Source organism: Anomaloglossus baeobatrachus, chromosome 3 (assembly GCF_048569485.1).
Source record: "Anomaloglossus baeobatrachus isolate aAnoBae1 chromosome 3, aAnoBae1.hap1, whole genome shotgun sequence".
NCBI lineage: Eukaryota > Metazoa > Chordata > Amphibia > Anura > Aromobatidae > Anomaloglossus > Anomaloglossus baeobatrachus.
Genome location: NC_134355.1, coordinates 457,946,566 through 458,234,923, shown reverse-complemented (window position 1 = coordinate 458,234,923; position 288,358 = coordinate 457,946,566). Strand labels below are relative to the sequence as shown.

The 288,358-nt window shown below is 44.5% G+C and overlaps 1 protein-coding gene across 1 annotated transcript; it reads left to right on the top strand.

The window, feature by feature from the left end:
• The first annotated feature begins 59,124 nt into the window (after window positions 1-59,124).
• Window positions 59,125-244,841, top strand: ATP13A4 (ATPase 13A4). The gene is made up of 30 exons (XM_075340497.1): window positions 59,125-59,270; window positions 78,443-78,616; window positions 120,021-120,155; window positions 128,165-128,235; window positions 128,315-128,395; window positions 129,039-129,108; window positions 138,680-138,814; window positions 139,370-139,442; window positions 152,070-152,198; window positions 155,678-155,842; window positions 162,437-162,594; window positions 177,036-177,224; window positions 178,261-178,322; window positions 187,137-187,287; window positions 187,528-187,608; window positions 188,354-188,510; window positions 194,632-194,749; window positions 204,650-204,774; window positions 207,561-207,724; window positions 209,393-209,515; window positions 210,688-210,767; window positions 222,451-222,493; window positions 222,583-222,692; window positions 226,701-226,797; window positions 229,824-229,896; window positions 230,225-230,399; window positions 231,711-231,877; window positions 236,911-236,999; window positions 237,647-237,727; window positions 242,525-244,841. Exons 1-30 carry the CDS (start codon window positions 59,208-59,210, stop codon window positions 242,741-242,743), a joined length of 3,558 nt encoding a protein of 1,185 aa, XP_075196612.1. The 5' UTR covers window positions 59,125-59,207; the 3' UTR covers window positions 242,744-244,841.
• The last annotated feature ends 43,517 nt before the right edge of the window (window positions 244,842-288,358 follow it).

Genomic DNA, 288,358 nt, shown 5'->3' with positions numbered 1-288,358 from the left:
CGACTCTTTACGCTACCGAGAAGGCGAAGGTAGCCTTCGTCCAGTCCCTGCTCACAGGGAGAGCGCTGAAGTGGTCCACGCCGTTGTGGGAGCGCGGAGATCAGGTGGTGAATAACTTAGCATCTTATCTTGGGGCCATGAGAATGGTGTTCCTCGGGCCTCAAGTCACCCACGACTCCGCGCTGCGCCTCCTACGACTTCGGCAAGGGTCCGCTTCAGTCGGGGACTTTGCCGTACACTTTAGGACACTTGCCGCAGAGCTGGACTGGCCCGATAAGGTCCTTGTCCCTGTGTTCTGGGAGGGCCTGGCAGGGTTCGTCAAAGACGCACTGGCCACGCGTGAGGTGCCTGCTACTTTAGAGTCCTTGATTGTGGTTGCCTCTCGCATAGACATCCGCCAGGCGGAGCGGAGGCTCGAGGTCTCTTCAGCACCCACGTCCTCACGGCCTAAAAAGCGTCTGGCTCTCGTATTCCACCAGACAGGTCTCCCAGCCAGCTCTATAGGCGACTCCGTGGAGTCAATGGAGGTGTCCAAAGCGGTCTCCTCTACCCCAGGTTCTCGGTCTGGTGTCATCTGCTTTTCCTGTGGGCAGAGGGGACACATAGCTACCCGATGTCCCAAACCGTCGGGAAAAGACAGCATCTAGTTTCCATCAGAGGGGGGTTACTAGACGCTGCTTCTCCCTCTAGGTTGACTATCAGCGCCCAGTTGCAGTTTGGCACTACTCTCTTCTCTGCTCTGGCCTGCCTGGACTCAGGCGCTGATGGCAATTTCATTTCGACCTCCCTGGCAACCCGATACTCAGTTCCCCTGGTTCTCTTACCCAAGCCACTCAGGGTTCGGGTAGTCAACGGGTCCCTACTAGTCGATCCCATCACCCAGATCACCATCCCTCTCAGGATGGAAGTACCACCAGGACACCATGAGCAGGTGTCCTTCCTGGTGCTTCCAGGGGGGACGGATGAGATCCTACTGGGCCTCCCCTGGTTGAGACAGCATGCTCCTATACTCAACTGGGCAACAGGGGAGATCTCATCATGGGCAGGATCCTGTAGGGAGCACCTCGTGACTACCGAACCACCCGCTACCATTAGGTCGGTTGGGTCCTCAGGGAATACAGGGGAGCCAGGTTTACCGACACCTTATGAGGCCTACAGGGACGTCTTCTCCAAGAGGGCCGCAGATACCCTTCCTCCCCACCGGCCATACGATTGCCGAATAGACCTGAAGCCAGGCTCCGAGCCCCCTAGGGGCAGAGTGTATCCCCTCTCTGCTCCAGAGACGGAGGCTATGTCCAAATATATTCAGGACAGCCTGGCAAAAGGGTTCATTCGCAAATCTATTTCACCGGCCGGTGCGGGGTTCTTCTTCGTGCAAAAGAAGGAAGGGGATCTACGCCCCTGTATCGATTACAGGGGATTAAATGCAATCACGATCAAAAACAAATACCCTTTGCCCCTCATTACGGAGTTATTTGATCGATTCCGCGGGGCAAAGATCTTCACGAAGCTGGATCTACGCGGGGCGTATAATCTAGTGCGAGTCCGAGAGGGCGATGAGTGGAAGACCGCCTTCAACACCAGGGACGGTCACTACGAGTATCTCGTAATGCCCTTCGGACTCTGCAATGCCCCCGCCGTATTTCAAGACTTTGTGAATGATGTTTTCCGGGATTTGTATCTTTCCGTGGTTGCATACCTGGATGATATCCTTATCTTCTCCCCCGATCTTGCCACCCATCGGAGGGATGTCATCCGAGTACTTAAGAGGCTCCGCACTCATTCGTTATATGCTAAGCTAGAAAAGTGCGTTTTTGAACGTGAATCCTTGCCGTTCCTGGGGTATATCATGTCCAGTCAGGGGTTAGCAATGGATCCGGGGAAGTTGGAGACAGTGATGAAATGGCCTGAGCCCCGCTCGCTGTAAGCGATCCAGCGATTCTTGGGGTTTATCAATTATTATCGCCAGTTCATTCCAACTTCTCGACGGTGCCAGCACCCATCATTTCCCTTGCCCGCAAGGGCGCTAATCCCAAAGCATGGACACGGGAAACGGTAGAGGCATTTCACACTCTCAAAACTTACTTCTCCAGAGCTCCCATCCTTCATCGTCCAGACATCTCCAAACCCTTTCTACTAGAGGTAGACGTCTCTTCGGTCGGTGCTGGTGCAGTCCTGTACCAGAAAGACGAACGAGGAAGGAAGCATCCTTGTTTCTTTTTCTCCAAGACCTTTTCTCCGGCCGAGAGGAACTACTCCATAGGGGATAGGGAGTTACTGGCGATGAAACTAGCATTCCAGGAATGGCGGCATCTCCTGGAGGGTGCGAAGCATCCATTTGAAGTATTTTCCGACCATAAAAATCTCACATACCTCCAGACAGCACAACGCCTGAACCCAAGGCAGGCCCGTTGGTCCTTGTTCTTCTCCCGGTTCCGCTTTATTATCCGCCACCTGGCCGGTGAGAAGAACGTACGGGCCGATGCCTTGTCACGTTGTATGGTTGTGTTGGAGGAGGACGAGGAGGAGCCTCGTCTTATACTACCCCCGGACAGCTTGAGGATGGTCACTCCCACTTCTTTGGACCAGGTGCCACCTGGCAAGACCCTCGTTCCCCCTGAACTACGGAATGAGGTGCTATCGTGGGCCCTTGCCTCCAAGGTCGGGGGTCACTTTGGGGTCAAAAGGACCAGAGACCTTGTGACTAGGCACTATTGGTGGCCGAGACTACCCCAGGACATACAGGAGTATGTGGGAGCCTGTATGTCGTGTGCACGGAATAAGCCGTCCCGGCAGAGACCGGCAGGTCTTCTTCACCCACTGCCAGTGCCGGATCGTCCCTGGGAAGTGGTGGGAATGGACTTCCTGGGAGATCTGCCCAAGTCAGCAGGTCACAAGGTCGTATGGGTCATCACGGATCACTTCTCTAAAATGGTCCACTTGGTGCCTCTCCCACGACTCCCGACGTCACGTGCTCTCGCCACCTTATTCATTAGGCATGTATTTAGGCTGCATGGCATGCCTGACAAGGTGGTGAGCGACCGGGGTCCCCAGTTCGTGTCTCGCTTCTGGAGAGAGCTCTGTAAGCTCCTGCAGATAGAGCTGAACATCTCCTCCGCATACCATCCCGAAACCAATGGACTGGTAGAGAGGACCAATCAGACCTTGGTAACTTACCTCCGCCATTTTATCTCCGCGCACCACGACAACTGGGCTAACCTCCTTCCTTGGGCCGAATTTGCCATTAATAATTCGGTCCATGAATCCTCTGGTCAGACTCCGTTCCTGCTCAATAACGGACAACATCCCAGAATCCCGGTTCCGATGCCCATTACGTCACCCGATCCTAGAGTGGAGGATTGGGCGACCGAGGCCCGGGAGATCTGGGATAACACCCAAGAGGCCCTTAAGAGGGCTAAAGACCGGATGGTGACAACGGCTGATGAGCGCCGCCGCCCTGCACCATCCTTCGCCCCTGGTGACCTAGTGTGGCTGTCCTCTAAGAATGTTAACCTACGGGTACAGGCAGCCAAGTTCGCCCCTAGGTACCTGGGTCCATTTAAAGTGCTAGAGCAGGTGAACCCGGTGGCATACCGACTCCAGCTCCCTCCACGCTGGGCTATAGCCAACACCTTTCACGTGTCCCTCCTGAAACCCGTACGACTTAATAAGTTCTCGGGGTCCCTGACGCCTTAAACTGACTCCCCGCCCGACGACTCTGAAGTGGCGAAGCTTGTGGAGACAAAAGTTATACGGGGCAGGAGGTACTACCTCGTGGAGTGGGTCGGCCATGGTCCGGAGCATAGATCCTGGGAATTGGAGGATCATATCCACGCCCCGGGTTTGATAGCGGCCTTCGAGCACGGGCAGGGGGGGGGGGCCTAGACGGGGGGGTAATGTTACACCTCGTGGCTCTCCTGTGGCAAGGAATGAGACAGTCTCCTTGCCTGCCACGAGCGCTCCTGCTCCGCAGCGCCGAAGGTCTGCCAGACTGCGCAGAGTGCAGGAGAAACCTCCTCAGAGAGGCAGCACAAGGGTGACACCTAGTGGTACTCCTGTTGCAAGAAATGAGGCGGTCTCCCATTCCTTGCCTGCCACAGCTCCTCCTGCTCAGCAGCCTCGAAGGTCTGTGAGGTTGCGCAATGTGCAGAGATTTGCTGCTCAGGGAAGCAGTGAGACTCCCGTTATCTCTACACATTGTGAGACCGAGGATCCCGCCTCTATTTCCCAGAGGCAGGAGGGTGAGCATGTGCTATGCTTGGTGGATCCTGATTCGCCCACTGACGTCACACGGCTTGATGACAAGGCTGGTGACGTGGTGAATCCTGACTGGCCAGGCTGGGATGTCGTGGATCCTGATTGGGTCAAGTCCGTCATCTCCGCCTCGCGCCCACCCTTGGCTGGAGCTACACCTCCTTAAAAGCTCCTCCTGCCATCATGGCGGCGCGCGACCGTCCTTCTATGTTTGGATGTCTGGCAGCGTGCTGCCACGCCACTGCTCAGGCATTATCTTCTTCTGTGGGCTTGGCCCTTGCTGCTTAGGCAGCACCTGGTTTGCAGGCCGTGTCCCTGCCTTGCTGCTCCGGCAGTAGCTCCTTCTACAGGCCGTGTTCCTGTCCCAGGTGAGCTCCTCGAGTCTCCACTGGACTCACCTGGTTATTGAAAGCACACGTGCGTGGGCACCTCTGTGCTACCCTCGTGCCATATTCTCGTGACTTCCACTGGCACACGTGCGTGGGCACCTCTGTGCTTCCCCGTGCAACAGGTACACCGAGCCGTGTGATCCCTGCCATACAACCCACACGGGTTAGGGCAGACCGGTGTACATAGATCGTCTGTGACATTCCAGACGATCGCTAGCAGCAACCCGCTCACTCTTCACCCACCATAGCAGCGGTCCCTTACACCGCACAGTGGACCTTGACCGGCGGAAGCTGTCCATTCCCCATCTTGGCACGCTTCCCCGGGTCCCCCTCGTAACACCCATCCAGCTGGATTTCTCCAGTCCCTACCTATTCCAGGAATTCCTTGGACCCATTTCTCCATGGACTTTATCACTGACCTCCCACCCTCGGAAGGGAAGACTTGTATCTAAATAGTAGTGGATAGGTTCAGCAAACAATGTCATTTTGTTCCATTGTCCGAATTGCCTAATTCTGAAACTCTAAAGGCTACTTCACACGCTGCAATATCGGTACCGATATCGCTAGCGTGGGTACCCGACCCCATCTGTTGTGCGACATGGGCAAATCGCTGCCTGTGCCGCACAACATCGCCCAGACATGTCACACATACTTACCTGCCCGGCGACGTCGCTGTGACCGGCGAACCGCCTCCTTTTTAAGGGGGCAGTTCGTTCAGCGTCACAGCGACGTCACAGCTGCGTCACTGAACCGCCGCCCAATAGAAGTGGAGGGGTGGAGATGAGCGGGACGAACATCCCGCCCACCTCATTCCTTCCGCATAGCGGCCGGGAGGCAGGTAAGGAGAGCTTCCTCGTTCCTGCGGTGTCACACGGAGCGATGTGTGCTGCCGCAGGAACAAGGAACAACTTCGTTACTGCTGCAGTAACGATTTTTGAGAATGGACCCCATGTCACCAATGAGCGATTTTGCACGTTTTTGCAACGATGCAAAATCGCTCATAGGTGTCACACGCAACGGCATCGCTAATGCGGCCGGATGTGCGTCACCAATTCTGTGACCCCAATGAGTTCGCATTAGCGATGTCGTAACGTGTAAAGCCCCGTTTAGCAGATTGTTCATTAGACATATTGTGCGGTTACACGGGGTTCCGGAGAATATTGTTTCTGACCAAGGAACGCAGTTCGTCTCGAAATTCTGGAGGGCTTTTTGTAAAAAGATTAATATAGAGTTATCTTTTCCTTCTGCCTACCACCCAGAGACCAATGGTCAGACTGAATGTTCTAATCAAATCTTAAAACAATATATCTGGTGTAATGTGTCCGACCATCAATCTGACTGTGGGGAATATCTGCTGCTAGCTAAGTTTCCCATCAATAATCAGTATCAGGAGTGTTGTGAATGTCATCCGAGTGGGGTGATGGTTTGGAGCTCCCTCTGGTGGTCAGGACTGGGGGTGAAGCTGACTGTGTTTCAATAGCTGTGGGAGTTAATTGGGAGTTTGGGAAGCCCAATTGCAGATCAGCCTGGGTTATATAGAAGAGCAGTGTCTGCTAGCTGGGGCCGGTTATAAATGTTGTTCCTCAGTCTCTGAATTGGCTTGGAGTTGTCCTTCCATTTATCCTGTGCCTGTCCCATTCCAGATAAGCTGCAAGTTATTTGCTTTATTGCCCAATCCACACCTAAGGGTGTTTGTTTTTCTATTTGTTTTTCTTTAAGTCTATTTTCTTGCAGGAGAAGAACTGTCCTTCTGTTTTGATGAGTATGGGGGTTCCCCCTCTGCAGGTTCCATTGCAAGAAAAGGGAGATTCTTCCTGTTCTATTTGATTATTTGCACTTTTATATTTCTTGTGTTTTTTTGGTATTTTGTTTCTCCCATTATTTACAAGAGTACCTGATATAGTGGGGAAGAGTCAGTGTGGTCTCAGTATTTTTCTTATCAGGAGATTGATATTTTTCCTCAGGGTTTTACACTGACTGCAATCAGTTATCTGTCCTGTCCTGTTCTATCTAGGAAGTCGGGCCTCGCCTTTGCTAATCTATATTTCCTGTGTATTGTGTTTTCTTACATCACCGTTGACTTTATATATTGGGGGTTTGCTATTCCTTTGGGGACTACTCTGAGGCAAGATAGATTAACTCATTTCTATCTGTGAGGTGTAGTAAGTGTTTAGGAACAGTCCACGGCTACTTTTAGTGTGGTCTGACAGATAGGAGATTGTGGTCAGCTCAGGGTCCAATTACTCTTGTGTTTTTTCTGCTGATGGGATTTTTGTGATCATCCACGGTGACCAGATCAAAACACAGGAGTCTATCCAGACTTCCCCTTTTTTCTGCAATTTTGAGTTGCATGCACGTTTTGTGTCGTTTTCTTCCGCTACGGTGGATACTCCTGAGGCTTAAAGCACAGTGGACAAACTAAAAGCTATCTGGTCTGAGGTGAAAGAGAACTTGAAGAAGGCACATGGTGGTCAAGCCTCGGTTGCTAATAAGAGGTGTTCCAAGGGCGTTCACCCAGTCAGGACCCCCCTCCTCCTGTTTTGGTTAAGGGTAACTTGGAGTATGAAGTACAGAGGATCCTTGACTCCCATATTGTTAGAGGGGTGGGGCAGTATCTGGTGCATTGGAAGGGTTATGGCCCTGAGGAGAGATCATGGGTCCCAGCAAGTGAGGTACGTGCTAAAGGTCTTGTCAGGTGATTTCACCTCCAGTTCCCTGACAAGCCGGGTTTTGAGGGTGTGGAGGCCCCTCGTGGCGGGGGCTACTGTTACGTCCCCACCGGAGTCTGCTCCAGTGACTTCCACTTCGATCACCAGGCGACACTGTGTTCCGGTCGTGGATAGTGCGGGTGATGGGAAAGGAGTCGATGCTAGCAGTGCTGGAGGGTGCAGGCTCTGCTCATCCACTGGGCTGGGTTTCCTTAGGATCTGCAGTACCACTGGCTGACTGTAAGTGGCGTGTGTCTTCCAGCTGAAGTTACTATCATTCAGCTACGACCAATGGGAAGATACCACACCCTTCTTATTTCCCCTCCTGTCTGCTGACCACTGCCAGAGATAGTTCTGCATTCCTGGTTTCTGTCCCACCCTGATCTGTTTAGTGATTCTGGTGTTCTGACTTCTGCTTGTTTCCTGACTACCCTCCTGCCTGCTGTTTATGTACCTCGCTGCCCGATCTGGATTTGACCTCTGCTTTGTTTTCTGATTACGTCCTTGCCTGACGATTCTGTCCCTGTTTTGCATTTCCCAGTTTGACCCTGCCTGACTACTACTCTCATCGGACTGCAGCCTACCACAGGTAGTGATCACCTTGGGCCCTGTGTAGTTCCAAATCCCTGTATAGGGGTAAAGGGTTTCAGTGTTCTAGGGGTCGTGCTTGGTGAATGGCTTCCCTCTAGCCTGTCCATTACAGCCTGTCTGAGTCTGTGGATCCAAGCAGACGTTACAATCTCACATCCCTCGTATCCTCGATCACATATTGTACATTTTCTGATCACTATCCAATACCAGTATTATTCCATTGTTATTTTTTTTTGTTTTACTAAAATATAGTTCAGCATGTCTAGCATAATCTAAGAAACATGCAGTTTATCCTTCATCTTCGTCAGTAAAGTGTATTTATTACCCAGTGTAAAGGTTTTCTTTCAACACCTTGAGACAATTATATTGTATATGCAGTACGTCTTCCCCCTCCAGCCTTGAGGTCTGAACATGCTGGCTGTTCACCAATACGTCATTCACTTGATTCACATTCTATAGTCACTGGTAAAGATCCTCCACTGACTCCATTCTCTCAATGTACCTTAAACATTCAGGGTCTATTTTGTAGATAAACTTTGCATCACCTACCAGACACTCAGTCTTAAATGTCAGGTTTCCTATCTTAATATCCGGGATTTAGATAATCTGCAGCCCAGTCTTCGTTCCTTTTGTATCTCAATTTCCTCCCATCATCTCCCAATAACCGTTGGGTTCAAAGTGACAACAGTTATGATGGTAGAACAATCCCACTCAACAGGTCTCTGGTCAATCATAAAAGGCAGGAACTCATGTAAATACACTGTGTGCAGACTTATTAGGCAAATGAGTATTTTGATCATATGATAATTTTTATACATGCTGTCCTACTCCAAACTTTATGAGAGCCAACTACCAATTAAGTAAATAAGTTAATGTGTATCTCTGTAATGAGGAGGGGTGTGGTGTAATAACATCAACACCCTATATAAGGGGTGCTTACTTATTAGGCAACTTCCTTTCCTTTGGAAAAATTGCTCTGAAAAGTCCAAAATTGTGAGATGTCTTGCAGAGGGATGCAGCAGTCTTGAAATTGTCAAACTTTTGAAGCGTGATCACCAAACAATCAAGCTGTTCATGGCAAATAGCCAACAGGGTCACAAGAAGCGTGTTGGGCAAAAAAGGTGCAAAATAACTGCCCATGAATTGAGGAAAATCAAGCTTGAAGCTGCCAAGATGCCATTTGCCACCAGTTTGGCCATATTTCAGAGCTACAATGTTACTGGAGTATCAAAAATCACAAGGTGTGCCATACTCAGGGACAAGGTAAGGAAGGCTGAAAAACGACCACCTTTGAAGAAGAAACATAAGATGAAACGTCAAGACTGGGCCAAGAAATATCTTAAGAATGATTTTTCAAAGGTTTTATGGACTGATGAAATGAGAGTGACTCTTGATGGGCCAGATGGGTGGGCCAGAGGCTGATGAGTAAAAGTCAGAGAGCTCCACTCCAACTCAGACGCCTGCAAGGTGGAGGTGGGGTACTGGTATGGGCTGGTATCATCAAAGATGAACTTGTGGGACCTTTTTGGGTTGAGGATGGACTGAAGCTTCCAGACCTACTGCCAGTTTCTGGAAGAGAACTTCTTCAAGCAGTGATACAGGAAGAAGTCGGTATTGTTAAAAAAAACATGATTTTCATGCAGGACAATGATCCATCACATGCATCCAACTACTCCACAGCGTGGCTGGCCAGTAAAGGTCTAAAAGATGAAAAAATAATGATATGGCCCCCTTGTTCACCTGATCTGATCCCCATAGAGAACCTGTGGTCCCTCATAAAATGTAAGATTCACAGCGAGGGAAAACATGACACCTCTCGGAACAGTGTCTGGGAGGCTGTGGTGGCTGCTGCACGTAATTTTGATCGTAAACAGATCAAGCAACTGACAGGATCTATGGATGGTAGGCTGTTGAGTGTCATCATAAAGAAAGATAGCTATATTGGTCACTAATTTTTTGGGGTTTTATTTTTGCATGTCAGAAATGTTTTTTTCTAAATTTTGTGCAGTTATATTGGTTTACCTTGTGGAAATAAACAAGTGAGATGGGAATATATTTGGTTTTTATTAAGTTTCCTAATAAGTCTGCACTGTAATAGCTACCTGCAAAAACAGATATCCTCCTAAGATAGCCAAATCTAAAAAAAACAACCCACTCCAACTTCCAAAAATATTAAGCTTTGATATTTATGAGTCTTTTGGGTCGATTGAGAACATAGTTGTTGATCAATAATAAAAAAAAATCCGCTAAAATAGAACTTGCCTAATAATTCTGCACCCAGTGTATATACAGTCATAGGAAAAAGTTTGGGCACCCCTATTAATGTTAACCTTTTTTCTTTATAACAATTTGGGGTTTTGCATCAGCTATTTCAGTTTCATATATCTAATAACTGATGGACTGTAATATTTCTGGATTGAAATGAGGTTTATTGTACTAACAGAAAATGTGCAATCCGCATTTAAACAAAATTTGACCGGTGCAAAAGTATGGGCACCCTTATCAATTTCTTGATTTGAACACTCCTAACTACTTTTTACTGACTTAGTAAAGCACTAAATTGGTTTTGTAACCTCATTGAGCTTTGAACTTCATAGGCAGGTGTATCCAATCATGAGAAAAGGTATTTAAGGTGGCCACTTGCAAGTTGTTCTCCTATTTGAATCTCCTATGAAGAGTGGCATCATGGGCTCCTCAAGACAACTCTCAAATGATCTGAAAACAAAGATTATTCAACATAGTTGTTCAGGGGAAGGATACAAAAAGTTGTCTCAGAGATTTAAACTGTCAGTTTCCACTGTGAGGAACATAGTATGGAAATGGAAGAACACAGGTACAGTTCTTGTTAAGCCCAGAAGTGTCAGGCCAAGAAAAATATCAGAAAGGCAGAAAGAAGAATGGTGAGAACAGTCAAGGACAATCCACAGACCACCTCCAAAGACCTGCAGCATCATCTTGCTGCAGATGGTGTCAATGTGCATCGGTCAACAATACAGCGCACGTTGCACAAGGAGAAGCTGTATGGGAGAGTGATGCGAAAGAAGCCGTTTCTGCAAGCACACCACAAACAGAGTCGCCTGAGGTATGCAAAAGCACATTTGGACAAGCCAGTTACATTTTGGAAGAAGGTCCTATGGACTGATGAAACAAAGATTGAGTTGTTTGGTCATACAAAAAGGCGTTATACATGGAGGCAAAAAAACACGGCATTCCAAGAAAAGCACTTGCTACTCACAGTAAAATTTGGTGGAGGTTCCATCATGCTTTGGGGCTGTGTGGCCAATGCCGGCATCGAGAATCTTGTTAAAGTTGAGGGTTGCATGGATTCAACTCAGTATCAGCAGATTCTTGACAATAATGTGCAAGAATCAGTGGCGAAGTTGAAGTTACGCAGGGGAGGGATATTTCAGCAAGACAATGATCCAAAACACTGCTCCAAATCTACTCAGGCATTCATGCAGAGGAACAATTACAATGTTCTGGAATGGCCATCCCAGTCCCCAGACCTGAATATCATTGAACATCTGTGGGATGATTTGAAGTGTGCTGTCCATGCTCGGCGACCATCAAACTTAACTGAACTGGAATTGTATTGTAAACAGGAATGATCAAATATACCTTCATCCAGGATCCAGGAACTCATTAAAAGCTACAGGAAGTGACTAGAGGCTGTTATTTTTACAAAAGGTTGATCTACAAAATATTAATGTCACTTTTATGTTGAGGTGCCCATACTTTTGCACCGGTCAAATTTTGTTTAAATGTGGATTGCACATTTTCTGTTAGTACAATAAACCTCATTTCAATCCAGAAATATTACTCAGTTCATCAGTTATTAGATATATGAAGCTGAAATAGCTGTTGCAAAAACCCAAATTGTTAAAAAGAAAAAAGGTTAACATTAATAGGGGTGCCCAAACTTTTTCATATGACTGTATGTTCACAGCGTCCATGACTGACAACACACCGCATGTGCAATATGGACATGAACCCATGACTTCTGTATAACCTCAAAGGAGGTATTCCGGTTGTATAACCCTTTTTGTTGGCCTTTATCAGACTAGGTGACACCTAACAGTAAACAGCGACAAAAGAATCAGAATTATAACAAATTATTCAACACAGTTAAGGTTCAATCAAATATCTTCATTCGTTCTGACAAAAGTATCATTATTATGACCTAGGTACACATTCAATTCAGTCACCAGACGACAAGACAGTGCTGTGTTCTGGATGCAGTCTCATTTGTCACCTTTCTTGAGGTTAGGTTCCTTTACAATTCACACTCTGGTTATAATTCTTTCACACAGCCTGACAATAGTGTACACAAGCCTCACAGAGACACTGACAATGGAATACACAAGATGCAACAGAGAGACTGACAATAGTATCATACACAAAAGTCAGCAGAGACACTGACAATAGTATCATACACAGGAGTCAACAGAGACCGCAGTAAACAATCCTCAGACTTCTGAAATATAGTCAAGAACCTCAAAGCTTTCCTGCGTTTCAGCTGTACACTTAAGGGCGCTTTACACGCAGCGACATCGCTAGCGATGTTGCTACCGAAAGCACCCGCCCCCGTCGTTTGTGCGTCACGGGCAAATCGCTGCCCATGGCGAACAATATCGATAGGACGCGTCACACATACTTACCTTCCTAGCAACGTCGCTGTGGGCGGCGAACAACCTCTTTTTTAAGGGGGAGGTTCATGCGCCGTCACAGCGGCCCGCCAATAGAAGCGGAAGGACAGAGACCAGCCACATTAACGACACGCCACCTCGTTACCGGCAGGACGCAGGTACGTTGTTGTTCGTCGTTCCCGGGGTGTCACACATAGGGATGTGTGCTGCCTCAGGAACGACGAACAACCTGCGTCCAGCACCAGCAACGATATTTGGGAAATGAACGACGTGTCAACGATCAACGATTAGGTGAGTATTTTTGATCGTTAGCGGTCGCTCGTAGGTGTCACACGCAATGACATCGCTAACGAGGCCGGATGTGTGTCACGAATTACGTGACCCCAACGATATCTCGTTAGCGATGTCGTTGCGTGTGAAGCGGCCTTTAGAATCACATTGAAATATATAGAACACAAATGATACACCCAATAATCCAAATACTGTCAAAGATTCACAAAGATTGTCTTGTTCGGACTACCAATTACCTGTCCTGGAGCCCTATAGGTAGCACTGAATTATTAGTAATACAATAGGTTACTAACCTGCGTATTCATTCAGAATCTTTGCAGTCGGGTCCAAAGGAGGTCCAGTTGCAACAATTCCAGTTTTGGTACCATGTTCTATCGTGAAAACCCCACTTTAAGGACTTTGGGGAGACACTAAAGGGTGCTTTACAAGCTGCAACATCGCTAGCTATACATAGAAAGAAAAATTCTGTACAACGACTCGAATGCAAAACACTTAAATTTTATTCATATAGAAAAGGTTAATAACAAGTAGAAAATATGATAAAAAGTAGAGACAGATGGTGTATGCCAGCAGATGGCGCCCTCACCACAAACACGGCAGGTAGAAGCACATATGCAATAATTATATCCACGTGTGCACAACCAAGGCTCACCTATAAGGCAGGTGGCCCAAGGCAGGACATATTACAAACAGGTAATCGATGTTAAATGCAGTTAATCCAAGACATAAAGATATCAACATACATAATAAATGGAAATATATCCCAGAATCAACTGCAGTGCTAATACCATACCTAGAGATGTGGTGGGAACCCTGAACCCCGACCTATAGGTTTCGTTATCAATTCTTCTTCCGGGGGTCTATTGCTAGCGATGTCGTGAGCGATAGCACCCGCCCCCGTTGTTTGTGCGATATGTATTGATCGCTGCTGTAGCAAACATTATTGCCACGGCAGCATCACACGCACATACCTTGTCAGCGACGTCGCTGTGACCGCCGAACAATCCCTCCCTCAAGGGGGAGGTGTGTTCAGCGTCATAGCAACATCACTGCGGCGTCACTAAGCGTCCGGCCAATAGAAGCAGAGGGGCGGAGATGAGCGTGACGTAACATCTCCTTCCTTCTTCTCCGGTGGACGCTGGTAAGGAGATGTTTGTCGCTCCTGCGGTGTCACACATAGCGATGTGTGGTGCCGCAGGAACGACGAACAACATCACTACTCACCAGACAATGATATTTGGTTTTTGGATGACCTCTCCAACACCAGCAATTTTAACCACTTTTGTGATTGTAGAAGGTCGCTCATATGTGTCATACGCTGCGATGTCGCTAACGACGCCGGATGTGAGTCACAAACACCATGACCTCGACGATAAATTGTTAGCGATATCGCAGCATGTAAAGCCCCTTATGAGTCTCAGCACATTTGCCAGGTTTGTCCAAATTAGAGCAATAATTTGTTGGACACCAGCAAAATTACACAAATCTCTGTTTGTGCACAAAGCATGTCTCTCTACACTATTTCTTAATCTTTCATTACCGATATCCACTAATTATATATCCCAATTAAACATTTCTAATTAAGATTACTGTACATGTAGACTGGTTACAGTTGGATTATATCTCTTGAGTTATGGTTAAAATTAGATATATTTATGGACACGTGGGTATTCACAAACAATGCCTGCTGAGTATTCCCTTTTTATTCTGAAGAACAGTATTTCTGGTTGACAATGCAGACATGTTTTGGTTAGTATCCATAATCCATTGAATCAAAACACCATTCTCATCAATTCTCCATCTGAAATATACAGATCCCACACAGAATCTGCAGACCATTCAGCACACCTCTGTCACTTTCAACCTCCCCAAATATTACTTACGTTATTGCTTCACAATAATAACTGAATATTTGGTTTCATTTTATCTCATTCTCACAAGTGTGACTATGTGTTTCACTTTTGTAATATTCCTTAGTTTTATTTCTGGTGCCAATTGACCAGGGGATCACACCTAATTGGTCTTCCTTATACACTCAGGATTTTATTTCAATCCTTATACTTCCATATAATTGTGTGTGAAGATGATTAGAATATGAGACTCATTGAATGAACTGAATGACCAATTCAGTTCATTCAAGGAGTCTCATATTCTAATCATCTTCACACACAATTATTTGACAAACAAATGTTAATACACATATGCCCTATCCTTCACCCTCTAGACAAATATCTTTAACATGCACATGGAGTATTTTATTACCGTGGTCCTCTCATAGACCGTGTACAAGGACCCTCAACTTACAGAAGACAAATTGGTCTTCAATTGAGTGTACAATTATCCTTACTACAAGATCCTTCAATCTTTAGGCAAATCCAATGCCCAATCTAATACTTCTATTCCATCCAACAACATTCCCCAAGTATCAGTTAGTTTATTCCAAAATCGGAGGCCACCAGACGTCTCCCGTTTGCTTAATGTCAGGATAAGTAACATAACTGTTTGGCTCCAAGTTATCTCAGGCAATAGAATATTAGCAGTGATTTAATGGATTCCCTTTTCCTCAACTTACAAAAGACCCCTACCGCTAAACAAATCTTACACAAATTTTTGTTAGTAAACAGACCTTAACCAAACAAACAACAAAAAGGATCTTACCAGAGATCTGACGTGTCCGGCCATCAGTTTTTCCTTTACTATGTTCGAATCTGTCACCCCTCCTGTAGTCAGTGATAAAACTGGCCTCTTTTTGAAGTAAGTTCAGATGGTGGACTTTTGGATTAGAGGGACCATGACCCTCCTCATCCACAATTGACAGTCTTACCTCTTCATAGGCTCCAGAAGGGTTTTTGTGTGGATTCCCGGCCAACGTACCAAAATAATAGGAGAATTCCTTATTTATCAATCAATGAAGCTGAAAACATCTGCTCTTGTTGAAGATTTTATTCTCATGTATGAGGAGACAACTCAATAACACCTTCCAGCAGCAAAATACAAGAGTGTCTGGCCTTCTGGGATTAGATCTGTTTCTTTATAGGCATACATCTTAACCTTGAAACATGTCTCTTAGGGGTACTTCTCACATAGCGAGATGGCTAGCGAGATCGCTGCTGAGTCACAGGTTTTGTGACGTACCAGTAACCTCATGAGCGATCTCGCTGTGTGTGACACCAAGCAGCGACCTGGCCCCAGCTGTGAAATCGCTGATTGTTACACACTGTTCTGGTTCATTTTTTGCTTGTTGGTCTCCCGCTGTGCAGCACACATCGGCATGTTTGACAGCGGGAGACCAACAAGCACCGACTCTGTGTAAGCAGTGTACGCTTGTAACCAGGGTAAATATCGGGTAACTAAGCAAAGCGCTTTGCTTAGTAACCCGATGTGTACCCTAGCTATGTATACAGAGAGCCAGCGCTGGCAGCCTGTAAGCGGTGTACGCTGGTAACCAGGGTAAATATCGGGTAACCAAGCAAAGCGCTTTGCTTAGTTACCCGATATTTACCCTGGTTACCAAGCGCAGCATCGTTACATTAGTGACTGTTGGCTGGTCGCTGGTCGTTGGGAAGATCTGACTGTTTGACAGCTCACTAGCGACCCTGTAGCGATGTACCAGCGATCCTGACCAGGTCGTATCGTGGTCGGAATCGCTGGTATGTTGTTTAGTGAGATAGTACCCTTTATTTATAGTCCACCAGATAATCTTCTTTAGATAGGACTTTGTTTGGCCTTGAATAAATCTTTTGTCTCCTGCAATATTGTCCAGATAGGAGAACCATAGATAAACAAAGCCTGTGGGTATAGCTTAGGGGTACTTCTCACATAGCAAGATTGCTAGCGAGATCGCTGCTAAGTCATAGGTTTTGTGATGTACCAGTGACCTCAGCAGCGATCTCACTGTGTGTGACACGAAGCAGCGACCTGGCCCCTGCTGTGAAATCGCTGATTGTTACACACTGTTCTGGTTCATTTTCTGCTCATTAGTCTCCCGCTGTGCAGCACACATCGGCGTGTTTGATGGTGGGAGACCAACGAGCACCGACTCTGTGTAAGCAGTGTACGCTGGTAACCAGGGTAAATATCAGGTAACTAAGCAAAGCACTTTGCTTAGTAACCCGATGTGTACCCTAGCCAACCCGAGTAATGTGCCCATTGTTTAGTAATGTCCCCTGGAGTAATGTGCCCATTATTTAGTAATGTGCCCTGCAGTAATGAGCCAATTGTTTAGTAATGGCCCCTGCAGTAATGTGCCCATTGTTTAGTAATGTCCCCTGCAGTAATGTGCCCATTTAGTAATGTTCCCTGCAGTAATGTGCCCATTGTTTAGTAATATCCCATGCAGTAATGAGCCCATTGTTTAGTAATGTGACTATCCTTTTCCCCCTTGTAGTAATGAGCCCATTGTTTAGTAATACCCTCCTACCGGTCCCCTTGTTGTCCCCTATTATGCCATTGTTTACACACAATAAAGATTATTCTCACCTCTCCTCCATTCCCGCTGTAACCCCAGCTGCTTCTTGTAGACCGCAAGGCACATAGACCCCTCCGTGATAGCGTCAGATGCATGGGCTGCTGTCTGCCGTCATGGCTCTACTGTAGTTGAATGCTTTGTGGTGCTGTAAAGCATTCAACTGCAGTAAAGCACTGACAGCAGCGGCCCTGTGCATGGGATGCGATCAGGGATGAGTGCTTCTTGCAGACCGCAGGCCCATAGACTCCTCCATGATCATGTTCTGTACACGGGGCCGCCGCTGCTGCTGTCAGCGCTTTACTGCAGTTGATTGCTTTATGGCACTGAAAAGCATTCAACTGCAGTAAAGCGATGACGGCGGCGGCCCCGTGTACAGGACGCTATCGCGGAGGTGTCTATGGGCCTGCAGTCTCTACCAGAAGAAGCTGATGGCACCGCGGGAACGGAAGACAAGTGAGAATAATGTTTATTGTGTGTAAGAAGGGGACCGGTAGGAGGGCATTGCTAAACAATGGGCTCATGCAGCACCATGCACCGCTATATAAGACGACACCTGGCGAATAAGACGACCCCCGACTTTTGAGAAGATTTACGAGGTTAAAAAGTTGTTTTATATGCCAGAAAATACGGTTCTTCTAATATTCAGCTATTAATATGAGACTAAAATTCCTATAACACCAGCTATAGTTTATTCTACATTGGGCTGGGAGACGTGGTGTCCCAGACTTTCTGGTGAAAGTTGTGCCTATTGCTTGGAGCGGTTGTGGAGTTTACACCTTTGTTTTGTACTTCCTTCCTGCTATTTGTCACGCTCCCCGGCTCCCCGGCCACGCTTCCCGGCTCCCCTGCCTCGCTTCCCGGCTCCCCTGCCACGCTCCCCGGCTCCCCTGCCTCGCTTCCCGGCTCCTCTGCCAGGCGTCCCCCGCTCCACAGCCTCCATGCCCCATCACCTGCGGTCCCCAGGCAGCCTGGTCCCCGCTCCCGGCGCCCGTCGGCAACTCTGCTCCAGCCCGGCTCTCCTGCCTCCTGTTCACCGCTCCCTGCTCTTTCTTCTGGCACCCGGGCCTCGTGCATGCGCATTAGGGCGCGCGCGCGGTCATTGACCCTCTCTTAAAGGGCCAGTGTCCTCCAACAGGATATTGAAGAATCAGGTACAGGGTATATAGGGAGATCCTTTCCAAGTGGGCGGGGCCTGTTCTTCATGTTTTGCTAAGCTAGGAGTCAGGTCTCCTTGTGTTTTGTGGTATACTTACCTATCTCTCTCCTAGAGCCGCTCCTGCCTCGCCAACCGGCTCTGACGATACCCGAACCCCGAACGGTGACGGTCTGCCATCCCGTCAAGTTCATACCATCTCCGATCCCTGTGGTGACCCGTCTTCTCGCTCCGTCGGTTCCGGACTCTGCCTGACGTCATCTCGGCCTCCGAACCTGAGCTCCGTCACCCGGACTACCTTCAGTGACTCCGTGGTCCCAGGGACTTCTACACTCCTCTGAACGGACTGTCCTGCTACCTGTAGTGCTCCGGCTACCGGGCACCTTGCCCTCGGTGAGGTGTTCAGCCCAGTGGATCCACCTCCTGGGTCTGCCCGTCCACCTGGCCCTAACACTATTCTTTTTCCTCCTGAATCTCTTTATTGTCTTTACCTTTGTGTATGTGTGCTGTGTGACAGAGGTTTGGCTTTTCCCTTTTCTGTCTTTATCTTTAGTTTTCTACACACTCCTGTCCCGTCCTTCCCTGGGGAGGAGGAATCAGATCAGGACTGGTGAGGAGCAGGGCCCGTAAGGAAACTCAGGCCTGTCCACCATAAGGAGTATACCTGAGATAAGGGATAGCATGGAATCCCCTAGCTTGAGGTCAGCTTAGGAGCCCCAGTTTCCTGCTATCCCAAAGTCATTGTGACATATCCATAACATCAAATCAGGAACCAATATCTTAGGATTTTGCAATTGGTAAGAAAAAAACGATCACAAGGCATCAAAATCTAATCCATTACCAACTATAACTAATCATTTCATTGCAAAGTCTACAAAAAGGAAAAACATTAAAAAAATTCAGGAGATATAGCGATACTCTACTAGAAAGTGTCATTTCTTTCTTAGTTTTCAAGTTGTTCATTACAACCTTTCACACCATGATGTGAAAAGTACTAGATATCCCCTATTAATAAAATAAAGCATGGTAAAATGAAAAACGACTTCTGAATTTGGCTTTAGGTGCCATACAAACATAGTTACAGGTCATCTATGGGAGGCATTTCATACAGTCTTAGGCCTCTTTCACACGTCCGTGAAAATCACGCACGTTTTTCATGGACGTGTCAAAGGTGCGTATTGCCCACGGTGTGCCGTGTGTATGGCACACGTGTGTTCTCCGTGTGTTATCCGTGATCTCAGTGAAGTGAATATTCAATGAGCATAATGAGCAGCGGTCGGCAGCAAGTGATAGCAGCGGCAGAGACAGGAGGGCTGGAGAAGGTGAGTAAAGTTTTTTTTTTTTTCTCACAGACACATGTCTTTTCTCCGGTGCGTGTCACACGGAACACATCAGTGTGGTCCGTTTGCATTACATGTGACACGTTTGCGTTCCGTGTGACACCCGTGATGCAGTCAAAAAATGGACATGTTGCCGTGAGAAACACACGTAAGTACGGAATGGACACACGTTCCGTGCGAAAATACTTACGTGTGTCCAAAACTATAGGAATACATAGGTCTACATGTCTACTCCTTATGTGGCAGGCACTTTTGGGTCATTTATGAATGAGTAGAAAAGCACTATTTGATGCTTCTACGTTCTGCTAACAGAATTTCCCAGCTTCACACTGTTTGATATATTTCAGTCATTTTCTAAAATAAATCAACTTAAATGAACCATATTGTTAAATACGTTAAATGTAATATTTACCTGTCGATGTGTCACTTGCACTTAAACTACCCAAATCTTACCACTGGAGGTCACTGTTTCAGTTTTTTTTACATGGTAAAGGTTCAGATTGCTATCTGGATAATAAAGATTAATTAATAAATTTTAATACAGCGTTGTTAAATGTTGCTTCACAGTGTGATAATAAAATGCTGATCAATCCTACATGTATTTCAGTGGCGGACACACAGAGGTGGGCCATCGTGCAAGTACAGTATTTTTTTGGGTCCTTTAGAGTCCAATAATGTGTCTGGTACAAAAGCTGCACACTGCTTTAGAGGTGAGCCAAGTAATTCCCGTGTGGCCTCTGCCTTACCCAGACCTGGGCAAGGGTTGGCCCGCGGGCCACATCCGGCCCGCCTACCGTCTGTGACCGGCCCACCTGGTTCAGGGCGTCCTTGATGGCCGGTCAGTGATGAGGGCAATCTGACCTGTTGTCTGGAGCGCCAGGCTCCGGGAGGCCCGTGGTCAGATTGCCCTCATCACACGCAGCGTGCCGGGGAGGGAGCGATCCTGCAGGTCCGCACAGTCAGTGCAGGCAGAGGAACACAGGAATCTTTCCTCTGCTCCCTGCTCGGCACCTTTCTCTGTGACACACACGCGTGCCCTGATGTCCTCAGTACTGCGCGCGTGTGTCATTTGAAAAGTTCCTGCCCGGCAGGAGAAGAAGCTGCAGCAGCCGGGGCCGGTACGGAGAGAAGCAGCGGCAGGGGCCCGTACAAGAGAAGCAGCATGTCAGCGGGGACCCGTATGGAGGTGCCTGAGGAGGGAGAGGTCAGTGGTGACTAGTAACCTGAGGGACAATGGGGGGGCGAGGTAACTGGTGACTAATATTTGGGGTGTAGTGATGTAGCATATGGGAATGTAGTTTTACAGGTGTAGTATATAGGGGTCTAGTGATGTATATGGGGATGTAGTGATGTATATTACAGGTGTATATAGGGGTGTAGTGATGTATATTACAGGTGTAGTATATAGGGGTCTAGTGATGTATATGGGGATGTAGTGATGTATATTGCAGATCGTATATAGGGGTGTAGTGATGTATATTACAGGTGTATATAGAGGTGTAGTGATGTATATTACTGGTGTAGTATATAGGGGTCTAGTGATGTATATAAGGGTGTAGTGATGTATATTACAGGTGTAGTATATAGGGGTGTAGTGATGTATATTACAGGTGTATATGGGGATGTAGTGATGTATATTACATGTGTAGTATATAGGGGTGTAATAATGTATATTACAGGTGTATATGGGGATGTAGTGATGTAAATTACAGGTGTCGTATATAGGGGTGTAGTGTAGAGGTGTAGTATATTACAGGTGCAGTATATAGGGATGTAGTGATGTATATTATGTATATTACTGGTTCAGTATATAGGGATGTAGTGATGTATATTACAGGTGTAGTATATAGGGATGTAGTGATGTATATTACAGGTAGAGTATATAGGAGTGTAGAGGTGTAGTATGATACAGGTGTAGTATATAGGAGTGTAGAGGTGTAGTATATTACATGTGTAGTATATAGAGATGTAGTGATGTATACTACACTTGTAGTATAGAGGGGTGTAGTGATGTAGTATATGGGGATTGTTTGTGTATATATGTATATTGTGTGTGTGTGTATATATATATATATATATATATATATATATATATATATATATATATATATATATATATGTATATATCTATATATATAATTGCCTTATTCTGTCTGTCTGTCTGTCTGTCTGTCTGTCTGTCATGCTCCGAAATTGTGTCCTTACGATGACACAAAGCTGATTGGCCGCTGGGCTCGCCATGGCCCCGCCCCCCCACACGGATTGGCCTCTCGCCCCGGCTCTCTGCAGGCCCCGCCCCCCTCACGCAATGCACGCTCGCTCTGGCCCAACTGACACGGGGCTCCGATTCCCAGGTGAGTACACACACACACATCAGATCACACTCACTCTCACACTCACTCTCACATCACAACATGCTGGGATATCGCTTGCTTCTACACCGGCTCCGTCAGGATCCCGGCAGCGCCAGACATAACCTTGCGATGCTGGGATCTTGACGGAGGCCGTGAAAGCTGGTAACCATTATAAACATCGGGTAACTAAGGTCCCTTAGTTACCCGATGTGTATCATAGTTACCAGTGTACACCGGCTCACACTCACTCTCATACACACCTCACACACACATCACATCGCATCCACACATCAAGGTCCTGCAGCTGCGGAAAATACAGACACATAACAGCACACACATAACAGCACACACACATAACAGCACACACACACACACACACAAATCAGATCACACTCACACACACACATCACATCGCATCCAAATACTCACAACATCCTGGGATATCGCTTGCTTCTCGGCGGCGATATTGTGCTGTGAGCTTCCAGGACCTGACGGAGGATCACATGGCCAGAAGCATGTGATATCCCCGGATGTTGTGAGTATAAGCGCGTATGTGCGATATCGTCATTGTCTGTGTGTGTGAGTGTATGCGATCGGTTGTGTGGGTGAGTGGATGCGATCGGGTGTGTGTGAGTGGATGCGATCGGGTGTGTGTGAGTGGATGCGATCGGGTGTGTGTGAGTGGATGCGATTGGTTGTGTGGGTTAGTGGATGCGATCGGGTGTGAGTGAGTGTCGGCAGAGGAGCACGGCGTGCTGGAGGAGGCTGGGAGCAGAGAGGCTGATCTTGGGGAAGGCTGGGAGGGGGAGGCTGATGCTGAGGGAGGCTGGAAGGAGAGAGGCTGAGCAAACGTGCTCCATCCGCCATACTGCGCACTCCCCATCGTGCTGCATCCCCCATGCTGCGCACTCCCAAACGTGCTCCATCCGCCATGCTGCACACTCCCCATCGTGCTCTATCCGCCATGCTGCACACTCCCAAACGTGCTCCATCCGCCATGCTGCGCACTCCCAAACGTGCTCCATCCGCCATACTGCGCACTCCCCATCGTGCTCTATCCGCCATGCTGCACACTCCCAAACGTGCTCCATCCCCCATGCTGCGCACTCCCAAACGTGCTCCATCCGCCATGCTGCGCACTCCCCATCGTGCTCTATCCGCCATGCTGCACACTCCCAAAAGTGCTCCATCCGCCATGCTGCGCACTCCCAAACGTGCTCCATCCGCCATGCTGCGCACCCCCCATCATGCTCCATCCGCCATGCTGCGCACTCCCAAACGTGCTCCATCCGCCATGCTGCGCACTCCCAAACGTGCTCCATCCGCCATGCTGCGCACTCCCAAACGTGGTCCATCCGCCATGCTGCGCACTCCCAAACGTGGTCCATCCGCCATGCTGCGCACTCCCAAACGTGGTCCATCCGCCATGCTGCGCACTCCCAAACGTGCTCCATCCGCCATACTGCGCACTCCCAAACGTGCTCCATCCGCCATACTGCGCACTCCCCATCGTGCACCATCCGGCATGCTGCGCACTCCCAAGCGGATGGAGCATGATGGGGGGTGCGCAGCATGGCGGATGGAGCACGTTTGGGAGTGCGCAGCATGGCGGATGGAGCACGTTTGGGAGTGCGCAGCATGACGGATGGAGCACGTTTGGGAGTGCGCAGCATGACGGATGGAGCACGTTTGGGAGTGCGCAGCATGCCGGATGGTGCACGATGGGGAGTGCGCAGTATGGCGGATGGAGCACGTTTGGGAGTGCGCAGTATGGCGGATGGAGCACGTTTGGGAGTGCGCAGCATGGCGGATGGAGCACGTTTGGGAGTGCGCAGCATGGCGGATGGACCACGTTTGGGAGTGCGCAGCATGGCGGATGGAGCACGTTTGGGAGTGCGCAGCATGGCGGATGGAGCACGTTTGGGAGTGCGCAGCATGGCGGATGGAGCACGTTTGGGAGTGCGCAGCATGGCGGATGGAGCACGTTTGGGAGTGCGCAGCATGCCGGATGGTGCACGATGGGGAGTGCGCAGTATGGCGGATGGAGCACGTTTGGGAGTGCGCAGCATGGTGGATGGAGCACGTTTGGGAGTGCGCAGCATGGCGGATGGACCACGTTTGGGAGTGCGCAGCATGACGGATGGAGCACGTTTGGGAGTGCGCAGCATGACGGATGGAGCACGTTTGGGAGTGCGCAGCATGCCGGATGGTGCATGATGGGGAGTGCGCAGTATGGCGGATGGAGCACGTTTGGGAGTGCGCAGTATGGCGGATGGAGCACGTTTGGGAGTGCGCAGCATGGCGGATGGAGCACGTTTGGGAGTGCGCAGCATGGCGGATGGACCACGTTTGGGAGTGCGCAGCATGGCGGATGGAGCACGTTTGGGAGTGCGCAGCATGGCGGATGGAGCACGTTTGGGAGTGCGCAGCATGGCGGATGGAGCACGTTTGGGAGTGCGCAGCATGGCGGATGGAGCACGTTTGGGAGTGCGCAGCATGCCGGATGGTGCACGATGGGGAGTGCGCAGTATGGCGGATGGAGCACGTTTGGGAGTGCGCAGCATGGCGGATGGAGCACGTTTGGGAGTGCGCAGCATGGCGGATGGACCACGTTTGGGAGTGCGCAGCATGGCGGATGGAGCACGTTTGGGAGTGCGCAGTATGGCGGATGGAGCACGTTTGGGAGTGCGCAGCATGGCGGATGGACCACGTTTGGGAGTGCGCAGCATGGCGGATGGAGCACGTTTGGGAGTGCGCAGCATGGGGGATGCAGCACGATGGGGGGTGCGCAGCATGGGGGATAGAGCACGATGGGAGGTGCACACCTCCCCCCAACACACACACACATGCGCACTGCACAACACACACACACTAGGAATCACAAACAACGCCCTACACAGACACCCACACACACAGACAACGCTGCACACACAAATATACGCACATACTGCACAACACACACATTGCTCGAAACATACCTCCCCCCAAAACACACCACACACACACAAACCGCACAACACACACACAACGCTACAGACACACAGCGCTCCACAAACAACGCAACACACGCAACACACATACAACACCGCTCTCACCCCCCGCGACACTCAGAACATGTACAGCACCCTACACAAACACTTGGTAACTACACACAACAACATCTATATATATATATATATATATAACAAAAATCATACATGAACTACACAATACGTAAATTCTAGAATACCCGATGCGTAGAATCGGGCCACCTTCTAGTATATATATATATATATATATATATATAAAAAGATGTATTCTGCACACAACAACCACAAAACAAATCAAATAGATATCAATGTAGTTATAATGTCTGTCTCCCCCTCTATATATATCTCTCTGTCTCTCTCTCTATCTCTTTGTCTGTCTGTCTCTTTCCCTTTCTGTCTCTGACTGTCTCTGTCTCTTTCTCCGTCTGTCTCAATCTCTGGCGTTACAGGGCCTGATTGCGTTTCTCCGGTACCTGTTTGCATACGTGTGACAGGTACCAGAGAGAACACGAGTCTGTGAAATAAAAAGATTTTCCATATTTACCTGCTTTCTTCAGCTCTGCTGCCTCCCGCTCATGACCCCAGCTCATTCATCGATTATTCACTGCACTCAAGACCTGGAAGCCGAAGCATCGCGGTGACAGCGCCAGGCACAGCACCGCTGAGGACATCACCGCGGGGACAGGTGAGTATTCTGCAAGCACAGTGACATCCAGGAGGTCATCGGAGTTTCCAATGAACTCTGATGACCCCCCTGCGAAACCCGCGCTACAGCTTCACGGGTTCATCAGAGTTAATTGGGAACTGTGATGAGTCCCCGATGCTGTCCCCACGATGCTCCGGCTTCTAGGTTCTCACTACACACACACACACACACACACACACATATGTATACACACAAAGCAGACACTCATGCATGTGTACACTGAACACACACTCTGCTGTATACTCACCCAGCGATGCGGTCCCCGGCAATGAAGTCCCTCGCGCTGCTCCTGCTTCCAGCTCCACAAGGCACTGAATGTTCAGTGAGTATAATGAGCGGGGGTCAGGAGCGGGAGGCTGCAGAGCCGGAGACAGCATCACTGGAGAGAGGTAAATATAGAAAATATTTTTATTAAAAAGACCCGTGTTTTCTCTGGTACTTGTCACACTGATGTCACACGGATCACATCAGTGTGCGATCCGTGTGACACCCGTGCTACCAGTGAAAAAACAGACATGTCTGTGTGTGTGTATATGCGGGGCCACGAGGGGTCACACGGTCCATGTAAAAACACGGACGTGTGAGTAACAGCAAATAACAACATGGGTACATGTGGCATCCGTGTTAAAAACGGATGTCACACGTATCTGAAACACGGACGTCTGAAACCAGTCTAAAATTGACAATTTTCTAAAGTGAACAATCACAAGTTCATTAAAGTTCATCATCTCATCATTAAATAATGATGTAATTAGGTCCTCCATATTTTCATTGAATCTTTGTATTGTTTAACTTACTGTTTGTTTATGAAGGGATAGTATATATACTGTATACAGTATTGGGTAAAACTGAGTTAATTATATTAGTCCGGCCCTCTAAAACCATCCCAATTTCTCATGCGGCCCCATGGGAAAATTAATTGCCCACCCCTGGCCTTACCCATCGACTTTGGCTAAAGATTGCTTTATGTTTATGATACATTACAGTATAAAGTAAACAAGTGGGATCCACTATGACACTCAAGTCACAAAAAAGATGGAATCAGATTTTCATTTACTTGCTTGTCGCAGTCGTGGTACTCTAGTTTCCGACCCCATTCACCTTCATTGCTTTATGATGTAGAAGCAGCAAAGAGCGATCTTTGGTTACAAGTCCTGTGTAATGGCGATTTTCGCCATGTAGGCCCAGTCTGAAAGTTTTCCGGTGTAATGCACAAATAGATCAACCATAAATGATGAAGTCATCAGAGTACGTAAATGGATTCACATACATTTTACAATACATTTGTCTGCTGCTGCGTGTCTTTTCAGGCACAATTTCTATAATGTCAGTGAAAATAAAATCCTTGTTCCCTCCAACTGCAGTTTCTGCAGACTCAAAATCTCCCATTTCATCATCAGCAAAAGATGTCCAACTCAATCCCTGCGTACAACCAGGTTAATCATTTTTTTATTGGTTAATTGGGTAGCGCTATCTCAGATTTCTTCCCAGCTTTTATGGAATTTTCTAATAAAGAGTTTTATACTACGAATTGTGGTGCCCAATCTAATACCGTACCTTGTTTTCTTAAGTATTCATGAGAGCCCTTGATCTGTGACATCAGAATAGGTGAGCTGCATTAAAGAGAACTTGAGAATAAATTCATGCTGCCAAATCAGTGGGTAAAATAAATCAGAGGCTGGCATAATGTTCTTTGAAGCAATGCAGCGTTTCAGAGAAAATATGCTTTGAAGATTACCCTATGAAAGAGACCTGTCAATCACCTAGAGTAGCGCTGTGAGAATCCGGTCGGGGGAAGGGCTGGACTAGTCTCGTCTCCAACTAGGTCCTTACTGAGACCTGTAAAGTATATGTTCTATGAAACTCTTCACATTTCAGAGATAATATTGCCAGCCAGGCTCTACTTCATGCTGCCCACCAGGCTGGGCAGCATAAATCGGGTGACAGCTTGCCGATAAACTTCTTGTATATTTTTCATCAGACATGTTGCAAAACAAAAGCTAAAAAACAGGGTTATGTCCAAACAGGAAGAAGAAAATATTACGCCCCTGACACATATATGTAAAATTTGGAATTGCAAAATTAGAGATACATGGGAGGTATAGAATACAAATAATGAACCAGATAAGAGTAATTAAGAAATTGAAATTAGTTTTCAGATGAGACGTTCACAAGATTCCAGTAAAAGTATTCTGAGAGTTATGTAGGGCTTTGATCATGGGTGAATGCTTTTACATGCAAATATTTTTCTGATCTGTATGTTATCTGAAGTTACTTGTGAACAATATCAATCTGAGGATTCTTATTCCATAACTATTTGCTAGACAGATGCAACAACATGGGCCCAGATTCTTCAAACAGATTACACGAAATCTATTTTGCCGTTTTCACATTCATTTCGACCAGCGCCACCAAAATGGGGGGAGCCAAGTGTGACTGGACATGGCAAATTCCGGGCCTTACAAGCAGTGACTTATGGAGCCTCATTCTGAGAACGTTCTTAGAATGAAACGCCATAGGATGGGTGTTGTGGCAAATTACATCATTAGATTACATCATAACGTTGAGAATTTTTTTTAAATTAATAAATTGGCGAACAAGGAAGTGTGGAGGAGTCTTTATCCAAATAAACTTTTATTTTTCTTTGTGTGTTTTTTAACTCCACATTTACTGGGTTAGTAATGTGCATGTCTGATAGACACCTTTCTATTACTAACCCCTGGGCTTGATATCAGCTGTCAATTCACAAGTGACATAACCCCAAAAGTATTATCCTCATTGCGACTGCACCAGGGCAGTTGGGAAAAGCCAGGCAAAGAGCCGAAGTGGTGCATCTAATGGATGCACCACTTCTCAGGGCTGCTATTTTTGAGCCTGGAAAGGGCCAAACAACCATGGACCTTTCCAGCATGATAATACCAGCCCCCAGTTGTCTGTATTACTTTGGCTAGATATCAAAAACAAGGGGCACCCCATGATATTTCTTAAAATTATTTAAAGAAATGTTTTAAAAATATGTCATTGGGTTCCACTCTACTTTTTTATAACCAGACAAGGTAAAGCAGACAGCTAAGGGCTTTCTACACCTGTGTTGGTTATGAAAAATAAAGAAACCCAGCGCCAATATTTAAAAAAAATGTATTCCCTATTCACATTTTGATTTTAGGGCAATTGTCCTGCTCTTGCCACCGTTTTGTTGCCTTTTGCAGCCCCTAGTAAGATCCAAGCCTTGTTTATTTTAATGAATGTGAGCTTGCCTGTTTGTTATCACACCCTCTGCCTTGCTAAACACATGTTCCGACAGTACACTTGTTGCAGGGTAGGCCAGCACCTCCAAGGCATAAAGGACAAGCTTAGGCCTTGTGTCCCATTTGGAATCCCAGAACTTAAAGGGTGCAAACCTATGACTCAGTACGTCGACACGAGTAAACATGTACTCTTCCACTTTGCGGTTGAAACAATGTCTCCTGCTAATATGGACTATATCAGATGGTGGTGTTGGATATTGTGGCATGCTGAGGAAGGTTTTCCACATTTCAGCACTGCTATTTCTCCCTTCCGAGGAGGTGCCGGTACCCCAGCTTCATTGACATATAGAGAGGATAACCCCGGCACACTACAACTCCCAAGAAAAGGCAAGATGCGGTAATTGAGTATGCAATTTCTTTATTTATATATTAAGTGTCTTTCAGAGTAAATGTATTTGGTCCAAAAAACACTGGACGTTTCGGCCTTCGGCCTTCGTCACAATGGACTCTTATCATGCAATATCAAATGCACGTAGACACTCGGTTAAGAGGCTGATAATGACAAAAATGGATGGAGTCTCCTATGTACTTCACTGTGTTGGCTTGCATATCATAAGGTAATACGGTATAATGCGTCAGGGGCACTAGTGCAAGCACAAGGGCTCTATGCTGGATACTATAGTCAATGGTGCTATGGAAACCAGACCTATGTGTATGGTGCCAGATGGGGCCAGCGTACACGCGGTCACAATAGCATAAAGGGATAACCATAAGATGGCGCTTGTTATTGGGTCCTAGTTCCATATATAGCAATAACTGCTGGAAGGTGGTGGGATAAGTAAGCTGAAACAGCTGGTGAGCAAACCAGCATATGCTGAGGCAGTAAGGCTATTCTATGATGTCAGGCATAAAAGGAGAGATGAAGCCAGTGGAACCGGAGGGGAATGCTGCCCGGACCAAACCGCCGCTGGACGAGTGTTCTGTGTAAAGATTCCTGCACAGGTTTGCTCACCAGCTGTTTCAGCTTACTATAGTATCCAGCATAGAGCCCTTGTGCTTGCACTAGTGCCCCTGACGCATTATACCGTATTACCTTATGATATGCAAGCCAACACAGTGAAGTACATAGGAGACTCCATCCATTTTTGTCATTATCAGCCTTAACCGAGTGTCTACGTACATTTGATATTGCATGATAAGAGTCCATTGTGACGAAGGCCGGAGGCCGAAACGTCCAGTGTTTTTTGGACCAAATACATTTACTCTGAAAGACACTTAATATATAAATAAAGAAATTGCATACTCAATTACCGCATCTTGCCTTTTCTTGGGAGTTGTAGTGTGCCGGGGTTATCCTCTCTATATGTATATATTTTTTACCCTTGAGCACCTACTCATCAGTGACGCGGAGCTTCCCTCCCACTACTCCAGCTTCATTGACAACTTCCTCCTCCTCTGCCTTGTTTTTCTACTGAACCCCCGCTGTCAGGTGGGAACTGCCGTCACTAGTGCATCTACCAGTATGCGCTTGTATTCCTGCATTTTCCGATCACTCTCCACTGACAGACGTAATGATGATACATTGTCCTTGTAGTACGGATCTAGCAGGGTGGCCACCCAGTAATCAGCACTGGTAATAATCCGGGCTACTCGGCAGTCATTGTGCAGGCACTGTAGCATGTATTGGCTCATGTGTACCAGGCGGCCCAAAGGCAAAGACAAGCTGTCCTTAATGGGAGATGTCTCAACTGTGTCCTCTGTATCTACCCCCTCAGCCATGCTCCAATGAAGCTCATAAGCTGCTTTAAGTGACACCCTACTGTGAACACGGTTCCTCATCCTTCTCCTCATTCGCCAAAACTCCCCTGGCTGGATAGTTATTTTCTTGTCCACTACTGGCACAAGAAGGATGATTGGTCTGATAATGGTGTGAATAGTCCCTCCCTGTTCCTCCTCCTCTTCCTCCTGTGCCCCCACCTCATCCATCATCTGAAGCATTTTTTCAAGCAAGGATAGAAGTGGACAGTAACGCTGATGATCAGCGCTAACCATGTTCATGGAATATTCGAAGCAGTGCAACACAGCACATACGTCCTGCATAGAGGCCACTCATTGGTGGTGAAGTGTTGTTGTCCCAAAGAGCGCCTTACCTGGGCATGCTGTTGCTAAAACTCCACTATTGGCTGCTGCTGCTCGCACAATCTCTCCAGCATATGCAAGGTGATGTTCCACCTTGATTAGAACTAAGGTGGATGTGCTGTACCCAGCCACAAGAAGACGGAGCAGCACCGGAACTGAGCAGTTCTGACTGCCTGCTGCCACCGTCAGGACCGGGAACAGCTGATCAGCGTGGGTGTCAGACACCAGGCCGATCAGACATTGATGACATATCCTAAGGATAGGCCATTAATGTAAAAGTAGTGAATAACCCCTTTTAAGGAGAATCTGTCAAAAGGACCATCCCTCCTCAATTGTTTTTTATATGCATACAGGTCTTGAGTAAGTTGAATAAACTTATACTTTGATATCCAATGTCTTATTTGAAGAGAATTCCAAATTCTTCATGTAAATCAGCTGTGAAAGGGAATCTATCACCAGGTTTTTCCCCTATATGCTGCATCCACCACCAGTGAGCCCTTATATACAGTATTTTAGAATACTGTATATAAGTGTCCAGTCCACTGTGTAGAATGTAAAAAACACCTATTATTATACTTACCTAGGGGCGGTCCGGTCCGATGGGCGCCTCCTCCATCTTGTGCAGTCACCATCCTCCTTCCCAGCCCCATGTAAATGACGCGTCCTACTGGTATGGTACTGGTACTGGTAGCTGTGGTATGATCAGACCATGTCCCTGTACGGTCAGACACAGCCATTACACAGTACATAGCAGGGACATATGTATAAGATTATCTCCGCACAAGAACTTTTTTTAACCCCTTTCACACCAGGGCCATTTCCATTTTTCGTTTTAGTTTTTTCCTCCTCTTTTTCCAAGAGCCATAACTTTTTATTTTTCTGCAATATAGATATATGAGGGCTTGTTTTTTGCTGGACGAGTTGTACTTTTGAATGGCCTCTTTAATTTTGCCCCATATTGTACTGAAAAACGGGGAAAAAAATCCAAGTGCGGTGAAATTGCAAAAAAGTGCAATTCAACAATTTTTTTTTAGTTTTTTTATTTACCATATTCACTATATGGTAAAACTGACATGTCAGTATGATTTCCAGGTCAGTATGAGTTTGCAGATACCAAACATGTAGTTTTACTTTTATTTAAATGTTGAAGAAACTTCAGAAATTTCTAAAAATAAAGAATTGCGCTTTTGGTGCCATTTTCCCAGACCTGTAGCGTTTGTTTTTCGGGATCTGGGGCTAAGTGACTGCTTATTTTTTGCATCTTGAGCTGACGTTTTTAATTATAACATTTTTAGATAGATACAATATTTTGATTACCTGTTATTGCATTTTAATGCAATATTACGGAAATCAAACCCCCCATAATTCTATATTTTAATAGATGTGATACCAAATATGTGTATTTTTTATTTTCAAAGGGGCAAAGGGGGTTGATTTGAACTTTTAGATGGGGGTTTCATATCTTTTTAAAAACTACTTTTTTTGACATTTTTATTGATTTTATTAGTCCCCTTAGGGAAATGCTGATCTCCTGTAAATGCTGGCAGAGAGCTGGCATTCACAGGAGATCAGCATTTCCCTAAGGAATGTTATGAGAACCCATTCTGAAAAAGAAAAAAGAAAGGCACTCCCGGGCTGCTGTGAAAAATCTTATTTAATCCGACATGAAGTTACAGGTGATATAAAAGGCTGTGGGTGCAGGAGGGCACAGCCAGCAATAAACAGAGCTCTCATAGTGTGCCACCCCGTGCTCGGCTGCAACCGAGCCACTCGGATCCGGGCTCGCTGGTGGGTGGCTCGAGTGCCTCCGGACCCGGGGGCCCCCTGCGGTCACTCCTATCTAAAAGGGGGGTTGGCGGTTTTGGGCCGTAGGTGTTCGGCCGGAGCCGTGTTTTAAGTTTGTGACGCCACACATGGGATGTGGTAAAGGTGGACACCACCGCTGCAGTTACGGGGCACCCGGGGGAGATGGCATGCAGCAAGTTGTTAACCCCTCCGTGGGCAGGGATGGTGGCCCCAAGACACATTGGGGGTGGTTTGGCGGTGCAGGGAGATGGGCGGCCGGAGGGCACTGGTGTACTCACTATTAGAATGAAACACTTGAGTCTCTGGTAAACCAAGATGATGGTGGTCGGTGCCCACAGTCGAAATCCCCCCACCTGGTTGGTGGTCTCTGCCTTTCTCCTGCACCTGTTTGAATTGTTGGACTGGCTGCGCTTGCAGTGTTAGGAGTCCGCTCCTCGGCTTGTGGATGTTGGAAGAGTCCGTTTGCCCGGAGACGCTGGCCCGTGGGATCTCTGAGCCTTGGCAGTGGCTTTCTATCCCCCTCGTTGGGCTGTTGTCTTCTATGAGGGACTTTGGGTGGGAATGGACCTAAAGTCCAGACCGCAATCAGTTAATTAACTCAGTCCAGTAGTTTCTAGACCTTGTTTTATGGTCTGAGTACCCGCTCTTGTGCTCCGGTTTCCGAGTCGGTTCCCCAGGCCAGTACCTGCGGGCCACTACCCTGTCCCGGTCCACCACGGTTCCACCGAGCCATCTTCCTGGCTCCTGCAGGCAGAGGCCTCCATATGCCTCCTAGCCAAAGGTGCCCGGGCTCCAACCCTGGCACCTGTCAGTCTGTTACAGGCCTGTCACACAGGCCTGACCTCCTCCACTGAACTCTCAAACTCATCTGCTTGTGAACTGCACTTAATTGAACTGAACTGTGTTTCCTGCCTCAGGCTCTCTGAACTCCTCAGTGGGTGTGCCAACCGCCTGGCTCCACCCCCTGGAGTGTTCATCCAGCCCTGAGGGAGGTGACTAGGGTTTATGTGGTTGGCTGGTGTTACCTAGTTAGGGACTGGTGTAATGCGGGGCCCTATCTGTGACTACCTGGCTAGTCCAGGGCATCACAAAAGTGAGGGGCTTTTTCATATAATATTTTTTTTGTGTGTGTGTGCACACTACAGGCAATCATTCTGATTTTACCCCCAGTGTGAGCTGTTCAAACACTACAAGCGGCTCGCACTGGGCTGAGCAACAAGTGTACTTGAGCACGGTGATACTCGCTTGAGTGGTTTGCACATGTAACGCAACCAAACTCTGTTTTTGTTTTTTTTTAAAACCTATGTTCGGTACGAACTCCGAACATTGGGATTGCTCATATCTAGTCATCAAATGACCCTGCACTGTCATGATAAACCATCGGGGCCACCGATGGTGAAGAGAAACAGCGCAATCCCTACTGGTACATGATAGATTACTCTGTCAGAGTTTGATAGCACAATATAAGGGATTAACAGGCACGGATGGATCTTTGATGTTAGCTGCACTTGTCTGCTGATCTGATCACCAGACATGTGCGGGGAATAATGTGAGCTTGCCGCATGAGCCTGCGTTAAAGGCCCATACACGACCAAGGATGTGTATATACGTCCTTCGTCGTGATATGGTTGTTACACATGTCTAATTGTGGAAATTATTATTATTATAAGATCTATTGATTAAAATTAACTTTGTTCTTGGGAAAACCCCTTTAACAGCTCATCTACATGAAAAATACTGATTTCTCTACACAAAGACATTGAATTGCAGATATCAAGACATACGTTTTTTCAGCTTCCTCTGACCGACATACCCATATAGACAGCTTAGGAGGGTTGATTCTTTTGACAGATTCCCTTTGAGAAACAACTGCAGACCATGATGTCTGAAGATGACTACTAGTTTAATTTTTCATACAACAGTGGACGCTGGATGGAAATTTGTATTCGGCCCAGAGATCTTAATACTTCATTTACATAATATAAACATGAATGTCATGTGATGTTCGGCTTTGCACATACCTGCTGGCTCAGCGTCATCAGACTCTGTTCACAACACAGAGTCTGACAAGCAACCTGAGTCTTCTGTATTGTTCAGCCAGAGCCGAGAGTCAGCTGGTTCAGGTTCACTGGTCTTCAGCTCTGCAGGAGTTAATTCCTGCAGACTGGTGCACAGGACTTTAGATCTCAGGTTGCTAACTGCCTCATGCAGTGCCTCCTCTCTATTTAAAACACAGCTTATTTCCTGTATGTGCCGATTTTAGCTTTAGCTCCAGCGATCCCGGTCTTGGTGATTTTCCTGTTTATGGTGATCTGTGTTGCGCTTCGGAGTGTTGCGAATGTTCCCCCATTGTGCGTTACTCCCTTCCCCCTTTTTTGTTGTTTCCTAGTACACATATTGTCTCACCTGTGTATTTTGAGTGCTGTGTGTAAGAGTTTCCGTTCTCCCTTGTCCATGACGTTTTGTGGGGTTTTGTCTTTGTGTTTTCCGGCCCGACCCGAGGTTGTTGGAGAGGGGACGTAAGATCAGGACTCGAACAGGAGTTAGGGTCATGCTGGTGGCTCAGACCTGGTTACCATGAAACGTACCTCCGAGATAAGGGACACTGCAGAAACTCTAGTCTGAGGGCCAACCTAGGAGCACCTGTTCTGTCATTACCTACCCTGTGACACCGCATCACAATGAATTTCTCAATAATAAATCATTAGATTGCAGATATTAGGGTATCAGTTTACTCAACTTTCTATGTCCTACATGCCCATATAGGCGGGTTAGGAGGGGTGATCCTACTAACAAATTCCCTTTAAGGCTATGTGCGCACTTTGCGTCGTCCTACTTGCGTTTGAAAACGCATATTTTTGCCCAAAATGGCTTTTGCCTTTTTGGATTTTTGCCACAACATGCATCCCAAACGCATCAGTTTGCCTTACGTTTCCGAAGCTTGTAACTTACGTTTTACTTGCGTTTATATGTACTTTCCTGCATTTCAGAAATTTCATTCATGCTGCGTTTGTCACATATTTACCATTGTAAATAAAGTTGATTGTTGTTTTAGTTCAATTTAGTATAAAAAAAAGGATCTATAGAGATCTACTGATGTCATTTCCGACTTGGATCCTAAAATCGGCTTTTCTTGGTTTATGTGATTCCATTTGAATATGCCTAATTCGCCGACGCATTTACGTTTGAGAAGGTCGCAAAGGCATCGCTTGTTGCTAATATTGATGTTATTAAATCGTAGAAGAAGACTACAGGTTTGGTTTTTTGTTTTTGTTTTTTTTATTAGAAAATTTTAAATGATAGAAAATTATTCTTAATTATTTTAGAACCATCAACAGCAAATGACAAGAGGAATGTGGGTACATCCCCTGTTACAGGATCGTGATGTCAAAGGCCATTTTGCTCTCTTATATGCGAATTTACGAAAGTATATATTTCTTGAATTATATGTTTTTCAATTTATTAAGCCAAATTTAGAGTGCCTTTTAAAGTTGCGATCTTTATTTCTTTAACATTTATTTTAGCTATTTGTTTTTTTGTTTTTTTTTTAATATCAAAAATTAATTATTTAAACATTATAATCCTTAGATTTGATGATAAATTCATAGCATTTTGCCGGCTGCCACAACAAGGCTTTGATGAATTGCTAACCTTATTAAGACCGAAAATTACCCACGCAGACACATATATGCATCAAGCAATATCTGCAGAACAGAGACTTCTTGTTACATTGAGGTATTTTTTTTTTACAAATTTTTCTAAAAAAAATAAGCCGGGAAATAAAAAAAAAATAAATAAAATATTTATCTTACATTACAGATTCCTTGCTACAGGTGAAAATTTTTCATCACTCCATTTACAATTCCGACTAGGCAAAACCACAATTTCCGAAATAATCAAAGAAACTTGTCAAGCAATATGGGAAACCCTTCAACCTATTGTCATGCCTACCCCTACTGAAGAAAGCTTAATGAAGATAGCTGATGATTTTTTTCAAATAGCAAATTTTCCACATTGTATTGGAGCAATTGATGGCAAGCACATCAGAATCCAACAGCCACCCCGTTCAGGTTCAAATTTTTTTAACTTTAAAAAATATTTTTCAATTGTTTTAATGGCAGTGGCCGACGCAAAATATAATTTTATAGCAATTGATGTTGGTGCCCATGGAAGTACTGGTGATTCACGTGTACTACAAAATTCACAAATAGGACTTCAATTCATTAACAACTCTGAATTCATACCTGCACCTGAACCAATACCTGGGTCAGATATACCTTTTCCTTATGTTTTTGTTGCGGACAAAGCTTTTCCCCTTTTACAAAATCTACTGCGACCATTTCCCAGAAGAGGATTAGATGTTCCCCGTCGCATCTTCAATTACAGATTAAGCCGGGCAAGAAGATATGTTGAATGCACATTTGGCATAATGAGTAGCCAATGGCGAATTCTACATACACCCATACAATTAAATGTTTCAAATAATAAATTAGAGATTTTTCATAGATAGAAAAAGCTCACCAACCAGCGCTGAATAATAAGATTATTTGATATTTTGATATTTTATTAATCAGCAGTATGAAAATAACAATGAATAATAATACTACTACATAGGACAAAACACAAAAAAACAAAATAGATATACAGACAAGAGGAAGTATAATAAAACTGTACTATCGTGGGGCCCCGGCCGGTGGCACCACGAATATTAATAAGTGTTAGTAAAACTCAAGGTCCGACCAAGAAAAACAACTTCCTCAGGAATAACCAAAAAATGAGTAGGTGATTGTTACAAGAGTTTTTTACCCAAGGGGGGTACCACGTTCGTGCTAGCCCATATGTGAGGGCAAGGGTTCCTTCTGGCGAGTGCTAGTGCACAGATGAATCCTTCAAAATCGATTAAATTGCGCTGACATCCAGGCTGCAAGTTTTCACGGTCCCTAAATGAGATTGAATATGCCGCGCTTCTACCAAAGGCTCTAACAGGCAGAGGGATCAGTGCACCAGGGACTCGTTACAAGTCCCGGTGTATATTACCTGACACCCGCGCTGGCAATGGGAGCTCCGTGAAGTATGGTCCTTGCGTGGAGCGATTCTCTCTCCCAGCTGGAGAGGAGGGAATAATGCCGGGTTGAGATTTGCGAAAATCCTTAGATCCAAGCAGGATACTAGTTGAAAGTTACTGGAGCAAGATTGCACCGTCCCAGGGCGTAGATTCCTCCGTGCACCTTGCTTAGACGTTCAGTTGCCAGTAAATCGGCAGAGTCCGTAGTCGATAGAAACAGGCAGACAATTACGTCCACTTCACAATATTAAACTGAGCTAGATCCGACGCGCGTTTCGGGGGCGTCACCAGTCCCCCTTCCTCAAGGATAGCTCAGTCATTCCATTAAAGCCTGATGATAAGTAGCACACTGCAGACCCAAATAGTGCTGGTGTCCAAGGGAAAAACTCCCTATTCAATGAGATCACCAACGGTGACCGAAACACGCGTCGGATCTAGCTCAGTTTAATATTGTGAAGTGGACGTAATTGTCTGCCCGTTTCTATCGACTACGGACTCTGCCGATTTACTGGCAACTGAACGTCTAAGCAAGGTGCACGGAGGAATCTACGCCCTGGGACGGTGCAATCTTGCTCCAGTAACTTTCAACTAGTATCCTGCTTGGATCTAAGGATTTTCGCAAATCTCAACCCGGCATTATTCCCTCCTCTCCAGCTGGGAGAGAGAATCGCTCCACGCAAGGACCATACTTCACGGAGCTCCCATTGCCAGCGCGGGTGTCAGGTAATATACACCGGGACTTGTAACGAGTCCCTGGTGCACTGATCCCTCTGCCTGTTAGAGCCTTTGGTAGAAGCGCGGCATATTCAATCTCATTTAGGGACCGTGAAAACTTGCAGCGTGGATGTCAGCGCAATTTAATCGATTTTGAAGGATTCATCTGTGCACTAGCACTCGCCAGAAGGAACCCTTGCCCTCACATATGGGCTAGCACGAACGTGGTACCCCCCTTGGGTAAAAAACTCTTGTAACAATCACCTACTCATTTTTTGGTTATTCCTGAGGAAGTTGTTTTTCTTGGTCGGACCTTGAGTTTTACTAACACTTATTAATATTCGTGGTGCCACCGGCCGGGGCCCCACGATAGTACAGTTTTATTATACTTCCTCTTGTCTGTATATCTATTTTGTTTTTTTGTGTTTTGTCCTATGTAGTAGTATTATTATTCATTGTTATTTTCATACTGCTGATTAATAAAATATCAAAATATCAAATAATCTTATTATTCAGCGCTGGTTGGTGAGCTTTTTCTATCTATGAAAAATCTCTAATTTATTATTTGTTTGTATCCAGGCAATTTTGGGGTGTTTTTTGCCTATAAACCAGCTGCAGAATTTTAAGTGAATTTTTGGATCTAGCGCTTACTTTTGTCCTTGGACAATCTATTAACCTAATTAAATGTTTCAACAGTTGATTTTGTTATAAAAAGTTGTTGTGTGCTACATAACTTTTTGCGTAAATACAGATTTGAAATTAACGAGGAAGAAATTCCATTAAACTTCCATCCATGTCCTTCAATATCTGGCCGATAAAATAATTTAGGTATATCTGTGAGAGACCAATTCACAGATTATTTCATGAGCGATGTTGGTGCCTTACCTTGGCAATACCGTTCTGTCGGAGTTGAGCCTCCAAATCATAATTAAAAAAAAAAATAAAACTTCACTAATTGTGCAAATTTTGATTTTATTTTGTAATTTTTTTCAAAATCAAATTATGTTGCAAGACATTCGTTACAATTTCTGTATTAAATAAAAGTTCGTAAGGATAGGTAAATTGTTATTTTTTGGAAAATGTCTAATTTCCAAAACCCTTTAAAAAACAAAAAAAAGGGTTTTTTTTTATAAATAAAAAACATTATTTCCATGTAAATAAATTTGTCAATATAATTTTGCACAAACAATATTCTCTTAATGAATAAACAACCATAAGGAAAAAAAAATCATGGCTGAGAAAATAATTCATTTGTGAAAAAGCCAGACATTTGTTCGTTTGGTCTATTTCGAAAACTATTTGTAGCTTGATAATTTTCCGGAATAGAATGAGCAAAATCTTTGCTTAGTTTTATAGGGTTATAAGGTTGGTTACTTTGTGCAGAATATGTATCTTGACAATCTGGATAAAAACCAACTCTTTGTTTGTTTGTTTGAAAATGAGGTTGAGACTGACTTGAAACTACTGGATTATTTTTTTGCTCAAAAGAATTTTCACAAAGATGAACTATTTCGCCACCTGTTGGAAATTTACCATCATCCTCAAAACAGGCCAATAATCCACAGATGGCAGTCATACATGCCGATGTTTTTTTTTTTTTCTGCTAATTTTCTTAAACGGCAAGCAACACTAATTGCAAAATTGTCAAACTCGTCATCTTGGGTTGCTGTCTTTAAAATTGCAATAGTTTGATTTGTTAAATGATCTTGGTTGATTTCTTTGGCGCATGGTATATTTTTTTTTTCCTTTTGATTTTTGAAATCTCACAGGTTGTTGATCTTGATTTTGATTTGAAACAGATGGTTCTAATGGGCTTGGTTCAACATCTGACTCCAGATTTGTTGCCTCCTGATTATTTTCTGCCTCAATGGCTGGTTGTATTTGTGCATTTTTTTCTGGATTAGTATTATCTTTTCATACATCAATGCTCTTTCTTGGCGCAATATTTCCGTCGGTCCTTTTTGAAAAAATAAAATCTAAATTTAATTTTAGTTTTATTAAATATCATGATATTATATTTAATCAATTTTTTTTTTTTGCCAAAATAAATATAGATATATATTACACTTACGTTCTTAAAACATTGCCGGTACTCAAGAATTTCAACTCATTGTAATAAATAAAATTTGGTTTCACTGGAGATGATCCACTTTTGCCAGGTTCAAATCTGATTTTATTAAATCTGTCACGGACAGATCGCCATCGCTTCCGTGCATCATTTTCTGTAGTTTGTAATATTTTAAAAAGAAATTATGTTTTAAAAAATTTGTTTAAAAAAATAATATATTAAATAGAAAATTAAGATAAGTTACCAAAATAACATACCAATCTTAGTCTGGAGGATTTGATCGGCCTCATGCCATTGCGGATATAATTCTGTACATATTATTATCCAGCATTCTTCACGTTTGTTTTTTATCATGTACTCGGGCGACGTGGGATCCCATAAGCAGGGCATTGATTCAACCTGAGTATGAAATTTTAAATTTTAAAAATACGAATCTTTTTTTTAAAATTTAAAAAAAAAAAATTAATCTTAACAAAAATATTTGACATATTTTTAAAATTGTCAAAAATATATAAAATGAGAGAAAAAAAACTTACCATACTAATAAGTTTGGAGACATCCAATTTCAATCGCTTATACCAAGACATGTTGGATATTTTTGTCTGCTTTGCTTGAGACCACAATGATTAAGATCAGTGCAGCAATATTGTTCCCACATGGGTCTATTTATTGTTAAGCGGATGTGACGTTAATTTCACTCTTTTGTGAGGTCATTTGAAAATTTACATAGTTGCGTTCGGAAACATCAAAACGCATTACAAATGCAATTCAAACGCATATGAGACGGATGAATTTTTGAGTTGAGTTCAATTTTGACGTTTCTCATTGACTTCAATGTGTTGAAAACGGAACTAAAAAGGCAAAAACAATTGACAGGGTCTTTTTCTGAACGCATGGTTTTTGACCAAACTTATGCAAATTTGGAGATGCGTTTAGAAACGCTAAGTGCGGACAAGAAATCAGCAATTCTCATTGTCTTTAATGGAAAACCAAAACGCATGCATTTGGGCACAAAAACGTTGCAGTTCAAAACTGATCCTAAACGTACCTGAAACGCAGGTGAAAACGGAAAGTGCGCACATAGCCTTACAGGGAGCCCATTAGCTATGAATGTAGATGAACTCTAGACAGATCTCATACTCTGCACTCTAGATCTGGTGTTGTCATGTGAAGCTACAGATTAATCCATAACCCATGAGCCACCTATGGTGGTAATGTATAGTATAGATGTTATTGTATTGTGCTGATTTAGTACTTCCTTTGACCATACAGGGATTTTTATAATATTAGCCCTTTAATAATACAAATATGTTTGTATTTACAGCTTATACAGATACAGAACAACCATTTATTAGTTGTATTATATAATTATTATGTGTGTTTGTATACAAGACATAAAAACATTCTGCCCTTATCAGCAGTGGCCATAAGTAGTGGATTTTAGCAATCTTGGCTCTGCTTGCTAAAACATGCCTCTTCTGTGCTAAGATATGTGTGATGTGACTATAAAATGCAATGAGCTATCTTGCAAGGTATTTATTTCTGAGGTCATGATGGCACACGTTTTTTACTATATTCATTGTAAGAACTACTGTAACCATCTGTAGAATCATATTTAAGGAAGTACTCCATATTTACACCTCTGGTATGTAACCTTGATTAACCCATGGCAGATGTAGCAAAAATGTCTGCTATTGTCCCATTCATCTGAATGCTACTTGTAGAAATGCATGTGTTTTAGGTGAGTGGAATTGCTCAGACACTACAATACTATGCAACAAAATCTTCTGTATGTAAATCCTCCCTGTCTGCAGTCAAGCGAGTTCTGGCATCCAGCCGTAGACCCAACTTTTTTCAAAATCTGTCGAGGAAAGGTGAATTCTTTTTAGTCTGAGTACCACGTACACGCTATACTGCCTTCCCTGCCAGCTGGTAAAAAATGCTGTGCGTGAATTCAGCCTAAAATAAGTCTGTTTTGGGTCTATCAGAAACTAATGCCTTGATGAGTTGATGCACATATAAAAATAGGGGGAGATTTACTAAAAGTAAAATGCACCAGATTTCTGTCTCAAATTGAGCTAGAATTCTGCTGTACATCTGTTGTGACACATTTAGATGGTGTGCCTAATGGTGTGTGTAAAATACACAAATTTTACCAAACGTGTGCTCAATATTTTTTTTTAGTAATATGGCTAGAAAAACAGAAGCGCTGATAGGATCTTGCCAGATAAATAAACGAGGTAATATATGATATAATACACTCACCAGATGTGGTTGTGAAGGGTCACAACTTCCATAAATAGCTTGAGATAATGGCGGCTGCCACAGCCCCACTTGGAAATGTCTTCAAAGCAGGAGGAGAAAAAGGTTTAATCCCGCGCAATCTGCCAGAATAAGATGTGGAAATGTTGATAGATTAATAACTCTTTTATTCCATAGGTCTACACGTTTCGAGGTATGAAGACCTCTTCCTCAGTACCAGAATATCAACAATGCATGAACTGAGATAGATGACACACTTATATACATATGGTATATAGCAAAGACTGCCTACTAACAATTTGAAAAAATAAAAATGAGATTTTTTTCACACCAGATTATTTATTTATTTATTTATTTATACATATTCATACATCAAATGTATTTATTGACAAAGATACAAATATCCCTGGTGGCGTCAATCATTGATGTGATGATGCTTCTTGACAAATATATTCACCACCTTTGGGCTCTAGCCTTCTCAGGACATTTACACATATATATATATATATATATATATATATATATATATATTTCCTCTTTTCCTTTTCTTTCTTTTTTTCTTTCTTTTTTCTCGTTTGTTTCCTCTTTTTTAATTTTTCAATCCTTTTTTCCTCAAATTTGATGGAATTAATTGTTTATATCACTGTATGAACAATTGACAATTTTTTTTATGTTACTGGGAAGTGCTTTGTCATGTAAACAGATGTGTTTTTTTCTTTACCCGCCAATTTTTTTTCAAGTTGCCAGTAGGCGGTCTTTGCTATATACCATATGTATATAAGTGTGTCATCTCTCTCTGTTCATGCATTGTTGATATTCTGGTCCTGAGGAAGAGGTCTTTATACCTCGAAACACGTAGACCTATGGAATAAAACAGTTATTAATCTATTAACATTTCCACATCTTATTCTGGTGGATTGCGCAGGATTAACCCTTTTTCCAATATTTTTTTTAAAAAAAGGCATTTTAACGTAAAGTAAGCCAATTAAAATATGGTATGAACTTAAAGGGGTTGTCCACTAATAGGACAACTACATCTCATTGCACGTGTTTCCCCCAGGTAAAATAAAAAAGCCTATACTCACCTCTGCAGCCAGCACAGTTCCAGCGGTGGTGGGGCTCATGTGATGTTGTGATGTCTTCTCTCTCCCCGACTTTGAACAAACAAATTAATCAGCAGGAAGTGACCGCTGCCGTTACCACTCACTTCCTATTGGTTGCTCCTGTGTTCAGAGACAGGGAGAGAGAAGTCGACTCTGATTGGATACGGGGCTCACGTGAAGTCACAACATCGTATGGACCCCGAGATCACTGGGACCGCGCCAGCCATGGAGAGGAGTATAGGCTTTTTTATTTTATTTTGGGGAAACGTGGAATCAGAAGAGGTTGTTCTAGTAGTGGACAACCCCTTTAAGGGTGGAACTAAAGTACGCGACTGTGGCTGTTTAAAAAACAGCTTTTATATTGATAAGTTATTAGACTGTTTAAGGCTGACACCATTTGCATGTGCACTGATCGTTCTGTGTCCACAGACTGGCATTTGTTCTTTGCCCCACATGTCCTGTTTACAAGATGATGTGCTGCAGACAACAGCGATTTTTAAGCATGCTTAAAAATAATTTCACGTCACAAACTAATAAAATACGGTAAGTTTAGTTAAACGTATTTGCAGTAATCCTCGCTGAAAGAGGGTTTAGTTCAAGTTGCGGTTGAAAAAAGGGTTTGGTAATGTAAAATCACAAAGTTGATGCCAAAAAGATTATTTAGGTTAACATTACTATCTACATAAGAACGGTAGATTGGGAAGGTACTTTCCGTAATGCACAGCAACAATTGTAAAAGAACTAGCAAAATATTTATTGTAGGTTTCACTATCATTATGTATTTAAAAAGATAACTACGGGTGAAATAGACACAATAGGTGTTTCCTAATACTGGGAACATTCTTAGCTTGATGGTTTCATCTTTCACGGTTGCACCTATTTGCATATGGCCAAAACATTTGCCATGTAAAACCAACTACATCGAAATGTTTAAAGTTGTATTGTAATGAAAAGTGAAATCTCTGATCAGAAAATGTTTGCATGCCTAAAAATCTCAATTTCCACAGCAACATACAGAAAATGAGTTCCATGGATGTACCCTAATTTGTGGGATTATATATCACTAAAAATTAAAGGATGTGGACACCTTTTTAAGGGCATTTAAAAAAACAACAACAAAAAAAAAAACTTAATGGAAAACTGTATCAAAGAGGCTCTGAAAAAAGAAGATAATAGTTATTATAAATTCTCTAGTTAGAGTGAACTCACTGATGGATTGTCAATTAACTTATTCTGCCACCAGCAATAGACAGAAGAACACAGAGGCTATAGAAAGAAAACTGCAGCATATTTTATAAAGTCCAATGGGAAAATATATTTAAATATTATAATATATTTAGCCACAGAGCTATAAATGTCATACAAGCAAAACTCAAACAATTGTGGAATTACATTTTTTTCTCAATTCCACCATCCCACCCACCTCCCCACACTTATTTTCCCTGGCAAAATTAATGGTGGTATTGAAAACTACAAATCATCCTGCATAGAAAAAGTGTCAATGTAAAACTAAAAAAAAGTATGCCTCTTGGAAAAGGGCAGAAGAAAAATAAAAATGCTTTGCCTGCACCACTGATTTTAAGGTTTTTGCCTATAAACGGTGTACATGGGAAACTATCATTCAGTGGTGTGGGAGGGGTTATAATATTTAGCAAACTGCAAGTTCCTCAGGACATAAGAAAAAATCTTTTTAATCTAAACTGCTGCTGCAGCCAGTGTATTTAGTGATACATTACTGGAATCAGGGTCTCTGAACCTACATCATGGTGCTGTTAAATGGTGTAGCAAAAACCTGGTGACAGATTTAAAAATCATCTCACCCTACAAATAAGCTTTCTGTCGGGTGATTGGCAGCATACTTAAGGGTGCTTTATACGCTGCGATATCGCTATCGATATCGCTAGCGAGCGTACCCGCCCCCATTGGTTGTGCGTCACGGGCAAATCGCTGCCCGTGGCACACAACATCGCTTACACCCATCACACGGACTTATCTTCCCTGCGACGTTGCTGTGGCCGGCGAACCGCCTCCTTTCTAAGGGGGCGGTTCATGCAGCGTCACAGCGACGTCACGCGGCAGCCGTCCGATAGAAGCGGAGGGGCGGAGATGAGCGGGCGGAATATCCCGCCCACCTCCTTCCTTCCTCATTGCCGGTGGACGAAGGTAAGGAGATGTTCGTCGTTCCTGTGGTATCACACACAGCGATGTGTGATGCCGCAGGAACGATGAACAATCAGCAGCATGCACCACCAACGATATTATGAAAAGGAGCGACGTGTCAACGATCAACGATTTTTGACATTTTTGCGATCATTGATCGTCGCTCCTAGCTGTCACACGCTAACAACGCCGGATGTGCGTCACAAACACCATGACCCCGACGATATATCATTAGCGATGTTGCAGCGTGTAAAGCACCCTTTAGGAACACTCATTCCTGATTATCAACCTGTCTAAGACAGGAAACACACTTATGCGTGTAACATCGGTCCGAGTTGCATGATAAAAAGTCGGACGATTTCAGTTCACTTTATGATCAGTGTGCAATGCAACTGCACTGTGATCCTGGGATTTTTTTCATGATTGCAGTGTGTGTGCAATGCATGTTTGATGCGTATGGGATCCGTTTTTACTATGTCATCTGCCATTCAGCTCTGCTACATGGCCACTGACAGCAGACACAAACAGAGCCATGTAGCAGAGCTGAATGGCCGCTGACAGCAGACACAGACAGAGCCGCACGATCAGAATGAAGTCGGATGAACTTCACCTGACTTCATTGTCATCCTGCGGCTCTGTCTGTGTGGCATGGCCCCTGATTTTCGGTCACCGATGAAGTTCTCGCCGGTGACCGCAAATTCCCTGAGTGACCGCAGTGAGCCCGCGGCCACAGCAGAAGTCCTCCCGCTGAGATCTGTGGCCGCGGGTAACCTGAGTGACGTCATCGCTGATAGCGCGACTCACTTCAGTCGCTGCGAGGAGCTCGCAGAGAGCGGTCGTGGTCTGTGACTGCTCTCTGTCAGCTTCCGATGTAGCAGAGCTGACAGCGTCGTGGGACCTCTGTGGATTACGTCGGACATGGAGGGGTATTTGGGGACTTGAATAAAGTGATGAAAGAGGGTTGGTTTTTTTTGTTATTTATTTCAAATAAAGGATTTTTTGGTGTATGTCTTCATTTTCTTAAACTTACAGGTTAATCATGGAAGGTATCTCAGGGAGACGGAGACGGAGTTGAATTGCCTTGGGACCTCGAGTGGATTACTTCGGACCTGTAGTGGTGTTTGGGGTGTTAATAAAATGGTGAAAGAGGGTGCTTTTTATTTTATTTCAAATAAAGAATTTTTTTGCTGTTTGTGGTTATTTAGTTTCACTTACAGATTAGTGGTGTGGGGTATGTCATAGACGCCTGACATTGTTAGGGTGAACTCTTAACAAGGGTTCACAAGTTGCCTGCTCCTAATTCTAATTGGTGTGGATCAAGTGAATGCTTAAAAGAATTTACACCGGACAAAGTCAGATGTGAAATCTCTTCTTGATCACAATAATGGCACCGAGAGAGAGGTTTATTAGTCATACTCCATCTTATATAGGCTAAGGGCGTGAATATGTTGGGATATGCCCATTGGTCTGTGGGACAGTCCATGGGTTAACACACATAGCGCACATGCTTGTATACTCTGAATACACATACACACACACACACACACTCTGCTGTATACTCACCCAGCAATGCGGTCCCCGGCACTGAAGTCTCCAGCGCTGCTCCGGCTTCCAGCTCCACAGTGCACTGAATATTCAGCAGAGCTGGAGAGAGCATCGCTGGATACAGGTAAATATAGAAAATCTTATTATTAAAAAGACCCGTGTTTTCTCCGGTATGTGTCACACTGATGTCACACGGATCATATCACTGTGCGATCCGTGTGACACCCGTGCTGCCGGAGAAAAAACGAACATGCCTGCGTGTGTGCGTGCGGGGTCATGAGAGGTCACACGGTCCGTGTGAAAACACGGACGTGTGAGTAACAGCAAATAATAACATGGGTACGTGTGGCATCCGTGTTAAAAACAGATGTCACACGTATCTGACACACGGACGTCTGAAACCAGCCTACTCTGCAGTCTCAACAGGAGCATAACTGAATATGACATCTAATGACAAAAAAAGACAGTTTCAGTCTGAAATGCTAAAGAATGTAAACCATGAATGTAAGAATGTAGACATGCATTACTGCTAGAGAAAATCTAACAAAAATTGAGATATTTAGCATACAAAAATGGCCATTTCTATATCTGCTCAGTAGCCACGTCACAGCGTTTCTCATTGTTGGCTACTGCCATTACTGTGAGTGTTTGGCTACATTGTGTCTACACTGTGTGCAGAATTTTTAGGCAAGTTGTATTTTAGAGGATTTTTTATTATTTTTTATTATTGATCAACAACTATGTTCTCAACCCAAAAGACTCATAAATATCAAAGCTTAATATTTTTGGAAGTTAGAGTGTTTTTTTTTAGATTTGGCTATCTTAGGAGATATCTGTTTGTGCAGGCAACTATTACTGTGCAGAATTATAAGGCAACTTAATAAAAACCAAATATATTCCCATCTCACTTGTTTATTTTCACCAGGTAAACCAATATAACTGCCCAAAATTTAGAAATAAACATTTCTGACATGCAAAAACAAAACCCCAAAAAATTAGTGACCAATATAGCCACCTTTCTTTATGATGACACTCAACAGCCTACCATCCCTAGATTCTGTCAGTTGCTTGATCTGTTTACGATCAACATTGCGTGCCACCACCACAGCTTCCTAGACACTGTTTTGAGAGGTGTACTGTTTTCCCTCCCTGTAGATCTTACATTTTATGAGGGACCACAGGTTCTCTTTGGGTTTCAGATCAGGTGAACAAAGGGGCCATGTCATTATTTTTTCATCTCTTAGACCTTTACTGGCCAGCCACACTGTGGAGTAGTTGATTGCATGTGATTGAGCATTGTCCTGCATGAAAATCGTGCTTTTCTTGAACGATATCGACTTCTTCCTGTACCACTGCTTGAAGAAGTTGTCTTCCAGAAACTGGCAGTAGTTCTGGGAGTTGAGCTTCACTCCATCTTCAACCCAGAAAGGTCCCACAAGTTCATCTTTGGTGATACCAGCCCATACCCCAGTACCTACCCCACCTCCACCTTGCTGGCGTCTGAGTCGGAGTGGAGCTCTCTGCTCTTTACTGATCCAGCCTCTGGCCCATCCATCTGGCCCATCAAGAGTCACTCTCATTTCATCAGTTCATAAAACCTTTGAAAAATCAGTCTTAAGATATTTCTTGGCCCAGTCTTGACATTTTATCTTGTTTCTTGTTCAAAGGTGGTCGTTTTTCAGCCTTCCTTACCTTGGCCATGTGCCTGCGTATGGCACATATTGTGTTTTGTGATACTTCAGTAGCGTTGCAGCTCTGAAATATGGCCAAACTGGTGGCAAATGACATCTTGGCAGCTTCATGCTTGATTTTACTCAATTCATGGGCAGTTATTTTGCGCCTTTTTTGCCCAAAACACGCTTCTTGCGACCCTACTAGCTATTTGCCATGAAACACTTGATTGTTCGATGATCACACTTCAAAAGTTTGGCAATTTCAAGACTACTGCATCCCTCTGCAAGACATTTCACAATTTTGGACTTTTCAGAGCCTGTCAAATCTTTCTTTTGACCCATTTTGCCAAAGGAAAGAAAGTTGCCTAATAATTAAGCATACCTTATATAGGGTGTTGATGTCATTACACCACACCCCTCTTCATTACAGAGATGCACATCATCTGATTTACTTAATTGGCTCTCAAGCCTATACAGCTTGGAGTAAGACATGTATAAAAATTATCATGTGATCAAAATACTCATTTGCCTAATAATTCTGCACACAGTGTATATAAGACCCGGTGACACCATGCTCAGCTCACTATACCCCAGAAACAGTGTAAGTGCTAGTGTATTAGTGTATAGTGTATAGTGTATTAGTTTAGCATTAAAGGCATATAGGCAGAGATTATTTCTGTACAAACTTTACTGCTGCACCTTAAAACCAAAAGTCCTTTTCAAGGCTACATATATTCTATTCCCTATTAATATCGCTCCTAGCTGCACTTTGTGTAGGAACAACTGCGGGAGAAGGAATGGTATATTAGTTTTGCATTAAGGGGAATCTATCACCAGGTTTTTGCTACCTCATCTGAGAGCAGCAGAATGTAGAGACAGACCCTGATTCCAGTAATGTGTCACTTACTGAGCTGTTTGCTCTCATTTTGATAAAATCAATGTTTTCTCTGCTGCAGATCTAGCAGTTATTCAGTGCTCATAAATATGCTGGACTTCTTAGCAGTACGCCAAGTTGTCCTCAAATGATAATCTACTGCTGATTAAACAGTGATTGTATCAAAACTACACTAAGTAACCCAGAAAATGAAACATCACTGGAATCAGGATCTCTGCCCCTACGTTATACTGCTCTCAGATTAGGTGGCAAAAACCTGATGACAGATTCCCTTTAAAGGCATATAGGCAGAGAAGTGGACGTGTTGCTGATGGTGCATGCAGAGGCTGAACCCATGGTCCAGGTAAAACTGTGCCTGCTGCGGGAGCACAACAAACACGTTCATCGATGAGACCTATATTCCTGTTCCACTTTGCATGGGAGGTGCGGGACCCCACTGTTGAAGCCAAAACAGTGCAAACAGGTAGTCGATTGGATGTGAGATAGTGCTTCCAGTCTGTCTCTGAGCACCACCCAGTCTTCCACACAGTCCTGTATCGCTAGCCAAGAGTCTGGACCACATAATCCTCGCCCTAAAGCTCCTTTCTGCCACCATGACAAGTCGTAGGAGACAAGTGATCCCACACTGGATCACTCTGTGGATCTCTTTAGATTTACATGTATTGATTCTGGCCTCAATATGTAGGGCCTCAAAAAAATTTATTCTGAGGCCCTTTACGTGTCTTCCAGGGTGTATTGCAGACTGTTTTTTTAGTGTTTTGCAGGCCTTGCACACCGTGCATAGGCTTTACTAGTCTATGATCCCCACTCCTTAATAATGGGGAAAAATTGTGTTCTGAAGCCTTCCTATCACGCCGTGACTAATCGGGGTTTTGCCCATAAGATGGGAACCCCCAGTGAGTGCCACAACAATCAGTATACACTGGGAAGATAATACAATGGTGGGTCCTGGCACTAGGGAGAAGGGAGCAGCGGTGTCACTACCTGCACTCACCTTCTGCTCAGTCCTGCACTCTCTAACGTCCCTATATGGGTTTAATATATAGAGCTTCACAAGTTAAAATGGAGTTCAGATACCAGAACCATCACAAATATCACAAGGACAGAAGACACTTATGACACTTCCTCTACGTATCTTCAGGGTGTATTTCAGTTCTTGCTAATTTTTAGCAGGCCTTGTCTGCAGTGCATTTGGCTGTACTAGTCTGGGAGTCCCTCTCAATAATGGGAAAAATATTGTATTCTAAGGCCCTCCTTTACGTGTCTTCCAGGTTGTATTTCAGTCTGATCTAATTTTTGGCAGGCATTGCCCATAATGCATAGGCTTTTCTAGTCTAGGATTACCACTCCATAATGGGAAAACAAATTGTGTTCTAAGGCCTTACTCCATGTATCTTCTAGGGTGTATTGCAGTCTCAACTTCTAATTTTTGGTATGCCTTGCATACAATGCTTAGGCTTTACTGATCTTGGAGTCCCACTTCTTAATAATGGGAAAAAAATTGTATTCTGAGGGCCTCTTCTTTGTGTCTTCTTTCTAATTTTTGGCATCCCTTGTACATAGTGCATAGGCTTTAGGAGTCCCACTACTTAACAATTTTAACAGAATCTGTATGAGGCCCTCCTTTATATCTAATAGAAGATTTATTGGAGTCCCTCCTGCTTTAAATTTTTGGCAGTTCTTGCAATGTCTGCATAGGCTTTGTCAGCTTCACAGTCCCTCCTTCATAAATTAAACAGGATGTGTCTGACCATGTCATACACCCATGCTCAGATAAGGTAGTAAAATGTTAATGTGGTGCCCCTGAGGATTCAGGTGCCACAGGGTACTGCACCCCCATTAGGGTGTAGTACTTATCCTGGGTCCAAGAGAGGTCAGTACTTGTTTCCACTCACACAAACATACAGTCACAGTGGGTTGCCCTCTCCAATGTGGACTGGGCCAGGGTCGGATCACTGTAGGGAGTCACTACAGCGGTGGGTTTACAGGACACGACCATAACAGGGGCTCCCTGATCCACTGGAACCGGGGACTCAGGTCAAAGAAAAGCAACCACCAGGGGGAGTCAGGAGCACACAGTGGGAAGAGCAGGTTGACCTAGGTGAGAGTAGTGAACAAGCCGGTGGCAGCGGCTGGGGCAACAGCTCAGAATACACAACACAACTACCAAAAGAGAGAACAGCTTCAGACACAAAGCAGAGCGGACGTGCCCCGAGCAGCTCTGTGGGCCAGGGCATTCAACATGATCACTGGGGAGAAGTAGGCGGCTGCTTCCACAAGACCGGCGCTGTCGGGGTACAGAACCCTAGGGCAGGCATATTTCACGTTGTCTACCAACTCTGCAAGGGTTACGGGGAACAGCTAGAACAGTCACCAGACCCGTCCCACCAAGTCTGCAGCAAATAGCATAAAGGATCCAGGGTTGAGGACCGGCCCCACAACGGAACCACGCTATCAGCATACAGAATGGGACACTTTACTGAAACCGGGATCCCCAAGTGTTTCATGCCACGGGGATCCGATACTTAGCGCATAAAAAGGACGAAAGGGCTCACAGGCTGACACACACACCGGACTTGACCTTTCACGAATCCGGGATTGGCTGGAGCCCATCGTGGCAGAGATCAGTACTCTGGGGCAGCGCCTGAACTACTTGTGAGTAAAAGACCTGGAACCGCAGCTCCTGTCTCTTCCTCTCCTTTACCAGCGCTGGCGCCCAGCACTGCGGCGCCATTGGGGACTACCACCAACCCACCCCCCCGTCCTTACTCCATCATCAACCCCGGGGTAATCTCACTCCGCCTGTGGGGAGCGACACCATCCCGGCTGCGACCCTCACCATCAGCCTCGGAGAGCAGCACCCGCAGTGGCGGCTCCCATCCCTGGCTGCATACCACAGGTGGCGTCACGATCTTAAAAGACTTTCCTAAACTATCACTACCACCTCCATCCTCCGTCCTGCCTCCCATCTACCGCCTTTCCTCTCCTCCTGTATGCTTCAGGGCAACAGAACCGGGCCAGGCCACCTCGTGATGAAGCAGAGGATCTGCACCCCCGACCCGGCACCGAGTAGGTTAAAACACCTGCCCCGTGGGGCGCGACATTAATATCACAATGATTGATTGCTCTCAGTGAGAGAAACAAAATTAAAATTTTGTAGTTGTGATACCTTTTAATTAATATTACATTTACATTCACATTTGTGAACATAGCCTAAAAGGGTGGAGGAGGCATTTTTTTTAATCCTTTTTTTATTTTGCCTTATATATATATATATATATATATAAGTTATTATACAGGAAAGAATGTTTGTTAAAAAAAATTCTTGTAAGCTCCATTTTATCTTTGGTTTTTGTATGTCTTAATATTAGTTCGTAAAACTTGGGTAATACTCTGACAACATTGTTCCCAGCAGAGACCTGGGAGTCAGAGATGCATACAGATGTCTTCCCCATGCTGTTCCCATTGCAACTGAGTGCTGTTTACATCCATTACAGAAATTTTAGGACTTCAGCAGACCTCCTGGGGGTCTTCCGCAAAAATGCTCGAGTTTTTCCATTGACTTCCATTATACTCGTTACTCAAATTGAGTCTGTCCAATGTCCAACCTGCTTGATTTGCTCACCAAGCACGTGAACATTTTAGTGCTCACTCATTCCTAAATACGAACACCTATCTCTGTCATGCACTACATTACACAGCATAACGCGATTGGTATCTGCAGGGGGAAACAGAACTATAGGTCCACCTCATTTCAGTTGGACCCCCACCGACCTCATACTGATGACCTATCCTATAGATCCTGTTGATAGGTGTCACGGTCGTTTCTCTGTTGCAGAGTTTTGTGACAGGTTCTGGGTCTCACTTTATCTTGTGGTGCTCTGTTTATGAAATGGATTCCCTTTCCTTTGGGGAGGAGAGGGTTAATGTCTGTTTACCTTCCAGCAGCTCCTGACTCCAAGTCAGGTGTTTCAGGTTGGGACCAGGCCCAGGTCCTATATATTCCCTCTACTTCCACCAGAGGGTGCTGGTTACATTCATTTGGTAGCTTGGCCAGGAGGAGAAAGGAGCTGGTGGAACCCTCTCTCTTAGGGGTAATTCACACACAGCGAGATCGCTACTGAGATCGCTGCTGAGTCACGTTTTTTGTGACCTCATTAGCGATCTCGCTGTGTGTAACACTGAGCAGCGATCTGGCCCCTGCTGTGAGATCGCTGCTCGTTACACACAGCCCTGGTTCGTTTTTTTATTGTTGCTCTCCCGCTGATAAGCACACATCGCTGTGTGTGACAGCGAGAGAGCAACAATCCTGAATGTGCAGGGAGCAGGAGCCGGCATCTGACAGCCTGTGGTAAGCTGTAACCAAGGTAAACATCGGGTAACCAAGGTGGTTACCCGATATTTACCTTCGTTACCAGCCTCCACAGCTCTCACGCTGCCAGTGCCGGCTCCTGCTCCCTGCACATGCTAAGCAAAGCGGTGTGCACTGGTAACTAAGGTAAACATCGGGTAACCATACCCGATGTTTACCTTAGTTACCAGTGTCCGCAGCTTCCAGACGCCGGCTCCGTGCAAGCGCAGCGTCGCTTGCACGTCGCTGCTGGCTGGGGGCTGGTCACTGGTCGCTGGTGAGATCTGCCTGTTTGACAGCTCACAAGCGACCATGTAGTGATGCAGCTGCGATCCTGACCAGGTCAGATCGCTGGTCGGATCGCTGCTGCATCGCTAAAGTGTGAAGGTACCCTTAGACTCGATTTGTGGGCTGCACCATTTCTAGGTGTGCTGGTTGTATGTTATGGATGTTACCTAGTAGTCAGTTGTCCTTCCCACGTTATGTTGTTTTCCCTTGTGCACGTTTAGTTGTTCCTTTTTTGTGTGTGGTTGCCGGGTGTACAAGTTGTTGTAGTTACTTCTGTTTTGTCTTTACTTGTCGATCAGTGGGGTTGTTGACTTTGTTCTTTTCCCTTTCCCCCGGGTGGTGGGTTGTGAAGGGGGATCTTACCATCAGGTACAAATATAGGAGATAGGGCGTAGGTTGAGGTCCTGGACCTCCCTACCTTCAAGGGTAGGTCCAGGTGTTAGGGTGACCACAGGGGCCCCATCCATAGGGCCAGTATAGGTTTCCCTGTGTTCCAATGGTCACTTTGTGACATAACCGGTCCATTTTTTTTCTGTAGCACCCTAATGCATCAGGCGGCTGCCTTGGCTCAGTTTTTGCAGACCCAGTCACAGTAGGTGGTTGAGATGCATGGCACAGGTGATGCTAGCATCTGCAGGAATTGGCGGGTTTGTTGGTGAAGAGTCAGATGCTGTCTAAACCTAAAGTTGCCCTCCCAGACAAGTTTTCTGGGGAGCTCAACAAGTTTAAAATTTTTGAGGGTACATGCAGGCTTTGTTATAAGCTCCACCCTTGTTCATCACTGGGGATCGTAGTTTCCCGGTTGCGGGGAGATCCCCTGACCTGGGCTTTTTCGCTGCCTGCCCTGGCCGTGATACCTGAGAGGATGGCTTTTCAGTTGAGGTGTTTGCTAGTTTCCAAACGTATGCATGGAAATAAATGTCCAAATCCAGACCTGTTTGTGAATCTACTTGTATGTATGTTCTCTAGTAACATCAGGTGGAGGAAGCCCGCATGTGTTTCTGGTAAGGGTCTGTTCACATGGGAGGTGGACAGGAGGCTGGATGGTTCCATCTTGAGAGTTCGGAGGCCTCTTGATAAAAAGGAGGGTACTGTTGTAACGGCTGAATGCCGGTCATTATGACTATCAGGATACGATGGCACTATGGAAAAGCCAGGGACACAAAGATGGTGAATAACAGTTTTCTTTATAAGTCGCAAGAAAAAAATTGACAAAAAAAACAGTTCTTCTTCAACTTATGGGCCACAACAGCCTGGAGTAAACAATAACAATTTATGGAGATCTTCAAGTGTCAGTCTGTAGGGATGAACTGGACTATATCCCCCCACCCCCCCTGCTATTCCGCTCCCTCCTTTATATATTGACAGGGCTTACCCAAGTACACTACTACAGATAACGGCACGTGATGCCTCGAAGGATATAATCTGACAACCACCTCCCCTTATGTTTACAATTCAATCAGGATACCCGACCAACTTCCAGTAAGGGTCCCGTTAGACATAGCGACGCACCAGCGATCGCACCAGCAATCCGACCTGGCAGTGATTGCTGGAATGTCACTACATGGTCGCTGTTGAGCTGTCAATTAGGCAGATCTCCACAGCGACTAGCCATCAGCCACCAGCGACCCATGTAACGACGGCTTCCTGTACACTCAGAACCGGCGCTCGTTGGTCTCCCGCCATCAAACACGCTGATGCGTGCTGCACAGCGGGAGACCAACGAGCATAAAATGGTCCTGATCATTTTGTCACAATCAGCAACCTCGCAGCAGGGGCCTGCTCGCTGCTGCTTGTCACACACAGCAATATTACTGGCGAGGTCGCTGAAACGTCACAAAACCTGTGACGTTTCAGCGATCTCACTAGCGATCTCGCTATGTGTGACGGGGGCTTAAGTAAATTTATGTACATGTACCTCTATTCAATACTCTCTACCTCACTGCCTCCTGACAGTGTGATAAAACAAAGGTAAAATTGTCAGGTAGTTTTAATCTGTTATTATCAGCACAACACAGCTTAACTTCTAATAAATTCCAGGTCAGAGAAAATGCATCAGGATGAACAAGCAAACACAGCTCCTTCTCAGCGAATATTCTTTCAAAGAATAGTCTTCCTTCAATGTTTCCTTATCCTATCTGTCTGTCCCTAACTGACTATTAGTACACCGATCGGTCTCAGGTCAATTGTTACTTACAGAAGTCTTTCGACCAAGATGGTGTCGGTCTCCCTCAAACTGCTTTTGATTCACTCCCAGATGATCTTATCCAAGCACTTTCTAGAGAAAAGTTCACTCAGATTAATTCCCCTCATTAGGGGCAGTAGGAGCTCCAAAGAAAAAAACGAATAAGCAGTCCACAAAAGAAAAAAAAAACCAAGCAATCTTATTAGTCCAAAACACAGGAGAACAACAACCTTCTCCTTCTCGTGCAGTCTCCAGATCTCAACTGAACTTTTAACTGTTTCTATCTGTTTACGTTACTAGGGAAACCTAATATAACCCCGTACTGTCTAGCTGTGTGCCTGCCCTCTAGTGACATCTAGTGGCCATTTAAGTTATAGCATATATATATACTAAACTTCATTAACAAACATACAAATTTATCTTATGTACATTTTTACCCTGTTACACTGTCACGGTCGTTTCTCTGTTGCAGAGTTTTGGGACAAGTTCTGGGTCAAAGTCTGACTTTATTTCGTAAGACTCTGTTTATTAAATTAATTCCCTTTCCTTTGTGAAGGAGAGGGTTAATGTCTGTTTACCTTCCAGTAGCTCCTGACTCCTGGTCAGGTGTTTCCGGTTGGTACCACACAAAGGTCCTATATATTCCCTCTACTTCCACCAGAGGGTGCCGGTTGCTTTCATCATTTGGTAGCTTGGCCTTGAGGAGAAAGGAGCTGGTGGAACCCTCTCTCTGACAATCACTTTGTGGGCTGCAGCATTGTTGCTTGCTGCAGCATTTCTAGGTGTGCTGGTTGTACGGTATGGATGTTACTCAGTAGTCAGTTGTCCTTCACCCTTTTATATTGTTCCCCTTGTGCACTTTTAGTGGCTCCTTTTGTGTGTGGTTCCCAGGTGTACGAGTAGTTGTTATAGTTACCCCTGTTTTGTCTTTACTTGTTGGTCGGTATGGTTGTTGACTTCTGCTCTTGTCCCTTTTCCCCGGGTGGTGGGTTGTGGAGTGGTGTCTTACCATCAGGGACAAGAACAGAAGACACAGGAGGGCCTAGGTTGGGGGCCCAGACCTCCCTACCTTCAAAGGTACCTCCGGGTGTTAGGGTGAGCACAGGACCCCCAGCCTTAGGGCCAGTATAGGTTTTCCTGTGTTCCCCTGGTCACTTAGTGACAATAGGTCATCAATATGTAAGTTACAGACAATTTTTTTACAATGAAATCTTTGTTTCAACATTGTGTCATTTTCTGATTACTTTTTTTTTTATTAAAGATACTGATATGAAAAATCTTTAAAAATAAGCTTAAAAGGGTTAACAATTTAAAAATTTGTTTAAAAAACAAACAGTTACCCTTCCAAGCAGCTGAGCTCACTGGCTGCAGCGCTATCAACAAGATGTCACCGCTGCAGACAAACAACAGTGTCTGATGGCAAACATTTGTCTCTTGACCCAAAGAGGGTAATACTCAGTTTGGGTTTATATTACTAACTCTGTTTGCACAGCAGGTTATTTTATTATACATTCACTTTACTCAGATAACAATGTATTTTTTATTAGTATTCTATCTTTGCTGGGTTGGGCTGGGTCACGTTAACATTTTAAAGTTTTATTTTGGCCACTTCCTATGAGCACTTTAAGTTACCTGTCTGTAAAGGGTTACATTACCTGGCTGATCTAGAAGGTGGAGCTAGCTTTTAGTTCCTTCACCAGAGAAGTATATGTGTATCTCTGACTGTTCAGCAAGGTGTTTAGGGATTTCACTACACAGGAACACTTCTCGGGATTGATGGGGGAAAAGCTAATGAAAAATCATCATGCCTTGCTTAATGTGGGGGAGGAAAATGAGATGGTAAGTTTTCTAGTTTAATCCATTTGCATAACACTCTGTTGACATAGAAAAGGCTGTTGGCTCTGCATCAGACTTGGCTGTATTACTTATCTTATTAGGTCTAGTATAAGTTTATCTGCAGATGTAGCAGAGTGGAGTTTGGTATTTGTTCTTGCTGATTACAGCACTTTGATTTATGACTTGATATGTTTTGAGGAAATCGCCAAAGGTAAACAAGGCAAACTCTGCTACTTCTGTTACTACTTTATCAGTGAATTCCAGAACTGCGTTTCCTACACTGGAAAACTGGAGGAATTCTAGTTTAGGGGTGACACAGACGTACAGGTATGAAACCCAACCCACATAAAGTTATTGAGGGCAGAAGAATAAGTCTTTGTCTAGTACTTGACTTTAACCACAACACAATTTGTGTGGCCAAGGTTTGCTCTGTGTCGCTATTACATTGCAGCATAATGTATGGTACCGCGACAATTTCTATAAAGTCGGGACCAGTTATCTTTTTCTATGACTTGCAATAGCCTAAGACTGGAGTCACACTAACGTATGGCATCTGATGCGAGAGCTCTGCTGCGAGCGTGAGCCAAGTGTCATGCGACTGTGAGTGTATATCACACTGCACTGGGATAACATCCGAGTGCAGTCCGATGTTTCTCTCGCACCCATTAACTTGAATGGGTGCAAGTCATAGGGCTCTAGCAGAATATCACAGCACGTTGCCGCTTTTCTCGTATCCAGAATCTGTATACGAGAAATGCTGACCAACTGCTCTCCCTCATTGACTAGCATTGGTCAGAGTGGAATACGAGATTTTCTCGCATTGCACTCATCCATTTTTCACACTCGTGTGAGCGTACCCTAACAGTCGCTGTATATCTATTTTTGGCCACGTTCACATGTTCAGTAATTGGTCAGTATTTTACATCATTATGTGTAAGGCTAAACCAGGAGTGGGTGAAAAATGCAGGAGTGGTGCCTGTGATTCTATTATACTTTTCCTCTGAATTTTCCACTCATGGTTCTGGCTTACAAATACTGAGGTAAGAAACTGTCCGAATACATAAAGTGTGCACGTGGCCTTTAGCTGCATTATCCAGCAGTGTAGCAGTGGCACAGAGTGATGCTTTGCTGCCCCAGCTCTGTAGTAGCCATATAGACCCAACCGAAAGACAAGTGCCCATACTGAGGAATGCTTTAGAAAATTAGGAATAAAAGAGTTCTAGAAATGTGAAATGTAGCACATTTGCCTTCATGCAGTCTACAACAATTTCTCACACATATCCGTGGGCTAGACATTTTCAGTATGCTAGTATGATTGATATAAGTTGCCTTGAGAAGGTTGAAGACTCTGAGATGAATACATGCCAAGACAATTTAAATCCTTCCTTCATGCTTGACCTACAGTGTAGTGTTTGTCACCGGCGTGAAATTTGTTGATTTTTGTTAAGCATTTAAACCTATTAGGCATTGCTATAGAAACTGCATTTCTGAAGTAGACTTTGTACTTGTATAAAAATTTCTGTTTTCAATTTTTTTTTAACTTCTTGAGTAACTTTCCCTCTATTTGTTAACCTGCTCAGAAACAGCCCCGACCAGTTTACGATGAATACGTCTCCATAACGCCTTATTCGTTGCGTTCTGCTGAAAGGGACAAACTCTCCTTTCTGTTTCTAGGAATTTAATATGGATGGGATTACTCAAATCATAATCCCAACTGTATTAAAATAAGGGCTCTTTCACACCTCAGCCTTTTTTTGGTATGTGCATTATTCGTTTTTTTTTTTTTTGTCTCCTCTCCTTCATATGAGAAAAAAGGATGCAACAGTAATTGTAAACACTGGCACATTGACCAAAAATGGACCAACAGGTTAAAAAACTTGTATCTTTTTTCAGTCATGAGAAAAAACTGATGTGTGAATTTGACCCAAGGTTATGTGCTTTCAACGTTTCTAAAAAAAAAAATGAATATAAAGTACATAGGAGATAACTGCTTTATTAGAATCTCAAATTTGATACTGAATCTAATATCTTCTCTTCTTGCCATTTAGGATTTGAAGGGATTGCCTGCTACTGGACATCCCTTTACAATCCTTGAAAGTCCAGCTCACCACCACCTGACCTGACCGCTGCCCAGACTCAGATGTTGGCCCTGCTCCGGCCGCATAACAGACAATAAGAAGAATAATCCAGCTGGGTGCAAACGGTGTTTCTTTATTCGTGCATGAGTGAACAGTGCACAATCAACGTTAACGCGTTTCTAACTTAACGCCCTTAGTCATATGAGTAATATGTCTGTAATGTGCAAAGTAAAATAATAATAAAAAAAATGCTAACTTCAATCTCCTGCACCTCCATTTAAAGCCCTGAGTCCCTAAACAATCTCAAGACTTTGTTTGTAAGGGTATACTCACACGAGTGTGAAAAACGGACGAGTGCAATGCGATAAAATCCCGCACTGCACTCTGACCAATGTTAATCAATGAGGGAGCAAATCAAAAAAGTCCGTGGAGCCTCTGTTAGGAGTCTCAACACAGAAACTAGCCAGATATCCCTCCGGGAAAGACCTAGCCAAGGAGTGGCTCTTTTTAGGAGACCACCATAACCACCATATTAAGTGGCCCTTTTAGTCAATATCCAACTCTTTGACAAGTTTAAAGATATGACAAGGGAAATACCAAGGCCAGGTATCCATCCACAGACAGCTGTTTCGGGGTATTGCCCCTCATCAGTGTGGAGTAGGATTCTGGCCAGGTGGGAGCAATGCCTAGTAGACCAACAAGACAAAACAATCACTGATCTCGGGGAGACCAGCCAGAGAAAACACTGCCGGCAGCCAACGAGGGCGCTCAATACAGTGAAATCCTAGGTGCATTGCCCCCTGGGAAATATGCAACTCAAAAAAGTCCGTGGAGCCTCTGTTAGGAGTCTCAACACAGAAACTAGCCAGATAATCAATGAGGGAGAGCAGTTGGTCAGCTTTTCTCGCATCCAGGTTCTAGATGCGAGAAAAGTCGCAACATGCTGCGATTTTCTGAGAGCTGTATCACTTGCACCCATTCAAGTCTATGGGTGCGAGAGAAACATCGTACTGCACTCGGATGTTATCCCAGTGCGGTGCATTATACGCACAGGCTGAGAATGGAGGAGATGCGGGATTAACCCTTACCTCTCCTCCGCAGCAACCGCCCTCAGCTTCACAAGTGTGACCTGATTGCAAGATTAGGTCACAGTTGCATGGTACTCAGCTCACGCTCGCAGCAGAGCCTGAGCCGGGGGTCATTAGCATACCGCGTCCAATGCTCTCACATCAGATGCCATACGTTCGTATGAGTCCAGCCTAATGTGAATGCTGTTGCAGCCTGTTAGCAGCTGTTCATTGGCTGTAGCCTTCACACTTCTGTCAATGACCACCATTGAGCTTCAATGACCACCAATACGACTTAATACTGACCCTAAGTGAATAGCATCCCCCAAAAGATGAAAATGGAGCAGCTGACACGCTGCTGCATCAGTCACAATTGGTGTTGACACTGACCATGGCCGTATAACCCCTTAGATGCTGCTGTCAATCGAGATAATGACATCAATATGGTTAACACAATGGGGGGGTTTCCCTTTTTAACCATAACATCATCCTGAGATCATGTTTCTGTGGTCTTGATTACAGATGAGTGAACCTGAAAAGTAAAATTCGGTGTTTGTACCGAGCACAACAGTGTCAGAGTTTGGAGTTCGGGTGCTTTACATATGGAGACTACTTGCTCGAGCATCGCTGTGCTCGGGTATGCTTGGTGCTCAGCCCAGTTTGAGACGCATGCAGTGTTTGAATGGCTCTCACTGAGGGTAAAATCAGTGTTATTGGATGTAGTGTGTACAAAAGAAAAAGAAAAATTGAAGAAGCTCGCCCAACCATCCCCAGAAGTGATCGGTTTATGGCTGGCTATATGTGGGTGGAGACCCAAACTGCCCATTTAGTGACTTTCATTAGGGTTCAGGTCAAGTCCGAGTCCAGAACCAAATTTTATCTAAAATCAGGGTGAACCCGCCAAATGGAATTTCAACTGGTCCACTCATCTCTAGTCCTGATAGTTCCATGGCAATTCACGACCAAATAAAGGCGTTAGGCTATGTGTGCACACTGCAGATTTGTTTCTTCATCAAAAAACGCACCCTCTGGACGAAAAAAACGCATCAAAAAACATATACGTTTATACCAAGTTTTGGTGCAGTTTTGGTGCCGGTTTGCCTGCTGTTTTGACCTTGCGGAAAAACGCAGGGAGTTGCAGAAAATAAGTGACATGCTGCTTCTTTTTGCTGCAGAAGATCTGCAGCAAAATCTGTAAGGAAAGAAGAAGCAACGTGCACACAGCATTTTGGATTTCTCATAGACTTTGCTGGGGAAGGACTGCATGAAGTTTATGAACACAAATTGTACCAATTCTGCAGCAATTCTGCACCCAAAACTGCAGCAAATCTGCAGCAAAATCACAGTGTGCGCACAGGGGCTGTTAAGGTGGTGTCACACACAGCGACAACGACAACGTCGTCGCTGCTACGTCACCATTTTCTGTGACGTTGCAGCGACGTCCCATCGCTGTCGCTGTGTGTGACATCCAGCAATGACCTGGCCCCTGCTGTGATGTCGCCGGTCGTTGCTGAATGTCCAGATTCATTTTTTGGTCGTCGCTCTCCCGCTGTGAAGCACACATCGCTGTGTGTGACAGCAAGAGAGCGACGAAATGAAGCGAGCAGGGAGCAGGAGCCGGCGTCTGGCAGCTGCGGTAAGCTGTAACCAGGGTAAACATCGGGTAACCAAGGGAAGACCATTCCCTGGTTACCCGATATTTAACTTCGTTACCAGCGTCCGCCGCTCTCGCTGCCACTGCCGGCTCCCTCCTCTGTGCACATGTAGCTGTAGTACATATCGGGTAATTAACCCGATGTGTACTGTAGCTAGGAGAGCAGGGAGCCAGCGCTAAGCAGTGTGCGCGGCTCCCTGCTCTGTGCACATGTAGCTGCAGTACACATCGGGTAATTAACCCGATGTGTACTGTAGCTAGGAGAGCAGGGAGCCAGCACTCAGTGTGCGCGGCTCCCTGCTCTCTGCACATGTAGCACAGCGTCATTATGATCGCTGCTGCTTCTGCTGTGTTTGACAGTTAAGCAGCGATAGTTAAGGTCGCTGTTACGTCACAGAAAATGGTGACGTAACAGCGACGTCGTCGCTGTCGCTATGTGTGAACTCAGCTTTAGAGTCTGCCAGCTATAGGGGCCTGTTCAGAAGTTAGCTACATTTAGATGGTAAAAATAACATTTTTCCTTCCTGTCATGCCACTTTGCATTAATTCCTAAAAAGCATGTGAACGGTTAATAAACTACCTGACAGCAATTATGAATATGTTGTGAAATGGTATCACTTTGAGGGGGATTTCCAATATATGCGTCCCCCAAAATCACTGCAAACCTGATTAGTTCCCTTACAAAAAAAAAAAAAAAGTTTTGTAAATTTCCTGGCAAACATGTAAAAACCACTGCTACAATTTTAGACCTTTTGAACAACCTAACAATTAAAAGAACATTATACAGAGGGTGCGGATGTGGAGCAGACATGAGATAAATGTAATTTATTAACTATTTTGTGTGGTGTGACTATCTGGATTAAAGTGATAATCATTCAAAGTTAGAAAATTACTCCTTTTTACAAAATGTTCTCAAATTTCTGATACTTTTATAAATAAGTCAAAATATATTGACCTAAATTTTTCATTATCATAAAATCTAATGTGTCATGAAAAAACTCAAAATCACCGGGATATGTTGAAACATGGCAGGGTTTTTGCCACATAAAGTGACACGTCAGATTTGAAAAATTTGGCCTGGTCACTAAGTGGTTAAACTGTTTCCCTTTAAAGGAGTAAACACTATCTTTCTACTGACAAGTTTGTTGAGGACACGATTATGTAATATGAATATGTATGTCTTACAGGTTCTGCTCCTGCTTCACTTATTGCTCATGTAAGTGAATGCTCATACCAGTATTTCCATTCATTGTGACCCAGATCTCCACAATAGAAGGTGTAGCCCAAAAGGATTGATTGTCTATAAATCTCCTAAATGAATAATTACACTGGGAACTCATTTATGAGTTTGCCTTTTAAAGTGTATTGTGCTAGGTAGACAAAACCTAGCATATGTTAATGCAGGGGTCTCAAACTCAGCTGGGTATGTCATGGGCCACATATAGAAAAATAATAATTTGGGGGGCCGCATTCTTTGCAGGGCTAACTGACGTTTTCAGTGGTACCATTTATTTCTCTTTACAACTTTGGACCACTGTTTTTGAACAGATTTTGCTTGTTTATTATAAAAAATGCACCTTTTTGTTTATATATAAAAAAGGATTTTTAATGGTGAAAAAAAATCATGCTTTATTTTTAATTATATATTTTTTATACATTTTGTCCCCTTCTTGTAAGTAATATTACAATTAGCACCATGTAGTAATTTTGGCCAACATCCTGTAGTAATTTTTCCATCCTGGTCCTCATGTTTTAGTAATTTACTCGATCCTGTTCCCCTTCTTGTAGAAAAGTGCCCCTTCCTGTAGTAATGAGCCCATCCTGGTTGCCATCCTATAGTAATGTGCCCGTCCTGGTCTCCATCCTGTAGTAATGTGCCCATCTTGGTCTCCATCCTGTGGTAATATGCCCATCCTGTAGTAATGTGCCCCATCTTAATCCCCATCCTGTAGTCATGTGCCCCATCCTGCTGTAAAGTGCCTATCCTTCTCCCCTGGTAGTAATGTGCTCATCCTGGTCCCCTGGTAGTAATGTGCCCATCCTGGTTTTCTTGTAGTAATGTGTCCATCCTTGTCCTCATCTTGTAGTAATGTGCCCATCATTGTGCCCTTTTACAAATGTGCTAACTCTGGTGCTCTTCTTGTATTAATTTCCCCCTTTGTGGTCCTCTTCTTGTAGCAATGCCCTGTAGTAGTCTCGCCTATTGTGCCATTCTACACACACACACACACACACTCATACACCTCTGGGGGTATACAGCACTGAGGTGGGGGACACACAGCTCTGGGGGTATGCAGCACTGGGGTTGGGGGGGAGCAGACAGTTCTGGGGCAGAATATAGGCAGCACTTGGGTTGGGGGGACAGACCGTTCTGGGGAGGTATATAGGCAGTGCTGGGGTTGGGAGACAGACAGTTCTGGGGGTGTCTAGGTAGCACTGGGGTTGAGGGAACAGACAGTGCTTTGGGGTAGACAGTTTTGGGAGTATACAGGCAGAACTGGGTTTGGGGGGGACGGACAGTTCTGGGGGGTATACAAGCACTGGGGTTGGGGGGCCAGACAGTTCTGGGGGGTATACAGGCAGCACTGTGATTGGGGGGGCACAGTTCTGGGAGGTATAAAGGCAGCGCTTGGATTGGGGGGACATATAGCTAGGTGGAATATTGGTGCTTCGGGTCCTCTCTCCATCTGTGGGATGGTATGGTACGCTAGCTCTGCCCACCGATGAACTTGCCCTGGATGCAGCACTCAGCAGGTGTGGATTTAACTGCCAGCAGCCAGGAAATGTGGGTGCCAGCCCGAGCACTGCAGTCCCTGGAATCTGGCACGGAAGCCGCAGGATACATCACCGTCCTTGTCACCTGGCTGTCCTCTGTTCCCTCGTGTCCTCTTCTTGCAACCCACAGGCCCGTGGCCCCCTTGGTGATCATGTCCCTGACTCTGCAGTCAGTCAGCACTTTACTTCAGATGTGCTGCGCAGATTCAAGCCTTGTGCACAACTATTCCATGGGCAGCGGCTGGCCGATCAGAGGCAAGCAAGTGACGTCATATGCTTCAGCTACTGGTCTCTGATTGACTGGCGGCTGCGATAGCTGTGCACAGAGCTTTACTGCGCAGCGACGGCAAATAATCTGAAATAAAGCGCTGACTGCTGCGGCCTCTGCACCGGCCGGGATCATCAAGGAGGCCACAAGAAGCCGCCTCAGGGGCCGCATGCGGCTCGCGGGCCGTGCGTTTGAGACCTCTGCGTTAATGTTTGCAATTACTGTGTTCTTTACATATGAGACTGTCTACCACTTATAGACTCTAAAGGTGGTCAGTAACCCAGGCAACAAGTAGTTAAGAATAGAATTAAAAATCCCTCTGTTCTAGAGAAGAGGATTTTTAATAAAAAGTAAACTGCAAAGTTGCTTGACTTTCCAATTTTGCCTATTAAATATAATTAGACTAATCCTTTAAAAACAATCAGTCAGCAGGTTTTTGCTATGTAATCTGAGAGTGCATGATGTAGGGGCAGAGACCCTGATTCTAGCGATGTGTCACTTATTAGTCTGTGTGCTGTTGTTTTATTAAAATCAGTGTTTTATCAGCAGATTATTACCACTGTAGCGCTGGTGGTTGTGGACCCCAGGATCAGCCTTAAGGCCTCGTCACACGGTACGATATATCGTGCGATCGCATTAGCGATCGCACCCGCCCCCGTCGTATGTATTATTGAAACAAATAGACAAAGCAGCAAATCACAATGAGGTGATTATTATGGGGGACTTCATCTACCCCGATATAGACTGGGAAACTGAAACCTGTGTATCTCAGAAAGGAAACCGGCTTCTGTCAGTAACTAAGGATAATTATCTGTCCCAACTTGTGCCGGGCCCAACTAGAGGGGCAGCCCTTCTGGACTTAATTTTAAGCAACAGGCCAGATAGAATAACAGACATACGAGTGGATGGGCACCTAGGGAATAGTGACCACAATATAATACAATTCCACTTGTCCTTCAGTAAGGTGCCTTGGAGGGGGGTTACAAAAACGCTGAATTTCAGGAAAGCAAAGTTTGATCAGCTTAGAGAAGACCTTCGCCAAATTGATTGAGACAATGTCCTCAAAAATGGGAGCACAGAAAATAAGTGGGAAATTTTTAAATCGGTATTAAACACCCACTGCGAGCTAGCCATACCATACGGAAATAAAAGGGCTAGGAACAGGAGAAAACCAATGTGGCTAAATAAGGATGTAAAAGGGGCAATGAATAATAAGAAAAAGGCATTTAAAAAGCTAAAACAAGAAGGCAGCAAAGAAGCATTAAAAAGATATAGAGAAAAAAATAAAATGTGTAAAAAACAAATACATTTAGCAAAAGTAGAAACTGAGAGACTCATTGCTAAGGAAAGCAAAACAAATCCCAAACTATTCTTTAATTATATAAACAGAAAAAAGATTAAAATTGATGGTGTCGGCCCTTTAAAGAACAATGAGGGTAAAATCATAGAGAGCGATGTGGGAAAAGCAAATGTTTTAAATACTTTTTTCTCAACTGTGTTCACACAGGAAAAGCATATGCCACGGGAAATGCAGAGTGATCATGTAAACGCTTCATTAAGTATGACCTGCCTAACCCAGGAAGGAGTGCAGAACCGACTTAGTAACATTAAAATTGACAAATCACCAGGCCCTGATGGCATTCACCCTTGGGTATTAAGGGAGTTAAGTAATGTGATAGACAGGCCTCTATTCCTTATATTTAAAGACTCTATAGAAACTGGGTCTGTTCCACTGGATTGGCAGCTAGCAAGTATGATACCAATATTCAAAAAAGGGTGTAAAAGGGAACCTGGAAACTATAGGCCGGTAAGCTTAACATCTGTTGTGGGTAAAATGTTTGAAGGGTTTTTAAGGGATACTATTATGGAATGTCTCAATGTTAATAATTGTTTAACTCCATATCAACATGGATTTATGAAGGATCGCTCCTGTCAAACTAACCTGATCAGCTTCTATGAGGATGTAAGCTCTCTCATGGACCGAGGAGAATCATTGGATGTCATTTATCTCGACTTCGGTAAAGCATTTGACACTGTCCCACATAAAAGACTGCTAAGTAAAATGAGAAAGCTTGGGCTCGGGGAAAATGTGTGTAGATAGGTAGGTAGCTGGCTTAGTGGTAGAAAACAAAGAGTGGTTATTAATGGCGCATACTCAGATTGGGCCAGGGTTACTAGTGGGGTGCCACAGGGGTCTGTATTGGGCCCCCTACTATTTAATATATTTATTAATGATCTGGTGGATGGTTTACAGAGTAAAATATCAGTATTTGCAGATGATACAAAACTATGTAAGGTAGTTAACACAAAGGAAGACAGTTTGCAACTACAGATGGATTTGAGTAAATTGGAGAATTGGGCTGAAAAATGGCAAATGAGGTTTAACACAGATAAGTGTAAGGTTATGCACATGGGAAGGAGAAACAGATGCTACGATTACTTACTAAATGGAAAACTGCTGGGGAAATCAGACATGGAAAAAGACTTAAGGCTACTTTACACACTGCGATATCGGTCCCGATATCGCTAGTGTGCGTACCCGCCCCCATCTGTTGCGCGACACGGGCATATCGCTGCCCGTGGCGCACAACATCGCCCAGAGCCGTCACACATACTTACCTGTCCGGCGACGTCGCTGTGACCGGCGAACCGCCTCCTTTCTAAGGGGGCGGTCCGTGCGGCGTCACAGCGACGTCACTGAACCGCCGCCCAATCACAGCGGAGGGGCGGAGATGAGCGGGACGTAACATCCCGCCCACCTCCTTCCTTCCGCATAGCGGCCGGGAGGCAGGTAGGGAGACGTTCCTCGCTCCTGCGGCGTCACACGCAACGATGTGTGACGCCGCAGGAACGAGGAACAACCTCGTTACTGCTGAAGTAACGATAATTGGGAATGGACCCCCGTGTCGCCGATTAGCGATTTTTCACTGTTTTGCAACGATGCAAAATCGCTAATCGATGTCACACGCAACGGCATCGCTAATGCGGCCGGATGTGCGTCACGAATTCCGTGACCCCAACGACTCCGCATTAGCGATGTCGTAGCGTGTAAAGCCCGCTTTAGGCATCTTAATCAATAAGAATCTAAATTGGAGTGCCCAGTGTCAGGCAGCTGCCACCAAAGCAAATAGGGTGATGGGATGCATTAGAAGAGGTCTGGGGGCACGAGATGAAAACATCATTCTCCCTCTGTACAAATCACTTGTCAGACCACACTTGGAGTATTGTGTGCAATTTTGGGCGCCGGTGCTCAAGAAAGACATTACTGAACTTGAAAGGGTTCAGAGGCCGGCTACTAAAATAATAAATGAAGTGGGTGCATTACAATACACGGAAAGGTTATCAAAATTAGGTCTATTTACTCTAGAAAAGAGAAGACTTAGGGGAGACCTAATAAATATGTACAAATATATCAGAGGGCAATATAGAGATCTCTCCCATGATCTGTTTGTACCAAGGACTATGACAAGAACAAGGGGGCATTCTCTTCGATTGGAGGAAAGAAAATTCCTACATCCGCATAGAAGAGGGTACTTAACGGTAAGAGCAGTGAGGCTCAGGAACTCTCTTCCTGAGGAAGTGGTGATGGCCAACTCACTGAATGAATTTAAGAGAGGAATGGATGCTTTTCTTGATAGCAAAAGTATAGAAGGTTATAAATAGCATAATCTTACAGGTAGATAGAAGAGCGACCAAGATTATTAGAGGAATGGGTGGGCTGCAACACCAAGACAGGTTATTAAACTTGGGGTTATTTAGTTTGGAAAAACAAAGGCTTAGGGGGATCTAATCACAATGTATAAACATATGAGGGGACAGTACAGAGACCTTTCCAAAGATCTCTTTACACCTAGGCCTGCGACTGGAACACGGGAGCATCCGCTACGTCTTGAGGAAAGAAGGTTTAATCATAATCACAGACGAGGATTCTTTACTGTACGAGCAGTGAGACTATGGAACTCTCTGCCGCATGATGTTGTAATGAGTGACTCACTACTAACATTTAAGCAGAGCCTGGATGCCTTTCTTGAAAAATATATAATATTACCAGTTATGTATATTAGATTTTATGACAGGGTGTTGATCCAGGGAACTAGTCTGATTGCCGTATATGGAGTCAGGAAGGAATTTTTTTCCCCATTGGAGCTTATATGACACATTGTTTTTTTTTGCCTTCCTCTGGATCAACATGTTAGGCTAGTGGTTGAACTAGATGGACTTAGAGTCTCCCTTCAACCTTAAAAACTATGAAACTATGAAACTATGTGCGTCACGGGCAATTTGTTGCCCGTGGCGCACAATGTTGTTAACACTCGTCACACATACTTACCTTCGTAACAATGTTGCTGTGGGCGGCGAACATCCTCTTCCTGAAGGGGGAGGGATGTTCGGCGTCACAGTGATGTCACACAGCGGCCGCCCAATAGAAGCAGAGGGGTGGAGATGAGCGGGACGTAACATCCCGCCCACCTCCTTTCTTCCGCTTTGCCGGCGGGACGCAGGTAAGCTGTAGTTCGTCATTCCCGGGGTGTCACACGTAGCGATGTGTGTTGCCTCGGGAATGACGAACAACCGGCGAGCAGAAGGAGGAACGACATTATGAAAATGAACAACGTGTCAACGAGCAACAATAAGGTGAGTATTTTTGCTTGTTAACAGTCATTCGGAGGTGTCACACGCTATGATATCTCTAACGATGCCGGATGTGCGACACAAATTCCGTGACCCCGACGACATATCGTTAGATCTATCGTAGCGTGTGACGGGGCCTTTAGAGCTTATGTGCACACTGACGAATTTCATGCATTTATAGATGGATAGATATATAGATAATGGATACATGGATAGATAGATAGATAGATAGAGGGATAGATAGATGGATAGATAGATAAAAAAGAATAGATGGATAGATAGACAGGCAGACCCATGTCAAACACATATATAATGTCCCACCTCCCTGCATATTCTAAGCTGGCACCCTTTAGTGACTTTTATGTGGCACTAAAGGGTACCTAGCCTTGTATTTAGCCAAAAAAATAAATAATTAAAAAAAAAAAAAGCGACATGTAGTCCCCCCCATTTTTGATAGCCAGCTAGGGTAAAGCAGATGTCTGCAGCCTGTAGACCACAGCTGGCTGCTTTACCTCGGTTGGGGATCCACTTTGGAGGGCCCCCAGGCTCTTTTTTATAATTATTTATAAATAAATAATAAAAAATGGGGTTTCCCCCAAATTGGTTCACCAGCCACGGTAAAGCGGACAGCTGTGGTCTCGTATTCTCAGGGTGGGAAGGTCCATAGTTATTGGCCCTTTCCAGCCTAAAAATAGCAGGCCGCAGCCAGCCCAGAAGTGGCGTATCCAATAGATGCGCCAATCCTGGCGCTTCGCCCCAACTCATCCCGTTGCCCTGGTGCGGTGGCAAACAGGGTAATAAATGGGGTTGATACCAGATCTGTAATGTCACCTGACATCAAGCCCAGCAGTTGGTGATGTCATGGCGTCTATCAGATACCCAACATCACCAATTGTCAGTAATAGAAATAGAAAAAAAAATAGACGACAAAAAAAAAATAATTATTTGAAAACACACTCCCCAACACATTCCCTCTTTCACCAATTTATCGTAAAGAAAAAGAAAATCCCCTGTAATCCATTTTGGAAGTCCCATGACGACTCTGGACCTTCTAGAATATGGGGGGCACGCTCATGAAACGTGTCCCCCATTATCTGGGAGTGTAGACCCTCCATGTGAGGAGTGTGGTGCAAAGTGGTGCAAAAATCTGCACCTACTCTCCCCGGGTCCACAGCAGCAGTGTCTGTGCAGCCAGCACAGATCTCACTGAACACAGAAAGGTGAGCTCTGCGCATGCGCCCAGCGTTTATTGTGAAGGAGGAGGGACGCGGGGAATCAACACTGCAAAAAGGTAGAAACACTGGGAAACACCGGCGCGGTACGGGGGGGGGACTTAGCTGGACCCGGGGAGGAGTTTTCTGTCGCATGTGTAATGGCACATGCAACAGAAATTAGAGGAAGAGGGTGAATGCGGGCGGCGCGCTGGTGTGCGTCCTGTCATCTTGGATGAATCGGGAGGGGGCAGAAATGCAGTGAGGCACCTTCTACAGGCTGTGAAGAAACAAAAAAACGGAGTATTCAAGGGCTGAATGTATGAAACATCAATTCTTTATTGAGTATAAATATTAAAAGATTCAATTGATTACAATTATATAATGGTGCTAATGAGAGACAAAGGTGAAGACCCACATGTTGATGGGGAGCAAAGGCAAAAAACACAGTAGAGGAAGGGAAGTAGCCTGAAAGGGAACTAAGTAAAGGAGTAATCATAAGTGGCTGGCAGGTGAGGCGCCCCTATTCTCAGCATAATATATGTATAATCACACAGGCCAAGTCAATATCCCACAGTCAAAGCAGAGAAGAGGCATCAAACGTGTCAGTCACATAATATAAATAAGAGTCCCAAGACTTACACATAATAAAGGTGGTCACCAGAGCATCCCACACCAGCAAAAACATACCCTCCTACGCGCGTTTTGCGACACGAGTTGTTTGTAGCTTCTTCAGGGAAGGTGTATCGGATAATACCGTTTAAGGACCTTAAATAGGCGGTCACATGACCGCATTGTATCTGCAAGGACCTACTTGATGAGTTCAAGCCAATCGGATCTCTGTTCGGGCGCATGCACACCGCGCGATAGGCATCACACGCCCCCCGGCCGTCCAATGAGAGAGGGCGCCCAGAATCCAGGGTAACCTGGACGCCAAGTCATCTCCACCTATCGGGATAGAACAGCCAGAGGGGCGGGCGAGGCCGACGGGCGGCGCGCACGGGTCACAGAGATCAGAGGGCGGAACACAGCTCCTAACCAGAGCCCGTCCATCGGCCAATCGGGCTGTTATGACGGCGCGTGCGCATAGTGCGGCGAGAACCCGCACCTGGTCCCCGGCAGTCCAGTGGGGGGGGGATACCGCTAGCCCCCGGGCCCAGGGACTCCCAGCATCCCCCCCACACCTTCCAGGACACCGGGCAGGCAGTGCGGATGGGTCACCGCGCAATGCGAGCGTGCACAACAATCAGAGGGCGGGACAGGCAGATGGCTAGGAAAGGGGTAAATAAGCCAAGAAAAAAATTGGCAATAAATATCATAAATACCTTTGCTATCACATTCAGTTACTGAGACAGTGTAGATCATAACATGAATTGCAAAAGAAGATTCAAATAATACAATACAATCAAATAAAAAAAAAAAGGAAAAGATAATCTTCTTAAAGTGAGAGTGCATCCATATAATGAGAGAATCATGAATGGAAAATTTCAAATTCGGGTGTTAATTCCAGGGCCAATAAGCAATCCATTAATAGATTTAAATATCAAGAGTCCTATAACGGTAAAAAGAAATAATTTTAGAATACTGGGAAAAGAGTGAAGGGGAAATAAAAAAAGTGAAAAAAACCTATTAAAAACAATTTTAAAAAGAAATAAAAGAGAGAGAATGGTGCAGTACCAACAATTATCAGAGATCTCTTTACAGGAAGGGGGCAAAGTTTAGAGCCAGGCTGTGCCTATACTGTTTGTGCCCTTTCCCATCCATTTCAGCCTCTTCCTCAGTCACCACAGCTCACCGACGTGTCCAACATGAAATTATTCTGGTTTCCCATAGACTTGCATTGGGGTTCGAATATTCGTGAATACTCAAATAGCTGTGAGGTATTTATCGGATATTCGGTGAAGCGAATAATAGGGTATTCGATCATCCCTATTAGTAATGTCAAAGTTACCTTAACATATATATCTATGGTGAAACAGATGGGAATGGTTCTTTAATACTGCCTTGTCACCAACTATCTGTACATTTTGTTCAGTGTCTTATAGGTTCTCTTCCTATTTTATATTGCTAAACTGTGAACTGTGACATCCTCTCATTATCCAGATTCACCACAAAATGGCTGCTGCCTTCATTGCCTGTGCTTTAATACAGGCAGTAATAGTCCATTGCTGTGCTACATCATGTGATGAGATAGCTGCAAGCCATTATGGGGAAGCCCACCTGGTGTCACCCATGATGATGTGAACCTCCTCTGGCTGATATAATCCTCTTCTATGTATACCATGTTGGAAGCCATTTATCTCAATTTGTGTAAATTGTACTGTAGATTGCTTGAATTCGTTATGTTCAGTAAATTCCTATAAAGTTCACACAAATTAAGTTTACATTAACTTGTTCAATCCTTTCTAGTCTCCACCTTTTCACCAATGTACACAACTGTGTTTCCCCAAAAATAAGACCTACCCCAAAAATAAGTCCTAGTTGTATACCATACTATAATATACTGAAATAAGGCTTGGGTAGCCTTTTCAGGATATATAACTTTAATTGATTGCCCCATTTTGTTGCTGTAAATCCTGGAAAGTTCTAGTCATATGTCGGCTAGTTAATGTAAAATTAATATTCACCCCTTCCCTTGCCCACCCATCTGCACCAACGTCTGTAATTGGAAAATGTGTTAATGGCAAATAAATATTCACCCCCCCCTTCCCCACCCAGAATCCCGCCCCCTCTGTGTCGGCATCAGTGATTTAGTCAGATAGCCGTTTTACTGCCCAAGGATCGCAGCTCAATCCCCGGACGGGCTAGCAGCTCTTCTTGCCCAAGCATGTCAGCGTGTTTTTCTTTGCAGCTATTACGCTCAGGTGAACCACAGGCCAGTCCAAGGATTGTTATGCGATCCTCGAGCAGTAACACTGCAGTCTGACTGAATCAGTGATGCCAGCACAGAAGGGTGGGTGGAAATATGAGTGGGGAAAGGGGGTGATACTCATTTTCAATTAACACATGTTACAATCACTGATGCCGGCGCAGAGGGATGGGTGTGATTATGGGTGGCAGAAGGGAGTGAATATTCATTTTCCTGTTACTGTTTGGCTCCTGGTGTTTGAAAAAATATTTTTTTTTCCTGTATACTACAAATTACAACCTGTTCTCACATTCCCTAATAGCTCAGTGTGTTATTACATTGATTCCTAAGCGAAAATCACGGTTCAAATCAAGGAGCATTCATAAAAAGATTTAGAGGAATAGCATCATCCAGCTCGGCCAAGAAAATTGCCAACCTACATTATGTGAGTGCTGTGACAGTTGGAAGAATAAGAATAGAAGCCGTTCATCCATTCAAAAGCTAAGTGGTGTATGTCCAGGCAAAATATTGGAGTCAACAAGTCGGCTCATCACAAGGTCTATCAGTTCTGGCTCGACAAATATGGCAGTGGAAGTGGCTCACATGCTTCGTAATAATGACATCACAGATGTCCATGCAAGCACTCTGCGATACACGTTACACAAGTGTGGAATGGTGGCCAGAAAAAAGGTGAAGAAGCTTCAACTTGATCAATATAATCATAAGAAGAGGCTCAAGATTGCAAAAAAGTAGGAAAAGTCAACAGTAGAAGATTGAAAGCAGGTGATTTAGAGCAATGATGTGAAAGTCAATAGACTAGGCTCTGATGGGTGGAAATAGGACTGGAAGAAACAAGGGAAAAAGAAGCTAGCGGATCAACAAATTGAAGGAACTGTCAAGTTCAGTGGAGGAAACCTGATGATATAGGGTTGTTTCACACCCTAAGGCATTGAATTCTTGACCAGGATCAATGGTGGTCTCAATGCTGTGATATATGTGAGTATCCTACAAGACGAGTTACTTTGTACACTCGTTTACTATGAGTATGAAAAAGATGACCTAATGTTCCAGCAGGACAACGACCCGAAGCATACGTCGAGTTTGCCATAGTAATCGTTCAGTGACAGAGAAGTAGGGTTGCTGGATTGACCCCCACAGTCCCCAGACCAAAACCCAATGGAACACTTGTGGGTAGAGTTGAAGAAAAAGCTGTATACATACCCAAGTGAGTCGACCAGTATACACCAACATTGGGCACATGTCGAAAAGACGTGGGATCAGATTTCTGTCAGGACATGCTTGATTCTGTGAATTTACTAACAAAATAATAAAAAATAAAATTTTGATTTTAAGGAGCAAAATAGTAACAATGCAGTGACATGAGTAAAATCTGCATAACTAATCATATGCTAAATAGTTGCAAGTCAAATTTATGTAGGGGATAGCCAAGATTATTGTCTATAAAATGAATGTAGTCTTGCCCTAAAATCTGTAGTGGATGATGAGATATGGAGCCTGAAAGTCAAAGGTTCAAAGCATTGTTTCCCTTTTGCTTGCCACTGTATAATATAAGTAATACTTGGCACTCCAATTGTTGCTTCAATTAGTAGTAACTTTTTATTGAAGTGCTTGCAATCCAAACAAAGAGCTTAATGTTTTGGTCGCACTTAACCCTTTGGCATTCCATACTGACAAAGGTCTGATGTGACCAAAACGTTTACCCCCTTTGTTTGGATTGCAAGCACTTGAATAAAAAGATGTTACTAACTGAAGCAACAATTTGAGTGCCAAGTATTACATATATTTTACTACGGGACAGGATCCGACGTGTGCACCATTTTTACAGAAGTGCTACTGTTAAGGATGCTTTACACGCTGCGACATTGCTAACGATATATTGTCGGGTTCACGTCGTTAGTGACCCATATCCGGCGCCATTAGCGACATCGCAGCATGTGACACCAAGGAGTGACGATCAACGAGCACAAAAATGTGAAAAATCGTTGCTTGTTGACACGTTGTTCCTTTACCAAATATCGGTGATGGTGCATGCCGGTTGTGGATGTGTGATGCATGGTTGTTCGTTGTTCCTGCGGCGTCACACATCGCTATGTGTGACACCGCAGGAACGACGAACATCTCCTTACCTGCGTCCACCGGCAATGAGGAAGGAAGGAGGTGGGCGGCATGTTCCGGCCGCTCATCTCCGCCCCTCTTCTGCTATTGGACGGCTGCCGTGTGTCGTCGCTGTGACGCCGCACAAACCGCCCCCTTAGAAAGGAGGCGGATCTCCAGCCAGAGCGATGTCACAGGGAAGGTATGTCCGTGTGACGGGTGTTAGCAATGTAGTGCGCCACGGGCAGCGATTTGCCCGTGACGCACAACCAACGGTGGCGGGTACGCTCGCTAGCGATATCGGTACCGATATCGCAGCGTATAAAGTACCCTTTACTCTAGATTAATACAAACTGTAAGACATCTCCTATAAATAAGCCCTAGAGCATGTTTTGGAACCAAAAATAATTTAAGACACTGTTTTCATTTTGGGGAAACATGGTAAAACTATATTAAGTCAAATGGTATTTAAGTAAGATTGGAGTAAAGACTATTTGAAATAATTTCCTTCTATTTTTTTCTTACAGGACGCATTTGGATACAAAACCATCACCTATCGAAAAGTTCTGTGCATATGTGGATATATTTTCTCCCTTGGATTTCTATTGCTTATATTCTACTGGAAACCAGAGTGGCATGTGTGGGCCAACTGCATTCAGTCTTCCTTGCGAGAAGCTGATGTTGTACTACTCAGAACCACAGTAAGTTTTTTGTAATAAGTATAATGGGCAGATTTCCCATAAAAAAATGACAGATCAATGAACAAACTACTTTCCAGCAGGATTTGTGCCTTTTGTATCAATAACTGAAGGAAATAGCCCATCTTCATTTTACCCAAGAATGTCTGATAGGATCAGATATACTGTATGTTGCTATAACTTATGTCTTTGTTCGATTAAGAATGACCCGCATCAAAAAAGTCTGAGGCTTAAAATATCATACTACTTGAAAGGCATCCATAGTTTTAAAAAACCTTTAGCACCATATGATGTATATATTTGTCACAGGTAAATATTTCTTTTTATCATGACAAATACATATGGAGATAACTGATCCCTGTAGTCTAACCCTTTGGGTGCTGTGATTAAGGCCAGGGTCAGACAGCTTTATAACATGGACGACGATCGCATCAAAATGCCCTTAAACTGTATGACTTGGGTAATATGTTTTGGATATCCATCCACAAGCTTCTCACAATAGTTTGTAGGAATTTGGGCCCACTCCTCTTGACAGAACTGGTGTAATTGAACCATGGTTGTAGGTCGCCTTGCTCACACCTGCTTTACAGCTTTGCCCATGAATTTTCAATAGATTGAGATCAGGGCTTTGTGATGGCCACTCCAAAACATTGACTTTGTTATCGTTAAGCTACGTTGTAACCAGTTTGGCATTGTGCTTTGGGTCATTGTTCATTCAGAAGATTCATTTCCGCCCAAGCTTTAAGTTCCTGGCTGATGTCTTGAGATGTTGCTTCAGTATTGCCACATAATCTTCTTTTATCATGACGCCATTTATTTTGTGAAGTGCACTAGTCCCTCGTCCAGCAAAACAACCCCACAACATGATGCTGCCACCCCCGTGTTGCACAGTTTGGATGATGTTCTTAAACTTCAAAGCTTCTCCGTTTCTCCTTCAAACATAACGATGGTCAGTATGGCCAAATAGTTAAATTTTAGTTTTGTCAGGCCATAAGATATGTCTCCTGAAATTAAGATTGTTGTTCCTGTGTGCGTTTAATAACATTAATCTGTCTTTTTTATGTTTCTTTTGGAGTAATGGCTTCTTCCTGGCAGAGTAGCCTTTCAGCCCATGTTGATATAGTACTTGTTTCACTGTGAATAATAACGCCATCTTACCAGCTTCCACCAGCATCTTCACAAGGTCTTTTACTTCTGTTCTTAGGTTGATATGTACTTGACTGACCAAAGCATGTTAATCTCTAGTACACAGAACCTGTCTCCTTCCTGAGTGGTATGATGGCTGGACATTCCCTCTTTTTTGTACTTGCGTATAATTGTTTGTACAGATGAACAATGCACCTTCACGAATCTGGAAATTACTCCCCAGGATGAACCAGACTTGTGCAAGTCCATGATTCTCTTCCTGAGATCTTGACTGATTTCTTTTGACTTTCCCATGATGCTACACAAAGAAGCGGTGTTTTTCAGGTCTGCATTAAAATACATCCACAGGTGTATGTCTAATTAACTCAGATGTTGCCAATGAACCTATCAGAAGCTTCCAAAGACATGACATCATCATATGGGTTGTCCCATATTGTTTGCAGGCATAATACTTTTAGTGTACATAAACTTTTGACTTTGCAGAAAGTGATAAAAATGCCTTATAGCATTCACTCTCTCATTATTCTGGAATTTGGCAAATATATATATATATATACAGTACAGACCAAAAGTTTGGACACACCTTCTCATCTCTAGAACAACTATTAAGTGGAGACTTTGTGCCGCAGGCCTTCATGATAAAATAGCTGCTAGGAAACCACTGCTAAGGACAGGCAACAAGCAGAAGAGTCTTGTTTGGGCTAAAGAACACAAAAAATGGAAATTAGACCAGTGGAAATCTGTGCTTTGGTCTGATGAGTCCAAATTTGAGATCTTTGGATCCAACCACTCTCTGGACTGTACATGCCTGGTTCCCACGATGAAGCATGGAAGAGGAGGTGTGATGGTGTGGAGGTTCTTTGCTGGTGACACTGTTGGGGATTTATTCAAAATTGAAGGCATACAGAACCAGCATGCCTACACAGCATCCTTCAGCGACGTGCTATTCCATCCGGTTTTCGTTTAGTTGGACCATCATTTATTTTTCAACAGGACAATGACCCCAAACACACCTCCAGGCTGTGTAAGGGCTATTTGACTTAGAAGGAGAGTGATGGGGTGCTACGCCAGATGACCTGGTCTCCACAGTCACCAGACCTGAACCCAATTGAGATGGTTTGGGATGAGCTGGACCACAGAGTGAAGGCAAAAGGGCGAACAAGTGCTAAGCATCTCTGGGAACTCCTTCAACACTGTTGGAAGACCATTTCCGGTGACTACCTCTTGAAGCTCATCAAGAGAATGCCAAGAGTGTGCAAAGTAGTAATCAAAGCAAAAGGTGGCTGGAACCTGGAATATAAGACATATTTTCAGTTGTTTCACACTTTTTCAAGTATTTCATTCCACATGTTTTAATTCATAGTTTTGATGCCTTCAATGTGAATCTACAATTTTTAGAGTCATGAAAATAAAGAAAACTCTTTGAATGAGAAGGTGTGCCCAAACCTTTGGTCTGTACTGTGTATATATATATATATATATATATATATATAATTTTTGTTAGTCCTAATTGCCCTAAGATGGGAAAGGGTTATTCTGATTTAATTTCAGATACTGAGAAAAACCTGCATATGTGTCTTTTTAGATAGTGTATGTAAACGTCTGGTTTCAACAGTATATGTACTTTGCCTGTAACAGGATCACCCTGCAACAGTAATCTTGTAATCGAGAAAGAGGGTACAAAAACTATGAGTCCAAGGAATGAATTCCACATTATGACAGTTGGTATTCATGTAACAGATGAAGGAGGGTATGGCCCATACATCGCCGTGCCATACAAAAAGTAGGTTGTCGACATATCTGCCATACCAAATGAGATGATGACTTGCAATCTTGTTAATTACTTGGTGGGAGGAAAAATCTATTTTTTCAGAGGTTAATTCCCTCTTTGCTCATCTCCTTTGGTATGACAGTTATGTCGACAGCCTACTTTTTGTATGTATACAGAATACAGGTGGTAAGTAAAACTTTGTTGTTATCCTTTAGCTGCCACCTACAGCATGTGATTAAAACTATCTCTTATGGTGAACTAGTACTGGGAAAATGTACTTGCTCTGATAATAATGCATTTCGAAAGGGAGACAACAGTTATATATAATACATTTTTAGAGAGAGGATACAACAAAACATTATTGTAGCATTGGATAGGGTTAACACCCAGCCCAGAGACAAATACTTACGGTATATAAAAATGTATCCAAAAACAAAAATTAAATCAATCATCATTTGGTATCCCTTTTTCAACACTTTTCAATATGCAATATAATGACATTGTCAAAATAGTTTCCAATTACTTACCTGTCAAGATGGCTCCTTAAAACAGATTCTGGTAGGTGGTTGTAAATATGTAGCTAGGAGGGGCAAGTCCTTGGGCAACATGTTTTCTCACAGTTTATTTGAATTAAAAAATGCAACCAGCACTGGCTGACTCTGATTCTGACTCTCCTTAAGGAGAATAGTGTTCCCCCGTGGTCCCCACAAAGCTTCTCATGAGCCAGATCAGACACCCCATACTTTGTACTGACGAGGGGCAAGCACCCCGAAACCCCATGTCTGCAAATTGGGATTCTGATCTGGCATATATATCCTAAGTCATATGCAAAGGATTGTTAAAAATCCACATTTGACTTTTAGGATCGCTACTTCCAATAGGTGGTGCTGTGCTAGAGTTTGTCTCCTTTCCTGGAGAGACAATCTGACTGAAGGAATTTTTCAGATGTGCAGATGCTTTGTGCAATGTTTGCAGTTTTGACATAATAGAACACTTTGTTTTAACCTATTAAATGGTACAAGTCATAAAATAAATGAATTCAACTGTGACTCAATCATGTTGTATATTGTATTATATGTAAGAAAATGTAATTTCAAATATGTAGGGTGTACCATACGTAACTTAAAGAGGCGTATAGCTGAACACCTCACTATCATCAGGGATAACAACAGCACTCATTCAGGGGTTGCCAAACATTTTGTATGTGTTCACAAGGGCGATACATCAGTCCTGAGATTTCTTGCCCTGGAAAGGATTAAATATACCAAAAAAGAGGTGGGGGGGGGGCAATTGGCAGAAAAACTCCTTGTACGCAAATCATCCTGGATTTTAAACTTAAATACAAAATATCCTCACAGTATGAACCTAAAGAACGACCTTTTCTACGTTTATTAACATGTATTTGAGCATATTTGTGCTATTTTGTGTTTTTCACCTGTATGATGCTATTACATTGGTATTATCTTTAGGCTGGACTCACACGAGCGTATGTCATCCGATGTGAGAGCATCGGATGCGATATGCTAATGTCCCCCGGCTCAGGCTCTGCTGCAAGCGTGAGCCGAGTGTCATGCGACTGTAACCCGATCTTGCGATCGGGTCACAGCTGTGAAGCTGAGTGAGGGCGCTGCGGAGGAGAGGGAGGGGTTAATCCTCCCATCTCCTCCACTGTCAGCCTGTGCGTATATCGCACTGCACTGGGATAACATCCGAGTGCAGTCCGATGTATCTCTCGCATCCATTCACGTGAATGGGTGCGAGAGATACGGCGGTAGCAGCAAAACGCAGCATGCTGCCGCTTTTCTCGCATCCAGAATCTGGATGCGAGAAAAGCTGACCAATAGCTCGCACTCATAGAATAACATTGGTTCGAGTCTAATGCGAGAATTTCTTGCATTGCTCTCGTCCGTATTTGTCGCTCGTATGAGCGTACCCTTAGGCTGAGACCGCACTTTGCGTTCACCTACTTGCAGTTCTAAATGCACGTTTTTGGCTTAATTGATTTGACCAAAGTTGCCTTTTTCAGAACTTTAGCGCTGAAACCGCATGAATTTTACCGCGTTTTAGATGCGTTTTCATCGCTTTTTACATGCTTTTTCACCTGCGTTTTGACAGATGCGTTTTGAACATCAAGACACTGCTAAATAAAGTTTAAACCGTCAAACACAATGAAAAAAGAAAAAAAAAGGAACACATATAGAATTTTAGAAATAATTTAGAAAATAGAAATAATGATTAAAATCATGGCGGTAATATACTATTTTTTTGAAAAATAGCAATAATTTATTATTTTTCAATAATTTAATTGTTGGATTATGTGTGTGTGTAAAGGGACCTATGAAATCATTATTTTAATGTCCAAAAAGCATGCGTTTTGGTAGTCCAAAACGCATGTTTTCTGCACGTAAAAAGCAGGTAAAATGCAGGAATTTGTAGGAATCTTGTTTTTTGCCATTTCTCATTGACTTCAATATTAGCAAAACGCACCTAAAATGGCAAAAACAATTGACATGCTGCTTCTTTGAACGCATGGTTTTTGCCACAAAATATGGAAATTAAATACAGCGTTTAGAAACGCAAAGTGCAGTCTGAAAATCACCATTTTCCATAGACTTTGTTGTAAAATCAAAAGTCATGCCTTTTAGCATGAAAAAGGTGCTTCCCAAAACGGACCTAGAAAGAACCTGAAACGCAGGAGGAAATGCAAAGTGCGGTCTCAGCCTTAAGCTCGGTCATTGGTCTGATAACATTTCTATGCGACATCGTTTGTTCCTTTAGTTTATGCTATGACTAAGAGCAATTCTGCTCAAAATGCATCATGTGATTCTAATTTTTCCATGGATTTGTTTTTTTTAATGTCTGAATAAAGAATATACCACATTTTTTTTAACCGTTTCCTACCTGAGTGGATGTGCTGAAATTCCTTAATTTTGTTCTTTGTCTACTGCTGTTGCCCACCGGCTTGATCAGCACCCGCCAGGTTTGATTTAACCCAACTTATTATGGATTTTTTAGCATTGAGCTTTTTATACTGCATCTGATGTTTGTGTATCTGTGTCTGATGCCTTAAAGATGGCTGTACACGGGAGCTGACTTTTATTTTGTGTTTATGTGGCATTTAAGTACACCGAAACCCTTTCTCATAGTAGCTAATATGGTTGGTTTGACAAAACTTTAAACATTTTACACATGATTGGATAACTACTCTATAATTTTAAAGCTCAACCACGTTTCAAATATTTTCACCAGATTTTTGTGTCCGTTTTGTGGAATATGCTTTGAGCTACAAGACTGCAATAGAAAAAAAAGGTTCTTTATTGTATTTGCCTCCTGGGGTCATTTTAGGGCACAATGGGCCTTATTAATCAAAAATTGTGCTTTGTGGAGAGGACTGGATCTTTTTGAAATTCAAATTCGCCTGCTTTGCCGAATGTTCCCCAAAACATTTTATTTACGGGAAATAGAATTGGCATGAATTGCAAGATTAAAAAGTCTCTAATTGCCTTGAAAATTGTATATAACACTCTGAATTCCACTTGGAACCCACTGAACCCATTTTAAATGCTGTAATATAAAGTCTTTTTAATGTTCTAGTGACGTCAACCTATCTTGGTAGACGAAAACTGATCATAAGAGGTGGTTAGCACGCAGCCAATTTAACCACACACAACAGTTTTAGACTTTGTAGACTATTTATTGTGTATAAAGGTCCAAATGGTATCCTTTTTAGGGAGTATATACATACCCTGTTGTTGTTTATCCACTGGTGGAGCAAATGGAAGAAGCACTGGCATTTTTATATGAGCAGTGTAAAAATTATTCCTATTTGGGAACTATCCAGTGCTTAGCACTTTGCTAAATGGAGAAGCGATAGCTTTCACAAGCCATCCAAAAATTATCCCTTTAAATAGGGAGACTAAATGGGTGTGTTGTGTTGAACGTGAAGACGTTATTGTTTCTCAATTAGAATTGAAGAACTATCCCTTTATTTGTGGTGCACAGCTGGCTTTCTAATCACAAAATAATTAGGCAGTTAAGCTATTTATCAAGCTATCCATAAGTTATCCCCTTTTTAGGGGAACATAACTGGAGTACTATTTTCAAAGTGAAGAAGCTAATGCTTGTTCTCATCAAGCTTTTAAAAAGTGGCCCTACTTTGGGAGCTGTTTCATGTTTCTGTACCCTTGAAAGAACATATTTCCTAGCATCAGTAGTACTGCGTAGCACTATGAAACACAGTGAGCAGCTAGACTTGTGACTCGTGTGGCTGTGCAGTCGCTGCAAAAAAAAGAAGCATGATACAATGTCAGGAAGGGGCAGAAAGGAGAAGTGTAGCAGTTTGGGGCCAGCAATGGCCCGGTAGTATCAGTACAGTTTAGAAATTTGAAATACTTGGCAGCTAGGAGATGTTTGGCCAACCTGAATGTGCAGTGCTAGCAGCAAGAGCAGCAAAATAGAGAGTTAGGACAGGGCAGGCAATATGTGTGGCAGTTTAAAGCAAGTAACAGCAACCCCAGCCACAGCAATATTACAGTATAGATAACATGGACAAGGACTAGATGCTCAGCTGCAGCAGACAGATGGTATGCCCAATTTAATCATTGGCATCAGCTGTCGATGCATTTAAATCTGAACTGATCAATATATTTGATTAATTTGACAAATGTCAACCTGTTCTGTTTTCTTGTGATAAATCCACTGGCTGCACTAAGTACCCTTTCTGACATGACACTAGAAGCTGTACACAACAGTACGCCCATTCTAAACTGAGTCAGCTCTTGCCACTGGTCCACTTTGTTGACCCAGAAATCTATTGGAGTGGGGTCAAGGTATCTGCCCAAGGCCAGAGTCACACTTGCGAGTGACTTGCATGATTCTCGCATCGCATCACCCAGCATGGCCGCATACTCTCTGGACAGGAGCATCTCTGCTGCATAGAAATACATGAAGCTGACCCGCTCATGTCAAAGAGAGCAGCTTCCGTGTCGGGTGATGCCGATGCAAGACTCACATGAGTCCTTCGCAAGTGTGACTCCGGCCTAAGAAAGGACACAGGATATGTACAACTAAATATGTGAGATCAGCCAATGCATCTGTGTTTGCTGAAGTGTCCATTATGTTAAATACACTGTGTTACTGCTGCCTTGGCTAAGGGTACCTTCACACTTAGCGATGCAGCAGCGATCCGACCAGCGATCTGACCTGGTCAGGATCGCTGCTGCATCGCTACATGGTCGCTGGTGAGCTGTCAAACAGGCAGATCTCACCAGCGACCAGTGAACAGCCCCCAGCCAGCAGCGACGTGCAAGCGACGCTGCGCTTGCACGGAGCCGCCGTCTGGAAGCTGCGGAGACTGGTAACTAAGGTAAACATCGGGTATGGTTACCCGATGTTTACATTAGTTACCAGTGTGAGCAGGGAGCAGGGAGCCGCGCACACTGAGCGCTGGCTCCTTGCTCTCCTAGCTACAGTACACATCGGGTTAATTAACCCGATGTGTAATGCAGCTACATGTGCAGAGAGCAGGGAGCCGCGCACACTGCTTAGCGCTGGCTCCTTGCTCTCCTAGCTGCTGTACACATCGTGTTAATTAACCCGATGTGTACAGCAGCTACATGTGCAGAGAGCCGGAGCCGGCAGCACAGGCAGCGTGAGAGCTGCAGAGGCTCGTAACTAAGGTAAATATCGGGTAACCACCTTGGTTACCCGATGTTTATCTTGGATACAGCTTACCTCAGCTGTCAGACGCCGGCTCCTGCTCCCTGCTCGCTTCATTTGTCGCTCTCTTGCTGTCACACACAGCGATCTGTGTGTCACAGCAGGAGAGCGGCTTTGAAGAAAACGAACCAGGGCTGTGTGTAACGAGCAGCGATCTCGCAGCAGGGGCCAGATCGCTGCTCAGTGTCACACACAGCGAGATCGCTAATGAGGTCACTGCTGCGTCACAAAAAGCGTGACTCAGCAGCGATCTCGGCAGCGAGCTCGCTGTGTGTGAAGCACCCCTAAGTGTTGCAGCCCTAAAGCTGACAGAGGTGAAGAAACGTTGTGTTTGTGGGGTCTGCTTGACTACCATGCTGGCAGCATAGGTTTGCTTTGCAAAAGGTTCACAGAGCAAATAACAGAGATTATCTTGGTGATGAACCCATTTGGACTCCACTTCAGAAGGTGTAAAAAATTCCCACATTTTGCATTTACAGCAAGGCTCGAACAGCATGGCTATCTAGTCATCAGTTTCATATTAACAATATGCCTTTCCTCACATAGGCATTGCAGTATACAGCTTGCCATATTTGCCAACATGACCATTGGCCCCTTGTTTGACTGTCATTACTCTGACTCTGCTGTGATAGTTGTATGTCATGGCCAGTGTCATCATCATGTTTTTGACTGCCTGCCTCATACACAGGTTGTGGCAAGTCTGTGTGTCCTCCTCCACATCCATCGGTTTATGGTCATAGTCCTCCTCCTCCTTTTTTTTATTTCCTCTTCTTCCTCCTCCTCCTAGTTGTTCTATCTCCTCCTCTAAATCCAGCAGTATGTGACATGAACCTTCAGGGTCTCCGAAAGAAATCAGGCAACACTGAACAGGTGCAAATTGATGTTTTTCTTCAATTCTATTTTCCATGCTGATGAGTGTTTATTTCAGGAAAAATATTAGCAGGATTACATTGTTGATTGCACACATGTCTCTGCTGGCAAATGTCACCTCTTCAAAGGACTTCCATAGGCAACACATGTACCTCATTAGCTGCCAATGTCGGATCTAAAAGTAAACCATGCTCCAGTTTGATTGCTGCATAATGAAGTCTGTCACGGCTTTACGCTGTTTGTACAAACACTGAAACAAAAATGGTAAAATTCCAGCTGTTTGCAAAGTAGCTAACCAGGTGGTGCTCTGACAGATGTATTTGTGAAAGCAATTGTGCACTGTTAAATTCAGGATGTGGGTAAGACATGAATTGTAAGCTTAAGGCAGCCAGAATGTTGCAGGCATTGTCACTAATAGCCTTTCTGATTTGCAGTTCATGGGGAAATAGCGCCTGGATATGGAGGAGGTGTAGGAAGAGAAAGGGGCCCTTTGCACACTACGACATCGCAGGTGCGATGTTGGTGGGGTCAAATCGAAAGTGACGCACTTACGGAGTCGTTCTCGACATCGTAGTGTGTAAATCGTTTTAACTATGATTACCGAGCGCAAAAGCGTAGGTATCGTATGATCGGTGTAGTGTTGGTCATTTTCATTATTTTGGCTGCAGTGACGGTACGATGTTATTCCTCGTTCCTGCGGCAGCACACATCGCTGTGTATGAAGTCGCAGGAGTGAGGAACATCTCCTACCTGCGTCCTGTCTGCAATGCGGAAGGAAAGAGGTGGGCGGGATGTTTACGTCCCGCTCATCTCCGCCCCTCCGCTTCTATTGGCCGCCTGGCGTGTGACGTCGCTCATTTGGAAGGAGGCGGGTCACCAGCCAAGGCGAAGTCGCAGGGCAGGTAAGTGCATATGAAGCTGTCGTAGCGATAAATTGCTACGACAGCTATCGCAAGATATCGCAGCTGCGACGGGGGCGGGGACTATCGCGCTCGGCATCGCAGCATCGGCTTGCGATGTCGTAGTGTGCAAAGGGCCCCTAAGAAAACTGGTGCCTGGCAGTGGAAACAGATGTAACTCAGTCGCATAGACATAACCAACTGTCCCAGATGTGGTGGTGCATTGATGCCACTAAAATATTCACCCAGTGAGCTGTAAAAATTCAGATATTGCCCCTGGCAATATTTGCTGCTTCAAGTGTACAGTGAAATGCACTTTGGCGTGGAAAGAGAAGTCCAGAGAGCAGTCTTCGTTTTCAGTCAAGAAATAATAGTGACTTTGTATCTTCAAATGAGGATGTCTGCATGCCATAATTTCTCAAAAGGCAGCAGAACCCACAAACAAGTTAGATTGTGACTGCACCACCAACAACTTGACAAAGTTCGGTTGGCAAGCCAGCGGATGTCTAATAGACCTATTTCCTTGACGCACAATCATAGATAATATTTGCAATGGAGGAGAAAGCGTTCTCAGAGGCAGTAGACAAGGATGACAATGATGATGGTGGTGATAACACTGACTGGGTAGTACTTAAGGTTGCAGCTTGGCTGACAGACAAGTGTGGTAAGAAGGGGGAGAAGGACAACTTGGGACTTGCTCTGATTGCTGACTGGCTTGACACTACGAAATTAACAGTTCATGTCACTTTATTTGCTGATGGAGAGCCATAATTCCTATAATTCTGTAATGAATTACTGATTTTCCTATTGCAAAGCCTTGAGAGGGTCAAGAAATGTCTTTTGCCAACATACAAAACATCTCTCACACATGCCCTCACATATGACTCACCACTGTGACCAAACCTTTCAGGCAGTGTAGAGCTGCCTCCACCAACAACACATTCGGAGACAGCAGTAAAAGCTATTTTGTCCCCAGAAGATCTTTTAGACTCACGTCAACTGCACTGTGTATAGCCAATGCCAGGGTGCCGCCCCTGCGTCAGCAGCCGGGCTGCTCGGATCGGATCCGCGGTGGCTCGAGGGATACCTGGACCCAGGGGTCGTGCGGCCACTCAAATAAAGGGGGTATATGTACAGGGGATGGTGTGGAATGTTCGTGAGGCCACCCGTGGTGTGTGGTAAGGGTAAAGTACCACCACTGCGGCTTGGAGTACACGGTGGCGATGGTGTGGGCAGCCAGGTGTTTAACCCCTCCACGGGTAGGGGGGATGCCCCGGGACTCGGTGATGGTGTCGGGGAGGTGCCGTCGGGCCGGTAAGGGTTAATTGCGTACTCACTCACTCCAATAATGCTGACGCTAACAACCGTGGTAAACCAAAGTTCTTGATGTCACTGCAGCAGGTAGGGAGCACACATGGATCCCGTGCCCGTTGGTGTTGCTTGCTAGCCTGTGACCTTAACCTTGGCACCTCTTTTCTGTAGTTGGTCCCTTTTAGCTTAAAACTAAACGTGTCCCGCTCACCCGGATGGCTAACGGAGTGAGCTTGCTCTCAGGGTTCATGCTTGGGATTTTCTAGACTACGCAGTGGGAAAGTCCTATCCCCCTCATTGAGCTAGTACCCCAATTTTGGAGCGGGTGGAGAACGGATCTTGAAGGCTCCATTCTTATCAGGTGAATTACCAGGACGCCTGAAGCTACTTCCTGACCTAGGGTCCACGTACCCCATCGTGCCCTGGCCCCTGCCCAGTGATGGCACAAGGCTGCCGGCTGTCCTCCTCGACAGTCCGTGCCCCTTGTCACGATCCCCTGCGACCAGGGTCCAGCTCCTACCAGGCCCAGACCAACGTCTGCCACCTAGTAAACGAGGAGTCCAGCTCCTGACCTCTCCACTTGAGAGTCACCACTCAACTCTAACTGTCTGCCAACACTCCTGACCTCCCCTTAACCAATCCCCCAAGTGGCCAGCCCTATTCCCTTCAGGCTGTCCACTGGTGTGTCTGGTGGGTGTGGTGCAGAGTGTTCCTAGGGTTTTGATTAGTTTGTTCTTAGCAACACCAAATGTCAGGGATCCGTAACCAAGGAGGAGGTAGATATGCAGAAGGGAAAATTTCACAATACCCTGTGACGACCTGATAGGCCTGGCTGTCACACCAGCAACCTCCTTTTCTGATGACCTCACCTTCTCATCAGCCCTGGTTCTAGTTTTTGTCCAACATAGACTCCTCATTTCTTTATGGTCATTCCTGATTCGGCTGAGAGGTGCCTTACTGTTAGAAATAGCCAGAGCTCATTTCCCCCCACCCTCCTGATATTTGTTCTTTCTCAGAGTGCTACTGTCTCTTATAGTGTCACTAGCACCACAGCTCAGAGAGCCTGCAACACAGGTTGGCAGTAGAATGGTGTTCTTCATCTTCTCCAGCATCATATCTGGTTCTTCTGAGATCAAAAGCTATCTATTCATCTCTTCTAAAAATGGAATAAACTTCCCTTTTGTTGGATGTTCATTAGCCTCCATGGCGCTGTGAGTTAACAATGTGTAATTAAAGAATTGGAAATTCATTAAAGGAGTGGTCTGAAGGGTAAAAATGTTTTAATCTAGATCTCTATTTATTTAATTCCCTAATTTTTGTAGTAAAAATTTCCTATCCTTCCCTGACTACACTGTCTAACTACTTTTTTTTCCCCTACATCCTGTCTGATATTGCTTCATTTGGGAATCCCAGTGCATGCTGGGATACTCAAATGAAGTGTCATCAAGGGGCAGAGGCAGAGGTCACTGCCACAGCCCCTGCTACCTAACTTAAAGGAACAGCCTACATAGAACCTCCATAGTCCATATGATCCTATTTGAATTATATACCAGGAAACTAATTTCTTTATAGAAATATTAGAAAATTTATTTATATATTAGTTTATACAAGTTTTTTCAATAAGGACACAGAAAGTGCAACACAAAGTGCGATGTGCATAAAAACATATATATATAGCCGATCAGGGGAGTATGTCAGATAAGAACAAGCTGAGATGGAGAGATGACACAGCTTACAATAACCACATAGGTGCAAAGCATCAGTATAGCAATCTCATATAATACAATTTAATGCATAATGGAACATCATGATTACCCATCAGTAAATATGCCATATCATGAGACTGCACAAGTACATGTAAGACAGAACATGCCCATCCAAAAGTCAAGATGATATTAGATCAAAAAACCATAAGTAGATGCTTATAGACAATACAAAAGGATGTGGCCTCTCAGCAGAGATTAAGGAGTTAATCCACAGTACATATAGAGGTACTATGACCCACCAGGATCGCTCCAATGTTCAGACCTGACACACCACCCTGCACCTCAACGCGTTTCGCTTATCGCTTCATTGGGAGGTGCAAAGGTGACATCCAGGGCTGCTTATATCCAAAATGAATATTACTGACCATCCTATTACGGCGCGCCCCGGAGATCCGATGCCCATCCTCCACTGTGTCCGAGTGTGGCAGACAGAGGTCACTGCCACAGCCCCTGCTACCTAACTTAAAGGAAGCATGTTTAGGGGCTGTTCTGGTCCCTGTGCACTGTCATTGTGCGATTTTGCACAGTGACCGTGTGGTTTTTGTTGCCTGTTCACATCAGTAGAGCTGGTTCAGAACAGCGTGCACCATAGTCTGTGTGGTGTCAGAGCATCTGGTTGCATACAGAGATTAGCGCCGGTCCCTTAAGGGTACTTTCACACTTGCATTGTTTTCCTTCCGTTACAATCCGCCCTTTTGGAAAACAGCGGAATCCGTTAACGGATTACGCTGTTTCCCATAGACTTGTATGGTTGACGGATTGTGCCAAAAGGACCTGCGTTGCTTCCGCTGGGCGACGCTCCGTTGCTTCCGCCCAGCGGGAGGAACGCAGCATGAAACGTTGTTTTGAGCAGCGGAATCCTCAGGATTTCACTGCGCATGCTCTTTTTTTTTTGTTTTTTTAAATCACAAACTTTATTTTGTCTCGCGGTGGCCGAACGTTCAGCTGAGCGCACACCCGCCAGCATGCCCGGCCGCTGGCAAGTGACAGCGCTCAGCTGAGCGCCCCCCGCCGGCATGCCTGGCCGCCGGCAAGTGAGAGCGCTCAGTTGAGCGCCCGCCCGCCGGCATGCCCGGCTGCTGGCAAGTGACAGCGCTCAGCTGAGCGCCCGCCCGCCGGCATGCCCGGCCGCCGGCAAGTGACAGCGCTCGGCTGAGCGCCCGCCCGGCCGCCATGCCCGGCCGCCGGCAAGTGACAGCGCTCAGCTGAGCGACCGACCGCCAGCTATTGAGAGCGATCAGCTGATCGTTCACAATAGTCTGCTGCCGGTAAAACTGTAAAGAAGAAAAAAAAAAAGCTTTCCGTTGGTTTTTTTTTTTTTTTTTTTTTTTTTTTTTTTTAGGGTTTTGTTAATTTTTTTTTTTCTTTTTTTTTTTTTTTTTAACTATATTTTTATTCAAATTTTTCAATAACATAACACTGGCATAAGCGAATTCAGCATTGTAAATTCAACATTACATTGTCATATTTGATCATCCCAAATTCCATACCAATTTTTAAAATCAATAACCGTAACATGGCAAGATAAAGCAAAGGAAAGCAGCGACCCCTTAACCCATCATTCTTATCATTCCCCCCATTGAACCCTTGTGAACATGGTAATGACATATAATAAAGAAGTCCCACTCAAATCGGTTATTTCCCCCTCTCCTTTTAGTCAGCTTTCGGCCTTTCCTCCCCCACCTCCAAGCCATCCAATGTATCCTTCAATTTTTCAGTATGATACCAGACTGTGTCTTTGAAAGGTGACATAATCCTGACTATCTCCTCCCGAGTACAATAGGCCAGTATGAATTTCTTCCATTTGTTAAAGTGCTGTCGTATTCTATCCGCCCTCCTTTCTGCATCCAATCCTTCTATTTCAAGAAGATGCATGAGCTGACCCAAGATCTCTTCAATCGCGGGGACCCTAGACTCCAACCAATTTTTTAGTATCGCTCTCTTGGCTGCCAGAAGTATCACATGTATAAGTCTGGGTGGGTTAGTCATCTTCCCTTTGGTATCGTTCCCCTCCTCCCAATGGTGAAAAATAGCGAACCCAGGTGAGAGCCGAACTTCAAGACCCCACACCTTTTGTATACAACTTTTGATCTGTGACCATAATGGACTCAAATGGGGGCAGGACCACAACCCGTGAAGGAGATCAGTTCCACTACTCTTACACTTAGGGCAATACGTAAGCCTGTCTGGCTTTGTTGCTGATGGAGGGAGATTAAAACCATAAATTGCCTTGTGCATAATTCTAAATTGGGTTTCTCGCCAATTCTCATTTAAAATTGATTTACGAAGAGCATTCCACCCTCCCCTAATTTTTACCCCCATAGACGGGTCCTCAAATTGTTTCTCCCAAGATTTAAATAAACCTTCCGGGTGCTGTCCTATTAATAGATCACGCATGGCTCCATAAAGAAAAGAGATAGATGATGAAGTTATTGAGTTCTTTACCAGACAATCAAAAGAGTTAAATACTACCTCCTGGGTCACATCATGCAACTGAGTCATAATACTATATCTCACTTGGTCATATTGGATTACTTGGTTAGGCCCCAGGCCATACTGCGCTATAATTTCATCTCTACTCAACCATCTAGGTTCTGAGGTGTGCAAGAGATGAGCAACAGTCCTTATACCCCTCACCTTCCACTCTTCAAACAGCTTATTGCTTGTCCCCTGCACAAACTCTGGATTCCCCCATATAGGCAAGTATTTGGATATTTTATGGGGAAGTTTGTAGTTTTTCCTCAACGCCTTCCACGCTGCAATCGTGTCTTTAAATAAGGAAGAGTGCTTGATTTTCACTGGGAGATTAGCCTGCCTAGTATGAAGCAATGCCACCAGATCCCAAGGTTGTGCATAGTCTCTCTCAAGCTCCAACGCTGAATAATGCCTAGAGCCTTTAATCCAATCCAGTATATATCTAGTCAAACAGGCTATATTGTAACCCCGAATGTTCGGCAAACTCAGACCTCCATGAACCTTAGATGCCATCAACTTCTTAAGCCCTATACGAGGGCGTTTCCCCCTCCAAATGAAGTGTGAAAAAGCTCTATTTAGCTGGACAATATCTTTATGCTTGAGAAGCAGGGGAAGTGTTTGAAGATGATACATTAATTTTGATATCGACATCATCTTAATTAGGTGGACTCTACCAATTATGTTCAATGGAAGGTCGTGCCATCTTTTAAGATCTTGCTCTATTTGGCTCAGAAGGGGTGGATAGTTTAGACTATAAAGGGTTGCCGGAACCTTACCTATTTTAACTCCCAGGTATGTGATATATGACTTAGCCACTGTAATTCCTTCAAAAGGGTTCTGCTCCCGTGTTTGAACATTTGTCCCTCCCAGGTATAGGAGCTCGCACTTTGACGCATTAATCTTGAAGCCTGAATACGCTCCAAACTCTCGCAAAATTTGTAAAATCTCGGGGACCTGCTGAGCTGGATTCGAAAGGAAAAGCAAAATGTCATCTGCAAAAAAAGCTGACTGAATTTGTCTATTATTTACAGAAATACCCTGGAAGGTGCTATGTGTAGATAACAATCGTACCAATGGTTCCAGAGCCAGATTAAAAAGTAATGGGGAAAGGGGGCAACCCTGTCTGGTTCCTTTCAGTAACGGAAAAGGGGCTGACAGATATCCTGGAATGTAAACTTGAGCCTTCGGATTTGTGTAAATTTCTCTAATGTAGGTATAAAATGACCCCGAAAAACGCATTTCATCTAGAACTCTATAAAGCCATGACCACTCAATATTGTCAAAGGCTTTCTCGGCATCTATTGTAAGCAAAGCGGGAGATTCTCCTTTCAGAGGCCGAAGGTTAACCCTATCCAGGACAAGAAGAACTTTTCTAATATTTAGTGTCCCTGATCTTTTCTGAATGAAACCGGCCTGTGCTGGGGAAATCAGTTGGGGAAGAATTATAGCTAGACGATTCGCCATAATCTTTGACATTATCTTCATATCTAGGTTGATAAGTGATATGGGCCTATACGAACCCGGATCCTTCGGGTCCTTCCCCTGTTTAGGGATCAATTTTATATATGCCCGGTTATTATTTTGGAAAGACGCATTACCGTCTAGTATGCTATTATACAGTTCTAGTAATGTAGGTAAGATCTCTTCCTTTACTGTTTTATAGAATTCTCCCGTAAATCCGTCAGGGCCAGGGGCTTTATAATTATGCATGGAGTTGATTGTCCCCAATACTTCTTCCCCCGTAATTTTAGCATTCAGAAAAGTGCGATGCTCTTCTGTGAGTCGAGGTAGTGTCACTTTAGATAAAAGATTATTATCAGGAAATTTGTCTCCCTTTTCCGACGAATAAAGGTTTCTATAATACGTGCCTAAAGTCTCAATTATTGTCTTAGGGTTTTTGTGTATCTCCCCCTTTTGATTTTTTATTTGCATGGGTCCCTGAGTTATAGTCCTATTTTTCGCTAAGTTGGCCAGTATTTTCCCTGCTTTATTTCCAAAGCGATGTAATGTAGCTTCTTGCATTGACCTAGCCATTTGTTCCCGTTTTTCCGCCCACTCATTAAAAGCTCTTTGGGCTATTACCCATCTATCTCTATGGTCCCCATCAGGATGCTTTTGAAAAGAAGTATATGCTTCCCTCAATTTATGGGAGGTTTCAGTAAATTTAAGATGAGCCTTTTTCTTCAAATAGGAAACATGTGCTATCGTTCTGCCCCGTAATACTGCCTTCGCCGTATCCCATAATAACATAGGTGTGTCTTTATGTTGATCATTATGTACCATAAATTCCGTCCACCATCCCTTTAATTTCAAGGAAAAATCTTCGTTATCTTTAAGGAAGGAAGGATATCGCCACAGATAGTCCGTTCCTCTGGGATAAATGTTTGCTAGGTCTAGCACCACCGGGGCATGGTCAGAAATCACCAAATCCTGGATAATAGCTGAGTGGAGCGCACGTACCAGGTTCCCTGAAATAAGGAAGTAGTCAATGCGAGACCAGGAGCTATTAGCATGTGAATAGTGCGTAAATTCCCTATCCTGAGGGTGCAGTAGTCTCCACACATCCCATAAAGCCGTGGCATTTAACAGAGGACGCATAACTTTATCATGGCCGCGCGGTACATTTGGGGGGCCTTTAGCATTTTTCCTGTCCTCTAGCACAGATACCACCGAGTTGAAATCCCCCCCAATTATTAGATTAAAATGGGCATGTTCTAAAATTTTGGCCTCAAGTCGTTGAAAGAATGATTTGTTGTTTTCGTTCGGGGCATAAATATTAAAGATTTTATAAATTCCTCCAGGTATCTCCACTGAGACCAACTGAACCCTACCTTCCGTGTCCGCATATGTTTCCAGGACTTGATGTTGTAATCTCCTACTTACTAATGTAATAACCCCTGCTTTCCTTTTAACTGAAGATGACCCATAGACTCCTCCAACCCACAATTTCCCCATCCTCTGCATGTCTGAACCTTCCAGATGAGTTTCCTGAAGGAGCGCAATCTCCGGTTTGAGGCGATTAAGGTGGCGTAATATCTTAATTCTTTTTTGGGGGGAACGTAACCCCTTAACATTCCAGGTGACTATTCTCATAAAGTGCATGTAATAAATGGAAATCCTGCCTTTCATTTACCATGTTTTTGCTGCCCTCCTTTGCCAAAAAAAAATTCAACCAATTAGACAATTGAACATAGTGCTCACTTGCAATAACGAGAGTAGTAGTAATAATAATAACTCTGTGTAAAATCTTTGCTACTTCAGTTGAATCCAAAATCCCCAAACATTTCAAACATCTCCCTCCCCTCCCCCCCCAACTATACCATAATACTCAGACTTCACTTTTTTCTGATCATCTTCCAAGCTCAGTCAACCTTATACTTGTATAGCATTTCACCAATATAAAGGAGTGTCCCACCTACAAAGAAAGAGAGCAGGAAGAAAAAAAAAAAAGGTTCTCTTTCCTTTCCTCCGCCTCAGATTTCTTGAACTTTTTCCACTGCGGCTTCTCCAGCCTAAATCAAAAACAGGTGTCCCACCTTGAACTTCATACATCCGACATTTGTCTATTTGTCTCAGGTTCCCTTAAGTTCCTTGTTTTGTTGTCTCCGGTCCTTCGGGGAAGCTGTAGCGAGCTTCACAGAGCTCCCTTTGGTCACTCTCTGGTTCGGTGAGTCGTTGCGCCCTTGTCCTGGAGAATTCCTGAGGTCACGAGGACTGTTGATCCGCTCAATAAAGGCCTCTGCCTCCTTTGGACTTGAGAAAGAATTGTAGGATCCATCCTGATGTCTGATAATCAACGTTGCCGGGTACTTTAACTGGAAGCGTATATTTCTCTTAAATAAGGCAGAGCATATGTATGAGAATGCCCTCCGCTGCCGTGTGACCTCCGCAGAAAAATCCTCGAAGAGCAAGATGCGCGAGCCTTTCACCTCCAAGGGATGTTTCAATTTCTTGTATGCCTGTAATATTTCCTGTTTATCGGAGAAGTCCAAGTATTTCATTATGACTTGTCTTGGGCGTCTGTTATTTTCACTCTCATCACCTCTCCTTGGCGGACCAATGCGGTGCACCCTTTCCACTTTTCTCCTTCCTGCTACTCCCAGGGTTGTAGGAATAGTGGATTCACACAATGTACGTAGCTCACCAACCGGGTATGTTTCAGGCAGGCCGACAATGCGCAAATTGCTTCTTCTGGAGCGGTTCTCCAGATCGTCCACACGGTCCCTCAGGATCAGATTCTCCTTGGCCAGACGCATGACTGTAGTGTGGTCAGAGCTGAAGTCCTCCTCTAATGTCGACATTTTGGTTTCCATAGCCGCAACCTGTTCCACTGTCTCATCAAGTTGGTTCTGTATGGCACTGAGAGCTTTTGCTATTGATGCTTTAATTGTAGCGGAGATGTCAGGTAGCAAACGATTGGCGACTTCATCAGCCAGACGCTTATAATCCATACCCTCCACTGTTTTGAATACATCCGGGGTCCCCGTGGAATCCTCCATCTCCATCTGATGAGTATTCTCAGGTGACCGAGGGACACTTAATTCTGTATGGGCAGTCACAATCTTTTTTTCACACTGTACGCTGGATGTATGAGGATTTTGTGTTTTGGAGCTGCTACGCAGCAGGTATCTTTCCATCAAATAGTGAATGAAGGGACGCAAGTTTTGACACTGATTTAGTGTGGGTTGTCAGACAAATCTTGATTCTGCTCCCCCTTTTGTTTATTCTTACTTTCACCCCTTTCTCCCCCCTGCCAGAGTTATATGAATTCTCACTGTCCTGAAACTTTGCAGGGATGTATGTTTAAACTTCCCTCCTTCAGCTTCTTTCACTTTCTCCAGAGCTTTGCACTGATTCTGTATGCCTAGAGATTCAGCACCTGCTTATGCACAGGTCTGGACAAGATGGGGGAAGGGCCCAGGGATTCCCGGCGTTTTAACTCTGCTCTTTGCAGAACTTGTCAGTAGCGTTGTTTGCTGCTGATATCTTATCAGGACTCCAGGAGATTTATTATTCTGCTGCCGGTTAACTGATTAGTGCTGGGGGAGTGAGTGCAAGGTAAGCTGTGTCCTGCTCTCTGTGTACAGATCTGATGTTAGTGCAGGGCAGGCTCCGGCGCCATCTTTATCATGCTGCCAGATCTTGAGAGGGAGGGGGAGAGCGAAGTTCACCGCGCTGTTTCAAGTGATTATCTCCACGGCTCCCCATGAACATCCCTGCATTCAGCAACTTCACTCACCGGTGGAATGGAGCGGGGGAGGCTGGTGGGATGTCCGGTATATATGTCAGAGCTGCAGGGAATGACAGAGCTCAGGCGTCCTGTGTCCTACATGATCAGCGCAGGAGCCGGAAGTCTTTTCCGTTGTTTTGTACGATCCGTAGCATCCGTTGTGCCACTATATGCAACACATTCATTGCATCCGTAACACAACGCAATGCTACGGAAGCCGTCCAACGCAAGTGTGAAACTAGCCTAAGAGAACTTATTGCCACATTAAGTAACACATGTCAGATTGGAAAACTTTGTCTTATAGCCACGTGGCTTTACAAAAAGGATGGGACCAGAAAATCTGAGTAGAATTGCATCCTAAAAGCAAACATCTGCAACTGGCCACTGGATTCAGGTGTTTTGTGCACATTTCTAAGGGATTGTTCACATGCTGAGTCTTGCCTCATTTTTTCCAAACTTTTTCAACAGTAAAATATGTAGCATATCACAGTACCTGAGTAAATAAGATTTCTGAAATTTCATGCACACGCTGCTTAATTGTTCTTTGCTAATTTGAACCTTCAATGCATTGTTTAAGTCTGCAGCATGTCAATTCTTTCAGCATTTGTCACCTATTCATTTGATTAGGGGAAAAAACGCAAGTTAAAAAAAACGCAATCAATCTGGTATATCAGCACTGAAGTAATACACCACAATCGTATTAAGCCTTTTTCTATCCCTAAGCTTGTGCGCTCTGAGCTCTAATCCCCCAAAAAATAAAATAAAAAAGTGGTGTTCCTTAACCAGCCCTTATCTTTTATTCTGGCTGTGGTATCCCCGCGGTTTGCTAGGCTAGACTATGTGAACTATTGCTGCAGGGCTCTATGGGGAAGGCCATGCATGATGCCATTACCATGCTCACTGAATCTTCACCAGCGTTTGCGTCATGTCTTATTTTTTACATTCATGGCAATTCAAATCATGAAGTGTTTGAATTCAATAAACAGGAAATTCAACTCAACCACGATCTTCCACATATCAATCCACTCATCTTTAGTGTTTTGCATACCAGTGCTACAGTAAGATACCCTTAATTCACAAAGAGGTGTGTACCTCTTAATTACTTTGGCACCTTTCTACTACTATGCGCCACTGCCAAAAATTTTGCCGCTGTAAACTATATCTGTATGATTAATTAGATGGCCGCTCTTGGTGCTACCCTAGTTCTGCCCACTTTTCTAAAAGTTGTCGGTGCTGGTACAGTGATATAAAACATCAAGTCGCAAAATCTTTTGACATTTAAAGGTGTTTTATGCCAGAAAACAGTCAAAAAAATGCATAATGAATCTGGCACAATATCTTTTTTTTTTCTTTTTTTATTTGATAGAATGTATGTATTGTCCATTAATTCAATTTAACCTCCAATGTTTTCTATAGTTATTTATGTATTTATTATAAGGGCTACAATGTACCCAAAATCAATGTATTCATCTAGACCAGTATTCCCCAGTCTTCAAGGCACACCAACAGTGCATGTTTTCAGGGTTTCCTTAGTATTGTCCAAGAATCATCAAATTATCACCAATGCAATACTAAGGAAATCCTGAAAACATGCACTGTTGGTGGGCCTTGAGGACTGGAGTTGGTGAACACTGATCTAGACTATAACTATCAAGTCATAGTTACAAAAAAAAGATTGTCTCCTGATGTTATTGTTTATAATATGTTAATCACTAAATGGCTGTATTTATTTCTGACATATGAAATTCTTATAGAAACAGAAATGCTTAAAGGCATAATGCAGTCTACAAATATTATTCTATATCCTCCGGCAATGGTCTAAAAGAGAATTCATGGAGCGGCAGGGTGCATGTGCAACAGGTCACTCCATTCAACTCTTCATGGCTGCAGCGTTGTCCATCACATGTGGGTTGGTCATTAAATTTATATAGATCAGAATACTCTTTGTAATCATTATTAAAATTGTGTTATAATAAAACATAACAAATGGGCTAGCACACCTGTTGGTATAAGTGCAATGCAGGGGCAGACATATTTTTGGTGCAACCTGTGCAGGGGCCCAAGAGGTAAGGGGGCCCTTTGCTACCTCCAAAGCAGGTGGGATTGGGCATTTTGATGAGTTATTTTACTGAAAAGGGTCCATATATTGGTCTTGCACAGGGCCCTCTTCTGCCTGTGTCCACCAGTGGTGCAATGGGTAGGTGCAAATTCCCATTTTGGCCATTAATAAACAGAACTTAGGATAAAAACAAATGAGGAAATATCCGGCAGTAAGTAGATAAAAAGTGCATGTAAATAACTGACACTATTTTAACCAAAAAAGCTGAAGAGCCATCCCACCGCAACAAGGTATACCCAATCATGATGGTCCCTTATTCTTGTAGTTCACTTCTCTTTGTGCAAGCAGACTTCAAAATAGATGGGGAAAAGCAAAACCCAGGCCTGACTCCTTCACACATGCTAGTGGAAAGCTATTCAAAGCCCAAAAAGGGGGACCATGCTCCTATATGTCCATAGTACCTAATACAATACATTTTGTACATATAGAGGTGTGGCTCCCCCTTTTGGGCTGTGCGTTTAGCCTGCATAGCTTTCCAGGGGGAGGTGTAAAACACTTAGACCTGGGTCCTGCTCGCTCCTGGCTATTTTGAGGCCTGCTGTCACATAGTGTGTTAGGGTCCTTCCTGATTGGGTACGCCTTGTCGTGGTGGGATGGCTTTTGTGGTTTTTGATTAAAATAGTATCAACTAAGCATCATTATTTTTACATACTATTACCATTACTACATTGTATTTGCTCATTTGTTTTTATCTTAAATTATGTTGTAATAATATTGAATTTAGTTCTTGCATGTAGTACTTTCTGATATATATTACGTTTTTTTATATACTGTTGCGAATTTGAATTTAGAGACTTTGGCAAAAGTGTTTTACTACCTTATTTGCGAGCAGCATAAAATAGGGGCAAAGACCCTGATTCAATCAATGTCACTTACTAGGTGGCTTGCTGTAGCTTAAAACTGTAGATCAAACTGTATTAGGCCTGAAACACACTTCCGTTAAAAACACGCACGTGCCGCGAGAAACGTATTTATCCTGCGTGTTGCGTGTGGTAAGTACGTGTCTTGTTTACATGCGGTCCACGTGTGTTCTACGTGTGCTATCCGCGATAGCACATGTAGAACCGGTAATTTGCATACTCACGTGGTCCGCGCTGCTGTCCGTCGTGCTGATCTTCAGTCTCCAGTCCTGCCGACTCCCCGCTGCTGCTGCTTCCGCCGCAGTGAAGTGAATATTAAATGAGCATAATGAGCGGCGGTCGGCTGCAAGTGGCAGCAGCGGCAGAGACAGGAGGGCTGGAGAAGGTGAGTAAATGTTTTGTGTTTTTTTCACTGACACGTGTGTTTTCTCCCGCGCGTGTCACACGGGACCGCATCCACACTACATCCGTGTGGTACGGGTGCGGGCCGTGTGACAACCGTGCTGCCGGAGGAAACGTGAACTTGTCAGCGTGTAGAAAAACGCACACACGTACAAACGCACACGGACACACGTTCCGTGTGGTTTTACGTGTGTGTGCCTGCTACAATAGGGTAGCATTGCTGAACGTGTCTCCGTGCCGCCGGTACATGCAAAAAATGGCAAACACGTATCGGCGGCACGGATGTGTGTCGGGGGCCTTAGGCTGTGTGCACACTAGAAAAAGGATTTTTCTCAAGAATTTTTTTGCAAGTAAAGGATTAGCGCACCTGCGTCAAAAAACGCACCAATAACGCACTGAAAAACACATGCATTTTTACCGCATTTTGTTGCGTTTTTGGTGCAATTTTTTTTTTTTTTGCAGGTTGGTCCCTACCTTTTTTAATGCTTTAACAGCAATAAACAATATAGATAAAAAATAGATAAAAAATAGATAGATGGATAGACAGATAGATAATGGATAGATAGATGGATAGATAGAAAGATGGATAGATGAATAGATAGATAATGGATAGATAGAGGGATAGACAGATAAATAAATAGATAATGGATATATAGAAAGATGGATAGATAAATAATGGATAGATAGATGGATGGATAGGCACATAAATAGATAATGGATAGATAAATAGATAGATAGAAAGATGGATAGATGAATGGATAGATAGATATATAGATAGATAGATGGATAGAAAGATAATCGATAGATAATCAATAGATAGAGGACAGATCAATCAATCAATAGATAGAGTTCCTGTGAGGACACACTGCAGTTCTCGCGAGCGGTAATGTGTTCACATTACCGACCATGAGAAATGACCTGTAGTTACCCCTGCAGCTTCGTTACGAGGCTGCATTGAGTACTATGTGTCAGACGCGGCTGGAGCAGTCTGCAAGTGTCGTGGGACCTGTGTGGATTACGCCAAAGCTGTGTGTTTGGGGGGTTAATAAAGTGGTGACAGAAGGGCTTTTTTGTTGTTATTTTATTTAAAATAAAGGATTTTTCGGTGTGTGTTTATTCACTTTACATACAGTTTAATCATGGAAGCTGTCTCATAGACGCTACCATGACTAAGCTAGGATTTAGTGGAAGCTATATACTGCCATTAACTTATTATTACCCCGATTGGCACCGCATCATGGCAATCGGGAAGGGCCGGTAACATGCCAGGACTGTCGCATAATGGATGCGACATTCTCAGGGCAGCGGCGTGCTAATATTCTTGTCTGCGGGAAGGGGGGGGCATTAACCATGGACCTTGTCCTCCCCAGCCTGAGAATACCGAGCCACCGCTGTGTGTTTACCTTGGCTAGACAGTAAAAATACAGCGGAGCCCACGTTTTTTTTTTTTTTCCGTTTTTTATTTTTAATATGTACGTTTGATTTCTATGTGCATTCTATATGTCTGTGTGTGATATGTGTGTGTGTGTATTCTATATGTCTGTGTCTGTGTGTGAGTTTGATATGTGTGTGGTTACTCTCAGCTCAACTTCCTCTTCCTGTCATAATGACATCACTTCCCTGCAAAACGCAGGGCAGTGATGAACATTATGTCCCGAAAAATGCAAAATAACGCGGGGAATGACGCAGGAAAACGCAATGAAATGCACATCATTTGCTACCTGCGTTATGCCCTGCGGTATTTCATGATTACATGACAGTCAATGTAGTTAATAACGCAGTTAACTGCAGAAAAGAAGTGACATGCTCATTCTTTTTCTCAAGAAAATCTACAGAAAGAATTTTCTTGAGAAAAAAAATGCAGTGTCCACATAGCTAATTTTTTTTTCCATAGGTTTTGCTGGGGAATGTCTGCAGAAAGGTTACAGCCATTTTCTTAAGAAATTTCTGCAGCAAAAACGCAAAAAAAATGCGGGTAAAAATGCAGTGTGCGCACAGGGCCTTATAAGCTTCTAAGCAAAATATGCATTGAAATGACTACAACTGGTTTGAAGCTTCTTTCTGTGCACAGTGTAGACCGATAGCAGTCCATCAGTGTTGCGGGTGGGATTATATTGCATTTATCATTCAGAGAACTAGTAGATCTACAGCAGATACAATGATTTTATAAAAACTACAGCAAGCCGTTCCTAATTTATTCTTTTCACAAGTGGGCAGCAATAACCTGTTGGTGACCGATTCTTTTTGACCCATTGCCGACATATTATGTCGTATATCAGGTCCCCATGTATAGAACAGGGATCTCCCTGTATCTGTTTAACCATTAAAATGCCATTGTTTATTCACTGACCGTGACATTTCAATGGCAAGATTGCCGATGCATGTGGATGGGTTTGGCTGGGCCTTATAATCATTTTGAGTATATACTACACTAGCATGATGATAGTATATTGAACAAGGCATCAAACAATTGCAGGTTCCAGTAATCCAAGGGAACTCAAAAAATAATGTAGAAAAATTAAAAAGTATTGATAAATAAAAACATTCAAATAACCCACCACCACTTTCCAGTTTAAAAATAAAAAAAATAGGAATAAAAATATATATATCACCACACCCTTAAAGGGAACCTGTCACATCTAAAAATGCTATTAACCTGCAGATATGGATTTAATCTGTAGGTTAATAGCATTTGAAACCTGCCAGGCACCTGCATATTGATTCCAGGAGAATATTAATTTTATTCCTCCTGGCAGCATTCAGGTTTCAGTCACATGGGTGGCATCGATACTGGTTCTTTGTGTGTGGGGAGCAGTGGCTGTAACTTCGCCCCCCACACTGACTGACAGCAGGTTCTAATACAGAGCGGCTGTCAGTCAGTAAGAGGGGCGCGGTTACAGCCAAACATACACAGAGTGGTGACTGAACCCGCATCGGTGACGCCCCCATGACTGAAACTCGGATGCTTCCTGGAAGAATAATGTTCTTTTCCTCCCGGCAGCAGGTTTCAAAGAATATTAACCTCTAGATTAACCTCATATCTGAAGGTTAATAGCGTTTTTACATGTTATAGCTACCCTCTTTTTAGTCTGATCTATCAAAATATAACATTAATGTCAACTCGAAATGCCCTCCAAAATAATAACTCATATAGCTCCATAAACTGAAAAGAAGTTTTATAGGTCTCATAAAATGGCAAAACAAATGAAAATTATTTTATTTACCACTAAAATGAAAAGGAAAAAATACAATTTAGTACCATATTTGCATACGAAATCATGTTGTTAGGTCCTTTTTACTGCACAATGAACATCTTAAAGACAAACCCCCCCCCCCAAAAAAAACCCTTTTCTTACCTCCCACATTAACAACACTTCACTGCTTTTACCTATATGTCCCCCACCGTGATTACTTGGTGATCCGTCAAACTAAAAAGAGTATTACGGTAACAATAAGCCCATATGTATGTATAGTATAAGCTTAATTGCATACAGTACTTTATATTAAAATAAATTAAAAACCAAAGTGCCTACAGCACAGACATTCAATAAATAGGCATATGAATACACAAAGATACACAAGCAAATGGGTACAAACTCCAGAATGATGAGAAAACGGTCTGCTGATACATGTTGATATGACTATATAAATAATATTGTTTAACAAATAGCTCCGTACCCCCAAACACAATTTTTTGTGGTTAATGAATCTCATGGATCCCCACAATGAGCACCAACTCCACATTATATTACAAACAAGAGGACAAATGAGTTTTTATAGTGCAAAAAAGTGTACAAGATTTTATTTAAAGACAGCAAGTGAACATCCATTAAAATCAAGTAAAAAGTATGCAAGACCAAGCTCCACAGTTTATGCATCAATGGCAGGGTTTAACACTACATTTCAAATAGCCTCTTATATCCGTACTTCAATACCTGAAGAGGGACATATATATTAACAGTAATTCCCTCTGGGAATATACCCACAAGAGATATAGCACTATCACGGTTAACAATACAGAACAATGACCTTTTTATCAATGCATCATTACATAACAGCAGGGGGGCATGTTATATTACAGATATTCCCCCTGGGACTGTGCCCATAGAAAGTGTAACCCATCCAAAGTCTATTCACACTACAATTAGTGTGAATAGTGATAACATGTCTACTAGTGGTAGCAGCATATGGGTGGTAGCTTGGTGACAGGACCTCCAGAAGCGACGTACGTTTTGATTATGTTGTTTTCTTCATCAGGGCAGAGGTATTCTGACACTCTCCCCCTGATCGCTGGGTTTTTAAATAATGGCGCCAAAGCTCCAATTAATCCGGAGGCTCCAATGCGGCGCGCGCGCCGACAGCCCACGCAAGTCCCGCGAGACTACGGCCGTCACGTCAATACTGCGCATGCGCGGGAGTGGGGACACGTCACCATCGCTCCCGCACAGGCGCGAGACGTCCAGACAGCAGCAGCAACACAGGGACAAGCCTGGCAGCCAGCGCGCGCGCACCGGAACCACCGCAGAGCACTGGGTTTTCCACAAAAGGTAATCCACATAATTAGTGACCAGTAGGTGGAGTCGGACAAAATAATAACACATTCATGGATCACGACATTATATTAATATTATACAGGATTTTCATTTCATCTTGATCCATCCATAAGGTCATCATGTCCTTAACTCCAACCAGGGTATACATTATTAGGTTTAACCTAGGGATAGAAGATATAAATGAGTACACCCAGCATCCATGAGAGACAAACAGAAAAATAGAACAAAGATTAAAATATTATATATATATTTTATTTGTTAAAAACCAGACTAAGGATGTCAGTGATGAATGGGAGAGACGGTGCCACAAACAATAAGACCACTAGAAAAGTATCAAAAAATATCAAAAAATGGAATGCATGTGTGCGTATGTATATACAACTATATTTAAAAATCGCACACATGCCTACTCTACCTGATATTATAAAAAGGGGGAGTAACTCACAGACTCGTTGAGACCTCTTGGGACCAGAGTGTCCAGGGTTACAATCCACTTGGTCTCGCATTGAGCCAAACGTTTTTTGAGGTCACCACCCCTGATGCCCCCCTCTATGATGTCAATACCCCTAACTTTCAATTTGGAGGGGTCACAAGAGTGGTGAGATCGAAAATGTCTCGGGAGTGTCTTCAACACAGTTGGATCGGTCTCTGATTTCGCCGCAGCAATGTCTCTGACATGCTCCCTGACCCTAATGCGGAAGAAGATATCGGGACATAGTAATCAAATCGGCGGATAAGGGGGGGAACATTGTGGTGTTATCAGTGGAAAAGTACGAACGTGAAGTACTGAGACAATTCCGCAACAGGGACACATATAAGAAACTCCCCTCCAATCCCTTGGTTGCATTTTCTGGGGAACTCACCGCCATCTTGAGAAGGGCTCAGGAAAAAGGTCTTATCACCAAGAAAATGTTTGAAGGGCTCTGTAAAAAATATCCTAGGATACCTACATTCTATATCCTACCTAAAATCCACAAAGATGCCGTCAACCCGCCTGGGCGTCCTATTGTTTCGGGCATAGAGGGCCTGTGTGATCCTATCTGTAGGTTTATAGCTCACCATCTGAAGCCTATGGTGGAGACACTGCCCTCTTATGTCCGTGACACCACGGACGTCCTGCGGCGCGTGGACGGCATCTTTGTGGAGGATGACATGATTTTGGTTACCGCTGACATCGAGAGCCTCTATACATGCATCTCTCACGAAGACGGTCTCCAAGCTGTCCGTTTCTTCCTTGAGGTGTCCGGGCGGGATGGTGATATGGGCGGATTAATAATCGAGCTGCTCCAATTTGCCCTGTCACACAATTTTTTTCGTCTTTAAGGACGTTTTTTATCTACAACAGCGCGGCACTGCCATGGGCGCGGCTTGTGCGCCCTCGTACGCCGGCCTCTTCCTGGGGGCTCCTGAGAGGCTGGTTTTTAGTGACGGGGGCTCTGAGCTTTGCGCCCATGTGCAGTGTTGGCTTAGATATACTGATGACATCTTTTTTGTGTGGCAGGGCTCCTCTGAGCAGCTCGATCAGTTTATGGGATATCTTAACATCAATACGTTTAATATCAGGCTAACACATAAGAACAGCAGATGCAGGATCGACTTCCTGGATATACTACTTACTGTGGATGACAGGGGGTTGATCCAAACGGACGTTTTCCCCGAAAGGAGACATCCGTGAATGCACTGCTGCATGCCTCATCCGCCCATAACCCATCCACAATTCGCGCCATCCCGACGGATCAATACTTGAGGATGAGACGGATCTGCTCATCGGACACCACCTTTGAGACCCAGTCAGTGGATCTCAGAGACCGTTTTCGTGACAGAGGGTATAGCGGAAGAAGCATTAGATCGGGCTATAATCGTGCCAAAAAAACTACAAGGGCACACCTGCTGAGAGATACTTTTAAAAAACAGGAACAGGATGGTGGTGTTAGGTTCATCGGGACGTACAACCAAGAATGGAAGACAATGCGGGGTATCATACATTGGCCTGTGATGCTGACTGACCCGGTGCTAGCGGAGGTACTTACGGAAAACCCGTTGATGACCTCTAGGAGAGCCAGAAGTTTGAAAGACATGTTGGTTCAGAGCCATTACATCCCTCCGAGGGTCAATCCATTTTGTTCTTGTGGGCCAACACAGGGGTGTTTCCCCTGCGGGCACTGTGTGGCCTGCAGTAATGTTCTCCGTAGCACTACTTTTTATTCATCGGACGGAAAAAGGAATTTTCAGATAAGAAAATACATCACGTGTAGTACTACACACGTGGTGTATTTTGCTACGTGCACATGCCCCCTGACCTATGTGGGGCTCACTTCACGTGAGCTCCGCATTAAGGTCAGGGAGCATGTCAGAGACATTGCTGCGGCGAAATCAGAGACCGATCCAACTGTGTTGAAGACACTCCCGAGACATTTTCGATCTCACCACTCTTGTGACCCCTCCAAATTGAAAGTTAGGGGTATTGACATCATAGAGGGGAACATCAGGGGTGGTGACCTCAAAAAACGTTTGGCTCAATGCGAGACCAAGTGGATTGTACCCCTGGACACTCTGGTCCTAAGAGGTCTCAACGAGTCTATGAGTTACTCCCCCTTTTTATAATATCAGGTAGAGTAGGCATGTGTGCGATTTTTAAATATACAGTTAGGTCCAGAAATATTTGGACAGTGACACAAGTTTTGTTATTTTAGCTGTTTACAAAAACATGTTCAGAAATACAATTATATATATAATATGGGCTGAAAGTGCACACTCCCAGCTGCAATATGAGAGTTTTCACATCCAAATTGGAGAAAGGGTTTAGGAATCATAGCTCTGTAATGCATAGCCTCTTCTTTTTCAAGGGACCAAAAGTAATTGGACAAGGGACTCTAAGGGCTGCAATTAACTCTGAAGGCGTCTCCCTTGTTAACCTGTAATCAATGAAGTAGTTAAAAGGTCTGGGGTTGATTACAGGTGTGTGGTTTTGCATTTGGAAGCTGTTGCTGTGACCAGACAACATGCAGTCTAAGGAACTCTCAATTGAGGTGAAGCAGAACATCCTGAGGCTGAAAAAAAAAGAAAAAATCCATCAGAGAGATAGCAGACATGCTTGGAGTAGCAAAATCAACAGTCGGGTACATTCTGAGAAAAAAGGAATTGACTGGTGAGCTTGGGAACTCAAAAAGGCCTGGGCGTCCACGGATGACAACAGTGGTGGATGATCGCCGCATACTTTCTTTGGTGAAGAAGAACCCGTTCACAACATCAACTGAAGTCCAGAACACTCTCAGTGAAGTAGGTGTATCTGTCTCTAAGTCAACAGTAAAGAGAAGACTCCATGAAAGTAAATACAAAGGGTTCACATCTAGATGCAAACCATTCATCAATTCCAAAAATAGACAGGCCAGAGTTAAATTTGCTGAAAAACACCTCATGAAGCCAGCTCAGTTCTGGAAAAGTATTCTATGGACAGATGAGACAAACATCAACCTGTACCAGAATGATGGGAAGAAAAAGTTTGGAGAAGAAAGGGAACGGCACATGATCCAAGGCACACCACATCCTCTGTAAAACGTGGTGGAGGCAACGTGATGGCATGGGCATGCATGGCTTTCAATGGCACTGGGTCACTTGTGTTTATTGATGACATAACAGCAGACAAGAGTAGCCGGATGAATTCTGAAGTGTACCGGGATATACTTTCAGCCCAGATTCAGCCAAATGCCGCAAAGTTGATCGGACGGCGCTTCATAGTACAGATGGACAATGACCCCAAGCATACAGCCAAAGCTACCCAGGAGTTCATGAGTGCAAAAAAGTGGAACATTCTGCAATGGCCAAGTCAATCACCAGATCTTAACCCAATTGAGCATGCATTTCACTTGCTCAAATCCAGACTTAAGACGGAAAGACCCACAAACAAGCAAGACCTGAAGGCTGCGGCTGTAAAGGCCTGGCAAAGCATTAAGAAGGAGGAAACCCAGCGTTTGGTGATGTCCATGGGTTCCAGACTTAAGGCAGTGATTGCCTCCAAAGGATTCGCAACAAAATATTGAAAATAAAAAAATTTTGTTTGGGTTTGGTTTATTTGTCCAATTACTTTTGACCTCCTAAAATGTGGAGTGTTTGTAAAGAAATGTGTACAATTCCTACAATTTCTATCAGATATTTTTGTTCAAACCTTCAAATTAAACGTTACAATCTGCACTTGAATTCTGTTGTAGAGGTTTCATTTCAAATCCAATGTGGTGGCATGCAGAGCCCAACTCGCGAAAATTGTGTCACTGTCCAAATATTTCTGGACCTAACTGTAGTTGTATATACATAAGCACACATGCATTCCATTTTTTGATATTTTTTTATACTTTTCTAGTGGTTTTATTGTTTGTGGCACTGTCTCTCCCATTCATCACTGACATCCTTAGTCTGGTTTTTAACAAATAAAATATATATATAATATTTTAATCTTTGTTCTATTTTTCTGTCTGTCTCTCATGGATGCTGGGTGTACTCATTTATATCTTCTATCCCTAGGTTAAACCTGAAAATGTATACCCTGGTTGGAGTTAAGGACATGATGACCTTATGGATGAATCAAGATGAAATGAAAATCCTGTATAATATTAATATAATGTCGTGATCCATGAATGTGTTATTATTTTGTCTGACTCCACCTACTGGTCACTAATTATGTGGATTACCTTTTGTGAAAAACCCAGTGCTCTGCGGTGGTTCCGGTGCGCGCGCGCTGGCTGCCAGGCTCGTCCCTGTGTTGCTGCTGCCGTCTGGACGTCTCGCGCCTGCGCGGGAGCCATGGTGACACGTCCCCGCTCCCGCGCATGCGCGGTATTGACGTGACGGCCGTAGTCTTGCGGGACTTGCGTGGGCTGTCGGTGCGTGCGCCGCATTGGAGCCTCCGGATTAATTGGAGCTCTGGCGCCATTATTTAAAAACCCAGCGATCAGGGGGAGAGTGTCAGAATACCTCTGCCCTGATGAAGAAAACAACATAATCAAAACGTACGTCGCTTCTGGAGGTCCTGTCACCAAGCTACCACCCATATGCTGCTACCACTAGTAGACATGTTATCACTATTCACACTAATTGTAGTGTGAATAGACTTTGGATGGGTTACACTTTCTATGGGCACAGTCCCAGGGGGAATATCTGTAATATAACATGCCCCCCTGCAGTCATGTAATGATGCATTGATAACAAGGTCATTGTTCTGTATTGTTAACCCTGATAGTGCTATATCTCTTGTGGGTATATTCCCAGAGGGAATTACTGTTAATACAGTATATATGTCCCTCTTCAGGTATTGAAGTACGGATATAAGAGGCTATTTGAAATGTAGTGTTAAACCCTGCCATTGATGCATAAACTGTGGAGCTTGGTCTTGCATACTTTTTACATTTTTTTTTACTTGATTTTAATGGATGTTCACTTGCTGTCTTTAAATAAAATCTTGTACACTTTTTTGCACTATAAAAACTTATTTGTCCTCTTGTTTGTAATATAAATAATATTGTGTAAGGCTATATGCACATTTTGCGTCGAGGTAGTTGCAGTTCAAAAAGCATCCTCTGGCAGAAAGGACAATGCTTTTGGCTTTAAAAATGCATGTAAAACGCAAAGAAAGTAGCCTATGCGCACCTTGCGGTTTTCATGAGTTTTTAGTGCTTTTCCGGTGCTTTTAGAAACGCTGCAGTTTTGTATTAAATTGAATGGATGGGAAACGCAGCCAAAATGGCCAAAACAATTCACATGCTGCTTCTTTAAACACTGAGTTTTTGCCCAAATTTATGCAAATTAAACGCAGCGTTTTGAACAGCAAAGTGCGCACAAGAAAGCTCAATGTCCCATTGACTTTGCTTGAAAAGCATAACACAAGCATTTTGGCATGAAAACGCTGCAGTTGAAAAAGCAGTGGAAAAGCAGGTAAAAAAGAAAAGTGCGCACATAGCCTAAGAGTTATCACACATGACATTTTCCTAGACGTTTTGTCTTGACAATATGCATATTAGCCATTTCCAATCTTGTTTTTTTTATGATTTGATTTCAACAATGGTTTACTCCTCGATTGCCTTCCGTGATGTTCACTTTGTCCAAAACAGTGACAAATGATGTAATCTGACATTGATGTACCTTGACCTTGGAGTTCAGGTCTAATTTCTTGGGAAGTTGTTCTGAGCTTTTGGGTTACCATTCATATTATACAACTCTTCAATTTCTCATCCATTTTCCTCTTGTGGCTATGTCCAGAGTTGTTGGTTACAGTTCCACAGACTTGAAACTTCTGAATAACATGTACAATTGTAGTAACAAGAACATCCAGCTGTATTGATATGGTTTTATAGCCTTTACCTTTAATATGTTTGTCTATAATTTTCTTTCTAACAACTTTTTTTGGTCCGTATTCAGTGTTGTACACACCATGATACCAAACAGCACAGTAACTACTTTTCACCCTTGCAATAGGCAGACTGAGTGATTACAAATTTGCAGACATCTGTGATGAGTAATCACAGGACACACATTAGTTTAATATGTCCCTATAGTCACATTTTTTTCTAGGGAGTACTACCAATTTTGACCAGGCTATTTTCATTAGTTTTATTTATTTATTTTTTCTTTTGAACCACAATTCAAAAGCAATGTCTGATTTTTAATAGTTGATATTCGGAATCTATAATTGAAAATGTATTCTATCATTTTTATATTTCAGTGACGGTTGTAGATTTTTTTTACTTTAACAGAAGGGTACCAACAATTTTGGCCATGTGTATATTTACTTGCAGCCATAGTCGCAATCTTCAAGTACATACTATTTTAAAGAGAACATGTCAGTCAAATTCTGCTTCTCAAACCATGAGCAACATGAATTTCAACCTTGCTCCAGCATTTCAGAGAAAATATAATTTGAAAATCCTGCAGGGAACACTAGACTTGGTGCTGCCCCTGGTCGGCTTTCCCCAACGCTGCTGGAGGTGATTGTCAGGTCTCAATTGAACTGTGGCTGGAGGGAAAAAATAAAATTATATTCTGCCCGACTATGCCACCTGTCCCCCGCTACTCCCCGACCTCTCCTCTCTGCCAATCCCTTCACTGGCTTCCCATGCCCAACGACTCCAGTTCAAAACCCTAACCATGACCTACAAAGCCATCCACAACCTGTCTCCTCCCTACATCTCTGACCTAGTCTACTGGTACTTACCTGCACGTAACCTTCGATCCTCACAAGATCTCCTTCTCTACTCCCCTCTCATCTCCTCTTCCCACCATCGCATCCAAGATTTCTCCCGTGCCTCCCCCATACTCTGGAATGCTCTGCCTCAACACATCAGACTCTCGCCTACCTTGACAAGCTTCAAAAGAACCTGAAGACCCACCTCTTCCGACAAGCCTACAACCTGCCGTAACCCTCAGTCTGATACAGCGCCGCACTATCAGCTCTACCCTCACCTACTGTATCCTCACCTATCCCTTGTAGACTGTGAGCCCTCGCGGGCAGGGACTTCTCTCCTCCTGTACCTGTCTGTGCCTTGTATTGTTTATGATTGTTGTACTTGTCCCTATTATATATACCCCTTTCACATGTAAAGCGCCATGGAATTGATGGCGCTATAATAATAAATAATAATAATAATAATATTCTCCCTGCACCTGCCTGCAGCTCTACATGCTATGATCAATCAGTGTTCTCTACACAGTTAACCGGCTGTAACTGAGCAGGATGTGAGATAGTGATTACAGGCATGCCCCAATGACTGTAAACAACAGCTGCCTGGGGAAAATGACTTTCAGAAGCCGTTACATATTAAATAATTTCATTTTGTTAATGGCTCAATACTACCCTACAATTTTAGTACTGTCTAAGCCAGGGGTGGGCAATTAATTTTCCCATGGGGCCGCATGAGAAATTGGGATTGGTTTAGAGGGCCGGACTAATATAATTACCTCAGTTCTACCCAATATATTACATCACTACACCCCCTCCGTATACTACACCTGTAATAAACTACACCACTACACCCCTATATACTACACCTGTATTATACTACACCCCCTCCATATACCTGTATTATACTACACCACTATATAATACACCTCCGATATACTACATCATTACACCCCTATATACTACACCTGTAATATACTACATCACTACACCCCATATACTACACCTGTAATATAGTACACCTCCATATAGCACACCTGTAATATACTACCCCTCCATATAGCACACCTGTAATATACTACACCTCCATATAGTACACCTGTAATATACTACATCACTACACCCCATATACTACACCTGTAATATAGTACACCCCCATATAGCACACCTGTAATATACTACAACTCCATATAGTACACCTGTAATATACTACATCACTACACCCCTATATACACCTGTAATATACTACATCACTACACCCCATATACTACACCTGTAATATACTACACCTCCATATAGCACACCTGTAATATACACCTCCAGATAGCACACCTGTAATATACTACATCACTACACCCCCTATATAGCACACCTGTAATATACTACATCACTACACCCCTATATAGCACACCTGTAATATACTACACCTCCATATAGCACACCTGTAATATACTACATCACTACACCCCTATATAGCACACCTGTAATATACTACACCTCCATATAGCACACCTGTAATATACTACACCTCCATATAGTACACCTGTAATATACTACACCCCCATATGTCACACACCCTGCTCCCCATACAGCCTGCACCCCCATATCACACACACTACACCCCCATATGTCACACACCCTGCCCACATATTTCACCCTGCCTGTACCCCAACTTACCCCTCTCAAACACTCTGCACCCCTTCACATCCTTCTGTCAGTCTGCAGCTCTCATATGCCACTCACCCTGCAACTCCATCTTCCCACATATACCACTCACCCTGCAACTCCATCTTCCCTCATATGCACTCACCCTGCAGCTCCATGTTCCCTCATATGCACTCACCCTGCAGCTCCATGTTCCCTCATATGCACTCACCCTGCAGCTCCATGTTCCCTCATATGCACTCACCCTGCAGCTCCATGTTCCCACATATGCACTCACCCTGCAGCTCCATGTTCCCACATATGCACTCACCCTGCAGCTCCATGTTCCCACATATGCACTCACCCTGCAGCTCCATGTTCCCACATATGCACTCACCCTGCAGCTCCATGTTCCCACATATGCACTCACCCTGCAGCTCCATGTTCCCACATATGCACTCACCCTGCAGCTCCATGTTCCCACATATGCACTCACCCTGCAACTCCATGTTCCCTCATATGCACTCACCCTGCAGCTCCATGTTCCCTCATATGCACTCACCCTGCAGCTCCATGTTCCCTCATATGCACTCACCCTGCAGCTCCATGTTCCCACATATGCACTCACCCTGCAACTCCATGTTCCCACATATGCCACTCACCCTGCAGCTCCATCTTCCCACATATGCCCCTCACCCTGCAGCTCCATGTTCCCACATATGCCACTCACCCTGCAGCTCCATGTTCCCACATATGCACTCACCCTGCAGCTCCATGTTCCCACATATGCACTCACCCTGCAGCTCCATGTTCCCACATATGCACTCACCCTGCAGCTCCATGTTCCCACATATGCACTCACCCTGCAGCTCCATGTTCCCACATATGCACTCACCCTGCAGCTCCATGTTCCCACATATGCACTCACCCTGCAGCTCCATGTTCCCACATATGCACTCACCCTGCAGCTCCATGTTCCCTCATATGCCACTCACCCTGCAGCTCCATGTTCCCTCATATGCACTCACCCTGCAGCTCCATGTTCCCTCATATGCACTCACCCTGCAGCTCCATGTTCCCTCATATGCACTCACCCTGCAGCTCCATGTTCCCACATATGCACTCACCCTGCAGCTCCATGTTCCCACATATGCACTCACCCTGCAGCTCCATGTTCCCTCATATGCACTCACCCTGCAGCTCCATTTTCCCACATATGCACTCACCCTGCAGCTCCATGTTCCCTCATATGCACTCACCCTGCAGCTCCATGTTCCCTCATATGCACTCACCCTGCAGCTTCATGTTCCCACATATGCACTCACCCTGCAGCTCCATGTTCCCACATATGCACTCACCCTGCAGCTCCATGTTCCCTCATATGCACTCACCCTGCAGCTTCATGTTCCCACATATGCCACTCACCCTGCAGCTCCATGTTCCCACATATGCACTCACCCTGCAGCTCCATGTTCCCACATATGCACTCACCCTGCAGCTCCATGTTCCCACATATGCACTCACCCTGCAGCTCCATGTTCCCACATATGCACTCACCCTGCAACTCCATGTTCCCTCATATGCACTCACCCTGCAGCTCCATGTTCCCTCATATGCACTCACCCTGCAGCTTCATGTTCCCACATATGCCACTCACCCTGCAGCTCCATGTTCCCACATATGCACTCACCCTGCAGCTCCATCTTCCCTCATATGCACTCACCCTGCAGCTCCATGTTCCCACATATGCACTCACCCTGCAGCCCCCCTCCCCCTCATGTCCCCTATTTTCTTATTACCAGTCATGTGTCCACATCTCCTTCAGGATTCAGTATCTTGCTTTCTGCCCGGCATCCTGTGTCTCCTCCCACACAGTCACATGGGCGTGACATCATCGCAGGTCTTACAGTGCAAGATGAATTATTCCGTTTCCTGTGCTGCTTCTTCTCCTGCCCGGCGGGAACTTTTGAAATGACACACGCAGCGCAGTACTGACAATGTCAGAGCGCGTGTGTGTCACTGACAATTAGTGCCGGCAGGGAACAGAGGAAAGACTCCTGCGTTCCGCTGCCTGCACTGACTGTGCAGAGTGCGGACCTGCACAGGATCTCTCCTTGCTCGGCACGCTGCAGCCCGGCTCCACTGCACCGGCTGAAGACGGGCGGGCCGGTCACAGAGAGCAGGCGGGCCGGATGTGGCCCGCGGGCCGCCCCTTGCACAGGTCTGGTCTAAGCTGTCTTATTTCATTTATTGGACCCCTAACAGCTCTATTAATAAACTTTTTTTTTCCTGGATGCACGTTTAATAAATAAACACGGACATTTGACTCGCACTGTAGACTTTAATGGGCACATGTTCTACCCATGAATATCAATGATAGAAAACGTGTGTGATCAGCAGATTTCTGAATCAAGTCTTAGAAGCTGATTTGAATTGTAGGTTTAGCTAAGACCAAAAAAACTAGACAGAAAAGCTGCACTTTTTGGATTGTATTTAAGAATAGATTTAAGCAAAATAAGGTATTGAATCTATTACAAAGATGCATCCCTTTACAAAGGGTGATCAGTAGGGTGATATTTTAAGTGTTCATTGTGCGGTAAAAATAACCTGGCAACAGGATTTTACAGGTCAGTCCAATAATGGCAGTATGCAGCTTGTATCTTTTATTTATATTTTAGTGGATACAAAAAAAAAATCAACATTTTGTTTAAAATAAATGGTTCTTCAGTGCCATTTTCTGAGACCTGTAATTTTTTTAAAGTTTACAGGAATGAAGTGAAGTCAGCTGTCATTTTTAGTGACAGCATTGTGGGGTACATACAATATTTTAATTGCATTTTATTGATCTTTTTGGTAGAGCAATACAGCAAATAAAAAATAGCAATTCTAGTGTTTTTTTTTTTTTATTTATTTTTTCATCCAGTATGTCAAATGGGTTATTATTTTTAGATTTTGATTGGTCTTTTACCAATTACCAAATATGTTTGTTTTCTTTTTAATTCCTATACTTTTGAATTGGGAAACGGGTGATTTAAGCATCTTTTTTTTTAAACAAATTTTTAGCTTACTTTACTTTCCCAAGAAGACTTGAACCTGCTGCCATGGAAACTAATCATCATCTTACGATCTCTTCGTGTGTGGGGTGGAGGGCAATGGCTACCTGAATAAGCAGGCTATTTACAACAATTTAAATGTTTTTATCTGACATTGACAATGATTCAATTTAAATGATAAACCGCAATCAAAGCTAGCTCCAGCTGTTACTGTTAGCAGCATGTGCTGGCTGTGTAACACAGCCAGCACGTGCCAAAAATGGATAATGCTCAGCTGGAGAGGCCGCAGCATACTCTAGCATTCAGCATAGCATGTACTAAATTTCTCTAAATACAGCAACATATATTTCAAAAGTTATATTTGCTATGTGTATTGCACTGGGTGAAATGATTCCTTGAATTAATGTATTGCTGTGTTTCTCTAGGATGCTTTCAAAGAATATACATGGAAAAAAGTGCTCTCATTTCAGCTATCTGCCTCTGAATACAAAGCTTTCAGTGCTGTGACCCATGATGTGGATTCAGTTATCAATAAGGCAGTGATAAAACCTAACCTACTGGTAAGTTTGGGATAACCCACAGATCCATGCTGCATATGAATTATATACGTAAAACTATGAAACCATAACTGAGCTGCTTAGCAAATCAGTTGACCTACACTCTCTGATTGACCTGGCATTGTTGACACCACTTTTGTAAAAATGTATACAATTCTGAAGTCATGACCACTTTCTCTTGGGATCCTGCGAGCACAAGCAACTTTTTGAAAAAAAAAGTGGTCTAAGGAGAATGCCAAAACTATACTAATGTCAAGTTAAAATTTTAATTATCTTTTTAAAAGGTAACCTGTCACAATGATTTTCCCTTTTAAGCTGTAGTCACTGCCAGTGAGCTCCTATATACATCATTCTAGCACTGTATAACATAAAAACTATCTTTTATTATACTCACCTGCAGGGCGGTCAGGTCTGATGTGTTTCGTTGGTCTCGGTCCTGCGCCTTCTCTTTTCCTTCCATTGCCATCCATCATTGCCTGCTCCGTGTGGATGATGCAACCTAAGTCATCCACACAGAGTCCTCCATTGTGCTCCTGTGCACATGCACTTTTCTCTGCTCTGCTGAAGGCAGATCAAAGAATTGTAGTGCGCATGCACAGGCAACCTTTGACTGTTCCCCGCACCTGTGCATTACAGTACTTTTCTCTGCCGCAGTAGGACAGAGAGAAGTGAGTGTGCTCATGAGCGCAATGACAGTCTCTGTGTGGATGATGCAGGACATGTCGGATCAGGGAAGGAGAACAGCATTGGAAGGAAGATAGGATTTCTCTGGACCGAGATCAGCGATGCCCATAAGACCTAGGTGACTAAAATAAAAGAGGAGTTTTACATTACACAGAGCGACTTGGGCACTTATATACAGTATTCTAGAATATTGTATATTCGGCTATGTGCCCACGTTGCGTCGAGGTAGTTGCCGTTAGAAACGCATCCTCTGGCAGAAATGGTATTTGCCAAAGTTGCTTTTAACCACAAAACCGCTATAAATACGCGTGTGTTTTTACCGCGTTTTGCCGCGATTAACATGCTTTTTCATTGCTAAAAGTCAGATGTGTTTTGATGACAAATACACTGCTAAATAAAGTTTTAACATTCAAACACTATGAAAAAAATGGAAATAAAATGATAACAAATATCAAGATTATAATCATACACAAAAGAGCTGATTTTATTAAAATGATAAATGTTTGTTAATATTTATGTATAAAATAACGTTAAATTAATGTTTTTTTTAATTTTAATTGTCGGACTATGTGTGTGTGTGTAAAGGGACATATCATGCCTTTAATATAATGTCAAAAACGCAGGCAATTAAATTGTCAAAAACGCTTGTTTTCTGCATCCAAAAAGCATGTAAAACGCTAGGATTTTGATGTTTCTTGTGTTTTGCATCTTCTCATTGACTCTAATGTTATCAAAACGCAGCTCAAATGGCAAAAACAATTGACATGTTGCTTCTTTAAATGCTGAGTTTTTACCCAAAAATATGCAAATTAAAAACCGCGTTTTGAACAGCAAAGTGCGCACAAGAAATCCCTATATCTCATAGACTTTGCTTGGAAAACAAAATGCATGCATTTTGGCATTAAAACGCTGTAGTTGAAAACGCTGCGGAAACTCAGGTAAAAACGCAATGTGGGCACATAGCCCAAGAGATTACTGATGGTGGTCACAGCATATAGGGGCCAAATCTGGTAACAGGTTCCCCTTAAGAGGAACAGAAAGTGAAAACTGCAGTGGGTAAAAGTAGTGCAAAAATTGGAAAACTGAGCAGAGGAAATCATTCTCTGGTCAGATGGATACAGACTTTTGTTCCACTGTTCTGATGGGATGGTCAGAATTTGGTGAAAACAACATGAATTAATGAATCCTTCATGTCAGGTGCCAAAAGTCCAGGCTGGTGGTAAACGTCATGGTATGAGGACTATTTCTTGGCACACAATCACTACTCTGATACTTGTGAATGCAGAGATGGGCAGTAGGGCTTTCTTAAAGGACCACGCCACCATTTTGTTTTTCTTTTTTTGTTGCAGTGCTGAAGTGATGCTATGGTTTAAGTTCCCTGCTCCTAGTCCTATTCTTACCAGGCATGTCTTCATTTTTAGTCAGTGTTCCTCTGGTCGATCTCCAGCACTTTGTTACCTTCTAGATGGCTCTAGTGTTTGCGAGAGTGATCTGGAAGTCACAACTCATTGTAAGTCTATAAGAACCAGAATGAGGCACTCATAGACTTAAATTTAGAGCTTGTGACCGTTACCTCTGACTTCCGGGCAGTCAGAAGCTGCAATCACAAGATGGCAATATAGGACCATAGCGGCGCCGGGATAAATTGAAGTTGGCAGTTAATAAATATAATACTAGGCTAAGGGACTTTAAATTAGTGGCACCACTTTAGCACTGTAATAAAGAAAATCGCTGGAGTGGTGCTTTAAGTATTGTTAGTGACCAAGTTCATGCCATTATGCCAGCTATTTTCCCTATAGGAGAAGAACACTTTCAGTAGAACAATGTGCCATGCCACAAGCGTCTTATAGTCATAGACAAGTTTCACAAACATGACAGTGTGTTTTCCACATTTCTCTGGTTTGACGGTCTTTAGATTTTAACCCTGTAGAGGTAGAGTATTTTTATCGACATGGTAACCTCCTCTGTGACTGTAGACTGCTTAGCTTCTTTCCCACATATTGAGCAATCAGTTTTATATTTTGTATATAAAGTTTTCTCCTCAATAGGAAAGCATTTGCTGTATTTTTTTATACAGAGGTATCTGCATTTTTTTGGTTGTGTCAAATGACACTGTATGCTTATACAGTGGCATTTGGTGGAGGCTACTTATGGGTATATATATCATGAGTAAAGCATACCTTTATAGCCTGCTCATACACATTAGACTAATGGCATCTGAACTTGCCGAGATTGATGAATTCACTAACATTCGAATGTGTATGGAGACCCAGAACAATTTGTCGGGGAAATTAATTATCTAACATGTCAGACTTCGGGCTGATGCTGATCCTATTGTTCTTGAAATTAATCTCTGCAACAGATGTCTGTCAGCAGCTCTCACCTAGAGAACTCAAATTGACTGCTGTTACAGTATTTCAGATTTTGCTATGAAAAGCGCTGTTAGAAAATCTAATGCTCTTCTTGTCTTACGACTGACCCTTAATGGGACCAGTACTGATAACTTTGGTTTTAGTCCTGTCAAATGTCAGTCAAATGGCACGTCTTAGTTCTCCTAACAGAATTAGCCATAGCAAAGTCTAAGACGGTGGCGACAATTTTGTGAAGCAGGGGAGAGAAATTCGGAATGGGTGAATGTCGGTATGAGGATGCCATCAGATGTTGTATAGTTATATCTTCAGTTTTGAATGGAGGGTTGCTTTAGTTACATTTTGGCTGGCAGCTTTCATGCTCTTGGAACCACATGAATCAGCTCCTGCCTTTTAACATCTACAGAGGGTGAAATAAGTATTGAACATGCCACCAATTTTCAAAGTATATATATAAGTGCTAATGACATGAATTTCTCACCAGATATCGGTAACAACCCATCCAATCCATATAGGCAAAGAAACCAAACCATAGATGTCCATAAATTAAGTGATGTGTAATAATGAGAAATGACACTGGGAAAAGTATCAAACACATGAAGAAAGAGAGGTGCAAAAAGCTACGGAAAGTCACGACACAAGCTGAAATCTATCACTAATTTGAGGAAAACCTGCAACTTAGTGAAAAATAATATCAGCTGGTTCAACTGATGGCTTACCTATTAAAAGGTGTGTAATTACCAAGGTGCCACACAATAAACATCTCAGAATGGGTAAAACTAGTGAGCTGTCAAGACCTTTGCAACCTTATTGATGCAAAACATATTAATGGCACTAGTTAAAGAAAAATTTCTAAACTACTACTGACGCTTCCAGTGAGCACTGTTTGGGCCATAATCCAGAAGTGGAAAAAACATCAGTTCACCATAAACCGGCCATGACTAGATGCTCCCCACAAAATTTCAGATAGGTGTGAAAGACTTAATGAGAAGAGTTGAACAAGAACCACCTGTGGAGATCTACAAAAAGACATGAAATCAGCAGGTACAATTATTTCAAAGAAAACAATGCACTCAACCTACATGGCCTGTATGCATGTCCACCATGCAAGACTCTATTGCTGAACAAAAAGCATGTTCAAATGTGTTTTGTAGTTTGCACAACAATATTTAGACAAGCCTGTGAAATAGATCAGACAAAAATTGATTTCTTTGGATGCCATATTACACGCCATGTTTTAAGACCAAAAGGCAGTGCATATCACCCCAAAAACACCATACCAACAGTGAAATTTGGAGGTAGGAACATTATGGTGTGTGGCTGTTTTCAGCAAACAGCACTGGGAAACTTCATATCAGTGAAAGAAAGATGAATGGACCAAGACATTCTTGATAAAAATCTGCTGCCGTCTACCAGGATGATGAAGATGAAATGACGTTGGATATTTTCGCAAAATAATGATCACACAGCCTACTGAATTCTCAGTTGATTTGCTAGAATGGCCCTACCAATTACCTGACATTTATGGAGGGAACTAAAGCTCAGAGTTCATTGAAGGAATCCACGGAACCTTCAGGATTTGAAGAGTGTTTGTGTGGAAGAATGGACCAAAAGCACATCTGAGCAATACAAGTGACTAGTTTCTTCATACAGGAGGCATTTAGAAGCTGTCATCACAACAAAGGTTTTTGTACAAAATATTATATAAATTTAAGTAAGCGGGTTCAATACTTTTTTTTTGTGTCATTTTTTATTATTAACCATAACTTAATTTATGGATATCTATGGTTTGATTTCTTTGCCTCTGTGGATTGGATGGGTTGTTACCAATATTTAGTGAGAAATACATGTCAATAGCACTTTTATAAATATAAATTTACTTAGAAAATTGCTGATGTGTTTAATACTTATGTCACCTGCTGTATGTTACACTCTGATATGCTGTAGCGTTTAGGGGAAAAATGTAGCGTTTAGGGGAAAAACATAGCTGACAGTGCACCTGGGATCTAGGTGACTAGTCCAAGAGGTATGACACTGACTACTTTTCCCCATCAGCTCCTTAAAATGACAGATCACTCTACTTTCTAGCCCCTGGGATTAATCACGTTTTCCTTGGCCACGTCTTCGATTGTGTTTTTATCTGATACGCCAAAGCCTTTTATTGCAGGACATGAATGTTCAGAATGCAGGAGCCAAACTCAGATTCCAGCTTCTTGTGGTTCACACAGCATGAATCAGCTTTAAACTGCTGCAAATATTAATGAAAGCAATCAGTAGTGTATGGATAATTACCACTTGTGCTGTTTGCATTGCTCATGGGTTGTTTTCTGAGCTCATATTGGTGTTTGTGATGTAAATTTGTTGGCTTTCACAGGCTTTGAATCTAGCATGTTTCCTAGAATTTGCATTTCCAGTAAATGACAATATATAGAATCCACATTGGTGTTCTGACCATTGGAGGCCTATGATAAGACTGATGGGGCGGAGTAAGAATGTTTTTCTGTAAGCAGATCTTGATGTTTTCAGGTTTGCATTGACCTACAATTAAAGCAATATTAAAGTGTGTGAACTTGAACTAGAAATGTAGGTTAACCCCATTATACATGACTGATTAGGTGTAACTAAGCATATGTAAATGTAAAGATCAGCTTCCTAATTTACATACTCATTTGAATGTAACCACTTGTAAATAATAAAATACCACAGGAAAAACTCTGTAGCCTGTGTTTAACCTGTACAGTCAAGAAAATTTAACCTTTGCTGCTCATTTATTATATAATGCAGATGTTGGCTTGTAAGAAATATATCCTCAAATGTAAATCCAGCTTCCAAGAAGAGGTTTATTGTATTTTTATTGCTAAAAATGTATTATTGAGGCAAGAAGTATTGTTTCCTGCAGTTGTAATTGGGTAAACTACTGCCAATTTTATTATTTAGCACCACTAAGGCCTCCTTCAGACTTAAAAAACTCACATATTGCACGGTCTGTTTTGTCCATCCGTGCGTCATCCTTGTACCACCTGTGTCACATGTACTGGAAAAAAACACATGACACTGAAATTAAAGCTTTGGATGTGTAAAATATGTTAAAGGATAGACTGATAATTTTAGATAGATGATAGAGAGAGATAACTAGCTAATAGATAGCTAGATAGATTTGCAGCTACATAGCCAAATAAATAAATAATTAAATATAAAAAAAAATGGCATGGGGTCCCCCCACTTTTTGATAGCCAGTAAAGGCAAAGCAGACAGCTGCGGGCTGATATCCGGCTGGAATGGTCCATGGTCATTTGGCCCCTTCCAGCCTTAAAATACCAGCCCTTAGTTGCCCCAGAAGTAGCGCGTCATATTAGATGCTTCAATTCTGGCGCTTCCCCTCAGCTGTTACCAATTGCCCTGGTGCGTTGCCACTCAGGGAATGGATTTTGTGGTTGATGTCTGCTTTGAATTGTCCAAAAACACAGCTGCCATCAATCCTGGTATTAGTAATGAAGAAGTGGGTAGCAGACACCCTTATTACTAAGCCAGTAAGTAAAAACCCACACACACAAATACTTTATTTAAAAAAAAAAACCCCACTCCCTAACTTTTTCCTGGTTCACCAGTTTATTTTAAAAAAGAACATAAAACAGACAGGCCAACATAACCCAGGGAACATGATGTAGTTAAGGGATTCTGAAGTAGTCCACAAATAGAAACTTGAAAAATATAAAATGAGATAAATAAAACAAGAGATTGTCCCTCATTCACCAATTTATTAAAAAGTAAAGTTCCAACGCAGGTCCGACATAGTCCAGCGCTTCCCCCGATGTTCCCTGACCCCATCAAAGGTTTTGGTTTTGGATCCTATAGAGTTCTGAAACTCCATAGGATTTATCAGCCGCCACTGCTAGCTGATGTTGTGCCTTGTAAGATCCAAGATCCGGCGCCTCTGATGAGTGTGTTTTTTTTTTTTTACTTACTTATTGGGTTAGTAATCAGCGTGTCTGATAGCCACCTGTCCATTACTAACACTGGGACTTGATGTCAGCTGTGTTTTTGGACAATTGAAAGCTGATATCAATCCCAAAAACCATTACCTCAATTGCTAACACACCAGGGTAGTTGGTAGAGCTGGGGCGAAGCACCAAAATTGGAGCTTCTCATGTGATGCTCCACTTATGAGGCTATTGCAAGCTGGTCATTTTAAGCTGGGAATAATAACAATAACCTTGGACCTTCCCAGCCTGATAATATCAGCTCTCATCTGTCTGTTTTACTTTTGCTCGTCATTAAAAATAGGGAGACCCCACAGTGTTTTTTCATTTAATTATTTTTTGGGGGCCTAAATAACTGTACTATCTATCAGCACATGGATGTCACACAGATGTCATTAGTGTAGTGTACATATTTCTTATAGACGCATAGACGTCTCTTGCTCTTTTTATCCGTACTGATGGTAATACATAGACATGTGAAGATCAACAGAGATTTAAGTATGCATGTGAATGTGTCTCCAGTACATGTGAAAATGGATGCCACACGTACTGGAAACAAGAACATTTGAAGGGGTCCTCATGGAGATGTTAAAACTTTACCAAAGATTCCTGAGATGTACCAGGATCTGGCTGTTGTCAAGGTTTGACAGATGTAACATTTTCAGATTTGCCCAATTACAGAACAAAGACAATAATTGATACTTACGCATTATATGTCTTTGGTTCTGATAGTACAATTTGGGTATTATATATGTTGTTGTTTAAAACGAAAATACAGAAACTTGTCCTGAAACTTTTCAATTCTACTGCACCACCCATCTATCTTCATCTTCATACTACATTTTGCCTGGACAGTCAGTCAGCGGAAGAAGGGCAGAGCTGGACTCACACAGGGTTTTCTTCTTTTAATCAAAACAATTAATTGATAAAGAATCCCTTCATTTTTCTGTTTTTGTTTTTTTCTTTTTCTTTACTATAGGTTCGATATGTACAAGTACAGAAAATTCGATACATATGGGATGACTATACGAATCAGTTTACCAAGTCTGGGTATGTTTTTGGAAAGTATTCTGCATATAGATGTATTATAATTGTCATATATCTTATATTTGAAATATTTGTGTTTCAGAATCTTGGAAGATCATTACACATGTGTGGCCATACATGACAATTTTGCCAATGGTTTTGTGAAAGAGGAGCAGGATGTCAGGTAAATGTGTTTACAAGGAAGTCCAGTCACTTAGTAAAGACCATGTGATAGCAGAAAACTGAGTTGTTGCCCTCTTTATAGGGGTTTCAGGCAAGGTTTTCTATGTTTTTCACACAATCTCATCTCATTCATGCCAATTAGGGATGATTGAATACCTCAAATATTCGGCTTTGCGAATATTTGGCAAATAGATCGCCGCTATTCGACTATTTGCGAAAATTCGATGAGCAATATAAGTCTATGGGAAACCCGAATAACAACTATTCGGAACTATTCGGGCTTCCCATAGACTTACATTGCACATCGAATAGTCGAATAGCAGCGACCTATTTGTCGGATATTCGTGAAGCCAAATATTTGAGGTATTCCATCATCCCTAATGTCAATATGTTGGATTATGGGTTCTGGTCACATTAGAAATACGGATTTTTGACCTAATGGCTTTATCTTAAGAGAGAGCAAAAGTAGAATATTTAATAAACGATGTGAATATTTTTGTATTCTTTCTCGGTGATACATTCTTGTCTCCTTTTCTCAATAGATCTTGAGAACTTTTTAACTATTTACCGTTTTCATATTGTGTATTTACTTGTTTGTTGCAATGCTAAACAATGAAGCAACCTGAAAATTGCTGTCATTACAGGAGGCTTATCTGTGGGCCCAACATAATAGATGTTGGAGTTGTTCCAATATGGAAATTACTTTTTAAAGAGGTAAGATTACCTTTAATAACCATTAATAAGAGCAGACACTTTTTGAACCTAAACCCATAATTATAGTGGGTGTTTGCATATTCCTCCCAGTCTGTGGCATGGTTAAGTAATGTAAAAACTTCAGCTCTTGCAGATTTGTATTCAGTAGCGCAGGAGCAAGAATTTAGGACATTAGGGTTATTTTAGACACACAAGGAGAGATAGATGAGGTATCAGGAGCCTTAAATGTTTCATTTACCTTGGTTTATGTTCACACAAGGTTTTTTAGGTGAATTTGAGAGCAGATTTTGACACAAAAGCCACACAAGAGACAAATTAAAATATTTTTGTAATTCATCTTAATATCAATGCAAAAACATACCAGTAATGCACATGGTGCTTATTTTCCATTTGGCTCTTTCTCCTTGGAAAAATAATACCAGGTCAGTTTTTTAAGCATTCTTGGTTGAATAAAAGTGCCACATTTGGCCACTGAATGATGTGGGGCATTTTGATAAACCACAGTATCACTCATGTAGCATATACTCCGTTTTACTCAATCGAACATTAGGGTGCTTGATCGAGTAATGAGCAGTGCCAAGCACCACGTAGTGCTTGGGTTACAGTGAAAGTGGCTTCTTTCACTGATTGGAGCCATCCACTGAGTGCAGGGACTCCTCCCTCAGCTGGACTCTTAGGCCAGGGCCCCACTTTGCGTTCTCCTACTTGTTTAGAATGCACGTTTTTGCCTTAATTGATTTATCCAAAGTTGCCTTTTTCTGAAATTTAGCACTGAAAACGCATGCGTATTTCCCGCGTTTAACTGTGTTTTCAGCGCTTTTTACATGCTTTTCCACTTGCGTTTTGAAAGATGTGTTTTGAACATCAAGACACAGCTAAATAAAGTTTAAGCAGTCAAACAGAATGAAAAAAAGGAAAAAAAGTTAAACAAATCTATAATCTTAAGTAAAATAATGGAAATATATTTATATCATTAATTTTTTGCGTTAATTCGATATTTATCGAAAAATTAGCAATAAATTAATAACTCTTTTAATTTTATTGGTCGGACTATGTGTGTGTGTAAAGGGACATATGAAATCATTATTTTGATGTCAAAAAACATGCATTTATGAAGTCCAAAATGCATGTTTTCTGCACCAAAAAAGCAGGTTAAACGCAGGAATTTAGAGGATTCTTATTTTTTGCCATTTCTCATTGACTTCAATGTTAGCAAAACTGACCGAAAAGGGCAAAAACAATTGACATGTTGCGTCTTTGAACGCATGGTTTTTGCCACAAAATATGCAAATTCGCAAATACGTTTGCAAACGCAAAGTGGGGTCGGAAAAATCACATTTGCGATTGATTTTAATGGGAAATGGAAACGCATCAAAACCATATAATTTGTATCTAGAATAGAGGATATACTACCATATAACCATGAAAAACCTCTAAAAAAACTATTTTATTAAATATTCATTAAAATACTCCCAATCTAAAAGCTATGGGGTCATACCCAGTAGTTCAACACTAGACAAAAAGTCGTGATTGTGAATAGTGTAGAAGGTCCTAAAAATAGGGCAGTAGGCCAAGGGCGTGCGCCCCCCGTTCGTGATTTTTAGGGGGTATCGCAATATGGGATGGAGGGACCTAGTATTCCCTAATGTTTATCCCTACCTGGCAACGGAGGTGAATAAACCTTAAAGTTTTTGGGTGCCCCCGTTCCTCGGTGGCTAGCCCTAAATGCCCCTGTCACTATTCCTGGCCTATAACCACCACCAGTGCATTGTGTTGGGGTGATTAAGTGGTTATGCGTCAAAAGTCCTACAGTTAGGTCCAGAAATATTTGGACAGTGACACAAGTTTTGTTATTTTAGCTGTTTACAAAAACATGTTCAGAAATACAATTATATATATAATATGGGCTGAAAGTGCACACTCCCAGCTGCAATATGAGAGTTTTCACATCCAAATCGGAGAAAGGGTTTAGGAATCATAGCTCTGTAATGCATAGCCTCCTCTTTTTCAAGGGACCAAAAGTAATTGGACAAGGGACTCTAAGGGCTGCAATTAACTCTGAAGGCGTCTCCCTCGTTAACCTGTAATCAATGAAGTAGTTAAAAGGTCTGGGGTTGATTACAGGTGTGTGGTTTTGCATTTGGAAGCTGTTGATGTGACCAGACAACATGCGGTCTAAGGAACTCTCAATTGAGGTGAAGCAGAACATCCTGAGGCTGAAAAAAAAGAAAAAATCCATCAGAGAGATAGCAGACATGCTTGGAGTAGCAAAATCAACAGTCGGGTACATTCTGAGAAAAAAGGAATTGACTGGTGAGCTTGGGAACTCAAAAAGGCCTGGGCGTCCACAGATGACAAAAGTGGTGGATGATCGCCGCATACTTTCTTTGGTGAAGAAGAACCCGTTCACAACATCAACTGAAGTCCAGAACACTCTCAGTGAAGTAGGTGTATCTGTCTCTAAGTCAACTGTAAAGAGAAGACTCCATGAATGTAAATACAAAGGGTTCACATCTAGATGCAAACCATTCATCAATTCCAAAAATAGACAGGCCAGAGTTAAATTTGCTGAAAAACACCTCATGAAGCCAGCTCAGTTCTGGAAAAGTATTCTATGGACAGATGAGACAAAGATCAACCTGTACCAGAATGATGGGAAGAAAAAAGTTTGGAGAAGAAAGGGAACGGCACATGATCCAAGGCACACCACATCCTCTGTAAAACATGGTGGAGGCAACGTGATGGCATGGGCATGCATGGCTTTCAATGGCACTGGGTCACTTGTGTTTATTGATGACATAACAGCAGACAAGAGTAGCCGGATGAATTCTGAAGTGTACCGGGATATACTTTCAGCCCAGATTCAGCCAAATGCCGCAAAGTTGATCGGACGGCGCTTCATAGTACAGATGGACAATGACCCCAAGCATACAGCGAAAGCTACCCAGGAGTTCATGAGTGCAAAAAAGTGGAACATTCTGCAAAGGCCAAGTCAATCACCAGATCTTAACCCAATTGAGCATGCATTTCACTTGCTCAAATCCAAACTTAAGACGGAAAGACCCACAAACAAGAAAGACCTGAAGGCTGCGGCTGTAAAGGCCTGGCAAAGCATTAAGAAGGAGGAAACCCAGCGTTTGGTGATGTCCATGGGTTCCAGACTTAAGGCAGTGATTGCCTCCAAAGGATTCGCAAGAAAATATTGAAAATACAAATATTTTGTTTGGGTTTGGTTTATTTGTCCAATTACTTTTGACCTCCTAAAATGTGGAGTGTTTGTAAAGAAATGTGTACAATTCCTACAATTTCTATCAGATATTTTTGTTCAAACTTTCAAATTAAACGTTACAATCTGCACTTGAATTCTGATGTAGAGGTTTCATTTCAAATCCAATGTGGTGGCATGCAGAGCCCAACTCGCGAAAATTGTGTCACTGTCCAAATATTTCTGGACCTAACTGTATGTCAAGCCCTTATTTAAATCAAACACAGATATTGTACCTTATACACTATTCACAATCATGACTTTTTGTCTAGTGTTGAACTACTGGGTATGACCCCATAGTTTTTAGATTGGGAGTATTTTAATGAATATTTAATAAAATTGTTTTTTTAGAGGTTTTTCATGGTTATATAGAAATGGAAACGCAAGCATTTTGGCAGGAAAAAGGTGCTTCTCAAAACGGACCAAAAATGCACCTGAAACGCAGGTGGAAACGCAAAGTGAGGCCCTAGCCTTAGAGCTAAGGAACTCCCAGGTAAGTTCTCTTTCTCTCTTTCTCTCTCTCTATCTTACATCTCACTGTCTCTGCTCTGCTACATCTGATCTTCTCACTCAGATCTAGCACAGCTGAGACTGTCAGAGATGCTATATCAGATGTGTCAGGGCAGAGTAGAAGGGCAGAGCTTAGTGGCAGGGTAGGGTAGCATGAAATTGCAGAGTGGCAGGGCAGAACAGAGGGGTACAGCAGAGTGACGGGACAGAGGACAGTGATGGGGCACAGTGACGGGACAGAGCACAGTGATGGGACAGAGCACAGTGACTGGGCAGAGTGACGGGACAGACGACAGTGATGGGGCACAGTGATGGGACAGAGCACAGTGACGGGACAGAGCACAGTGACTGGGCAGAGTGATGAGACAGAGCACAGTGACTGAGAAGAGTACACTGATGGGGCAGAGTAACGGGACAGAGCAGAGTGATGGGACAAAACACAGTGACAGACAGAGAGATGGTCAGATGTGGTAGAGCAGAGACAGATGTCTCCGACCGTCTTTGCACTGCTACATCTGACCATCTCAGCTCTGCTACATCTGAGTGAGACAGTGTGATGTTGCAGAGCTGTCATCTGATGGAGCATCTCTGACAGCCTCTGTTCTGCTTCATCTGAGCATCTAATACATCTGAATGAAACAGGGACTATCTCACTGAAATGTAGCAGAGCAGAGATGGTCAGATGTAGCTAAGCAGAGACAGTTAGAGATGCTATATCAGATGACAGCTCTGCTACATCTGAGTGAGACGGTACATATGTCTCTGCACTGAAAAGCAGAGACAGATGTACCATCTTACTCAGATGTAGCAGAGCTGAGACAGTCAGATGTAGGAGAGCAGAGATTGATGTAGCGTCTCTGCTCCGCTGCATGTGAAAGTCTCTGTTCTGTTACATCTGACTATCTCAGCTATCCTTCCTCTGAGGGAGATGGACAGATGTAGGTAATGCTGATGGTCCTATAATGTTTGGTCTGTACAATGTAATGTAAAGTGGTTACTATATAGCAGTATTATGCTGGGTCTACACAATGCAATGTAGTGTGGTAACTATATGGCATAGGGAGAAAACTTCTATTCTGATTTGAGAGGGAGGACAGAGTCAGGTTTTTTAAACAGATGAGACTTCTTGCTCTGAGTGCTGACATTGAGCTTCAACCGGTAAATTGTCAGTTCTATAACATGGTCACATCTTCACACATAAATCTGCTGAAATAAGTGCCACTGTCACAATTTTATGCCGCTGTCAGCACAAAGGGCCAGAAAAGGTTCCCTTTAAGGGTGAGGCTTATAGGATGTACATTGTTATGTACCAGGAAATTCTGATTTTGATTATAGGTTTTCTATAGTTGTTGTTTTAAGTTTTTTTATATATTAAATTACAGACTTGGTTCTGAAAACATTTAGCACAATGCTGAAGCCTTATTTAAGGGCGGGATACTGATATACGTCTTACCGTCTCCTTAAGGCCTCGTCCAGACGTCCAGTTTTCATGTTCTGTCCTTCGCTTTTACAGATAGAACTTACCTGTTATAGTATATGGAGTTGTTGTCATATTAATGTGCCTGTACAAAATCATAGTGGCATGTCAATTTCAGCTAACAAACTCCAATTGTACTGGGATAGTCAAAAATTATAAATTTGTGAAAAAAACAAATCCCTCTAAAATTACTTTTTATTTATTCAATATTAAAAAATTACCCAGGTTATTAACCCGCACACTGTTAATACAGGGAAGTATAAATATATTCCAGGGATAATAAATACCAATCTTATTTGATGTTATTAATTTCTTTGTATATGTATTGTATATATTTATCGATAGAGGTCAGAATTTAGGGGAAAAAATTTTTTTCCCTCAAAAAATATGGATAACAATGACCCTATTATATATCTATAACTGACCCCTACCTGCTAAAGCAATAGTAGACATCATAGGGATTTCCCGTGAACGTGTTTGTGTCATTATCCATGAACATTTGGACATGAGGAAGCTATCTGCAAAGTAGGTCCCCAAATGTTTGACAACAGAGCAGAGAAGCATGCATGTGAAAACTTCCCGGTCCATTTGTCAGTGTTTCTGGATTGATAAGAACTTTCTGAATTAAGTGGTCACTATGGATGAGATCTGGATTTATTTGTCTAAGCCTGAAAACAAGGAGCAGTCAAAAGAGTGGAAGCACAGTGCTTCTCCTTGTCCAAAGAAGTTCAGGGTGCAAAAATCAGCCACTAAGATGATGGCGTCTGTGTTCTGAGATAAGGAGGGCATGTTGCTAGTGGACTACCTTCAAAAGTGTTCCACCATCAATGCAAGGTATTACACTGAACTTTTGGACCAATTGAAGGCAGCTCTGAAGGCCAAAAGGTGCGGCAAGCTGTCCAAAGGAATCTTGTTTCTGCAAGACAACACCTCCTCTGACACTGCACAAGCAACCACAGCAAAACTGGCAGAACTGGGCTTCCAGCTGGTTGACCACCCAACTTATTCACCAGATCTAGCTCCCTCCGACTATCATCTGTTTCCAAACCTGAAGAAACACCTCAAGGGTACCAAATTTCACATCATTTCTGATGCCATGGCTGCTACAGATGCCTGGTTTGAGGCACAACAGAAATCCTTCTTTTTGCTAGGCTTACAGAACTTGCAATACCGATGTAAGAAGTGTGTTGACATCAGTGGAGATTATGTAGAGTAAATGTAAAGTTTCATCATCTTTTCTTTTTTGTTTCTGGTTAAAACCAAAAGCTTATCAGTAGCCCCTCATATGTCATTTTTACATTTCTAGATATTATCAGGCTCATAGAAATGTTGTTTTAAATTTTACAACCGTGCTCACACATTGCCGAATACTTCCGCTACAGATTTGGACATAAACCCGTAACGAATCTGCAGACAGAATCCACATCTGTTACGTGCGGATTTTGGTGTGGATTTCATTCTACTCAATTTCTAAGCATTGAATAGGGTGAAATTCACGATGAAAATTGGCACTAGAATGAACATGCTGTAAATTTCAAATCCACAATATGATTTAATTTTCATGCTGATTTTTGTCCGCAAAGTGTGAACTTCACCTAAAGGTATTTGACACTTGCACAATATATAGATGAACCTGCATAAGTTTTAAAGGATTTGTCTCAAACAGAAAACCCTTGTGAATATCCCCTTTTAGGGTGAATGGAGTGACCTGCTCTATAAGAATGCCTTCTGATCTGGTGCAGTTGCCCTTTGACTTAAGGAAAGGGGATGATACTCTCAGTACTTGTTAATGGTCAATACGTTAGGTGAGGGCTTACTTCCACTTCTGAAGTCTGTTCATTGGTAGTAGTCAGGGACTGATTTGCAGCCACTATTTCCAGAATTCCATCACTCTTGTGTCTCTTAAGGGTTTGCTCACATTGGCGTATAATATGGAGTTTTGAAAATCTCGCATTGCACTCTGACCAATATAATTCAATGAGGCAGAGCACATCTGATTTTTTTTCTTCTCATTTCGAATTGGCATGAGAAAAATATCACAGCCTGCTGTGATTGACAGCATATGTCGGCTCACTCGCACCCATACAAGTCTATGGATGCATGTGAGACACAGACTGCACTTTGATGTCATCTGAGTGCAGTCCAATATATGCAGAGAGAGAGTCAATGGAGAAGATGGTGAAATTAATCTCTCTATGTTCTCTTCATCTGTGATCTAATTTTTGCATATGAGAGAATCGGAGGGCAGTAATGACACTAAGCTTGCCCTTGAAGCAGAGTTTGAGCCGTCTGTCATTAACATATCGCATCAAATTGACTTGCATCCGATGCTATGCGCTAATGTGACCCTGGCCTTAAGGGTATGTACACGCGGTGTCTTTTAGTTACCAGCGTATTCACTCACTAAATATCCTGGGGTCTCATCTTTTTTTCTGTCTGTGCTAAGTCACACACTACTTAACAGCCATCGACTGTTTCTACCCATGTTGACCACTGAACCCACCACCTAGAATAGAACTTGTGTGGTGCCACATTCTGGCATTCTGGACAGGTGACTGGTGAGCTCTAATCTGGGATATGGGTGCTTCAAGCGTACTGCCTACATCAAATACATTTATAAGCAATAATTGTTATATGAATTCCAATCAACCCAGATAGCTTAAACATAACATGGCATGACGTAACATATAATGACAAGTAGCTTCACTGGTCCATCACATTACAGATCAAGCACATGCCTTCTTTGAAAGGGTTGTGACAATACTTTCAGGTCAACTCCCTTATATACTTGGCCTGTTCAATTCATTACATGGTGATCCATTAACAATAATAGACATTTTCCTCCATTTTCCTCCATGCCAGTTACCCTTTTGTGGTAAAATTGTAGTATCACATATTGAATATATATTCAATATTTGATACTACATATATATATATATATATATATATATATATATATAATATATGACAATAAAATATCAAACTATATATACTACACAATTGTGCTTTAAAGCCCTAAAATAATTATACCTTTACCCAAGCAAATGGTGAAATACCTGCAATGTCAACATTGCACCACTTTAATTGAGATATATAGAAACATTATCATCAAGACTGGCATTTTGCACGTCAGTCGTGATGGACAGAGCACTGGAAAAACATTTATCAACTTCATCAAGAGATGTGCACCATTTAATGACTTGAGGACATCTATCATCTGTCGTGCCCAAAAACCAGAAATGTATTCTGGCTAGCGGTGCGCAGTACATTTTTGTTCCAATTTATGACACTTTTGTGGTGTGAATTAGGATGAATTTGCTGGCCACGCTTTGTTACCCTCTCCCAGCAAATTTCCACTCGCTGCTCAGGGCAGATCAAAGTGCACCTGCACAGGACCTCACTGTCGGCTAGTGTAGATGACGTAGAACGCGTCATCCATACTAGCTTCAGAAAGAGGACAAAGATGGCCGAAAGAGGAGGCGTGGTACCCGGAGAACGGAGACACAGATCCGACCAGTCAGCTCCGCACCGACCGTTAGGTAAGTATTATAAACATCCGGTGACAGGTTCCCTTTAATACAGTTGGCCAAGCCTGGGAAAAAAATGACCAAAGTCACAAAATTGTTGTGCAAAAAGCTAATGATATTTCAAACAGTTTTACTTACCGGCAAGTACTGTTTATTAACAATACAACAAAGGAAGAAGTCCAGGTCACCATTAATGTCACCAGGAGGCAGTATGGAGCATGGAAACGCTCCAGCCGCAACATGTACAATAATCCAAAAGAATGCCACGCCTTTTGGATGTCGCAGTATCCTTCATCATGATTAAGGATGCTGGAATATCTGAAATGCCTGGATAATTAACTACTAATACCTGGGCAATGCTGTTATTGGATGAAGTATAATGAATAAAGGAGAGCACAAGTTTGTGAAGCTGGAGTTCTTTTGGATTACTGTTTGGTAAGCCAGGGTCATAATGTTTGTTATTTGACCTATTTAACAAAAGGTGAAGAGGCATTCATTGATTTGCACCCAACAATCCTTTCAATCAGATGGTTAATGGGAGTATCTCGACTTTTAAGACCTCCCAATATCAATAAGGCCACTCAATAACCCTCCACCCTCTAACTAGATTATTTTCTTCTATTTTATTTTTTAGACTTTCTTTTAGTTTGTTATAGGGTGGCATGGTATATAGTATTATTTTTAGATTGTAGAGTCATATATTTTAAAATAATTGCTGGTGCCTTAGTTTCAATCACATTGAAAAGCAGTTACATAATAGATTATTTGTATATTATTTTTCCTTTTCTTCAGGTGCTGAGTCCATTCTATGTGTTCCAGCTGTTCAGTGTTTGCCTATGGTTTGCTGAAGAATACATTGAATATTCTGTGGCCATTATAATCATGTCTGTGATTTGCATTGGCTTGTCTGTGTACACATTAAGACAGGTATGTCTTTGTTTTGTGGGATATTAATCTTGGTAGTGAAAATGATGTGTTTTTGCGTCTTTTAGTCTGAAATCTTTAGCATAAAAAGGTAATGTATTTAAAAGTTTACCCCCTTTTTAAATAATAAAAAAAAATCACTTAATTATTAGATTAGTGCTGACGTTAGGCATGCGACTGTGCAATCAAGGCCAACAAGTTTGTGCAGACTAACCCATTAGATTGTATCTTCACTGTGACTCATGTTCTGTTGTGGAGCAAGATTTGCTTCCTGTAATATAATTTTTTATTTAATACCGACATGCAAAAAATGACATCTTGCGTATGAGTAGGACAGGGAACACACAAATGACTTCATGAATAATTTATTACTTACTACTACTATTTATTAAATATGAATTACTTATTATTTATAAGGGGAAATACACCTCTTTAACAGGCACCTTGTTTAGTATTTAATAATAAGTATATTTTTCCCTAATAATACAGAATAATGCATTATCACGCTTGCTTTGCTGTTCTAACATTTTACACACATCTGCTTCCCCCAATTTACAGCAATCAGTTAAACTGCACAGACTAGTTGAATCTCATAATAACATCAAGGTTTCTGTATATGGAAAACACAAAGGTGAGTTTCCTGTAGAGGAGATGCACGTCCTTGGGCGTTCGGATCTTTTCTGTCTTTCCTCATTGTATATATGTACTAACTAAATTTTAAAACCACTGTTGATTGTAATGAAAATACATGGAAGAACCGGTAGGTAAAACTGATGCTTTCTAGGTCACGGTCTAAAAGCTGAGCTCTGATTAGTTAATGCGCTCCAAGACCTTCTTTAAAAAAAAACGAAAAAAAACTTTGTAGACAATTTTGACAAAACCACAGAATTGACATATAAGTGTATGTCCGAAACAACTCCCTCTAGTATACTTTCCTTACTCATTCTATTCCATGGGCATCTTTGATTATAGGAGAGCACTTAGGTGAGGGCTACTTTGGCCGCGACATCTGCCAAAGTTTGCTGCGTGTTGCTACATCACAGCTCAATGCAAACAAATGGTGTGGCATAGCAACTGCAACGAGCAAGTCACAAGAAGTCCAATCACATCTGATTTTTTTAATTACCTGCTTATCTGGGGGTCAATCACTAGTATTTTGCTGCGAAGTAGCAGCAACAACTAGCTAACTTTGGATGCGCGACAGGTGTCATGGCCATAGTTGCGATTTAGCCATAGCCTTTTAAAATTAGATGAGTTGGTAATGCTCCTAGGGTGTCCGAACACATGGATTAGATGTTCTGTATAGTGCTGGACAAATGTTCACTCAGCTGGATGATACAGTCAAAGCCAAAATTGTGGGCACCTTTTGAAATTGTCCCAGGAAATGTAAATATTTTCCCTGAAAATTATTGCAACTACACGTTTTGTTATACACATATTTAACTTTTTTGTGTGCACTGAAACAACATAAAAAACACAGAAAAAAAGGCAAATTGTACATAATTTTACACAAAACCCCCAAAATGGGGTGGACAAAACTGTTAGCACCTTTCCAAAATTGTGGGTAAATAACATTTTTTCAAACAGGTTATGCTCATTCAGACTCATCTGGAGCAAGTAACAGTAACATTTGGAGGTTTATGGGCCCTGGGACAGGGGACCCCAAATGTTTGATATGTCAAGGTTTCTGTTCTGGCACGAGGCATGTTCCCTGCGTGGTCTACAACGCTGATGTTTCCTGCTGTCCACCCCTACACAATGTCCACAGCCGATGAACTGACCACAGACACTGGTCTTGGGGATAACGGTCACTTTAATACAGCAGGAACAAAGAAATCCAACACAGAATATGTTTCACAGGCTCTCTTAAGTAGGCCACGGCAAATATAACTTGGAGTTGAATACTGACGTGCAATTAGGGTTCTGGAGTTTTATGAGCACAAATTGTTTTAGATATAATAGTGGTATGCTTTTAGAAGCAGGTTCAGAGTCTTTTGTAGCTTAGAATGGGAGGGTCGATGTAATAATGAGATTGTACAGACCTGGAATCCTGGGGTTAATATCACTACTAGTCCAGGCACATGCAGAAGTACTTGAAAGCAAATGTAGAGAGTTTCCCAGCGCATTATGGAGAGCCACTAATGTTGAGGTGGGATGGGAGACCTTAAAGTTTCCCAACCAGCATGCAATAGGTTTCTCTATATACTCAGTATGCCCTACTGACTGAAGATGCACGTTTAAATCCAGACAGCGAAGATTTAGAATACAAAGCCTTTTGTAGATTTGCTGTAGAAGTCAGTAAATGATGAAAATCTAGGCCTTGGGCCTGGCAGGAAATCTTGTGGTGAAGAGACTCTCCATATGTCGTCTTTTCCCAGAGAAGTCTCAACCAGAACTGAAAAATTCCAGCTGTCTCTAGCCAGACAGAGACTGGCAGTAGATCCACCTGTTGAGCCATGTGACCTAGTTACTGGTCGATGGGAAAACACCCAATGTACACTTCAGATTCTTACAGATTCACCTATATGAATTCTAGATGGTGCTAGAACAGAACAAATGAGAAATACATTACATATAAGAGGATGTACTTATATAAAGCTCTCAAATAGAAGGGACTACACTTATTGGGGCAGCTGGGGAGTGACTTGCAGTGTGTGAGAGCTACTCATAGTCCAGGGGTACTTAAAGGGCCAGACACATTCTGGACCGGACCACTACATGGGCAATATGAAAATCCCACCTGAAACTGGATAAGAAGGCGAGTTCACTCAATCTTTCCATTCTGTATCTATGCGTGCCACACTAAGCATGCAGAACAGAAAGAGGAGAAGAGAACTGTCTGAGCTCTCCAAAGATCTTGATATTCCTTTGTCCATGGTGTGCAACATAATCAAGAAGTTTACAGCCTGTGGAACTGTAGCTAATCTCACAGTATGTGGACAGTAGAGAAAAAGTAATGTAAAGTTGCAACACAGGATAGTGGTAGTGATAGGTGGATAAGCAGCCTCAAACAAAGTTCCAAAGTGTCCTGCACGCTCAGGGAGCATCAGTGTCAGCTCGAACTATCCATCAACATTTGAATGAAATGAAACAATATCGCAGGAGACGCAGGAGAACCCCACTGCTTACACAGAGACATAAAGATGGACTGCAGTTTGCCAAAATGTATGTGAGTGAGCCAAAATCCTTTTGAGAAAGTGTCCTGTCGACAGATATGATCAAAATAGAGCATTTTGGTAGATTACATTATTCTACTGATTACTAAAAACGGAACAAGGCCTTCAAAGAAACTAACACAGTACTTTTAGTCAAATATGGTGGAAGTTTAAAGATGTTTTGAGGTTGTTTTGATGCTTCTGGAACTGGGTACCTTGACCCCGGCATCATGAAATCTGAGAACTACTTAAGGATATTGCAATGTAGTGCGCGGTGTCTGAAAGCTGGGTTTGCATCATATGTCATCTATCAGAAGAAAAATAACCCAAAGCATAATTAAAGAAGCACTCATAAATGAATAGAAAACAAAGTGCTGGAGCGTTCTGAAATGGCCAGCAATGAGTCCAGGTCTAAGTCCCATTGAATACCTGTGGAGAGATCTTAAACTTGCTGCTCGGAGAAGGCACCCTTGAAATATGAAAAAACTAGAGCAGATTGCAAAAGAAGAGTGGTCCATAATTCCATTTGAGTTGCAAGAAGCTTGTGGATGATTATTGGAAGCGATTGATTGTAGTTATTTATTCCAAAGGAGGTACAACAAATATTAGGTTGAGGATGCCAACAATTAAGTACTGCTCGTTTGGGGGAGTTTGTGTGAAATTATGTCCTATTTGTTATTTCCTATTTGTCCTCTTCAGGATAAAATTATAATTATGATTATGGTTTTATCCTGAGGAAGAGGCCAGATCGCCTCAAAATGCGTAGATAAATAAAACCTTAATCTGACTCATCATTTGGCTGTACAGGCAGAGGAACCAATTTCTACTTCATCATATCCAAGTTTGGTATCTTTACACCCATGGATCTGCAGCAGCCTTTATATCTACATATTGGTTGTGTCTCACGCAGCCACCCCTGGTGAGAACATTCATCTATCCCCCTCTCCCCTGTTCCATCATGTAACCCTATTGTACTTTTTATCTTTACCTCTAGTTTACGTCATATTCTCTACTAGGGCATTTGAGCCCAATGGAGGAAATCTCTGCTCGGGATTCACTAGTCCATACATTTCATGAATTGCCATTCATTTGAATGGCTATCCCATGCATTTCAGAAAGATTCCTCTGGTGATAATGGTTGATGAATGCAACAAAAAAAATCCGTAAAAGAAATTATCAAATCTGCTTGTTTTAAATAGCAAGAAGTGATAGCAAAAGGATAACTACCAGCACCAACCAGATGCTGTCACGATGTGGCTGCAGGATAGCGAGGGGCAGATGGCTCCTATACTGTCCCTCACGCTAGCAAATCTTAGGCTATCCTTAACTTCTGAATTACCCCTGAAGGTGGAGACACTGGAGTCCAGTGCCTTACCATTCTACTGACCAGATCTAATCTGTTAAACTCTAGTTAAGGAAGGAACAGGAGTGTGATGAAACACAGATTAAGACAGACAGGGGAAAATCAGACACACTGCAAATTCACAGGAATAATCAGTACTAGACTAAGAAGAAAAGCACTAGCAGGGAGCAGGATGGCATCAACAAAAAGACAACAAGGGTTAACACCACAACCACTCACATCAATAATGCACAAGAGCCACCAGTAAGTCTGGATCATAACTGCCCACCAGATCAGTATAGGTAAGCTATAGCTATCATTAATAGAATAGTCCAGCCAGCATATACAGGAGGGGCGTATATATAGGAGGACTGGGTCCCCCACAGCATGGGATCAAAGAGACTAAAGACCACTTTACATGCAACGTCATCGCTAACAAGATATCGCTGGGGTCACGGAATTTGTGACGCACATCCGGCCTCGTTAGTGACGTCATTGCGTGTGACACGTCCGAGTGACCGCTAACGATCAGAAATACTCACCAAATCACTGATCGTTGACACGTCGTTCATTTTCAAAATATCGTTGCTCGTGCTGGACGCAGGTTGTTCGTCGTTCCTGAGGCAGCACACATCGCTACGTGTGACACCCCAAGAACGACAAACAACAGCGTTCCTGCGTCCTCCGGCAACGAGGTGGGAGTGACGTGAATGCGGCTGCTCTCCGCCCCTCCGCTTCTATTGGTGGCTCGCTGATTGACGTCGCTGTGATGCTGCACGAACCGCCCCCTTAAAAAAGAGGTTGTTCACCGGCCAAAGCGACGTCGCTAGGAAGGTAAGTACGTGTGACGCGTACCTCTGATATTGTTCACCACGGGCAGTGATTTTGCCTGTGACGCACAAACGACGGGGGCGGGTTCGATCGCTAGCGATGTCGCAGCGTGTAAAGCGCCCTTAACAAGCAGTCCAGCAAAGATTAACTCTTGTTAGCTGGCTAAGTCTGTTGGTCGATGCCCGTGTCTCCCTGCAGGGATCACAGACATCAGAGAAGTTAGCAGGCAGAGTGCCAGAATGTATAGTCTCCACAGATCCTTACCCTGCCTTGACAGTTGGCAATGCCTACAAAACTCTCCTTGGGACAGATTCTTGATTTTAGTAGCCTATACATTTCAGTACAGCCTGATATATAAAGAACACTGCAGTGTCCATCCAATAATTGCTAGGTAAGCTAGCCTTTTGGTTGAAGTACAAATATACTTGTATTCAGATAAAAATCCTGCAGGTGCGGTGGTAAAGAAGGAGAGCGTCATTCATCATTGTGGGGTTATTTTGTATAAGCAGCTAAATGTGACATTTGCTTACAATAGCTTATTGTATATCCTACCTTAGCTTAGTGCCATAGGGTGATCCTGTGGGTAAACCAACATTTGTTTGCCTTATGCATAGCTAACAAATATTAAACTGTTTACAGTTTTCCATATCTGTAAAAAAACAACTATGGTTATGACATTTGAAGGGCTCTTCTTGTTCCTATTTAAAAAAGGATAATCCATTAAAATGTTTTAAACTTTCTGAAATACTGTGTATCAGTTCCTCATTGTTGTTAAGAACTGTTTGTTGTAGATGAAAACATTTTTATCAGCCCTCTCTAATACACATTTGCTGACCAAACCTGCCAATATTGGCCAACAGCCTATGGATTGGGATCTTCTGAATCTCCCTGAGAGATGATGTCTGGAACAGAAGGATCTGGCATGTCCAATGTCAGACTGCTGATGCTTTCCTCCGGCAGCTCCTTATCTCACTGTGCGCAGAGAAACTGTGAAAATGAACAAATACATTTTTACCACAAAAATGCTGCTTTGACCCCAAATTATTTTCACAAGGATAAAAGGAGAAGATGCACCATACAATTTGTTGTGCAATTTCTCTTGAGTACACTGTTACCCCATATGTCATCAAAAACTATTTTTGAGGCACAGTGCAAAGTGAAGAAGAGAAGGAGAGCAATATTTGAGTCCAGATTTAGTTGGAATGGTTTGCGATTGCCATGTCACATTTCCAGAGCCCCTGAGGTGTCAAAACAACAGAAATCCCCGAAAAGTGACTCGATTTTACAAACAGCACCCCTCAATACATTCATCTAGGAGTGCAGGGAGCATATTGACACTAAATGTATGTCCCAAAATGTTATACCATTGGACGGTGAAAACAAAATAATCATATTTTTACCACTAAAATTTTGTTTTAACCCCAGATGTCCAATTTTAACAAGAGGAATAGGTAAAAAAAGGCCCCATAATATAGTAAATAATTTCTCCTGAATGTGGCAATACCCCATATGTGACTGTAGAGTACCGTTTGGCTGCATCACAGGGCTCTGGAGGGAAGGAGTGCCATTTGACTTTTGGAGCATAGATTTTCCTAGAATAGTTTGCAGACTCCTTTTGCAGAGCCCCTAAGTGCCAGAATAACAGAAAACCTGTTGTGACCACATTTTAAAATTTACACCCCTCTGGGAGTTAATTTATGAGTGTAGTGACAATTTAGTTTTTGGAAAACACTCATGGAGTCAAATGTAGTGATGTTGCAACATTAAGGCTAGGGACCCACTTTGCGTTCACCCACTTGCAGTTTTGAACGCATGTTTTGGGCTTAATTGATTTGACCAAAGTTGCCTTTTTCAGAAATTTTGCGCTTAAAACTCATGCGTATTTACTGCGTTTTAGATGCGTTTTCAGCGCTTTTTGCATGCTTTTTCACCTGCGTTTTGACAGATGCGTTTTGAACATCAATACACTGATAAATAAAGTTGAAACTGTCAAACAGACTGAAAAAATGAGAAAAAAAAGATCAGATCTATATTAATGGAAAAAATAATTAAAATGGATGTATTTCATGAAATTATAGCGGTAATATACATTTTATTGGTAAAATAGCAATAAAAGTATATTTTTCTTAATTTTAATTGTCAGATTATGTGTGTGTGTGTAAAGGGACATATGAAATCATTATTTTGATGTTCAAAAAGCATGTGTTTTGGTAGTCCAAAACGCATGTTTTGTGCACTGAAAAAGCAGGTAAAACGCAGGAATTTGAAGGAATCTTGGTTTTTGCCATTTCTCATTGACTTCAATGTTAGCAAAACGCACCCAAAATGGCAAAAACAATTGACATGCTGCTTCTTTGAACTCATGGTTTTTGAAACAAAATATGCAAATTAAACACAGCGTTTTAAAACGCAAAGTGGGGTCTAGAAATCACATTTATCCATAGAATATCATGGAAACGCAAAACGCAGGCCATTTGGCATGAAAAAGGTGTTTCTCAAAACGCTGCAGAAACGCAGGTAAAAACGCAAAGTGGGTCCCTAGCCAAAAAGTTGCACATAAGTCCTTGTGCGCAGTACATTTTAGTGTCCGTATATTGTGCCCAGCTCGTGCTTCTGGAAACCTGCACCTGGTAAATTAAGTGGGCTCTCCTCACTACAATAATGCAAAACATGTGAATGTTTATTGTGGTTTAGGCACATTTTGGTGCTCAGAAGGGAGGAATTTGGAGATGGAGAATTTGGGGGGCATTCGGATTTTGCTGGATTTATTTTTTAAGGGAGGAGGGCATAGCATTTTTCCAGAGCCTTTGTGCTACCAATAATATGGAAGCCCCCTACTTTTTTGTTAAGAGATGATGGACCTGAGTGGGGACGTGTTTTTTGGGGTTGAGTTGAATGCTATTTCGTAGCTAATTGGGATACAGAACATTTTGTACCAGTTCACATTTATCCTGTGCTCTATTCTGAGCACTTATATTAGGGTTTCCATCTACAGCTCCGAAATACATGATTCAGGTGAAACATCTAATGGATCCATTCACTATAAAGAGGCAGCAGAGTTACTCTGAACTCCGATTTGCCTCTGTTCTGCGGTGTCTGTCTTTTCAAAGGTAAATAAAGCGGTTGATGACCGAACTTTTGTGGATGTCTAAAAAGATGGACACTGCCAGATCACAGGCCACATGAGAAGTAACTTCCTCTGCAGATCAACATAATCCCCGGTGTAAGCACTCAACATAAAGCTCAGGATAAATGTGAGCTGCCCTGTACTTCAATCTTTGGGGACAGAATAAACAAATCAACAGCAGTTGAAGAATTGGTTTTATTTATTTTTTACGCCATCTGCCACATGCTATAATTGATAAGGTGGTTTTATTCCTCAGGTGAGTATGATTACAGCAATACCAGATTTATATAGTTTTTTTAGGTTTGGCTACTATCAGGTTAAAAAAAACGCATTTTTACTAATGAAAGGTTGTTTATATCTCTTAATTTTGAAAGCTATCATTTTTTTTCTGCTGATAGTCTTGTGAGGGTTTGTTCTTTGCAGGATGACTTGGAGTTTTTATTCTATGTTTGTACAACTGGAGTTTTGATTGATTCCATTTTGGGATATAGTATTTTTTGATCACTTTCTATTTCTGAGACAGAATCATGAAGAAACAGCAATTCAGGAATATATATATTTTTTTTGTATGCAGTTCACTGTGTCCTAAAAGTGATAAGGCAGTTTTATTCTTCAGGACAGCACTATTACAGCAATATCACATTCATTTTTATAACTTGCCACTTTTACACCCTAAAAATTATTTTATAGAGAAAAAAAAAATGTTTTTGCATGCCTGTATTCTGAGAGCTATAGCTTTTTTGGAGGGCTGACTGAGCTATAAAGTGACTTGTTTTTTGCGGAACAAGATGACATTTTCAACGTTACTATTTTTAAATAATTCACACACACACACACACACATACATAGATATATATATATATATATATATATATATATATATATATATATATATATATATATATATATATATCCAAAGGAGAAAGAAAGTCGCACTCCAGATGATCACCATATTATTGCAGGGGAAACATGAAGGTACAAGCGGTGGGGAGGGTGAGACAAGCCATACAACGCCGGACGCCGTGGTCCGACGTTGTATGGCTTGTCTCACCCTCCCCACCGCTTGTACCTTCATGTTTCCCCTGCAATAAAGACGGAGTGATATGGTGATCATCTGGAGTGTGACTTTCTTTCTCCTTTGGATTTATCTTGGTCTTCACCGCAAGTCTGCACCATGATCCCCTCCATGGCTCAGCAGGGCTCAAGTAGCTGAATGATATATATATATATATATATATATATATATACTAGAAGGTGGCCCGATTCTACGCATCGGGTATTCTAGAATTTACGTATTGTGTAGTTAATGTATGATTTTTGTTATATATATATAGATGTTGTTGTGTGTAGTTACCAAGTGTTTGTGTAGGGCGCTGTACATGTTCTGGGTGTTGTCTGGGTGTGGCGGGGGGTGAGAGCGGTGTTATAAGTGTGTTGCGTGTGTTGCGTTGTTTGTGGAGCACTGTGTGTCTGTAGCGTTGTGTGTGTGTGTGTTGCGCGTTTTGTGTGGGTGTGGTGTGTTTTGGGGGGAGGTATGTTTTGTGCAATGTGTGTGTTGCGTGGTATGTGCGTATATTTATGTATGCCGCGGTGTTTGTGTGTTGGGTGTTGTGTGTGCAGCGTTGTCTGTGTGTGTGGGTGTCTGTGTAGGGCGGTGTTTGTGGTTCCCAGTGTGTGTGGTGTGTTGTGTGTGTGTGTGTTGGGGGGAGGTGTGCACCTCCCATCGTGCTCCATCTCCCATGCTGCGCACCCCCCATCATGCTCCATCCGCCATGCTGCGCACTCCCAAACGTGCTCCATCTGCCATGCTGCGCACTCCCAAACGTGCTCCATCCCCCATGCTGCGCACTCCCCATCGTGCTCCATCCCCCATGCTGCGCACCCCCCATCGTGCTCCATCCCCCATGCTGCAACAGCATCAGCCTCTCTCCTCCCAGCATCAGCCTCTCTCCTCCCAGCATCAGCCTCTCTGTCCCCAGCATCAGCCTCTCTCCTCCCAGCCTCAGCCTCCCCCAGAATCAGCCTCTCTTCTCTCAGCCTCTCCCCTCCCAGCCTCCCTCCTCCCAGCCTCCCCCAGCATCAGCCTCTCTCCTCCCAGCCTCCCCCTCCCAGCCTCCCCCAGCATCAGCCTCCCCCAGCATCAGCCTCTCTCCTTCCAGCCTCCCCCAGCATCAGCCTCCCCCAGCATCAGCCTCTCTCCTCCCAGCCTCCCTCCTCCCACCCTTCCCCAGGATCAGCCTCTCTCCTCCCAGCCTCCCTCTTCCCAGCCTTCCCCAGCATCAGCCTCCACCTCCTAGCCTCCCTCAGCATCAGCCTCCCCCAGCATTAACCTCTCTCCTTCCAGCCTCCCCCAGCATCAGCCTCTCTCCTCCCAGCCTCCCTCCTCCCAACCTCCCCGAGCATCAGCCTCCCCCTCCCAGAATCCCCCAGCATCAGCCTCCCCCAGCATCAGCCTCTCTCCTTCCAGCCTCCCCCAGCATCAGCCTCCCCCAGCCTCCCCCAGCATCAGCCTCCGACTCCCAGCCTCCCCCAGCATTAGCCTCTCTCCTCCCAGCCTCCCCCAGCATCAGCCTCTCTCCTTCCAGCCTCCCCCAGCATCAGCCTACACCCTCCCAGCCTCCCCCAACATCAGCCTCCCCCAGCATCAGCCTCTCTCCTTCCAGCCTCCCCCAGCATCAGCCTCCCCCATCCCAGCCACCACCAGCATCAGCCTCCCCCAGCATCAGCCTCTCTCCTCCCAGCCTCCCACAGCATCAGCCTCCCCCAGCATCAGCCTACACCCTCCCAGCCTCCCCCAACATCAGCCTCCCCCAGCATCAGCCTCCCCCTCCCAGCCTTCCCCAGGATCAGCCTCTCTCCTCCCAGCCTCCTCCAGCACGCCGTGCTCCTCTGCCGACACCCACAGATCCGATCGCATACACTCACACACACACACACACACCCGATCGCATACACTCACACCCACCCGATCGCATACACTCACACCCACCCGATCGCATACACTCACACCCACCCGATCGCATACACTCACACACACCCGATCGCATACACTCACACACACACCCGATCGCATGCACTCACACACACCCGATCGCATACACTCACACACACCCGATCGCATACACTCACACGCACACCCGATCGCATACACTCACACGCACACCCGATCGCATACACTCACGCACACACACATTGACGATATTGCACATACGCGCTCATACTCACAACATCCGGAGATACCACATGCTTCTGGCCATGTGATCCTCCGGCAGGTCCTGGAAGCTCACAGCACAGTATCGCGGCCGAGAAGCAAGCGATATCTCCGGATGCTGTGAGTGTGTGGATGCGATGTGAGGTGTGTGTGAGGTGTGTGTGAGAGTGAGAGTGAGTGTGATCTGATATGTGTGTGTGTATGTGTGTGTTGTTATGTATGTACGTGTGTGTATTTTCCGCCGCTGCAGGACCTTGATGCGCTGGTAACTATGCTACCATGGTTACCAGCGCATCACGTCCCCCACTCGCACGGGAGCCCACACCAGCATACGGCGGCAAACCCCAGGAATGCGAGGGTTTATGTCGGCTGGGATGGCGGAGTATGCTGGTGTGGGCTCCCGGGGGTACAGTACTCACCTGGTAGTCGTGTCTCCGTGTCAGTTCGGGGGATGCGTGCGGGGGGCGGGGCCAGAGCGAGCGTGCATTGCGTGAGGGGGGCGGGGCGTGGCCGAGTTGCCAATACGTGCAGGGTGCCGGGGCGAGAGGCCAATCCGTGTGGGGGGCGGAGCCTGTGCGAGCGGCCGGCCAATCAGTGGGGGGGGAGCCAGGGCGAGCGACCAATCCGTGCGGGGGGCGGGGCCATGGCGAGGCCAGTGGCCAATCCGCTTTGTGTCACCGTAAGGACACAATTTTGGAGCAAGACAGACAGACAGATAGACAGACAGACAGACAGACAGACAAAATAAGGCAATTATATATATAGATAGATGTAAGGCTATACTAAAAATTTTGCAAACTTACCAAATTCTCATTGAAACCGACTTCTGCTGACCAACCTACTATTGTTAAACTCTTGACCCAAGAGTTCATCAGTTCATGGACATCCAGTATGCCTAATCCTTTATTTCCCTGTCATTTGATGTATATGATAGGTTTTCACACCGTCTCCCAGTATTAGAGTGATGCAGGAATTCTCTGACAATAATGCTTGGGAGTAATTTTACTATAATAGGTTTTGCCTGCCTTTAGATTTATAAGTAACTTGGCATTATAATTGTAATGTGTAAAAGAAAGGTTTTCAGCTTACCTAGAGTGGGTGCCCCAGGACTTCAGAGATGGTGCACAGAAAGCCTTCAGTCCAGCCTGGTCTGGTGAAGCCGTTAAACAGGAAAGGAAAAAATGGATCCAACAGCAGAGATTAAGTATAAAAACAGAAAAGAAAATTTTATTGAAACATTCAAAAAATGGTATGTCAAGATGTAACGGCATCAGGCATACAGGACACCTTATGCGTTTTGGACAACACATATACAGTATATGCCCAAGGACATTTTTTTTAATGTGTGTTGTCCGAAACGCGTAAGGTGTCCTGTATGCCTGCTGCCGTTACATCTTGAGATGCCATTTTTTGAATGTTTCTATAATTTTTTTTTTCTATTTTTAAACTTAATCTCTGGTGCTAGATCCATTTTTTCCTTTCCCATTATAATTGTAAATCGTGTACAAAAGCCGTGTACAAAAAAAGTTAGAATTCTTATTTGCCTCCAATTGGGTTTTTCTAATGTGTTACATGGATTACATCTATTGCAGGTGTCACCCATGAGGAATCCCGTCACTTGGCTCCAGGAGATGTCATTGTGGTCGAAAGAAATTCCATTCTCCCTTGTGATGCATTGCTGATCAGTGGGGCATGTATAGTCAATGAAAGCATGCTTACAGGTAACATTTTTTATATAGTAGTGCTTAGATGAGGTTCCATAAAGCCAATGTGTGTCTAGGTTTTCCAGCACCCCCCACCCTAAATAGTTTGAACAGTTATTATGTGATCAATCATTCTTTATGCGATGTGCATACTTGCAGTCATATGCCGATGAGCCGATCTTCCTAATTTTTTCAATCTTAGTCTGCTTTCACACTACGTTTTTTTAGCATGCGTCATGAACTTTTTTTGCTGCAAAAGCGGATCCTGTTTTTGCAAAGAAAAACGCATGCAAACGCATGTGTTATTTTGCAGGATCCTGTCACTTTAAGTTTATGGGCGGGCATTGGAGTCATGTGATCGGGAGTGAGGGGAACTGAACGTAATTGACTGGGAGCCGACATCTTATAGCTGCGGACGCTGGTAACCAAGGTAAACATCGGGTAACTTGCTTGGATACCCAATATTTACCTTGGTTACGAGCGTCTGCAGGTGCTAGGAGCAGGGCTGCCTGCTCCCTGCACACGTAATCAAGGTAAACATCGGGTAAATTGCTTGGATACCCGATATTTACCTTGGTTACGAGCATCTGCAGCTTCTAGGAGCAGGGCTGCCTGCTCCCTGCACACGTAACCAAGGTAAACATCGGGTAACTAAGCATGCGGTTACTCGATATTTACCTTGGGTACGAGCGCCCTCCGCTCTCAGGCGGGGGAGAGAGGAGAGAGAGGGAGGGGGAGAGAGAGACTGATCACGCGAGGCTGGTTTCTGGGCATGCTCAGTAGAGCAAGCAGGATCTTGTCTATCAGCATGCCAGTGTTCACATGCGTTTGCGTGCTGTTTAGTCAGGATCCAGCAATTTGCAGTATTTGGACGCAAAGTTAAAAACTGGACAAAAGTTAAAAACTGCAAGTCGCTGGATTCTTACTATAACGGACGCAAACACAGGTGAACGCATGTTGACGCGAGTCCATTGCAAATGCATTGAAATGAAAATGCATTTGCACTGGATCCGTTTTTGCGTTAAAAAAACGTTCATGACGCATGTTAAAAAACGTATTGTGAAAGCAGCCTTAGAAAAACTAAGAGAAATAGGAAGAAAAGCAAGTTGTCATATGACTGTAAGTATGAAAATCACATATGAGTGAAGTGGCCATGTGAGCACTACTGGAAATAGCAAGCAGAGTTGAACCCTGACAGTGAGTATATTACACGCTGTTAGGAATGGGCAAGCAACAGGGCTTAATTTTATAATTAAAGGGCTTGTCCAGATTTGTGATGAGTCTGTAGTCACTCTAAGTGACTAGGTGACTACAGGCTTCTGAAATCTCACAGCGCACGTATTGCAAACTTTTAGGATTCTCCTTTGCCAGTGGCAAGAGTGGAGGATCATGTGAGCACAAATATGCAATTTGTATAGTTATGGCCACATTCCAACTAAACGTGTCCGTTCTCGTTCAATTCATTTTCATTGAGCATTCCACGCATGTTTAGTCGGCATGTGACCACATGTACATAAATTGAATACTTGCAGTTTCGTGACCTCCCATTCTCACCGCTGACACCAGAAAATCCTGACAGCATGCAGTGAGCGCACTATGAGAATTCAGAAGTCTGCAGTCACTCCATGACAAATTTGGACAACCCCTTTAAAGTTCCTAACATATGTAAGAACATAGTAACCCTTAACTTGGCTATGTTAAAGTGTTGTGCCATCTTACATATATCACGTAATCTTACAAGTTATGGATTGTTACATGTGTACATGATCAGAACCAATAACAGCACAAGAGTACATCACCAGAAGCCGCAAAAAAACACAGCATCTCAACTCTCATCAGTGCAGAAGAACCTCCATCAGAATTGAAATACTTCAGTATCGAAATACCTCAGTAGAATCCCTATCAGTACAGAAATACCTCACCAGAATCACCACCAGTACAGAAACACAACTTTATAACCTCCAGGAGTACAAATGTTCATCATCAAAACTATGAGCAGTAGAGAAATACATCCAAATAACTCCCATCAGTACAGAATCAGAGCGTTAAAACCTTTATGAGTAGACAAATACATCACAAAAACAGTCATTAGTACATGGTACATCAATTGTAATGTCAGGTCAGACCCAAATACATTTGTATTGCATGAACCTACAACTCCCAGTATGTCCTTAGCAGCAACTCTCGGTATCTACTTACCATTGTTATCAGTCATCAGATTGTGGACCATGCAAGAACCACTATACTGATGAAAATTAGTCAGTATCACAAATAATCATGTACATCCAGGTACCTTTTATGGATGACATTGTCTTTGATTGGAGTTGTTCTCTTTCTTTTCTTCATCTTATCCAGACACCATGATTACTTTTCACATGCACAGATTTCTGCAGTCTTCTCTGCTCTTCTGCAGCACATCTCAACACAATGCCCTTAAAAATAGCAGTGTCATTATAATACTTCAAAATAAAAAATATCTACCTTTCACTAAGTCCATGAATAAATTATTGCCCGTCACTGTGTTCCCTGCATAAAATATAACCTCTCCTTGTCCTTCTTATAGTTCATGCCCTTCACACTGCTCTCTCTTTTCCATACTGGGCCTTATCTTCACATTGTTGTGTTACACTCTGTCCCCCCCTATAGTGCCCAGTCTCTATACTGTGCCCCCTCATCACACACACCCTCCTCGGCATACTGTCCCCTTGCTTGCTATGGCCCCCTCATTTTACCTTTTCTTTATACCGCCCCTCCCACACTACCTAATCTTTATTCTGTTCCCCTTCACATTTTTCTCATGCCATACTGTCTCCTCACTATCTCCCCACTCATCCACGATCACTCACCATACTCTATCTGTACACATCCCAATGCTTCCTCCCCATACTTTGAACTCAAATTTACCTGCCTGAAAGACGTGAATACAATTAATCCCTGGGAGTCAGGTGCAGACTCTGCACCATCTCTGAACAGGCTGTCAGCTTGACAGCCAGCTCAGAGAATGTCTGACTCACTATGGAGGGCAGCAATATTTAGCCGCCGAGGTCACACCTCAGACTGTTGCATTAGGCCATCCGTCGACACCCCCCTACTGGCTACTCCAGGGACAGATGTCCGCTCCCCCCCACCTTATTCACATCTGTATAAAGAGGACTAAGGACTAGATCAGCAGGACATTTTCCCTCTGACTTTATGTCACAAGTGGTTTTATAATCCTTTTTGCACCATATAGTTCTTTTGTGTTCATTAGAAAGATGGTAAGAGTTGGCTGAAATCTGATTGCATATCAATAGTATTAATACACCTATATCTTCATTGATCAAGCAGATCCCACAGTTTGCTGTATGTTTTGTTTTTTAGCGTCTATTTTCCAATGTTGTCTTTATATTTATCTGTTATTTCAATAGCGTTTATAGGTTTACTGTATATATTACATGTGTATAAAGTATTGGAAATTAATATAGTTCACTTTCGGTGTCTTTTTTACATTGTTTAAGGTGAAAGTATCCCAGTAACTAAGACTCCATTGCCAAATACAGACAACACGGAGCCATGGAAGGTCCACAGTGTGCATGATTACAAGAGACATGTGCTGTTTTGTGGGACTGAAGTCATCCAGACCAAGTCTTCAGAATATGTGAAAGCTGTTGTAATGAGAACAGGTAATATTCTGTACGTTGAAAAATGTACGTTGTATATCTTGAGACAAATAAAACAAATGCCCCCATGAAGACACAATAGCTGTAGTATTGGTACAAGTATCTATTTGAGGCCCTCTTCACATGCATGTGTCTCCGGTACGTGCTAGGTCCGTGCCCGCATGTACCAGAGACACAGGGACACGTAAACCCATTAAAATCAATGGGTTTATGTGCACGCATGTGTTCAGCCATTGGCCCGTGCCTCCGTGTGGAGCAGACGTGTGCCCGTGTGCTCCATACGGAGGCATGTCCGTTTTCTCCGGCAGGACGGGTGTCACGCGGCCCGCACACATACCACATGGATGTAGTGTGGATGTGGGCCCACGTGACACGCGCCGGAGAAACACACGTGTCATTTTTAAAATAAAAAAAACACATACTCACCCCCACCAGCCCTGCAGTCTCTGCAGCAGCTTTCACCTACATCCGACCCCCAGTGAATTTGAACAATGCATCTTCTTCACTGGGGGACAGAAGCAGCGTCAGCGGGGCGTGGCCTGTGCCGGACACTGTCATTCAGCACCACACACAGCTCCGGAAGAATCAGGTAAGGCGGGACTTTACGTTCTCCGTGTGTTATTACGTATAACACACGGAGAACACGCATGTGCCACAAACACGGCACACGGGGATCATACCACCCCTTTAATACGTCCGTGAAAAAACAGTACTTTTTTTTCACGTGCGTGTGAAGGGGGCCTCAGGCTGAGTTCACATGAATATATGAATTATTGGGCCAGCGATATTCGGACATTAGCAGACATGACTGGGTCCGTTTACAGCTTGGGACATTCTTCCATATATAGGAGTTATCTGACATTAGTACACTTATATTGGTCAGTTTTACACATATCGACCGGGCTGGTTTTAGACAAAGTAGGTCCCTGGGCAAAAGTTTAAAGTAGGGCCCTAAATGCTCACATATTGCTCCATCACACTCAAACATTTAGGTTGCATTTGCATGCAGAGTTCAGACTGGTAAATCAGCGCAATTGACAATATTCAAGTCCTTCAGTGCTTGTTTCCCAGCCTGTTTACAAAGGCTGAAATAAAAAATGATCAATAATAGATCAATCTGTCCCCATACATACAATGTTATCAGCAGCACTTCTGCAGTTTGCTATGTGCTATTGAGAACAATGGTTTTTGTTCTGCCATAAACAATCGAATCACCGGATGAATGAGCAGCATTTTCCTCATTCGTTGGGCGATTGACGACATGCTTACTCTATCTCTGTATGCTACATACATATATGTATACACATGCATGTATACCCTGAGCACATACACACACACAAACACACACATATGAATACACACACCACCACACATACCCACACATGTATACACTGAACACTTACACACAAACACACACATATGTGCACACACACATAGAGGACACAGAGATATATACTTAACACACATACACATATATGTACACATAAATAGGACACACACATGTATACAATGCACATACAGTTAGGTCCAGAAATATTTGGACAGTGACACAATTTTCGCGAGTTGGGCTCTGCATGCCACCACATTGGATTTGAAATGAAACCTCTACAACAGAATTCAAGTGCAGATTGTAACGTTTAATTTGAAGGTTTGAACAAAAATATCTGATAGAAATTGTAGGAATTGTACACATTTCTTTACAAACACTCCACATTTTAGGAGGTCAAAAGTAATTGGACAAATAAACCAAACCCAAAAAAAATTTTTAGTTTCAATATTTTGTTGCGAATCCTTTGGAGGCAATCACTGCCTTAAGTCTGGAACCCATGGACATCACCAAACGCTGGGTTTCCCCCTTCTTAATGCTTTGCCAGGCCTTTACAGCCGCAGCCTTCAGGTCTTGCTTGTTTGTGGGTCTTTCCGTCTTAAGTCTGGATTTGAGCAAGTGAAATGCATGCTCAATTGGGTTAAGATCTGGTGATTGACTTGGCCATTGCAGAATGTTCCACCTTTTTGCACTCATGAACTCCTGGGTAGCTTTGGCTGTATGCTTGGGGTCATTGTCCATCTGTACTATGAAGCGCCGTCCGATCAACTTTGCGGCATTTGGCTGAATCTGGGCTGAAAGTATATCCCGGTACACTTCAGAATTCATCCGGCTACTCTTGTCTGCTGTTATGTCATCAATAAACACAAGTGACCCAGTGCCATTGAAAGCCATGCATGCCCATGCCATCACGTTGCCTCCACCATGTTTTACAGAGGATGTGGTGTGCCTTGGATCATGTGCCGTTCCCTTTCTTCTCCAAACTTTTTCCTTCCCATCATTCTGGTACAGGTTGATCTTGGTCTCATCTGTCCATAGAATACTTTTCCAGAACTGAGCTGGCTTCATGAGGTGTTTTTCAGAAAATTTAACTCTGGCCTATTTATTTTTGGAATTGATGAATGGTTTGCATCTAGATGTGAACCCTTTGTATTTACTTTCATGGAGTCTTCTCTTTACTGTTGACTTAGAGACAGATACACCTACTTCACTGAGAGTGTTCTGGACTTCAGTTGATGTTGTGAACGGGTTCTTCTTCACCAAAGAAAGTATGCGGCGATCATCCACCACTGTTGTCATCTGTGGACGCCCAGGCCTTTTTGAGTTCCCAAGCTCACCAGTCAATTCCTTTTTTCTCAGAATGTACCCGACTGTTGATTTTGCTACTCCAAGCATGTCTGCTATCTCTCTAATTGATTTTTTCTTTTTTTTCAGCCTCAGGATGTTCTGCTTCACCTCAATTGAGAGTTCCTTAGACCGCATGTTGTCTGGTCACAGCAACAGCTTCCAAATGCAAAACTACACACCTGTAATCAACCCCAGACCTTTTAACTACTTCATTGATTACAGGTTAACGAGGGAGATGCCTTCAGAGTTATTTACAGCCCTTAGAGTCCCTTGTCCAATTACTTTTGGTCCCTTGAAAAAGAGGAGGCTATGCATTACAGAGCTTTGATTCCTAAACCCTTTCTCCGATTTGGATGTGAAAACTCTCATATTGCAGCTGGGAGTGTGCACTTTCAGCTCATATTATATATATAATTGTATTTCTGAACATGTTTTTGTAAACAGCTAAAATAACAAAACTTGTGTCACTGTCCAAATATTTCTGGACCTAACTGTACATACACGTATATGTCTTCATATATACCCACCAAGACTCCATACATTCTAGGCTCCACCACACTCACAGACACACACATATCCATTCACGTCATTGGGCTGTGTATATGTGGCGCCCTGGACTAGCCAGGTCGTCACAGGTAACACACACACACACCCCCACCCCTGGACAGTTACATTAGCCGAACACAAAACCCTTGTTGCCTCCCTCCAGTGTCTGATGTCCACAGCAGTTGGGGCGGAGCCAGGGCCTTTGGCCCCACCCACCGAGGAGTTCACAGGCCTGGAGGCGGGAAAAGTGGGACATCAGTTTTGGAGTTTGAGGAGTAAACACTTGGGTGTCCGGGTTCGTGGCCCAGGCACTGACAGCAAGGTTGGCGGACGGTGGTGGCCGTCTGCAGGAGTGGTGGATCAACGCAGAACCGTAGGACCGGGGTCAGGCGTTGGCCCGCCGTTACCGACCGGGGAGCGAAGTGAAGCTAGCACACACAGTCAGGGCTATCGGACCCCGACCAGGCTTGGAGACGCCGACAACAGTCAAATCCGAATGTGACAGGGACCCCAGGGGTTTCCTAACAGCCAAAGTCCTGATTGAAGGCAACCGTCCGCACCGTGAGGGTATACAGCCACCGCCAACGGCTAGAGACCCAAGGGCCAGCGCCTGCGGGCACAACGGGCTCCTCCGGCACCCATACACCGGGGAGCGGACTACCGTTGGGAAGCCACGCTAGTCAAAACAGAACACAAAGGTGCAGGGAGAGACAGCCACCATCACCTGTCCAGGGAGAGATACAGCATCCGACCCGTCCATCCAGCCATTTGGTTTACCGGAGACTTTGTGCCTCATTTGCTGAGTGAGTACACCCGTGCCGTCTGGCACTGCACCGCGCTGTCCCTGCAACCCTGCACCTCTCCGACCCTGCCTTCCCGTCATACCACTGGGCCCCGGGACCACCAACCCCTACCCACGGAGGGGGAAAACAACATCCCAGCTGCTCCCTACCATCGCTCCCGGGATCCCCGTCACCAGCAGCAGTGGTGCCCATCTTTACCACAACCCGTAGGTGGCGTCACGGACTAAATCCCCAAACCAAATCATCCCCCCCTTTCACTCACGGGCGAGGAGCGCCGCTCGAGTCCCCGGATCCGGCCCACCGCTCGAGCCACCGAGCAGCAGCAGCAGCGCCGGACCCGAGCGTTAGCTAGTGCGTCCCCTCCGCCCGCGACATATATCATACAGGACGGGTTCTTCAAGGAGACTTTTTATAACCATTTATACTCTGGATGGGGATTCTGAACACTCCTTATATTAATTAAGAATTACTTAAAAATGTTAATAAGATAGGTTTAACAAACTGGAGAGTTAGAAAGAAGCACTTTTTCATGGGATCATCTACTTAAAGGGAATCTGTCAACAGTGTTTTGCTATATAAGCTGAACACAGCATGCTGCAAGGGTTACCATAGAAAGTTCAGGCATGCCTGATCTTTTGTTTATTTCTAGATTTGTTTAAGTAGCAGGACACTTATCATAACAAGACTAGAAACTCAGGTCAAGTCTGACATCCCCCTGCTGTGATTGACACCTCACTGTCAATGTACAATCTCTATTGACAGCTTGGTATGGGCGGGGACAACTCTCTGGACTCTGCTACATAACTAAAGCTAAAAATGTTTGTGGGGACCAAAGACCTAGACACCAAACCGAAACTCCCCCTTCCCCCCAAAAAAGGCAATTTTGGTCAAACTCTTGACTAATAATGCGTAATAAATTACATCTCATATTTTTACTTTATTGTGTTAAGCGAAAATGCCTATATCAGATATTAAACCTTTATTTTTTTTTCCTTACACAAAATTCTATACATTATTTTAACTGTGGATGAGAAGTGTAACATTTCTATGCAATACTTCATTTTTAATTGCACGTTCCCCTTAAAAATGTACTTTTTCCAAAAATTCTGTTGATGCCACAGCCTTAGTGGGTTGGTTGGCTTGTGTCTACTGGTGCCATGCTGCTTTTCTACTGCCAGGAGAAGCCAGGTTTACACTGGCTACAAGTAATTTTTAATTGTTAGGCCAAATTTAGCCAAATCTATAAGTATGTAGTAGGTGAACTCAGTCCAGCAGTGAACGACCGAGGCTGGTTCCAGGAATACAAACAATAACATGAGAACCTCTTGTTTAATCTGTGGAATCTGTGACGCATACTAGATGTTGATATTAGCTTTGAAGGTGTAGGCGTGGTCAATATGACCTGGGATCTGTGTCCTCATTAGACCACAGGATTTTAGGTGGGTGGTTTGAAAGTGTGTGAACGCAATCCTGAACCATACTCAATTGTTAGTTTTTGGCTCTAGGCCACGTGCACACATTGAGTATTTGGTGAGTTTTTACCTCAGTATTTTTAGGCTGTGTCCGCACTTTCCGTTTCCACCTGCTTTTCAGCTGCTTTTTAGGTCCGTTTTGAACTGCAGCGTTTTCATGCCAAAATGCATGCTTTTTGATTTTCCAGCAAAGTCTATGGAAAATGGTGATTTCTAGTTCGCATTTTGTGTTTCCAAACGCAGCGTTTAATTTGCATATTTTGTGGCAAAAACCATGCTTTCAAAGAAGCAGCATGTCAATTGTTTTTGCCATTTGGGCTGCGTTTTGCTAACATTGAAGTCAATGAGAAGTAGCAAAACGCAAGAAATATCAAAATTCTAGCGTTTAACCTGCTTTTTAGCTGCAGAAACAATGTGTTTTGGACTTATAAAACGCATGCCTTTCTGACATCAAAATAATGGAATAATATGTCCCTTTACACACACACACAGTCCGACAATTAAATTAATGAAAAATATAAATGTAATGCTATTTTACTGCTAATTAGTAAAAAAAGCACAATTCTATGAAATATAACTATTTTCTTTATCATTTCAATATTTATATGTGTTCCTTTTTTTCCCCTTTTTTCATTGTATTTGACTATTTAAACTTTATTTAGCAGTGTCTTTATGGTCAGAACGCATCTTTGAAAACGCAATTGAAAAGCATGGAAAAAGTGCAAAAAACGTAGCTAAAACACAGTAAATATGCATGCGTTTTTAGCGCTATTTTGTGGGCAAAAGCAACTTTGGCAGAATCAATTACTGCCAGAGGGTGCGTTTTGAACTGCAAGTAGGATGACGCAAAGTGCGGACACAGCCTTAAGCCAAAACCAGGAGTGGCACAATCAAAGGAAAATTATAATGGAAGCACGGGCACCACTTCTGTAGTTTTTCCCACTCCTGGTTTTTGCTTAGAAATACTGAGGTAAAAAACTCACCAAATACTCAACGTACACATTGAGTATTTGGTGAGTTTTTTACCTCAGTAAGAGGTGAAACAAATAACTTTATTTTATTTACCTTCTTTACTGATTTTATTTTACTTTTTCTATTTCAGGTTTTAATACTGCAAAAGGTGACCTGGTACGGTCCATTCTGTATCCTAAACCGGTGAACTATAAGCTGTACCGGGATGCACTGATTTTCCTTGGCTGCCTCATTGGTTTGTCGTTCATTGGGATGATTTATGCCGTTTGTGTATTTTCTTTGAATGGGGTACGATACTTTTTGATTTATAAAAATCATAAGTAAATTTGATGTTTTTCTTTTCAGCCAGATGTTTTGGTCTGTGGTTAGCAGGAATACCATTAAGATTTGCTTCAAAAATTACTGAAAAAACATTAACTCATTAGACATAAAGTAAATGTACACATTTTATGCACAGTTATCTATCTTTTAAAATATCATTTATGTTTTTACTACAGAATGTGTATATAGTTGTAGGTGTATGACATATTTCTCAATCTCTCTGAGCTTTGTGGCCCTCTGGCTTCTTTTAAATTAGAAGTGTTACCATTAAGGGCGCTTTACACGCAGCGACATCACTAGCGATGTCGCTCGTGAAAGCACCCGCCCCCGTCGTTTGTGCGTCACGGGCAAATCGATGCCCGTGGCGCACAATATCGCTAGTACACATCACACGTACTTACCTTCCTAGCGACGTCGCTGTGGCCGGAAAACAGCCTCTTTTCTAAGGGGGGCGGTTCATGCGGCATCACAGCGACGTCACACGGCAGGCGTCCAATTGAAGCGGAGGGGCGTAGAGCAGCCGCATGAAAGTCGCGCCCACCTCGTTGCTGGAGGATGCAGGTGCTGTGTTGTTCATCGTTCTTGGGGTGTCACACGTAGCAATGTGTGCTGCCTCAGAAATGACAAACAACCTGCGTCCAAAAGCAGCCACGATATTTTGAGAATGGACGACGTGTCAACAATCAACGATTTGGTAAGTATTTTGCATCGTTAGCGGTCGCTCCTACGTGTCACATGCAACGACTTCACTAACGAGGCTGGATGTGCGTCACGAATTCCGTGACCCCAACGACATCTCGTTAGTGATGTCGTTGCATGTAATGGGGCCTTTAGTCTCATTGTTGTCAATAGTAGAATGGTTCTCTTTAGTTAATTTACTTATATGTTTAGCAATAAAACTTTGTTAAAGGGTTAGTCCCAAAAATTCCTCCTCTATGCCCTAATTGCTGGGTGGGTCTGACTGTTGAGCTCTCCAGAAATCCCAATATCAGGCTCTGGTGCCCCAAGAACATGGCCCGGCAGCCCATTCTCATAGTTCCAGAGCCCCAGTCAGAAACCAAGTGATCTGCAAGTTATTCCCTTTCCATTAAATAGGAATTTTTTGGAGGGAATAACCCTAAAATGCTTAGGTTGAAATTTTTAGGCCCCAATGCAAAATCTGCAAGGCTGAGTGTCCAAGATGAGTTTTATGTGAATTTTTGACTCTGTGTACTTTCACTGCCTCAAAAATGCAGTGTCATAAAGTCCAAGCAAAGTGGGATTTATAGGAATCTTATGCCCAGTGTGCCTTTCTTTTTACACAGCATAAACTATAATACATTAAATAATAATATAATAAACTACAATACATTTTTGTCAAAGCCAAATATCAATAAGTATCAAAAACAATGCAGCTTCATGTTAAGCATGACATACCAAAAAGAGAGAAAAACACAAGAAAATGCCTGTAGCCTACATTACACAATAAAGGAAAACAAACCTCCTCATGACCATACTGTATAGCACATATTAGTCTATGGATACCCAGTTTTGGGTTGATCCATAGTCAACACCTACTCCATTGCAATTTAAATACCAAGAGAACCGGAGTGATAAAGTGTAATTCTAAATATCAAATTTCATCAAGTTATACATAAGAATTTTTCATGATAGTAAAGAATCACAAAAGGTGGTTGCAATAAAACAAGAGATGAAAACAGCATGGAAAGGGCCACCATCTGTGTACGGATCAGAATAACAAAGAGGCTCCACCTTGGTCACCTAATCTAATATATAAAGCTGAATGTGTGTGTGTGTGTGTGTGTGTGTGTGTGTGTGTGTGTGTGTGTATGTCCGGGATTGGCATCTGCACCGTTGCAGCTACACGTCTGGACCCTGAGAGCGTCATAGGCTATGTTTTGAGGGGAAATTTTAACCCCACGCTTTACAGTTATTCGCCAAAAAACCTGCCTCCATTAAAGCGAATGGAGCTGGGAGCCACAGTGCAGCCAGAACTTCAGGAGAATGTGCAGCCACGCCCTTATATGGAATGTTGACATGTCACAATGCAGCCAGGGAAAGAGACAGATACAGACAGGGAAAGAGGCAGACACAGACAGGGTAAGAAACAGACATAGACAGGGTAAGAGACAGACACAAAGAGACAGACACAGACAAAGAGACAGACTGACAGGGAAAGAGACAGACAAAGAGACAGAGACAGACACAGGGAAACAGACAGGGAAAGAAAGGGAAAGAGACAGACAGGGTAAGAGACAGACAAAGAGACAGACAGAGCGAAAGAGACAGACAGGGAAAGAGAGGGAAAGAGACAGACAGGGAAAGAGGGAAAGAGACAGACAGGGAAAGAGAGGGAAAGAGACAGACAGGGAAAGTGACAGATAGATAGATAGACAGACAGACAGACAGACAGGGAAAGAGATTGAGACAGACGGAGAAAGAGACAGACAGTCAGAGACAGACAGGGAAAGAGACAGACAGATAAAGAGATAGAGAGAAAGAGAGACAGAGAGATATATACAGAGGGGGAGACAGACAGAGAATGGGAGAGACACAGAGAGACAGTTACTATCCCGGGCGTTAATACATTCTATTTATACATTCTATCCCGGGAATGTTAATACATTCTATTTTGTTAACAACAGTTATTAACCCGGGCGAAGCCGGGTAGTACAGCTAGTATTATATTATCACACCAATGATCAAAAAATGGGAGTTCTCAATGAATGTCAGATGAACTGGATACATATGCCATTTATACCGTTATGCTCATAGACCAAAACAAAACCAATTTTATCCCAAGTGAGTGTAAACTTTAAATATACAATGCCCAAATATCTACATAAAATGCCAAGCAAATGTACCTATAAATCATGGTATTAAAGTTCCCTTAATGTCATCCATAACATGATGAATGGGTGATACAACAACAAAGTGCCTCGTGCAGATATCAGCCATGTACAAAAATACGATCCCCAGACAGAGTGTCCCCATCCCATACAAAGCAGCCCCTGAGCTTACCAAAAGTTAGCTTGGCATTTTATGTAGATATTTGGGCATTGTATATTTAAAGTTTAGGCCTCTTTAACACATCCATTTTTGCCGTCAGTCACAATCCGTTGGCTCGATGGATCCATCGCAGATTGTGGAAAAACTGATGTGTCGGATCCGACTGGCTGCCTATTTGATACTAAATAAAAGAAATTGGAGCATGCTCAGTTACAAAAAACTGAATCCGTCTCCGGATTCCGTCATTTGACAGATTATGACGGATCCTGCCCCCCTAGGCTTCCATTCTACCAAATGACGGACGGCGACGGATCCGTCGCTGTCCGATTTTTTTGACGTAGAAAAAAAACGTTACTTTGTCTGTCTCCGTCCGCTGAACAAACAATTTTTGATGGATCCGTCGAACAATGGAAAAAACATGAGGTCATCCGTCTCAATTCATCGCTAATACAAGTCGATGAGATAAAAACGGATCCAGCGGCATCAGTCGCCGGATCCGTTTTTTTCAAAATTCGACGGATTGTGACTGATGGCAAAAAACTGATGTGTGAAAGGGGTCTTACGCTCCCTTGATATAAAATTGGTTTTGTTCTGCTCCATGAGCATTACAGTATATACTGCATATGTATCCAGTTCATCTGACAGTCATTGAGAACCCCCATTTTTCGATCATTGGTGTGATTATATAATATTAGGTGACCACAGTGGAGCCTCTTTGTTATTCTGATCCGCACACAGATAGTGCCCCCTTTCCATGCTGTTTTTATCTCTTGTTTTATTGCAACCACCTTTTGTGATTCTTCACTATCATGAAAAATTCTTTTGTATAATTTAATAAAATTTGATATTTATAATTACACTTTATTACACAATATGTGCAGAAAATCTTCAACAACAAAAACTCACCAGATACTCATTGTGGGAACTTAGCCTTACGGGAGAGTCCCATGGGCGTATGACTCGCCAAAGTGCAGTGTGAGAAAATCTCGCATTGCACTCAGCCCCATGTAAGACAGTGCTGCAGCTCACATCTTCGAGATTTTCCTCAGCCCTAATCAGACTGAGGGAAAAATTCACAGCATGCTGCAATTGTCTGCGAGTCTCTCATCACTCACACCCATACAAGTCTATGGGTGCAAGAGAAATATCGGACTGCACTCAGATGTCATCCAAGTTCAGTGAGATATACACACAGGCTGACAATGGAGGAGATGGAGAGATCACTCCCTTCCTCTCCTTCTCAGCTGGGATCCGATCACTTGACTCTTGGCGCACACTTGCAGCTGAGCCTGATCCGAGGGTCTTTAGCATATTGCATCTGATGGTCTCACATCACATGCCATACGCTCGTGGGACTCCAGCCTTATAGTGACCCTGCCCCAACTTTTCGTTTACTTTGTAGAAAGAAATGATATCAGGTTATGTTGAAGAGAAATTGATGGACCACCTAAGGCATCAAATCCCAGTTATAGCTACAACCTCTGCACCCCAAATTCCCACACTATTGAAAAAGCACCCAATGATGTGACTACACAGACATAATGCTTACATGTTTATCATTAAATCTGGATGATAATAATAATGTCCTATTGTGATAATAGGAAAGGTTAGGAAACTGTAATGTCACATTGTAGAAATACTGTGCACAATTATGGGAAAGTATGGAGATGATTTTATAGCTAATTGCTAAGGCTACGTGCAGACGCTGTGTTTTTGCAGCTTTTTTCTTCACAAGTTTTTTATGCAAATTATAAGCTTTTTTTACAGTACGAGTAAAAGCTATGAGATTTCAGAAATCTCATGCACATAATTATTTTTTTCCTTGACTGAAATAGAAAACTGCTGTTTTTGAAAGAAGTAGCGTGTTAATTCAATCAGCGTTTTTGCGTTTTCAGCGTTCACTAAATTAAACATCTACTGTAGACAAATGACACGCCAAAAACGTAAGAAAAAAACACAAGAAAAAAAAGGAGGAAAACCTGCTTTTTGGAAGCACCTTCTGTTACTGCCAAGAGAGCAGGTTTTAGCTGCAGAAAAACTCAGTAGAAATGCAACGTATGACCATATCTTATAGACAATGGCTGTGAAGTATTCAGTATTCACGCCTGTTTTTGGCCATTTGGCAACCATGGGAAAAAAAACCCTAATTTTTTTTTCTTTTACAAATGGCCAAAAACCAAATTTTGTGTCCCCTTGATATAATAAAAATATACTATCCCCCCTTAATATACAGAATAAAATACTGTGCTTTGTTTTATAAAAAAAAAAATATTGCTCTCTGAGTATAAAATACACTATGTCCATTGAATATATGAATTCCACCTAGAATAAAACAAAAAACGCACAAACGGTAACACTGACAAACAATAAATAATGTCATAGAAAGGGTTATTGTCCACTGTGCTGGGAAAGAATAACGCACACAGTGAGGTCATAGCCCATCAATAACATATTATCATGGTGAAGTGTTGTTGCACACAGTGATTTATCAATCATATACAGTAGCATATATCACTATATATTTGCCATTTGGATCTGCATGACCCAAGCCTTTGCAATTTGTAATCATGGCAGTTACAACACAGTGTACTATTTGGCGGCCAGAGGGCTGATGGGGACAATGTTGAATGGAATGTGCAGACTTTGTAATGCTTTGTTTTATTGCTAACTAGAACTACTCAGATGTTAAATACAGTATGTACAGTGTGCTTGGTATTTATCTTACCACATGGATATGTCTTTGTTTTGAGCTTGTAGCAACCATTGAACAAAACTGTGAGATCTATATGAATAAATGCAGAAACTAGAGATGTGCACAGAAGTGTTACATTCCACAAAACCTGCAAGTTACGTCAAATGGATGTTGAATGAAATGCAGTTGAACTACATATATTTAATAGAGAAACAAAGTCATACCTGCAAAGTAATCCTCAAAACTACGTAGTTGAATCCTTATTTTTACATTGGTTAGCACATTAGTACATTGTTCTGTAGCGCCCCTGAGGTCATCAGTGAGCTACTGCATTCTCCTCAGGATGCAGGGCCTACCCCCCAGGAACCTGGAAGACCAGTGCCGGTAACACAAACATTCAAAACAATCCTTGTTTTTCCCCAATTCCCCATAGAATGGTACCAGGCCAGGGTTGGACCAATGGATGGCCACCTAGACGTGGAGCCACTCCAGTCCACTAGACAACCAGGTGGGAGGGGTAGACAGTGGAGAGTCAGACAGTAGTCGGCAGAAGTGGTGACAGAGAGAGGAAGCGAGCAGACGTACTGACAGGAGTGAAACAGTGACCTGAAGGCCCAGGCGGTTGGTTGCCGGTGGAGTATGGTGGAGTACTCCCGGAACCACAGCACCTACTGGGTACAGAATCCTAGGTCAGGGAAATGCTTCAAGCAGACTTGATAAAATCTGCACAGTGAGGGGACCATCAAGAACCTAACTGACCTTGAAGTTCAGGACACAGTAACAATGGGAGAGGCAGGGAACAGGACCAGAGACTCCGACCCCACAGGGTTCACGCTACCGTCATACAGACTGCCATTAAGGGACTACCAGGAGGGGACCCCCAGCCGCTCCAAACCACGGGGACCCACCAACCAAAGACAGGTGCAGGGCAAAGAAGCCATCATGGCCACTAAACCGGAGGTAAAATTAATGTTAATGGATGTAGTATGTATAAAAAATATATATATTACATATTAAAACCCTGCACTTCTTCCCCCGGAAATGGTCTGTTTATGGTTGGCTGTATGTAGGTGGAGACCTGAACTGCCCAATCAGTGACTTCCAATGAAGTGCAGGTCAAGTTCGGGTTAAGAAAAGAAGTTTATTTAAAGTCCGGGTGAACCTGCAGAACCTGAACTTCCATGGGTCCACTCATCTATACTCCTTGGCCTTGTTTAAATACCTTTTAAAGGGGTGGTGGTCTGAAGGCTAAAGAAATGTTAACCTAAATCCCTATGTATTTATTTATTGCCTCAATCTAAACCAATTTTTAATTTGGCTGCATTAAAAATCCCATACTCTTCCTTGACTATACTACCTGCTATTGATTTCCCCCCCTACTTAATGTCTGATGATGCTTCATTTGAGAATCCCAGTGCATGCTGGGAACCTCAAAGGATGCTCAGGGGCAGAGGCTGCAGTCACTGACTGACTTAAGGGTGCTTTACACGCTGCGACATCGCTAGTGTCGCGGGTGGAGGAGGGGACGCTGCGCTCTCCCACTGCTCAGGTCCGGCTGCTGCTGCTACTGCTGCTCGGTGGTGGCTCGAGCAGTGGGACGGATCCCGGGGACTCGAGCAGCGTTCCTCGCCTGTGAGTGAAAAGGGGAATGGTTTTGGGGAGTTATTGTCCGTGACGCCACCCACGGTTGTGGTGATATTGGTGACACCACCGCTGCTCTGGACGGGGATCCCGGGAGCGATGACAGGGAGCAGCTTGGATGTTGGTTCTTACCTTCGTGGGTAGGGGGATTGATTGCCCTGGGGCCCTGTGAGGGGTAGGGATGTTTGGCAGGTGGGCTACGGGACCTGGTGAGGTGCAGGGTCGTGGAGGCAGCGCTGTGCCGCACGGCACGGTGGTACTCACTCAGCCAATCACGAATACACAGTCTCCGGTAAAATAAACGGCTGGATGGGCGGGTCCCACAGATGGCTGCGGTGTTTCTCCTCTCGGCAGGTTGATGGTGACTACCTTTCCCTGCACCTGTGTAGTGTGTACGGTTCCAATGGGTTCCCACCGGTAACCCGCTCCCCAGCTTGAATGGGTGCTGAAGGAGCCCCTTTTTGCCCGCAGTCTCTGGCCCTGTGAACTGTAGCCTTGGCGGTGGCTGTGTTTCCCTTTCACGGTTTGAGCTGTCGCCTTCAATCGGGTCTTGGCTGCTGGGAAACCCCGGAGGTTCCCTTCGCTAACGGATTTCACAAATTCAACGGCGACTCCTAGCCTTGTCGGGGTCCGTAAGCCCTGCCGGATGGTGCTGGCTTCTCTTTGTTCACCGGTCCGGTACCACCGGCCAACCGCCCGTCCATGGTCCTTACTAGTGATGAGCGAGCATGCTTGTAACTACTCGGTACTCGCACGAGTATCACTGTACTCGGGCTGCTCGGCGGGTACCGAGTAATTTTGCAATACTCGTGCTTTACTCGTGGTCTTCATCCCTGCATGTTGGCGCTCTTTTGAGAGCCAGCCCTCATGCAGGGATTGGCTGGCAGACCACTGCAATGCCACAGCCCTGTTAGTTGTGGAATTGCAGTGATTGGCCGGCCTGCACAGCGTGACCGAGCCTTTATACCGGCCGGCGCGCTGTGCTCTGTACACAGCCATCTCATATTCCCTGCTTTCCACGCCCACAGGCGCCTATGATTGGTTGCAGTGAGACACGCCCCCACGCTGAGTGACAGGTGTCACACTGCACCCAATCACAGCAGCCGGTGGGCGTGTCTATACTGTGCAGTAAAATAAATAAATAAATAATTAAAAAAACGGCGTGCGGTTCCCCCCAATTTTAATACCAGCCAGATAAAGCCATACAGCTGAAGGCTGGTATTCTCAGGATGGGGAGCCCCACGTTATGGGGAGCCCCCCACCCTAACAATATCAGTCAGCAGCTGGCCAGAATTGCCGCATACATTATATGCGACAATTCTGGGGCTGTACCCGGCTCTTCCCGATTTACCCTGGTGCGTTGGCAAATCGGGGTAATAAGGAGTTATTGGCAGCCCATAGCTGCCAATAAGTCCTAGATTAATCATGTCATGCGTCTATGAGATACCTTCCATGATTAATCTGTAAGTTACAGTAAATAAACACACACACACCAGAAAAAATCCTTTATTAGAAATAAAAAACACACACATATACCCTGGTTCACCACTTTAATCAGCCCGAAAAAGCCCTCCTTGTCCGGCGTAATCCAGGATGATCCAGCGTCGCATCCAGCGCTGCTGCATGGAGGTGACCGGAGCCGCAGCAGACACCGCCGCTCCGGTCACCTCCACACAGCAAATGAACACAGCCGCGCGATCAGCTGAGCTGTCAGTGAGGTTACCCGCTGTCACTGGATCCAGCGGTGGCCGCGGGTAACCTCAGTGACAGCAGCTGATCGCGCGGCTGTGTTCATTTGCTGTGTGGAGGTGACCGGAGCGGCTGTGTGTGCTGCGGCTCCGGTCACCTCCATGCAGCAGCGCTGGATGCGACGCTGGAGCATCCTGGATTACGCCGGACATGGAGGGCTTTTTGGGGCTGATTAAAGTGGTGAACCAGGGTATATGTGTGTGTTTTTTTATTTCTAATAAAGGATTTTTCGGGTGTGTGTGTTTATTTACTGTAACTTACAGATTAATCATGGAGGGTGTCTCATAGACGCCTGACATGATTAATCTAGGACTTATTGGCAGCTATGGGCTGCCAATAACTCCTTATTACCCCGATTTGCCAACGCACCAGGGCAAATCGGGAAGAGCCGGGTACAGTCCCAGAACTGTCGCATATAATGTATGCGGCAATTCTGGGCGGCTGTTGGCTGATATTGTTAGGGTGGGGGGCTCCCCATAACGTGGAGCTCCCCATCCTGAGAATACCAGCCTTCAGCCGTATGGCTTTATCTGGCTGGTTTTAAAAATGGGGGGAACCGCACGCCGTTTTTTTTAATTATTTATTAATTTTAATTATTAATTTTAATTATTTATTAAATAATTAAAAAAAACGGCGTGCGGTTCCCCCCATTTTTAAAACCAGCCAGATAAAGCCATACGGCTGAAGGCTGGTATTCTCAGGATGGGGAGCTCCACGTTATGGGGAGCCCCCCACCCTAACAATATCAGCCAACAGCTGCCCAGAATTGCCGCATACATTATATGCGACAGTTCTGGGACTGTACCCGGCTCTTCCCGATTTACCCTGGTGCGTTGGCAAATCGGGGTAATAAGGAGTTAATGGCAGCCCATAGCTGCCACTAAATCCTAGATTAATCATGTCAGGCGTCTCCCCGAGATTCCTTCCATGATTAATCTGTAAATTACAGTTAAAAAACACACACACCCGAAAAATCCTTTATTAGAAATAAAAAACACTAACAAAGTCCCTCATTACCAATTTATTAACCCCGACAAACCCTCCATGTCCGGCGTACTCCACGGACTCCGGCGTCGCGTCCAGCTGTGCTGCATGGAAGTGACAGGAGCTGCAGAAGACACCGCCGCTCCGGTCACCTCCACGCAGCTAATGAAGACAGCCGTGCGATCAGCTGAGCTGTCACTGAGGTTACCCGCTGTCACTGGATCCAGTGACGGCGGGTAACCTCAGTGACAGCTCAGCTGATCGCGCTACTCACCTCATTTGCTGCGTGGAAGTGACCGGAGCGGCGGTGTCTTCTGCAGCTCCGGTCACCTCTATGCAGCAGCGCAGGATGCGACGCTGGAACATCCTGGATGACGCCGGACATGGAGGGCTTTTTGGGGCTGATTAAAGTGGTGAACCAGGGAATGTGTGTGTGTTTTTTATTTCTAATAAAGGATTTTTTCGGGTGTGTGTGTTTATTTACTGTAACTTACAGATTAATCATGGAGGGTGTCTCATAGACGCCTGACATGATTAATCTAGGATTTAGTGGCAGCTATGTGCTGCCATTAACTCCTTATTACCCCGATTTGCCAAAGCACCAGGGCAAATCGGGAAGAGCCGGGTACAGCCCCAGAACTGTCGCATATAATGTATGCGGCAATTCTGGGCGGCTGCTGACTGATATTGTTAGGCTGGGGGGCTCCCCATAACGTGGAGCTCCCCATCCTGAGAATACCAGCCTTCAGCCGTATGGCTTTATCTGGCTGGCATTAAAATGGGGGGGACCGCACGCCGTTTTTTTTTAATTATTTATTAATTTATTTTACTGCACAGTATAGACACGCCCACCGGCTGCTGTGATTGGGTGCAGTGTGACACCTGTCACTCAGCGTGGGGGCGTGTCTCACTGCAACCAATCATAGGCACCGGTGGGCGGGGAAAGCAGGGAATAGGAGATTGTTTAATGAGCGGCCGGCTTTTTCAAAATAGTAAAAGCCGCCGGTCACCTCCACGCAGCTAATGAAGGGAATAGCGCGATCAGCTGCTGTCAGTCAGGTAACTCCCGGCCACCGCTGGATCCAGCGGTGCCGCGATTAACCTCAGTGACAGCAGCTGATCGCTCTACTCACCTCAGTTGGTGCATGGAGCTGACTGGAGCGGCGGTGAGTAGCGCGATCAGCTGAGCTGTCACTGAGGTTACCCGCGGCCACCGCTGCATCCACCGCTGGATCCAGGTAACCTCAGTGACAGCTCAGCTGATCGCGCTACTCATCTCATTAGCTGCGTGGAGGTGACCGGAGCGGCGGTGTCTTCTGCAGCTCCTGTCACTTCCATGCAGCAGAGCTGGACGCGACGCTGGAGGACTGTGGAGTACGCCGGACATGGAGGGTTTGTCGGGGTTAATAAATTGGTAATGAGGGACTTTGTTAGTGTTTTTTATTTCTAATAAAGGATTTTTCGGGTGTGTGTGTTTTTTAACTGTAATTTACAGATTAATCATGGAAGGAATCTCGGGGAGACGCCTGACATGATTAATCTAGGATTTAGTGGCAGCTATGGGCTGCCATTAACTCCTTATTACCCCGATTTGCCAACGCACCAGGGTAAATCGGGAAGAGCCGGGTACAGCCCCAGAACTGTCGCATCTAATGTATGCGGCAATTCTGGGCGGCTGCTGACTGATATTGTTAGGGTGGGGGGCTCCCCATAACGTGGAGCTCCCCATCCTGAGAATACCAGCCTTCAGCCGTATGGCTTTATCTGGCTGGTATTAAAATTGGGGGGACCGCATGCCGTTTTTTTTAATTATTTAATTATTTATTTCACTGCACAGTATACACACACCGGCTGCTGTGATTGGTTGCAGTGAGACAGCTGTCACTCAGTGTGGGAGCGTGTCTCACTGCAACCAATCATAGGCGCCGAAAAGCAGGACAGCAGGGAATAGGAGATTGATTAATGAGCGGCCGGCTTTTTCAAAAGAGGAAAAGCCACCGGAGTTTGAACAGCTGTGCAGCGCCGCGGCAGTGATCGGGGAACGGTAAGTAAGAGAGAGGGGGGGGAACTGACCGACAGACTGTGAGAGGGGGACAGACAAGACAGAGAGAGACAGACCGACGGACTGAGGGAGATAGAATAAAAAAAAAAAATGACCGACATCGCTAGTAAAAAGCACAAAACGTGCGTTTTGGACATCGGAGTGCCACACAAGGTTTTCATGTAAAATCTTTCATGTATTAATCTCAAAAAGTAACATACACCAGCTCTATCTCACTATTGAGTATGTGCCCTTAACATTTCCGCCATGAAAATTCATTTTGGTGTCATTTTGGAAGGTTTTCTGGTGAGTCCGTAAAAATGGCGTAAAACTCGGACAAAATTGTTCACATCTGTGACTTTTGAGTGATAAATGCTTCAAGGGGTCTTCCCCATGCTGATGCCATGTCATTTGAGCACTCTTCTGAGACTTTTGTGACATTTTTAGGGTTTCTCCATGCTGCCGGGGGGTCATTTCACAAAAATACTCGGGTCTCCCATAGGATAACATTGGGCTCGGTGCTCGGGCCGAGTACACGAGTATCTTGGGAGGCTCGGCCCGAGCTTCGAGCACCCGAGCTTTTTAGTACTCGCTCATCACTAGTCCTTACGGCTCACTCCAATCAGCCTCTCCTGCAGACGGTCACCACCGTCTGCCAACCTTGCTGTACCGTCCGGGCCACACACCCGGACCGCTTTCTGTCTGCTCCTCTACCACTTTACTTCCTCTCACTTCCACTTCAAAACTGAACTGAACTGACTCCTTTTCCTGCCTCCAGGACTGTGAACTCCTCGGCGGGCGGGACCAACCGCCAGGCCCACCCCCTGGTGTGGACATCAGCCCCTGGAGGAAGGCAACAAGGATTTTGTGTTTGGCTTTGGTGTGCCTAACCGGGGTGTGTTGGTGTTGTACCTGTGACGACCTGGCTTGTCCAGGGCGCCACACTAGCAATTGGTAGCGATGTTGCGCGCGATAGCACCCACCCCCGTCGTGTGTGCGATATTGTGTGATCGCTGCCGTAGCGAACATTATCGCTATGGCAGCGTCACACGCACATATCTGGACAGCGACATCGCTCTGGCCGGCGATCCGCCTCCTTTCTAAGGGGGCGGTTCGTGCGGTGTCATAGCGACGTCACACGGCAGCAGTCCAATAGCAGAGGAGAGGCGGAGATGAGCCGCTGGAAAATGCCGCCCACCTCCTTCCTTCCGCATTGCTGGTGGATGGAGATAAGGAGATATTCGTCGCTCCTGCGGTGTCACACATAGCGATGTGAGATGCCGCAGGAACGAGGAACAACATCGCTACTAAGCAGACAACGATATTTTGTTTTTGGACGACCTCTCCAAAACCAACGATTTTTGCCACTTTTGCGATCGTTTAAGGTCGCTCATACGTGTCATACGCTGCGATATCGCAAACGACGCCGGATGTGCGTCACAAACACAGTGACCCCGACGATAAATCGTTAGCGATATCGCAGCGTTTAAAGCCCCCTATAGTTTCTCTGCCGCCTTGCTTAAATAAAACATAATTAGTGATGCTTGTTTCAGGGGCTGGTCTGGTCCCTGCACGCTATCATTATGTGATATGCACCATGACAGGGCGCTCTGTGTTATCGGATTAGATCAGCTGGCAACAGACCAGCACGCACTATTAGTGCTCTGCATCAGCGTACCCAGCGGTCTGCAGAGACCAGCGCCGCTATCGCAAGTGATGTCACTGTGGCAGTGGCGCTGGTGTCTACACACCATTGGGTATGCTTACACTGTGCACTACCTATGCGCGTTGCTCTCTGCTTTGCTGTGAAAAAAAAGTGCGGCATGCTACAATGTGCAGTGCAAATCAGATGGCATGCACCCATTCAAGTCTATGGGTGCGTCGAAATCTTCAGACTGCACTCAGGTGATATCTCATGGCAGTCCGATTTCCTTTGATTCTCAGAATGGAGAAGATGAAGAATTTTGTTCTCCATCTTATACTAGCAGTGTGCTATGATTATCTCATATGAAACAATCAGGTCACACCAAGCTGACACTCTGAAAAAAAATCAGATCTGTGTTTGATTGGGAGTGTCCTTACCATAACTGATTGATTCTTTTGCATGAGAGAATTAATGCTCGTGTGACCCCAGCCTGAGAGGCTTCACATCAGCTATTCTCAACATGCTAGCTCAGAAACTACTTAGAGATAGAGCATGCTAAGGGGAAAACTGATAGAAAATATTCTTTAAAACCACCCAATAAATAGGTATGATATATAATTAATTTTTTTTTTTCCAATTTGGACCAGTATGACGGTGGTGAAGTTGTGAAGAAAGCCTTAGATGTCATCACCATTGCAGTTCCTCCTGCTCTTCCAGCTGCCCTCACTGCAGGGATCATCTATGCTCAGAAAAGACTTGAAAAATCTGGAATCTTCTGTATTAGTCCTCAACGTATTAACCTCTGTGGGACTGTGAACCTTTTCTGCTTTGATAAGGTAATGGGCATTTCTTTTCTTAGTCTAATTTTTGAGATTACAATTTTCAAAAACAGAACCTGTCGATGTCAGATAACATTTTTGTCCTGCAGAAATAGAGTTAAAAGTTTGTACTGTCTAAAATGAATTGCATTGAGAGAATGGATCTCTCATATTTGTGCCGTTCCCGGTTCTGACACCGGAGAATCCACAGTGCACGTGATGTGAGGATTTACAAGTGTGCAGTCACATAAACTAACTGCAGACTTGTCATTTTCGACCAGTCAACCCCTTTAATCTGCAATTATGAAGGTGCCTTTGCACTATACTGAAACCGCTGCACCTGGGAGAATTTTCAGTGGCAGTTGTATCCACACCCTGGCACTTTGACCACTGGCACTGCACTGATGCACTGTAGAGCCGTCTGTCAATCAAAGTACTTGAGTGTGCTTAAAGTCGCCACTAACAGTGAATATGCTCCCTGTTCTAGGCTAGCCTCTCACCTACCCTGATTCTGCAGTTCCCTGCCAGCTCCTTCACTCCCTCCCTTTCGTCACTGTTTGCTTTTCGGCTCACCGGCAGTTACTGACGTGGTCATCTATGGCTCATGTAGCCATGTGAGACACGACGCATGTCAATGATCACATGAGTCCTAGAATCACAAGATCCAAAGAGCAAAATGTGACCAGAGAGGCCAAGCAGAGGGCCTTGGAGGAAGATGCGGTAGTCGGACAGTTGGGGAGCAGACCCAGGAGACATGAGTAAAAGCTTTTATTATTTTTAACTCCTTCCCAGCCCTTGGTTCATTATGTTTTGCTTCTGGCGAGTCCTTATCTATTGACAGCAATTTTAAGTCAGATCATTTTTTTCAGACTAAATAAAATTTGTTGGCTTATTCCATTGGCTCTGTCCAGAATGAATTTTAGTAAATTGGCTCATATCTATTATTTACATATTTGTATATAGGACTGGTGAAAATGAGGTAATAACAGCATATTTGTACAGATCATTTTAAACATTAGTATAACATATCTGTCTGTGTTCCTATTTTTGCTAGACTGGAACCCTAACAGAGGATGGCTTGGATCTTTGGGGAATTGTTCCTTCCAATGGGTATCGGTAGGTGTGAACATAAAACTGTCACCATGAACTGTACCTTGGGATGTAATATGTTCTAAAATATCCAGTATTTTTAGGAATTCCATCATTTTGAAATGATGGGACAAGTTCTACATTCTGGCACCAGATAAGCTGAAAAAGTTCCAGCAGCCGAATTTCAAGTTGCAGAAGTATTGAACACCTGAATGTTTTCATTCATAAGAGAGAAAATGAAATTATATACTTCCTGCAACTGTTTTCTTCCAGTCATTGGGGTGGTGCATGGGATTTAGATCAGAGCTCATTTCTGCCACTTCAAAACTCTCCAGAACTTTGTTTCCATCTATTTCTGAGTGCTTCTTCAAGTATGTTTTGGGTCATTGTCCTTCTGGAAGACCCATGACCTAGGATGCAAACCCAGCTTTCTAACACTGGGCATTACATTGCGACCCAAAATCCTTTGGTAATCTGCATGATGCCTTGCACAGACTCAAAGCACCCAGTGCCAGAGGCAGTAAAATAATCCCAAAACATCTTTGAACCTCCACTATATTTGACTGAAGGTACTGTGTTCTTTTCATTGTAGGCCTCATTCCATTTTTGGTAAACTGGAAATATATTTGCTTTACCAGAAATCTCTATCTTGATCTCATCTGTCCACAAGACGCTTTCCTAGAAGGATTTTGGCTTACTCACATACATTTTAGCAAACTGCAGTCTAGCTTTTTTTAGGTCTCTGTGTCAGCAGTGGGGTTCTCCTTGTCTCCTGCCTAAGCGTCTCATTTCAGTCAAATGTTGACAGATAGTTTGCGCTGACAATACTGTACCCTAAGCCTTCAGGACATTCCTTTGGAATTTGATTGGGGCTGCTCAACCACCATCCAGACTATTCTGTGTTGCAACCTCTCATCAATTTTTTTCTGGTGTTTACATCAGGGAAATTAGCTACAGTGCCATGGGTTGTAAACTACTTGATTATGTTGTGCACCATGGATAAAGGAACATCAAGATCTCTGGAGATGGACTTGTAACCTTGAGATGGTTGATATTTTTCAACAATTTTGATTCTCAAGTCCTAAGACAGTTCTCTTCTCCTTTTTCTGTTCTCATAGCTTAGTGTAACAGAGAGACAAACAATGCAAAGGCTGAGTCCACTTCTCCCCTTTTTATCTGGTTTTATGTGTGATTTTCATATTACCCACACCTGTTGCTTGCTATAGGTGAGTTTGAAAGAACATCACATGCTTGAAACAATGTTGTTTAATCAGATTTTGGAAAACATGTCAACAATTTTCTCCGGTCCATTTTGCGTTTTTGTGAGACAATATTTCCCATTTGCCTTTTTTCTTTCTTTTTTTATTTGTGATGTTCCAACACACAACATAAATAAATGTGTAAAACCAAAGATGTGTGATTGCATTAAGTTTCTCTGAGAAATACTTCATTTTCTGGAGCAAGTTCAAGGATGCCAACACTTTTGGCCATGAATGTATACTGGAAGTCTGCAGCTAAATAGCATTTCTGGAAGTAAGGCTATGTGCACACGTTGCTTTTTTTTCAGCGCGGAAAAAAACGCACCCTCTGGCAGAGGGGAGAATTGTAAACAATGCTTTTTGAGAAAAACGCATTGAAAACGCATGCGTTTTTCATGCGTTTTTCATGCGGTTTTCATGCGTTTTTCATGCGTTTTTTTAGGTGCGTTTTTTTAAGACTTGTCAGTGTTAATAAAATTGGTTGAACACAGACCTTTGGAAAAAAAAACCTGTGATGTCATTTCCTTCTCCACATTCTGTTTGGATAAATGGGAGGGCTTGGAATGGAAGGAGCACCATTTGAATTTTGGAAACGTTGAAATAAACTTCGCGCACCATGTCACATTAGCAGGGCCCCTTGGGTACCTATACGTCAGGAAACCCCCACAAGTGACCCCATTTTGGAATCTGCACCCCTCAAGGATTTTATTCAGGAGTATATTAAGCATTTTGAATCCACAGCTACTTCCCCCAAAATGTTGCTGTAGCAACAATATTCTCACTTTTAGGCCCGTTTCACACGTCAGTGAAAAACAATGATGTTTTTCACTGGCGTGTAAAACACGCACATGTCCCTCCGTGTGCCGTGAATCACGGGCTCCGTTCTCCGTGGCCCGTGATTGCACTCAGTAATCATCTCACCTGCGCCCGCTTCCGCTCTCCATGGTGCTAATCGCTCCCGCAGTGCAGCATCCGGCTGGTGCTGACCCCCGCAGCAGCTGCTTCCGGGTTGGCTGTGTCGCGCATCATGAATATGCGCGACAATAATGAGCCGGCTCAGAAGCAGCAGGCTGCACGGGCTGCAGAGGACATCGCTGGACGCCGGGTGAGTTAAAATGATTTTTATTTTAAATGCACATTTTTTTCTGGCACGTGTTTCACGGACCACACCACTGCGTGGTCTGTGGGACATCAGTGATGCCAGAAAAAAATAGACATGTCTCCGTGCGGCAATCACGCACATGCGGGTAAGCCGCACGGAGACACGTGCAGTGAAAAATCACTGACGTGTGAGCAGACCCATTCATTATAATGGGTCTGCGTATGTCAGTGATTCTGGTACGTATAAAAAAAATCACAAACGTACCAGAATCACTGACATGTGAAAGAGGCCTAAGGCTATGTGGCCATGATCCAGCGACACGGCGTCTAGTTCACAGTGTCAGCCTTCCTGCAGCTGCCCATGCCCACGATTTGGGTTCAGGCTGCTGTGGAGCTCTATGCTACCTGTAGAGAACACTCTTGTCTCCGCAGCATAAATTGACATGCTGAGGCTCGGGAAGCCACGCCACCGGTCAGTTTATGCTGCGGAGAAAAGAAGCACAGTGGGCATGGGATCTCCAAAAATCCTTCCACTGTGCTTCTACTGCACAACGCAGCATTATGGACGCAGGGAAAACACTCAGCGCCCATAACGCTGCAAACCCTGATTGTGGGCACACAGCCTAAAAAGCGTCAATGGATGAATGGATGTCAAATATATATAACGTCCCACCCCCGCCTGCATATTCTAAGCTGGCACCTTTAGTACCTTTCATGTGGCACTAAAGGGTGCCTAGCTTAGTATTTATCCAAAAAAAAACAATGAAAAAAATGGCGTGGGGTCTCCCCTATTTTTGATAGCCAGTCAGGGTAAAGTAGACAGCTGTAGCCTGCAAACCACAGCTGGCAGCTTCATCTTGTCTGGTGATCAATTTGGAGGGCTCCCCAGGCTTTTTTTTTAATTTATAAATAAAGAATTAAAAAAAAAATAACGTGGAATCCCCCAAATTAGATCACTAGCCAAGGTGAAGCTGACAGCTGGGGTCTGGTATTCTCAGGGTGGGAAGAGCCATGGTTATTGGACTCTTCCCAGCCTAAAAATAGCAGGCCGCAGCCGCCCCAGAAGTGGCGCATCCATTAGATGCACCAATCCTGGCGCTTCGCCCCAACTCATCCCGCGCCCTGGTGCGTTGGCAAACGGGGTAATATATGGGGTTGATACCAGATGTGTAATGTCACCTGGCATCAAGCCAAGCAATTAGTGATGTCACGGCGTCTATCAGATACCAGACATAACTAATTGACAGTAAACAAAAGCAAAAAAAATGACAAAATTTTTTATTAGAAAAAACACTCCCCAAATCATTCCCTTGTTCTCCAATTTAATAAAAAATTTTGAAAAAAATGGGTCCGCAGAAATCCATTTGGACGTCCCACGTCGGCTCTGGACCTTCTAGAATAAGGGGGCATGTTCAGGGAACGTATCCCCCATTTTCTAGGAGGGCAGACGCTCCATTTGAGGAGAGTGGGTGCCAAAAATCTGCACCCACTCTCCCCGGGTCACAGCTGCAGAGTGCGAGCAGCCAGCACAGCTCTCTGAACACAGTGCTGGCTGTCAGCTGCTCGGCACATGTGACCGGCCAGCGTGCACTGTGAAGGAGGAGGGGGCCGCGGGGGATCAGCGCTGCGACCGGACAGGTAAGCCAATACCGGGGGGAATAGGGGGTGACCGGGCAGGACCTGGGGGGCATTTTTCTGTCACATGTCTCAAGGCACATGCGACAGAAATCATAGGAGCAGGGCGGCCGGTGCGCTACTGCGCGCGCGGCCATGTTGGATTTTCGGGAGGGGGGTCGGGGCGGGCACTTTGGCGACACCGGGGACTTTCCAGGACTTTGCCAGGAAGTGAGGTCAACAGGAAACCTCTTGACCTCACTTCCACGTAAATGCATGCGTTCTGTATGCCGACAAAGCCCGCGGACCGCAACAAAAAAGCAGCTCACTGCGGTGTAGCTGCGTTCTGACCCACATCATTGATTTAATGGGGGAGAGAACGCAGCCACACCGCACAAAAGAAGTGACATGCTGCTTTTCTTTCCGCACCGATTTTTGGCATCCAAAACGCTGCGTTTAGAAGCGCAGCGTGTGCACTGATTTTTCGGCTTTCTCATACACTTTGCTGGGAAAGCTGAACGCATGCAATTTGCCACTGAAACGCTGCGGTTCTAAACGCAGCGTTTCCGCGGTAAAAAATGCAACGTGTGCACACAACAAAGCTTTCTCTTTAATGCCTCTACTTAGGTCCACTCTCCTATCTTTTTGGTTTTCCCTGCCCTGAGTTACCTTTTTCACTTTTTCTACCTGCTTTCATATTATGAGAGACCTCATATATCCTTATGTGCATTGTCATATTCTTTTGAACAATAAGCCGATTCTTATGGTATATAGCTTTCACAATTTGATAACTTTCCTTGAAATTTCAGAATCAATGTTGTTTTTTTCCTTTTTATATATGTTTGTAATTATTTAGAACACACAGCTGTTACATAAGAAACTCCAAAGCATGTATAAACTTGTAGGGTTTTACTGCTTATACGATTTTTCTCACTTTGAATATTAGGAATGTTTTGCATCAGTGTTTAAATTCTTCTATTTTAACACTCGTATAAATATATTATGAAAAAGAATAGTAACAACAGACTAGAAATCCAAAGAAAAGTACTCCTATTTGAAAGTTCACCTGGTTTGGACAACCTTGTTTTGTTAAAGTTCCTAAAATAAAAAAAACAAAAGGTAGGGGTAATGTATTGACATAACTTGAAACTTGTGAGCCCCAATACAAAATATCCAACAAGGCCCCCAGCTGTTATGGGTCTCTATTAAAATGAATCTTCTCATATGGTCCAAAAGGACCTTTTAGGCAACAATAGGCTCCAAGACCCAGGGGCGACTGCAATACCTGCACCCAATATAGATACAGGTTTTCTCACCAACAAAGTTCATTTTAATCAATAGATCTTGGAATAATAATAAGTTTCACAATTGGATGTGATAAAAAATATTTTTATTGTGTTGAGATAATCTTATAACTGTGCCCCTGCTCTGTATTGTGAAATGGCCGAGTCTGATTGTACAGGGGCATGGTCTGATCATACCACAGCTCCTAGGCCTGGGAAAAAAACAAAAAAGTATAAAAGACATTACAGCATAGGATCACAGCTGATTCTTTTTGTGAGGTAAAACATTTCCCTGCCAGTTTTTTAAAAATGTTATACCTCAGAAAAATTATTTTACTTTTATTCCAAGTTGCTTTGATTAAAATGAACTTTGTTCATGGAACCACCCATTTTAGGGAATTTATATATCACTACTTGCACCCTTTGTGATTAGCCAATGTCAGCAGATGACTTTTGCTCAGTGATTTACCCTCCTGTACCCTTGCAGTGAAATTATGCTGTGCATAGTATCTATTGAAATCAGCTGTCTCATTATTATTTATTATTTATTTATAGAGCACCATTAATTCCATGGTGCTGTACATGACAAGGGGTTACATACAGAATACATACACAAGTTACAGTAGACAGACTAGTACAGAGGGAAGAGGGTCCTAACCTTGCGGGCTTACATTCTATAGAATTATGGGGAGGAGACAGTAGGTGGGGTGTAGATCGGGCGGCGGCTCCGCACGGTGGTCGGGCGGCGGCTCCGCATGGTGGTTGGGCGGCGGCTCTGCATGGTGGTCGGGCGGCGCCTTGGCACGGTAGTGAAGCAGTGAGGTCTTTGTAGATTTTAGGCATTTCTGAAAAGATGGGTTTTCAGGTTCCGTTTAAAGCTTGCAGGGGTAGCAGATAGTCTGACGTGTTGAGGCAGCGAGTTCCAGAAGACTGGGGATGCTTGGGAGAAGTCTTGGAGTTGGTTGCGTGAGGTGTAGTGGGAGATTAGTTCAGAGATATACGGAGGAGACAGACTATGCACAGCTTTGTAGGTCAGTGTTAGTAGTTTGAATTGGATACGGTGGAAGATTGGGAGCCAGCGGAGGGACTTGCAGAGAGGAGAAGCGGGGTGGTATTGAGGAGAGAGGTGGATCAGACGGGCCGCAGAGTTAAGGATGGACTGGAGAGGGGCGAGCGTGTTAGCAGGGAGGCCACAGAGGAGGATGTTACAGTAGTCGAGGCGGGAGATTATGAGGGCATGCACTAGCATTTTTGTAGATTGCGAGTTGAGGAAAGGACGGATTCTGGAAATATTTAATAATATTTATATTATATCATAAAATGCTTACACTCTGAGCACTACAGGTAACTCCTCTAAAAATGTGGTTTGCTTTGGGTGGGTTGTAAACGTACCGAGGATGGTAGTCATGGGTCATCTCTGCGTTTTTTTGCAATTTAGCACAGAAAATAGAGTGACTGGAAGTGTGGAATTGAGGCACTGCTGCCTCAGTGTTACTTTCTCCTGGATTGCACATTGTGCAGGACCATCATTCTTTATAGTCGTAGCAAAAAAAATGTTCCAATGGTTAAAGGGGCTCTATCAGTACAGGATAGCTATTCACACCCTTTACATCATGGTGGGGCTAATCATTTAAATTCACCTTCCCACCTGCTGGTTTCTACGTATCTCCTCCCTTCTCTGGCTCTATGAAACCATACCTGTCAATCACAGAAGAGGAGAGGGTTGAGATTGAGGAAAAACAAGCAGGTGGGAAAGTGAATTTAAATGATTAACCCCGCCATGAGGCACCAGTGCTGGTATTTGGTCACAGTCATCCTGAGCTGATACAGTCCCTTTAAGAACAACGTCTCTTTTGATATTCGTATAAACTCACATACAAGAAATATTAAATTATACATTCTCCACTTTCCTCTTTACAATGACCCGCCTCTTTAGTAAAAGTTACAGATGGCATCTTATTCTCTTTAATAGAAGCTACAGTATAGTCGGGGCTAGGCAGGATTATCCGTATCCTACAGATATAAAGCCACATGGGTCCAGATGTGTTGCTCTGGCTGCTATACCTCTGACACTGCATTGCTACTTATCAGGGGCTGCTTGTAGTGCTGCTACCTGCATGCCAATGTCCTTGAGCTGGGCGTCCCTTCTTCACTAAGGTCACCTTTCCGCTGGCCAACACTGGTTCCGCACTTTTCACAAGCTTGTCTCGTAGGAGTCTCCTTCACTGCCTAAGATTTTTTCACCTCTGGAGAGCTATGTCTGCATCCTGGGCCTGGTCTACTCACACACCTTCTTTGCATGTCCTTTCTCTTCTACTTCTCAACAACCGTCTAAATACAGGAACTTCTCCTGACTCTAATGCTCCAGCCTCTCCTTGACTAGCTATGAGTTAACCCTCACACCCACTAACCACGGGAGCCTGCAGCTCATAGGGCAATCTAAGCATATCAGGAGGAAACTAATGACCTCTTGTGCCTGAATTTAATACTGCGGCCAAGAGGAATAATACATGGTATAATCACTCAGAACCATATAAGATTAATCAAACATTTACCAACATTTGCATTAAAACAACTGATGTCTTCAGGGGACACACGACCAAAGGTCAACCTGCATACAGGGTGGCGAGGGGTAAATAAAGGTAAGGGGGCTGTATCATTTTCAGAAAGACCAGCACAGTATGGAATCTTATTGACAGAGCTATGTGGGGAAAGGTACGGCACGCAAATTAGCATTCTCCCAGAGCAAAATAAATCTCGCAAGAGCAACCTAATTGATGTAACCATCTTAAGGCCCCATTACACGCTACAATATATCTAACAATATGTCGTCGGGGTCACGTCGTTAGTGACGCACATCCGGCATTGTTTGACATATCGTAGCATGTGACAGCTACGAGCGACTGTGAACGAGCAAAAATACTCACCTTATCATTGCTCGTTGACATGTCGCTCATTTTCAAAAAATCGATCGTCCTTCTGCGCACTAGTTGTTCATTGTTCCCGGGGCAGCACACATCGCTCCGTGTGACACCCCGGGAACGATGAACTGCAGCTTACCTGCGGCCGCCGGCAATACGGAAGGAAGGAGGTGGGCGGGATGTTATCCCGCTCATCTCCGCCCCTCCACTTCTATTGGGCGGCCACTATCTGACGTCGCTGTGACGCTGAACGTCCCTCCCCCTTCAGGAAGAGGATGTTCGCCGCCCACAGCGAGGACGTTCAGGAGGTAAGTACGTGTAACGGGGATTACCGACTTTGTGCGACACAGGCAACAAATTGCCCGTAACGCACAAACGATGGGGCGGATGCGATCGCACATGCGAATGCACGATAAATTGCCGCGTGTAACGGGCCCTTTAGAAGTAAATATCTGACAATAAAATATTTAGTTAAATGGGTCTAGAGGGAATTCCTATGCCCAAGTCAATGTATGTGAGCAACTCTGATTATTCTAAAATGCATTATTTTTTATTGGAAATTTTATAATATTTATCTCATTGTTTTAGAAAGCATCTTCTATAACAACCATCTAGGTTTTACAATATAACATATTAATTCTTTATTCCTTTGCTTAAATTTAGATTTCAGGATATTGTGACAGTCACAAGCGGCTCATCACTTTCCTGGGGGCCTCTGTTGGGGGCTATAGCTTCGTGCCATTCATTGATTCTTTTAGATGGGACGGTACAGGGAGATCCACTGGACCTGAAAATGTTTGAGTTCACGTGCTGGGTAAATCCTTCTGTCTCCTATTACGTGATCATGCGGAATAATGTGCTGTAGTAATATTTGTCTGAACCTGGTTGTATACTACTATTAGAACACTAAAAGGGAGATAATTACATTGTAAGCTTCTATGGAGAATTTGCTTATTGCACTTTTCACTAAGTTTACAACCTAAATAAATACTTCATATTTTATGATGCCTTTTTCTTTTGATTGTATAATAATTTATGCTATTTTTTTATGAAGGAGATTGAAGCAGCCCCAGTTGGTCAATGTGAAGAGTCAATGGAATCCATGACTGTGAAACCAGGTCCTGGAGCAAATCAGGTAAAATATATTTAGAGATAAACTTCACTAGTTGTTCATTATGCTGTTTTTCCCAACAGATCCAGAACTATAGTTATGTTGCATAATTTTAACCCTAGGGTATACAATATGTTCAGCGATTGCAATGACATGACTTAAGGCTGCTTTACACACAGCGATGTCGCTCGTGAAAGCACCCACCCCCGTTGTATGTGCATCACAGGCAAATCGCTGCCCGTGGCGCACAATATCGCTAGGACCCATCACACATACTTACCTTCCTAGCGACGTCGCTGTGGGTGGCGGACAACCTATTTTTTAAGGGGGAGGTTCGTGCGCCGTCACAGCGACATGAAACAGCGGCCCGCCAATAAAAGCGGAGGGCCGGAGACCAGCCACATTAATGTCACGCCCACCTCGTTGCCGGCAGGACGCAGGTATGTTGTTGTTCGTCGTTCCCGGGGTGTCACACATAGCGATGTGTGCTGCCTCAGGAACGACGAACAACCTGCGTCCAGCACCAGCAACGATATTTGGGAAATGAATGACGTGTTGACGATCAACGATTAGGTGAGTATTTTTGATCGTTAGCGGTCGCTCGTACGTGTCACACGCAATGACCTCGCTAATGAGGCTGGATGTGTGTCATGAATTCCGTGACCCCAACGATATCTCGTTAGCGATGTCGTTGCGTGTAAAGCGGCCTTTAGACTATTAAGTTGAAAATACTTGTATTTTTAATAACGGCATTATTCTCTGCTATTAGATCAGTGTGGAAGGTATCGTCATCCTGCAGCAATTTCCATTCTCCTCTGGTCTGCAACGCATGTCTGTGATCACCCAGATCCTCAATGGTGATGAATATGCTGTCTACATGAAAGGAGCTCCAGAGATGGTGGCCTCATTTTGCAAACCAGACACAGGTAAGTAGAATGTCACAAATAAAAGTTTTTGCTAAGCAAAGGCATATTATAACATCATTTCTTACCAATCATGAGACACAGTCCTGCAATGGCGGACACAGACTGAAGAAAGTCCCTATAGTACAGGGGTGGGCAATTAATTTTCCCATGGGGCCGCATGAGAAATTGGGATTGGTTTAGAGGGCCGGACTAATATAATTACCTCAGTTCTACCCAATATACTACATTACTACACCCCCTTCATATACTACACCTGTAATAAACTTCACCACTACACCCCCCATATACACCTGTATTATACTACACCCCCTCCATATACCTGTAATATACTACACCCCCATATACACCTGTATTATACTACACCACTATATAATACACCTCCGATATACTACATCATTACACCCCTATATACTACACCTGTAATATACTACATCACTACACCCCATATACTACACCTGTAATATAGTACACCTCCATATAGTACACCTGTAATATACTACACCTCCATATAGCACACCTGTAATATACTACACCTCCATATAGTACACCTGTAATATACTACATCACTACACCCCATATACTACACCTGTAATATAGTACACCCCCATATAGTACACCTGTAATATACTACACCTCCATATAGCACACCTGTAATATACTACACCTCCATATAGCACACCTGTTATATACTACATCACTACACCCCTATATACACCTGTAATATACTACATCACTACACCCCATATACTACACCTGTAATATCGTACACCCCCATATAGTACACCTGTAATATACTACACCTCCATATAGCACACCTGTAATATACTACATCACTACACCCCCATATAGCACACCTGTAATATACTACACCTCCATATAGCACACCTGTAATATACTACACCTCCATATAGCACACCTGTAATATACTACATCACTACACCCCTATATAGCACACCTGTAATATACTACAGCTCCATATAGTACACCTGTAATATACTACATCACTATACCCCCATATACTACACCACTATATACACCTCCATATAGCACACCTGTAATATACTACATCACTACACCCCATATACTACACCTGTAATATAGTACACCTCCATATAGTACACCTGTAATATACTACACCTCCATATAGTACACCTGTAATATACTACATCACTACACCCCTATATAGCACACCTGTAATATACTACACCTCCATATAGCACACCTGTAATATACTACATCACTACACCCCTATATACTACACCTGTAATATACTACATCACTACACCCCATATACTACACCTGTAATATAGTACAACCCCATATAGTACACCTGTAATATACTACGCCTCCATATATTACACCTGTAATATACTACACCTCCATATAGTACACCTGTAATATACTACATCACTACACCCCTATATAGCACACCTGTAATATACTACACCTCCATATAGCACACCTGTAATATACTACATCACTACACCCCTATATACTACACCTGTAATATACTACATCACTACACCCCATATACTACACCTGTAATATAGTACAACCCCATATAGTACACCTGTAATATACTACGCCTCCATATAGTACACCTGTAATATACTACATCACTATACCCCCATATACTACACCACTATATACACCTCCATATAGCACACCTGTAATATACTACACCTCCATATACCACACCTGTAATATACTACACCTCCATATAGCACACCTGTAATATACTACATCACTACACCCCCATATAGCACACCTGTAATATACTACACCTCCATATAGCACACCTGTAATATACTACACCTCCATATAGTACACCTGTAATATACTACATCACTACACCCCATATACTACACCTGTAATATTGTACACCCCCATATAGTACACCTGTAATATACTACACCTCCATATAGCACACCTGTAATATACTACATCACTACACCCCTATATAGCACACTTGTAATATACTACACCTCCATATAGCACACATGTAATATACTACACCTCCATATAGCACACCTGTAATATACTACATCACTACACCCCTATATAGCAATAGCACACCTGTAATATACTACATCACTACACCCCTATATAGCACACCTGTAATATACTACAGCTCCATATAGTACACCTGTAATATACTACATCACTACACCCCATATACTACACCACTATATACACACCTCCATATAGCACACCTGTAATATACTACATCACTACACCCCATATACTACACCTGTAATATAGTTCACCTCCATATAGTACACGTGTAATATACTACACCTCCATATATTACACCTGTAATATACTACATCACTACACCCCTATATAGCACACCTGTAATATACTACACCTCCATATAGCACACCTGTAATATACTACATCACTACACCCCTATATACTACACCTGTAATATACTACATCACTACACCCCATATACTACACCTGTAATACAGTACAACCCAATATAGTACACCTGTAATATACTACGCCTCCATATAGTACACCTGTAATATACTACACCTCCATATAGTACACCTGTAATATACTACATCACTACACCCCTATATAGCACACCTGTAATATACTACACCTCCATATAGCACACCTGTAATATACTACATCACTACACCCCTATATACTACACCTGTAATATACTACATCACTACACCCCATATACTACACCTGTAATATAGTACAACCCCATATAGTACACCTGTAATATACTACGCCTCCATATAGTACACCTGTAATATACTACATCACTATACCCCCATATACTAGACCACTATATACACCTCCATATAGCACACCTGTAATATACTACACCTCCATATAGCACACCTGTAATATACTACACCTCCATATAGCACACCTGTAATATACTACACCTCCATATAGCACACCTGTAATATACTAAATCACTACACCCCATATACTACACCTGTAATATAGTACACCCCCATATAGTACACCTGTAATATACTACATCACTACACCCCTATATAGCACACCTGTAATATACTACACCTCCATATAGCACACCTGTAATATACTACACTTCCATAGAGCACAACTGTAATATACACCTCCATATAGCACACCTGTAATATACTACGCCTCCATATAGTACACCTGTAATATACTACATCACTATACCCCCATATACTACACCACTATATACACCTCCATATAGCACACCTGTAATATACTACACCCCCATATGTCACACACCCTGCTCCCCATACAGCCTGCACCCCCATATCACACGCACTACACCCCCATATGTCACACACCCTGTTTCCCATACAACCTGCACCCCCATATCTCACACACCCTGCTCCCCATACAACCTGCACCCCCCAGATCACACACACTACACCCCGATATGTCACACACCCTGCCCACATATCTCACCCTGCCTGTACCCCAACTTACCCCTCTCAAACACTCTGCACCCCTTCACATCCTTCTGTCAGTCTGCAGCCCTCATATGCCACTCACCCTGCAACTCCATCTTCCCACATATGCCACTCACCCTGAAACTCCATCTTCCCACATATGCCACTCACCCTGCAACTCCATCTTCCCTCATATGCCACTCACCCTGCAACTCCATCTTCCCACATATGCCACTCACCCTGCAACTCCATCTTCCCTCATATGCCACTCACCCTGCAACTCCATCTTCCCTCATATGCCACTCACCCTGCAGCTCCATCTTCCCTCATATGCCACTCACCCTGCAACTCCATCTTCCCACATATGCCACTCACCCTGCAGCTCCATCTTCCCTCATATGCCACTCACCCTGCAACTCCATCTTTCCTCATATGCCACTCACCCTGCAACTCCATCTTCCCTCATATGCCACTCACCCTGCAACTCCATCTTCCCACATATGCCACTCACCCTGCAGCTCCATCTTCCCTCATATGCCACTCACCCTGCAACTCCATCTTTCCTCATATGCCACTCACCCTGCAGCTCCATCTTCCCACATATGCCACTCACCCTGCAGCTCCATCTTCCCTCATATGCCACTCACCCTGCAACTCCATCTTCCCACATATGCCACTCACCCTGCAACTCCATCTTCCCACATATGCCACTCACCCTGCAGCCCTCCTCCCCCTCATGTCCCCTCTTTTCTCATTACCAATCATCATGTGTCCACATCTCCTTCAGGATTCAGTATCTTTGCTTTCTGCCCGGCATCCTGTGTCTCCTCCCACACAGTCACATGGGCGTGACGTCATCGCAGGTCCTGCAGGATGAATTATTCCGTCTGCTGTGCTGCTTCTTCTGCCGGGCGGGAACTTTTGAAATGACACACGCAGCGCAGTACTGACAACGTCAGAGCGCGCGCGTGTGTCACTGACAATTAGTGCCGGCAGGGAACAGAGGAAAGACTCCTGCGTTCCGCTGCCTGCACTTACTGTGCAGACCTGCAGGATCTCTCCCTGCTTGGAACGCTGCAGCCCAGCTCCACTGCACCGGCTGAAGACGGGCGGGCCAGTCACAGAGAGTAGGCGGGCCGGATGTGGCCCGCGGGCCGCCCCTTGCCCAGGTCTGCTATAGAAGGACAGTATATGGGCTCCTTTATGTGTCTCCTTGTTACTTTGGAGGTTTAATGGGCCCCTTTATTTCTTGGGCCCCTGTATGTCTGCACAGGTTGCACCAATAGTATGTTCGCCCCTGCATTCCTGTGAATGGATGCTGTAAAGAGTGCACATCTAATACAAATGAGGAGGAACCTGGACATGTCACCCCTTTCTCCAAAAGGGGGATGGTCCCTAGTCAAACGATAGTGATGAGAAGTTGTTACCTGACAACATAAAATCTCAATATCTCAATTTGATGAAAAACTGACCAGCGTATTCTAACTTATTGGGAAAACGTTAATGACTACCCTTTGGTCAAGGTACACATAATGTATATTCGGTGATGTATAAGCCACACTTCACAGATACATTTCATAAAGGGGTTCTCTCATCTTCAGTGTTCTGAAATGCCTCTCTTCAGCCTTTTGGCTTCCTCTTCATTGGTGGACAGTGAGTTCCTGCTTGACTGAAAATTTAAACCAGGAGTATTGGTGCGCCACTGGTCCAAACTGTGGGCTTCCCGGAGCTGCTATATGAGGCTTTACCTCTGCTACATTGAAGGAGCATAGGTGCGCTGAAGCTGGACAGAATCAAGAGCTATCAGTCCATTCCAGAAATCCCATCCATACTCACTGCAGTGCTTACAAGCTCTTTTGGAATGAACTTGTAAGCACTGCATATGTTCGGCCAATGCCACTAGGCTGCAGCGATAACCAGTAATCTGGGCAGTGAGTCATAAACAATTCAATTTTAGTTACTCCATTCTTGAGAACCGAGGATCTATTTTTTTTTAATAAGAAATAAATTGCTTGATGAAACTCAGAGCATAGGAATGACTATTACATTGAAATAAGGCATGCCATTTGTTGGTATGTACTGTAATTATTTCTACATGAAGAAGGGAGGAATAAATTTCAAAGTGATTGCTCAACTGCTTTAAAATGAATATTTTCACAAATTTGCTTGTAAGGCTTAGTTTCCCACAAGGTGTGCCTTTATTTTAATGCACAGTATAATATTGTTGTATTTTTGTGGCAATTTTGTAAATGATCCTGTTTTAAATGTTATGTGACAATGGCCTGCTCCTCTTTAAAGGGGTTTTCTACTTTTGGACAATTTTTTTTCTTCCTTAAATGCATACAGTTTTGGATAAATAAAAAAAATCATTTTTGCAGTTGGGTTTTATTAAAAATGTTGCATCCTTTGCCTCCTATAGCCGCTGTATTGCTGGCTGCAGAATGAGTTAGAGATAATGTGGCCAAACCTGTTATTTTAGCATGACTTTGTGGCAGCATACCGTGTAATATAGCAGCTATAGGAGGCAAATGGTGCAATTTTTTTTTACAAAAATCAATTACAAAAATAAATTTTAGCCCCAATTGCATTCATTTAAGCAAAAAAAAAAAATAGTCCACAGGTGGAGAGTCCCTTTTAAAGTGAATTCACTTTTTAAAAATACTCAATAAATAAGATATTATTATAATTTTTTTTCCCCCAAACAGTTCCTCTTAACTTCTCAGAGGAGCTGGAGCTTTACACTAAACAAGGATTTCGCGTTATTGGACTGGCATACAAAACATTAGACAGAAGTGGAAATCTAAACATCAAAGCTTTAAAACGGTAAGGTCATTTTTTTTTATCATGTCATAAACAAAACAATGACAGCTTACGTTTCTGAATTCTGATATGTACTGAAAAATACAAGATCATATATTCTGATGCTGATAGCCTAAAGGATGTAATATCTTGTTCTCCAGGCTGATACAATCAATCAGCATAAGGTTAGAAACTACTTCTGTGCAGTGAAGGAATTTATTTTGTATCATCTTACATGTCACTATTGATCAGCCATAGCTCTGGTGACATTGAGGTTTTTGGACTGACTCCACAGCAGTTGGCGTAAAGCACCACTCCAGGGTTTTTTCATTGCACTGGTATAGTGGTGCTTTAAATGTGAGTCCCCTACCCCTGTATTATACTTACCATCTGTCATCCTCATCTGTTTCCAGCATCACTTCAGTTGGTCTGTGATTTGTGACACGCCAGTGTCACGGGCGGGGAGGACGCCGCTGCGCTGCGCTCGCCAACGCTCGGGTCCGGCGCTGCTGCGATTACGGCTCGGTGGCTCGAGCGGTGGGCCGGATCCGGGGACTCGAGCGGCGCAACTCGCCCGTGAGTGAAAGGGGTAGTATAGGGTTGGGGGATTTAGTCCGTGACGCCACCCACGGGTTGTGGTGAAGGTGGGCAGCACCGCTGCTGATGACGGGGATCCCGGGAGCGATGGTAGGGAGCAGCTGGGATGTTGTTTTCCCCCTCCGTGGGTAGGGGTTGGTGGTCCCGGGGCCCGTTGAGGTGACTGGTAGGCAGGGTTGGTGAGGTGCAGGGTCGCAGGGACAGCGCGGCGCGGTGCCGGATGGCACGGTTGTACTCACTCAGCCAAAAATGTACGCAAAGTCTCTGGTAAACCAAATGGCTGGATGGACGGGTCCCGCAGCCGGCTGCTGTAGCTTCTCCCGGACGGTTGGTGGTGGCTGCCTTTCCCTGCACCTTAGTGTTTGTTCGGCTCCGGTGGCTTCCCACCGGCAACCCGCTCCCCGGCGTATATATGTGCTGGAAGAGCCCTTTTGCCCGCAGGCTCTGGCCCTTGGAATTCTAGCTGTGGCGGTAGCTGTATTTCCTTCTGCTGGTCGGATGGTTGCCTTCTATCGAGACTTGGCTGCTAGGAAACCCCTGGGGTTCCGGTCACTGACGGATTTGACCTTTAACGGCGACTCCAAGCCTGGTCAGGGTTCGCAGGCCCTGCCTGTGTGTGCTGGCTTCACTTCGCTCCCCGATTCGGTACCGGCGGGCCACCGCCCGACCCCAGTCCTACGGTTCAGCGTTGATTCGCCTCTTCTGCAGACGGCCACCACCGTCTGCCAACCTTGCTCTTAGTGCCCGGGCCACACACCCGGATACGGTCAGTTTACTCCTCACACTTGCACTTCCCTAACTGATCTCTACTCTGACTTCCTTTTCCCGCCTCCAGGACTGTGAACTCCTCAGTGGGTGGGGCCAACCGCCTGGCTCCACCCCACCTGGTGTGGACATCAGCCCCTGGAGGGAGGCAACAAGGATTTTGTGTCTGGCTGATGTGCCTGTCTTGGGGTGGGGGTGTGTGTTGCAGTACCTGTGACGACCTGGCTAGTCCAGGGCACCACACCAGCTGCTTCAGTGTTTCATGGAGCGGGTCGAAGGTTACAACTCAATACAACTCTATGAGAGCCTCATTCTGGCTCTCATAGAGTTGCATTGAGACCTTGTGACATAATTTCTATTTTCCGGACAGTCAGAAGTTACGGGCACAAGATGGCACCATGGAATTGAAGCAACAGCGTTAAAAAGGTGAAAGTGGCATAGGTTAAGTATAAGGCTAGGGACATGGGGCTGAGCTCTTAAGCCACTCCAGCGCTGAAAAAATAAACCTGGAGTTGTGCTTTATTATAGTTTCTTTCCTTGTGAACTTCAGCCCTGTAAAAGTGGTGTTTTTTGGGGGTTTTTTTAACATGGAACTAAAAAACTGTTCTATTTGCCTGAACGTTGCTGTTTGGTGCAAGCACATGGATGTCTGGAAGACGCATTTTTGTAAATGAGAAAGTTGCAGAAATGTCTTCTGCAAAGTTCCTACATATGAACACATAAAATGGTTATTCCCATCTTCAAATATTGTGTTGGATAGTGCTCGTAAAAACAATCACTTTTCCCATTTCATGTTTAATTAAATTCTTAGCCATTGTTGAGATATTAACATTCTTTTGTATACAAATTATTGCATAGGTGACAAACAACACTGCTGTTTAGCAGGGGTGGCCAAATGAGCGCATACCTTACAAGCTCTTTTCTATTGAGCTTGTAAGCACTGCTTTGAATCTGACAGGATTACTGGAACACAATGTTATCTTCTAATCTCAGTCAGATTCACCATAGATAGCAGAAATGGTCAGTGTCCTGTCCAATGAGCTGTAAATAAGTGTTAATATCTCAAGAATAGCTGCAAATTTAAATGAGCAGTAGATTGTAACACTATATAACAGCACTCCTCTGTAAAAATGGGAATAACCATGTAAAGCTTGTCATAAATCTGGAGAGCCATTTACATTTTTATATTTTTTAGTAAAGAAAACAGCAGAGTTTTATATTTTTTTTCTACTATCCTATTTTGTTTTTAGCATTTTCTAACCGTTTCAATTTGGTAAAATCACAATTATAATGAAGCTCTTTTGATCCCCATACACATTAGACTTGGGTCACCAGAACCTATTTTAGGCAAGACAGTCCACCCTCCTACTGTGTACGGTACCTCCAGACTTCCCAATCGGTTGCATTCCCGTTGCGTCATTCCTTCCTTCCTTCCGTCATTCATTCCTTCCTTCCTTCATTTTGTTTCCAGGGGAGATAAGCCACTTGCACAGTCAACAAAACTGAGCGTGCTTATGTGTGTAGAGGAGGGTGGGAAATATAGCCAATGACTGAACTGAGCATGCATAAATATGGGAGGTTATTATGGATAGCTTTTGGAAGTTTTGATAAGCTTTATAGTGCCATTTTGTTGTACTCACTGTGAGACTGTGACCGGGGTTATCTATGACGGCCGGTATGTCTCACCCCGGTTGTGCTCACTCCATGATAGAAAACAACTCCACTCCAGGATTAATCCTGTTTCCCTACAGGCTTAAGGAAGGGTTAAAAGGAAACAGGAACGAGGGCAGGTGTGCCGGGTGTGAGGGAGTGATCACATCTCCCTGAGTTCTCTGCCGGAAAGGCACATATGTACTATTATGGACTTTGCTTTGGATAATAAACCGTGTGCTGTGAACCTTGGTGCCTGGATCCCGTGTCTTCTGCAGCGCAGCCGACGACGCTACCTCACATATGGTGGAGAATCGGCGGGCATGCCAGCCCGGTGAGGTGTAGCATCCATCCCTGGTGACCCAGCAGCGCATGTCCTGGATTCGAGCGGCTATACTACAGCCCAAACCCGGCGACGCCATGGAGGACATACTAAAGCATTTGGCTCAGGCTAATGCACAGCAGCAGCAGACCAATGCACACATACTCCAATCCTTGAAATCGCAGGAACAAAGACACCAAGAACAGATGGTTCTCCTGGCCAAGTCGATCCGTGCCGGACCGGCAGCAACAACCCCGGGATCGGGTGACGACGGCAGCGTCCGGAAAGCGGTGAGACAAGCGTTGCAAAAGATGACCCCGGGGGATGATGTGGAAGCGTTCCTAGCGGTGTTTGAGCGGGTGGCCGAGCGGGAAAAACTGCCGACCCCCCAGTGGGCTGAGGTATTGTCGCCCTATCTGACGGGGGAGCCCCAAAAGGCATACCTGGACCTCTGTACCGAGGACGCCTTAGAATATGCGACCCTGAAAGCCGAAATACTTGCTCGGATGGGGGTGAATACCTATGTACGGGCTCAGCGGGTAAATCAGTGGTTCTATGAGGAAGCCAAACCCGTACGCTCACAGGCCTATGACTTGTTGCATCTCGTAAAAAAGTGGTTGCAGCCTGACACTCTGAGCCCGGCGCAAATGGTGGAAAGGGTAGTTGTTGATCGTTTTGTGCGTCACCATTCAACGGTGGGTAGGACAGGGCGACCCAAGTACCCTGGACCAATTAGTGGGCCTGGTAGAGCGGCATGTAGCTACGCAGGACTTGATACGGGACACTGAGACTTTGCGTACCGCCCGTCGGTCCGGCCCCTCCAAGCCTAGGGCCAAGGACCCACCGCTGACACCGGTGCGGGAGTCCGCTACCGTCCCGGCTGAGGCCGCACCCTCCGTCCCTGAGGTCCGGAAAACTATGTACCCTAAACGACAACTCGTCAAGGGGGTGTCCTTCCCTATTAGATGTTGGCGGTGCCAGCGGGTGGGACATATGGAAGCCCAGTGTCCACTCACCACGGAGCCCATGGATTGTGGGGTTACCCGGCGGGGTTCAATGTATGCTCAGGTGGTGTGTACCGCTGACCTGGTCTACCCAGAGACTGAGCCCCACTTGTGCCAAATACAGGTGAATGGATGTCCGGTTACAGGCTTGTTGGATTCCGGAAGCTTAGTGACCCTTGTGCGATCAACCCTAAGGGCTAAAGTAAAGGCCACAGGACGTACCGTGGGGGTGGTTTGCATACATGGGGACCGCCGAGACTATCCCACGGGGATAGTCACCATCACAGCACCTTGCGGTCAGGTGCAACATGAGGTGGGACTTATTAATACTCTTCCCTATGATGTGATCCTAGGAAGGGATCTGCCCTATTTTTGGACTTTATGGAAGGGACCTCCTAAGTCCCCTCAGATATTGGTCAGTCCGGGACCTGAGCCCTACAATCCTGAATCCGGGACGCCTGCCGTAGGGGTCCCCATGATAGGGACAGAATGTGAACCTGATAGGTCGCCCCTAGAGGTATTGGCAGGAGAGGCTGAGACGGTCGAGCCCATCCCGGAGTTGGAGGCGTCCCCGGATACGTTTGGGACAGCCCAACTCCAGGACCCTACATTAATACATGCCCGGAGTCGGGTGACAGTAGTTGACGGGGTGGCACAGCTGCCCGGTGCCCAGGTAAGGTACCCCCATTTCGCTCTTAAGCAGGATTTACTCTACCGGTAGATGAAGTACGGGGCGTAGGGGTAGAGCAGTTGGTGGTACCCCAGCCGTATCGCCGGCGGGTCCTCGACTTGGCTCATAAACACCTGATGAGTGGTCACCTAGGGGTCAAGAAAACGCAGGAGCGAATATTGCAAAGGTTCTATTGGCCCGGGGTCTTTGGGGAGGTAAAACGGTTCTGCGAAACCTGCCCGGAGTGTCAGCTTACCGCACCCCTGACCCACTTTCGCAGTCCGTTGGTACCGTTACCCATTATAGAAGTCCCTTTTGAACGGATAGGGATGGATCTGGTGGGGCCCCTCGTAAAGTCTGCTCGAGGGCACCAGCATATCCTAGTGATCGTTGACTATGCCACCCGGTATCCAGAGGCGATACCTCTCCGACATACTGCGGCGAAGCTTATAGCTCGGGAGTTGTTTGCTGTGTTCTGCCGGGTGGGGTTGCCCAAGGAGATCCTTACGGATCAGGGGACCCCATTCATGTCTAAAGTGACGAAAGAGCTATGCCGGCTACTCCAGATCAAGCAGTTTCGTACGTCTGTGTATCATCCTCAGACGGATGGTTTAGTGGAACGATTCAATAAAACCCTGAAAACCATGCTCAAAAGGGTGATTTCCAAAGACGGGAAAGACTGGGATATGATGCTTCCCTATTTGATGTTTGCCATACGAGAGGTGCCACAGGCATCCACGGGGTTTTCGCCTTTTGAATTGTTATACGGGCGACATCCCCGGGGATTGTTGGACCTGGCAAAAGAAACATGGGAGCAGGAGCCCACCCCCCATAAAAGTGTGATTGAACACATTTTAGGAATGCAGAACCGCATAAGCGCAGTCATGCCAATTGTGAAGGAGCATTTACAGGAGGCTCAGGCCGCGCAAAGCGGCCGCTACAATAGACAAGCCACCGTGCGGACCTTTAAACCCGGGGATCGGGTGTTAGTATTGATCCCCACGGCGGAGAGTAAATTCCTGGCTCAGTGGCAAGGCCCCTACGAGATAAAGGAAAGAGTCGGGGTGGTCAGCTATAAGATATTGCAGCCCGGTAGGCGGAAACCTGAACAAATATACCATGTCAACCTATTAAAACCTTGGCAGGAACGGGAAAGCCTGATGGTTGATTTTCCCCCATCCCCCTCCTCTTCGGGTCGTTCAAACCCGGCTCCAGCAACCTCCGGAGAGGACGAACCGGAAGTAAGGATTGGAGAAGCCCTCACCAAGCAACAGAGGCGAGAGGCCAGACGGCTGGTTCAACAGAACCCCAATGTCTTCTCCGAGTTGCCGGGTAGGACCAGTCTGATACGACATGACATTGTCACCGAGCCTCACCTGAAGGTACGCCTGAAGTCATACCGGGTGCCGGAGACTCGAAGACAAGCCATATCAGAGGAAGTGAAGACAATGCTACGCCTGGGGGGCATCGAAAAATCCCGGAGTGAATGGGCTAGTCCTATTGTCCTAATACCAAAACCCGATGGCTCCTTAAGGTTCTGCAATGACTTTAGAAGATTGAACGAAATATCCAAGTTCGATCTCTACCCCATGCCCCGGGTGGATGAGCTGATTGATAGGCTGGGACAGGCGCGATATTTTACCACGCTCGACCTGACCAAGGGGTACTGGCAGGTGCCACTGACGGAGTCCGCCAAGGAGAAAACCGCTTTTGTTACGCCGGAGGGTCTCTTCCACTATGTTGTCTTGCCTTTTGGGTTACATGGCGCTCCGGCCACGTTCCAGAGGTTGATGGACTTAGTGCTGGAACCCCACCAGGCGTATGCATCAGCGTACCTTGATGACATCATTATTTACAGCTCCGATTGGCAGACCCACTTGGAACAGGTACAAGCGGTGGTGGACGCGCTTCGAACAGCCGGATTGACAGCCAATCCCAAGAAATGTCCGTTGGGACTCACGGAAGCCCGCTACTTGGGCTACGTAATAGGCCAAGGAGTGATTAAGCCCCAAATTAACAAGGTTGAGGCGATCCAGAAGTGGCCTAGACCCCTGACCACGAAGCAGGTTAGGGCCTTTCTGGGTATCGTGGGGTACTACAGGAGGTTTGTAAAAGATTTTGCGGGACTATCAGCCCCCTTGACGGACCTTCTCAAAGGCAAGAAGTCCGTCATGGTGCGTTGGACTCCGCAGGCCGAGGACTCCTTCCGGGCCCTGAAGGGGGTCCTGTGCGGACAGCCCGTTCTTGTAAACCCTGATTTCCGGAAGGAGTTCATAGTACAGACTGACGCCTCGGAGGTCGGCCTGGGGGCAGTGCTGTCTCAGGTGGTTCAGGGGGAGGAACACCCCGTCACCTTCTTAAGTAGGAAGCTCACCCCTCCCGAGCGGAATTATAGCGTAGTGGAGAAGGAGTGCCTGGCGATTAAGTGGGCCTTGGAGTCCCTACGCTATTACCTGCTGGGGCGTCAGTTTCGCTTGGTGACGAATCACTCTCCACTGGTCTGGATGAGGTCCGCCAAGGAACGGAATGCCCGGGTTACCCGGTGGTTCCTTTCACTGCAGAACTTCCGGTTTACGGTTGAACACCGGGCCGGTAGGTTGCAGGGCAACGCCGATGCCTTGTCCCGCGGCCCGTGTTTGATGGCAGGAGTTCAACCCCGCACGCTTGAACTGAGGGGGGGGGGTATGTGAGACTGTGACCGGGGTTATCTATGACGGCCGGTATGTCTCACCCCGGTTGTGCTCACTCCATGATAGAAAACAACTCCACTCCAGGGTTAATCCTGTTTCCCTACAGGCTTAAGGAAGGGTTAAAAGGAAACAGGAATGAGGGCAGGTGTGCCGGGTGTGAGGGAGTGATCACATCTCCCTGAGTTCTCTGCCGGAAAGGCACATATGTACTATTATGGACTTTGCTTTGGATAATAAACCGTGTGCTGTGAACCTTGGTGCCTGGATCCCGTGTCTTCTGCAGCGCAGCCGACGACGCTACCTCACATCACCTATGTATGAAACGTCAGGCTTCAAATGCAGTTAGAGGTTTATTTTAGCTACTAAGGCTAGTTTCACACTTGCGTTAGGCGAAATCCGCTGGGTCCGTTGCTGCGTCGTTTTGACGCATCCGTTCTTTTTGTGCTGTCAACGGATGCAACGGATCCGTTATTTCACAGGAATCCTTTAGCTGATTCCTGTGAAATAACGGACCCGTTGCATCCGTTTGGCGAACGTTATGCGTCCATCTAACGGAATGCGTCGGCTCTGTTTTTTGGGGTTTTTTTTCTTTTTTTTTATTCTGGGCATGCTCAGTAGAAATTAGCGGAATCCAGCAGCGGATTACGTTGTAAAGCACTTTGCAACGGAATCCACTACCATAGGGAGTTATTATAAATTTTAACGGAAGCAACGGAATCCGCTGGTCGGCGTCATTTTGATGCAAGCAAATAACGTGACATTCAGCGTTGCTTCCGCTCGGCGGAAGCAATGGAGCGTCGGCCAACGGAAGCAACGCAGGTACTTTTGGCACAATCCGTCATCAATGCAAGTCTATGGGAAACAGTGGAATCCATTAACGGATTCTGCTGATTCCCAAGACAGCGGATTGCGCCAAAAAAAAAAAACGGAAGTGTGAAAGTACCCTAATATAAACAGAGAAAGTTTGTCCAGCTCAGCCCTAAAGATCATGGCATATAAAAATCAGAAGGAAGCAAGCACAGTATCCCACTGCGGCTGGGCATATTCACTAATGAAGGAAAGGAGGAGAGATCCAGCGTCTAGGAGGCACTTTTAGTCAACATCCATACGTTACTGAAAATGTATTAATATAAAAAAATTAAAGATATCTACACACTGTCAGGACAAATGATAGTAAGCAGACTCATTTAGAAAGATTAGTGTTCTTAAACTTGGTTTAAGAACGATAGTCTTTTGAAACACGTCTGATACCATTCATTGTATACTACCTTTTATCCTGACAGTGTGTACATATCTTCAATTTTTCAGTTTTTTTAATACATTTTCATTAAAGTATGGATTTTATTCTGGATAATGATACGAAACCTGATTCAATTAGTTATGAAAGCGCTGATTCCCAGAGGTCCTGTGGTGTGTGCTGGGGTATGTGGAGGAGGTGGTAGCAGAGGAAACGGATAAAATAGCGACTGCCAGACTTTTATATGCAGTTAGAAAGCGAATTGCCTCTCACTGGTTATCAGAGAAGGTACCGACTCGTAAAGAATTTATCAATAAAGGAAACTTTATTATATTTATGGAAAAAAATGTCTATCTTAAGGGTGACAGGATGCTACAGTTTGAAAAAAATTGCAATAAATGGCTACATTTTCAAAGACTGGCATCGTTTGAACTACTGAAAGATAGAATATTGCTAAGACAGAAAGTGGTGTAATTGCAATACATGAATACCTATAGGATGCCTATGGCTAAGAGGAGAGTGGGGGGAGCTGGGGTCCCCTACGTGTGAGACTGTCGATCAGAAATAAGAGTGGAGGGGGAGGGGAGTTATGTCTTGGTATAAATGATTGATTACGCTTTGCAATAACTACATTTTTGTAATGGTTGATTACGCTTTGCAATATATACATCTTTGTAAATGTCAAAAACATAATAAAAATGTATGTGAGTAAAAAGTATGGATTTTAACTAAAGTGCCTCCTGGAAGCTGGATCTCTCATCCTTTCGTTTATTTCAGTTCCCCAAAGCAAAAATAACTACCGTAAATGCCTATTAATTTCTGTATGTGACCCTTTTGGCATGGCCATTAAATAAAGTGAAATTGCGGTTTTCAAATCGTCCTGTGGTCTCTTGGACATATACTAAGTAGTGCAGGGATATTGTGTCTTATTTGGATCAAATGTAGCTGACTTGTTTGGATATTATAATAAACTTGCCTTTTGTAACAAGGGATGAAGTGGAATGTGACCTGTCTTTCCTTGGTCTTCTTGTGATGGAAAATCGTCTTAAATTGGAAACTAGACCGGTGTTAAAGGAACTGTCTAATGCCAGGGTCAGAACTGTCATGATTACAGGTATGATTTTACATAATTCTGAAAGTCAAATACATCTCTTTACAAGATTCACTTACATAACGTACAAAGATATCAAGGCAACAATATGTCGGAATTATCAAAACCAACAACTCAGGCTGGAAATGATTATTTATTTATTTTTAGATTTTTGTTAATTGATCATTAAACTCAGGAATTATGTTTCCAAAAATGTTTTGTTATACAGTTTTGAGATTGTGTTCTGTATTATCATATTACATTGTAGCAGGGTAATTTGCTTTTATGGTTTACTAATAAGTCAGGAAACTAGAACCATGCAGTCTTTGCTTTAGGGCTCGTGCACATGGCTGTATTTTCGTCCCAAGTGACAAAACATTGGATCACACTTGCACCGTTGTTATTCTTTAGGGACACGCACATGTTAGATTTTTTCCTCGGACTGAGCCTCTCCAAGGAGAGTATGCCATGAAAGTCAATGAGTCCATGGAAACCATCGAAGTGCATTGTCATAGTGGAGATATTTTTTTCTCCATCTACTCCTCACTCGAGAGAAAGCAGGTTACCCTATGCACACACAATCTGATTACAGTGCGATTTATGTGAGCAACCCGATTCTCTCAGATGAGAAAATCTAATGTCGTCGGCGCCTAGTCGTTCAGCCACTGATAAAAACTTTAGAGGAATCAGACTACTAGGAGGGCCATGCACAGTAGATGAATTTCAGGCAAGACCTGCAGATTTCCAGTGTGTTTGGTAGTGTACTGGCTCTCCCAACACCAAATGTTGGGGTAAAGAATGGTCTGGGTTATTAAATTATAAAACACCGAATCATTTTGTTCTTAAGGTGGATAAGCTGCCTTCAAAGACGTCTGCCTGTTGAGAACCACATGCACACTATCTAAGCATGATTATTTATTAGGGAATTGCTGTAATGTGTATAGCGAGCTTTTTTTCTTCCTTTTGAAATAACACCAATAGTTCATCTGCTATGTCTGGTGCTACAGTTCAACCCCATTTTCTGCTGCTAGATATCTTTTTCACTTTATATAATTCTTTTAAATATTTTCCCATTTTCCATCAATAGTAAATTATTAACCTTTTCACAACCAATGACCGTGTCTCTGCCTTTGATGTGGGCTCACACGCTGAGCCCACATCTTTCCCAGCACTTGATGGCTGATTTAATAATGCCTCACCAGAGATTAGAGCAGGTTTCTCAGTGTGTGAGATGTAATGATACAGCTCTGATCTCCTGGTCTAACCTCCTGCATGAGTCAGTGTGGTGGAGGGGCAGTCCATTTGAGTTTAGCTGTGTTTATATTACAAACCCTTCTAGCATTTCTCCTCATCTCTAAGCACTGTCAGCTTTGCTGTGTTTACCATCCTCGATTCTAACTTTCCAGAGATGAAGGTTCAAAGTGTCAACAGTCACACTTATGTCTGTTGTATTCAACCTGTACTGGGTCTGCAGTGGGATCAGCGCAGGGTCTCATTACACCTTATTCATGAGTAGTCCAGAACAGGCAGGCTGCTTCTGTGTGAGATGTAATGACAGTCCTTTTCTCAGTGCAGAGAGATTACAAGTAAGAGATTACAAGTTGCTGGAGCACAGCAGACATGTGTGAATGCTGACACACTCAGTAATCAGCAGAGTTGATGGAAGGATCTGTAATGAGACACAGTTAAACTCAGCAGCACAGCTCCCCTCCCCATACTGACTCATGCAGGAAGTTAGACCAGGAGATCAGAGCTGTATCATTACATCTTCCACACTGAGGAAACTGCTCTACGCTATGGTGCGGGCATGTTCTTCTTTCTTTTGAGTGTTGATGTCAGCAGCTTATGATGGGTCAGCACCATACAGGGAGAAGTGCCCACCCCCAGTGAAAACTATCTGATAACACTCACTTGGACTTTAAAAAAAAATAACCAATTAGGTGCTAAATACTTTGATTGCTAATATCTCTTCAATGGAAAGGCAAAATAAAAAAATCTATTTTGTAGCCACTACTACCTTGTGTGTTCAGTTCAATAATTTAATATCAAGAAACAAAGATTTGAGCAAGTAGACAGTATATCTCTTGTCTATCATATTAGTGCATCAAAATTATTTATGTAATAATAAAATCTAGCTGTCATCTTCCACTGAATTACATTAGACAGAAATGCTACTGGTGTATAATAACATACACATAAAGAGCAGCACTTGGCTGCCAACCCTAAGCATTGTACCGAGCTGCTGAGCTCTTCCCGGGGACATCACTTCTATTGTATCTTGCCACTGCCAGAGTAGATTTCTGCTGAGTTAGTGTCTCGTGTGTCAGACTCCCACTATTTTCATATAGATGGGTCATCAATTCAGAAAACCCCTTATAGTAATAAAATCTAAATTTTGATTTTTTTTTTTCCTTTTTACCAAGAATTAATTTGAAAGGGTATTTTCATATCTCGAGAATCCATTTTTTCTCTAAGCAGGGAAAGAATAGGGTTGCCAAGCTTGCTTCTCATTAATTCACATCCTCAATGCTTTTTTTAAAAAAAAAATATTCAACTCTAGAAGCAGTCACCAATCTCCTATGGTCTTTGTGTTTTTCATCCTTATATAAAGAATGTACTGTCATAGAGGTGTAGGCCATAATGGATTTAAGGCAACCATTACATCTTTTTAATGTTTATTATACATGTTGTTTTTCTTGTCTACAATATGGTCATACTAGGTTATAATTTTCAAACTTTGATTATATATATATATATAAAATGTGTGTGTGTATGTATGTATATAACCATGAAACCTTTTTCTACTTCAGGTGACAATCTGCAGACTGCGGTGACTGTAGCTAAAAACTCTGGGATGATAAATGAACAGAGCAATGTTATCATGGTAGAAGCAAAGGGACCCACTGATTCCAGTTTGGCTTCTATTACATGGACTGTTGTACAGGATATGAAGCGAAAAAGTTTTGAAGAAGTGGTGAGTGGCTCTGTGATACAAATACTTGGTTAATGCATATCTTATTTCATATTCAAACCCATATCTTGTTGACTTAGGTGCAATTCCAACAATTTATGTGAAAGACTGCTATATTTTGTCCACTTATTTTTCACATGGCACAGTAAATGCATTCTTATTGTTAACATACAGACTAAGCCCAATGTAAAGTTCTAGTCCTGCCCCAGAGCACAGCTATGCTGCCGAGGTGACAACTGATGATTGATAAAGAAATCAAACTACAGATTGGTTTCAATGGCAACTAAAGGGTTAGTAGACTTTGGAAAGCATCTATAGTGGGGTGATCTACGCAAAATGCAAGAGATATAAAAATAGATTATATTGGCAGAAATTAATAAATAGTACGTGTACGTTATTATATGTTGTGATTTTTGAGAATAAACCCTCTAGGCCATGTGCCCACGGAAAAATGTACCTGCGGACTTTTCTGCAGGTATTTCCGCAGGTTCACGCAGCAACTCCCCGGAATCTGCAGCTATCCATTGTTGCGGTATTTCTGTGGAGTTGTTGCGGTTCACCTGCGGAAACAGTGCGGATTTCATGTGGAATTCCTGCGGAATTCCCGCCCTGTATCTCCATAGTGGAGAGGCGGGATTTCCGTAGGTAATTCCGCATGACTAATGGACAAGCAGTTACGTGCGGCTGCGGGAAATCCGCAGCATTTTCCGCAGCCGCAAATACCACAGCATTGATACAGCACTCCCCAAATCCCATAGGATAACATGGGGAGTGTCTGTACTTGCGCAAACCCATGGATTTATCTGGAAAATCCAGGGGTTTTCTGCAGCAAAATCCGCAGTTACTTTCTCCCGTGGGCACATGGCCTAAAGGCCGCTTTACACGCTGCGATTTCGCTAGCAAGATCGCTAGCGTGCGTACTCGCCCCCATCGTTTGTGCATCACGGGCAAATTGCTGCCCGTGCCGCACAAAATTGCTTGGAACCGTCACACTATTTACCTGCCTACTGACGTCGCTGTGACCCGCAAACCGCCTCCTTTCTAAGGGGGCGGTTCGTTCGGCGTCATAGCGATGTCACTAAGCGGTCGCACAATAGAAGCGGAGGGGCGGAGATAAGCGGGACGTAACATCCCGCCCACCTCCTTCCTTCCTCATTGCCGGTGGCCGCAGGTAAGGTGAGGTTCCTTGTTCCTGCGGTGTCACACATAGCAATGTGTGCTGCCGCAGGAACGACGAACAACATCGTACCTGCAGCAGCAACGATAATTGGGAATATGGGAGCATGTCAGCGATTAACGATTTTGAACAATTTTGTGACCTTTTTCGATTGCACGTAAGTGTCACACGCAATGACATCGCTAAAGCGGCCGGATGTGCGTCACGAATTCTGTGACTCCAACGACATTGCTTTAGCGATGTTGCTGCGTGTAAAGCGGCCTTTACCCTGGATATTGATGGCCCGCAGATATCTGTATGTTTGATAAGTGGGGGTGTCCTGGGTGTGGAGACGGTTCTTGACAGTAAAGGAAAGAAGATTGTAGTAAGAGAGCGGGAGAGGGGACATATGTTTTAACGTTTTACTTTGCTCATTCATTATTTTCATCATCTGAAAGATTTTGGAGTTCCTGCTGAATATTAAATAAAGAAATTGATGTTTTATGTCATTCTAGGATATCTATGTTGACATTCAGGAAAAATCCAAGCCAGACACTGAAAAGCCACCGTATTATTTTGCCATGACTGGAAGCACATATGACATCATTTTGCATTATTTCAGTAATTTGCTACAAAAGGTAACTAAATCGAATATCTGAATCTGAACACACTACATGAGTGTTTGGCCATATTTGCAGTTTATAATGATAGATTATGAATGGACATAAATAGGATTCATATTGGACTAGCAAGGTTCATGACACAATTTCAGATTATGTCACAAGTTTTTTTAAGCAATACTTGATATGCAGAGAAAAAAAGCCTGTTAACGATATCACAGTCTTATGGATGCTTGTCCAGTGTTAAAGAAGCACTCTTTTCTATATTTTTATATTTGAATGTAATGTAGTGTGAGTGTGATAATATACTCCCCTACCGCTGCTTTCTCCGGTGTCCAGCACCGTTCTGCTCCTCTTATCAATTATGTGACTGCAATTGCGGCTAACCAGCACTGTGTGAGATGAAAGTCTCTTTTGTAATGTAAGTCTATAGAGCTCCGTTCTGTCAATCCATAGGCTTTATTGTAAAAGTCTCTTCTTGATGTCATGGGTTGTATGAAGATAACAGGAGACTGGCTTTCCTAGACTGTCCCTCAGGCTAGGGGTGCTTTAAATATCACTTTTTCTCCAGAGATAACTCTGAAGGTGATAACGTTTAGGTCGCCTTCCTCGCCCTGCTGGCCAGTCCTGTTCTAATACCCACTCTCCCGGAGAGGGCCGGGACAGGAGTGGCTAAACCCACGGAAATGAACAAACAGGGGAAAACAAAATTCAATCAAACAGCATGCTCACACCGAGGTATTAGACAGCAAGTGATAAGGTGTAAAATAAGAGCAGGGAGGAAACAGCGAGACAAGAAAATTCCACAAAACTCCAAGAAGCATGCAGTATAAACATCAACAAACTGGGACATACAGCACACGGATCAGTTTAGCAGAAGCTATAGTCAGCATGGGAAGACAGATTCCACCATCATTAAAAGGTGGGGAGAAACTGTGATAGGTGCTTCTTTAAATGTTATTGATAGGGCTTTTTATCTAAGTTCAGATTTAGTTTGGCTTGTGTGCTAAGTTTTTGCTATAAACCAACTCTTACTTTCCACATCATAGAACAGAAAGCTCATATATCAAAATAACTTGCTTTTCCTTTACAGAAGTTCACTATGTACTTTAGGACATTTATGACTGACGGGCGAGAATATATTGTACATGTGTCATAACATGCTAAACTTGTTCTATGATCGTTTTCAGATACTCATAAATGGAACAATTTTTGCTCGAATGTCTCCGGGGCAAAAATCTAGTCTTGTCGAGGAATTCCAGAAATTAGGGTAGGTTATGCTTGGATAGCTCTGTAGTGACACCTTGCCTCTGCGCTACGTACTAATATGTTTGTTTTGACATTGCATGTGGATACTGGTACAGATTCCAGCCATTAAGTCTTCTGTCCAAGTTCTGCAGTGATTGAAGACAATGACATGGACTCAGACTGATCTCTATGTTTTACTGTAAATTCAGTTGATTTTATATCATATACAGATATTCGTGAATAATGCAATGTGCAGCTCAGAGTTTCTTAACAGAAATTTCTTTGTCAATTTGCACAATTCATTAGTATTTTAGATGTTATTTTCATTGCAGCAGTAAAGAATGGATTTTATTTTAAGCTAAAGAGAGAGGTTTCAGGGTTGGTTTTGAAAACCTGAAGTGTCTGATCACTTAGATAGTTGTTAGCCAAATTCTCATTTGCCGGCTGAGCGTTCATATGTTTTCAGTAGAGATAGGGGAGAAAGTAACTTTGTGCCTGCTTTTGAAGGTGACTGAACTCCCACAGAGGCAAAGCCATGGGACGTTTCATCTTAAACTACCCAATCTTTCCCTTTCTGTATATCGGAGCGTTCAGACCGGGATTTCCCAAACTCCAGTCCTCATGGCCCCCAACAAGTTATGTTTTCATGATTTCCTTACTATTGAACAGCTGATGGAATCATTAAGGCATCACCTGTGCTATATTAAGGAAATCCTGAAAACATCACCTGTTGGGGGTCGTGAGGACTGGAGTTTGGAAACCACTAGTTTAGACAGTCTCAGATGTGAAGACTAAAGGGGGCTTTACACGCAACGACATCGCTAACGAGATGTCGTTGGGGTCCCTGAATTCGTGACGCACATCCGGCCTCGTTAGCGACGTCGTTGTGTGTGAAACGTACGAACGACCGCTAACGATCAAAAATACTCACCTAATCGTTGATCGTTGACACGTCGTTCTAATCCCAAATATCATTGCTGTTGCGGGACGCAGGTTGTTCGTCATTCCTGAGGCAGCACACATTGCTACGTGTGACACCCCAGGAATGAGGAACAACAGCGTACCAGTGTTCTCCGGCAACAAGGTGGGCATGACTTTCTTTCGGCTGCTCTCCGCCCCTCCATTTCTATTGGACGGCTGTCGTGTGACGTCGCTATGACGTCGCACGAACCGCCCCCCTTAGAAGGGAGGTGGTTTGCTGGCCACAGCGACGTCGCTAGGCAGGTAAATACGTGTGACGGGTCCCAGCGATGTTGTGCGCCATGGGCAACGATTTGCCCTTGACGCACAACTGACGGGGGCGGGTGCTTTCACCAGCGACATCGCTATCGATGTCGCTGCGTGTAAAGCAGCCTTCAGGCTAAGCTCCCATCATGAATATTTGCACAGAGTTTTTGATCTTGCAGATTGTCTACAGCATTTCTGCACCTATTAACTAAATTAGAGTTTGAACATGGGATACATTGCGTTATTGAGTGCATTTTTTACATGCATTTTTATTGCGTTTTTGACACTTTGGTTTTTATATATTCTTTTGTGTCCTGTTTTAAAGCTGCTTAATTTTTTTTTTTTCCTCTTATTTTATTTGGTCAAAATTTTATTAATACAGCCATGTGTGGATTAGATGCCTCTTTAGTGTTTGCACAGCATAAATGCACTAAAAATGCCCATGCATTTTATACCTGTGGATGTTCTGTCTCTAATGCAATTCTATGGGGAAAATTTGCACATAAAACTCAGCGAAACTGCAAGAGAAATTGACATTGTGGAGTTTAAACATACACCGCATGCCTATATACACACAGCATAAATAAAAATACAGTGGACTTTGCTGGATTTATGAGATGCTGAGGTTTCTTTGCACAGCAAAAATACACAACATGAAAAACTTCTCTTGGGAACTTAACCTACAGAACACTATGATATCTAATGTTAAGCGGGCTTTACACGCTACGAGATCGCTAATGCGGAGTCGTTGGGGTCACGGAATTCGTGACGCACATCCGGCCGCATTAGCGATGCCGTTGCGTGTGACATCGATTAGCGATTTTGCATCGTTGCAAAACAGTGAAAAATCGCTAATCGGCGACACGGGGGTCCATTCCCAATTATCGTTACTTCAGCAGTAACGAGGTTGTTCCTCGTTCCTGCGGCATCACACATCGCTGCGTGTGACGCCGCAGGAGCGAGGAACGTTTCCCTACCTGCCTCCCGGCCGCTATGCGGAAGGAAGGAGGTGGGCGGGATGTTACGTCCCGCTCATCTCCGCCCCTCCGCTGCGATTGGGCGGCGGTTCAGTGACGTCGCTGTGACGCCGCACGGACCGCCCCCTTAGAAAGGAGGCGGTTCGCCGGTCACAGCGACGTCGCCGGACAGGTAAGTATGTGTGACGGCTCTGGGCGATGTTGTGCGCCACGGGCAGCGATATGCCCGTGTCGCGCAACAGATGGGGGCGGGTACGCACACTAGCGATATCGGGACCGATATCGCAGTGTGTAAAGTAGCCTTTAGAGAATAGGAAAGTGTTAACTATTTATTGGACTTGTTGAAGTATCTAAATATATCAATTCATATACATTGTATAATATATAGTACAGGGGTGGGCAATTAATTTTCCCATGGGGCCGCATGAGAAATTGGGATGGTTTTAGAGGGCCGGACTAATATAATTAACTCAGTTCTACATCTTCTCTCTCACTCTCTCTCTCTTTTTTTCTCTCTCTGTCTGCATGTATATATATATATATATATATATATATATATAGATATAGATATATATATATACAGTGCCTACAAGTAGTATTCAACCCCCTGCAGATTTAGCGGCAGGTTTACACATTCGGAATTAACTTGGCATTGTGACATTTGGACTGTAGATCAGGCCTGGAAGTGTGAAATGCAATGCAGCAGAAAAGAATGTTATTTCTCTTTTTATTTTTTTTTTAAATTGTGAAAAGTTTATTCAGAGGGTCATTTATTATTCAACCCCTCAAACCACCAGAATTCTGTTTGGTTCCCCTAAAGTATTAAGAAGTATTTCAGGCACAAAGAACAATGAGCTTCACATGTTTGGATTAATTATCTCTTTTTCCAGCCTTTTCTGACTAATTAAGACCATCCCCAAACTTGTGAACAGCACTCATACTTGGTCAACATGGGAAAGACAAAGGAGCATTCCAAGGCCATCAGAGACAAGATCGTGGAGGGTCACAAGGCTGGCAAGGGGTACAAAACCCTTTCCAAGGAGTTGGGCCTACCTGTCTCCACTGTTGGGAGCATCATCCGGAAGTGGAAGGCTTATGGAACTACTGTTAGCCTTCCACGGCCTGGACAGCCTTTGAAAGTTTCCACCCGTGCCGAGGCCAGGCTTGTCCAAAGAGTCAAGGCTAACCCAAGGACAACAAGGAAGGAGCTCCGGGAAGATCTCATGACAGTGGGGACATTGGTTTCAGTCAATACCATAAGTAACGTACTCCACCGCAATGGTCTCCGTTCCAGACGAGCCCGTAAGGTACCTTTACTTTCAAAGCGTCATGTCAAGGCTCATCTACAGTTTGCTCATGATCACTTGGAGGACTCTGAGACAGACTGGTTCAAGGTTCTCTGGTCTGATGAGACCAAGATCGAGATCTTTGGTGCCAACCACACACGTGATGTTTGGAGACTGGATGGCACTGCATACGACCCCAAGAATACCATCCCTACAGTCAAGCATGGTGGTGGTAGCATCATGCTGTGGGGCTGTTTCTCAGCCAAGGGGCCTGGCCATCTGGTCCGCATCCATGGGAAGATGGATAGCACGGCCTACCTGGAGATTTTGGCCAAGAACCTCCGCTCCTCCATCAATGATCTTAAGATGGGTCGTCATTTCATCTTCCAACAAGACAACGACCCAAAGCACACAGCCAAGAAAACCAAGGCCTGGTTCAAGAGAGAAAAAATCAAGGTGTTGCAGTGGCCTAGTCAGTCTCCTGATCTTAACCCAATTGAAAACTTGTGGAAGGAGCTCAAGATTAAAGTCCACATGAGACACCCAAAGAACCTAGATAACTTGGAGAAGAACTGCATGGAGTAGTGGGCCAAGATAACTCTAGAGACCTGTGCCGGCCTGATCAGGTCTTATAAAAGACGATTATTAGCTGTAATTGCAAACAAGGGTTATTCCACAAAATATTAAACGTAGGGGTTGAATAATAATTGACCCACACTTTTATGTTGAAAATTTATTAAAATTTAACTGAACAACATAACTTGTTGGTTTGTAAGATTTATGCATCTGTTAATAAATCCTGCTCTTGTTTGAAGTTTGCAGGCTCTAACTTATTTGCATCTTATCAAACCTGCTAAATCTGCAGGGGGTTGAATACTACTTGTAGGCACTGTATATATATATACAGTTAGGTCCAGAAATATTTGGACAGTGACACAATTTTCGCGAGTTGGGCTCTGCATGCCACCACATTGGATTTGAAATGAAATCTCTACAACAGAATTCAAGTGCAGATTGTAACGTTTAATTTGAAGGTTTGAACAAAAATATCTGATAGAAATTGTAGGAATTGTACGCATTTCTTTACAAACACTCCACATTTTAGGAGGTCAAAAGTAATTGGACAAATAAACCAAACCCAAACAAAATATTTTTATTTTCAATATTTTGTTGCGAATCCTTTGGAGGCAATCACTGCCTTAAGTCTGGAACCCATGGACATCAGCAAACGCTGGGTTTCCTCCTTCTTAATGCTTTTCCAGGCCTTTACAGCCGCAGCTTTCAGGTCTTGCTTGTTTGTGGGTCTTTCCGTCTTAAGTTTGGATTTGAGCAAGTGAAATGCATGCTCAATTGGGTTAAGATCTGGTGATTGACTTGGCCATTGCAGAATGTTCCACTTTTTTGCACTCATGAACTCCTGGGTAGCTTTGGCTGTACGCTTGGGGTCATTGTCCATCTGTACTATGAAGCGCCGTCCGATCAACTTTGCGGCATTTGGCTGTATCTGGGCTGAAAGTATATCCCGGTACACTTCAGAATTCATCCGGCTACTCTTGTCTGCTGTTATGTCATCAATAAACACAAGTGACCCAGTGCCATTGAAAGCCATGCATGCCCATGCCATCACGTTGCCTCCACCATGTTTTACAGAGGATGTGGTGTGCCTTGGATTTCCAAACTTTTTTCTTCCCATCATTCTGGTACAGGTTGATCTTTGTCTCATCTGTCCATAGAATACTTTTCCAGAACTGAGCTGGCTTCATGAGGTGTTTTTCAGCAAATTTAACTCTGGCCTGTCTATTTTTGGAATTGATGAATGGTTTGCATCTAGATGTGAACCCTTTGTATTTACTTTCATGGAGTCTTCTCTTTACTGTTGACTTAGAGACAGATACACCTACTTCACTGAGAGTGTTCTGGACTTCAGTTGATGTTGTGAACGGGTTCTTCTTCACTAAAGAAAGTATGCGGCGATCATCCACCACTGTTGTCATCCGTGGACGCCCAGGCCTTTTTGAGTTCCCAAGCTCACCAGTCAATTCCTTTTTTCTCAGAATGTACCCGACTGTTGATTTTGCTACTCCAAGCATGTCTGCTAGCTCTCTGATGGATTTTTTCTTTTTTTTCAGCCTCAGGATGTTCTGCTTCACCTCAATTGAGAGTTCCTTAGACCGCATGTTGTCTGGTCACAGCAACAGCTTCCAAATGCAAAACCACACACCTGTAATCAACCCCAGACCTTTTAACTACTTCATTGAGTACAGGTTAACGAGGGAGACGCCTTCAGAGTTAATTGCAGCTCTTAGAGTCCCTTGTCCAATTACTTTTGGTCCCTTGAAAAAGAGGAGGCTATGCATTACAGAGCTATGATTCCTAAACCCTTTCTCCGATTTGGATGTGAAAACTCTCATATTGCAGCTGGGAGTGTGCACTTCAGCCCATATTATATATATAATTGTATTTCTGAACATGTTTTTGTAAACAGCTAAAATAACAAAACTTGTGTCACTGTCCAAATATTTCTGGACCTAACTGTATATATATATATATATATATACATATATATATATCTATATATATAATTGCCTTATTCTGTCTGTCTGTCTGTCTGTCTTGCTCCAAAATTGTGTCCTTACGGTGACACAAAGCGGATTGGCCGCTGGCCTCGCCATGGCCTCGCCCCCCGCACGGATTGGTCGCTCGCCTTGGCTCCCCCCCCCCACGGATTGGCCGGCCGCTCGCACAGGCTCCGCCCCCACACGGATTGGCCTCTCACCCCAGCACCCTGCACATATTGGCAACTCGGCCACGCCCCTCCCCCCTCACGCAATGCATACTCGCTCTGGCCCCGCCCCCGCACGCATCCCTCGAACTGACACGGAGACACGACTCCCAGGTGAGTACTGTACCCCCGGGAGCCCACACCAGCATACGCCGCCAACCCAGCCGACACAAACCCTCGCATTGCTGGGGTTTGCCGCCGTATGCTGGTGTTGGCTCCCATGCGAGTGGTGGATGGGATGCGCTGGTAACCATGGTAGCATAGTTACCAGCGCATCAAGGTCCTGCAGCGGCGGAACATCCACATGCACACACATAACAGACACACACACACACATCAGATCACACTCACTCTCACACACACCTCACACACATCGCATCCACACATTCACAGCATCCGGCGATATCGCTTGCTTCTCGGACGCGATACTGTGCTGCAGTGAGCTTCCAGGACCTGCCGGAGGATCACATGGCCAGAAGCATGTGGTGTCTCCGGATGTTGTGAGTGTGAGCGCGTATGTGCAATATCGTCAGTGTGTGTGTGAGTGTATGCGATCGGGTGTGTGTGAGTGTATGCGATCGGGTGTGTGTGAGTGTATGCGATCGGGTGTGTGTGAGTGTATGCGATCGGGTGTGTGTGAGTGTATGCGATCAGGTGGGTGTGTGTGTGTATGAGTGTATGCGATCGGATCTGTGAGTGTCGGCAGAGGAGCACGGCGTGCTGGAGGAGGCTGGGAGGAGAGAGGCTGACCCTGGGGAAGGCTGGGAGGGGGAGGCTGATGCTGGGGGAGGCTGATGTTGGGGGAGGCTGGGAGGGTGTAGGCTGATGCTGGGGGAGGCTGATGCTGGGGGAGGCTGGGAGGAGAGAGGCTGATGCTGGGGGAGGCTGATGCTGGGGGTGGCTGGGATGAGAGAGGCTGATGCTGGGGGAGGCTGATGCTGGGGGAGGCTGGAAGGAGAGAGGCTGATGCTGGGGGAGGCTGATGTTGGGGGAGGCTGGGAGGGTGTAGGCTGATGCTGGGGGAGGCTGATGCTGGGGGAGGCTGGGAGGAGGGAGGCTGATGCTGGGGGAGGCTGATGCTGGGGGTGGCTGGGATGAGAGGGGCTGATGCTGGGGGAGGCTGGGAGGGGGAGGCTGATGCTAGGGGAGGCTGGGAGGAGAGAGGCTGATGCTGGAGGAGGCTGGGAGGAGAGAGGCTGATGCTGGGGGAGGCTGGGAGGAGAGAGGCTGATGCTGGGGGAGGCTGGGAGGCGGAGGCTGATGCTGGGGGAGGCTGGGAGGCGGAGGCTGATGCTGGGGGAGGCTGATGCTGGGGGAGGCTGGAAGGAGAGAGGCTGATGCTGGGGGAGGCTGAAGCTGAGGGAGGCTGGGAGGGGGAGGCTGATGCTGGGGGAGGCTGGGAGGAGGGAGGCTGATGCTGGGGGAGGCTGGAAGGAGAGAGGCTGATGCTGGGGGAGGCTGATGCTGAGGGAGGCTGGGAGGTGGAGGCTGATGCTGGGGAAGGCTCGGAAGAGGGAGGCTGGGAGGAGAGAGGCTGATCCTGGGGAAGGCTGGGAGGAGGGAGGCTGGGAGGAGAGAGGCTGATGCTGGGGGAGGCTGATGCTGGGGGAGGCTGGAACGAGAGAGGCTGATGCTGGGGGAGGCTGATGCTGGGGGAGGCTGGGAGGAGAGAGAATGATGCTGGGGGAGGCTGGGAGGGGGGAGGCTGAGAGAAGAGAGGCTGATGCTGGGGGAGGCTGAGGCTGGGAGGAGAGAGGCTGATGCTGGGGACAGAGAGGCTGATGCTGGGAGGAGAGAGGCTGATGCTGGGAGGAGAGAGGCTGATGCTGGGGGCAGAGAGGCTGATGCTGGTGCAGCATGGGGGATGGAGCACGATGGGGGGTGCGCAGCATGGGGGATGGAGCACGATGGGGAGTGCGCAGCATGGGGGATGGAGCACGTTTGGGAGTGCGCAGCATGGCGGATGGAGCACGTTTGGGAGTGCGCAGCATGGCGGATGGAGCACGTTTGGGAGTGCGCAGCATGGCGGATGAAGCACGATGGGGGGTGCGCAGCATGGGGGATAGAGCACGATGGGAGGTGCACGCCTCCCCCCAACACACACACACACACAACACACCACACACACACTGGGAACCACAAACACCGCCCTACACAGACACCCACACACACAGACAACGCTGCACACACACAACACCCAACACACAAACACCGCGGCATACATAAATATACGCACATACCATGCAACACACACACATTGCCCAAAACATACCTCCCCCCAAAACACACCACACCCACACAAACCGCGCAACACACACACACACAACGCTACAGACACACAGCGCTCCACAAACAACGCAACACACATACAACACCGCTCTCACCCCCCGCCACACCCAGACAACACCCAGAACATGTACAGCGCCCTACACAAACACTTGGTAACTACACACAACAACATCTATATATATATATATATATAAAACAAAAATCATACATTAACTACACAATACGTAAATTCTAGAATACCCGATGCGTAGAATCGGGCCACCTTCTAGTATATATATATATATATATATATATATATATATATATATATATATATATATATGTATGTACACATACACACACGCATGCACACACTGAATAGATACATAAACACACAATCCCCATATACTACATCACTACACCCGCCACATACTGCACCTGTAATATACATCACTACTACATCCCTATACACTACACCTGTAATAAACTACACCTCTATATACTATACCACTATATACTACATCACTACACCCCTATATACACCTGTATTATACTACACCACTACACCCCTATATACACCTGTATTATACTACACCACTACACCCCTATATACACCTGTATTATACTACACCCCTATTTACACCTGGATTATACTACACGACTATGTACTACACCTGTATTATACTACACCACTACACCCCTATTATACTACACCACTATATACTACACCCCCCCATATACTACACCTGTAAAACTACATTCCCATATACTACACCACTACACCCCAAATATTTGTCCACAGTTACCCCCCGCCCCCCATTGTCCCCGCAGTTTACTAGTAACCACGCACCTCTCCCTTCTTACTGTCCCTCCTCAGGTACCTCCGTACGAGCCCTCCGCTGAGCTGCTTCTCTTTTACATGCCCTGGCTGTGCCGATGCTGTATTCCTAGGAGCCCCCACCGCTGCTTCTCTCCGTACGGGCCCCGGCTGTTGCAGCTTCTTCTCCTGCTGAGCGGGAACTTTTCAAATGACACACGCGCGCCATACTGACAACATCAGGGCGCGCGTGTGTCACAGAGAAAGGTGTCGGGTAGGGAACAGAGGAGAGATTCCTGCGTTCCGCTGCCTACACTGTGCGGAGCTGCAGGATAGCTCCCTGCCCGGAATGCTGCTTGTGATGAGGGCAATCTGACGAGGGACCTCCCCGGAGCCTAGAGCTCCATCAACAGGTCAGATTGCCCTCATCACCGACCGGCGACCAAGGACGCCCTGAACTAGGCGGGCCGGTCACAGAGAGTAGGCGGGCCGGATGTGGCCCACGGGCCGCCCCTTGCCCAGGTCTGATATAGTAGTTCAGCACCATTCTCGATTTCAATTCCTGGTGGTTTGGTTTCATCAGGAGATAATTGTTGTTATAGATATTAAAATCTTGATAAAATTACTCCACTTGACATATTTAAAGGGTTTGTCTGGTGCTTTATTTTGATGTCCTATCCTTAGGTCATCATTATCAGATCAGTGGGGGTGTGACACCCAGCACCACCACCGATCAGCTTTTTTTGATGGCAGACGGAAGTGATCCGTTGAAGAGCACAGCTCAGTCAATTGTATTGTGGCAGCAGCCAGGTACTGCATATCCACACCTATTCACTGTACACCTTACAGAGCTTTGTAATTTTCACCAATCACTTCTGGCTGGTACTAAAAACAGCTGATTGGGGGTGTGCTGGATGTCACATCCCCACCAATGAACGAGGTATAGGCCATCAATATAAAGTAACGGACAATCCCTTTAAGTGTGTGTGTCTGTGTGTGTGTATATATTGTATATTTTATATACACTATCCACTAAAAGTTACTGATATTTGGCTTTCAGGTGAAATTTATGGAAAACATAGAATTCACTCTACAATGATATTTTATCATAAAAGTAAGGCATGTCAGTAGAAGCATACAATGGTGGTTTCTTTATCGCAAACAATTTATTGAAGTAAACGCCAACAACAGTGCTGAGTATACCACCTCAAAACAAAGTCACTGTCTCAATAACTCGTGACATCAATGCCTCATGCTGTTAACAAGTTGAGTTATTGTATGCAGAGACATGGCATCACACTCTTCTTGAAGGGTGGCAAGTCATTGAGGTTCTGGGGTACAGAGTTACGAGCCTCTACACGGTGACTCAGCACCAAAACCAATTTTTTTCACAAACTTCTGATTTTTCTTTTCACTACTTAAATTAAAAGAAAACTATATGTTTGGTATCTATGTACTCATACTGACTTGGATAATTATACTGCCAGGTCAGTTTTAGCATATAGCGAATACGGCAAATAGAAAAACCCCAAAACAATCGAGAAATCCCACTTTTTTTTGTTATTTCACCACACTTGGGAGTTTTTTTTCCCCATTTTTCAGTACACTATATGGTAAAATTTAAGAGTAAGTGCCCACAATCAGGACCTGCTGCTTCCTGGACGTGGCGGGTCTTGACCTGCAGGACCACGGGTCTGCTTTGCAGGAGGCCGCAGCTGCTCGTGCACACAATCAGGGTTTGAGGTGCTGCAGTCTCTCTCTTCTGTTCTCCCTACGGAGTATGTTTGTGACTCCGCAGCAAACAACTGACATGTCGCACCGCAGGTCAGTGTTTGCTGTGGAAAAAGCAAGCACAGTGAGCATAGGATAGCTATAAATCCCATCCCCTTTGGTTATACTGTACAATGCAGCGTTTTGGATGCAGCGAAAACACACTACATCCAAAATGCAGCAAACACTGATCGTGTGCACGTACCCTAAAGGTTTCATTCAAAAGTACAACTCATCCCACAAAACAACAAGCCAACACTGCTGTATTGATGGAAAATAAAAATGGTATGGAAGAAGGGAAGGAAGAGACGAAAGCGCAAAAACGGAAAATGACCATGGCGAGGAGGGGTTAAGTAGCCCAAGACCAATGCCACCCAGTAAATAAAACTGTGGTGTTTGGCTCCATTCACTGCTTATATCCAGCAGCTGATAAGTAAGGGTGACAAGTTTGTGAACCCCTTCCCAATCTGCTCTTGATGACCAATGTTAAAGATCAATATCTTAAGCCTGGAAAACTTCTTTAAGGTGCTTTAGATTGTGAATTGTAATAAAATGTATTTTTTTTATTTCATTTCTAGGTATTACGTTGGAATGTGCGGTGATGGCGCAAATGACTGTGGTGTAAGATTTTTGCTATTTGTGTCTTCCTTTGTCATTGTTTGCTTTTAATTCATATATTTTAATACAAAATTTAATGACATTCATTTCAGGCACTAAAAATGGCTCATGTTGGAATTTCGTTGTCTGAGCAAGAAGCTTCAGTGGCTTCACCATTCACATCACACACTCCAAATATTGAATGTGTCCCAAGACTATTAAAGTGAGTTCTTCCTTCAAAGTCTTTTTTTTTACCCTTGTATTGCACATGTGGATTAAATAATACCATAATAAAGTATGCAAATAATGCCATAATACCTTGGCCATAATATTAATAAACAGGTATGCAAAGGAAGCACTGCTTTATGATGGATGCCCTATCAATTTACAATTCCTTTGTTAAAAAAGAAGTAACATTTGTACTGAGCAAAACATGTTGTGAAGACCTGAGGTTGTGGGTTGTATTAATCACCTAGTCAGGTTAACAATGCAATTTTTATTTCTTCCATCCATGGTCTTACAACAACTTCGGGTAGATGGTCAAAATTATATATCCCAATCCACGAGGTCCCAAACCAAGCCAGTAGTTCCGCTTCACTTGTACCAGGTCATACTGTCTCCCAACTTTTGGTTGGCCCACAGCTTTTGTATCACCCGCTGGTATAGTCTGTAGTTCCTGCATATGCTTCTCCAGACGAAGGATGCCATGTCTGTAGCTTGTGTATTTAATCAGCAACAACAGCCCTTAAGGTCCAGTCATACTAAGCAACTTACCAGCGATCCCAACAACGATAGGGATCGCTGGTAAGTTGCTAGGAGGTTGCTGGTGAGATGTCACACTGCGACGCTCCAGCGATCCCACCAGCAACCTGACCTGGCAGGGATCGCTGGAGCGTCGCTACACGAGTTGCTGGTGAGCTCACCAGCAACCAGTGACCAGCCCCCAGCGCCGCGTGGAAGATGCTGCGCTTGGTAACTAAGGTAAATATCGGGTAACCAACCCGATATTTACCTTGGTTACCAGCGCACGGAGCTACACGTGCAGAGAGCAGGGAGCAGCGCACACTGAGCGCTGGCTCCCTGCTCTCCTACTTACAGCACACATCGGGTTAATTACCCGATGTGTGCTGCAGCTACACGTGCACAGAGCAGGGAGCAGCGCACACTGAGCGCTGGCTCCCTGCTCTCCTACTTACAGCACACATCGGGTTAATTAGCCGATGTGTGCTGCAGCTAAATGTGCACAGAGCAGGGAGCAGCGCACAATGCTTAGTGCTGGCTCCCTACTCTCCTAGCTACAGCACACATTGGGTTAATTAGCTGATGTGTCCTGCAGCTACATGTGCACAGAGCAGGAGCCGGCACTGACAGTGAGAGCAGCGGAGGCTGGTAACAAAGGTAAATATCGGGTATCCAAGGACAGGGCTTCTTGGTTACCCGATGTTTACATTGGTTACCAGCCTCCGCAGAAGCCGGCTCCTGCTGCCTGCACATTTAGTTGTTGCTGTCACACACAGCGATCTGTGCTTCACAGCGGGACAGCAACAACTAAAAAATGGCCCAGGACATTCAGCAACAACCAACGACCTCACAGCAGGGGCCAGGTTGTTGCTGGATGTCACACACAGCAACATCGCTAGCAACGTCACAAAAGTTGTTCGTTAGCAGCGATGTTGCTAGCGATGTTGCTTAGTGTGACGGGGCCTTTATTCTCTTCCCGAGGATGGATATCACGACCATAGCGTGTGTATCTAGCTCAAATCTCCTCTATTTTCCATTCATGGGCACTAGGACTTGGTTGCAGCAACAGATCCTCGCCCCTCCACCTCACAGCACCAACTCCCTCACTAACCAAACATATGGCTTAAGGTCCAGTCACACTAAGCAACTTACCAGCGATCCCAACAACGATAGGGATCGCTGGTAAGTTGCTAGGAGGTTGCTGGTGAGATGTCACACTGCGACGCTCCAGCGATCCCACCAGCAACCTGACCTGGCAGGGATCGCTGGAGCATCGCTACACGAGTTGCTGGTGAGCTCACCAGCAACCAGTGACCAGCCCCCAGCGCCGCGTGGAAGATGCTGCGCTTGGTAACTAAGGTAAATATCGGGTAACCAACCCGATATTTACCTTGGTTACCAGCGCACGGAGCTACACGTGCAGAGAGCAGGGAGCAGCGCACACTGAGCGCTGGCTCCCTGCTCTCCTAGTTACAGCACACATCGGGTTAATTAGCCGATGTGTGCTGCAGCTACACATGCACAGAGCAGGGAGCAGCGCACACTGCTTAGCGCTGGCTCCCTGCACTCCTAGTTACAGCACACATCGGGTTAATTACCCGATGTGTGCTGCAGCTAAATGTGCACAGAGCAGGAGCCGGCACTGACAGTGAGAGCGGCGGAGGCTGGTAACAAAGGTAAATATCGGGTAACCAAGGACAGGGCTTCTTGGTTACCCGATGTTTACATTGGTTACCAGGCTCCGCAGAAGCCGGCTCCTGCTGCCTGCACATTTAGTTGTTGCTGTCTCGCTGTCACACACAGCGATCTGTGCTTTACAGCGGGACAGCAACAACTAAAAAATGGCCCAGGACATTCAGCAACAACCAACGACCTCACAGCAGGGGCCAGGTTGTTGCTGGATGTCACACACAGCAACATCGCTAGCAACGTCACAAAAGTTGTTCGTTAGCAGCGATGTTGCTAGCGATGTTGCTTAGTGTGACGGGGCCTTTATTGTTCTACTTATCCTGGGATTAGCACACTGGTGGGGCAGAAGTAGTCATCACACCCACCCCATTAGACATTTTCTACATGTAGCTCAAAGTAAGAAGGTTCCAGAAGCCCAGTCTCCAGCTCTGTCTGCAGGATTGAGAATTAGAGAAGCCCACTGCAAAGATGAACAAAAGACTCACAACCTCCCACCAAATGCAGGATAATGAATCCTACTGCAGGCCTGAATACATTAGAGCCCATGGAGGCCAACTAGGTTGACACACTGGGAGTTTAAAGACCCATAAATAATTAACACCATTATATTATAGTAAATACAGAAACTGTTTTATATTTAATTAAATTTTGCATTTTTGCCCATAATTAAATTGGGTCAGGTGTAGGCTCTGATGTCTGTTTTCCTTCCCTCTTTGGGCTTTTTACTGGTGTCCCCACTTCTATCCTGTCTCTCTTTTTTGGAATTATGTGCTTGATATGGTTGGATTATTGTATAAACTGCATTTATATTCAATTTTAATATAATAAACTGTTTTTTATATTTTTTGTAGTAATAAAATTTAATTAAATATAAAACAGTTTCTGTATTTACTATAATATAATGGTGTTAATTATTTATGGGTCTTTAAACTCCCAGAAGGGTTGAGTTATGGTTACTAGTGTCTTATGTGGGAGTGACCCGATGAATAAAGAATGAGGTCCTGTTTCTGCCCTATCTTTGTGGCTAGTAGGTTGACACACTGTTACAACCCCTAACTACTTCAGATTGTGTATCTTAAACTGACTAGCAAGCAATCCCCAATAAAACCCAAGAATGAGATCAAAGTAACTGGCACTCCGTGCTGCAAAAAGTCTGCTCTACGTCCATTGGTCCAATAGTCTATAGTCTATGGCCAGCTACTTAAGGCCCAGTCACACACAACGACTTACCAATGATCCCAACAACGATACAACCTGATAAGGATCGCTGGGAGGTCGCTGGTGAGATGTCACACAGTCAGATCTTACCAACGACGCAGTAACGATACAGGTCGCAGTAGCGACCTGTATAATGATCTCGGCGGTCATTGGGACCCTGTCTCACAGCATCAAACACAGCGATGCATCCTGCCCAGCAGGACATCGCCTTTGAAGAAAATGGTCCGGACCATTTGGCAACGACTAGAGAACTCACAGCAGGGGCCTGATCACTGGTGGGTGTCACACATAACGAGATCACTGGCGAGATCATTTCTGCGTCACAGAAACTGTGACTCAGCAACGATCTCGTTAGCGATCTCGTTGTGTGTGACGGGGCCTTTATACATGTTATTTCCAAGTTAGAATTGCCTCTGACCTGCAGAATGTGTGTTTAGAGAAAACACTGTCTTTCTGAAGTTTGGAAAATTGTTGTTCCTGTCCACATTTTTCACAATGCAGATGGCTTTTCTACTGATGCATTTTCTGAGAAAAGTAAATGTTTCCTTAAATTTTGCTGATTTGTTATTTTCTTCTCCTGCAGGGAAGGAAGAGCTGCTCTGATTACCTCCTTCTGTGTGTTCAAGTACATGGCACTTTATAGCATGATCCAGTATATTGGTGTGCTGCTACTTTACTGGGTATGATTACTAACTGATTGGGTGACATTTCCTCTGTACATAATGTAAAGACACGCATTCATGAGAAGCAGTGTACTCTAGAAAAACATTGTAAAGGACTAATTCAGTGTTATTTATATGCCTGTGAGCAGTTAGCTCAGGTTAGGAGACCCAGCGGTCAGGCTGGATAATCTGATGCTGACATAAAAAAAAAAAACTTCAATGTGGTTAAATCAGCAGATTATATTGTGTACCTTACTAATTTAGTTTGGTTAGAAAAACTTTTCAAATCTGCAGATAAAAGTTCTGGTCCATTTTCCAGCCTGTGCTTTACGCGGAGTAGTTCTTGATTCAGCACATCATCAGTGTAAAGGGCTCATATCATTTGCTAAGCCAAACTCCTTAGTCATAGCCAATGCTATGTAGAGATAGGGAATGAGCTATCTATTGAAATAAACAGTCATCAGCCTCCTTCAAACGTATTATTGTCACAGAGAAGGGAACTGAACCTTTCCTCTGTATCCGTGCTGACAGTGGGACGTTGGGGCACATTTTATTGCTAAAGTATACTAATAATTAGAGATAAGCTAACCTGAGGTTCGGTGTTTGCATCAGGCCAAAAACACACTTCCGCATAAAAAACGTATGTGTGACACGGTCCATTTTTCGGGTCCGTGTTCCGTTTTTTTTGGCCGTTTCTCCGGTACATATGACATCCGTGTGATGGCGTATGCTATCCATGTGTGCATGTGGAATGTCCGTGTGTGCGTGTGGAATGTTGGTGTATGTGTACGTGAAATGTCCGTGTGAAATGTCCGTGTGTGTGGTAAAATGTCGTTTGATACCGCTAATCCCCTGAGTGACTGAAGTGAGCAGCGCACTTAGCGCTCAGGTTACCCGCGGCTAGCTTGATCCTCCACCCGAGACCGCAACTCACCTGTGACTTCATCACTGTCACTCGGGCTCAGCTGATCGCGCTACTCACCTCAGTTGCTGCGTGGACAGTGTTCTTTTGCAGCTCATGTCACCTTCATGTAGCAGAGCTGGAAGTGACGTGGGACCTCCGTGGATTACGCCGGACATGGATGGGTATTTGAGGCATAATAAATTGGTGAATGAGGGAATTTGTTATTATTTTTTATTTCAAATAAAGGATTTTTCACTGTGTGTTTATTTACTTTAACTTGCAGGTTAATCATTGGGGGTGTCTCATAGACGCCTGAAATGATTAATCTTGGACTTATTGGCAGCTATGGGCTGCCAATAACTCCTTATTACCCCGATTGCCAACGCACCAGGGCAAATCGGGAAGAGCCGGGTAGAGTCCCAGAACTGTCGCATCTATTGTATGCGGCAATTCCGGGCGGCTGCTGGCTGATATTGTTAGGCTGGGGGGGCTCCCCATAACATGGGGCTCCCCATCCTGAGAATACCAGCCTTCAGCCGTATGGCTTCATCTTGGCTGGTATCAAAATTGGGGGGGACCGCACGCCGTTTTTTTTAATTAATTATTTATTTATTTCACTGCACAGCATATAACCGCCCACCGGCGGCTGTGTTTGGGTGCAGTGAGACAGCGGTCACTCAACGTGGGGGCGTGTGTAACTGCAACTAATCATAGGCACCTGTGGGCGGGGGAAGCAGGGAATACCAGATTAATTAATGAGTGGCCGGCATTTTCAAATGAATTGAAGCAGCTGTTCCTCGCCGCGCTGGTGATTGGTAAGTATGAGCCGGGGGAAGAAAAAGACCGAGCGCCAATGTAAGTATGACTGAGAACAGCAGAAAAAAAGGTAAGTAGACTGACTTTAATAAAAAAAAAAATAGATCGCTCGTTTAAAAACGCACGCGGACGAAACGTGCTGAACACGGACATGCTCCGTGCGCCGTTCATGCAGGCACGGACCCATTGACTTTAGCGGATCCGTGCCTGCGTGCTGACCGCCAAAAACGGATATGTTGTCCGTGCGGGAAAATGCAACACACACGTACTTATCACACGGACACACGTTCCGTGTGATTTTACGCGTGTGTGCCATCACCCATAGAATAACATGGGTCTCCAAGTCTCCGTGTCTCTGGTACATGCAAAAACGTACCAAACACGTACTGGAGGCACGGATGTATGTTGCGGGCCTCAGACAGAGTTTGGGTTTGGAGATCGGGCGCCCTATGTATGCACACCACTTGTGTGAGCAGTGTGCTTGGGTACACTCAGTGCTCTGCCCAATGTGAGCTGCTTGTAGTGTTTGATCGGCTCGCACTGGGGATAACAACAGCATGATCAGATATAGTGTGTGCTAAGGAAAAAACCTGGAAAACTCCTGCCCCAGAAGGGATCTGTTTATGGTTGGCTGTATGTGGGCAGAGACCCAAACTGTCCAATTAATGACTTCCATTAGGGTTCAGGTTAAGTCCAGTTCCCAAACCGAACTTTATCTAAGGCCTTGTGCGCACTAGAAATTGACTTTTTCTTAAGGAAAATCTGGACCCTGTGAGAGAAACCGCACCAAAACGGCAACAAAATCCGCATGCAGTTTTTCCACGGTTTGGTGCGGATTTGCCGCGGTTTTTCTACAGGTTGGTCCCTGCGGAGTTTTACCATTATGTATGGCAAAAACCACAGGTACCTGCGGAAAAGAAGTGACATGCACATTAATTCCGCAACGGAAATTCCGCAAGCAAATCCGCAGGTATAAAAAAACGCTGTGTGCGAACAGCATTTTTTATACCCATAGGTTTTACTGGGGAATGTCTGCAGAAATGTTAGACACATTTTCTGCAGCAAATCCGAGGTAAATCCGCGGTAAATCCGCAGCGTGTGCACATAGCCTAATGCCTGGCTGAATTCGCCGAACCGAACTGAAAGCATTGAGGCTCATACACGATGGAAGAATTTCTTGCTATACAATCCCTTCAACTCCACCTCCTATCTGTTTAATAATGGCTTTAAATCAAACTCAGTACTACATAATACTACATCTCAAATGGTTGTAACCTTGGAATACTGTTTAATTAAATGTGTTTGTTTGTTTTAAACCAAACAGGAAAGACAGTCTTATGCAAATTACCAATTCCTCTTCCAAGACTTGGCAATAACTACAGTCATCAGTGTAACAAGTAAGTGATTTTTGTATAATTTCCTATTCTTTTTATCATTACATTCATACTCCGTATTCTGCACTTGTGTAGATTGTGCAGTAGTCTGAATAGTTCATTGTATACTGTTATCAATTTAGCAGTATTCATATAATCTAATTCTAATTTAAATGTTGCCATTTTTTTTCTTTAGGCTTCTTTCCCATACAATATTTTAGCACTTTTTAGTGTAAAAAAAACATGCGTCTCAAGCTTTTTTTTATGTTTTCATGTGTTTTTTTTAAGATGTTTTATCTTTGTTCCCATTTCTTCATGTGTTACGCTTTGATATTTTATTTTGTTTTTCCAGTGAGCTTGAATCATGCCCATCCAAAACTGTCTCCCTATAGACCACCAGCCCAACTGATTTCTCCTCCTCTGTTACTCTCAGTAATATTTAACATTATCCTCACCCTCATCTTACAAATATGTGGCTTTTTGATTGTGAAAGATCAGATATGGTATAATTCAACTAACATCTATAGGTAAGAAAAAGATGTCAATTAATTTCCTAAATTTTTCCTAAATGTAAAGACATATAAATTGTTTTTCATTTAATGTCTACCAATGTATAGTCTTAGGGGTACTTTGCACGCTGCGACATCACTAGCCAATGCTTGCGATGCCGAGCGCGATAGTACCTGCCCCCGTCGCACATGCGATATCTTGTGAAAGCTGCCGTAGTGAACAGTATCTCTACGGCAGCTTCACACACACTTACCTGCCCTGCGACGTCGCTCTGGCCGGTGACCCACCTCCTTCCTAAGGGGGCGGGTCGTGCGGTGTCACAGCAACGTCACACGGCAGGCGGCCAATAGAAGCGGAGGGGCGGAGATGAGCGGGACGTAAACATCCCACCCACCTCCTTTCTTCCGCATAGCCGGTGGAGGCAGGTAAGGAGATGTTCCTCGCTCCTGCGGCTTCACATACAGCGATGTGTGCTGCCGCAGGAACAAGGAACAACATCGTATCTCCTATTTGTGCGACATTATGAAAATGTCCGACGCTACACAGATCACCGATTTACGATGCTTTTGCAATCGTTTATCGGCGCATCTAGGCTTTACACATTGTGACGTCATTACTGGCACCGGATGTGCGTCACTTTTGATTTGACCCCGACGATATCGCAGTAGCGATGTCGCAGCGTGCAAAGTACCCCTTAGAGGTCCCCATATTCCTAAATTTGCTGTCTCATTCAGCTAATAACTATTCCTTTGGACTCTGCAATACACGGCAATGCTCATCTAAGTTGAATATACCCATATTGTCTATTGAGAGGGTAGAGGAAGGCTGGGTATACATGTCCAAGTACAGATCACCATGCATGGACTGACCTATCGTCTCCTAATCTAAACTTGCCAGTCTCATACTACAAAATATGGACGTGGCCTTAGCCAGAGCTGGACGGAAATAAGATTCAAACCACGGGATCATTCTCAATCTTATATAATGGGAGAGATTTGAGACCATCATACACTTCGATTGGTTAGTTTGTTGCCACTGAAATTTCAGCAGGTGCAGCCTATTATCATCCAATGTGTGTGGGACCAGTTTAAAGAATCTATGGTAAATTTCCACTAAAGCCAAACCGGAAGCTGCCTTTATAAGCTAAATAAACAGAAGGTTATCCTGTTGGAATTTTATGTGCCATTATAATAGACTTTGGGGGAGATGATCCTTTGTTCTGTTGAAACTTAATTTTTTGAGAATTATCTGTCATGTCTTTCTATACATATTTATTTTATTATTCCACTTTAGTAAAAAAAAAACAACATTTTTTTTGTCTACAACAGTGCCTGCAATCCATCGACTGGAAGTCACTTAAATGAGACTATAGCAAAGACGGAGTACCAGAGTTATGAAAACACAACTGTTTGGTTGTTGGCAACTATAAACTGTTTAATTGTCGCTTTTGTATTCTCCAAAGGGAGGCCATTCAGGCAACCTCTCTATACCAATTGTAAGTAAGAAAAAAATAATTTAGATGGAGTTATAATAGAACTGCGTACAATTAATTAAACAGTGAAAAATATATATATTAGCGTTTCTCAAACTGTGAGGCTGGTTTCGCCAGTGAGGCGTACCCTACTTGTTAGTGAGGTGCAGCCAGGGAGGCAGCTCATATAAGTAATAATATGCTGCACAATCCTCTCTATGGCTGTAGCAGGCTCAGGTTTAGCAACATATTTGAGTCATTTTGAATCAAATGAAAATGTAGTTTATTATTTTAAAATGGCCGTCCACTTCAGATTAAGGCCAATATATAATTTTGGTCTGTTTGATGAGACTCCAGTAGAAATTTTTGAAAGCCCTGGTATGCAATTAAAGTTATCTCATAAAATGCAAATAATATAAAACGGTTCTTATTTGAAACATTTAGAGCTAGATAGATATAATTGATTGATTGAGATCTGTCTAAAGCAGGCTTTACTCGCTACGATATTTTAAACGATATGTCGTCGGGGTCACGTCGTAAGTGATGCATATCCGGCATTGTATGACATATCGTAGCGTGTGACAGCTACGAATGACTGTGAACGAGCAAAAATACTCACCTTATCGTTGCTCGTTGACACGTCACTCATTTTCTATAAATCGCATGTCCTTCTCTGCGCCAGTTGTTCATCGTTCCCGGGGCAGCACACATCGCTCCGTGTGACACCTCGGGAACGATGAACACAGCTTACCTGCGTCCCACTGGCAATGCAGAAGGAAGGAGGTGGGCGGGATGTTTAAGTCCCGCTCATCTCCACCCCTCCACTACTATTGGCCGGCCGCTGTGTGATGTTGTGGTCACGCCAAACATCCCTTTCCCTTCAGGAACAAGATGTTCGCCGCCCACTGCGAGGTCGTTTGGAAGGTAAGTACGTGTGATGGGGGTTTACAACTTTGTGCAACACGGGCAACAAATTGCCCATATTGTACAAACGATGGGGGCGGGTGCGATCTCAAAAACGATCGCACGAGAAATTGAAGCATGTAAAGCACCCTTAAGGCCCCCCTCACACATCCATGTTTCCGGTATGTGTTATATCCGTTTTCACATGTACCGGAGACATGGGCACAAGTAGACACATTAAAATCAATGGGTTTCCGCACACGTGTGTGTTTTCACATGGACCGTGTGTCTGTGTGGAGCATATGTGTGTCTGTGTGCTCCACACGTAGACATATCAGGTTTTTTCCGGCAGCACGGGTGTCACATGAACTGCACGGATGTTATTCATGTGAAAGGACTGTGACACATACTGGAGAAAACCACGTTTCTGTGAAATAAAATGAATTTCTATACTCACCTTCTCCAGCACTGCTGTTTTCGCCTCTGCTGTCACTTGCTTCCAACCCCCGCTCATTATGCTCATCGCATATGCACAGCACAGAGGACCGGAAGCAGCAGCCGCCAAGGAGTCAGCAGAGACGGAGACTGCAGAGCGGAGGACATCAGTACCACGGACAGCAGCGCCAGGGACAGGTGAGCAGAAATTTCCTGTTCTCCGTGTGATATCATGGATAGCACATGGAGAACATTCATGTGCCAAAATCACGGCATACAGAGGGCCATACGCATCTTTTACACGTCCGTGCAAAACGTACAAGTTTTTCAGGGACATGTGAAAGAGGCCTAAAATGCACAAGTCTTGCAGATAAGATTTTTCTCTAGAAACTTTGATTATAATCATAAGATAGACACTCATATTGCACACTATTGGCTCAGTGATTCTTGCTATGTATTCCTGTTACTGTTGTAATCAATAGTTATTTTGCATGACAGATGGAGTGTGTATGAATTTACTGCTGATTTTCTGTTTTTCATTTTAAGGAAGACAATCTGCATTGTTACAAATTACAGCAAAGTAAATGAGATTTTTTTCCCGTGCAGGAATTGACTTGCAATGTATTTTTCCACTCATGTCAATTTCTATTGCAAATTGATTACGTTTTTATTGCAGAAATTTCCCCATGAACAGGAATCTGTCAGCAGAATCTCACCCCTGATATGCACATGTAGCTCTCTTAAAGACAAATTCAGTGATACCTTTTCATGGCCAGTCTGTTTCTCCTGAGAAAACAATGTATTCATACATAAATGAGGCTAAACAGCTATTGTAGATCTGAAGCCTCTGTCACCCCAGCTCTATTACTCACTCAGCAGCATCTCCTCCTGCTTGACTGACAGCCTCTGTGATATGTGATTTCAGGCAGGAGGAGATGGCACTGGGCGGCAATAAGGCCCGTTTGACAAGTCAGTGAAAAACACAGACGTTCTTCACTGATGTGTAAAACATGCACATGTCCCTCCGTGTTCCGTGATTCATGGCACACGTGGGTTGTTCATGTGCAATCCGTGATACGTGATTCATTATTCGTGATTGCACATGGACGTATGCTCACCTGTCCCGTTCCCGCTCTCCATGGTGCTGAAGTCTCCAGCTCTGAAGCGCCCAGCCACCGCTCTCTGCAGCTACTTCCAGTTCGGCTTACTGGAGTCATGAATATTCATGAGCCGGCCAGGAAGCTGCAGAGAGCACAGGCTGCACAGAGCGTCGCTGGAAAGGTGATTTGAAAATGTTTATTATTTTTAATGTCCGTGTTTTTCTGGTACGTGTTTCACAGATCACACCACTGCGTGGTCCGTAGGACATCAGTGATGCCAGAAAAAAACAGACTTGTCTCCGTGCGGCAATCATGGACAAACGTGTACACCGCACGGAGACACGGTCAGTGAAAAATCACTGATGTGTGCGCAGACCCATTCATTATAATGGATCTGCGTATGTCAGTGATTCTGGTAGGCATAAAAGAAAGCACAAACGTACCAGAATCACTGACGTCTGAAACGGGCCTTAGGCTGAAGTGATCTACCATGGTCTTTCGGCCTCATTTGCATAGCAATTCAAACACTCATTTCTGAGTAATGGGTGAACGGGCAGACCATGTAAAGGTATTGCTGGACCTGTCTTTGAAAGACTTACATGCACATATATATAGTTTGGGAGTTGAAATCCTGTTGACATTACTTTTAAGTTCAATTGGGAAGTCAAAATCCACAATAAAGGAGCAAAAATTCAAGATAACAATAAAAAAAAAAATCAAAAAAAAAATCCTTCTGTTGCTATATTTTAAAGTTCTAGCAAGGTTTTTATATGCCTCCTGTGGTGATGTTTCATCCTAGGTGCAGCAGATTATCTTAAAGGGAACCTGTCAGGTCCAAAATGCACCCAGAACCACGAGCAGCTCTGAGTGTATATTAGTAATCCCTGCCTAGCCGTCCCTGTATACTAGCCTAGATAAAGAGATATTAGAAAAAGTATTTACAATGATCTTTTATTGTATACTAATGAGCGAGGGGACTAGGCCCAAGGGCATTACTTCCTAGCTAGTCGGCCCGATTAGCATGTTCGTAAGCCCCTGTGGGTGTGCTAACATGCTAATGAATGAGGATGATCTCACTCACCTCTCCGTCGCCATCGCTGCCCGACTCTGGTTTTCGGCTCAGTGTGCATGACCATGGTGTTTTGGTCATACGCACTATGAGGCTGGGTGTACGCGCCCTGGCTTTAAACTGAAGTCGTGCGCATGACCGAACCTCCGGGGTCATCCGCACTGAGCCGAAATCCAGTGTCGGGTAGCGATGGCGGCGGAGACGTGAGTGAGATCATCCTCTGATGTTTCATATTCATTAGCATGTTAGCATGCCCACATGGGGCCCACAGGGGCGTACTAACATGCTAATGGGGCCGACTAGCAAGGTAAGCAACGCCCTTGGGACTCGTCCATTCGCTCATTAGCATACGATACAAGATCTTTAGAAATACTGTTTCTAAAGATCTCTTTATCTATGCTAGTGTATACAGGGACGGTTACGCAATAATTAGCAATATGCACTGAGAACTGCTCGTGGTTCTGGGTGCATAATGGACCTGACCGATTTTGTTTAAGATATTCAGCAAAACACAAAATGTTAGTCCAGAACAAGAAAAAAAAATTACACCTTTTGAGAACTTTCAGGTCCTAACAAGACTTCTATGCTGGCCTTGGGGGATCCTGGCCATCTCTGGTGACATTTCATGCCTTGTGAGCACTACAGCAAGGCGGGCTTTGCACGCTGCGACATCGGTAACAATGTGTTACCGATGCTGCAGCGATTGTCCCGCCCCCGTCGCACGTGCAATATCTAGTGAAAGCTGCCGTAGCGATTATTATCGCTATGGCAGTTTCACACGCACATACCTGCCGTGCGACGTCCCTCTGGCCGGCGACCCGCCTCCTTCCTAAGGGGGCGGGTCGTGCGGCGTCACAGCGACGTCACACGGCAGGCGGCCAATTGAAGTGGAGGGGCGGAGATGAGCAGGATGTAAACATCCCGCCCACCTCCGTCCTTCTCATTGCAGCCGGCGGCAGGTAAGGTGAAGTTCCTCGCTCCTGCGGCTTCATACACAGCGATGTGTGCTGCCGCAGGAGCGAGGAACAACATCGCACCTGTCGCTGCACCGACATTATGGAAATGTCGGACGCTGCAGCGATGATACGATAACGACGCTTTTGCGCTCGTTCATCATATCATCTAGGATTTACACACTACGACATCGCAAGTGACGCCGGATGTGCGTCACTTTCGATTTGACCCCACCGACATTGCACCTGCGATGTCGTAGTGTACAAAGCCGCCCCAAGTCACATGGGGTGAAACCTCACAGCAGGCGGCTGGAATGCACCAAAACTGGCATATAAACCCTTACCAGGTAATGCTTTTTTTTTCTTACAGAGATTTTGCTGTAGTTGGCTAGGAAGTCACCATTTGGTTTACCTCTGCCACTTGGATTCCCCAGTAGATACTTGTAAATTTGCTGTGACTAGTTACCACAGCAAATCTGCAACTTTGAACATACCCCAAATGTGATTAAAATTGTATTTTGTAATCCTTGCATAAAATATATTTAATTATGAAATAATTGGTGATTTTTTGATTTTTTTCTCTTTTTTTTCCCCCAGATATTTTTGTTATTGTGATTGTAATCCAGTTTGCAGTTTGTCTTTTTCTACTATTTGCAAATATTTCTAAGTTATATATTGCTATGGAAGTAAGTACTATAATTTTCCCTCTATAAATCACTTGTAAGGCCACATCTGAAATATGGGATCCAGTTTGGGGCTCCATATTTTAAAAAGGACATTCAGAAGTTAGAGTCAGTTTAAAGGCGAGCAACTGGATTATTGCAAGGAATGGAAGGCCTCCCATATGATGACAGGTTGGAAAAGTTAGGCTCATCTAGTTCAGAAATAAAGATACCTGGTCCAGAGGACCAGGGGGCATTCATTACATGTGGGGGAAAGATGATTCCGGCAGTTAAATAAAAAAGGGTTCTTTACAGTTAGAGCAGTCAGACCGTGGAATGCCCTACCACAAGAACTAACAATGGCAGACACTATATTGGCATTTAAAAAAGGGCCTTATGCTGTTCTCACAACAAAGGACATTGTGAGTTATAAATACCTTAGTGATAGACAATGTATAACTGGTGGAAAAAGTTTAACCTTGATGGGCCTGTGTTTTTATTCTAACCTATGGAACCAGAATGTTTCACTTCTAAGCCCTTGTTTTCCTGTACATTTCTTGCTTCCTGCTCTAACTCAGGGTCACCTGCCGTTCCACATTCTTTAGTTGCTTACGTATCATTATAATCTATTTGTGATGAATGGAATGTCACTTTTTTTCTTTTTCTTGTAGCTTGTATGTACCCCCCTCCTGTGGAGAGGATCTATAATAATTATGCTGCTTATTATATTAGCACTTTCATATGTTTCTGAGGTAAGTAACAAGCTAAGCCATAACTTGAAAGTTCATTATTTAGATATGGCATCTTTGAAAAAATACTCTGATATTTAAAGAACAAATGTCTGCTGTTTTTCTTATAAACAAATAGTTATTCTCAATAAATTATTATACTGACTATCATTTCTAGTTGTCTTTTCTCATGGATTCCTGCTGTGAAGTAAGGAATAAATTGACTGTTACCATCCGATCTTGGTAAACGGGAGTGTCCATACACACGCTGACACTGTCCAATCAGTGCTGTCAAAATGTAGGGAAACACCCATTTGACAAAATGAAATGTCAATACCCATTTGTCTATTTATATAATTCTAAGAGAAGTGATAGAAGAACAGCAAAATGCAGAGTTCTTAAATAAAAAAAGGACTGGGCACTGTTCTTGTATAGGGAATATACGGCTATCAGCAATATAGTTAAACAGGTAAATTTAAACAAGCAAAATAATGCATCATGTTACTACAGCATTGCTCTGATCAGCGAAAATGCAGTGTTCCTGTGAGTGCCGGCGCTTTGTCCTAACCTAACCACTAGATGGCAACATTTCTTATCATAAAATACATTTTAAATAGGGATGATCGAATACCCTATTATTCGCTTCACCGAATATCCGACGAATACCTTGCAGCTATTTGAGTATTCGTGAATATTTGACCCCCAATGCAAGTCTATGGTAAACCAGAATAATTTCATGTTGGACCTGTCTGTGACCTGTGGTGACTCAGGAAAAGGCTGAAATTGATGGGAAAAGGCAGAAACAGTATGGGCACAGCCTGTCGAAGGTGCCTCACTGCATTTCTGCCCACTCCCCATTCATCCAAGATGACAGGACGCATACTACCGCGCCACGCGCATTCACCCTCTTCCTCTGATTTCTGTCGCATGTGCCATGACACATGCAATAGAAAACTCCTCCCTGGGTCCAGCTAATTCACCCCCTTTACCTCCCCCGGTGTTTTCCGGTGTTCCCCCGGTGTTTTTACCTTTCGCACCATTTATGCCCCGCGTCCCTCCTCCTTCACAATACACGGTAGGCGCATGCGCAGAGCACGGCTGTCAGACTCAGCTCAGCTTCCTGTATTCAGTGAGAACAGCTGTGGAGCTGCGCTGGCTGCACGGACACTGCTGCTGTGACCCGGGGAAGGTAGGTGCAGATTCTTTTCACCCACACTCCTCACATGGAGGGTCTGCGCTCCTAGAAAATGGGGGACACGTTCCTTGAGCGTGCCCCCCCATATTCTAGAAGGTCCAGAGTCGTCGTGGGACTTCCAAAATGGATTACAGGGGATTTTTTTTTCTTTACAATAAATTAGTGAAAGAGGGAATGTATTGGGGAGTGTTTTTTCAAATGTTTTTTTTTGTTGTCTATTTTTTTTTTCTCCTTTTATTACTGACAGTTGGTGATGTCGGGTATCTGATAGACGCCATGACATCACAAACTGCTGGGCTTGATGTCAGGTGACATTGCACATCTGGTATCAACCCTATTTATTACCCCATTTGCCACCGCACCAGGGCACGGGATGAGCTGGGGCGAAGCACCAGGATTGGCACATCTAATGGATGCACCACTTCTGGGTCGGCTGTGGCCTGCTATTTTTAGGCTGGGAAGGGCCAATAACTATGGACCTTCCCACCCTGAGAATACCAGACCACAGCTGTCCGCTTTACCTTGGCTGGTGAACCAATTTAAGGGGAACCCCATTTTTTTATTTATTTATTTATAAATAATTATAAAAAAGAGCCTGGGGGCCCTCCAAATTGGATCCCCAACTAAGGTAAAGCTGCCAGCTCTGGTCTACAGGCTGCAGCCATGTGCTTTACCCCAGCTGGCTATCAAAAATGGGGGGGACCCCATGTCGCTTTTTTTTTTTTTTAAATATTTTTTTTTTTTGGCTAAATACAGGGCTAGGCACCCTTTAGTGCCACGTGAAAGTCACCAAAGAGTGCTAGCTTAGAATATGCAGGGAGGTGGGACATTATTTATGTGTTTGACATCGGTCTGCCGGTCTATCCATCTATCCTTTTTATCTATCTTTCTGTCTATCTATCCATTATCTATCTATCTATCTCTCTATCCCTCTATCTATCCATTATCTATCTATCCCTCTATCTATCTCTCTAGCCCTCTATTATTATTATTATTATTATTATTATTATTTATTATTATAGCGCCATTTATTCCATGGCGCTTTACAAGTGAAAGAGGGTATACGTACAACAATCATTAACAGTACAAGACAGACTGGTATAGGAGGAGAGAGGACCCTGCCCGCGAGGGCTCACAGTCTACAGGGAATGGGTGATGGTACAATAGGTGAGGACAGAGCTGGTTGTGCAGTGGTCTACTGGACTGAGGGCTATTGTAGGTTGTAGGCTTGTTGGAAGAGGTGGGTCTTGAGGTTCCTCTTGAAGCTTTCCATGGTAGTGGAGAGTCTGATGTGCTGAGGTAGAGCGTTCCAGAGTATGGGGGATGCGCGGGAGAAATCTTGTACACGATTGTGGGAAGAGGAGATAAGAGAGAAGCAGAGAAGGAGATCTTGTGAGGATCTAAGGTTGCGTGCAGGTAGGTACCGGGAGACTAGGTCACAGATGTAGGGAGGAGACAGGTTGTGCATGGCTTTGTATGTCATGGTTAATGTTTTGAACTGGAGTCGTTGGGCGATGGGAAGCCAGTGAAGGGATTGGCAGAGTGGCAAGGCTGGGGAGTAGCGAGGGGAGAGGTGGATTAAGCGGGCTGCAGAGTTTAGGATAGATTGGAGGGGTGCAAGAGTGTTGGAAGGTAGGCCAGAGAGCAGGAGGTTGCAGTAGTCGAGGCGGGAGATGATGAGGGCATGCACTAATGTTTTTGCAGATTCTTGGTTAAGGAAAGCACGGATCCGGGAGATATTTTTGAGTTGTAATCGGCATGAGTTGAAGAGGGTTATCTATCCATTATCTATCTATCTATCTATCTATCCCGCTATCTATCCATCTATCTATGTATCCCTCTATCTATCCATCTATCTATCTATCCATCTATCTTTCTATCTAGCCATCTATCCCTCTATCTATCTTTCTATCTATCTCTCTATCCCTCAATCTATCCATTATCTATCTATCCCTCTATCTTTCTATCTATCTCTCTATCCCTCAATCTATCCATTATCTATCTATCCCTCTATCTATCTATCTATCTATCTATCTATCTATCTATCCCTCTATCTATCCATTATCTATATATCCCTCTATCCATCTATCCCTCTATCTATCTATCCATTATCTAGCTATCTATCTCTCTCTCTATCTATCTATCTATCTATCCCTCTGTCTATCTATCTATCTTTCCTTCTATCCATCCATTATCTATCTCTCTATCCCTCTATCCATTATCTATCAACTGTCTATCCATCCATTATCTATATATCTGTCTATCTATCTATCTATCTATCTATCTATCATTATCTATTCCTCTATCTATCTCTCTATCCCTCTATCCATTATCTATCTTTCTATCCCTCTATCTATCCATTATCTATCTATCCCTCTATCCATCTATTTATCTATCTATCCCTCTATCTATCCATTATCTATCTATCCCTCTATCTATCTATCTATCTATCTATCTATCCACTCAATCTATCCCTCTATCTATCTATCTATCTATCTATGTATCCCTCTATCATCTATCTATCCATTATCTATCTATCTATCTATCCCTCTATCCATTATCTATCCATCTATCTGTCTATCTATCTAGCTATCCCTGATAGATGGAGGGATGGATGGATGGAGGGATGGATGGCTAGATAATGGATAGATAGATGATATTACAGCTTTTATTTGTGATGTATGTGTTTCCCCCCCAACAGTATGTGTGATGGAGCAGTGACCCTGTGGGAGCTTGGATTTGAGTTCTCGCAGGGTCACTGCCAGTCAGTGATGTCACTCTGAGTTGTGCTTTACGGCAGCATTGAAGTTCTCACGAGCGGTAATGTGTTGACATCACTGATCGTGAGAAATGACCTGGAGTTACCTCTGCAGCATTGTTCACGGAATGAGGCTGCATTGAGCACTCGCTCACAGACGTTCCTGAATCAGTGCGGATTACGCCGGACCTAGATATTTGGGGGGTTAATAAAGTGGTGACAGGGGCTTCTTGGCCGCTGGCTTATATAGCCCCTATGACGCCGTGCGGCCAAGCCAATCATAGTAACACCACAATAAAGATGGCTGCGGCGTTACTGTGAGGGCAAGCAACATCAGATGTGTTCATTGGCTGGAAAAAGGCGCCAGGAAATCCAGAAATGAAAATTAAAGTATTGGAGCGAATACCATTTTAGCCGTCGGATAGCGAATACCTCAAATACCCCATTATCCGTCGGATACCGAATAGTGGCGAATACATTCGCTCGTCCCTAATTTTAAATTCATTTACACCTTACAAACTGTCTCTTACCTAAAACCTAGCTAGCTACTATATACGACCTTCACATTACCTTACAACACAAGCATAGAATATAAAACAGTCATTATTTACATTATAGTGGCTCGGCCACCTACTACAATTACAAAGAGAATACTTTGACAGAATCTGAATTCTTTCTGTCATTTTTTAATTAGTTCATCTTTTAGAGGCTGTTGAATAATAAGAGAAAAATTAGTTTGTTCTTTTCCAGAGGAGATATCACTTTTGTTAATGGACTTCATCAAATATTGCAAGTAAAATCATTGAAAGTTTATGGGTCATGTAGAACTTCTTGATACTCAGTTAAGTAATTTTTTTACTTTTTCCAGGAAACATTAATTGAAAACATAAAACTGTGGAATTTGTTAAAACGACTTACAAACTACAGATCGAAGAGTCCATATAAGAAGCTCCAACGCTTATTGTCAGAAGATCCTGATTGGCCTCCACTCAACCATAAGGAAGTTGCCATTCCTACTGACATAGCACTAACAAGTGAACTGGGAGATTATGTGAACCCAAGTTTTGAGACTAATGAGAATCTATGACAGAATCCAAATTAGCAAAATTGTTATATTCCCTTAGTTTTTGTTTTTATTTATGGCTCCATTCTTCCCTTCTATTTTTAAAAGTCTGTAATATAAAAATGACAAATCCACACAGTCAGGAGTAATCATCTCAGGTCATTGGAGCATTTGTCTTTTAACTATTTCTAGTTTAACTCTTATGGGATCCGCATTAAGTGTGATCTTCATATCTGCTATGGAAAACCTCATAAAATGCTTCTAGGCTATATTATGCTTTATTTTTAATTGTCATATGATGTAGTTTCTTTTAGAATGTAGAGTTTTTATAGAAATATTTTTATGTTGTTTGCAAGTAAATATATATCTCATCATTATGAAATTAGAAAAGTATTATATTATTATTAGTGATGCAGTTTACATAAAAGGTATACATCATGACCTAAAAAAAAAATAGATACAGGGTAACATGTAATAGCCGAAATACTTAGTAAAAATATCTCCATGTGTACATATATTCTTAAAGCACCACTCCTGACTTTTTTTTTTCACATATGTAAGTGTAATGCATGTAGGTACATACTCATCGGTTGGCATCTTCATCTTTTTCGAGGCCCCTCATCAGTCACACCATCACTACACAACTGCTTTTGTTCTTGAAATCACTTTTCTCAAACAAGTCTATGGGACTTAGCTTGAGGCTCTATAGACCATAGCCTTGCATTAAGTCACACAGCTTCACACAGCAACCAGTCTATGATTTGGCAGGTCACAATTGCAGTCACATAGTGCCGGAGTAGAGCTGAAAACAGATGACAGTTTCTGGTGAGTATGAGACAACATGCATTACACATATGTGAACCCTAACAAATGGATAAAAAAACACCGGAGTGGTGCTATAATTAAGTACCTGAAATATGGGGTACAACAATTGGATAGTAATCCCTAACTGTAAATTGGTGGAAACCCCTGAATCTTCTTCCACTCCTGGGGAGAGGGTTCCTCATTTCCATTCTCCATAAAAGCAGCTTGTGTAGGTGCTAAAAAAGATTAGATAATCTATTTTCTATCATACCAGCAAACAAAGAGTACATTGCAATCTGGTTTTCATCTGTAATATAACATATAGAAGTGGATGCACTTAGTGTTCAACATCTGTGGTTACTTATTATATGCCTGGTAAGACAAGGGGTGATCTAGTCTAGAAAACTCATCTATATACAGTATACCCTGCTGATTTTAAAGGCTTCCAAGGGTTAAATATTACAAACAAAAGTTAACTCACTTGCCCTTTCTGCAATGCTAAATCTTAGTGACTGTTGACTGGTTGCAGTGGTGACGTAATGACTGTAGCGGCCATGATCACTGCAGCCAATCACTGGGTTCAGCATCTCCTGCATATTAGATTAGCAGAGCCATTGAGTCTAGTGATTGACTGCAGCGGTCATCACATGTACTAAAGTTGTGATGTCTATGTTGAAACCTCTAAACAATCACAATAAGCAGCGTCTGGGGCTGATGAGTAAACCTGTTTGAAATTTTTTGGGGGTCCATAGGATTCCAAGGATTAAAAAATAACATAGAAAATTCTTTTAAATGAGCAATGTAATACTTTATTTTCTCTATGGTGATGCTGCAGCAAATTGGAGATTTACTGCCAACTTCCTCCACAGATCCCCACTGATTGCTGCAGGTCCCAGCAGAGAACACTTTGATTAATTACCATGGTACCCATCCATGAGTGTGGGTTGTCCAAAGTAGAGAACCTGTTTAATTTGCTAGTTGCTTAGCTGTATTGGACTTTTTTAACTTCTGCTGAAGGTGGTGAGTCTACAAGTGGCATTGCTCACAGTGGCTAATTCATTTCCATCTGTTTGTGAGGTTAAAGTAAACTGACAGATGGAAACTCTTTCTGCTATTTTTTATTTCTTGACCTCTTATTGTAGTAGGTGCATGTTTATATTTCAGGTATGCATTAAACTAATAATGGTCGTTTTCTGCCGACCAGAAATATTAATAAAATACTGTATAATAACTGTAAATAAAACTGTAGATAAGATGTTTTGTGTCCGGTTTATGTGCTGTCATCTGGATATGCCAGTCTGTCAATAAAGTTGGATTACATGCAAAACTTTGTTTCATTTCTAAAAATTACCTTAATCATTATCCGGACAGGAACGGCATGTACTGTGAAGAAGGTATTGGCATAACAGTAGTCATGGTAAGGGTGTTAACCATAATGATACTGAGTCATGCTTTAATGGCAGTAACAAAAAAATCTGGAAATAGTTTTTATGTCCATCACAATTCGTATTGCTCAATGTGTAGAAGTGGCCAAAATAACCCATAGTCCAGCTCATGATCATATGGCAACTATCAAACCTTTGTAAAATTTCTATGATCTAATATTATGTCCCAGAGCAGGAGTTCATTTGTTGGAGCCTGGGAAAAGTCTACTACTAACCTTGGGATCACAGATTTTTCACCCAAAAAATAAACCAGCTAGGGTAGTTCATTTTTATCCATTCATCACTGTAGACCACCACAAATGTGCATGTGACTCCAGTGAACACTATAAATGTGTACAATAATTCACTACCCTATAGCCACCCTACACCATCAGTGATATTTTAGAAGACAATGGTATAAGTTGTAACAATGCTTCCATGTCCAGAGTATTACACTGAGCTTCATTGGTTGCAGAGATTAGAGATCATTTTTGCTTGTTGGATAGGAATGAAATAGATTTCCAGCCACAGAGAGTGGTAGATAACACACTTCTACTTTCCACAACGACTCATTTGGTTCTAAATTTTGTTTCTCTTTGTTTACGTAGCATGTGTTTTGGCTTTTTATATAGTGGTATGAAAAATTGTTTGCCTCCTTCCTTGATTTCTTAAGGGGGCTTTACACGCTACGATATCGTTAATGTTTGAACGTCTGGGTCACATTGTAAGTGACGCACATCCGGCGTCATTAGCAATATCGCAGCGTGTGATACTTACCAGCGACCTTAGGCGACCTCAAAAATGGTGAAAATCGTTCACCATGGAGAGGTCGTCCCAAACTCAAAAATCGGTAAGGGTTGTTTAGCGTTGTGGTTCATCGCTCATGCGGCAGCACACATCGCTGTGTGTGACACCGCATGAGCGAGGAACGTCTCCTTACCTGCCGCCGGCCCCAATGCGGAAGGAAGAGGTGGGCGGGATGTTTACATCTCGCCCAGCTCCGCCCCTCCGCTTTGATTGGCCGGCTGCTGTGTGACGTTGCGGTTACGTCGCTGTGATGCCGAACGTCCCTCCCCCTTGAAGGAGGGATTGTTCGGCAGTCACAGCGCCGCCGCCGACCAGGTAAGTACGTGTGACGTTGCCGTAGCGATAATGTTCTCTACGACAGCGATCACAAACAATCGCATGCGCGACGGGGGCGGGTACTTACACGCTCGCTATCGCTACAAATTGCTAGCGATATCGCTACCGTGTAAAGCCCCCTTTATTCTTGTGCGTTTGTCACACTTAAATATATAAGATCACCAAACAAACATGCAGTTTATAAATTAAGGTCTTTATTATTAAGGGAAAAAGAAATCCAAACCTACAGGGCCTTGTGAGAAAAAATGATTGCCCCCCTGCCCCCCCCGAAATAAAACATAAATTAAGTGTGATTTACCATGTATTTCGGAAGTTGAGTTCAATATTCCTAGCCACACCCAGGCCTGATTACTGCCACACCTGTTCTCAATCAAGAAATCACTTAAATAGCACCTGCCTGACAAACTGAAATAGACCAAAAGAACCTCAAAAGCAAGACATTATGCCGTCATCCAAAAAATTCAGGAACAAATGAGAAACAAAGTAATTTAGATCTGTCTGGAAAAGGTTATAAGGCCATTTGTAAAGTTTTGGGACTCCAGCAAACCACAGTGAGAGCCATTATCTACAAATGACAAAAACATGACACAGTGGTGGACGGTCAACCAAAATGACCTCAAGATTGCAGTGATAAACTCATCAAAAAGATCACAAAGGCCTCACAACAACATCCAAAGAACTGTAGGCCCCACTTGCCTCAGTTAAGATGAGTGTTCATAACTCCACCATAAGAAAGAGACTGGGCAAAAATGGCTCCAAGACAAAAACCACTGCTGAGCAAATAAAACATGAAGGCTTGTCTTAATGATCCCCAAGACTTTTGATGTAATACTCTGGACTGAAGAGACAGAGGTTGAAGTTTTTGGAAGGTGTCTGTCCCATTACATCTGGAATAGAAGTAACTCAGCATTTCAGAAGTAAAATATGGAGATGTTAGTGTGATGGTCTGGGGCTGTTATGCTGCTTCAGGATCTGGAAGACTTGCTGTGGGAAATAGAACCATGAATTCTGCTGTCAAAATCCAGACCTTAATCCAATTGACATGCTGTGGCATGACCTTTTAAAAGGCGGCTCATGCTCAGAAACCCTCTAATGTGTCTGAATTACAACAATTCTGCTAACATGAGTTCGCCAAAATTTCTCAAGAGCATGGTAAAAGACTCATTGCCAGTTATCACAAACACTTGATTGCAGTTCTTGCTGCTAAGGTTGGCTCAGCTAGTTATTACATTTAGGGGGCAATCACTTTTCACACAGGGCCCTGTAGCTTTGGATTTCTTTTTCCTTTAGTATTAAAGGGAAAAAAAGTGTTTACTTGTGTCTAATATTTAAATTTGTTTGATGATCTGAAACATTAAAAAGTGTGACAAACATGCAAGAGAATAAGAAAAAGGGGGCAAACACTTTTTCACACCACTGTATGTTAAACCATGTTTGATATGTTTTCATGCTTTTCGGGACACTATTGTTAATGTACTCCTTGGCGACTTTCATTTATAATGCAGGAATAATTTTGATTGTGTTGCAGGGAATGAGACAAGAATGAAATATACGGAAATCACATTAAATGGTTATTCCCATCTCCAAGATCCTATTCCAACATGTACACCGCGACGTGCGCAGAATTATTAGGCAAGTTGTATTTTCGAGGATTTTTATTATTATTGATCAACAACTATGTTCTCAATCAACCCAAAAGAGTCATAAATATCAAAGCTTAATATTTTTGGAAGTTCCAGTGGTTTTTTTTTTAGATTTGGCTATCTTAGGAGGATATCTGTTTGTGCAGGTAACTATTACTGTGCAGAATTATTAGGCAACTTAATAAAAACAAAATATATTTCCATCTCACTTGTTTATTTTCACCAGGTAAACCAATGTAACTGCACAAAATTTAGAAATAAACATTTCTGACATGCAAAAACAAAACCCCAAAAATTAGTGACCAATATAGCCACCTTTCTTTATGATAACACTCAACAGCCTACCATCCATAGATTCTGTCAGTTACTTGATCTGTTTATGGTCAACTATGCGTGCAGCAGCCACCACAGCCTCCCAGACACTGTTCCGAGAGGTGTACTGTTTTCCCTCCCTGTAGATCTCACATTTTATGAGGGATTACAGGTTCTCTAGGGGTTCAAATCAGGTGAACAAGGGTGCTGTCGCGGGCGGGGAGGAGGGTGTCAGCACACCGCGCTCACCCCTTCTGCTCGGGTCCGGCAGCTGCTCCTGGTGGCTCGAGCTGTGGGCCAGATCCCGGGGTTTCTCGAGCGACACTCCTCGCCCGTGAGTGAAAGGGGGTTTGTTGGGTGGTTGGGTGTGGGGATTGTTATAGTTCGTGACGCCACCCACGGTTGTGGTGATTGCACCACCGCTGCTCAGTATGGGGGTCCCGGGGATGGTGATGCGGAGCAGCCAGGTGTTGGGTTGCCCCTCCGTGGGTAGGGGTTGGTGATCCCGGGGCCCAGTGATGAGATGTAAAGTGTAGGGCCCGGTGGGCGCAGGGACGCGGGGGCAGCGCTGTGCCTTGCGGCACTGTGGTACTCACTCAGCCTGAGACGTGGACACAGTTTGTACGGTAAACCAAACGGCTGGTAGGACGGTCCCACAGACGGCTGCACCTGCACTCCCGGTAGGTGACGGTGATGTCCCTCTTCCTTGCACCTTTGTTTGACTTGTGGTAGCGGTGGATTCCCTCCGGTTACCCGCTCCCCGACTGCAATCTGGGCCGGAGGAGCTCTACACTTTGCCCGCAGGCGCTGGCCCTGAGAAACTGGTGCCGTGGCGGTGGCGGTGTCTCTCCAATACGGGTTGGGCTGTTGCCTTCAATCGGGACTTGGTTGTTGGGGGATCTGCGTCCCCGTCACTGACAGATTTGGCAAATCTGGCGACTCCTAGCCTTGCCGGGGTCCGAGAGGCCCCTGCCCTGGTGCTGACTGTCCTTCGGAACACTGCTCCAGACCACCGGGCACACAGCCAACGGGGTCCTTCCAGGAACTTCCAAACGGTCCCCCTCCAGACAGTCACCGCCGTTGCTGACCTTGCTGATCTGGCCCTCCACAAAGCTGGACCCTTCAGGCTGTCCTTCTCTTCTGTCACTTCACTTGCTTTCCTCCTTACTACTTTCACTTTCACTTTCTTAACTCCTCTTCTCCCTGAGCTGAACTCTGTTGTTTACTCCTTCCACTTCCTCCTCCTGGACTCAACTGCCTGGTTTCTTCCTGCCTCCAGAGTTGTGAGCTCCTCGGTGGGCGGAGCCAACCGCCTGGCCCACCCCCTGGTGTGCATCATCAAACTCCTGGAGGAAGGCAACAAGGATTTGTAGGTTAGCTGTGATGTGCCTACCTGGAGTGTGGGGTGTGGTGGTGTTGTGACCTGTGTCCCCTGGCTTGCCCAGGGCGACACATTCCCCCTTAGCAAAATGCAGACCGTCCGCGGGCTGCCGTCCTACACCGGTTTTATTTTTCTGTAAAAGGGGGTAACAAGGTTAAGAAAACATAAATAACATTTTTAATCAAAACTCTTCCCAAGACGGGAGGCACATTTACTTAAACGTTGCAACGGTATACGGTCACGGTTTCCGCTCTCTCCCACCCAAGCAACCTGGCCCTGATGCTGCCCCTAAAGCCCAGGCAGCACCCCTTGACCCACAGTCCAGCACAAGTTACCCGAGCGGGATCTGTCCTTCCCCTCCAGAGGGTGGCCACCGGTTCCTTTGGTGGCTGGGCCCTGGCCTGCTCTGCTCAGGGCCCTCCCTCCAACCTGCCTCTCCGGAGACGGTATTGCGGAAACGGTAACGGTACCCAACATAATTACAAGCCACTTAACGTTTGTGGTGCCCTGCAAGTTCACGGGCTTGTCCATGGATAGTTCCCATGCCAATTAAACTTTAAACAGTCCCCACGGGGACAACGGTGCCGGCTCCTGCCGGTTCCAAATCACAAGGCAAATCAGGTAATGTACTCGGTCATTTTCATTTTCATCATTTTTAAAACTTTTAAACAAACTTGAACTCACTGGTGGTCCCAACGGGGACTGCTGCTACGGGCACCCACGGCCCTACTCCGGTCCTCCCGGCTCCAGTGCTCCTTCCAAGGGAGGGGGCGCGGCGCTCGCTCGGGCCTCCGGGCTGCCCTTCAGTGTAGCGTCCAGCGCGAACCACCCCCGCTCCCCAAAGAATCGGGCGTATTGTACTATGTCTCCCGGCATCAGATTGCGGCCGGGATGCTCCTCGGGCAGGTGGGCGTTCACATCCCGCCGGGCTACAAAAACTTCGGCCTCCAAGCCCGGCTCGTAGATGAACCCGTAGCCCCGGCGGACATCAAACCGCCTCACCTGCCCCACGTACAACGGTCCTCGGGCACGGGAGGTCGCCAGCCGGAAGTGCTCCTTCTCCCGGATCGCTCTGGCCACCAGTTCGGCCTTCTTCCGCTCCCTCTCCTCGATCTCCAGGCCCAGCGGTACCGGCTCCCTATCCCAGTACGGTGCTGCTGCCAGCGCCGGCGCACGGGTCGGGCCCCGCGGGACATCCAACACGTTACCCACTGTCAGGAAGGTGGGCGGCGTATCCCGCGGTGTCATGGCCTTGGGCACTGCCTTGCAGCAACAACCCGGCGTCACCTCAGCCGAGGTGTGGGGGATGGGCATAGGGGCTTTCCGCTGCCGGGCCTTCGGCTCGGAACGGGTCATCGGCTCTGGCTCGGGGTGTTTCTCAAGGGATGCCTCCGGTTCTACTTTCGGCGTCTTCCACGGTAACACCTCCGGTGTGCCGCGGACTGCGGCTACAGGTCGGCCCGCCTGGGCGGGGACGCTGGGTACTGCTACCGGTTGCGGTGGTAGCAGGCCTAGTGGCGGGGTCACGGCCTCCGGGACAGGTGGCGAGGGAGGCAACGGGGGGAGAGGGCTTGGACCGGGCCCCACAGCCGCGATGACCGGCCCTGCAAGGGCATCGGGACGTGGGTCACTCACCCTCCCTTTCTCCGCTTCCTCCTCGCGTCTCCGCACGGTGGCTACAACGTCCGCCATGTCGGCCTCCCACTCCTCCATGAGGAGCTGCATCTTCACCTGCAGCCGTTGGTAGAGCTGCGCGGTCCGGATCTCCACCCACGCCGCGGTTCCAGGCGCGGGGGCTACGGTGTCGCGGGACGGCATCCACATGATGGCTTTTCTGTTTGCTTCCAGGAACGGTATTCTTGCAAGGTCCTGGCGTCCCTGCTTTTATAGCCGCAGCTACATGCGTCCAGCCGCCATCGCGTCCCCCTTAGCTCTTTCCGGCCCCTCCTCTCTCGGGGCGGGGTTTTGGCCTTCGCGCCTCTACTGCTCGAGAAGACGCTCGAGCGGGAACTTTTCGCGCCAAAGATGGCGGCTTCTGAAATTTTTCTGCCGGATACCTCCGGCGGTAACAAGGCGCACCTCTACCAGACGGCAGAGCGGTAAGATCCTGTTCGCGACGCCAAGTTGTCGCGGGCGGGGAGGAGGGTGTCAGCACACCGCGCTCACCCCTTCTGCTCGGGTCCGGCAGCTGCTCCTGGTGGCTCAAGCTGTGGGCCGGATCCCGGGGTTTCTCGAGCGACACTCCTCGCCCGTGAGTGAAAGGGGGTTTGTTGGGTGGTTGGGTGTGGGGATTGTTATAGTTCGTGACGCCACCCACGGTTGTGGTGATTGCACCACCGCTGCTCAGTATGGGGGTCCCGGGGATGGTGATGCGGAGCAGCCAGGTGTTGGGTTGCCCCTCCGTGGGTAGGGGTTGGTGATCCCGGGGCCCAGTGATGAGATGTAAAGTGTAGGGCCCGGTGGGCGCAGGGACGCGGGGGCAGCGCTGTGCCTTGCGGCACTGTGGTACTCACTCAGCCTGAGACGTGGACACAGTTTGTACGGTAAACCAAACGGCTGGTAGGACGGTCCCACAGACGGCTGCACCTGCACTCCCGGTAGGTGACGGTGATGTCCCTCTTCCTTGCACCTTTGTTTGACTTGTGGTAGCGGTGGATTCCCTCCGGTTACCCGCTCCCCGACTGCAATCTGGGCCGGAGGAGCTCTACACTTTGCCCGCAGGCGCTGGCCCTGAGAAACTGGTGCCGTGGCGGTGGCGGTGTCTCTCCAATACGGGTTGGGCTGTTGCCTTCAATCGGGACTTGGTTGTTGGGGGATCTGCGTCCCCGTCACTGACGGATTTGGCAAATCTGGCGACTCCTAGCCTTGCCGGGGTCCGAGAGGCCCCTTCCCTGGTGCTGACTGTCCTTCGGAACACTGCTCCAGACCACCGGGCACACAGCCAACGGGGTCCTTCCAGGAACTTCCAAACGGTCCCCCTCCAGACAGTCACCGCCGTTGCTGACCTTGCTGATCTGGCCCTCCACAAAGCTGGACCCTTCAGGCTGTCCTTCTCTTCTGTCACTTCACTTGCTTTCCTCCTTACTACTTTCACTTTCACTTTCTTAACTCCTCTTCTCCCTGAGCTGAACTCTGTTGTTTACTCCTTCCACTTCCTCCTCCTGGACTCAACTGCCTGGTTTCTTCCTGCCTCCAGAGTTGTGAGCTCCTCGGTGGGCGGAGCCAACCGCCTGGCCCACCCCCTGGTGTGCATCATCAAACTCCTGGAGGAAGGCAACAAGGATTTGTAGGTTAGCTGTGATGTGCCTACCTGGAGTGTGGGGTGTGGTGGTGTTGTGACCTGTGTCCCCTGGCTTGCCCAGGGCGACACAGTGCCATGTCATTATTTTTTCATCTTTTAGACCTTTACTGGCCAGCCACGCTGTGGAGTAGTTGAATGCATGTGATGGAGCATTGTCCTGCATAAAAATCATGTTTTTCTTGAACGATACCGACTTCTTCCTGTACCACTGCTTGAAGAAGTTGTCTTCCAGAAACTGGCAGTAGGTCTGGGAGTTGAGCTTCACTCCATCCTCAATCCAAAAGGTCCAACAAGTTAATCTTTGATGATACCAGCCCATACCAGTACCCCACCTCCACCTTGCTGGCGTCTGAGTCGGAGTGGAGCTCTCTGCCTTTTACTGATCCAGCCTCTGGCCCATCCATCTGGCCCATCAAGAGTCACTGTCACTTCATCAGTCCATAAAACCTTTGAAAAATCAGTCTTAAGATATTTCTTGGCCCATTCTTGACATTTTATCTTATGTTGCTTGTTCAAAGGTGGTAGTTTTTCAGCCTTCCTTACCTTGGCATGTCCCTGAGTATGGCACGCCTTGTGCTTTTTGATACTCCAGTAACGTTGCAGCTCTGAAATATGGCCAAACATGTGGCAAATGGCATCTTGGCAGCTTCACGCTTTATTCTCCTCAATTCATGGGCAGTTATTTCACGCCTTTTTTTGCCCAACAATCTTCTTGCGACCCTGTTGGCTATTTGCCATGAAACGCTTGATTGTTCGGTGATCACACTTCAAATGTTTGGTAATTTCAGGACTGCTGCATCCTTCTGCAAGACATCTCACAATTTTGGACTTTTAAGAGCCATCAAATCTCTCTTCTGACCCATTTTGCCAAAGGAAAGGAAGTTGCCTAATAATTAAGCAGACCTTATATAGGGTGTTGATGTCATTACACCACACCCCTCCTCATTTCAGAGATGCACATTGTGGCGCCCTGGACAAGCCAGGTCGTCACAGATACTACAACAACCCACCCCACACCCCGGCTAGGCACACCAAAGTCAAACAAAATCCTTGTTGCCTCCCTCCAGGGGCTGATGTCCACACCAGGGGGTTGGCCAGGCAGTTGGCCCCGCCCACCGAGGAGTTCACAGTCCTGGAGGCGGGAAAAGGAAGAGAGATGAGTTTTGAAGTTTGAGAAGTGAGGAGTGAAGTGAAGTGGCAGTAGAGGAGACTGAAGGCGTCCGGGTGCGTGGCCCGAACGGAACAGCAAGGTTGGCAGACGGTGGTGACCGTCTGCAGGAGAGGCTAATTGGAGCGAACGGTAAGGACCAGGGACGGGCGGTGACCCGGCGGTACCGGATCGGGGAGCAATGAGAAGCCAGCACCATTCGGCAGGGCTTACGGACCCCGACCAGGCTAGGAGTCACCGTAAAACTGGTCAATTCCATTAGAAAAGGGAACCTCCGGGGTTTCCCAGCAGTCAAGACCCGATTGAAGGCAACAGCTCACACCGTAAAGGGAAACACAGTCACCGCCAAGGCTACAGTTCCCAGGGCCAGAGCCTGCGGGCAAAAGGAGCTCCTTCAGCATCCATCCAAGCTGGGGAGCGGGTTACCGGTGGGAAGCCATTGGAACCATAAACACAACACAGGTGCAGGTAAAGGCAGTCACCATCAACCTGCCGGGAGAGCTACCACAGCCGTCTGTGGGACCCGTCCATCCAGCCGTTTGTTTCACCGGAGACTTAGCATTCATCATTGGCTGAGTGAGTACCACCGTGACGTGCGGCACAGCGCTGCCCCCGCGACCCTGCACCTCACCAGGCCCCGTAACCCGCCTGCCATCCATCCCTACCCCTCACCGGGCCCCGGGATAACCAACCCCCCTACCCACGGAGGGGAAAACCAACATCCAAGCTGCTCCCTGTCATTGCTCCCGGGATCCCCGTCCAGAGCAGCGGTGGTGTCACAACCTCACCACAACCGTGGGTGGCGTCACGGACAATAAATCTCCAAAACCATTCCCCTTTTCACTCACGGGCGAGGAGCGCCACTCGAGTCCCCGGATCCGGCCCACCGCTCGAGCCACCGAGCAGCAAGCGAAGCAGCAGCAGTGCCGGACCCGAGCGTGATGAACGCAGCGTCCCCTCCCCGCCCGCGACAACTATCACCTGATTTACTTAATTGGTAGTTGACTCTCAAGCCTATACAGCTTGGAGTAGGACAACATGTATAAAAAGTATCATGTAGTCAAAATATTCATTTGCCTAATAATTCTGCACACAGTGTAGTAGGTTTAGTAATAATAATATTAGCAAATGCCTCTACTTAGAAAGGTAGTATAGTTCTTCTGATATAGCCATGTCTCTTCCCTGATGTGCAGGGCATTGCAGCTTAAGTAGCCATGGTTATATATGGTTGAATAAACATAGGTCCAATATCAAAAACGGCTTCCAACAACACAGCCTATCTCGACATTTTCAAATTTCACATCAGAAGGATCCCAAACAATTGAGATTATTAATTATTGATCACATAGATAACTCCGGATCCGATCGGTTTGAGAGACTTATTAAAAGAGAGAGTTACTGGATATTCAAATTGGGTACTTTACACCCTGAGGGTCTTAATCTGACTATTGAGAATGTAGCCAAACATTCAATTGATTTAATGAATTCTGTTGCTCGGGTTTGGAAAAAGGGATGCACAGCACCTATTGTGCTGGAAAAATGATTCACAGCACCCATTGTGCTGGCATATGCACCCAGGGGTTGAGACTCAATAAGCATTTAACAATGGATCGGAACCTTTACTGTGCTGGCATATGCATGATTCTAGTGCTCGGATTCTGGAAAAATGATTCACAGCACCTATTGTGCTGGATATGCACCCAGTGTTTGAGATTCAATAGCTATTTCTGTCGGTTCTGGAAAAGCAGTTCACAGCACCTATTGTGCTGGAAAAATGATTCACAGCACCTATTGTGCTGGCATATACACCCAGTGGTTGAGATTAAATAGACATTTAACACAATTTTAAAAATAAGAATATCCATTCCCTAATTTATAAAATTATAAAATTAAATTATTGATCTATCCACACTGACATACATTATAACAATATTATTACTTGTTACTAGTGCAGGAATACTCAGATCATTTTTTGAAAAGTTCTCATGACTTTATGTATTAAGTTTTAGGAGTTAATATATGATTTATATGATTATATTATCACATGTGTTTTTAAATAATGTTTTTATGGCAAAGAGTCTTTTTGAAAAATACTTTTTAAATATCTTTTATTAGCTTTTATATTATTGTTGAAGGGTTGGATGTGATATATTAAGGGTTAACATTTCAATTAATTTGGTGTTGACCAATGGAATCGCACCTGTCCCTTTAAATAGTACTCTCCACATTTTGTTTTATATCCACCTGATGAAGATATTGTGTATATCGAAATGCGTTGTGGTTGATAGAAAACAATAAATTCTAAAAAAATTAATCTAATACTGTGGCCTCCTTAGCGCTCTATCAGACCGTGCTTCTATACTTTAAAACATATGGCAAATGGCATCTTGGCAGCTTCACGCTTTATTCTCCTCAATTCATGGGCAGTTATTTCACGCCTTTTTTTGCCCAACACCCTTCTTGCGACCCTGGTGGCTATTTGCCATGAAACTCTTGATTGTTCGGTGATCACACTTCAAAGGTTTGGTAATTTCAGGACTGCTGCATCCCTCTGCAAGATATCTCCCAATTTTGGACTTTTCAGAGCCCGTCAAATCTCTCTTCTGACCCATTTTGCCAAAGGAAAGGAAGTTGCCTAATAATTAAGCACACCTTATACAGGGTATTAATTTCATTACACCACACCCCTCCTCATTACAGAGATGCACATCACCTGATTTACTTAATTGGTAGTTGGCTCTCAAGCCTATACAGCTTGGAGTAGGACAACATGTATAAAAAGTATCATGTAGTCAAAATATTCATTTGCCTAATAATTCTGCACACAGTGTAGTTTAATAATTTTTAGTAATAATAATATTTAGTATTAGGTTTAGTAATAATAATATTACCAAATGCCTCTACTTAGAAAGGTAGTATAGTTCTTCTGATATAGCCATGTCTCTTCCCTCATGTGCAGGGCATTGCAGCTTAGGTAGCCATGGTTACATCCACTCACAGAGTGACAGTGACAGTCAGTTGCTCGAGGTGTTAACCATGGATATCTAAGCTAAAATACCTGCACATAAAGTAAGAGACATTGCTGTTTCAGGAGAACTATACTACATTTCTAATTGGAGGTATTTGCTGATAGTAATAATAATAATAATAATAATAATATTATACCTACTACATATTGGCATAGGATATTGGAGATGGGAATATCCCTTTAAATTTTATTTTCTGGAAAGAGCTTGAGAAAGGTTGCATTGTTGAGCCAAAGCGTTGCCACATGGGCTAATAAAGTCCTATTTTTTTAACTTTAACCTGGAGTGAGTGGAGTGCCTATTTTTTCTACATGTAGCATATTTTACTAGAGATTATGTATTCAAAGAGCTTTGCACCCATTCAGTTATTTTTAGTCTCAGCTATATATATATATATATATATATATATATATATATATATATATATATCTATATATATATATATAGATATATATATATATATATATATATATATATATATATACATATATATATATATATATATATATATATATATATATGCAGTGGGGAAAATAAGTATTTGATACATTGCAGATTTTGCAAGTTTTCCCACCTACAAAGCATGGAGAGGTCTGTAATTTTTATCGTAGGTACACTTCAACAGTGACAGACAGAATCCCCCCCCCCCCAATATCCAGAAAATCACATTGTAGGTGTGCCGCCCAGCAACGTATCAAACTGCTCGGATCCTGGAGTAGTGTTCGTTCGTGGCTCGAGGGTCTCCGAACCTGGGGGCTTAGGGGCCACACTCAAAAGGCAAAAGGGGTATTTACAGGGGATTTGGTATAGTTGTTATGCCACCCGTGGTGTGCGGTAATTGGGAGTACCACCGCTGCCATTGGGAGTACCCGGGGTGATGGAGTGGGGCAGCTAGGTGACGTTGCCCTCCACGGGTAGGGGTAGGCCCCGGGACTTTGGATGGTGATGCGGGGACACAGTGCAGGGGTCAGTCGGGTACTCACTCAGCAATGAAGCAGACACTGACAACAGGGTAAACCAAGTCTCTGAATGACACTGCCTCTCAAGGGGAGCTTGTCTGTGTCCCATCCCCTGCAATGCTGCTGGTGGTCTGTAACCTGCCTCCTGGCACTAAATTTTAGAGTGTCCGTTGTGGTCCAATAGCTTGGAGCTATCCGGGCCCTTCTCCCCACTGTGGCTAAGTGGAGGAGCCTGCTCTCAGGGCTCACGCTTGGGATTTCAGTGGGCTGCTTGCTAGGAAATCCCTATCCCCCTCATTGCGCTAGTGCCCCGATTCTGGAGCTGGTGGGAACAGCCCATAAAGGCCCTGTTCTCCTCAGGTTAATCACCGGGTTGCCTGAAGCTTCTCCCTGACCTAGGGTCCGTGTACCCCGTCGTGCCTTCGGCCCCGGACCGGTGATAGGACCAGGCTGCTGGCCGTCCTCCTTGACGGGTTCCAGGCACCTAGCCTCAATCCCCTGTGACCGGGGGTCCGACTCCTCTAGATCCAGACCACCGTCTGCAACCTAGTTTTCCTCTCCCTTGGCAGCTACAACTCAAAGCTTCCTCAGAGCTCCTCACATCTCGAAGGCTACCCCTCAACTCACTGACCTTGACACCTCCCACCTCCCTGTCTGACCACTAGGTGGGCGGCCCTATTCCTGCTTAAGCAGCCCACTGGTGTGCCTGACAGGTGTGGTGCAAAGTGTATCTAGGATTTGTGAATGCTGATGGAGGCAACACTGCAGGATAGAGACCCAGAACCATAAGGGGTTGAATACTGCTACTGCATGGGTAGGGTAGTTTGTGCAGTACCCTGTGACGACCTGAATAGTCCAGGGGCGTCACATATGATTTTTAAATAATTAATTTATATTTAATTACATGAAATAAGCACTTGATACAACAGAAACAGGATACTTGATACAGAAACCTGTGTTTTCAATTACAGAGGTCAGATGTTTAATGTAGTTCTTGACCAAGTTTTCACACACTGCAGCAGGGATTTGGCCCACTCTTCCATACATATCTTCTCCAAACCTTTCAGGTTTCGGGGCTATCGCTGGGCGACATTCAGTTTCAGCTCCCTCCTAAGATTTTTTATTTTCTTTTGCGTTCAGGTCTAGAGACTGGCTATGCCACTCCAGGCCCTTGAAATGCTTCTTGCGGAGCCACTATTTAGTGCCTTGGCTGTGTGTTTTGGATCATTGTCATGGTGGAAGACTCAGTCACAACTCATCTTCATTGCTCTTACTGAAGCAAGGAAGTTTTTAGCCAAAATCTCGCGATACATGACCCATCCATACTCACTTCAATACGGTGCAGTTGCCTTGTCCCTTTTGCAGAAAAGCACTCCCAAAGTATGAAGATTCCACCTCCATGTTTCACGTCTGGGACTGTGTTCTTAGGGTTGTACTCATCTTTCTTCTTCCTCCAAACAGGGTGAGTGGCGTTGATGCCAAAAAGTTCTAGTTTGGTCTCATCTGTCCAAATGACCTTCTCCCATGCCTCCACTGAATCATCTAGATGGTCCTTGGTGAACTTCAATTGGGCCTGGAGATGTGCTGGCGTGAGCAGGGGGACCTTCGTGTCCTGCAGGATTTTAATCCATGACGGCGTAGTGTATTACTAACCGTAATCTTTGACACTGTAGCCCCAGCTCTCTTCAGGTCATTGACCAGGTCATCCTGAGTAGTTCTGGGCTGATTCTTGACCTTTCTCAGAATCATCTTTACCCCATGAGATGAGATCTTGCATGGAATCCCAGATCGAGTAAGAGTGACAATCATCTTGTGTTTCTTCTATTTTCTAATAATTGCAGCAATAGTTGTGGCCTTCTACCCAAAGCTGCTTGCCTATTGTCCTGTAGCCCATCCCTGCCTTGTGAAGATCTCCAATTTTGTACCTGGAGTCCTTTGAAAGCTCTTTGGCCTTGTACATGGATAACAGGTTGGAGTGTGATTGATCGAGTGTAGGGGCAGGCGTCTTTTATACTGGTAACAGGTTCAAATAGGTGCAATTAAATATTAATTAAGTAATGAGGGCAGAGTAGGAAGGCTTCTTTAAAAAAAAATAAATAGCAGGTCTATGAGGGCCACAAATCTTATTCAAAAACATTTTTCATGCAATAAAGTGCAAATTATTGGGGGAGACGTCACTTTTTTGTAAATATTTTATTATATTTTTAATGGGACAATACTAAATATATGATCCTTTAATCAAATGTAAATTAGTCACTGTACAGCTTTTATAACAGTGTAAATGTAGTTGCCCCCTAAATAACTCAACACACAACCATTAATATTTAAACCTCAGGCAACAAAAGTGAGTACACTTTTAAGTGAAAATGGACAAATTGTGCCCAAAGTGTCAATATTTAGTGTGGCCACCATTATTTTAAAGCACTACTTTAACTCCTGGGCATGGAGTTCTCTAGAATTTCCCAGGAGCCAATGAAATCCTCTTCCATTCCTCCATGCAAACATCACAGTGGATGTTAGAGACCTTGTGCTTCTCCACCTTCCATTTGAGGATACCTCGCAAATGCTCAATAGAGTTTACATCTGAAGACATGCTTGGCCAGCCTAGCATCTTTACCCTCAGTTTCTGTAGCAATGTAGTGGTCATGTTGAAGGTGTGTTTGGGGTTTGTGGTCAGGTTGGAATAATGACCTGTAGCCAAGTTTTCGAAAGGAGAGGATCTTGTTCTGCCTCAGTATGTCACAGTAAGGCTATGTGCGCACGTTGCGTAATTACATGCAGTTACGCTGCGCTTTGTAGCGCAGTGTAACTGTATGCATCCTGCATCCCCTGCATAATCTATGGAGATTGTGCAGGGGCCGTGCGCACGTGGCGTCTTAGAGCGCAGAGCTTCGGCTGCTGCCCGAAGTGCGCGTTCTAAGAAGTGACATGTCACTTCTTCCGTGCGCTTTGCCGGCAGCCCCTGCTCTGTCTATGGCAGGAGCTGCAGGCAGAGTTCACGTTCTCTGCCGGCACCATGCGCTTCAGAACGGAGCTTTTCAGCTACGCTCTGAAGCGCACCTTTTAGGTGCAGTGCAGAGCGCACATGTGCGCACATAGCCTAAATGTTTGTATTCATGCTCCCTCAATGAACTGTAGCTTCCCCCAGCACTCATAAACCCCAAACCATGACTATCATCAGACCACAGGGCATTATTCCAGTAATCCATGTTCTTAGTCTGCTTGTCTTCAGCAAACTGTACATCATCTTTAGAAGAGGCTTCCTTCTGGGAAGACAGCCATGCAGACAGATTTGACGCCGTGTGCGGTATAAGGTCTGAGCACTGACAGACTAACCCCCCTACCCCTTTAACCAAAAGACAACTTTTGGATATGATACTGAGCATGTGCACTCAACGTTTTTGGTCAATCATGTCGAGGCCTGTTCTGAGTGGAACCTGTCTTGCTAAACCACTGTATAATTTTGGCGACCGTGCTGTAGCTCACTTTCAGGGTGATGGTAATCTTCTTATAGCCTAGGCCATCTTTATACAGAGCAATTATTTATTTTGTTAGATCCTCAGAGAATTCTTTGCAATAAGGTGCCATGTTGAACTTTCAGTGACTGGTATGAAAGAGTGTGTGAGCGATTAACACTAAATTTAACACACGTACTCGCCATTCACACCTGAGACCTCATAACCGTAACAGTCACATGACTCCAGGAAGAGAAAATGGTTAATTGGGGAACAATTGGCCATTTTCTCTTATGTGAGTACTTACTTTTGTTGCCAGCAGTTTTGACATTCATGGCTGTGTGTTAAGTTTTTTGGAGGGCACACCAAGTTTACACTGTTATAAAAGCTGTACAGTGATTAGTTTACATTGTGCCAAAGTTTCATATCTTAGGTGTTGTCTCATGAAAAGATCTAATAAAATATTTACAAAAATGTGAGGGGTGTACTCACTTTAGTTATGTACTGTATATATTTACTGACAAACAAATGGGTAACAATGTTTTGAACTTTTGACTTTCAGGCTCCATATCTCACGATCCAATACAGTGTTGAACGTCAGGCTACTTTCATTTTATAGACAATCATCTTGGCTAAGAAAACCTATAATGGCCACAGAAAATAAGGAATAGGCTCTGCTCCAAATAAATGATAACCTACATAAGAAAAGAGTATTGAACTAGTGTAAGGACAACTTTTATCATTACGATGCAACTTTATTGAAAAAGCGGATCAAAACAAAATAAGAAACATCAATAAGAAAATAACAAAATTCATGTGAAAAATTGTACATGAAATAAACATAGGGGCCTAGAAGAAATGACCACAGTGGATAAAAACTTTATAAACATATGACATGTAACAAACTTCTGAGCATGGCGCACAGATGAGAAGAAGGTATAAAAAATACTGAAAATGATGTAATAAGGGATAAGGAAATACAAAGTTATTGTGCAAACAGTACTGAGAAAGTCCACAAGATGGCAAAATTTGCAAATAGTTAATAAGGAATGTTAAATTAAATAAACCAGTACAAAAAACATGTGCAGTGAAAATGATGCGCCAAATGCAAGCAAAACAATGGAAAAATGTAAGTAAAAAAAAAAGTCACTGTCGAGAACTTATAGGACTCAATAAATGTCCACAAATGTAATATATTTCACTGGCTTGGGTGGACAAAAATATCCAACTGAAAAATAAACTTTATTAGTGATATTTAAAAAAAAAAAATAAAAAAAAAATATTAACACTTCCACTTGGATAGGTATAACTTTTTTTTAGATATTTATAGAACATGATATCATGACCTCCTCACTTATCACCCTCAGTCACTTTTATATTACAACAAAGGGATTTCTCACATTTTATGAAAATCCCCACAAAAGCAGTTTTTGATTTTTATATAGTTGGTGGAGCTAAGACGATAAATTTATTCCTATCATTACACTCTACAATATCCCCATATTAAATTTTGTGATAGGATCATAATTTGTCTATGAACTAAATACTCAGTTGAGTGCTCATCTATAAGTGCAATAATCACTATGATTAATTCTATATATTGCACCATTCCCTTCTCAAATTTATTGCACAATATCCAGAGGAGATAAATTATATATCAATATATACTTCAGAATTTACTTATGAGCATACTATACTATACTGTAAATGCTTCACTATAAGCACAGTGCTTGATATAAGTGATTGTATATATTGCACCAATCCCCTTCTAAATTTATTGCACAATATGACCTTCCCATCTGGATCACTTTCTATACCCTGAGCCTATTTATTATGTATCCACATATAAACCAAGTTGGTAAAAACATCCACATATAATATACTTTCTGCTAATAGCATTAATTTCCTTTTAACCATAGAACGCATACCTGGGGCCTCACATGCCTGCTAGGTTACTTGTTTTCTATGGGAGATTTCTATGGCTGCGCGTTCTAGGGTTAAAGGAGTTGTCCGACATAAACTCAAACATTTTTGGTAAGCTAATCTGTGCTGTATTGTCATATAAAACACCCCTACATTGTTATGTTCTAACTTTTGTTCCTCTTGAATTATCCCTTTATTCTTTGCAGCTCTTTGTTTACATTCAACTCAACCAAACTGACCACTTCCTGTGCTAAACCTCCCAGTCAGAGCTGGCACAGCCCAGCCCTGCCCCCCCTGCCAATATTCTGCCTTGACCTATTATCACTCTAGCATTGGAAATAACAGCCCGACATTGGGTCCTGCACCCCCCACCACATCGGGCTATGCACCACACACACACATCGGTGCTCTGCGTCCCACACACACCACATCCAGCTCTGCACCCCTCCCCCCTACACACACATAGGGCTCTGCACCCCAAACACACAGTGCTCTGTACTTACCCCCCCACCATAGGGAATACATACTTACCTGTTACACCTTGTGGCTCCCCTGTTGCAATGAATGATGTGGTCTCCCATTCCTTACCTGCCACGAGCCCTTCTGCTCAGCAGCACCAAAGGTCTGGGAGATTGCGCAACATGCAGGGGATGCCTGCTCAGAGAGGCAGCAGGAGTGTTGCACCTCGTGGTTCTCCTGTTGCAAGGAATGAAGCGGTCTCCCATTCCTTGCCTGCCGTGAGCCCTCCTGCTCAGCAGCACTGAAGGTCTGGGAGACTATGCAATGTGCAGAGTTTAACTGCTCAGGGAAGCAGCAAGACCCTGGTAACTTACCTCCGCCACTTCATCTCCGCGCACCACGACAATTGGGCTAACCTCCTTTCTTGGGCCGAATTTTCCATCAATAATGCGATCCACGAGTCCTCTGGCCAGACCCCATTGCTGCTTAACAACGGACAACATCCCAGAACCCCGGTCCCGATGCCCATTACGTCACCCGATCCTAGAGCGGAGGATTGGGCGACCGAGGCTCGAGAGATCTGGGATAACACCCAAGAGGCCCTTAAGAGGGCTAAAGACCGGATGGTGACGACGGTTGATGAGCACCGCCGCCCTGCACCTTCTTTCACTCCTGGAGACCTAGTGTGGCTGTCCTCTAAAAATATCAACCTACGGGTACAGGCAGCCAAGTTCGCTCCTAGGTACCTGGGGTCGTTTAAAGTCTTGGAGCAGGTAAACCCGGTGGCATACCAACTCAAGCTCCCTCCATGCTGGGCTATAGCCAATACCTTTCATGTGTCCCTTCTGAAACCCGTACGACTTAATAAATTCTCGGGGTCTCTGCCGGCCCAATCCAGCTCCTCGTCCGACGACCCTGAGGTAGTGAAACTTGTGGAGACAAAAGTCATACGGGACAGGAGGTACTACCTTGTAGAGTGGCCTGGAGCATAGATCCTGGGAATTGGAGGATCATATCCACACCCCGGATTTGGTAGCAGCCTTCGAGCACAGGCAGGAGGGGGGCCCTAGATGGGGGGTAATGTTACACCTCATGGCTCTCCTGTTGCAATGAATGATGTGGTCACCCATTCCTTGCCTGCCACGAGCAGCACTGAAGGTCTGGGAGACTACGCAATGTGCAGAGCTTAACTGCTCAGGGAAGCAGCAAGACTTCCGTTATCCTTGCACATTGTGAAACCGAGGATCCCGCTTCTCTGTCCCAGAGGCGGGAAGATGAGCATGTGCACTACGTGGCATGTTCTGATTCGCCCACTGATGTCACACGGCTTGATGACGAGGCTGGTGATGTGGTGAACCCTGACTGGCCGGGCTGGGACGTTGTGGACCCTGATTGGGCCAAGGCTGTCATCTCCGCCTCGCCCCCGCCCTTGGGTGGAGCTGCACCTCCTTAAAAGCTCCTCCTGCCAATATGGCGGCGCGTGACCATCCTCTATTGTTGGATGACTGGCAGCGTGCTGCTACGCCGCTGTACAGGCATTTTTGTCTACTAGTGGGCTTTGTCCTTGCTGCTCCGGCAGTACCTTGTTTGCAGGCCGTGTTCCTGCCCTTGCTGCCCCGGCAGTTCCTTGTTTGCAGGCCATGTTCCTGCCCTAGGTGAGCTCCTCGGTACTCCTTTGGACTCACCTGGTTTTTGAGGCACACGTGCGTTGGCACCGCTGTGCTACCCTCGTGCCACATTTCCGTGACTTTCCTCTGGGCACACGTGCGCGGGCACCGCTGTGCTTCCTCGTGCAACAAGTACACCAAGCTGTGGACCCCGTGCCATACAACCCTCATGGGTTAGGGCGGGTCAGTGTATGCAGATCGTCTGTGACGTAGCAGACGATCGTCAGCAGCAACCCGCTCACTCTTCAATAACCATAGCAGCGGTCCCCTACACCGCACAGTGGACCTTGACCGACGGAAGCTGTCTCTATAACAGCTTGGCACGCTTCCCCGGGTCCCCCTCGTAACACTTACCCCTCCTCGGTCCCCGACGCTCCTGCATGTTCGTCCGCTATCTGGTCTGGACATATCAGCACAGTAGTGACGTCACTGCTTTCCTGAACTGTCAGACACAGACAGCGGGACAGTGATGAGAAGCAGCGCTCCCTCTCATCTGTGCTTTCAAATGTATCGGCATCTGTGATCTGTGATGTCGATACATTTGAATGTGCGATCCTGAGCAGGGGCCCGTTGCTGGCGGTGACACCATGGGCAGCCGCCACCAGGCCCCTCCCCTCAGCTCACGTGTCCCACAGCAGTGCCGGAGGAGGTTGCGGGGAGAGTACGGGGTGTGGGGGAATGTGTGGGAGTGTGCAGAGAAGGCGGGCGTGGACTCACGCACTGTACCCGCCCAGCAGGGCGCAACTTGCTGTTCCCAGATTTGCATGTCAACATGGTCCTGCCCATGTGGACATGAAATGACCAGAAGCAGCAAAATCGCGGCAGGAGCGGTCACAAGACCACTCTGAGGCGGGGGAGAGGGGCTGACAGCAGGGAAGGTAAGTGCTCACTATCTACTTACCTGCCCCAATGTAGCCACATAGTGAAATAATAAAAAAAGTCAAAATAAGCCGGATAACCCCTTTAACTACTGTATGACATGTGCTTTATTACTATATCAGTTGCTGCTCTTATTAATTTACTGGGATGTATAAAGACAAGCATTGAATCTAGATCAAGAGAGGTAATTATTCCCCTATACTGTGCCCTGGTCAGACCCCACCTGGAATACAGTGTACAGTTCTGGGCTCCCCAATTCAAGAAAGACATCGTCATATTGGAGCAAGTCCAGAGAAGAGCAACCAAGATGGTAGAAGGTCTGCAAACCATTTCATATGAAGAACAGCTAAAAGAACTAGGGATCTTTAGTTTGAAAAAGAGAAGGCTGAGAGGAGACTTAATAGCGGTCTACAAAATTCTGAAAGGTAGTCACAGTGCAGAGGGAATTACCCTATTCTCATTAGCACAAGGAAGTACAAGAAGCAATGGGATGAAACTAAAAGGAAGGAGATTCAGATTAGACATTAGGAAAAACTTTCTGACAGTGAGGGCAGCCATGGAGTGGAACAGGCTACTGCGGGAGATGGTGAGCTCTCCATCAATGGAAATCTTCAAGCGGAAACTGGATAAATATATAGCTGGGATGATTTAGGAAAGCTTGTGTGGCGCCACCTACACACCCCACACTCCCGGTCAGGCACACCGAAGTCAGACACAAACCCTTGTTGCCTTCCTCCAGGGCTGATGTCCACACCAAGGGGGGTGGGCCAGGCGGTTGGCCCCGCCCACCGAGGAGTACACAGTCCTGGAGGCGGGAAAACCAGGCAGAGAGGAGTTGAGGAGTGGAGAGAGTTCAGTTAGGAGTAGAGTTGAGAGAGGAGTAAAGTGGCAGTTAAGCAGCCTGAAGTTGGTCCGGGTGTGTGGCCCGGACAGATCAGCAAGGTTGGCAGACGGTGTTGACCGTCTTCAAGAGTGGCCTATCGGAGTTTACCATAAAGACCGTGGACGGGCGGTGGCCCGGCGGTACCGGACCGGTACGCAAAGAGAAGCCAGCACCATCCAGCAAGGGCTTACGGACCCCGGCAAGGCTAGGAGTCGCCGTGAATTTGCCAAATTCGTTAGCGAAGGGAACCTCCTGGGTTTCCCAGCAGCCAAATCCCGACAGAAGGCAATAGTCCAACCAAGAGAGGGAAACACAGCCACCGCCAAGGCTACCGTTCCCAGGGCCAGAGCCTGCAGGCAAAAGGGGCTCCTCCGGCCCACATCCAAGCCGGGGAGCAGGTTACCGGTGGGAACCCATTGGAACCGTTTACAGTACACAGGTGCAGGGAAAGGCAGTCACCATCAACCTGCCGGGCTAATTGAGTACCACCGTGCTGTGCGGCACAGCGCTGCCCCCGTGACCCTGCACCTCACCAGGCCCTGTAACCCACCTGCCATCCATCCCTACCCCATCACCGGGCCCCGGGACAACCAACCCCCTACCCACGGAGGAGAGAACTAACATCAAAGCTGCTCCCAGTCATCGCTCCCGGGATCCCCGTCCAGAGCAGCGGTGGTGTCACCAATATCACCACAACCGTGGGTGGCGTCACGGACAATAATCAAATCCCCACCCTTTTCACTCCCGGGCGAGGAACGCCGCTCGAGTCCCCGGGATCCGGCCCACCGCTCGAGCCACCGCCAAGCAGCAGCCGCAGCAGCAGCGGCTGGATCCGAGCAGTGGGAGAGCGCAGCGTCCCCTCCTCCGCCCGCGACAACTTGGCGTCACGAACAGGATCCTACCGTTCTACCAACTGGTGGAAGTGCGCCTTGTGTGACCGCCGGAGGTGTCCGGCCGAAAATTTGGAGAAGCCGCCATCTTGGGCGCGAAAAATTACCGCTCGAGCGTCTCCTTGAGTAGTGGAGGCGCGAAGGACAAAGCCCCGCCCCTGTAGAGGAGGAGCCGGAAAGAGACTAAGGGGGACTGATGGCATCTGGCTGCATGTAACTCGTGGCTATACGAGCAGGGACGCCGGGACCCCGCGATCCGCTGAGCCCTGCAAATGATGTCTGCCCCACCCAGCTATGCGGAGGCTACCGAGCTGGTGCCTGGAACAGCGGCATGGCTGAGGGCCCGAACGGCAGGGATCTGCCGACACTACCAGAGGCAGATATGTAGGCTGATGGAGCAGTGGACCGCGGAGGTGGAGGAGGTAGCTGCGGTCGCCCGGGTGTATGGAATGGAAGCAATGATGGAGGAACTGGTGAGTGACCCACGCCCCTGTGTCCCTGAGGAACCGGCCATTGCGGCTGAGGGACCCGGTCTACCCCTGGCCCCCATGCCACCTCCGTCTTCCTTGCCCGTGCACTGTGCTGCGCCTGGTCCGTCTGGCGTACACCCCTTCGTGGCAGTGGCTGAGAGAGTGGCGAGCCCAGAGGCTGTGGCAGCTGGCGGCGACCCGCCTGGCGCAGGAACGGATGATAGCGACTCTGGACCGGACACAGAGCCTGTTTCCGAGGAAGACGAAGGGGTCGTTGCCCTGTGTGACATGGAGGCCACTTACATCCCCCGGAGCGGAAATAATGGGTACCGTGCGGCCCTTCCCCGTTGCGCCTGCTATGCGCTGGAGGGGCTGATTCCCGTGTTCCTCCACCCGGGGCCGGCTGAGGATGATGAAAGCGAGCAGTGAAGCCGGCGGTCCTCCGCCTAAAAGTTGTCCCCGTTGGGACCACCAGTGTTAAAAGTACCGTTCAAAAGAATGATAAGAAAGAATGATAACCGAGAAGATTCATCTGATTTGCAGAACGATTGAGGACCGGTCGTTGCTGGCACCGTTGTCCCCGTGGGGACTGCTTTCAAGTTTTACATAAGGGACTCCTTATGGACAAGCCTGAGAACTAGCAAGGCAACCACGAACTTGTGGCTTGTAAATAATTCTGTTGTGGCTTTCACCGTTGCCACCTCTGGAGAGGCAGATTGGAGGAAGGGCCCGCAGTGGAGCAGGCTGGGGCCCAGCCACCACCGGAACCGGTGGCAATCCTCTGGGGGTTTCAGGGGTTCCCCATGGACGTGGGTCCCCTGAAAAAGACAGAACCCGCTCGGGTAACTTGTGCTGGACTGGGGTCAAGGGGTGCTGCCTGTTTGCTTAGGGGCAGCATCAGGGCCAGGTTACTTGGGTGAGAGAGAGCGGAAGCCGTAACCGTTTGCAACGTTTTAAGTAAGAGTACCTCCCGATGTGGGAAGATGTTATTATACTTGTAATCCCTGTTTTACAGTTTGTCTTTCCAGTTGGTGAAAATAAAACCGGTGATGGACGGGCAGCCCGCGGACGGTCTGCATTTACTAAGGGGGAATATGGCGCCCTGGACAAGCCAGGGGCCACAGAGAACAACACCTACACACCCCACACTCCCTTGTCAGGCACACCGAAGTCAGACACAAACCCTTGTTGCCTTCCTCCAGGGGCTGATGTCCACACCAGGGGGGGTGGGCCAGGAAGTTGGGCCCACCCACCGAGGAGTACACAGACCTGGAGGCGGGAAAACCAGACAGAGAGGAGTTGAGGAGTGGAGAGAGTTCAGTTAGGAGTAGAGTTGAGAGAGGAGTAAAGTGGCAGTTAAGCAGCCTGAAGTTGGTCCGGGTGTATGGCCCGGACAGATCAGCAAGGTTGGCAGACGATGGTGACCATCTGCAGGAGTGGCCTATTGGAGTTTACCGTAAAGACCGTGGACGGGCGGTGGCCCGGCGGTACCGGACCGGTATGCAAAGAGAAGCCAGCACCATCCGGCAGGGGCTTACGGACCCCGGCAAGGCTAGGAGTCGCCGTGAATTTGCCAAATTCGTTAGTGAAGGGAACCTCCTGGGTTTCCCAGCAGCCAAGTCCCGACAGAAGGCAACAGTCCAACCAAGAGAGGGAAACACAGCCACCGCCAAGGCTACCGACCCTAGGGCCAGCGCCTGCGGGCAAAAGGGGCTCCTCCGGCCCACATCCAAGCTGGGGAGCGGGTTACCGGTGGGAACCCATTGGAACCGTTTACAGTACACAGGTGCTGGGAAAGGCAGTCACCATCAACCTGCCGGGAGAAGAAACACCGCAGCCGTCTGTGGGACCCGTCCATCCAGCCGTGTGTTTTACCGAGAACTGTGTCCTCATCATTGGCTGAGTGAGTACCACCATGCTGTGCGGCACAGCGCTGCCCCCACGACCCTGCACCTCACCAGGCCGGTAACCCGACAGCCATCCATCCCTACCCCATCACCGGGCCCTGGGACAACCAACCCCCTACCCACGGAGGGGAGAACTAACAATAAAGCTGCTCCCAGTCATCGCTCCCGGGATCCCCGTCCAAAGCAGCGGTGGTGTCACCAATATCACCACAACCGTGGGTGGCGTCACGGACAATAATCAAATCCCCACCCTTTTCACTCACGGGCGAGGAACGCCACTCGAGTCCCCGGGATCCGGCCCACTGCTCGAGCCACCACCGAGCAGCAGCCGCAGCAGCGGCGGCCGGACCCGAGCAGTGGGAGAACGCAGTGTCCCCTCCTCCGCCCGCGACACTTGCACTCGCAGGGGGCTGGACCCGATTTCCCTTGAGGTCCCTTCTAACTCTACCATTCTATGATTCTATGATTAATTTATAGCAGTCGGCCCAGAAGCACACCGTGCCACTAAGCTACACACGCAGCGTGTCTTCATTGCTGGCTGTACATCTCTACACCATGCTGCAGCTACATCGATATATCTAATATGACATCTAATAGAATATGGATGTAAACAACACATTTAAATAATTCAATAATTTTGCATGGTATGGCTACTGTTTTTCTGTAATGGCACTAATATTAATGAAGATAATGATGAAGTAATTTGCAATACTTACTTGCTTATATGTTTGTCTGATTGCATATCTGAGCGTTAGTGCTACTATAGTTGCTGCCCGAAGCCCGATGACATTGAGAGGACCTGAAGTCACATATATGTTTCGTCCGGTTGGCTAGTCTGGGGGAGTTGCTGGTATCTGCAGATATGAGTGGCTGGTTGTCGGTCACATGACATGCCCGTAGATGCCTGTGATCCTTACTCTGGCCTGCTCTATCAGATGTCTCCATTGGCTGACCGGGTGCTGATGTCATGAATGAGGGTGGCTTTCATTTTTAAAAGCCGGTGTACATCTTGGCCAAAGTAATGTTTATCAATGCCACATATTAATAAAGAATGGCTTCCTGATGTGTCCCCCATTTAACAGGGTGACCAAACGCATTGAGGCAGAGGGTTGTCACTGTCTTGAATGGGACAGTGAAGTTTAGTAATACGCTGCGTGTATAACAGGGAGAAAGTAGCTGCAGCATGGTGTAGAGATGTGCAGCCAGCAGTGAAGACACGCTGTGTGGGTAGCTTAGTGGCACAGTGCGTTGCTGGGTCCACTGCTATAAATGAATAAGGCTTTGTGCGCACTAGAAATGTGAAGTTTCTCAAGAAAATTTCTTGAGAAACTTCTGGGAGTGGAAGATTTCCGGACCTCCGGAAAAAATCCACACCAAATCTGCGGTAAATCCACATGCGGATTTGCCGCGGATTAGCCGCGAATTTGCCGCGATTTTCCCGCAGGTTGTTCCCTGCGGATTTTGCAGGCTGTACTGCAGAAATCCGCAGGTACCTGCGGAAAAGAATTGACATGCTCATTTTCTCAAGAAATTTTCTCAAGAAAATCTTCTCAAGGAAATTTCTTGAGAAAAATCCGCAGCGTGCGCACAGCTATTTTTTTTTCTCATAGGATTTGCTGGGAAATGTCTGCACAAAGATCGCAGACATTTCTCAAGAAATTTTCGCACCAAATCCACGGGTAAATCCGCGGGTAAAACGGCCTAGTGTGCACAGAGCCTAAGAGCTGTTACAGTAATAAAGCACGTGTCATAGTTTAAAGAAAGTTAATGCTATCAGCAGAAATATATTATATGTGGAAGTTTTTACCAACTTGGTTTATATATGGATACACAATAAATAGGCTCAGGGTATAGCAAGTGATCCAGATGGGAAGGTCCTAATAATAATGAATTGGTCAGTTATGGATTTTGTGCAATAAATTTAGGAGAGAATTGGTGTAATATATACCAGCACTTATATCAAGCACTGTGCTTATAGAGAAGTATTTATAGCGTAGAATGCTCATAGGTAAATCCTGAAGTATGTATTGATATATAATTTATCTTCTCTGGATATTGTGCAATAAACTAGAGAAGGGAATGGTGCAATATATAGAATTAATCATAGTGATTATTGCACTTATAGATGAGCACTCAACTGAGTATTTAGTTCATAGACAAATTATGATCCTATCACAAAATTTAATACCGGGTTATAGTAGAGTGTAATGATAGGAATACATTTATCCTGTTAGTTCCACCAACTATATAAAAATCAAAAAATGTTTTTGTGGGGATTTTCATAAAATGTGAGAAATCCCTTTGTCGTAATATACAAGTGAGTGAGGGTGATAAGTGAGGAGGTCATGATATCCTGTTCTATAAATATCTAAAAAGAGTTATCCCTATATCAGTATCCACGTGATATATTGACTTGGATAGGCTTACTAATAATTTTGGTGGCGGTGTTAAAAATTTTTTTTTAAATATCACTAATAAAGGTTATGTTTTAATTGGATATTTATGTGGCTACAAAAAAAAAATCACTGAAATCTCCAACAACAAAATTTTGCACAAAAGTGCTGAAAGAGTATGTAGACAAACCATAAGTGGTCAATGATAGTACAAAATGCCTGTGCATGCAGTGAAGAGGAATTGCAAAGAAATGGCATAAAAAGTGGATGTGAATTTAAGATGGATGAAAACATAAATATGAATGACCACAAGGACAAAAATCACCAAGTAATAAAATGCTGCACAGAAATGCTGGACAAGTATATAGGTGAATAGCATGGGGTCATTGGCACATGTCATGTACAAATAAGGAACATAATCCATAGTGTATTGGGTAAAGGGGGGCCCAAGATGATAGGGGGAACAACCTGGATCCACAAAACATCCCCCAACGCGCGTTTCGCACAATGATTCTTTCTGGGGGATTTTTGTGGTCATTCATATTTATTTATTCATCCATTTATCTTATATGCACATGCACTTTTTATGCCATTTTTTGGATTTTCTCTGCACTGCATTCACAGTCACTTTGTACAATTATTGACCACTTATGGTCTGCCTGCTTACTCTTTCAGCACTTTTGAGGAAAATGTCATTTGACATTTTGGTGATTTTTGTTGTTGTCGTCACATTTTTCCATTGTTTTGCTTGCATTTTGCACATTATTTTCACTGTACAACTTTTTGTACTGGCTCACTTAATTTAACATTCCTTAAGTTATTACCCATTTGCAAATTTTGCCATCTTGTGGACTTTCCGAGTATTGTATAAACATGCACTTTGTACAGTTAGGTCCAGAAATATTTGGACAGTGACACAAGTTTTGTTATTTTAGCTGTTTACAAAAACATGTTCAGAAATACAATTATATATATAATATAGGCTGAAAGTGCACACTCCCAGCTGCAATATGAGAGTTTTCACATCCAAATCGGAGAAAGGGTTTAGGAATCATAGCTCTGTAATGCATAGCCTCCTCTTTTTCAAGGGACCAAAAGTAATTGGACAAGGGACTCTAAGGGCTGCAATTAACTCTGAAGGCGTCTCCCTCGTTAACCTGTAATCAATGAAGTAGTTAAAAGGTCTGGGGTTGATTACAGGTGTGTGGTTTTGCATTTGGAAGCTGTTGCTGTGACCAGACAACATGCGGTCTAAGGAACTCTCAATTGAGGTGAAGCAGAACATCCTGAGGCTGAAAAAAAAGAAAAAATCCATCAGAGAGATAGCAGACATGCTTGGAGTAGCAAAATCAACAGTCGGGTACATTCTGAGAAAAAAGGAATTGACTGGTGAGCTTGGGAACTCAAAAAGGCCTGGGCGTCCACGGATGACAACAGTGGTGGATGATCGCCGCATACTTTCTTTGGTGAAGAAGAACCCGTTCACAACATCAACTGAAGTCCAGAACACTCTCAGTGAAGTAGGTGTATCTGTCTCTAAGTCAACAGTAAAGAGAAGACTCCATGAAAGTAAATACAAAGGGTTCACATATAGATGCAAACCATTCATCAATTCCAAAAATAGACAGGCCAGAGTTAAATTTGCTGAAAAACACCTCATGAAGCCAGCTCAGTTCTGGAAAAGTATTCTATGGACAGATGAGATAAAGATCAACCTGTACCAGAATGATGGGAAGAAAAAAGTTTGGAGAAGAAAGGGAACGGCACATGATCCAAGGCACACCACATCCTCTGTAAAACATGGTGGAGGCAACGTGATGGCATGGGCATGCATGGCTTTCAATGGCACTGGGTCACTTGTGTTTATTGATGACATAACAGCAGACAAGAGTAGCCGGATGAATTCTGAAGTGTACCGGGATATACTTTCAGCCCAGATTCAGCCAAATGCCGCAAAGTTGATGGACGGCGCTTCATAGTACAGATGGACAATGACCCCAAGCATACAGCCAAAGCTACCCAGAAGTTCATGAGTGCAAAAAAGTGGAACATTCTGCAATGGCCAAGTCAATCACCAGATCTTAACCCAATTGAGCATGCATTTCACTTGCTCAAATCCAGACTTAAGACGGAAAGACCCACAAACAAGCAAGACCTGAAGGCTGCGGCTGTAAAGGCCTGGCAAAGCATTAAGAAGGAGGAAACCCAGCGTTTGGTGATGTCCATGGGTTCCAGACTTAAGGCAGTGATTGCCTCCAAAGGATTCGCAACAAAATATTGAAAATAAAAATATTTTGTTTGGGTTTGGTTTATTTGTCCAATTACTTTTGACCTCCTAAAATGTGGAGTGTTTGTAAAGAAATGTGTACAATTCCTACAATTTCTATCAGATATTTTTGTTCAAACCTTCAAATTAAACGTTACAATCTGCACTTGAATTCTGTTGTAGAGGTTTCATTTCAAATCCAATGTGGTGGCATGCAGAGCCCAACTCGCGAAAATTGTGTCACTGTCCAAATATTTCTGGACCTAACTGTATTTCCTCAACCCTTATTACATCATTTTCAGTATTTTTTCCCACCTTCTTTTCATCTGCGCACATTTCAATGCCACCCTGAGGAGTTTGTTACATGTCATATGTTTACAAAGTTTTTTCCACTGTGAACATTTATTCTAGGCCCCTATGTTTACTTAATGTACAATTTTTCACATGTAGTTTGTTATTTGCTTATTGATCAGCAACCTCCTGTGATCCAGTTTGAGTGACCTTTTTTCTTGTATTTAGTTTTTATCCGTTTTTTCAATCAGCTTATATGATAATGATAAATATCGTCATTAGACTGGCTCAATACTCTTCTTATGTAGTTTATCAATGATCTTGGCTATCTCATACATAAGTTTGACTTGCAACTATTTAGCATATGATTAGTTAAAAAAAAAATCTTTTTTTTTGTTAGTATTTTGTAAATTAACTTTTGGCTTCAACACTTCCTGAATCCTTCTGGGAATGCTCATGATCTGATTCAAGCAAGCCTCAACTGAAATCCGATCCCATATCTCACCATCCACTGCAAGCTTTAAGAGTGAAATTTCATACATTTTTGGCTGGTTTTAGACGTCCGTGTTTCAGGTACGTGTGACATCCATTTTTAACACGGATGCCACACGTACCCATATTATTATTTGCTTTTACTCCCATGTCCGTGTTTTCACACAGACCGTGTGACCTCTCATGACCTGCACACACACACACACACATACATGTCCATTTTTTTTCCGGCAGCATGGGTGTCACACGGATCGCACACTGATGTGATCCATGTGACATCAGTGTGACACATACCGGAGAAAACACGGGTCTTTTTAATAAAAATATTTTCTATATTTACCGCTCTCCAGTGGTGCTGTCTTCGGATCTGCTGCCTCCGGCTCCTGATCCCCACTCATTATACTCACTAAATATTCAGTGCCCTGTGGAGCTGGAAGCTGGAGCAGCGCTGGGGACTCAGTGCCGGGGACCGCATCGCTGGGTGAGTATACAGCAGAGTGTGTGTGTGTTCAGTGTATACATGCATGTGTACTATGTATGTGTATGTGCTCGGTGTATCCATGTGTGTCTGCTATGTGTGTATACATATGTGTATATTTGCTCAGTGTATACGTGTGTGTGTGTGTGTGTGTGTGTGTGTGTAGTGAGAACCTGGAAGCTGGAACATCATGGGGACAGCATCGGGGACTCATCACAGTTCCCAATGAACTCTGATGCACCCATGAACATGTAGCGCGGGTGTCGCGGAGGTCATCAGGATTTCATCAGATCTCATTGGGAACTCCAATGACCTCCTGGATATCACTGTGCTTCCTGAAATACTCACCTATTCCAGTGGTGCTGCCCTCAGCGGTCCTGTACCCAGCGCTGTCCCCGCGATGCTCCGGCTTCCAGGTCCAGAGTGCGGTGAATAATCGATGAATATAATGAGCAGCGGTCAGGAGCGGGAGGCAGCAGAGCCAAAGAAAGCAGGTAAATATGGAAAATCTTATTTCACAGACCCGTATTTTCTCCGGTACCTGTCACACGTATGTCAAACATGGATGTGACACACGTTTGACACACGTATGACCATAACCATGCATGTGACTGGTACCTGATTAAACACAGACATCTGAAACCAGCCTTATAGACAGTCATCTTTGCTATCTCACACATGAATTTGACTTGCAACTATTTAGCATAGGATTAGTTATGCAGAATCTTGTCATGTCACTGCATGTTTACTGGTTTGCTCTTCGTATTTGGAAAATCTTTTTTTCCCTGTATACTAGAAATTATAACCTGTTTTGACATTCCCTAATAGCTCCCTTGTTATTATGATAATTCCCAAGCAAAAGGTCACTGGTTTGAATTGATGAGCAGTCATGAAGTAAATTTCCCAAGAAAAGAGGAACAACATTATCGAGCTCATCGATATCGGTCTCTCAGCCAAGAAAATTGCCAAACTGCATCATGTGAGTGCCATGACAGCTGGAAGAATATGAAATAAAGTCTGTCCTTCCATTCAAATGGCTCAACACAATGTCTATCAGTTGTGGTGTGACAAATATGGCAGTGTACAGGTGGCTTGTATGCTTAGTAATAATGAGATCACAGATGTCCATGCAAGCACCGTGCAATGCACATTACACAAGTCTGAATGGTGGCCTGAGAAAAGGTGAAGAGTAGTGATGAGCGAGTACTAAAAAGCTCGGGTGCTCGAGGCTCGGTCCGAGCATCCCAAGATACTCGTGTACTCGGCCCGAGCACCGAGCCCAATGTTATCCTATGGGAGACCCGAGTATTTTTGTGAAATGACCCCCGGCAGCATGTAGAAACCCTAAAAATGGCACAAAAGTCTCAGAAGAGTGCTCAAATGACATGGCAGCAGCATGGGGAAGACCCCTTGAAGCATTTATCACTCAAAAGTCACAGCTGTGAACAATTTTGTCCGCGTTTTACGCCATTTTTACGGACTCACCAGAAAACCTTCAAAAATGACACCAAAATGAATTTTCATGGCGGAAATGTTAAGGGCACATACCCAATAGTGAGATAGAGCTAATGTATGTTACTTTTTGAGATTAATACATGAAAGATTTTACGTAAAACATTGTGTGGCACTCCGATGTCCCTGAGAAGAGACGTACATAAAGGCCTCTGAGTCTAATGTGCCCATTTTGAGGAAGTGAGTCTTTGTAGTATTTTCCTTTGCCAGGGCAGTCCAAAATTGTGAGGTTCACCAATGCCCCTGCATACAGACGTGCATGATGGCCTGTAAGCCTGAAGTGCCCATTGTAAGGAAGTGGGTCTATTGTAGTATAGCCCTTTGGCAGGGCAGCCAAAAATTGGGAGGCTCCACGTTGTCCCTGGATAGAGACATGCATGAGGGCCTCAAAACATTAAGTGTCCATTGTCAGGAAGTGGGTGTATTATAGTATAGCCCTTAGGCAGGGCAGCCAAAAATTGGGAGGCTCCACATTGTCCCTGGATAGAGACGTGCATGAGGGCCTCAAAACATTAAGTGTCCATTGTCAGGAAGTGGGTGTATTATAGTATAGCCCTTAGGCAGGGCAGCCAAAAATTGGGAGGCTCCACATTGTCCCTGGATAGAGATGTGCATGAGGGCCTCAAAACATTAAGTGTCCATTGTCAGGAAGTGGGTGTATTATAGTATAGCCCTTAGGCAGGGCAGCCAAAAATTGGGAGGCTCCACGTTGTCCCTGGATAGAGACGTGCATGAGGGCCTCAAAACATTAAGTGTCAATTGTCAGGAAGTGGGTGTATTTTAGTATAGCCCTTAGGCAGGGCAGCCAAAAATTGGGAGGCTCCACGTTGTCCCTGGATAGAGACATGCATGAGGGCCTCAAAACATTAAGTGTCCATTGTCAGGAAGTGGGTGTATTATAGTATAGCCCTTAGGCAGGGCAGCCAAAAATTGGGAGCCTCCACATTGTCCCTGGATAGAGACGTGCATGAGGGCCTCAAAACATTAAGTGTCCATTGTCAGGAAGTGGGTGTATTATAGTATAGCCCTTAGGCAGGGCAGCCAAAAATTGGGAGGCTCCACGTTGTCCCTGGTTAGAGACGTGCATGAGGGCCTCAAAACATTAAGTGTCCATTGTCAGGAAGTGGGTGTATTATAGTATAGCCCTTAGGCAGGGCAGCCAAAAATTGGGAGGCTCCACGTTGTCCCTGGATAGAGACGTGCATGAGGGCCTCAAAACATTAAGTGTCCATTGTCAGGAAGTGGGTGTATTATAGTATAGCCCTTAGGCAGGGCAGCCAAAAATTGGGAGGCTCCACGTTGTCCCTGGATAGAGACGTGCATGAGGGCCTCAAAACATTAAGTGTCCATTGTCAGGAAGTGGGTGTATTATAGTATAGCCCCTAGGCAGGGCAGCCAAAAATTGGGAGGCTCCACGTTGTCCCTGGATAGAGACGTGCATGAGGGCTTCAAAACATTAAGTGTCCATTGTCAGGAAGTGGGTGTATTATAGTATAGCCCTTAGGCAGGGCAGCCAAAAATTGGGAGGCTCCACGTTGTCCCTGGATAGAGACGTGCATGAGGGCCTCAAAACATTGTTCCCATTGCAAAGGAGCGGGTCTCCTGTCGTTGTAATGTCCATTCTGCAAAGAATGGGCGAAAAAATTTACCACTGGGGGTATGCCTGAAACAAAGGCCTAACTATTGTAACGGTCATCATGGTGGCGCATGAGGAGAAGGAGGAGCAGTCCAGCGATTATCCAAAGTCCAGAAGTGTGTACCCATGGGTGAGTGGAGGTACATGGCAAATTCCCGTTACAAACTTTAAATTCCGCTCTCATTTGCTGGTGGTGTGGTGAAGTCTGGCCCAATCCAACCCTTGTTCATCTTGATCAGAGTCAGCCTGTCAGCATTTTCAGTTGACAGGCGGGTGCGTTTATCTGTAATGATTCCACCTGCGGCACTAAAAACACGCTCTGACAAAACGCTAGCAGCAGGGCAGGCCAGGACTTCCAAGGCGTAGAGAGCCAATTCATGCCACGTGTCCACCTTGGATACCCAATAATTGTAAGGCACAGAGGAATGTCGGAGTACAGTTGTTCGATCTGCAAGGTACTCCTTGAGCATCTGGGCAAACTTAGGATTTCTTGTGGCACTACCCCGCACCTCAGGGGCTGTGGTACGTGAGGGGCTGAGAAAACTGTCCCACATCTTAAAGACTGTTCCCCTACCTCTGGCGGATTGGACTTGTGCCTCTCTCGGCTGTACGCCTTGGTTGTCCACTGATTCCTGACCTATGCCGCTAGCGTTTTGTGAGGGGAATGCTTTGCCTACTTCCGTGACTATGGCCTTCCGGAACTGCTGCATTTTGGTTGACCTCTCCGCCTCGGGAATAAGAGACATAAAGTTCTCCTTGTAGCGTGGGTCTAACAGTGTTACCAACCAGTAATGATTGTCGGCCAAGATGTTCTTAACGCGAGGGTCACGAGACAGGCAGCTTACCATAAAGTCAGCCATGTGCGCCAGACTCTTAACAGCCAGGACTTCAGTAGCCTGACCAACACGATGACTGAACATGCTGTCCTCCTCCTCCTCCTCCTCCTCCTCTTCTACCCTGTCCTCTGGCCAGCCATGCTGAACCGAGGATATGACTGGTGTGCATGTCATATCCTCAATTTGGCCGGAGAGTTGCTACATGTCTTCATCCTCCTCCTCGTCATAGTCCTCCACTGCACGTTGTGATGAGACGAGGCTGGGCTGTGTGTTATCACCCACACCCACTACTGTTTCTTGCTGCAACTCATCGCGCTCCGCCTGCAATGCATCATGTTTGTTTTTGAGCAGAGACCGTTTTAGAAGGCAGAGTAGCGGTATGGTGACGCTAATAATGGCGTCATTACCACTCACCATCTTGGTGGAGTCCTCAAAGTTTTGGAGGATGGTACATAGGTCGGACATCCATCTCCACTCCTCAGGTGTTATGTGTGGAGTTTGACCCATTTCCCGACGGCTTAGGTGATGCAGGTACTCAACAACTGCCCTCTTCTGCTCACATATCCTGACCAACATGTGCAGAGTTGAATTCCAACACGTGGGGACATCACACACCAGTCTGTGAGCCGGAAGATGCAAACGGCGCTGAAAGCCGGCAAGGCCGGCTGAAGCAGTAGGTGACTTTCGAAAATGTGCAGACAGGCGGCGAACTTTTACCAGCAGATCAGACAGCTCTGGGTATGACTTTAGAAACCGCTGAACCACGAGGTTGAGCACATGGGCCACGCATGGAACATGTGTCAGCTGGCCTCGCCTCAAAGCCGCCACCAGGTTCCGGCCATTGTCACACACGACCTTTCCTGGCTTTAGGTTCAGAGGTGTGAGCCAGTGATCTGCCTGCTGTTTCAGAGCTGTCCACACCTCTTCTGCATTGTGGGGTTTGTCACCTATGCAGATTAGCTTCAGCACAGCCTGTTGCCGCTTCGCCGAGGCAGTGCTGCAGTGCTTCCAGCTTGGGACTGGTGTGGAGGGTAAAGTGGATGAGGATGCGCAGGAGGAGGAGGAGGCTGAAGAGCATGAAATTCCGGAGCTGTAGAGTGTGGGTGAAACCCTGACTGAGGTAGGGCCTGCAAACCTTGGTGTGGGAAGGACGTGTTCCGTCCCTCGCTCAGACTGGGTCCCAGCTTCCACAATATTAACCCAGTGTGCCTTCAACGAGATGTAGCGGCCTTGCCCACAAGCACTTGTCCACGTGTCTGTGGTTAGGTGGACTTTGGGTGAAACAGCGTTGTTCAGGGCACGTGTGATGTTTTGTGACACGTGGTTATGCAATGCGGGGACGGCACACCGGGAGAAATAGTGGCGGCTGGGGACCGAGTAACGTGGGAAAGCTGCCGCCATCAGGTCGAGGAATGATTCTGTCTCCACCAGCCTAAAAGGCAACATTTCCAGCACAAGCAGTCGCGAAATGTTAGCATTTAGAACTGTGGCATGTGGGGCGTTGGCAGTGTATTTGCGCCTGCGTTCAAAGGTTTGCTGAATGGATAACTGAACGCTGCGCTGGGACAAGGACGTGCTTGATGATGGTGTTATTTCTGCGTAGGCAACTGCAGGTGCAGGACCGGAGGAGGCTTGTTCGCAGGCAGCATGGACAGGGGATTGGCTCGCATGCACAACCAGCGAAGACGTAGCAGTGACATCAGCAAGCACTGCTCCTCGACTCTGTTGTACTTCCCACAAAGTCGGGTGCTTGGCTGACATGTGCCTGATCATGCTGGTGGTGGTCAGGCTGCTAGTTTTGGTACCCCTGCTGATGCTGGCACGGCAGGTGTTGCAAATGGCCTTTTTAGAATCATCTGGAGCCAACTTAAAAAACTGCCAAACTCGGGAAGACCTAACATTTGTACAGGCACCTTGTGTCGTGTTGTTGTTCCGGGTAACGGTTGCCTGACTTCTGCCTGGAGCCACCACCCTGCTTCTTACTGCCTGTTGGGATGCTCCGCCTCCCTCCCCCTGTGCACTGCTGTCCTCGCTCTGTATATCCTCCTGCCAGGTTGGGTCAGTTACTGGATCATCCACCACGTCGTCTTCCTCTTCCGCACCCTGCTCCTCCTCCTGACTTCCTGACAATTGTGTTTCATCATCGTCCACCCCTTGTTGAGACACGTTGCCAACTTCGTGAGAACGTGGCTGCTCAAATATTTGGGCATCTGTACATACGATCTCCTCATGACCCACTTCAACATGAGCTGGCGAGAGGCCAGAATGTGTGAATGGAAACATGAACAGCTCTTCCGAGTGTCCAAGTGTGGTATCAGTAATGTCCGTGGACGTGTACTCAGCCTTGTGGTAGGAAGGAGGATCAGGTTCTGAAATGTGCGGTGCAGTATCACGGCTACTGACACTTGACCGTGTGGAAGACAGAGTGTTTGTGGTGGTGCCAATCTGACTGGAAGCATTATCCGCTATCCAACTAACAACCTGTTGACACTGGTCTTGGTTCAAGAGCGGTGTACTGCTGCGGTCCCCAAGAATTTGGGACAGGACGTGCGAGCGACTAGATGTGGCCCTTTGTTGTGGCGAAATTAGAGCTTGCCCACGACCTCGGCCTCTGCCTGCACCACCATCACATCCACTTCCTTGTTCCTTGCCAACGCACTTGCGCATTTTGCAATGCTTTGCTGACGTGTATTCACTAGACTTGTGCGTTATATCCAAGTTTGTGCAAATCGTGCACCTGTACGCTGCCACCGACAGGCACACACGTGCGGTTTTTAAATGCAAGCACGGACGCACTAAGAACCTAACAGGTTTTTAGGAGCGACAATTACTGAGAAGTCTGACACTATCAGCCACTGCTGACTGACGTGTATTATACACTACACTTGTGCGTTATATAATAGTTTGTGAAAAACGCACACAAGTGCACCTGTACGCTGCCACCGACAGGCACACACGTGCGGTTTTTAAATGCAAGCACGGACGCACTAAGAACCTAACAGGTTTTTAGGAGCGACAATTACTGAGAAGTCTGACACTATCAGCCACTGCTGACTGACGTGTATTATACACCACACTTGTGCGTTATATAATAGTTTGTGAAAAACGCACACAAGTGCACCTGTACGCTGCCACCGACAGGCACACACGTGCGGTTTTTAAATGCAAGCACGGACGCACTAAGAACCTAACAGGTTTTTAGGAGCGACAATTACTGAGAAGTCTGACACTATCAGCCACTGCTGACTGACGTGTATTATACACTACACTTGTGCGTTATATAATAGTTTGTGAAAAACGCACACAAGTGCACCTGTACGCTGCCACCAACAGGCACACACGTGCGGTTTTTAAATGCAAGCACGGACGCACTAAAAACCTAACAGGTTTTTAGGAGCGACAATTACTGAGAAGTCTGACACTATCAGACACTGCTGACTGACGTGTATTATACACTACACTTGTGCGTTATATAATAGTTTGTGAAAAACGCACACAAGTGCACCTGTACGCTGCCACCGACAGGCACACACATGCGGTTTTTAAATGCAAGCACGGATGCACTAAGAACCTAACAGTTTTTTAGGAGCGACAAATATTGCTGAGAAGTCTGACACTATCAGCCACTGCTGACTGACGTGTATTATTATACACTACACTTGTGCGTTATATAATAGTTTGTGAAAAACGCACACAAGTGCACCTGTACGCTGCCACCGACAGGCACACACGTGCGGTTTTTAAATGCAAGCACGGACGCACTAAGAACCTAACAGGTCTGACACTATCTGGACTGTTTTAGACTGTGTACACCAGCCCCAGATATGATGAAGGCTGGTATACAGTCACCACTAGGAATGGCTATATACCCTGCCTGCCTGCCTGCCTGTATACTGCTACAATAGTCCTGACAAGGACTCTTCTGGTCACTAGCCTGTATTCCGACCTGGCTATACCCTGCCTGTATATAGCAACAATAGTCCTGAGAAGGACTCTGCTACTGTACTCCGACCTGGCTATTCCCTGCCTGCCTGTATACAACTTATTGTATGTCCTGAGAAGGACTTCTGGTCACACTGTTTGCAGCCCTGCTCCGGAAATAACTATAAAGGGCCGCAAACCTTTCCCTGAAGCAGCAACCCTCTCCCTGCACTGACTGTCTGGATGGCTGTGAGCAGAGCACAGCGCGCCCGCCGGTATAAAGGCTCGGTCACGCTGTGCGGGCTGGCCAATCACTGCAATTCCACAACTAACAGGGCTGTGGCATTGCAGTGGTCTGCCAGCCAATCCCTGCATGAGGGCTGGCTCTCAAAAGAGCGCCAACATGCAGGGATGAAGACCACGAGTACAGCACGAGTATCGCGAGATTACTCGGTCCCCGCCGAGTAGCCCGAGTACAGTGATACTCGTGCGAGTACCGAGTAGTAACAAGCATACTCGCTCATCACTAGTGAAGAGGCCTCAACGTCAATATCACCATAAGAAGCGTTGGCTCAAGTTTGCAAAAAAGTACGAAAAGTGGAGAGAAGAAAATTGGAAGTGGGTGATTTGAATCAATGAGACTAAAGACAATAGACTAGGCTCTGATGGGTGCAAATAAGTCTGGAAGCAACAAGGGAAAAAGCGGCTAAAGGATTTAAAAATTGAAAGAATTGTCAAATTCAGTAGAGGAAGCCTGATGATATGAGGTTGTTTCACAGCCAAAAGCATTGAAAACTTGACAAGAATCAATGGTGGTCTTAATAAGAGATGAGGAAACTTGTTCGGTTCGCATTCACCAATTTCAAATTCGGTACGAGCATTTCCCTATCTGGTTCTAGGTTGTGTACATGAGTATTTTTGGGGAAATCTGATAATGGTCGGCTATGTTTATTCTCCAAAATGTTTTTTTTATTAACATATGATGCTTTTGGTTAGGATTGTGGTGCTGTATGATGCACAAGGGGATGTGTTTAATGATGGTAGGGGGTAGGGAGAGGCCAGAGGAGGGGCACAATTTTTTTTATCTTAACTTTTTTTGTGGATGTTTCTGCAGCCAATCACGGCACAGAAAAAATCCACAAGGTTCAGACACAAGGGCTTGTGTAATTGGCTCCCTAAGACACATATCCCTCTGCATATAAAATGTGGACATGTGTCGTCACTCGTCGGCATTTTATGATTTGTAAAGTTTAGGGAAGGAGCTGACTGAAAATCATCTTGACTCGCAAAAAACAAGCCACCATACAGCTTCGTGAGTGTAAAAATAAAAAACATATAGCTCTCAGAATACAGTAATGCAAAAACAAGTTTTGTTCTATAAAATGGTTTTTATGGTGTAAAAGCAGCAAAACACAAACAAATTATATAAATATGATTTTGCCCTAATCACACTGACCCAAACAATGACACTGTCTTATCACTGAAATATGAAATAGCAATTTTGAGCTGGACAACAGATTTTACTCTATTTAGATGCTGAAATAGCAATTTTGAGCTAAAGAACAAATGTTGCCCTATTTAGATGCTGAAATAGCATTTTTGAGCTGGATAACAGATTTTGTACTATTTAGATGCTGAAATGACAATTTTGAGCTGAAGAACAGATTTTCCACTATTTAGATGCTGAAATAGCAATTTTCATCTGGACAAGATATTTGGCACTATTTTAATGCTGAAATACCAATTTTCATCTGGACAACATATTTGGCACTATTTAGATGCTGAAATAGCAATTTTCCGCTGGACAACAGATTTTGCACTATTTAGATGCTGAAATAGCAATTTTGAACTAGACTATATATGTCACACTATTTAGACTCTGAAATAGCCATTTGGAGCTGGAAAACAGATTTTGCACTATTTAGATGCTGAACTAGCAATTTGGAGTTGGACAACATAGGAGTTGGACAACAAGGGCGGCTTTGCACACTACGACATCGCAGGTGCGATGTCGGTGGGGTCAAATTGAAAGTGACGCACATCCGGCATTGCATGCGACATCGTAGTGTGTAAAGCCTAGATGATACGATTAACGAGCGCAAAATCGTCGTAATCGTATCATCGGTGCAGCGTCGGCGTAATCCATAATTACGCTGACGCGACGGTCCGATGTTGTTCCTCGTTCCTGCGGCAGCACACATCGCTGTGTGAAGTCGCAGGAGCGAGGAACATCTCCTACCGGCGTCACTGCGGCTTCCGTAGGATATGCGGAAGGAAGGAGGTGGGTGGGATGTTTACATCCTGCTCATCTCCGCCCCTTCGCCGCTATTGGCCGCCTGCCGTGTGACGTCCCTTCGGAAGGAGGCGGGTCGCTGGCCAGAGCGACGGTGGCAGGGCAGGTGAGTGCGTGTGAAGCTGGTGTAGAGATAATTTTCGCTACGCCAGCTATCACACGATATCGTACCTGCGACGGGGGCGGGGACTATCGCGTGCGACATCGCAGCATCGGCTTGCGATGTCGCAACGTGCAAAGCCCGCCTAACTGTCAAGCAACAGTAGTGGCAGCATCGTCCCTAAGCTTTAGAAATCACAAAATGGCGCCAACGCTGCGTGTCCACATTTTATATGCAGATGGACATGTGTGTTAGGCAGCCAATGACACAAGCCCTTATGTCTGAACATTGTTGATGTTTTCTGCACCCTGATTGGCTGCTAGATCATCCACACATAAAGTTAAGAAAAAAAAAACAGTCTACCGCTCCTTTAACCTCTCCCCATCCCCTCCCCTCCCCTGATCAAACACGTCTCCCCTCCACTCATCATACAGCACCACTATCATAGCCATAGCCAAAGTGATAATAAGGTAGAAGAAAAGCATTAGTGCAACTGCAAACAGTTTCCAAACATAAATGATCTTTGCAAAAATTCCTTATGAATACGAGCCTGAGCCAAATGAGCTACTGCTTGTACCGAATTTGAATTTGCTCTTTTTACCTATTCCCCTTGTGAAAATTAGAAATCTGATGTTAAAACATTTTAGTGGTAAAAATGTAATTATTTTTTATCACCCAATAGTATAAAATTTTGTAACACATCTGTAGTGTTAATATGTTAACTGCACCACTGGATTATTTAATAGATGGGTGACTTGTGTAAAATAGGGTCAATTGGGGTTTCTGCTTTTCTGCCAATGTGACATGGCCACCTTTAACCCCTTCACGATCTTGGACGGATCTATCCGTCAAGGATCGTGTCCCGTTAAGCCCCGCCCCCTGCCGCGGGCAGGCGGCGGTCGGCACACATATCAGCTGTTTTCAACAGCTGACATGTGTGCCTGCTAGCCGCGGGTGGAATCACTTCCACCCGTGCCCATTAACCCCTTAAATCTTGCTGCCAAAGTCTGGCAGCAAGATCTAAATGCGCGCGGCCATGTTTTTTAATTACCGCCGCCCCCACCGGAAGTTACATGCGTTATCACGTGACTATCGGTGGTTGCCATCGTAGCACAGGGTCATGTGATGACGCCTGCTGCTGTGATGTTTCACTTTCGTTTTCCCTCGGCCGAGAGCAGAGGGAAAAACAAAGTGACTGAATCTGCTGTTTACAGCTGTATAGCTGTGATCAGCAGATAGATAATAGCGATCGGATTGCTGATCGCTATAGCCCCCTAGGGGGACTAGTAAAATAAAAAAAAGTAAAAAAAAAGTTTTAAAAAATAAAAAAAAAAAAAACTTAAAAGTTCAAATCACCCCCCTTTCCCCCCATTGAAAATTAAAGGGTTAAAAAATAAATAAATATACACATATTTGGTATTGCCGCGTTCAGAAATGCCCAATCTATCAAAATATAAAATAAATTATTCTGATTGGTAAACGGCGTAGTGGCAAAAAAATTTCAAACGCCAAAATTATGTTTTCTGGTCGCCGTAAGTTTTACGCAAAATGCAATAACAGGCGATCAAAACGTAGCATCTGCGCAAAAATGGTACCATTATAAACGTCAGCTCGAGATGCAAAAATAAGCCATCACAGAGCCATAGATCCCAAAAAATAAGAACGCTACGTGTTTCGGAAAATGGCGCAAAATGTGCGCCACTTTTATTGGACAAACTTGTGACTTT

Bases quoted from the DNA above. Each gene is read 5' to 3' on its own strand.
- ATP13A4 (XM_075340497.1), top strand. From the start codon at position 59,208: ATGGGGGAAAAGCTAATGAAAAATCATCATGCCTTGCTTAATGTGGGG. The intron at 139,443-152,069 runs GTGAGTTTCCTG...CATCTATTGCAG, and splicing joins TGTATATGGAAAACACAAAG to GTGTCACCCATGAGGAATCC. The intron at 155,843-162,436 runs GTAATATTCTGT...TTTCTATTTCAG, and splicing joins AGCTGTTGTAATGAGAACAG to GTTTTAATACTGCAAAAGGT.